A 288,358-nucleotide genomic window follows, 5' to 3' on the forward strand; every position below is an offset into this window, starting at 1 on the left:
GGGTCCCCACGTAGCTGCGCCCCTGAGCATTGCTAACTAGTCCCAAATTCAATGTGCGTTTCCCATCATACACTTTTATGTGGAAAGTAATCAAGAGTATAAAATACATTTATTTTAAAAAAGAAATATGTATGCCCTTATATGCTAAAATACTATCCACAGAGGGCATTCTATATATTGACTTATTAATATTTGGTTCACAAATTACAAGAAGCCTTCATTATCTATATAAGCTAAAAATTAACTTCTAAATGCGGATTTACTTTGTTTTTTTTTTTTTTTTTTTTTGCTTTATTACACATTTTCTTTCTTATTTTGTAATTCTGCAATCAGTTTTTTTTTAAATTGTCATTATATTGTTTCGCTTCAGCATAGTCCCGTAATTTAAAAACATGAATGCATAAAAATAAATTACATTTGTAAATTGGTAATGAAATAAAATTTACAACCCTTATTTACCGCGAAAAACCTCGCTCACTAGAAACTGTGCCGCGTTGGAAAAGCACCGCAACGACCATAGCCTTTAACTTCTGAGATAGGAGAAAGGAGACTTAACATTGCTCCAACTGCCGCGCTGTAGAAATCTGGTCGTTGTATACTCGCTGCAACCCAATATGGCTCTGTAATGGTAGGGAGACTAATGGATTGTTTGTCGGTTTCTAAAACAGATGAATGGATTTTACAGTTATAGAAGTAAAAAATGTTATTTAAAGTATATATGGGAGTATTGGAAATTATTTTTTTCTGTTCTTTACTACTATTGCTAATAATATTTTTTTCTTGAAATACTTTGGTCGTTGCGCAACGCTGCAACACTAACATTAGCCGCCACTAATTTCTCCTGCTCCCGCCCAATCGATCCCCGATTCTCTTTAGCATTTTTCCTCTCCCAAGCACTGTTAACTCTTTTTACCCTCCGTCTCCCCCGGCTAACTCTCCGCCCTACCCTTTTTCAGCTACTTCTGTCATTCTCACCCCGTTAGAGAAATCTTAACATAAAATTTCTCCCCCCGACTTCCAATAATACATCACGATCCTCAAACTCTTACAATCACATTCACTTTAACGTCTTCAGACTCTTTTGCGTTCTTCTACAATGGAATATGAAGAGATTCTGCATCAAACTTCATGCTTTACACAACCTAATTTCCTTGTTTCGCCCATCTTTTCTCCTCCTTTAGGAAACTTGGCTTTCTGATACCTATCGCTTCCACATCCCCTCCTATCACGATATGATGTCCGCCCTGACGGTCGAAGGGTAGTCTCCCACGGCCTCCATAAATCACTTCCTTACGTTCTTTATCCCCTTTCCATCCAATATCCAAACGTTTAATGTCAAATGGTTACTATTCATACTCTCACCTTGGTTAATCCTTATATTCCCCCTCACGTTCACCTACCTGATCATCTTTGCAATATCTCTTTAGTTTCCTCTCTCCACCCGGGATTTTAAGTGGCGACGTTAACTAACCACCCGTTCTGGGGATCTTTTTTTAGCCCTACTGGATCCGCCCTTTATCGCTTACTCCCCAACTTACCTTGTACTCCCCTCAATACGGGCACTCCCACTGGCCTGCCCGTCCTCATGAAGCCGCTATCGCTCCCGATCTTACTTAGCCCAATCTTCTCCCGGTAAAGACGGTATCAGCTACCGCCATCTTCAAAATCTTCTTTCCTTGTACCTACAGTTCTTATTCTCCTTCTATAATTCCGTTTGGTCCTCTGAATGGATTTCTTCCATGGAAGGACTACCTCACACTCTCCATTCTCGAACCTACTAAACAATCCGGAATCGCTTATCATTATCGCACAATTGCTATCTCCTCATGTCTCCTGGAGGTCTCTCAACATCTTAAATAAAGTATCCAATGGTTGTCCGAACATCACCGTTTATGTTTTAAACATTAATGTGTTTGCAGCGTTTCTAATGCTGTTTATAGACGGTCAAAGAAAGCTGGAACAAGACTTGTTCAAAAACACTCAAGAGTATTTGATGAAAAAGACGTCAGCACTGACGTCATCTTTGTCTTGAATTCAATAGTATTCTTCAAGAGATTTTGTTTCTGTCCCGTTCTAAACAATCCAAATCAAGAGCATTCAATAGCCAATCAGCGCCCGAGTTGATTTCACGAAAATACAAAACAATTATGATGGCATCGCGAGGCATAGCGTAAGTTCTTGAATTGTTGTATAAATATCTTTTTATTACTCTTTCCCATAATTATCTGATATTCAAAGTTTACATTATAATAATAGACAAAAGCAAATATCCGCGCTGGAAAATACTGTTACTATTTTTGTTGATAACATACACTTTTTATGTAGTTATAGTGCTTGCAAGCCCATAACTATGGTTACATTTTAAGGCAATGATACGTTTAAATATTAATATGAGAATTTAACGGAATATCGGGCGGAGATTAAGAAATAAGAATCCATAAAATAATATCTATCTATCTAATATATGTATGACCTTCCTTGCTTTAATAAGACGTTATGTACTGTTATTAATCTGGGATAATAACAAATAATTACGTACAGAGTGATAATATCTCCACAAACTGAAACACCCTGGATATGGTTGTTACCCTACTATAATAAACGCAATTATCACTAAATTCACATGTAGTATTTCAGAAGTTATTTCTTTTGCTGAGTTTCTTTTATATGTGCAGATTCATTTTCTAAATGCTTTCCTGTAAAGTACAAATGCGCATCCAAACGTATGCCACATATACGAAAGTGCTAAACAAAAATACTAAAACGAGATTGCTATGTAACAGCGGCAGGGCAGAGCGAATAAGGTGCCCACGTGAGAATACGTCCGTAGGGAGCAGGCGCGTCATCGACGGAGGTTACAGTGCATGAAACATAAGAATAAGACATAAATAAGAATTCACTCATTTGAATTCAACTGTAGCCCTTGTAATGATTCGATACTAGTAACATTAAACTTCTAAATATAAATACTGGTTTCCTACATTATTCAAGCATGTTCCGATAGTGGAAATTATTATCCAAACAATGCTCTTTCATAAGCACTCACACATTTTAACAGTAAAATTACTAATTTGTTTGACGGGTTATTCTTACCCAGTACCAAATATAGGATAGGTTTGTGAAGAGTGTGATGCAGATATGGGCGGTTAGTCCAGTTTGAAAAAATATTGCTTCGTTTTTTTTTTTTTTTTTCTTTTGAGCCTTTTCTTTAAATAGTCTTCGATGACATATCATAAAATACATCAAAAGGCATTCATTTCCTTATGATACAATTTTGGGAAATAGTTCGATTTTTCTTGAATGATTCAGTCATCATATGCCATATGAAGAATTAGATTTTTGAAAAGCTTAGTACAGGGAACGATTTTATACCTAAACAGCGCGTTACTCTTTTAACGTAAGCTAACCTAACCCCAAAATGTTAATGATAATTCGATGGTGTTACTACAAAATTAATTGACCTGTTTTCTAAATGATTTACTATATCTATTAAATTCCAAATACCTGCAGAAAGTTGCTAATAATATAGGTATTCATGCGCAGGTGTGCATTAAATCATTACGCAGTTTCGATTTCATTTGTTTTCATAGTTTCGGTCACATGTTTTGGGCTGCCACCTATCAACAAGTATATAAAACACTCAATACCTCTATGATCGTGTAAAAATTGTTTTGAAGTTCAATCCAGACTTTCGTTCAAGTGTCTTGAATAATATTAAATTGAACGTGTAAATTTGAGGTATTAAATGGCCTTGTTGAAGCTTTCTTTGATTCTCTACAAAGATTACACTGTATAACTGCCTTTTCCTTATTCCTGACATTGTTAGCTTTCTCCAGCACTCAATATGTTTTTACTGCCTTCATCAACTTCTCTCATGCTTATGACTCCGTTCCTCTCTATGAACTTATTAACAGCCTCTGGCAACAAAGCATCCCTTCTAAATTTCTACGCATCATATACAACTTTCTTGTCCAGCATACCTTGCATATTCGCCTTGGTTCCGAACTCTTTTCCAGACATACCACATCCCTAGACCTTCCCCAAGGCTCCGTCTTATCCCATTTTTTATTCAACCTATTTCTGGCTCCTATCATCCATCAAACCGGTCACACCATTGCAGGAGCGGATCCAGGTCAGACTTCTGGGGAGCGGTGGGTTGTCATACTGCTACTTTTAAGGGCTCCAAACTTTGGGATGGGTTTTTTTATATATAAAATAACAAAGTTCCCTATTCTGGGGAACGATCGCCCCCCTGGATCCGCCCCTGCGCCATTGGTGCCCTCTCTCATTGCGACGATTTGACCTTTTATATCCTCTCTTCTGCCCCTCAACCCTTCATATCCCAATTTATATCTGCCATCACTACCTTTTCCACCTGGTATTCTCACCATTACTTAGGCATAAATTAGAACAAAAAAAATTCTTGTCTTTACCCGTAAACGAACCCCCTCCGTTACCTTTACCGGCATTACACTTCCCACGCCATCCATCCGTTGGACCCCTCATTATCCTATCAACTGTTTCATCAAAAATCTTTTGTTTCTTCCGTTTAATACCTCTATCTCCACTTCCACCTGGTCCACTGATTTCCGTTTTCTCCTGTTATATAAAAAGGTTTATTTATTTATTTTAACGTTTGGTGGTTTTCTTCTATTCCCTTCTTCCAAGGTTTTTCACGCTTCCTATAATTTTAATATTCCATTTCTGTCGAAACCACTTTTTACTGAAACTCGGGGCCCCCGCCCTTAACTATTTATCTTAAATACCTCTCGGATAAATTCTGTGTCCAATGTTTCTAATTTACCCATTCCTCTCTTCTCCATAAACTCACTTGCTTCATCACCTTCATACCGCTCGTAAACGCTCCCCATACACTGCTTCTCTCCCTTTCATATACACAAATTAGCTCCAGTTATCTCCACATCTACACATATTCATCGTACCTATACTCCTACATGCTATCCATCCTATTCTGTTTTTTCAATCCCATTCTATCATTTCCCGTTCTACCCCTCTTCGTGTCTTTCCACCTACGCCTCATATACTCTGTTCACTATCCTCTTATACAGTTTCAGAAACTCAAAGGCATGGTTCCTTTCCCCCAAAAAGCGCAAAACAGCACTCAAATAACGTCAGTGGGCAACCTCCCGCTGGCAAAACCGATCCATCAATGCTTGTACGACGTTGCCTTATGTCTGTTCAAATTGTCAAGAAAGGGATGGATGGTCTCTATTTTTCCATCTTCCTTTTTTCCCTTTTTTTCGGTCATTTTATTTTAAAAAATCACAACACACTTTTCTTTTACTTTCCCGTAACTCAGATAAAGTAAACATTTTTCTGGAAACTAGAGCAATGTAACAGAATAAGCATAAACGTCTCCTTTGAACAGTGATTAAATACTATAGCAATAGAATACAAGCGTTATATAAATAGTAACTATTGACTGCAGCAAAACCTAAGGAATGTACTGTAATACACGCACTCTCCAATTTTGATAAACACTGAAGCCTATCGTGTAACACAGTTCGAATACTATTACCAATATAATAAGAAATATGTCTGATATAGTGATGTTCACGAGTCGACACGAGAAATAGGGTTTCCTTGTCTAAATTTTGTAAGTCACATCTCGTCTCTCTTCTCGAAGATTTTTTTTTTTTTGATCTAGTTTCGATTATCGAAAAAGATGTCCTCGTTTTCGTTTCATTTTGTAAAATCACATACAAAATTTTATGACCTGATTTTTTAGATTTTCAAACTATGCTATACAGGTCCTGTCTTCTTCATTAACCCTCTATTCAAACCAGAAGTAATTAAAATAATCATTTCGAGTTTAAATATTTATCGTATAGAACAAAAATAGTAGTAGACAGCGAGGAACATTTTTCTGCAATCGATTCATCTGCAACACTCTATCGAAACCGGTACTTTGTGGTGGACAAACACCGTGTGCGTGGGTTTTCTCGGGGTTCTCCGGTTTCCTCCCACTTTCTTCATTCCACCATTTCATTCATCACTCATCATCACCGTCTCCTTTAGCCTAACCGGCATAACCGTGGGACGTAAAACTAACAGATTTCATTTTTTATCGAAACCGGAAGTAGTTCAATCTATAGTACTTCTGGTTTCAATACTGATTTTCATAGAGCAAAAACTGGAAATGATATTGAGAAGCACTTCTTATGCAATCTATTCAGCGTCCCAAGAATAGATTCTATACCCTCCCTTAATCTTCTATTCAAACTGGAAATGATCCAAATTAACGATCTTTGGTTTCAACATTTCGGCACAGAACAAAAACAGTAAGGAATAGCGAGAAATATTTTATATATATGGACTCAGGAACAGGTTCTTTCTTTGATATTATTCCTCTATCACATCCAGTAGTTGTAGATGTAGCCGACTACTTCGAAGTTTTAAGTATTGTATTCGGATTGTTTGGAAGTATTACATAGTTTCAACTGTGAAACAACATTTACTTGTCTTAATTTCATCTGGAAGTTACCAGAATCCTTAAGCGTAACGAGAGGTTCACGAAGAGAATGATATAACACTCAAACCATATTTATCATTGGAGTATATGGCGTAAGACTTGTGTATCTTTTGGGGGCGCGGTGGCTCAGTGGTAGAGCGTTCACCTCCGGTGCTTGGGGTCCTTGGTTCAATCCCAGCTCGCGCCGTGTGGACTTTGTGGTGGACAAACACCGTGTGCGTGGGTTTCCTCGGGGTTCTCCCGTTTCCTCCCACTTTCTTCATTCCACCATTTCATTCATTTCTAATAATCACCGTCTCCTTTAGCTTAACCGGCATAACCGTGGAACGTAAAACTTAAAGATTTCATTTCATTTTTTTTTTTTTTTTGCTTATCTTTATAAAAATGATAAATGTTCTACGCTGTGTTCGTACAATCATTCTATCAACTTATGATTTTATGTTATAATTCATGTATCAATAAAACAAAGTTTGAGAAGTAAGACTGGGATAAACTAGAGTTGCCCGCCAGACTCGTGGAATTTATCGTCTCCTCTCGATTCTAGTCTCGAAAATGAGACGAGAATGGTCATTTTTCTAATGTCGTCTCGAATTTAAAAGATATTTCTCATCTCGGGAGCAACACTAGTCTAATACTATATATCCTAACAATAAATTACGCTTAATTAGCCGTGTAGGAAAGATGTAGAATTAAAGCAACACTAAGAAAAACTCTAGGAACTAGTGAAAAAAATATAAAATAAAAAAGTTCCAGTTTTTTGGCTGTAATATAACTTAGAAATGAACATATGCGTGAATTCATGTTATTGTGCTTTTGTTATAATTATGAAGCTTTATTTCCTGGTCTGCACAATTCCAATTGCTTGTTTCTTAAAGTCATTACGGATTCACTAGTTAATAAAAGAATCATATGTGCTAATTTAAAAAATACTTAGAGAATTTGTAGGACAAACGTAATACTTAAATGTGGATAATAATAATTATTATCAATCGCTAACCACTTCTCTATATATTAGCAGTTTTGCAACCGTTTCCTCGTACAGAAAATTCTTAGGTATTATGTTTTAATGTAGTTTTTTTTTTTTTAAAAAAAAGAAAAAAGAATAAGACCTCTAGAAGTAACACAAAAGAGAAAATGTGGCAACAACAGATCTGTCACCCTCACTAACTTTTCTTCGACCAGCCATAAATAAGACCCCATACTGAGTTTGGTGACATCCTACACCACCCGCGGTGTGTCGGCATCGGACAGCAACTGTATACCAGGATAGCGGACGTACTATACTAGCATAATTTCTCATTTTCTCTTCCTCTTCTCCCTCCGCACATAGTCTGTTTATTCTGCAATGGCTCTGGTCAGGGCTTCATTTTGGTCCTGCCCTTTATGATTTCTTTGTTCGTCAATATTTCAACTTTAAATTGCCCAGTTACTTCTTCACCTTTCTTACTGAAGTATATGTTCTTTTTGCGACTCTTCTTCACTCCCTCCGGTATCAATATCGGGCTATCTGCATCTAAATTTCTGCTCCAATCCTTACAATCATCTCTCTGTACTTCGAAATCCTCCTGGCTTCTCTCTGAAATCCGTCTCTTTCTTTATCGTTGTACTTCCCTCAAACTTACTCCCTGCTTAATTTGGGCCAATGGTCATGTCAGTATCCTTGGCAACTGCGTTGGCGAACCAGATGCACGCCAAGGAGCCTTTCATGGCATTCCCATTACACTTTCCGTCTCGCCTATGTTTCCGCTCCTTAATTCTATTCATTTTCATCGCTGGACCGCTTATAATATTTCTTATTCTACGGTGCATTGGTACTGCTACCATAATATCACTCTCCTTTCTTCATCATATTTCCACCTCTTTCTTCCATTTCCTCCTCCGAACCGACTTCGCATCCTTTCTACTCCTCAACAATTATTTCTTCTTTGCAAGCGCACCACTCCTCTCTGTAATTGTGTCCTAGATGCTGCAACAATTAATAATCTCATTTTCTCCTATCCTTTTTAATAGCAATCTCGCCTCGTTTTCCTATCTGTTTTTCATAAATTAGTTGGGACTGGACCTTTCAATGTGGATTCTGTAATTTTTTCTTTCTCTCCACCCGTCATTCATGCCTGTTATCTATACTTACCACGCTCAGCTTTATTTCGCATATTAAAAAACACTGTAAAATTATACTCTACTTAGGGCATGTGAAAATTGGAACAGAGAGGTGCCATCCACAGAGGACTTACTAGCTTATGGGGCGTTTACACTTGGTCGATTTAGTCGCACTACTAAATCGACTCGCTGCATTTGCCACTAAATCGAAGCAACTAGGCCGAATCAGATCGATGGATGTGTTCAATTATTTCAACCACAGAAAATAGAACGTCTTTCAATTCAGTTGCCAGTCGATTAGTCGCCTTTGATCAACAAGCGATTAAGTTGAAGTCCCGTTTACACGGTCGATTAAGTTGAAAGTGACGTCAATTCAACTGAATCGAACGCAAATCGACTGTGTAAACGCCCCATTAGAGGGCCTACGACACAATGTATAGCATTTTCACAAAAATTGAATAGCCATATTCAATTTATAAAATCGTTCGTCGTACACTATTATCACAGGAACATAAAAACTGTCGTAACGGTAACCAAAATATTTACTCACTAAAGAAAAGCAGAAAAATCTAGTTATTTATCATTTTAGTGGAACACTTGAGCGGTCTGCCAATGTTCGGTGGTACACTCAGTGGCGGCGAGGAGAAACGACCGCCATCCTAATATTTTTCTCGCCCCATTTTTCTACATACAACCGGTAAATAATAATAATCCACCTTATGCAGAGTCGTTTTGACACATAATTAGCGTCATTCTAAAGGCCTGACTACTACAGGAAACATGTTAATCGATTTCTTTAGTATGGCACTAATCACGTGTCTGAACGACTCTGCATAAGGCCCAATATGTACAACCGATAATAATAATATCGTGCAAAACAAGTGTGGTTGCCTCGCCTCCCCAAATTTTTCTTGTCTCTCGCTTCCCCCCTAATATTACGCGTCAAGCGCCGCTACTGGGTACACTCTACACTGAATGTTTCAACGTGGAGAATATTTACGAGGCGGACATCAGTTATCCAAGAAAAATTTTCAGCTCAGTTTAAGAGATTTACGTAAGGAGTTCATTTTCAGTAACGAATTTAAAGTGCACAGTGAGCCAGGAACAGCCCGAGGGCTGACTATTGAGCATGGCTGCTCTATTGTCAAATTACACTACTTAAAAAAAAAAAAAAAAAAAAAATGTAAAATTATTAGCATCCTCGATTCTTCATCTTTTTCTTTTTCACACCTCCAGAAGAAGAAGAAGATAGACAATAATTACAGTGTTTGTAAACAGCAATGAAGGGTGGAATGCGTACTTTTAATGTGGGTTACAAATGTGTATTGGATCGAAATATGACCTAATTTGATACAATTTATGCTTATTCTAGTATGATTTGTTGCATTTAATTTATTTTAAGAGTACTAGAATGGAATCTATTATGAAAAATAATGACGTATGTCGGTTATGTATTGCTGAAGATGGGAATTATAAGAACATTTTTGACGACGCGAATAGTAATTTAGTTAATTGGATATCGGACACCCTCGATATTGTGGTAAGTATATTATTTAATGTGCAGGTTAAGTTCAAGTAGACTACTCTAAAAAAATACTGTAAAATTATAAATACGTATGTATCCTTATTGCCATCCAAAATATCTGCATTAAGCGACATAGCAACACCCGGAATAAATTCTTATTACATGAATCCAGAATTACTTAATTTACAAAATATAGCAGAGCGAGCAAAGGGGTTAGACGCCGTGCAAGACTCGTTCCTTTCTACCTTTATGACAATTTAGACAAAAACAAGGTACTCGGTTGTTGAGTCCATATTTACCTTTATGGTTTGTATTGGTTCCCCGCAATTAGAATTAACCCCATCACCCCTTTCAGTATAAGTGAAGTTGAAGGGGGCACCAGAAATAGTTGTTCAAAAGTTATAACTCTTTAACGATTTACGTACGTATAAATACGGTGCTGGTATGGTTTTGGCGCACCATATTTTGGAAGATTTACAGGTAAAATTCAATACTTTGCATGATGAGACATGTTTACAAGGAACAAGATTCTGCAGGTGACAGAATTAAATACAAAATAATATAGCTGTATTTTGGATTTACAGGTGTAGGGTTACTAGTGTAAATTCACTGCAAGTGCTTTACGACGGATGAAAGGAGTGCGTATGAACGATGACTATTCAATGATATTTTCCACTGGTGGTATATTTCTGCAGAGTGCACGCAACCTGTATTTTGTCTTTAGAAGTGGCGCGTTAGTAGTATGAAACCATTACATTTTTTTTTTCTCTACCCTCGCTCATCCTCCAACCCCCCTTCGGTGACGCGCCTACTTCAGACACGCAAGCCCTGCTCTGACTGTTAGATGGCATTCGTACTTTTAGCTTAGGTTGCTTTGTGTTTCTTACACTATAGTTCTTATGCCACACATCCGGAAGGCGTATGTAGCCCTATATGCAGGGGTGCAAACTCGTCAGTGAAGTATTTTAGACTCTTCGGAAGGTTAAACAGAAATTTTCTAGTTTTAAAAGACACTTGCGGATGAGTGGAGACTATTGTTACAAGACGATGAGATTGCAACTATTGAAAATAGAATAGATGTTTGTTAGAACCAGTTTTTTCCCAAAGACTAACATTTTAGGAGAGCATGAATTTCCAGCGGTGTTAAAAGCAGTCCTCTCACTTTCACATGGCTCAGCTAAAGTTGAAAGAGGATTTTCAAACTCCCTACCTGTTATGGCCCCTGATAGGGCTGACATGTTAGAGAGGATTTTCATTGCTCATTTACATATTAAGCCCTTAAGTGGGTGACCCGTCTTAAGACGCTACACGATATGTATAGTTTGTATTTTAACCCGTCTAAAGACGCAAGTTTTGTTTGTGCTACTCCTGTAAATTAAGGATCCTGTCTAAAGACGCTAATGCATTTCTTTACCGTGTGAAACTTTGGTTGAACATTTTAGAATATTTTTTCGTGGCAACTTTTTCATATGATCTGGCAATTTGTATTCGGAGTTGAATGGCATCTTGTAACAGAAGTTCTGGACGTCTCTCTGATGAAGGAATAGCTGAGATTCTGCTTAGAAGTGAGGATAGTGACTGTAATGAGTCTCTGGATGATGATGATGACCTTAGCTTGGAACTCAGTATTTCCAATAAGTCTACAGAGTCCTTCCATGATGATAGTAACAATGATAGGTGGTCGGATGTTGTCTGAGATAGACCCCGATTTGTGTTCAAGGGAATGCTGGCGTGAAAGTGCAGGTATATGATTGTAGTGACCTATTGTGCATTTTTGAGATTTTTTTTTTGACAATGAATTATGTGAACTCATTGTTGAGGAAACAAATCGATATGCTCGGCAGAAGATTGGCCAAAAACAGTCCTCAGGAAAAATGAAGCCTAGATCTCGCGGTAAGGCTTGGGTGGATACAACAGTAAATGAATTGAAAGCATTTTTCGGTTTACTTATTTTGCAAGGTATAATGGGAAAACCAACAAATCAGAGTATTTTTCACGAAATAAAGCCCTTGAAACACCAGTGTTTGGTAAAATCATGTCACAGAAACGCTTTCTTTTACTGACTGAGTAACAATGAAGCACCAAGTGAAAATGACTCTAATCCTCGTCTGAGAAAAATCTTGCCTGTATTGACAGATCTTCTTGAAAAATCCAAGACGTTTTATGTGCCAGACGAATGTATTGTAGTTGATGAATCTCGGCTTTTATGGAAGGGTCGTCTATCTTGGAAGACATACATTCCAATCCAGAGAGCGCGATTTGACATAAAATCGTATGAACTTTGTGAATCAAAGTTAGATTACATATGAAACATTATTGTATACACAGGAGAAACCACTAGTAAGAAAAACATTATTGCTAGCTCTAACATTGAACATTTAGACAAACCTGCCACACATTGTTCTGCTCTTGATGGAAGAGTTGTTGAACCAAGGGTTCTTTCTGTATGTTGATAATTATTACACATCTTTGCCTTTGTTTGAATTTCTGGTAGATCATAAAAAGGATGCTGTGGGAACTATGCGCGATTCCAGAAAAGATCTTCCAAAGGAAATAATTACCAAAAAAAAAAAATCTGTGGCTGCACGGAAAGGAAAAGTTATGTTGCTCAATAGGATGGACAAAAAAAATGTAAGCATGATCAGCACTATCCATGATGATTCCATGGAGATCACTTTGAGAAGCATGTAAAACCACGAGTTTGTATTGAATATTCAAAAGGAATGGGGGTGTTGACAGGAGAGATCAGTCTTTACAACCCTATTCTATTGCACGAAAGCAAATGAAAAGGTATTACCAAGAACAGTTTCGTCAGCTTCTGGATTACACCATTTTCAATGCCTTTGTGATTTACAGCAAAATGGGTGGATCTATGTTACAACTACAACTTAGAATTGAACTTGTTAGCAGATTACTTTCAGCATATTCCAGTGCAGCTGTAGGCAGACCATCCACAGCAGTGTGTCCTACTCGACTGTCAGGGAGGCACTTTCCATCGTGCACATCAACTTCGGCTACGAAGCGACACATACACAGAAGATGTGCTCTTTGTGCGATACAAAAGGATGACAAAGGGAAACAAATAAGGAAAGAGACTGTGAACATGTGTGACATTTGTGATGTAGCTTTATGTGCAGCGCCATGTTTCAAGATTTACCATACAGAGAGAAAAATGTGATAAACCACATTTCCGAACGAGATGTACCAGCAACTTGTATACAACTTTTGTACTGTATTGTTTGCTTGTTAGACTAACCTAACCTAACTTTTAGGACAGGTTAGGCCAAATTTGTGTAAGTAATAACATTGCAGAACATTGCAATTACAACTAAATGTCATACAATTAAATCATATATATGTTATACTTTAAAGGTTTATATATATATATATATATATATATATATATATATTATAAAGAAAAATGCTGATTTTGCGGTTCGACTCATTCCACGTAATTACACATTTAAGGGGTTAAGGGAGCTCTATATGAGATGTATGATGGAAAGGCATATCTTCTGTATATCCAAATAGCTTTGAAATCTGGCTCATACTTCTTACAAGAATTAGAGAGTTCGTTGAGCAGTAGAGGAAATTGAATGAACAACAGCAGCAACAAGAAATGGAAGCAAAGGGAAAACAACGGGCAGTTGGAGAAGAATTTAAAAAAAAAAAAAAAAAAAAAAACTTGAGAAAGGAACAATTGAAGAAAAAGAATGTACTTTAAAACGTCTAAGGGATAAAGAAGAAGAGAAGAGAAAAACATCTGATAGGTAATTGAAGGAACCGAATGAACGATTGAGATAGGCCATTAAGAAGAAGGATCTTGTTGAAACCTATATAGATCAAGTAATGCTTTACAGTGCCACAAAGATGAAGAAAGAAGCTGATGAAAAGAAACAAAAAGCTGATAAAATTCAGAGAAGAGTAGAAAAATGAAAGTATCCATTAATTACTACCTTTTTCAAGAAAAAAACCAGGAAGGAGTGAACATCATAATACGGTTCTTAACTTTGTATGAGTAAAAAGAGGCAAGGGAAATTGGCCTGAACAGCTATAATTATTTTTTCATGTGAAAATGAATTTACTGGAATTCAGTTTTCTATGTTCTTGGTTTTGCTTAGACAGTTTTACAAAGACATTCTTGGTATTTCTTCATTTCTTGAGTTTAATATACTTGGCAAAATGGCATTGCAAATGTTGCCAGCAGCTGAGTTATGATACTCACCATATCCGAACTGTTGTCCTTGCTGCCTAACTATTTCATCAAGTACCTGGAAGTGTACAACTTGATATATGGAGTAGTACTCCATCCCGTGCGTGACACTTTTCCCTGATTGGTTGAAAATGTCGGAAAGTGGGTCATACCTCCATCCATTGACTGATCACGTGGTATGACCCTTAAATTTGGAAATTTTGAGAAACTGAAAAGTTTTGGAGGGATATATAGGTCTTAAATATATACCTCTGAAACTTTGCGGGTCGTAGCTCGTTCCCTTGGTAGGGTAAAAAATTATTTTAAAAATTAACTTTATTGTCCTTCTAGATGTGTGTTTTTGGTTTTATAGAGGAGTACATCATTCTTATGGATATTGAGGACCAGGTAAGCAGGGTGGATTGATTTAAACCAGTCTGATTTAAATCACGATTTCAATCAAGATGTAAATCACTTGATTTTTAAAATAAAAATCGTTGATTTAAACCAAATTCCGAAATAAATTAATTTAAAATGAAAATAAGTAAAATCCCGTTTCTGTTTTGTTATTTCGATTATGGAAGATAATAATCATAATATAATGAGACTCAAATGTACAGTATGTACAGCATAGTATGAAAACAAGTGTCATGCGGAGGAAGATTAGGGAAAATCCCGTTTTGAACGGGTAACGGAGCGATACTGCTTTCTTCTCTTCGTAACAATAGGTTTGGGTTTTTAAATCGTTAACTGTTCCAACGGGGAAATCACCATCGACATTTAAGACGAAAATTCTTTCGCGTGCGCGTCTGCTTGTTTGTTTCCAGATAATAGGATGTATTTAGAGGGGTCTTATCCCCTCTCCGATTTTTTTTTTTTTTTTTTTTAAAGATTTATAACTTTAGGCGAAATTTATGTATTTCGTGCCTCAAGCTAGTTCCAATTTTTTAAGAATATGCCCCTACCAAATATCAGTAAGTTTTGTAAAAAAAGTAACATTTTGATAAACGTTGCTATACTTTTTCCTTAATGCTTAACCTTTTAAATTATATTACCTATTTTCATTCTATTAAAAATCGAATCTTCATTATTCGATTGAAAAAGTACCAATAAACCTTTTTACTTAGTTTTTTTTTTCAAGACTGAAGGCATTGTAGAACATGTTACATATGCTTTCACGCCTTTCTGCGTCGAGACATAGTGTGTGATGACATAATAAATTTAAAAAGATATTTTTTGTTATGCCTATTATTATTATTTTTGGCAGGCTTACATTTTGCATTCAAAAGACTGAAATTTTCCACACTCGTTCAGTGCACCCCTTAGTATTTTTCAGATGTTTTCAGATCTCTGCGTGAAAACAGGGGGGTCCAGAGGGAAAAATGTAAAAAAAAAAAAAAAAGAGAGGATATTTTTAACAAAATAGCTTTTTCCGCGATTTAGATGGAGACATATGAATGGTACCGTTTGAAAGGCTGTTTTATTCTGAAGAGAATGACGTACGAACCATGATCCTAGGATAAATAGCGATGTTTCAGGAAACTGTTACCTGAGATCCTGTTTTATACGAGAATTTGGGTATTTGGGGGGTATTATTTTTCGCGGGCTTACTTTTGCACCTAGAAGATTGAAATTTTGCACATTTATTCAATGCACCCCTTAGTATTTCTCAGTGTTTCAGATCTCTACCTTAAAACAGGGGGTTGGTCCAGAGGGGTAAAAAGTAAAAAGGGATATTTTTAACATAAAATCCCTTTTTTCGTGATTTTTCCGCCCCAGATACACGATGGAGACATTTGAATGGTACGATTGAAAATATTTTTTATTCTGAAGAGAATAAAGCACAAATCACGACCCTAGAATAAATAGAGATGTCTGAGGAAATTTTTATATTACATGCGGGTTATCTGGAGCATTGTGGGGATGTTCTTAGCTCATTGTTAAATATTTTCCGCGCCCTTAGTATTCAAGATAGCTTGAAATTTTATACACACATTTAGTACACCCCTTAGTATTTCCCTGTTGATTTTCAGATATGTGCGTTAACACAAGGGAGTCCAGAGGAGTTCAAAATTTGAAAAAAAAAAAAAAAAAAAATCAGAAAAATCCCATTCTCTCTCAAAATTTCCCGCTTCAGGGACATGATAGAGAAATGTGAATGTTACTGTTTCAAAGGCTGTTCTATTCTGAAGAGAATGAGGTATGAACCATGATCCAAGGATAAATAGGGATGATGATGTAGCTGCTTGACTGAAAGTCCATATTTTTTTTTTTTTTTTTTTAAGCCATAATTTAAAAGGGTTAAGAAACATTGTTTGGGATTAACAGAGGTTAACAATTGAGAATTAATTCAAAATTCAACCCTAATACTTTCATTTAAATGGCATAATTGGCATTTAATACTAATTCCTAATGCTTTTTCTTCAGTTCGCGACTTGTAATTTACGAGGAGAAAGATTTGATTTAAATAAAAAAAAAAAATCAACAAAAATGAGTTTTTAAAAAAAATCATGATTTTTTTCCACCCTACAGATAAGTACCCTTGTAGTTCTCTCTGAGGGTGCAGTAGACTAGTTCTGCATCCGTCATGTTCTAAGATGGATGCTTATGGTCCTATAGACGGTATTTAACTCTCTTTCATACGTATTTGGAACTGATTACGTTCTCCTGTAGTTTCTTCAGTGGGTGTGAGTCGTTGTCTTTGTTGGATAAAAAATTGTCAAAAATTCAAAATTTTATTGTTTTGACATTATTTGTCCTTTAAGATAAGTGTTTATAATCATATAGACGAGTATCTTACTCTTTTATGAATAGTTATAACCTGTCTTGGAAAGTAACGCGTTACTTTTTAAGTAACGTTTCCTAGTAACGCGTTACATTTTTCCCAAAGTAACTAACGGTAACGCGTTACAAATTTTTAAGTAACGTACCTAGTTCGCGTTACATTTCGAATAAGAAATTACAATATATGTATATATATTTTTTCGGAAACAAATGTTTCTTTCTTGTAAGTGAGTTACTCAGAATGGTGAAATAGAGCATGAACTATGTCATTGACCGACAGTCAGTTACCAACATACAGAGAAACAGATTATAGTGCTACTTGCTGTTTTTGGAAGATGAGTACAACTTCATGAAAATCACATGTACTGTAAGATTTTGTCATAGGTTTTGACAGCTCCAAATCAATATATTCAGCGAGTGAACTAGAAGTGCAATTGTGGTTTATTTTACTTTGATTGGTGTTGTTTTTATAAAGATCTAGAACGAAAATATCTTACAGTTCGAATATTTGAAAGAATACTTTTCTTAAAAGCTGAGGATGATGGTGGACAGAATTTAAAAGTAAAGTGTCTGAAGCAGGGGTAAAAGTGGATCTGAAAAGGTAAGAGGACGCATGACGTCATGCCGTCCGCGTGCCAATCTTTGCCCATTGATATTTCTTTAGAAAGTGGGGGGACGCCACAGATATTATCTGGAAGTATGGGGACGGCGTCCACCCGCGTTCCTCTCACTTTTATCCCTGGTCTGAAGTCAAGCGAGAAATATTTATGAACAGCTAGGGTGCCATAATTAACGATATACAGTAAGGGGTCAATATGAATAAACTGTTTGATGAGCAGCCCTATCATATTACTAGAAAATAGTCTGTTGATGGTATGTAATATAGGAGTTCTTTCAGTTCAGTTTGCGTATCCTAGAGTCCAGTTGATTATAGAGTTTAGAGCAACTAGCTTTAAAAAGCATGTATCGATTTTAGAGTTACTGGCAAGTTTTGATTCACCCCCAGTTCATGTGTTATTTTATTAGTTATAGTGCACTGGTGCTCTATATTCTGTATTTTTATTTTTACATTACAATGTTATAATTAATTTAGCAGAATAATAATAAGCAGTCATTTTTTTTTTCTAACGCAGTATGGCATTTTAGTCAGTGTTACATTATATGAAAATGTTCGTATAGCTGTCAAGTAAGAATTTGTTCTTGCATCTACATAAAGAGATTTAGAACGTGCAATATTACGTTTATGAAGTCAGCGAAGCACATCAAATTTCCAATAAAGTAACTGTCCACATGAAAGGATATAGCAACACTACTATTATCAACCTACAGTTCTAAATATTTACGATGATTGGGGAAAATGGGAATGTGCAATAATAATAATAATACGAAAAATTGAAGTAATTAGTTTTTATTTTTATTATTATTATTATTATTATTATTATTATTATTATTATTATTATTATTATTATTATTATTATTATTATTATTATTTACATATTCAAAGTTTCGGACTTAAAAGTAACGCGTTACTTTCGAAGTAGGGCAACAGTTACTTTTTTGAGGCAAGTAACGCGTTACATTTTAAGGGAAAGTAAAGTAACTTGTAACGCGTTACATTTTCACAAGTAACTTACCCAACACTGGTTATGACCACAACCAAAGAAGAAGTAGTGTAGACATACATTTCTGATTGACTTTTGTGAATCACATGATCTAGGTCATAGTCATGTTGTGTGGTCTGGAGAAATGGTTTATGTGTTGAAAAAGTGACGGGTGATAAGTTTTCCAAAGTGTTACATCATGTGTAGTCAGTGTTAATATCGTTGAAGTACAAGTTCAGCTTTAAAATTCCAACTCTGTACGTCGCTGGTAAATATACTACCTTCGGTTTGCGAAACGACAAGAGTACTTATGTATGTACGAGTACGTAACCATATGTGGTAAAAATACCCAGATTTACATATGTAATTTTTAAAAATTCCAAGATTCTCAGTGGCCAAAGTACATAATATTTTAAAATATATTATATGATGGTAGCTATTGTTGTGTTTGTGTTTATAAATAAAAATCTAAATATTGTATCACATACCAGGTAAACATTGATCACGATAAAACTGAACATTTTCTTTTGTTGTACTGTTTAATAATATACTTTGGTTTCCTCTCGGAGCTTTGCATATCATTTGTTATTTCTAGGTGTGAGGAGTTACATTTTGTGAATAATATTTGTGTATTATTTTCCCCCCTCTAAAACAGGTAACGAAAGAAGATCCATTGCCCAAGCTGGTATGCAATTTATGTGCGAGTTGGGTCGAATCGTTTTACAATTTTCGCTTAAAATGTAAAAATGTCAATCGGATTCTTCAAGAGCGATTCGGCTATGAACCAGAAAAGAAATATGTAAGTATGTAAAATGTTTTCCCGTATTTTCATTTGTGCTGTAAACATAGTGACAAAATTTCAAGATATATTTATTATCATTATTTTCGTAATTTACTAGCTGAACCTGCGCTGTCTACACAGGGCATCATTCACATATGAGCATGAATCTCCTTCTCATTCCTCAAAACATCTTGATAAAAAAAAAAAAAAAGGCAAGAGGTATCATAAAGGGTGATTTTTTCGATTATTATTTTAAGATTTCGCACCATTTTCAAGTTTTGAGCCTACTTCCGGTTGGACTTTCTAATTCATGTATGATCAGTGTTTTCTTTCTTCTTGCATGCAGTATGTAATAAGCAAATACATTACACACATAATTAATTATAATGTCAGCGATATATGTTGTTCATTGGACAAAACACTCCAAACAATAAAGATTCATCATAGACTGAAGAATGAGTTATCCTTCGTTTTTCATTATCATCTGGCAATGAAACAGACGCCGGAGATATATAGTAACCCTTTATACAAATGTGTGCTGTTGAAATGGGTATGGTGCTTTACTTTTTTAAAATGTCAATACTTCCAGTATAGGTCTAAAAAATGTAATAAAGAAATAACAGTCATGTTTTTTAAATATTCATTTAGAACAGAACAATCTACAGAAAATTTGCAATCGATCAGTGAAAACGACAACTTTCTAGAGCCTATGGTTCCTGATAACTTAACTGTAGAAAGGATTGGTCACAAACATATAAACTTCTATAAATCTAGCATTTTAATATATAGAATAGCTGAACCTGCGCTCTCTACACAGTGCATCATTCGCATATGAGCATAAATCTCCTCATTTCTCACAACATATGTATATGTTCCTTTACAGACAGAAGTGAAAGACGTCTTGATAAAATAATAATAATAATAATAATAATAATAATAATAATAATAATAATAATAATAATAATCGGCAAGGGGTATCATAACGGGGAGATTTTGTCGATTATTTTTTCTCAATATCTCGCGCCGTTTGCAAGATTTGAGCCTACTTCCGGTTGGAGTTTCTAATTCATGTATGACCAGTGTTTTCTTTCTTCTTGCATGCAGTATGTAATAAGCAGATATACTACATATACAATTAATTATAGTGTCAGTTATATATGGTGTTCATTGGGCAAAACACACAAAAAAATAAAAATTTATCTTAGACTCGAGAAATGGTTATTCTTCCTTTTTCATTATTATTTGGCCATGAAACAAACGCCTGAAACATATGCAACAACGTGGTGTTCGAATGTATAACGCATAGGATATGATGCTTTAGTTTTTTTGTTGTTTTTTTTAAATTTCAACGCTTCCAGTGTACCCTAATAAAATGTAATAAAGAAATAATGGCCATTTTTTTTTTTGTTTTTTTTTATTAATATTCAATAGAACTGGACAATCAACGCAAAATTTCCAATCGATCAGTGAAAACGTGATCTTTCTAGAGCCTGTAGTTTCCGAGATCTCATTGTCGAAAGGATTGACCACAAACATATAAACGTCCTCAACATATAATTTAAAAGAACTCAAAAGATGGAAGCACAATTTACATGCATTGATTTTAGAGAAGGCTTATTAAAATACAAAGGCTTTGAACAATAATTTTACATCATAAACTTTATATGAAAAAGATATAGTTAACTAATTTAGACTATTTAAAGTACAAATACTTAAAATGTTTGTCTCTGTTAAACGTGAAATCACACATAACCGTAAATGAAAGATTTGAAAGCTTAAGTTATAGGTTGGAGCTCAGGCGCTTTTAATTGCTATTGTAGCATTTTAATAGATAGATTATTGAGGTACAGGAGAAATTAATGGATATTTGTCTTATGCTATATCCTCTAAGCAAGGTATCCCTGATACGATCCAAAGTCATGTGTGTTTGTAGTGAATGTATCGTTTCCTCACACATTCTCATTCCATTAATTCTTTCTAATCAAACGCCTCTTTCAACCTACCGGGCATAACGGTAGAACGGAATACTAGAAATTTTATGTAATTATTTCCAAAGAAAGACACTATTTCCGTAACATTAGTTTTCTATTTTAATTTTTTTAAATAACAGTCTATTATTATATTATGAGGAGTGATCAGAAAGTAAGGTTACAAAGCCTGCAGTCAAATGTGTATTATTATTTCATATAACCAATACAGCCAACAGATAGTACATACATACGTTTTTTTTTCTTTCTTGACATAGTCTCCGTATCGGTTGAAGCACTTGTCGCATCGGGAATGAGTTTGAAGATTCCCTCTTGATTAAAATCCTGTTTTTGCGTGTTCAGCTACGTTGTCACGAAGTGTTTCACCTCCTCGTCTGAAGCGAAGCGACGGCCTCCTAGGTGCTCCTTCAAGTGTGGGAATAAGTGAAAGTCCCTTGCAGCGAGGTCCGGGCTGTAGAGAGTGTAGTCGATGATGTCCCAGCGAAACTGCTGCAACAGCGTGGTGGTCTTCTGGGGTGTATGCGGGCGCGCAAACTTTCGATACCATATGACGACATGCTGATGAGACATTACAGTCTGTCCGTAAGCCTGTACCAGCTGCCGGTGAATTTCAGCCGCGGTTACATGTTTCGGCCACAGAAATCGAATAACTGAGCGAACTTTGCGAGACCAGTTTTCCAAACGCGTCACCATTTGTGTTTACTTGCAACTAGCGCCGTATGTGGCGGGTGGCTGAAACTGCACAGTTGCCAACTGCATGTAGTAAAAATTACCGTACACTCCTCATTCCTCAATAACAGACGAAACTCCAGGAATAACTGCCTTGTAACCTTATTTTTTTATTCTTCCTCGTATAGTAGCGAGGCTTGAAATGCTATCTACTAAGCTAGGCCTCACAATAATACAGATCCAATTTGATACATGGCTCTATATATTTTGGCATTAAATTATAGTCACTGGTAGGGCCTATAGAGAGTACACTCTTATTTCAGTCTATAAGTTATTACTCAAAGATTACAGTAACACAAAGATAAGGTATTACTCAAAGATGTTGCTTTCTATGAAAAACAATTTTCTGTGAAATTTTAATCAAATTTATTAACATTTAGACATACCTCAAGAAATTTGAAGTTTATTGAAGAGTCTGCCGCAGAACAACACAAGTTGTACATGACATTCTGTAGCGTTATTATAACTATTCACTCCTTCGTGTATAAGTTAATGGTAATAATATTAAATAACAAAAATAATAAACAATATATTATAATAAATTAAGAAACTTATATATATGTAAATTTATAAATATAATGATAAGTATCCTCATTTGTATGGCGCTTCTGCCTGTCTGCGTGTGTGCCCAAAAGAACACCACGGAAAATTAATATCTATAATCAAAAAAAAAAAAAAAAAAAAATTACAACCTACATCACATTGTTTGGAGGATAACCCAAAAGCAGCGATATCACCATGGCTCTGTCTGTAGTCTACACTCTCAATTCGCAATTTTAAATATTCAGCCTGTTTAAGAAATGCATCATACATGGCTGGCGTGTTTTAATTAATGAATGTATCATTTTTGTAGTTTAGATTTTCTACTGGCAACACTTCCTGTAAATATATATATTACGTTTTAATAGTGACATACCAGGAAACTTCCTCTTACAGCTATGCATTGTATACCAGGAAACTTACTCTTACAGCCATGCATTGTAAAATATGCAGCTGTAAGAGTGCGTTTCCTTTGAAGACAACTGAAGCATGTAGTAGAGGCCCATTATGTTCGAATTGCAGCAGTGAAGCAGGTCCTTGCTCACTTTCTGTTTCGTCATAATTTTCTCAAAGAAACTATCTGTACGGCAGTAACCAAGACAGTGGAGCGAGTTGAATATTTCTGGTCCCGTTCTAGGATCCCTGTCAGTCATTGTCAAGACTCGATAAAGAAACTTGAGCATCTTTTCTTCCAGTGAAAAGGACTTAAGAAAAATAAGAATCATCAGACCCAGAATCAGGAAACCAATGAAGCCACATTTTCATCATTGATTGAGGAACTTTTTGACATCGCATATTCAAATACCATAAATCTGATGGATAATGAAGAAGACAAGATGTTCCTACAACTTCAGCGACAGAAGCGACATCCTGCTTGTATTGGGGAAGTCTACAAGGTGCTACTTCAAAAACAGGAGGAAGTGAAGAAAGAAGAAACACAAAAGAGGAGAAGGCAACGATCCAAACTTCAAGAAGATATTTTATTCGAGAAAGCAATGTTAGCAAGCAGCAACACCGAAGAAGAAGTGGAAGATCCAACGGAAGCTTCAAGGCCCAATAAATCAGTTAAAGTTCGACTTCGAAAGCGAGGCGCAAAAGCCATAATCATCTCAGCTAACCGTAGTGCTCGATGGAAATAGATTCAGTAACAGATGTGCCATGATGATTATCTTCGAGGCTTCCAAGGCCAGTGGACAAGATCCTCGGGAGTTAGCCATTAATAGATCAATCATCCACCGTCAGCCTCAACAATACAGGCAATCGGCTGCTACTCACATTAAAGAGTCATTCAACTAAACAAAATTTTGGCAGCTCACTGGAATGGGAAGCTAATGAGTGATATTAGTGGAAGCAATAAGATAGAGAGGCTGCCTACTTTGGTATCGACCACGCAAGAAAAGGAATTGCTAGAAATTCCAAAGTTATCTTTGGAAGTGGAAAACTGCTTTGGGAGCTCACCCCGTGTACAGTAGTGTGAAAGAATGGGGATTGGAAAACTTGATTCGTGCCATGTGTTTTGATACTACTAGTGCCAACACTGGTCTCCCATCACGAGCGTGTATCATTCTTGAACAGCTACTAGGCCATTAGGGCGTGTCGATTTTTTCAATTTTCAAAATCCTAAAATGAGGGGTGCTAAAAAGTTAAGACCTGACATTGTATTTCGAAGCATATATTTACAAATTCGATATAATGTTGTTTTGCTAGGTAAATATCAGTCCAAAGTTTTGTCATTTTCGATCTTTTTTTACAAATTTAATTTGTTGTTCATAGATGGCGCCAGCGTTGTATTTCATTTATTGAGCAGAAATACATGCTTGTTAAGATTAGTTTTATCTATTTGCACATTGCTGAGTTACAGTTTTAGTATTATGTCAAAATTATATTCTACAATCATTACATTAGATACATTTTCAATTTTAAACGGGTGCTAAAATTTTTACATTTATTATTTAATAACTCCAAGGATATAAGATTAAGGGCTTCAGATTTGAGTGTGTAAACATTTTCAACTAGTTTTTATATTAACATTGTGGTTTCTTGATGTTTCTTTGCAATGACTTCTAAGACAAAAACAAAACTTGATACATTTACCCATAGGAGTAATTTGATTGGAACCGGTAGAGAATTGTGACGGCTTACGTGCCACAGCTGCCATATCTACTGCCGCCCTTATAGATGTTGGCTTGATGGCTGACAAAGACCAAAGACTTGTGGTTGATCACAATAAAGTGAAGAGAGCACAAGAATAAAATAATGAAATCCGTATACCAAGAATTTGATGAGTTCTGTCAGCAAGGTATAATCAACTACATCTTCTTTGTCGGCTGTGAAGATATTACGAACATTATGTTGGTAGCAGGAAATTCAAATCACCAGTTCCCTGGGATTATATGAGAACAACACTATTCTGCTTACAGCGAGCCAGGTAGACGCTATCTTTATCATTTCATTCCTCAGAAAGATTGTGACAATAAAAAGCAAGCTGAAATTTTTGCTGATAATCTTGAAGATTTTAGAAGGGTATTGATAAAATCTTACAAGCAATTGGAGGTGATTCTACCAACATCAACACTGGTTGGGAAGGTCGTACTATGCATCGGGTAGAAGTCAAACTCGGTCGTAAGCTAAATTGGTTAGTGTGTGCTCTTCACACCAGCGGGTTACCTTTAAGACACTTAATCACAACACTGGATGGCATAATTTTGTGTAGCAATCAGTAGAAAGGTACTATTGGAGGTATGCTGCTAGACGCAGTTACTGGAATTGAAATCGATCCTTGATAGCAAAAACTTCCAATTGGAGAGCTTCTTATTGCGCTGAGTGAAAATATTTTAAAAGATTTATGTACAGATCAAGCATACGGATATCAGATTACACAGGCCATTCTCACTGGAAAACCTCCATGATATCTGGTGCTTTTTGAAATTGGTCCAGTCAGTCATTCAAGATGGTTGACTACAGCAAATAGACTGCGTCGCTTGTGGGTTTTTAAACATGAACTTAACGTCAAACATCTCATAAATCTTAGGCAGATAGTGAAATACATTGTTAGTGTCTATTGCCCTGCTGGTTCAACATCAAAGTCAAGTATTGCTGGGAAAAAGGGCTACGCCACATCTTGTTTCAACTGCAGTGACTTAATATGCAGAAGAAAATTGTTGTGGATGCTGTACTTCAAAAGATACTTAACTTGAGAAGTGAGGCAGTACAAGGAAATATCTCTATACGTCCGAGGAAAACACCTGCTATCGACCCCAATGCCTCGTTCGTGCTAGAGATGATCGACTGGTCTAAAGGTGTTTATGAACCTTCCTTGACATGCGAACTTTCAACAGTGGTAGTAAAGAAATTTGTAGAAGTTCCGATTGGTACTTTCATCGGCCAAATCACGCTCAATCTATAGAAAGGTGTATGAAACAAGTCACAGAGGCAGCAGCAAAAGTCTATACGCATGAGAAACGTGAGGGGTACATAATAGTTCAAGAAGTAAGTCCACAGATGATGTCCGAAAATGAGTCAAAACAGGACATAATGAAACTTGTTTTGTGAATAACTTGTGGGTTAATAGTATTGCTTACTTGTTGCTGTTTCTTGAATACATTTGTAGTAAAACAAGGACAGCTTTATCACAAAATGTAATACAAATGTAGCATATATATAGTAATACTATAGTAGTAAATAAGAAGTGTTTGAACTGTATGATACAGCAGTTACCAAATAATTTATTATAATGAAAATTAGTAGTTTGTCAATGTGGTTGAGTAAGGTATTTTTAAAATCAATGAAAAATGTGTTTCTCATGATTTGTAACAGAAGCTACACACTTCAAACATGGAGAATGTTACATGTTTTTACTAAAACAATTATAAAGTATACTAGTACGTAATCAAAATAATGCTTTCTGTTCTTAATTACTGCAATGCAATAATATAAAGTCTAAATAGCGGTACAGTATTTCAATACGTACATCTATGTATGCAGAAATTTTATTGACTGTTTTCTCAAAGTATTGGTTATATACTCTTCCTTACTGTATCTCTAGCTTTATTAATACGTTTGATGATTAATAAAATGTTTCATACGGAAAAATAATATATTTTATAGCATTGCTTGGCATTTTCGAAAGTATTTCAGTATGAAATTCCGAAAACTGCTCTTGTGTTATATTCAAATCTTGATTTACCTAGCTAGAATTTATTAAATCGCAAAACTAAGTACAGATTTGAATTTCTCATACCTAAAAACATACTTTTAAGACCCCTCATCATGAAAAATTGAGGAAAGTATATTTCACCCTCAAAAATGACACGCCCTACTAGGCCATACTTTTCTACACTCCGATGTCGACATCACATCCTGGAACTTCTATTGACCTCTACCTTTGGAGCATGCTTAGGACCCATCCGCTCACCAGACACTCTCATGTTCAAACGTTTCAAGGAACAGTCACCCTACTTTGACCAGGGAAAGTATGTGGAAGTCATCTCAAACCATTTTGCAGCAGCAGAAATTCGTGATGTCCAGGATGAAGTAATTTCTTTCTGTGAACACGAACTGCAGGATCGTCAACCGCGAGATGATTATCACGAACTGCTCTTGTTCATGTTAATCTTGGAAAGTTCACCATGTTTTCCATCAACCCAGATCAAGTTCCCCAGACCAACGAATCAAGCTCGCTGGATGCTGAAGGTAATCTACAGTCTTAAAGTTTAGTTGTTCCGTTCTCAAGTTAAGTTGACATAGAGAGAGTTGCAGGGATTGGAGATCTCAACATATTTCTCGCAAAGACTTATGTTAAATTCTAGTTTCTGGTACCCCAGGTTTCTACGGAAGCTACAAATGATCTCCAACTTCTTAAGGAACTTCATGCTTATCCTGAATGTGAGATTGGTGAAGAAACATCATACAAAATGACACCACATCTATGGTACCTGTCAAAAGATTTGATTCTCCTTAATCTCTTTCATCCAAAGTTAGACTCTAACATAAAACGAGCTATGGTGCAATCTTCAGCAGAGATAGGAGGAGAAAGTATATCAATCCGAGCAGAGGTGAATTTGGCAATGGTAGAAAGTAAGACACACATCCATTTTGTGACACAAAGACTCAGAAGTATATATCTGCTCTTCTTTTGCGTCCTAGAGAACCTCAATGAAGACCCTGATATAGGGAATGATAGGGTTGACTTTAAGACCGCTAAGGCAATTGTTTACTCAATAGCAACCACAAATTATCATGCAGAGCGTGGTGTCACCCTAATAGAAGAAGCGACTCAGTTAGGACCCATTAAGACTGAAGAACAGTTGCAGTATGCGCTTCAGGATCAGTGATTGCAAACCTATATGGGGTTATTCACAATCGGAATATGTTGTGTAATAATTCAGTAGAGACTATTTGATACTTTTGCAGTTACATTGATTTACTGTGAATAACTGACTGTATGAAACATATAGAATACTCGAACAATTAGCATTAGACTTTTACATGGAAAAACTTGTACATGGTAAACATTGTTGAGCCACCTCTAAATATTAAAATTCTTACAAGATATTTTGCACATATTATTTCTATATAACAAGGAAACTTTTTAGAGGGTCAGAGAATAAATTGCTTTATTTTGAAATTTCACCATACGGATAAGGACCATCCTAATATACACTTGATCAAAAAGTTCCCGGAATCACCACCATGTGACACTCTGTCACCTGATTTTTTTTTTTTTTTTTTTTTTTCTTGCCACAACTGTCAGCGATATTTCCTTCCAATGTGAACATCCTAGTTTGCCATTTGTGAAAGTGACGCAGTGTTGAGTACATCTGTTTGGTTGCATGTTTCGATTTTTACAAAGGAGTTATCTTTCCAACAAAGATTGTGTATTAAATTGTGCGTTAAGAACGGATTTAATGGGGCAAAGACTTTAGAAATGTTGGAAAAGTGTTTCGGCAATGATGCTGTAAACAAAACAGCGGTTTACCAGTGGCGAGCACCTAATGAGCCAAGACCGAAAAAAAAGAAGTTTTCAGTCGTAAAAAGTGATGCTCACGGTTTTCATGGATTACAATGGTGTTGTAGATCATGAATTTCTGCCAGAAAGTCAGACAGTCAACAAGTAGTATTATTTGGGTGTTGTTAAACGTTTGCGTGAAGCAATTCGCCTAAAATGAAAAGATCCCTGGGCAAACAACTCGTGGATTTTGCACCATGACAACGCAGCGTCGCACATTGCTATCATTATTCGCGAGTTTCTCACCAAAAACGTAACGAATATCATTTCACAGTCACCGAACTTAGCTCCGCCTGACTTTTTCCTGTGTGATCGACTCAAGAAACCATTAGGGGGAACGTGTTTTAGCAGCCAAAAGGGGATAATACGAAAATCGAAGAAGGCTCTGATGGAAATTTCGAAAATCAAGTACCACAATGTTTTGAGAACTGGATCAAGCGCTGGCATAAGTGCATTGCAGTCGATGGAGATTACTTCAAAGAGGACATCAGTTTTCAGGAACAAAGTTGTATTTTTAATTTTGTGAGTGAATTCCGGAAACTTTTTGATTAGATTAGTATATCCACCTAACCCTCCCCCATGTTGCGGGGCACGGCATCGAAAGTGTCACTGTTCATCTTACCGACCCCGAAAACTATGGATTCAACACTGATATTGCTCATTAAAAAAAAAAAAAAAAAAAAAATGAAATGAAATCTTTAAGTTTTACGTCCCACGATTATGCCGGTTAGGCTAAAGGAGACGGTGATAATGAGAAATGAGTGAAATGGTGGAATGAAGAAAGTGGGAGGAAACGGGAGAACCCCGAGAAAACCCACGAGCACGGTGCTTGTCCACCACAAAGTCCACACGGCGCGAGCTGGGATCGTTCCAGGGACCCCAAGCACCGGAGGTGAACGCTCTGCCACTGAGCCACCGCGCCCCCTTGCTCATTTTTGATCATATATATATACAGTGGACTCTTTTTAATTCGAAGTCCAAGGGGACAAGAAAAAACTTCGAATTACCCAAAATTCGAATTATCCAACAAAATTCATTTTCACATATATGAGAACAAAGAAACCAAAGTACTGTGCATCAAAAACATATTCATATGGTGTAGACTTTAGCTTTAAAGCAGCTTATTATTTGCGTGATCGAATACCGCAAACTGCAAACGACATTGACTCTACATAATTCAAACTACGTGTACAATGGAAAATATATTTACGTACAACACTACAACATACATTGAATAGCCCAAACAATTAAACACCAGTAACAATTTGAATATTCTGTTCTCACTAAGAAGTCGTAAACCTCATTTGCTTGAATTTGATTGTTTTTGTACGGTCAATAAATCTTGAATTTCATGTATTGCGTGGAATACGATATTAATAACATTTGGCTGACTTTATCAATAAGTCATCTTAAATTTTCAACCAATTCTGAAACAAGACGAGATTGACACACGTTCTCTATCTTTACTTCTTCCCCAACTCACCTTCCTCTTTATCACTACATAGATTTTCTATTTATCTTTTGTATTACTCTTCCCTATGGCTGCATCTGGATAACTGAAAACACGCTAAAACTGTATTTCTCTGTTTACATCTCTCCAACATTAAACATTTTCAACTGTATTTACTTCGAATTATCCAAACATAGGTTCAAAAGTTCGATTTATCCACGATTTTTTAGTATTGTTTTCAATACAGTTTTCAAGGGGAATGGACTTCTGTTCGAATTATCCAATATTTCGAATTATCCAAGTTCGAATTAACGAGATTCCACTGTATATATACCCCTCTCGCTCCCCCAAGTTGCGTGGCTAAATTTGGACATAAACGGCATCAGACGTGTCACGGTTCATCTCAGCGACCCCGAAAACTATGGATTCGATACTAATATCGGCCATTTTCGATTATTTTTAAACGTCTTTCCCTCTCCCATCCACTAAGTTACACCGTCAAAATAATATGATAAAAACCATTCCAGGTCCGAACCTCATCTATGTTGAAAATTTGATCGAGATCGGTCGGGTGGTTCAAGAGATTGAGAGTCACAAGCATAGTCACTTTCAGTTTTATAATACATGTTTCAATAAAATAATAATTATTAATTTTTTGTTGGCATTGTTATGTCTTGCTTCCATGCACTTGAAACTAAATGAATAAATAAAACCTTGCATTACCTTTTCATCTCCTTGTTAAGACAACTGCAAATTGGCCAATCGTTTGGCATCATATCATATTGATCTACAAAATATATAAGGTTAGTGATCAGCTTTTATTTTTTATTTATTTATTTATTTTATTTTTATTTATTTATTTCTTTAAGGCTGCGGAAATTGCAAGAGCAGTAGTTGCTACACGGAATTCAGCACGGTGTGACGTTAATAATGGCCAAATATCAGCACCTGAGTTTCAAAATGTCACGAACACAATGTTGTCAGCAGTTAAGACAGAGCCACCAGATTATGGGGAAGAAAAGTTTAGTGATCCTCTAGCATTAAGTGTTTCAGACTTGTTGAAGAAAGTATTGGAACCTGAAGTGTTTGGAACTTTAAAGGACAATGGTTTTGGATCTGAGGAACTGACTGATCTTGTGACTTTTGTGAAAGAAGAGTGTCTAGAGAAAAACGAATATGCTCAAGATGTAGTTTGGAAACTGTTCACAGATCAGTCTTCAAAGAATACGACTCGTACAAATTACTCGTCGAGTTCCACCGATACTTCAAGGTATGTTCTTTATTATTAACTAAATATCTAACTCTCTAGATTAAGAAAAAATAAAAGCTTACCACTGGAGGAACAAATCCTATTTTGTGTCCAGCAGTCTGATGTAGATTGCTATTACCCAACGTACCTTAGGTTATTCTCCGACCTTCTTGGTCTACCAAAAGGTTTCCTCTAGCCTTCGAAGTTAAAACTGAGCGCACTCCTCGCGTATCCCAGGCAAGTAACGTGTGACTTCATTTATCTGTAAGATATTCAGCGAGGAAGGTATATATTGCAATCTCACATTTGTTGATTTTTGCGTTTCTGGTTGAAGTTTAAATCACTGTATTATCAGGAACATGGAGGTGAGTAATTTAAGATAAAATAGTTGTTTCTTAAAAATAACATTAATCTAATATTAGTGCTCGTTGACTTGTGTCATATTCTAACTTATTTCCTTTTTCACAGACGTACAGCTTCAGACGAGGATCAGGAAAGTAACTCGACTCAACCTAATCTAAGTTGTCAAATGAAAAGAAGCGGAGACAATATAGAAATTGCACGGAAGAAGAAAAGAATCGAAGAAGATAATGTAGAGAAACTTAGATTCCCAGTTGTGATAAGTTATTTTTATTGTGAGACTTGCCATAAGTTCTTCAGAACAGAGAAAGAACTGAAAATCCATCAACACGAAAATCCATCACATTCAACAGGTATAGCAAAAATGCAAATGTAAACGTGTAGAGTTAATTATTTTCTTCATGCTGGTGGTCATGTCTAAAGGTACATGAATAATTCTCAATTGTATGAGGTTGGGACTTTTGTAATTATCATACTATACTCTAAATTAGCATTTCTTAAGCTTCTTTCTAGTAAGGATCACTTGTATTACTCAGAATACTCTACAGACCAGAATGCCATTATCCCCTACCGAAGCAAATTTAAAATCTTTTAAACATATGTTGGGTACCAGAGCGCTTATATTTGTAAGTAGTATTCATTGAAATTCCGTTAATTTTATATTGATATTAAGAGAACAAAATACGTATTAGTATCTTTTACTAATTGAAGGCTATCAGAAATACGTATTTTGTAGAGTGGATAGGGTTTAAAAAAATCCATAAAAATTTAGTCCTGGTAGAGAAGACAAGAGTAGCGGCTGTGTCATCTTGAACAGGTGTAGTAAAAGTGACGTCAGATGTTTCATGTCAAATATTAACACCAGGATACCGTACCAATCATTATGATCCCCATCAACTTGAGTGCTGGAAGAACGTTTCTTCTCCCAGGACGCTCTTTATCTGGTTGTTCCATTTAGACCAATTCCCAGATGAATTCTGGAAGTTATCTGCTTCCGATATATCTCTAAGTTCCTCTGTGGCTCGCAATCCTACCCACTCGATACAGTGCAAATATCTACGTCAAGGTGATGATATTCGGGTTTTAAATTTCAAGTCTTTGTCCTCTTTTGTAGTTCGTTTATAAACTAACTAATTGAGCGTACGGAACACATTGTAATAATTAATTGATTACTCACCTAAATAGTGTTCCTTCCAGTTGTACGTCTTTCCAATATTTCAAATGAAATAGTTTTCGGGTCGTTAAGTATGTTAAAGTTCCTCTTTAAGAAGACTACGGAAAGGACTCCCAAAAGCATAAAGTAGCAGTTTTTTTTTAGTTATTGAATAAGTGTACTAACGTTAAATTTACACTCACTAATTGTTATATATCTCGCAAATAAAGTTATTTATATCCACTGGGGCAAGTACATAAACTACTAGTATCGATAGAATATATTGCACAATTAAAATTATATGGGCACATGAGAGGATTATTCAGATTAACAAAAAATTGGCTATTTACCAATGAATCCTGCCTTGGGAATCCTAAATATTTTCTACGTTTCGGAACGACAAGCTAGTTCTGTCTATAGTGGCAACGTAACAAGGATAAAAACGGATAGGATGGGATGGGGGATGGGATTTAGATTTCTGGGCTTTCGGCATCTAAGGCCATTTAGCCCTTCACGTTTTGAGGGATGACGTCCCTCGGCGAGCACGCAATCCGGGGAAACGGAAGGAAGAAAGGATTGGGGAAGGAAGGAAGCGGCCTGGGACCTATAAGTTAGGTACCACCCCGGCATTTGCCTGGTGTGAATGAGGAAAACCCAGGAAAACCTCATTCAGGGTGGCTGGCCTGAAAAAGCGTTTTACACTTTTTCGACCGAGTGCCCCCACCGGGAATCGAACCCGGGACCGCTCGCACCGGAGGCGAAAGCGTTAGCGACTACGCCACGCGGGGCCACAAAAACGGATAGGAGTTAAAGGTGTAAAACAAGGGATACATACAACTAAATAAATGTAACGTAAAGAATGGATCCTGCAATGTCACGAGCAGAGCAAAGCGCAAAAAATGAACTGAATCGAAGGAAGCGCGATGTCTATATTACATCACTATTGCCAGATTCAAAATATGCATCAGTGGTAGAGCGTTCACTTCCGGTGCTTGGGGTCCCTGGTTCGATCCCATCTGGCGCCGTGTGGACTTTGTGGTGGACAAACACCGTGCTCGTGGGTTTTCTCGGGGTTCTCCTGTTTCCTCCCACTTTCTTCATTCCACCATTTCACTCATCTCTCATCATTACCGTTTCCTTTAGCCTAACCGGCATAATCGTGGGGCGTAAAACTTAAAGATTTCATTTCAAAATATGCATCAAAGGTAGGTATTTAAATTCTATCAATGTTGCCAAAATCCAAATTGAAAGGCGGTTTATATTTATGAATAATAAATGATTCTTTAATCTCCCGTTGTTTCTTTGTTTTTGCTGAACCTATTACATTAACCTGTTTTATATTATGTGTATGTTGTTTTAAATGAAGCGTCGATCCCGACATGTCCACTTTTTGAGACTTTTTTGCAGGGTTGGCTGGTTGGCTGGTTTAAACCAAAAAACGAAAAGTGTTCGTAAAAGTGTAAGTGTTTGTAAAATCTTGATGAACACACATTTGTGGGTTTCACGTTTCACTCCCGTATATTATTCGTGTTATATTCAGACCTAAATTCCCCATTCATTACTCAAAAAGATTATACTACAAAAGCAACTTTTTTTTTTTTTAAGTTTATAAATGTTTGTTTTTGGATTTTTTTGTAGTTGTTATTATTGTTATGTAATTGCAATCAAAGAAAGATTCTAAATATTGTTTCGTTTCAATGTTTACTATTGATAAAATACTTCGAAATGCTGTACTTTGTGTGTGTGGGTGGGGGGGGGTCATACAGACCCGACGAGAGGCATTTAGTGAAATGAGAGTATTTTTGGTATCTATTTATGTATAAATGAGTGTGAGCCAAAGTGGACTCAAATAATTCGTATCTTTGTTCTCTTTTCTTACTGATATGCAAATTAAGTCGTTGTATTTCTTCAATTTGGACCAATAAAAGTCATTGTTAACTAACTTGAACTAAATTAGTTCTTCTGTACTCCGTAGTACTTTGAAATTGTCCATATGTAATTCTGTATAATAGTTTCACTTGTGCAACTGTTTATCTTTTTGCTCTTCTGAAATTACTCTTGACAATTATATCAAGAAGCATATAAAGATCAGTTCAACGTATTTTTATCAGGAGTCCTTCGTGAGTGAGTCGGCAGACGTATCGCATTTGTGGCCAATTAGTCCTGGTTCCGGGTTCAAATGGAGGACAATTTCTCTCGGATGTAACTCAAGAAGCTTTTTTTATTCCGCTTTAAGCTTATGTGACCCCTTCCAGCATAACCTGGTTGTTGCATAATGACATCAAGATGAAACAAACTTATTTCTGTCCATATATGATATGAATATATAGAGCAAATTATTTAAACCAAACAAACCTGGTTTAAACAAAACAAAACAAAAAAAAACCTGGTTTAAACAAAAGAAAAACTTTTTTTTTTTTTGTTTTTTCAATAAAAACCATGGTTTTTGCCAACCCTGCTTTTTTGATTGTCTGACATTTCTGGATCCATTCTTTACGTTACATTTATTTAATGGTATGTATCCCTTGTTTTCACCTTTTATCTCCTACCTGTTTTTACCCTTGTTATCTTGCCACTGAAGACGAAACTAGCTTGTCGTTCCGAAACAAAGAAAATATTTATGCTTCCTAAGGAAGGATTATAAGTAGCTTTTTTTTTTTTTTTAAATTATATTGCACAATATTCGTTATTTTACCACTGTTGACAAACAAGAAAAATGTGAAGACCAAAAAAAAAAAAAAAAAAAAAAAATCGTGATCCTGACGAAAAATGCAAGAGCAACGCATTGGAAATACTGCAAGAAACACAATTGGAAGCAACATTATTTAGTGAGTAGTTAGTTAATCGAGTAATATCATTTATAAGAATATGCTTAAAATATGCAGTAAGTAATAATAAATTCAAGAGTAAGTTTTTTGACTAGACTGTATTGTATATATTGACATAATATATTAATGTTTAATAGTGGGATGAATATGACATTCAATATAATATTACTGTCCTCTGCTTGTAGTTACTGAGTGTGTCGCCGATTCACGAACAGCAGTTCCACACGGGGCGCCATACTCTGCTGATGAGACTACTGAGGGGCAGAACACCGGTGTATTTTCTGGAAATAGTGGGACTAAAGAAAAAGAACAGGAAGATGGAACTTCATCGACAGCTATATATTCAGGTAGTAATTTTATTTGATTGTATTATTATTATTATTATTATTATTATTATTATTATTATTATTATTATTATTATTATTATTATTATTATTATAAGAAGAAGAAGAAGACACTTTTCTCATCCCAAAATGTTGGAGCAATGTTTGTAGATATATCCAGGCCGGTAGCCAGTCCAAAAATGTAGGGAGGGGGGGGGTTGTAGAAGTTAGGGGGCTCCCGATCCAATCATATTATAGTTCATTTCCAAGTCTACCGTGAAAATTTTAGGGGGGTCCAGCCCCCGTGGATACGAGCCTGGATATATCCATGGTCTAACATTACTTATGTTAGATGTTTGCCGGTCGTATCTAAATCATGAAGGGTATTAATGTTTTCCTGCATGCATATTGTTGTAGTTTGCCTGCAGTAGCAGAAATCAAGTAACCAAATCTTGCCCACTTGATACTGATAAGATCCGAAGTTTGACTTACATAGCATTGTTTTATTCAGACATATTAGGAGGGAAAAATCCCCCTCTCAAGTTGTAGAATCTTCCCACCCTACGTGGCATGTAGTACAGTATGTCACAAAATATAGCACCACTTTGAAAAAAAAAACTGTTATATTGTTAATGCTAGCACTATTTTACACACCTCGTTGGTCACACACTTTTCAACTGATCTTTTAATAGTTCCCTAATGTTTATGTTGTGCTACTGTAGTATATATGAACATTAAATAATAACACTTAGTTTTATACATTAAGGGACCTTACAATCCAGAAATTAAATTTAACGCACATTTTTTATTATCACACTATTTGTGCAAAGTTTATCGCTAAATGGTAGGTAGGTTATTGAAATTAAACGAAAAAAGAAAATTGTTTACACCACAATCTTTATGAAATTTCAATATTTTCTTATACCGCCACGGGCAGCTCTTAATGCTGCAAACCGATGGGAATTGATGTTCACAAGTGTCAGACAATGTAATATCCAGTTCGAGGTGTCAGATTCAAACCAATTCCTCAGTGGGCTGTCTCCTAGACTGATATATCTTCCCATGTACTTTTTGTGACATAATATGCCATAGATTCTAAGTGGGATTCATATCCGAATAATTTGGTGGCCACCATAATCTTTGGAAGCTCATACTTAAAAGCCAGTCCGCTACACTCAGTGCCCTGTGAGACCATATTGTCATCGCACAAAATAAATAAACTCAAATTGTGATCTGAGAAATAGTCAGCAGATAGGCCAGCGTTTCCCAACCGGTGTGCCGCGAATGGGTCGCTGGTGTGCCGCGAGGAAATTGGAACAAAATTATTAATTCTATAGCAATCAAATTGCAAGACATACAGAAAAAGGTATATTTGTATTTCAAATTACTACTATGAATCTAAAATTTAAAGTTTCATACTGTGTTACTTTTCTGTAGAACATTTTTCTGTACATTTCTAATTTTGAAAAAAAAGTATTTGTTATCATTGTTATGACCATTATTGCTTCTTTATTGTTGCAGACTATTTCGTAACTTGAAATTTTAAAATATTATTCAATCCTTCCGGCAAAGTAAACATGCATACGAATTACCTATATTTGTGTTTTAAAAGTAAAAGAGATTCGTTTGTTCGTTCGTTATTTAGTGATCCTCCTCCTTAATGAAAGGTTGGATACAGTTTTCGAAAAAAAAAAGTGTATTTTTAACAACTTGAGCCCTATATCTGATTGTAATTGTTTTCTATTTTTAAATTAAAGTGAAAAATAAGCATAATGATTTACCACGGGGAAAAAACAGCGGTCTAGCTTTCTTCACTGTGAGAAGGATGTCAGTAATCAGAAAAAAATACTACAGTATTTTATATTTTCAAATAATAATAATAATAATAATAATAATAATAATAATAATAATAATAATAATAATAATAATAATAATAATAATATGTGTGCCGCGAGAATTCAAGTTACCCTGAAGTGTGCCGCAAGTTGAAAAAGGTTGGGAAACGCTGAGATAGGCGATGCAGATTTTAATTCATCTCACTCCTTTGAGGTAAAGCATCCCATAATATCACACTTTTTCAAATTTCCTTCCTTTAGAAACGCACCTTGGCTTGAGACTTTCTCCTTTACTCGTCCACAATTTCACTCCACTGTCTTTTCCAACAATCATAAACTTCTCCTCATCCAAGAAAATTACGTGTCACCACTGTTCATCGATCCGTGCACCGTATCTACTGACGAGCTCTCTCTTTTACTAATTACAAGTTTGACATTTAAAAGTGGTTTCTTTCGTAGAGTTTTATCATGTAACCTTTTTTCATTCAATCGTCTGACAACAGTCGTCCGGTTTATGTTGGAACCAGCATTAGAATAAATAGCCGCTGCAATTTTCCTGAAGCTGGAAGCTCTGTCTGATATAGTCAAGTGAAAAACTTCTCGATCCAATCTTGCAGTTGCTTTCATTTTCTGCCACTCTGTTCTCATTGAGAAGATACACCATGGTATTCTTGCTTCTGTATTATTCCACCAAAGATAGTGTGATGTATACCTAGAATTTTGGTGATTTGTCTATTTGAATAACCCTCGCTTCTCAGTGTCATAATTTGGTCCTTGTTTACGAGGCTTGCGTCACGCATTTTTCTCGTATTTCGAATTTCAAGAGGATAATGAGATTCTTCAACGCCTTATAAGGTACGTGAAGCACTTCCGTCTACAAGGGAAATAAAAGAAACACTCTATAATACAATTTTTCACTAAAAAATGCACTGTACAATGCTCCCGAAAACAAACAAAACGAACATGTTAAATCTCAAGTACACTCGTATTGAGTACAGAGACATCAAACGGACAACGGTTTTGAACAGTCAGCCAGCTGGGCGTCTTTCATATATGGAGTTTGACATGTTTGCATATATAATTTTAAATAAAACTGACAAAAGCAAATCAACTATCAGATGAAATATTTAATGTAATTAGAAATGTAAATTGATTGAGGTGATAATTTATTCGTAAAATGTAATGATAAGCGTACTTATTTCCATTCCATACAACATTATTACATCATCATCAAAAGTTATTAGTTTTAAAAGAGAAGGAGTATAAAAGTACAGGACTTGTGATGAGAGAAGAGAGAGGGGGAAGGGACTGCACTCATTGCTGAAGTAAACAAGCCAGCTTGATTAATTGTAACATAAACCGTTTATTTTGGAGTAGCTAATTGCAGTTTAAGAATATAACGTTTAAGAATTACCAAAATCGAAGTTGATTCCTCTGATCCTTTCCCATATTCTTTCCTGCGTTGCAGACCGTAGGGATGTTAATTATGCCTCTCACATTAATCATAATAGGTTATATGCAGTGTGAAGCTCAGGAATATTTAGAAAATGAAATGAAATCTTCGAGTTTTACGTCCCCGATTATGCCGGTTAGGCTAAAGGAGACAGTGAAGATGAGAAATGAATGAAATGGTGGAATGAAGAAAGTGGGAGGAAACGGGAGAACCCCGAGAAAACCCACGCACACGGTGTTTGTCCACCACAAAGTTCACTTGGCGGGGGCTGGGATCGAACCCGGAACCCCAAGCACCAGAGGTTAACGCTCTACCACTGAGCCACCGCGTCAGGAATATTTAGTAAACATAACAGCACACTGTGCAAGGCTATGTGGTAATATATATAAAAACACAATCACGTAACAGTTTCAACACAATAACTGTGTCTTCATCAGACTTCCACTCCTTATGGTTACTTGGGAGTTGGTCACTTCTTATATACTTCCCGGAGATCAACTTTTAATTAGGCTCTGTACCTTCATTAAAAAGTAACACTTGCATTATTCACTTTCGCTTGTACAGTTGCGCACTTGTCCAATTAAAAATATACGTTTTTGCTGGATACATTTGTAACCACTACTACAATTTATGACCTAGTCCAACGGAAGGCTTGACTATTGCCAATACGTAACGACCGCCTCCCTTGAACTCACCTTCTTGATCCCTGATTCGACGTCCTGGCAACCTCGAAAGGAACCAAGAAGGAAATTCTTTGCGCAACGGAAAAAGAAAACGAAGAACCAGAAACTTACCTCCGGCGCATGCAGATTAGAGAAAAGAGTACTAGCTCCAGTTAGTTCACCCTTTTTAATAAAGCTTTACCTTAAATATATGTGTATATTTATATTTTACCTTGATTTATCTGAAGTACTTTGAAGAGAAAAAAAAAATCAATTCTAAATATAGTTTATTAACAATACTTCCATTCTTACTACTCCATCGCTGTCGTTAAACCCAAATATTACAATCAGAGTAAGGTGCCTTGACATATAAGATAACATATGGACATTAGAAAAAAAAATCAAAAGAATACAACTAGGCTTCTGTCTGTCAGTTTCACATCAAATTCGTTTTACAATACAAACCATTATCAGAGTTCCATCATTCAATTTTCATAACAGGACTGTCAGTAAACCAATAGTTCGGAGTAGATGGTACGGTAAGTGTTTTAAAAAAATTACTTGACACTTAGTCACGCCGCTTAAGAGAAACACTTGTATTTTAGTCAGAAACCAGTTGAATAAACATTAAGAACTTCACATCACTCATAATATGTATGGCGCAATAACAAGAACAGAGTAATTCTCGCCTGAGCGAGCGCCAGCTGAAAGAAGTGTTATCGTAGCTCAGTTCAGGTGCCGAAGTCAACAACCAACGAAGGAACGGAGAAATATTTACTACACATCCCCCCTCGGCAGCTCCAACCATGGGCGCACTTTACTACTAACTTTAATGTCATAATGATAACGAAGTCAAATATTATACACCTGAAATCTCAGTCACCACTTCAGCATGATCGAACTTCTGTTCACACACTTTACATAGCTCGCTACGCCGTAACAGCTTAGATGATAACGTGTACAGCCGAACATTCAACCGGGCCGACACAGCAACTAGAGACTTGAATCTTAATAATGATGTTCCCTTCCGGGCGGACAAGTTAGACGGACAGTGTAAACAGTAGATAGTAGATGGACAATCTACATTTGGTAGACGATGGACAAGATGATATACAGTACACCTAGTAGACGACGATTGGATGAGAAATATATGTATTGACTGGGTAGACGTTGGATGGATGGACGAGAAAATACCTATATATATATATACAGACAGCTAACTGACAGAGAGCGATTGGACTTAACGTAGCTTAAAATGTCTATAAACTCAATGAGAGGAACGACGTTAAGCCTATTTACTCTTAACGTAGAATAACACCAAAGGCGAATAAAACTTCTGGAAAACGTGTAGACTCTATTTAAGCACAACATCTGTAACGTGGCAACCTTACCAATATAGCCATATGAACATATTGCAAACAGCGATGAGCACTGGTAAATACCATCAATCTATGATATACGAAACTTTACTTAAACTGGAGCTTTTAACAGTATGTAATAAACAAATAAACTGATAATTCGGTTCAACACAAGACTTAATAGACATCACAGCAGAGAGAGAGAGAGAGATTAACACAATGTGTGACTTACATAATAAGAGGACTAGCTAGAACTGTTCGAGGCCGCGCACAGGCCAGGCCCCGTGGGAGAAGGTCCCTCCCATAGGAACTCTTTACTCGGACATCGTGTCGTGTGTGAAATACGGTTGTAAGCTATACATTTTAGTACCCACAAATATTATTTTGTACATACGGAGAACGACAGTACTTTTATTTCCGTTTATCTCAACTCTGATAGACCACTATAGCTCTCAAGAAGGAATAATAGTTTCATTTAGCACAATCTTGTTCCATAAAATTTTAACTGAACTAAATATATCAATTAACTTCCCACGAGTTCGGGTTTCAAGATTCGATATTTCCAATAAAGAAATTTAAATTCACTTCACTTTGATGTTTCCAATGCAGAACAGTCACCGTAGACTTAAAGTTAACCACATTACCTGGAATGCTGCTACAAGAGAGAGAAAATTTCCATTATCGCTGCAGCTGCATAAATCCGAAGTACAAAGGAACCACCATGTGCTCAGCTGGCCTACCCTCTTGACATTAGAATCATTCGTTTCTCACCAACAATACTGGACGAATAACATGACTTTCAGTAGCCTGATTCCTTCGAGAATCATTTTAAATATAATATAATAACGGGATGAGTCGTAACACTTCAAAAAATTGAATTTCTTTCACCAAGGAAAGAAGACACAAGTAACAATTCCAATCGGGTGTAGGTGAAGTACACAGTATATATAAAAGCAGTCATTTCACCGCGTCGCTTCTCTCTCATTCTCTCTGACGGAAATTTCGGTGAAGTCTTTACCAACGCTTGGTTGAATGAAATAAAGATAATTTACACAAAATACAAGACATTAATAAATAAAATATAGAAAAGAAAGAATACGACAACATTAATTCGAACTCTAAATCAACGTTAAAGACTGGCCTCATTCCGTACTCCCCTTATGCCTGTAAATTCTCCTACTCTGTGCAACTCAAAGAGAAGAAGAAAAAGAAGAAAAACATTAGCAAAACAGACTCAAGAGCAGTTTACCACGAAAAGCCACCGTCCAAACGCAACAAAATCTGCATAACAACGCAACGGTTGCGAAAGAATAATAAACATACAAAACTTTGAATTGCTCTATTAAAATATAATAATAATATAAGTAAGATAATCCAAAATTTATATTGAGCCTATTAACTTGTCTGTAACAAACAAAGTATGTTACACATTCTTGTCCTCTAATTATCCTTGTTATGTTCCCTTGTTAATTTTTCTCTTTCTTTATTCTTCCTTTTCTTTTCTTCTCCCATTTTTTATTTATCGCGAAACCTGCATTCCAATTCATCACCTTGTCTCCAACCTTCATAATTCCCCTGGCTTCTTTCCATTTTCTTACCGACCTCCTGTTCTCTGCTTGTATGACCTCTGCTCCTTCCCACGCTATCCTGTGGTTTGCCTCTTTCTGACGCTTATATATTGCGTTGTTGTCCCTGTTCAGTCTTACGTCATCTCTGTGCTGTTTTATTCTTTCTTCCATCTTTTTTTTTTTTTTTTTAGTTTCTTCTCTAAATTTTCCTACACTCTGCGCATCCCACTCTATATATTACTCCCCTTAGATCTCAGTGTGTTGTGACAATATGGAAACAAGGCCTCATAGAATAGTTATAGAATATTTACTGTATTTGTTTTCTGTTTGTAGGTGTTACAGTTTCTTCAACCAAGGAGAAACTCAATGGAAACAACAGCGAACATTCTCACTGTAAGAAGTGTGGAGGTCGGGTGGTACGTCCACGTGAAAATCAAGTTAATTTTAGTCAAGTATCATCGGAATCTATGACATCTCAGGGACAACGAAAAGAAAACACATCAAGTTCTGTGGCAGTTCTTCAAAATAATACAACTACAGTTTCTTCTCTGGCGGAAAATCGTCCGATAACATCGATATTGCCACTACAAGAAAGAGATGAAGACTGTATTGTTATAGAAGAAACGATTAGAAATTCAAGCAGTAAGTCACCAGGTCCACTGGCTAATAGTAATACCCCGAATGTAGTAGAAAAAGCTCCATGTGGTCAGAATAATGAGCATAAACTTTCGTCAAAGGAAGCTATACAATGTTCTCATAAACGCATTGCTGAACTAGTGTTAGATGCGTCAGGTACATATAAAATTGCATGGCCAGAAACACGGACTGAAAACTTAAACCGAAAAGACGTTCCTCCGCAAAGCAACCGTCAAACTGCACTGGTTGAACCTGTTCGATGCTCAAACGATGCGGTTTCAAATAAAGTTCATCAGTTTGCGACAGTAACATCTATTTCGAATAAAAGTTTAACTTCATCGACCGTAAAGAGTGTTGCTGCAAAAATGCCGATGGTCATTTCACGTATTGCAAACTCTACTGAGACACATAGTAAAGTACAAAACAGTCTTCCAAAACTAATACTTGCACCTATGCTACCAAATGGTAATTTGATAGCAAATACTGCAAGTTCATTCGTACGCAGCATAACTAATTCAAGTGAACAGGGAACATCTTTAACACATGCCAATGCGTCTGAAGCAGGTCAACACATCAGTTCAGCTCAATCTTTTGTAAACAATCAAGTAGTATTTTTGCCACCTTTATCAAACACTGCTGGAACAAACAGTTTGCAGACTGTGTATTTGCCCGTGTCACAAAACAATTCTCCAGGTAATATTTTGGCAGTTCTCGCTCCAACAACATTACGAAAAGATAATAAAAAAGTCGTTGAACCAAAAAACATTCTTCATGGTATGAATTTGCAAACAGTTCAACCGATTCAGAGGTTGGTTAATAGTAATTCTACTAAGGTAGTAATTCCTTTGCAACCTGGTGTTGTTAGTAGTCAGGCAAGTGGTTTGCAAATCATTAATTCATTTTCAGTCAAAGAGACTAGTTCGCTACAGACATCAAGTGAGTCTTCAACCAAATCAAATGACCCCAAAATAATGTTGATAAATGCTCATGAACCTCAAAATAATCCAAATAGAAATATTCCCGAACGAAAAGGTGTAGTTGTGTCCTCAGGAAACACAAGCATTTCATCTGCGTCTAATCGAAGTGAATTACGTATGCCATCCCAGAAGAATTGTGCTGTCCTTGTCATGGCGCCTGTGAAACCAAATGTAACTGTGGGAACTTTTACGCCAATTAACCCATCTCTTATTAGTGTGCCAAATAGTACTTCGGGTATGGTGCCGAAAAAAAGTGGGCAAGAGGGAAAAATCCCGAAAAATCTAGTGTATAAGAAAAATCTATTTTTAAATATGGAGAAACGTACATGAGGACGAGAATTTAATTCTAGCGAGAAAGAACGAAAATTTAATGCTTGGCTATTTAGAGTACAGCTCCGTGGCTATATATAAAATGGACGTACAACATAGAGTGGTATTTGAATAAAGTATACTCCCACCAGTAATTGACCCTATAGTACTGTACATTCGAACAATATAGAATGTGCTTTATTATTAGTGAATTAAGTTCACAATGCGTTACTGTGTGTTTTAAAATTGTGGTGCATATGAATTTTAGATGTTTGCATACATCTGTGGTTTTGATTCACTAAAGTTCTTGGGACAGTTTGTCACGGATAGGAACCCGTCTGTTTTTCCCAGTTGTATTTCGGGAGCTTTTTATCAGTTCCATATAAGCAATAATCTTTCAATACAACTGATCAAAATGTATGAACTTTTTCATAATTTTCTTAACAGAGAGAGAAAGGAATGTAGAAAGTGTTATTTAAATGGTTAAAAAAAAGGAGGGTAATGCAGTAAAAACTCATGCACTGAATACGTCAATATCAACATTTTCCATATTTAGTTTTCATCCAGGGAAGTGGCTTAGTAGTATCAAAGAATGAATCGGCACAGTACAAGCACAGTCACTGAATGCATTTTTGCTCTTAATTATTTACTGCAAACGTGGATATGCTGTATACTTTTAAAATACTAAACAAAATGAAATTGGTTGATTTTTTTTTTCGTATCTTTGTATAAATATGGAAGTTCATATCTGTCTTATTTTCAGAAATGTAAAATATAAACTTGTAAACACATATTTGCTAATAAACTAGTATTTGCTAAAGTTACGAGAAACGTCCAAAAAATAAGTGTACTAGATTTTTATAGGTTTCAAAAAATGTATTTAAAACAAAACTTAAACATGGTTACATCAGTACACACGTCAACTGTTTTTCCACGTCGTCGCCATCCCTCTCGATGTACTTAGTGAGACGAGGGATCAATTATTTTATGCCTTGGTCAAAGTCTGCCGCCACCTCTTTGGCCCATTTCTTCACCTCTACCTTCACTTTCTCGTCAATTGAACTTTTTTTACCAACCATGTGCATCTTCAGGGAGGTGAACAGATGATAGTTTGAAAGTGGGCAACCCAAGTTTCATCCCCTGTCACAGTAGAGTGTAGAAAATCACCTTCAAGTTCATACTGTTTGGACGTTGCAATTCGATTCAATATGTGCTGCTCTGTCAACTGTTTTGGAACCCACTTTGCACACAGATTATGAAATCCGAGTATTTCTGTGATTGTTTCATGCAGCAGAGATCTGGAAATTTGTGGGAACATCATCGAAAGCTCATCCAAAGTCAATCTGCGGTCGCCACTAACAGCTTCCTCAAATTTTTCAACTAGCGAATCAGTCAAAATTGACAGTCTTCCATTCCTTTGCTCATCTTGCACATCAGTTCGACCGTTTTTAAATTCACGATACCATTTAAACACACTCGTACGATTCATAACTCCTTCGCCATAAACTGATTTGATCTCGTTAAAAACTTCAGACGAAGATTTTCCCTTCACAACGAGATCACGGATAACGCTGCGAATCTCGCACTTGGTGGCAGATTTTATCGACATCTTTCACTGAAGACGTTACTGTGGCTACAGGTGTGGTCGTACTGACGCATGATTGGCTCGCTGGAAAAGGTAGGAGCTAAGCTATATGACAGTGTACCCAACATAGCAATAACAAATTTCCTCTGCCCGTGAGGGCTCTTGTACACTTGTTTTGTGGACGTGCCTCGTATTTCGAAAGTGCTGTAAACTTTGATTTTTGCTACAATGCTCAAGATTTCAAACCTTCGTTTCGGTCTCGGCGTTCAAGTTGATCTTAATTTAGTGTTTAGTATACTAAGAATTTATCTCTCTGCACTTTTGCCTGTTTCATGAAATATTTTGGAAATGTGATGTGTGATTAATTTTGTCCCTCTCATACCGCAGTTCAAAGAGGTGGTTTGGTTATGTCAGGTAATCTTTTGCATTAATTGTTACCTTGAACATAGTTTTACATTATTCACTAAGTACAAATAACTTAGGTAAATGGAAGATACATGAAAAATGTTTGCAAAAACTTCAAGAAGTGTTTCCTAAACAAATTTTTCAGCAAATATTATAATAAATATTGATGAAAACGGTGCCGTTTCGGATACACAGTGAAACCTGCTATTCTTGGTTACTATTATTTTCATTAGAAACTTGTCAACTTTAGACATCTTACAGAAAAATGTACAATAAGTGTATTTTTGAAAGAACGAAAGAAATGAAAAATAGTAGCAGTAGTCTGTTTCTAATGACCTTACTGAATAAATTTGTACAATTTTCTCACAGATGCAGAAGGGTTGTCTTTCCCCTTCTTGGACTTCGAAATATCGTGCCATTTTTATTTATGTTGTGTGGTATATTGACCGTTTCTAGACTTACGTGTTCATGGAAAGCACAGCTTATGTATAAAAATAAACGTTTGTTTGTCCTGTGTATAAATCCATACCGTTGACTTGATATACTTCATGTTATATATATAAAATGTGCGTTTGTTTGTTTATCCTGTATATAAAATAAATCCATATTGTTGACTTGTCATATTTCGTTTTATATATAAAAATAAATATTCGTTTGTTTGTTTATCCATTATATAAATGTATGTCGACTTAGCATACTGCAAGTAATTTTATTGAAGAGACCGTAGACTATATAGAGCTTTTTGGTTCATATCCTAAGGGAACAGGAGGGCTTCAAAGGGGAAGAGGTTGTGTAAATAGAAAAAAATATAGATTATCTCACGAATTTCTACGATTAAATGGAACTCGGGTATGTAAAGTCATATCTAAAAACAAGTTGACATACACATATGACTTACGACCTAAAAAAAAGAAAAAAAAAATACTAGGGGCATGCGAAGGTAAGTTTCACTTCAATATAATCGAAAACGATCGATATTAGTGTCGAATCAATAGTGTTCGGGGTAGCTAAGCTGATTAGTGAGAGCTCCCAATGATGGCATTTAAGTCCAAGTTTTGTCAGATACGTGCATGTCAGCTGAGCCGGTAATTGACGGCGTTGCCCGTGGATATTTATTTTACTCGATTCTCTGCTTTTAATAAGGACAACGCTAAAGGCTTTGCTTGTTGCATCTTTTCTAGTCGATTCCTTATTTTCTGACATAGTCATTGTACCAGAAGCCAAAAATTTACATTTTGGTATAAAATGGGGGTACTAGACCAAACTTTCAACAATTAATCAGTGAGCTATCGTGAATACAAGAATTGGTGATAGACATCTGAGTAAGGTAGCTATTCAAGATGGCGACCATTCAAAATGGCACCCAACAGGAAATCTTCAAAGGCTTATATCTCGGCTCCCCTTTATCCAATTCCAGTATTTTTTAAATCAAATCCAAAGAAAGGACTTTAATTTTGATTATTATCGCTTTTGATATATATTTGATAGTTTTTAAGAAGTGTTTAAATTATCCAATTTTCTAACTTAATTATTTTGTTACAATTGCATTTTACAGAAGTATGTTTACTCAGGTTGAAAAATATCCCCGAAGGAACAAGAAAGTCTATAATCTGAGCTTTAATGTAGGAAAAGCATCATAGAAGACACTATCTAACAGAAATATGAATCATTGATTACAATAGTTATAATCTTCGAAGTTTGATAATTCATACCCAGGTCGCAGACTTCCAACGGTCTTACTATTTTCGATTTCTGTTTCTTCACTAATTTTGCACCAATTTAATGTCCTAGTAACAAAACTAGTCATATGCATAGATGGGAGCTGAAAAATTTACTTCAAGAATTGCGAGAAAAAATACATTTTAAAAAAATTGAATAGAGAAGCCCATAATTAATTCGATTTTTTTTTCTTTTAGCAGTAATAACTCTGTATTTAAAAAGCTGTCCTGTAGTTAGTTTTCAATACTTGAATCACTGTCATAACAATAACTGTTATATTGATGATAACTATATTCCACTAACTGTGGGGAGGTTCACATGCAACCTGTTGAACATCACTCTATTTTGCAGGCAGGTAGAGCTGTCGACTGCATTTCTTTCTAGAGCAATTAAAATACAGAATATCAAGTACAACTTTTGGTGCTGGTGCTCCGACTGTACATTTTATGCGTAGTGTTCCTTTACTATCCTTTGTCCACCCATATTCTTGAAGTTCTGGTATATTTGGCATATTTTCAAGAATACTTCTCGAAATTCCTGCTTGATAGTTAGCGCTTGCTGTATGTTGCTGCAGAATATCCTCGCATGATGGTAATTGGCAACTATTAACTTGACTCCCTTTCTCTCGAAAAATTTTATAACATAGCTCGTTGACACATTTTAACTTTGTTCTCATCAGATAAATTTCTGAATTGCCTTGAACAGTTTTTTTATTTTTATTTATTTATTTATTTATTTATTTTTTATTTTAGAAAGAGACCATTCTCAACCTAAACTTCTGAACGCTTAGTCATAATCATTATTTTTGCAACCATTTTCAATCCCTTGGTCTTGCCTTGACCTGAGAAAGCGCTTACAAGATCATAACCTGACAAGCAATGGAACCCTATCACAGCTTATGCTACGTCCAGAGCCTAAAGCTGAGACTATTTTGCCAATATCAACTATTCTCACTCGATTCTTTAGACCTCTTACATGAATAAGTTTGCCTTAATATCCGAGTACAGTCCAACTGAGAGAACTAAAACATCCGTATCGTTTAAATAACAGAAAACTGTTGAGAAAACATTAGCAGCGTGCTTTGCATGTAGTAAGATTCGTGTATTTGTCTCTTCGTGAGTGGAAATTAAATTTTCTACGATTTCAGAATCACGAACTGATATTTTCATGCAAGTACTATCAACAGTAGCAAAAATTTCTTTCTCGCCAATTGTTTCCCTCCATCATCTTTCCAGTTTTCGACCAAAAATCGTATTAACTTATTTTTACTTTCTGTGCTCCTCAGAAGTTTTCTCCAAAAGATTATCTTGTGACCGCTCTTGATGTGACTGAAGCTGATTCCATCTTGTAATCCTTTTCTCTTCCTTTCTGAGGATTTAATAGCATTTTTGTGATAGACGTCGAAAACAACGTCAATTCTTTGACTGCTGCTTCCTATGTTTTAAGATTTTGTAGTAGGAATACCTCATAATTCTTCGAATGTCTTGTGTTCCCTATTTAGTAAATGTAATAAACCAATTGCGTCTATTATACAACCTGATTGGCATCTACTTGTTTTACATGACCGCGAAAAGCTTTCTAAGTGATGGGCAATTGCAGCTTTATTAGTTTTCTTTAGTAAACGTCTGCATTCGCAAGAGACCAAGGAAGTTGTCCATGTGGGTATCTGAATACATCTCGCATATCCAGGTCATGCTTTTCAGCAGTAAAGGTCATTTTACTGTAAAGATTACGGTCACACTGAAATATAAATTCTCTGTTTGTAGAGTTGTTTCGTAGAACTTTCTTCGAGCAACTTGTTTTTCAATCTTTTAATATATATAGGCTCATGAAAACCTTTACCTTTATTCAAGCAAGTCTGAAATTCACTGTATGCTGTTTTTCCGTTCTCTTTTGCTTTCAGCATATCATCTACAATATCTTCAGGTATGGATAATCCTGTTGACAAATGTATGATACTTGTTAGACATAGCTCAAATGGATTTGTCCACGCACTGGCAAGCAGTTCAGTTAAGGAGGAAACATCCTCCTCATCTTTCTTCATACGAGCCATTTGAAGGTCAGAATGATTTAGTTTTCCTTCCTAAGAGATAAAATTTCACGAAGATATCGTAAAGCCGATATCCTGTGCTCTGCATTCATATAATATCGTAGCATTGCATCTCTCTTAAGGCTAAAGCCTCGGGTGCCACCTGACGTTTGTGTATCCTTTTTAACGGTATCCTCAACAGCTAGGTCAATAGGAACCCTACCAAAAGAATTCGGATCCTTAAGTTGTATAGCAAAACCACTTTTAAGAAAGTGGGCGTAGACAGCTGGACTTCTCTCTTATAGTTTTTGTCGTAATCAATCAACAGGTATCTAGCATAATTGACCTTGTCCAACTCAAAACACCAAGGAATCATCATTTCAATGCAGTAAAGATAGAGGAACCAATCACCTTCTCGGTTAGCTCTGAGAAATCTCAACCATAGCCACATAATTCATCCAAAAACACTACAATTCTCTATTTTCATAAGAAGAATAGATACGTATTTGTTGAAATATTCAAATATTTTCTAGACAATTGAAGAGTCACATACAGTCTGGTAGATTTCATGGCAAGGATTATTACGCAATTCGTTCAAAGTGTTATTTATATCCCTCAGGTCGAAATCTAAGTCACTTTTGCTGATTTATTGTTGAAATCCAAACCAAATGACACATATACATGCTTTGTACATCAGTTTATTGAAACGAATTCCACGATTGTAATATTTTTCCTTCAGCACTTTGCCTATGGAGCCCTTAGCTATAACAACTGACTCAATAGCCAAATGTCTCAAACCACTGCTACCAAATAGTCTTCGAATTATTGATAAGAAGTTGCATATGGTATGAAAGTTCCCTAACATTAATATGATACTCCAATCTTCATCTTGATTGGTTCATAGCATTTCCGCAGCCCTACAAAAAATAGCTTGATCTACACGACTACAATGTGATCCAAATGAAGATGGGAATATATACTCATGCTAGTTTTCAAAATTTCACATGTACAGTTGGTAAATATTTCAGATTGTCAGATGTAATACTGATATTGTTTCTGAGAAATTTTAATCCAGTCCGAAGAACTTGCTAGCTGATTTTGTGTTTCGATCACTTTCGTTAATGTCCACATAAAGTTTGTCAATTTGCCTTTAAAGCAATTTGCAGAACATTGACTAGAAAAACTAAAAGATGTAGTTGAGGGATCAACTTTTTTTTCTGCTTCAATATCCCTTTGGGGATCCTATGGTACAATTTGTACCATACGCATTTTTCATGGTACATTGCGTTATTTCTCTTCTAATTGAGCTTTTTCGTCCGTTTTTTTCCAAGTCCAAAGGCCTTGTAGAAGACATTACGTATGGTTTCATACCTTCCTGCGTCCAGACATAGGAGGTGATGACGTCATAAGTCAAAAATTTATGTTCTCATTTACTAAGCCTATATTCAATATTTTTTGGCGGGCTTATTTTTCCACGTAGAAGATTGAAATTTCGCACAAACATTCAGTCCACCGAGTAGTATTTACCAGATTTTTTGTTCCGATGTCAGTGCTAAAACAGGAGGGGGGGGGGGGCAAAGGGTTGAAAAAAGGGATATTTTCCCCCCAAAATCCCGTTTATCGTCATTTCCCCGCCTTACATACATGATGGGGACACGTGAGTCATACCGTCTGAAAGGCAGTTCCATCCTGAAGAGAATGACGGTCGAATCATTGTCCTAGGGTAATTAGAGACTTCTCAGGGATTTTTTTGAAAAATATACTTCTATATAGGGAAAAATGGGACATGGTGGGTATATTTTTTTTGGCGGGCTTACTTTTGCACCTAGAAGATTGAAATTGTGATTCAGCCTACCTAGTAGTATTTATCAGATTTTTTTTCAGATCTCTGCATTAAAACAGGGGGGGTCCAGAGGGGGAAAAACTGAAAAAGTGATTTTTAGACCCAAAATATCCCGTTTTCAGGATTTTCCCGCCTCACATACATGATGGACACACGTGAGTCATACCGTCTGAAAGGCAGTTCCATTCTGAAGAGAATGACGGTCAAATTATTATTCTAGGGTAATTAGGGACGTCTCGGTGAATTTTTTTCAAAATATACTTCTGTATAGGGTAACATGGGGAAATTTCTGAATTTTTTTTCTGGCGGGCTTATTTTTGCACCTAGAAGATTGAAATTGTGCACAAACATTCAGTCCACCGAGTAGTATTTAACAGATTTTTTTTTCAGATTTCTGCGTTTAAACAGGGGTGTCCAGAGGGGCTAAAAGTTGAAAAAAGGGAAATTTAGACCGAAAAATCCTTTTTTTCTGGAATTTCCCGCCTTAGATACATGATGGAGACATGTGAATGGTACCGCCTGAAAGGCAGTTCTGTTCAGAAGAGAATAAGGGCGACACATGACCCTAGGGTAATTAGGGATGTCTCAGGAATTTTTTTTCCCTGAGATCATAGTGTTTTGTGGTAATTTGGGGCATTGTGGGAAATTTTGATAAAATTTGTCCCTCCCTTACTATTCAAGATAGAAACTTGAAATTTGGCACACACATTCAGTATACCAAGTACTATTTATCAGATTTTTTTTAGATGGCTACGTTCACACAGGGGGGGGGTCCATGGGGGGCCAAAGTTCGAGAAAAAAATTTTCCTCCGAAACTTTCACTTTGACATTTTTTCCCACTTCTGGTATATGGTATGGGCATGCAAGTGGTACCATTTGAAAGCCAGCTCTATTCTGAAGAGAATGAGGTATGAACCATGATCCTAGGATAAATGGTGACGATACAGTAGCTGCTTGAGTGAAAGTCTAAAAAATAGCCCAAAAAGCCAGGATCCGGATTTGTGTTTTACTCACTCGCTGTTTTATCAGGTGTACAGATGACAATCATAGACTGAATAATTGTTCTATTAACTCGATGCGATGTTAATCGACCATTGAGCGTTTCCTCTCTTCTATTATATCACAAACACACACACACACACACACACACAGATATATATATATATATATATTAGAAAAAAATCAAGACATTTAGAGTTTGATTAATTTGAAAGAGCGGAAAGGGGGATAGGTATGAATCCGGGACTGGTAAATCATTTTCTGGTCGTTTTCATTTGTTACTGCAAATGCAGCCTCCATCAATCATATCCTTAGTTAAATAGTTGTGACATGGAAACAAACGAGCTGGAAAGGGGGAAAAAAGAAGTACACAATTAACAGTATTCATAACGACTAAAGCGAACACGATACAACACAAACATTTTAATAAACATAATAGAATATAGTGTTGTGATTATCGGTCCATTCTCTAGGTCAGTGGAACTCACACCCCAGTTTCCCTGCTCTCGCATTGACTCGTAAGATTGGATTTCCGCATATATGGGATGGACACAAATGTGGAAACACCTGAAAAATTGCACAGCACCTTTATTAATAGCGAGTAGGGCCAATTTTGGCACGCACAACAGCCTACGTCGACGGGGAATAGCGAAATGCAGGTCGCGTGTGGTTGTCAAAGGGATGTCGTACCATTCTTCCACGAAAGTAGCTGCAAGTTGTAGAGACGACGGTGGTGGGTAGCGGGCTCGCACCTTGGTCTCCAAAACTGACCACAAGGTCTAAATGATATTGAGGTCTGGCGATTGTGGAGGCCATGGCAGATGTGACACTTCATATTTTTCCCAATATTTTTCGATATAATTTTCGAGCAGAACAGGATTATCTTCGTGAACAGAATTCAATGATCTTTGAATATGATTTAAGATTCATCCGTATGATATGAAGAAAATCACTAGATTTTAATCACAAGGGGAACATCTATTTGAATCATAAACCTTACTTCCTACTGATTCTTTCCGTCTTAACCCTTTCACGTACACAAGTGAACCACATAGTATACTTTTGATATTTAATATTTATTGTAGATTTTGGGCTAAATATAAATACTAATTACTAATTTTTACAATATTTTACTATTAAATATGGAAAAATCGGCGGGGACATATTTGTCCCAATGTACGTCAAAGGTACCAAAGTGTACATTTTCCTGAGAACTTGTATATATAATTTCAACTATAAATTTCGCATTTACTACAAGAAACGAAATAAAATAACTCAGCTGTTTACTTACGGCAGTGGTATGCCTGAAAACAATTACGACCCACTAGAAAACATAGATGAACATTGCACACTGAACACTCATTGTTAGTGCGGTTTTCATTTTTTTTTTCAAAAGAACAAATTATACAGTGCTTTGATCAAGCAGTACCCTAGTTCTTATGGTGGAACTACACTTTCACATCTTCTTGTATTTACAGTTTTAGATAATCCCTTTTTTCCTACTGGAACTGGTCAATGAGTCCAAACGGAGTAAATATCACCTCTTTTTATGTACTGGTCAACTGGAAAGGTCTTGGGCATATTTCTCATGCTCTTACGTAGTGTCCTACATCCTTTTACCTTCTTTTCTTGTAACATATTGTGAAGCAGGTGAATTAAAAAAATTATCAACATACACTTTGCAACAAAAACTCCAGGTTGATTTTGTTACTTGCTAGCTCATCTCTATCATGATGAGGGTAACAATTTTTTGACTTCTTCTCGTATAAACTAATTAATATAGAAAATCATTTTTTAGATACAAAAGTTCTATAAGAGCAAAATGTAAATCGTGTTTCTTCATGTAAATGAAATTCAGATTTACAGACGATAATGCCTTGTAGGTCAAAGAAGATGGATGATTAATGGGAGTAACTAATGGAATTAATATGTGTGAGGAACCCCGAAAACAGAGCATGGACACATTGATTTCCATTACTAATTCACATGATGTGGTCTATACTAGACCAAGGACCCCTTGCACAAGAAGTGAGCGCTTTACCATTTAGTGACCGTGCCCCCAAGCCAATACATAACTTGATATTATGGATATGTGTTATTCAATGGTTTTTGGCGGGCGGTATATGTGTAATAATAATTTAAAAAAAAAACGTTTATGTAAAGTATTCCTATATTTAAATCTGGATGACTGTGATATTTTACGTCTCTAACATAATGACTATCTAAATTTCTTTATTAGTAAATAATCTAAGTTTATATGTGTAGAATTTCGTACTGAGTTGTAATATCCGGCAGCTTGAATTCTTTTAATGAATATACGCAGGGGCGGCTCTAGGATATTTTATACCCTAGGCGAAAAACATGTCGGCGCCCTCATAATCTTCTTTTCCCCAAATCCAAACCAAAGTGAAGTCTTTGTCACCCCTGACATTTTTACTACAACATCACATTGTTATCATTTATTTAAGCATTTAATAAAATAAAACTTACTCATAAAGCCTCTCTCTATGGTATTAATAAGTTATCTATAAGCCAATTATTTTTAAAAACAGTTTTGTTGCTGTCGGATTTGGAATGAAATTTTACTAGTTTTATTGTAATGAAAACCATGTTCATGTCCATTCTAAATTTAAAACAAAAGATGGTTAAGACAAAGCAATTAATTTTTAGTTATTTTGAATTTGTGTGATTATTCTATGAACTGAGTAGCTTTTTTAAAAATGTCTACGTCATTTCTTATCTGATTATATAAATTTGGTGCTCTGTGAAAGAAGGACCTTTAAATAATCGAAGTCTAGGGCGGGAAAGGTGGAAGAGGTGGATATTTGGTGCTACACGGTTAGGAATGTGAAAGTATAATTGTTGAAGTAGGGCTTCAGACCTTAAGTTTCCATTGACTACCTTATGTAGAAACTTTAGGTCAGTGACATTTCTGTGAGCAACTGGAGTCTGTATATTCAGATAATGTAGATCTTCTTAATCATAGAATGAACAGTAGAAACAAAGAAACTTACTATGGCCAAATAGATGTTTTCCCGCTTCATAGGTGAGCAATAATCGATCTTGGGTTATCTCACTTTTCATTAATTTCCTTTTCCTAAATGTGAGGGCGCTGGCGTACGTACGTTTTGGCTAATGTTGATAAACTGTACGTAAAAAGAAAGAAAAAAAGGAAAAAGAAAAATGCCCACCATTACTCCCCTAAAAGTTTCCGCCCTAGACAACTGCCTAGGTTGTCTATGGACGAGTCGGCCCTGAATATACGTATGTTGTATATATATCCTGTTCTCAACGAAATGTTGAGATATTTGCCGGGGTGATGTTTTCTTGTAAATATCAACTTAGTGGTAGATTAAAAAAAAAAAAAAACCAGGCTAGAGTAAGAAGTGTAATAAAGCACTAGTTTTATATCAATAATTATTTTAGAGTTAATCCGCCTTATGCAGAGTTGTTCTGACGCATGATAAGCGTCATACTAAAGGCCTGACTACTGCAGGAAACTTATGTTAGTCGAACTCTTTAGTATGGCACTAATCACGTGACAAAACGATTCTGCATAAGGCCCAATGTGTTTAAGCATGTGTTTCTGTCATTAATCGATTAAAAGTATAACTTTTATTTTTGTGAAATTACGGGTTGTAAAATTCTCTATGCCTTGTAAAAGAGGAATAAAAACGTGTGTTCTAGATTTCTCTCGTCATTTGTTCTATGGATTTCTATATACGAGGAATGGTTAAAAAGTAGTAGGAACATTGATATAATTCTCACCTGGCTTTGTTGGCAGAGTAAATAGCAGTTACATTGTTCAATAAAATCAGCCACTATGTGTACAACCTTCTGCTACATTTGTGGAACGCGTTGTCTAGTTTTGTTGATACGACCGCCCTATGGCACCGATAATGACTTCTCTTGTGTCGTAATGCTCCCAGTAGCAGGGTGCGGGTCCTGGTGGTCCGGACCCTCCCCGAAATTTAGCCTAATTTTAGGGGCAATTATAGAAATTTTAATATAAAATACCTTCATATTCAGTTTGAACCCTCTCCGAAATAAATTCCTGCGTACGCCACTACCCAGTAGAACTGATTCTTTCATCTTGCCGAGGAGATTGCACGAACTCAAATCCAGGAAATAAAAGTAGATATTCAACTACCTCCTATCGCCAGTTACGCAGATCTCGCTCAGCCTTAGCTTTTGTAACGTGATACTATGATGGAAGATAATGGGCATCGCTGTTAGGAAGTGCCGTTGCTTTCTCCTGAGTGCAGGAAAGTGGCTGTGTTGTAAGAAATTGTAGTAGCTGCCGGTTCCATTGACCAGCTGTCCGTGATGTAGGATTAATCATGAATGTCGTATGCTATAATGAATATTACATTGCGCAGACTTATTGTCCTCGAGAACAAATAGATTGAGAATGTCTCCACTTATTGGATTACAGCTTCATGTATAGTTCATACGAAGAAACTCGTGTTTGGTTTCTAGTGATGATTCGCTCAACGAAATCGTCACTTTTCCTTTCATAGCGCTGCAGCAAATGCTGTGCAATTCCGCAGCATTGACATTTTTGGAAAAATGAAATGAAATATTTTAGTTTTACGTCCCATGCCTATATTGGCTAGGCAAAAGAAGCCTGTGATCATGAGAAATTAATGCAATGGTGGAATGATTAAAATAGGAGGAAACGGGAAAATCCCGAGAAAACCCACGCACACGGTGTCTGTCCACCACAAAGTCCACTTGGCGCGAGCTGGAATCGAACCAGGGACCCCACGAGCCAGGGGTGAACGCTCTATCCCTGAGCCATCGCGCGCCCATTGATTGACATTTTTGGACCTCAGGAATATGATGGCTAGAGACGAAACTTTTTAGCAACAATTTTGATATTTTGTAGCATTAATTTTCACAATTTTAGCATTTTTTTAATGACTAGTTTCTTTTAAAATTATGGAACTTGTAAACAGAATATTTTTGGTAGTAAGGTGTATATCTAATACAAAAATGAGTATATACCTTGATTAGGTGCACATTCTAACTAATGTATTCACTCAAATATAAAAATTAATGCAGAAATCACTTCCTCTAACGTCATCCTTAGCTAAAGGATAGCCAATTCTTTTAAGTTTGTTCTCCTGTCAGTAATAATCATATACTTGGAAAAGAATCTCTCAGTATCAACACTCGAGACTGGTAACCATATTGAACGTAACGAGCTGACAGCAAAAGACCTGTGGTTAACTTTAAAATTGTTTAACAATGATATAATGTCAACTTCCTTATCCTCACTGTTGAGAACTTCAATAACTCTACTTTTAAATTCACGGTAAACAGCCAACAGATCATGAACATTTTCACCACAAGACACAGTCAAGGATTTAAACAACGGTTCAGTTTTGTTGATGTCTGCGTCTTTATGAAGTGAAACAGTTTCTGGATCAAATAACTAGCAGAGCTTTTTCGTAAATGCAACGTTTTTAAAGTTAAATAATATTGGAAATGCACTTTTAGTTGTCATTAGCAATAATTAACAAGGATTTCACTTTTTCGTTTTAATTCGCATTTATCGCAAGTAATGGTGAATTTCGCAAAAATTCGCTATAATGTAAACGTGATTTCTGGGTCTGAAACGATAAATTTGAAATTTCCTGAAACATACACGCATTTTTTAAAAAACGTTTCGCACATATCGCATTAACGAAAAAGTTTCGTCTCTAATTATTGGGTATCAACCGCGCTAATTCCAATTTGCAGAACCGAAGTAGTTGGTGTAGTATGTGCAGCATGGTGTATAGCTGTGAGCGTCCCCGATCACAAAGACACAGATAGCGTCACATCAACAATCATAACTTCATGTGCATCATCATGGCGGTAAGACGACAGTGCTATCAAGAATGATATAAAATAGAGGATCTGCGCACATGTATCTTCATCATATGAACTCAATGAAGCCAAAAAACAATCGAGCATCGTCTGAGCCGACACGATTGATTGACTACTCTCGTTTCCGCTATGATTGTTAGCTCGAAACATTGCGATCTTAGTGGCGCGGAATGGGCAGAGTAGGTGTGGTGAAGCTGTGATGTATGGCTTCACGATTTTGTTGTATGAGCAGATCCTCTACTTTATAACATCCTTGAGTGCTATCGAGGCTAGCTAGTCAGCATTAGACTGAAAGCGAGCCTACTGAGAGAAATGAAAGACACGGACAGCCAGGAGCCAGTCATCTCTTTCATTTTTCGCGCAATTTTATTCAGAACTGAAGGACAGCGCGCAGCTTTCAAGAGGAGACGACCACGTGCATATCGACAGGAAATTTGTTTTCGGTGCAGAACTTCCAATCTACTAGAGTCTGCAATCAACTGAAAGTTAAGTAGACGTACCTTTTGGAATATTGGATGATAAGCTAGACGAACAGGATTTTCTGTTATTAATTTCATTTTGAGCACTTTCACCCTTCATGTTTTCTTGTTTGCATTTCGTCAGTAACAGAAGACAATACCTTTGCCAGATTTGTTTCTTTTAGCTTCATTCCTTCGTCTATATGATCTTACCCCGTAATAAACAATGATCTTACCATGTTAATCGTCTTGTACAGTTATTATTCTTGTGTGCCTTTGCCTATGCTGCCACCTTTCGCCTCTTGTGTACATGTTTACCATGTTCATATGTTCACTAAGACCGCGTGAAACTGCTGTATTACTGTCGGGACTGATAATTAACTTGTTTTATTATTCAGGATTTGTGTTTCTCCAATTCTGTTGATTGAAAAAACGTAATATTTCTCTCAACCAATCGAACCGGCACGCACATAGCATACACCTACTACTACGACTAACAAGGAGAAGGCAGACTTTGGTAAGTGAACTTCGGGGCCATTTTTTGCGAGTTGGTAGTGCACATTTAAAGAATTAATATTGCAAACTGGGAGAGCGCAATGGCCAAAAATAACGGGAAAAAACTTCTGAAAGTTTTCTACTCGCTGCATATATTGTACGACGCACACATTTACCAAGTGTCGGCGTGGCAAAGTGAGAAAAATCTTTGCCTCGTGAGTAAAGGGTTCCGGGTTCAATTCCTGTTCTGGTAATACATATTTTTTTTTTGCTTCAACCAATAAAGTAGCCATTTGTAACTATAAGTAAAATATTAATTCACTATATGTTTATAATGAATAAAACAATAGAAATTTTCAAATCACATGTAAAATCTTTCAGTGTTCCATGTTAAGTACGGTAGGAATAAAATTTAATCTATTCCTTAAATTTTATTGTTACCGCAGTCGTTGTGTAAAATATGTTCTTGACGCTTCGTGTCTACATGTGTAGACAGTGTGCAAATTACAAGGGGAATGAGGAGGAAATCTCCTTTGGTTATAGCAACATCCAGTATTAGCAATGGGGATTTCCCCCTCAACTCCTTTATAATTCGCAAACTGTCAATAGATGTAGACACGAAGCGTCAAAAACATTTATTACACAACGACTGTCGTAACCAGTGGCGTATTTAAGGGGGCGCTTCCGGACTTAAGCCCCCCGAAATCTTATTTACTATATTAAAGTAAATGAAATATCTTGGATTTTTTTCACATTTCCAGGACTAAAGTTGGCAAAGCCCACCCGAAATAAAATCGTAAATAAACCACTGGTCGTAGCCATAATATAACTCGTGATATCAGTATATTTACGAAATAGATTATATTTTGTTTACCAGTTAACATGGAACATTGAAAGATTTTACAAGTAATTTGAAAATTCCTATTGTTTTATTCATTATAAACATACGGTGAATTAATATTTTACTGATAGTTACAAATGCCTACTTTATTGGTTGAAGCAAAGAAAAATATGTATGACTCGAAGAGGAATCGAACCCGGGACACTTTACAGATAAGTTATAGGTTTTACTCACTCTGCCACACCGTCACTTGGTAAACTCGCGCGTTGTACGATATATGCGGCGAGTAGAAAACTTATTTTCTCCGTTATTTTTGGCCATTGCACTCTCCCAGTTTGTAATATTAACTCTTTAAATGTGCACTACCACCTCGCAAAAAATGACCCCGAAGTTCACTTACCAAACTCTGCGTTCTCCTTGTAAGTCATGCACAGTCCATCAGTGATTCCATTACTACGGAAGAAAAGAAAGGAATTCAAGAAAAGGAAATAAATGTGTTGTGAGTTTGGGATCGCCCTGAATGACATCTTTTCTTTCCCGAAACACTTCTGTGGAGCTCCAATCATCACCGAAAACCATCTGACAGAATCTCGGGGTAAATGACTTATGAGAAACTCCGAAAAAGTGAGGATGATTTGGATGTCGTAATTTGACTTACAGGAGCAGTTCGAGTTAAAAACAAGTTTGGTGCAATAGAAAGAGTAAAAAAAAAAAAAAAAAAAAAAAAATGAAGGGACAAATCTTTAAAAATCTTGATAGGCCGTCTCTTTCAGCTTGTATAGGCGTTTGTTTTTGACGAATCGCAAATGCTGACGTCACTCATGGGCTAGCGAGAAACTCAATGTGAGTCAGCAACCACTCCCTTGTCCGCAGCTGATAAACCGTTAATGGCACAGTGGATTTAATAGATCGTTTTGGGTTCGTTAGCAGTCTTGCTTTGCGTTGAATTCTTGAGGGACGTTTTTGTTAGTTGCTTTTCCTTCAACCAGAGGCGGGTCTGGAAGATAAAAGCGGAGTGTGCCAGCCAGGCCCCAGACTATCATAGGTATATCATGAATTTACTATAAACTTTCAAAAATATTTAAATAACTGCTTAAATTATTTTAATCACTAAAACACTGGGGGGCCTAGGCGTCCTCATCTCAGGGCTAGGTCCGCCACTGCCTTCAGCAGTAGTATAAAAATAGAGAGAGAGAGAGGGAGAAAGCAGTGATTACGTAGTGTTGTACGAAGTAGAAAACACATGTTAGTACAATGTGTGCCGTGTGCTGTGAAGTGAGGTAGAAATGCCTTAACACGTGCTTTGTTTTCGGTTGTAATTCTTGTGCGATTAAAGCTGAGAGACATAAAGTATCTTTTTGTACGTTTTCTAGTCGTGAGAACCACCAGATCAATATAAATTATGGTTCAAGAAAATAAATAGGAAAAATTTTGCCAAATAAAAATACTCGTGTTTGTTCCAAACATTTTGAAAAATACGACTTCGAGCAGTCATACTTACTGAAAGAAAATACTATATGGTTCCCTAAAGCTATATCAAGAATCGAAGACTGAAGCAAGAAGCAAAATAGTCAATAACCCGGTAAGTCCATCAATTATCATCCCTTAATTTTTTCCTCTTCCTATAACCAGTTAAAACATCTCAAACATTACATCTCATACTGTCATACGAGGGCGGAATGAAAAGTTCTCGGCCTGACCCAGATATGGCACTCCAATCAGCAAAATCTTATTGTTCTTGCCTGGAGGCGCTTTTCTCTTGTTCGTATAACAATTGTCAACTTGTTCTCTCAAGTAGTTTGTGTGTAGGCATTGTTGCAGTTAGACGTCTTGTGTGTTAGTTGTGAAAATGGATATACATAAATATCGTGCGGTAATCAAATTTTTCGTTTTGGATGGATTAACCCAGGGATGCAAATGAGGAACAAAATTTTACTCGCCCAAGATAAAAACTACTAGCCTAACCCACATCCCACAATAGAAATCATTTACTTACCTTCGGTATGATATTAAATATTCGCCCGCACCGATGAACCACTCGCCCCGGGCGAATGGGCGAGCGGTTATTTGTATCCCTGGATTAACAGCTATTGAAATTCATCCGAAGTTGACAGAAGTTTACGGGGACTCTGCTCCTTCCATACGAAGACGATCGTATCGGTTGAAAAGGTCATGGCCAGTGTGTTTTGGGATGCGAAAGGGATCCTGTTAATTGATTATGTGGTAAAAGGTAGAAGAATTACAGTCGAATATTACTCCAACCTTCTTTACCAGCTGGATGCCAAAATTCGCGAGAAGAGGCCTGGCTTGAAGAAGAAGAAAATCATCTTTTACCAGGACAACGCACCTGTGCACAAGGGTGCGTTGCCGATGGGGAAACTACGGGATTTGGGGTACGGTTTGTTCGGTCATCCTCCATATTCTCCTGATTTGGCACCATAGGACTTCTGTCTGTTCCCAAGCTTGAAGAAATTTCTTTCTGGGAAGCGCTTCAGATCGAATGAAGAAGTTGAGAGTGTCGTGGATGACTATTTTCACAACCTTCCAGACTTTCACTTCCGGACACTGGTGGATCCAAGGGCGAGGACACTCCCCAAAGGTCTGGTTTTTACTTCCAGCATTTATCGTTGGAAAATACAAATATCGTCTTTTCCCGACCGATTCAATCTGTGTGACAAGTCTATCAGAGTCTAATCAAAATGTGTGGTATTTAATTGTACTTAATGCAGACATATTTGAAGTGTGAATACTACTGTCCCTAGTTCCTTGAGGCGGTTACTATAAGCCCCAAAGGAGCGAGAATATGATTCATTCGTTGGACAAACAGCTGTAGGAAGGAGCGTAAGACGGCTTACTCTTTGAAATAAAAAGGTATATTTTAAAATTGAGTCCTAGAAAATGGATATTGAAATGGAATTCGGGTCCAGAAACTTCAAGTACAATTACCTTGAATAAAGAGAAATATAGAATCTTCAGCGCTAATTACCGAAAAGCTCTTTGAATCTGAGACTTTTCGGTTGGTTGATTGATTGATATGTATTTACGTCGTTTCTCAAATGCGATGCTTTACAGAACGAGAACTAGATTTTAAAGTTGGATCTGAACCACTGCAGTGCATTCGATGTTCACTCACCGGGAATCAAACCACAGAACCTCATGCATCAAAAATCAAAGATACGTTCGCTAGCTACTAGATCAACAAAGAGTGCCGTGACTTTTGGGATTCAAACACGGAAACATTAGGAAGGGACCAGGGATTCATTATGACTTTTAATGGCATTTCATCTTTTATGGGAAATAACACCAGCGGTTATATAAAAGACGAAGTCCTAACTGATCGCACAGCCCAACCTGCTCAAGCTAAAAACTTGGAATTCGGGCAGTAGATAAGATTTTATGACGTAGTGTATCACTAAGGAAGGATTTCTTGGAAATTCGAAGAAAGGAAGGGGGTGGCCATCTCTCCGAATTCCTTAAGGATGGAGACTTGAAATTTGGTATTTGGATTTCTCATTTTAAATGATTTGACACGCGTTTCAACGTTTATTGATACTTTAGTAAAATGGGGAAAAATAGGCGGAAAGAAAAGGGGGTTTGCAATTATTGTAGTAAGATATTAATATTTAAGAATTTTTGAAGGTCAGAAACTTGAAATTTGGTGTATGGACTTCTCACTCAAAATAATTCAATACGTATTTCAGCGTTTTTGATATTTTACCTAGAAGGAAAGAGATGAAAATTATTATTATTATTATTATTATTATTATTATTATTATTATTATTATTATTATTATTATTATTATTATTATTATTATTATTATAAGATGCCCATATCTCTGGATCCCTTACGCTTAGAGACATCAAAGTTGGTAGTTTAATTTTTCATTTAAAATAATTAAACACGTATTTGTGTTTTTTTGCCACTTAACATAGAAGGAAAGGAAAAGAGGTGGGGGTGGTTCACTAAAATGCCTTTCGAGGTTGAATTTCGTAACAGAGTTTTAGCTCAATCCAATTCTATGTGAAAGAGACAGAAGGAAGAACGGGAAATATTGTGCACAGTAGCACGTAGGAGCATTGGCTGTACTGTGCGAGGCCGTTTGCAGAGCAAATTGGGTGTCTGTGGGCGAAACCCTAACTAGGCGAATGCTAGTATAATTTTATTGTTGTTGTAAGCATAGTTATAATTATACTATGTTTCTAACAACTGCATGTAAGAAATTATCTAATAAAGCCAATTTCCAACCCCCTATTCCTAGTCTGGTGTAATGTTTTTTTTTCTTTCTTTACATACTCAATTATACCACTGAATAAAATGTGTATTCGGACAAAATACCCTATACAGAACATCAACCGAAAGAACATTTTCAACACTAAAAGGTTGAAGACATGGCTAGGTCCCGGATGGATGCAAATCGACTTAGCGACCTGGTACTACAATATACTCACCGAGACAAACGTAGATTACGATCGTGTCATCGACAAATTTGCCAGGAACAAGATAGGGCGTAGATTTGAGTTTATGCTGTAACTTTCACAGAGATGGACTGCAAGATGACTAAGGCCGTTGTGTGGTTTCCGCCCGTCGTGGTGTTTGCTCGTAATCATTTTCAACTCGTGAGTATTCCCCAAAAGTTATGAGCCTGAGTCTAAAGTTGAACTTTTGGATGTATCTGGATCGCAAACAAAATCAAGAAAGATGAACGAACTCGAAAAAGTTTTTGAAATTGCTTTTTTCAAACCTTTAACTGAAACAAAAGGGCACAACTACAATCGTAAAGTATGTACCAGTACATAGACTACATTATATTTTTAATAAGCGGTTATATATTATACATATGATCAGTGTTTCTTCCAGACCTGTTTTTGGGGGTGGCACTGCCCCCGGAGCTCTGAGAGGGTCCCCCGAAGAAGACCAAACTAATAGGTCTATAATATAATAATAAAAAGAATCGTACCAGCAGTGCCCCCCTCCGAATACCAAGTGTGCCCCCCTGGAATATTGTTTCTGAAAGAAACACTGCATATGATATTTGTTTGTTTAACATCCTACGTTTGTACCAGAATGGGTAAAGGAGACGTGGACCTACTGATTATAGTGGAACCCGAACCACTTTTTTCGTTGAACTGTACCTCCACCGGGAATCAAACCCGGGATCACGCGCACCAAAAGCAAGCGTGTTAGCCATTAGACCAAACGGGGTTCATATTATATCTGAGATGAAAGGAAAACAAGTTATACGTAGTTTATTCTCCATTGGTAATTTCGTTTAATACTGAGAATTTTTCAAAATTAAATTTTAATTTGCATTTTTTAAATATCTGATATTGTCAAATAATATCGCCAGTCGGTATGTTTTAGGAAATATAGTTTGTGTGCAGTAATGAACAGAAACATCACTTTGGTATTACATATCTGATCTTTCGTTCATTTTGTTGCAGGCTTTGCTAATCTTTCAGTTTTGTTTACTAGTTATACATTATAATGGCTTATATTGTGATTCTATATAATTTTAATTCATGTAAAATTGATACACATTTCGTGCTAGGTCCGACAAAATTTCTGTTGAGTTTGTGTAAAAGAAAGTTTAATATTGATAGTTTTGTTATTACATTATTTGCAGAATTTTATTGAATAAATTGTGCATTTGCCTTCCTAGTAATTTATTTAGTTAAGGAGTTCTGCAATATATTATATTTATGTAGGATTTATATTCACAATTCATTATTTTATATTTTACTGTTGTAGTTTAACTTCAAACCGTCGCTCTGGGTTCCTGTTAGTAGTACAGTATAAGGTTTAAATGCAGTGATGATTAGTATTATGTATTAGAAAGTGTATTCATTTCATTCTCCTGTATTTGATATGTGCCCTTGAATGCGCAGCCAGTTCTTTTAAGGCAAAAACCATAACATTCTTATTTCGGAGCAAAGCCACGAAATTCATGTTCGGGCAATCACTACCACGGGGAATAATCACGGAGCCACTAAACATCCTTTGAGTTCAATTTTAATATTATATTTTTTTGTTCTCAATTTTCAATTTGCTGAATTATATCTGATACAAACACAAATGAAAGCAATATGTAAAGATTACTCCCCTATATTTTGGCCTTTTTGGAACACTGTGTGCCATCCTATTAAGCATCACTTTATAATTAATTATTGTATTATTTTTTAAGCTACCAAGAAATGTACATAGAAATATCATAATGTCTTTTGTTATTTATTGACATTTTGTGTTATTCTTTATGTATGTATACTTTTGATATATTTTTTTGCGTAGACCAAGTCTTTTTTTTTCAACTGTTGTTCCGTAAATGTTATTCAAAGTAAATAATTAGAGCAAATTGTACATTCTTTCGTTAAAATGAATGCCACCGTCAATACAGTATTTTCTTTTGTGCAAGTATCGTGCAAGACAGCGCATCTCAAATATTGCGATGACTAGTGAATCATGACACCGCCATGTCTCCGAAACGAAAGTGCGTATTTATTTTAAATCTACGTCCATTTTAAAAGAAAGAAAAAAAAAACTTACAAATTTGGGTCCCAAACTGGAATCTGGGAATCAGGTTTACACCTCCCTCCAGTCCCGCATTCATATGCGTCCCATTCTTTCAAAGTAAAATTCTGGTCACCTTGAGACTACGATCATCTTCCAGGAAGCGAACCGTCTCCGCCCTCCCCATTCGACCCTTCTGGATCCGCTAGTGCTTCCGGGAAGGAATACTGATGTTGGAGAAACGCTGGACCTAGTGTATTGAAGTTAAGGGAGATTATGTCGTAAAATAAAATCATTTTTGAACTGAAATTCGCAGTCTTTCAGTGTCAGGCTGAGAACTTTTCACCCCGCTCTCGTAACACATTGATCCCAGGTTTAGTGTAATGTGGTTCCCAACCCATAACAATGTCATTCACAGGTAATTATGTTTTTAGGTGGATTTTTTTTCTAAAATTTTGATTCATTAATTAATCAAACTTTCTTTTTTATTTAATGTTTAAGTTGATGTACCGTAGTCACTAGTTAGAAATCAATCGCATTATTTTGAGATTGTTTGGACTTGCTAAGCACTGCTAACAAATTCCTTGCCTTCTGGAGCTACTTCGTTTCCCAGAAATAGAGGCACTGGTTGGGGAGCACGAAAAATAAGAACAGAATTGACTGCTTATCAACCTGGCTATTGTTGGGGACAGTGTTTGATTAAACAACCTACCTTACGTGATCTACGCCTTTGGGGTTTGCACAGAAATAAAACTGGGACCTCGGAGGCAACATGGACAACTCTTCCTGAAGCAGCTCGTGCATGAAGGGAATTACTAAGTTGTTCTTGCAAAAAGTGTAACACTACTCGTTGCAAGTGCAAAAGTTCACTGATGCGGTGTACAATGCTTTGCAAGTATACTGACTGTAAAAATGAAAGTGAACAATTCGAGCTTCCTACTTTTGTTGACAGTAGTGATGATGATTTTGACGATGTCGTTTTGTTGGGTAATGCAACCATTGTAACATTAAGAAAATCCTTTGTCCATTCTCCATTCAGGTAGACCTTGTTAATAAGTGAAGTTATTATAGTACTTGTATTGCATTGTCTCCTAATTTGATATGTTGACTATACTAGGGATGGCCACATTTTCCGGAAAAACGGAAAATATTTTTTCCGGAAACCGGAAAATTGAAAACGGAAGACGGAAAATTTTCCGGAAAAGCGGAAGACGGATAATTTTCCGGAAAAACGGAAGGCGAAAAATTTTCTGGAAAATTAGAATGTTCACTTGAGATAGTGACATTGGTCGTCTTACATTAAGAAAAATAACGAAAAATGCTACACGAAAACAAGTAAGTGAGGTAATGCTCTTCACCATCTAGTGCTATAGAAATGCAACTCAAGCTTAACAGTGGATAGGAGAGGAAAGGTCGAGCAAATCAGCGACAAAATATTCCTTCCTGCTACATCTATTTGTACACTTGCTTAATCACGTACTTTTTCTGTTTGCGTGAGGGCTTGCGGATCATTCGTTTGCACCAGGAAATTCCGATCATGCGTGTGTTTCGGGGAATCCCCGATTATGCGTGTGCCTGAGGGCAGACAACTGGCAGTAAAGAAAGCTGGCAGTGTGTTATTAGTGCAACTGATATGTTTATGTTCCAACCATTTCTTCATTGCTTATCATGATCACTGTGATCTGTCAAGTTCACCGATCCTTGGGGGACGGGGGCAGCCCCCTCAAAGTTCATGTGGACCCCGCATTGTATTTATAAATATACAATATTTTGCATAATTTGAATTCAATTTGTCTTAAAACCCTCATATATGCCTTCTGCATCTGAATGGATCCCCAAAGTTACAAAGAAATCGGCGCCCTGATTCTATATAATCCACACGCAGTAGTCTTGTATTATTTCATGGGCGGGAGTACACTACGGATTCCAACTGAGCTCAGGCGTTAGAACATCGGATTAACATTCAGAAGGCCGATGTTCGATTCGAGCGCCCTACCGTCCCCACTGTTTTTTTTTTTTTTTTGATAGTTTATTACTCAGTTACACCCGACCTGTGCCATATATTTTTTAAACCCATAAGATAAATTCAATTCTACTGATGTAATTTAATTTTACACTGTACCCTAGTGTTACCATCTTGCAACTATAAGCGTAACGAATTCCAAATAACGGTACTATTGACTATACATACTATAGTATGTAGCACTACTTGAAACTAGCGTCAGCTATTCATATAATGATCTATTCCACATAATTCTCTTCATAACCTTTTCCACCAATTTCTCTTAAACTGAAGGACGATTCCACCTACTCATCGATACGTCAATTCAGTTCTCAATGCTGACTTATTATCTATGTTTTTGTATACATCTGAAAGTTTTACTTATTATTCTACATTCATGATTTGTTACTAAATTGTCAACTCCTAATGCAATCAAAGTTTTATTATTATTATTATTTCAGAAACATAGATGATAATCTAGGTGCTTCTACCTCTATATCTCAAATTATCGCTTTACCTGGTGCAAGCTCAATGAATCTAAAGTAACAGAAAGATTCCAGGAAAAATGTTTTACAAAGAAGGGAACATAGTAGAATGTAAGAAACAGAAAAGAATTCTGTCTTATCTCAGAGACCCTAAATCTTGTTCTCCCGCAAGAGCAGAGGTGCTTCATAGTAAAATAAGTAATATGGTACCAAAGGATCTTCTTCCTTTGCCTTTCGTTGAAGCAGTTCGGTTTCTTGAATTTATGAATGAAATAGAACCAAGTTACCAGTCACGATCCAGGCACTCTGTGACTCGCCGTATTGAGGCCTTATTTTCTAAGGAGAAGTGTGGCTGCGGAATCGATTGCTTTGACAACAGATAGCTGGACTTCGCATGCTACGGAAAGTTATATTACAATCACAGCCCACTATATGCTTCCATCTAAGTTTAATAAGTTCAGTCCTTCAAATAATTGAAATAGAACTGAGGCACACAAGGGTAAACCTAACTCAGCACTTAGCACATGTTGCAGAGTAGTGGAACATTTCAGATAAAATACATGCAATTGTCTATTTTATTTATTTATTTGTTTATTTAAGAAGAGCACAGCAGGTAATTCTACCCATTTACAGTGTTCATATCAGAGTTACATAGAATAGCTGTAATATATTTGCGAAATCTATTCTGACTCATACCGTGTATATCCATAACTTTTTTACATTTACTCAGTTTGTTGTACACTGCACCTATCCTCCACGTTGGTGACTGTTTTGTTGCATTTGTTCGAGATTTCTTACAATAAAAGAAATTTCCATTGCCCACACGTATGTTTCCATTGGGTACCCTGAGATGAAAGGCAGAGAACAAATCATTACTATTGAATTAGTTATTTAATATTTTGTACTGTACAAGAATAACATGTCATTTAACACTCTTCTGTGATTGAGAAACATTGTGTTAAAATGTTCATTAAGAGAAGTACTATTTTCATATCTAAGGAAGATGCCTGTTTTCTTGTACACCAGAAACCGCAGAAATTTATTTTGAATTCTTTCTATTCTAATAGATTCTTTCTTCGTGTGGGGGTTCCATATAATAGACGCATATTCTAATTTTGATCTAACAAATGAAAAATATAATTTCAGTAAAATATTCGACTTATTAAATTCCCTTCCCATTCTCAAAATGAATCCAGGATTTCTGTTTGCGTCATTTACAATTTGATTTATATGATGCTCAAACGATAGTTTGTTATCGAATATTACACCCAAATCTTTGACAGTTTGTTCCCCCTTTGACAATGCTAGTAATATCACAAGTGCGGTACGGGAACTTCCATATGCAAGTATATGTTGTTTTGTTCAGACTCTACAACTCTCTATAAATAAGGGTTTTGCAATAGAAAAAATCGAGAAAATGTTATGTGTTGCTAGTCGGACTGTTTCCCACTTTAAACATAGTACGTTGGCAACGTCAGAACTGGAAAAACAGTAAAGGTTATTAGGATTGGCAGTACATTCCCTTATGCAGCAAGTTAAAACTCAGTGGAACAGCATACATGGAATGCTTGAGAGACTGATAAAACAAAGAAGAGCTCTTAACAATGTATTATCAGATAGAAATGTAACAAAGGCCTCAGATTGCAAGAAGTTTAACCCAAGACTTTAACCCTTCGTAACACTTGTGCTCTTCGGGCCCGGCCTCCGTTTCACGTAGGTATCTAAAAAAAAAAAAAAATGATAAATAGCCAAAGGTACACTCAATCCTTATGCAAAGTTTCAATCTGATATCTTGAAAACTAAAACCGTGAAAAAGTTTTGAAATTTGCCTTAAGAAAAAAAGTCACGCCCCTTCGCCCCACTTGGCGCCGCCAAGTTGACCATCCGGTTCCAAAACGCATCTGCGGTATTCTTTGGTCCATCCTTGACTTGAAAAGTAAAAAAAATCCCGGCTTAAATACCTGTTATAGACCCTAAATAAGCGGCCAAAGACGACAGTACGCCATAGTATATAAATATACTAGAAAAGGTTGAACTTCCTACAGACTAGGGATGACCAGATCTTCAGGGAAAACGGAATATAATTCCTCCGGAAACTGGAAAATTAGAGAGGAAACACGGAAAATTTTCCGGGAAAATGGGAGACGGAAAATTTTCCGAAAATACGGAAACCGAAATTTTCCGGAAAAACGGAAGACGGAAAATTTTCCGGAAAAACGGAAACGGAAAATTTTCAGGAAAAACGGAAACGGAAAATTTTCCGGGAAATCGGAAGACGGAAAATTTAGCGGAAAAACGGAAAATTTTCCGGAAAAATGGAAAATGTGATTTCCGGAAACCGGAAAACTTTTTCGGAAATGGCAATCCCTAGACCATACCAAACCAAAACGCTATCCACTACGGAATAAGGCCTAATGGCTGAAGATTATCTTCTCCGAGCAGAAAACAAGCAGTGAATTGATGACTGTTTGGTGGCAGTTTGTTTACAAGCAAAATTGTGAAGTGGTGGAAGTGTGAGAAAAAATAAAATTATTAAAATGAAACAAAAACCAATTCTCTCGTGTGAGTTGCGATTAATGTCATTCTGCAATTTTAATACGACTTAGTACCGAAAGTTTGAAAACAAAATGGCACTTCTGAAGAAACTATTAACCCTTTCGGAAGAAAATATTGAAGCTGCCTGTCGTTTGTGTATACGAATGGACGGGCAGAAACGGAGCGTCTTTGAGGAACAGGAATGTAATCTGGCTCAAAAAATAGCCGAGTGTTTGGGAATAGTGGTATGTACTAATATGTTTATGTAACAAGATTCGATTTGTCCTTCAAAATGAGTAATTATTCAATAGCTATTGTTCGAAGATGTTACGTTTACAATCATTGTCAAGCGTTACCTAATCTAGTCTCTTTGCTGACGTATATTGTTAGAAAATGCGCATTTTAAAACCAACATACTCATTTCTGTGGCAGTAAATCTTTACTTGGGCAATTTCATTCATTTTTTCGATTCAGCGATTTGATCTTTGGGTTCTGGATTTGAGAACACCTATTGGCTCATATGTATAGGTTAGTAGCTAGGTTGGTCCATGTTCCGTTAAGGGGGTCCAAAACTACACTGGACCCCCTTAAGCTAACCTAACCTAATAGAACCTATATAACGTTATTTTATGTAATCAAACAAAAATCAATAGAAAGAAGTGGTGTCAAAGAGACTGGACCGTCTTAACGGAACATTGACCGTTAGGTTTGTTCCTCTCTGTACCAAAGTTTAATATTTGATTCACATAGCATTGCCAAGCGAGCGTCAGCGAGTAGAGACGTGTTAGAGCCCGGCAGGGCACGCTGTTTTTTGTGTTCGTTACGAACAGGTTCATTCAACTATCATTGAATGAAATGGCCAAATTAAAGACTTGCCATCAATTTTTTCATCTTTGCAATTCAATTAGGCTATAGCTTTATTTATAGTGGTTTTGCCGGAGAAATTCCAATTGCGAGGGGCTACATTTTTTCTTAAATTTTTTTTTTTTTTTTTTTTTTTTTTTTTTTTTTTTTTTTTTTATAACTATAGCCTAATTTAGGTTCGGTTCGGTTCTACTTACGTTCATGGTTTGTATAAATCAGCAATGTTCTTCAAAAAGATGTGCACTATATTCTCGTGTTTCACTGTTGATCTGAAAACGAATTCAGCCACATACCCTTCCATGTGTTGTTTCCTTCTTCCGAATACATGTATAGTGCACTTTGCATAACGCCACTTACCGTACTCTTTATTGTTTGCGTGTGCACTGACACTGTATCATTGGGTTAAGTTTAGATTTACCCCTCCGCTTTTTATAAAAATCAGGAAAATTTACAGGAGAAATGAGAATTTGAAGTTTTTATTTGATGTTTAGGAATGTAAGTTCGGCAGGAGAGTTAGGTTTAATACGAGAAAAGACGTGGAAGTTAGTACTATTTGCCGGATGCGGAAGCATTCGCGGAAGGTTTCAGCAGCATGGTACTTGTAAAATATGGCGAACATGTGTAACGGATGCGCAGAAATAATGAAGAAAACCTTTTAAATTTTTGTGAAGCCCATGGAGTACTGAAGTTAAGTGAAATGTAACAATTTGTAATACTTTAAGCACTGTTTTTTTATGTTGCAAAGTCCAAGGGCACCTTCAGACTGGAGGGGCAACTCTAAACTTAAGCCGTATCATTTTTCAATAACTTCTTATTTCTTCTGTACAACCGCTACTCTGTTCGGTACAATCGTACTCTGTGGAATGATTCACTTGCAGGTGTCTGGTTCAAGCATTCATACGCATTCCAGCAGTCCAATATAACTGTTGTTTCTGGTAAAATGGCTTTAGTTTAGAGGTGCCACTCTAGTTTCAAATTACAAAAAAAGCAGTTAAAGTATTAAAATTTCGTAGGCTAAGTTAGGATCGTTTAGATTATGTTTGGTTAGTTTAGGTTAGGTGACCCGGTAGGGCTTTAGCTAAATTAGAACAGTGGCTGGAACCGGTTCTCATTGAAGCTTCAATTATCACTTAAGTTCAGTAATCCGTGGTTCGGCATTTATTCCGAAGTTGGGTGTCCGCTTTCGCCACGTTTTTTCGATGTTATCTCCTTTCCACACTTTCTGCAATTTGTTATTAGGCTCATTAATCCGTGCTCTTCACAAACTTTTAAAACATTTTGCTCGTTATCAACGTATTGCTTCACAAAGTAAAAACTGTTAGTTCATTGCCCTTGTACAATCGCCATGTTGATAACATAAATGCTCGTTTCTTTCCCACAATGCAACTGTTCGGTTACCTTGCGCCAAGTAGTTCCCTCCGCTCGCCGTATAGTCCCATGTTTATAACCGCTTATATTTAACAAATAAACAGATTTTTCGTGACTCTTATACATTATCAAGCACACAAACGATCAAATTATCCATATCTTTCCTGTAAATTTTAAAAATTTTGCTGGAAACGGACACCCAACTTTGGAATTTAACCCCGTGGTTCTCATAAAAAGTTATCAGATTCTCTTCATCATTCTTATATAATTCTGTAAAGCTCAATGCGGAAATATCATATTTAACGTATTGATTTATCATCCTATACGACTACAATGCTGCTGAATCATCGAAACCTTCCGCGTCTTGCGAATAGTACCCACTTCTACATATCTTTTCTCGTATTAAACATAACTTTACTGCCAAACTTACACAAGTAAACATCACGTAAGAACTCCAAATAATCATTTCGTACCTCATTTCTCCTGTACATTTTCAAAATTTTCTTAAAAAGTGAGGAGCGTCTCTAAATTTAACCCGGTAACATTATATAATGTTAAATTGTTCATATTATTATTATTATTATTAATATAATTATTATTATTTTTACACCTACGTACACCTTCGTTTTAACCTATCAGAACATAATTTTACTGTTGTGTGTTCCATGAGGTCAGTAGACTGAGAGAGAAAAAGAAAAACTTGTCCATTAAAAATAACTTCTCCAAAAATACAGCAAGCGACGGTACCCTTTATTCCATTAATAACTATTGTCAACAAGAGTGTTGACAGATTGGTAACAGTAATGCTTCCCATTCATATTCTGCATTGCAAGACCCTTTTACGGTTCAGTCCAAAAGCATTCACATGGCCTTTGTTTTCGTCTCGTCTCCAAAACCTCTCTTTTTGCCGTGGAGAGCTTGCAGAAAATTTGGATCAAAAAGAACGATGCAAAAATGTCTTTTTCTTTGTTGCTTGGTGGTCAACAATCATTTTCCAGATACACTATCGGTCGCTTATGTCTTTTCGCTGCAGAAAGTGGCAGGCGAGAGAGACTTGATGTTTCGAATGTTTCGGGAGCTGACATATGCGTAAGGTCGTGTATTTTCATAGGTAGAGGAGAGAAAAGATAGAATAATATGCTGTAACTTTCTGGAGCAACATGTTGAAATTAGATTCAAAACAGACTATACGAACTAAAGTAGATATGTATTTCATAGGATATTTTCATATTCCAAAAGTAAATACAAATTCATACATAGATGCATTAGAAGTGCTTATTATAATCATTAATAGCACTTGTTTCAAAAAGCTTTTGTTTCAAAAGCAATTTATTTTCTGTAAATTGCTCGCTTTTCAATGGAAAAGATCGTGATCAAAATAGACAGATATGTAACAAACCACCTCATATACGCCTGAAGTTACCATAAGATGTGCATTTTTTTTTACGGCTTGTTCAAAATTTTCTTAATTTTTTTTATTTGAATACGACTTTAAATCCATTTTTTGTGGTATTTTTTGCAGTCGTAACGAGTTGCCTTTATCAGTTATGCTTTTTGAAAGTTTGTTGTTTGTTTCTGAATACTTCTTTTTGCAAATGTTCAATGCCTCTTGCTTCTATTTATCTTACAGGTTTTTGCATCTATTTCGGGACCTAGTTTGTATATTTGTTTTATCTGTTTTTCCACATCCTTATTCTGCTCTCTAAACTTTTAAAGCAAAGAACTTTTTGATACTTTTTATATTACCCTTAAGGAATAAGACAATTTATTATTTATATTGAAAATGAAGGCATTAGATTTTTTTTTTTTTTTTTTTTGTTCACATTGGTTCGTCTGCTGTTGATCCTCCTATATAAGAATTTTATTTTCTTTTTCTTCTAGTTCTGCAATTAATTTTATGGTACACATTCTCCAAATTAAAATCTAATCGTAAACAATTTCAGCACTGAATTCTTCTCATGATTAGTAAGGTTTCAATTTATTTTTTTTTTTTAACCAAACGCTACGTCGTTCGTCGTTCTAAATTCTACATATTTTCTTTTACCAAATTTTCCTCCTTGGAGGAATGATGACTATTATATACAAATTTAATGTAAGTAGGAAAAAAAAAAACCTCACCGGTCTATAACAAAGAATTTATCAAATATTCTACTGCAATTCTCGTATACAGGGTGTTACGTAAATGTGCACAATGTTTTGGGAGCAGATTCCTTACGTCCAAATAAGAAAAAAGTTAACATGAACCTGTGCTTAAAAGTGGATAGTTTCGGAGTTATAGGATGCCGAAAGCGTAAAACAAGTGAATTTTAAAAGTTTATAGCTCCACTACTATGGGACCTATCGTAGTCGGGTCAAGATATAACTAAGGAATTATTACGTGAACTATCCAAATATCCATCTTTGACCTCCGGCACTTGCACAATCATTCTTAGAGAGGCTGTTTGGGAGTACTTGATCACTCTCTGCCTACCTCTCTAAAAATTAGTGTGCAAGTACTGGAACATTCTTCTTTGAGAGTACAGTTCATTTTTAGGTGTACCCGGGAGGATGTTAGGAGTCAATAGGTACAGTTCAATTTTAGGTGATACACAGGAAAATGTTAAGAGTGAAATAATCGGACAAGATGTTAAAAGTTAGTGGAGCAATTATATAAACAAATGAATAACGTTACGAAGTTGTTATTGATATGTATGAAAAAGAGTTGTTGAGATAGTAATGCCAAGAGTGGCTGACGTTATAAAAATAGTGATTTGAATACAGGAAGGTTCCTGTTAGTATTTGTCAGTATATTGGTATATGATTAAAGTCAAAATAAAATTTGGAGCGTAAAGAAGTAAATAAGCTTTTTGAGGAACTTAGTAATTTGAAGTTAGTTGTGGCAATATTTAAGCACATTGAGTATCTAAGATAAGCCTAACAATTCTTAAACATGTCTTGACCCGACTACGATAGGTTCCATAGTAGTGGAGCTGTGAACTTTTAAATTTCACTTATTTCACATTTTCGGCATTCTATAACTCTGTAGCTATCCACCTTTGAGTACAGGTTCATATGAAATTTTCTTCTTAATTTGACGTGAGGAATCTTCCCAAAATGTTGTGATACATTTATGTAACCCTCTATATAATCAGAAGTCTTTCCATTACCAATATCTATAGATAGATTTGTAGTAAATAAGAATCAATAAATCATTCGTCTATGTACAAGAAACACTATATCGCTCCACAGCACTTTAGTCCTCGTAATCTGAGCCTGGCTTCTAGTAGCCTGTTCGATAAATTCTTTGTTATAGACCAGGGAGTTTTTTTTTTTTTTCCTACTTACATTAAATTCCGTTTACTTATTTGTCAGTGAAGAACTTACTTCTCAGACATTAATCCCAGTTCAGTTCCTAAAATAAAATCCAATAAATCACATGCGAAGCACCAAAGAGACGGATTTTGAGCCCTGTCTTATTTAATAAATTACTCATTTTAGATAAAGAAAGAGGACCGTCTGCCCCAAAGCATCTGCAACGTGTGTGCCTTCCAAATACAGTCATTTTACTTTTTTCGCAAGAGATGCCAAAATGCTGAGGGAGTTTTGCGAAGATATGCAGAAAAACGTTATGGGGTGAGTACTTAGAAGTGATTGGATTGAAAAACTAGTTACATTACATTTCAAGTAAATTTAATTATTAATCTGGTAGAACTTCGACCGGTAGAGTAGGAGTAGGAAATAAGACAAAGGGATTTTTTCTTTCTTTCTTGCGATAAAACATCTGGTTTCTGTATTCTGAAGAGAAAGATAAAAAATTTTTAGGAATTAAAGAAAATCGGTTATTCCATAAGATAAAGAATAATAGCAAATTGTGGATGCTTTAGTTGTGTATTCATTGTGTGTTGTGTATCCGAAACTACCATTTCTAACAGATAGTAATTTTGTAGTGTATAGAGCTACTAGAGTAAAGTTCAGCGACAAACAATTTCAGAGAACAAATTTGAAAAGGTTAACAGTGACAATAATAACTAAACTACAAATGTAAGGGTTAGATTTTGTTTCAGGGAATTATGATTTACAACTCTTCAGTTCAAGATATTGGGTTGGCCCATAAGATTTTGCGTTTTTTCGTAGGTTTAGGTTTCCACAAAACTAAAAACGAAATGAACAACAAATCAATCAATAATGTATTTCCCGTTGTTCTTTACAATGTCTTCCCAACCTTCAACAAGTTGTTCAATGCCTCGACGGTAGAGATCACGTGGTTTCGACTCGAAGAAAGCGTCCAGCCCAGCCTTCTATTCCACATCAGTGTTGAACTAATCCATTCTTTGCGGGGCTTCATGTTGGCGTACAGGCGCCATTTTGCGTCCTCGGTAACAATTCGGTAGAGGCATCGCTGCTTCTGCCCACGTGTTGATCGATGACGGGCAAGCAAACCTGCTTTGATTGTGGCGAGTTGATATTTGTTGTTGTCGGTCAAAGCATGCGGAACTCATGCGCCTAACTTTTGAACCTTTCCCATCAAGTGAAGATGACGCTCTATAGTATTGTGGGAGCACTCCATTATCTCTGCTAATTCCTTTTGTTTGGCGTGGATCTTCGTGAATGAGCTGATTGAGTCGTTCTTCATCGATCTGAACGGGGCGCCCGGTGCGATGCACGTCCTTGAGGTCGAAATTGCCGTCTTTGAATCTCTTAAATCAATATTGGGCCCTCCTAAGAGGTGTCGCTTCTTCGCCACAAACTTCACAAATCTCTCGAACAACTTCTATGGCTTTGGCATCTTGACTAAACCCAAACAGCAGCAGGTGTCGAAAATGCTCTTTTCTGTCGACTTGACATTCCATTTTAATGACCTGCAAAGAACAGAAAGTATATCAGCATAAAAAAATCTGAACACACTATTTTATAGAGCAGTGAATGCTCTATCGAATAACATAACACACATTGCAACATTTTATTTTTCGATAAAGCTCTTCTCGGGCAATCAGCCAAGTGAAAACTGGTGAATAGGCCAACGTTTCGGGAGCTATCATCGTTCTCATCATCCCTGCCCTGATGATGAGAACGATGACAGCTCTCGAAACGTTGGCCTATTCACCAGTTTTCACCTGGCTGATTGCCCGAGAAGAACTTTATCATATACGCCGCCAGGAAAGCTTCAAATCTTATTTTATTTTTCGTTTAAAAAAAAGAAAAAAAAAATTATGGGCCAACCCTATATAAGCTCATCTTGTAACTTGTAAAGTAACATTTTGTATGGAGCGTACTCTCAACAGGTATATATTTGCATATAGAAGTCTTGGATGTTTGAGGAAGAGGAAGTTGTTTTTATATTTCCATAATTACTTTTTGTCATTAACACAGTATATAAATAATGGAAGAGGAACTTCTGTAACACTTACTATCTTGTTAAGCTTACAACATACCCTTAAAAGCAGCTCAGTTCTATGATTTTGCGAACGGAAATTAGATTCTTCGAAACAGAATGTTTGAAACTTGTAGGAAACAATGTTTCAAACTGACAGTATGTGTAACCGTACTTTTATACCAAAACAAACGTGTAGCTTTCGTACTTTTATGTGTTTCTTCGTTTAATTTTATATAGTAGATAAGTTTGTGTACTGTGAACGGTATTAAATTGATGGTGTCGCCATCTAATGATTGAAGTCTCATTGGAAGTTGAATGATTAAATTTAAGTGAGAGATATATGCATTTGAATTGAAAATAATATGCATATTCATTTGTCAACTTGACAGGTAAAACATTACTTCGAGGGCTGGACCACAATTTTTTAGAGTTCTTAAGTTCTACACAAATGAAACAAACTACCGGGAAGTTTTTTGTTTGTTTGTTGTAAAACATGGAAGTAATTCAGTTCATCTGCTCAAGTGTTATTGTATTAAATTGTAAGTTCGTTTCATGGAAGGAGATATGATCCTTGATATGTTATACCTTATAAATTAACTCCTTGTTCCACAGGTTGCGTACGTCCAATTTATTATTTTCACAAAATACACAAAATAAATTTATGTCTCTGATCATCATTTATACATAATGTTTCAGCAGATGTTAAAAGTTGAGTATTTGTTTTCACGTTATAATTGTTCTAAATGAATAATGTTAAAAAGTTCATACCCTTTATGTTCCTTGTTTTAGCTTTTTGAAATTTATTCCTTAGTCTTTCACAAGCTTCTTCTTTTTTTTTTCATTATAAGTTTTCTTGTTTTTTTGATTGTAGTAGATAATTCTCGCATGCACGTGTAAAGTCGGTTAAGTCAGGAAATTGGTAAATTGAGTTTTTGACAAGGTCTTATGTATATAACTGTACCTCTGAATGCATTTACAGACCAACAGCCAAAGTAAATATTTTGCGTGTGTACAGACAGTTAAATCAGAATTGCATGGCTTCTCTGATTTTGCACTATTTCTAGTTCGTGTGCGTAGTGGGTTAGGTCAAGATTGGATGACTTGTCCAATTTTACACTTGATTTTGTGGTACACTGTGTGTCCAAATATGGTCAAGTCGGATTAATATACGGTATCAAACATTGATATTAATCTTTGTAATGAAATTTAAAAATTTTACTTTAATAGTATGGATATGAGATTACTATAATTTGGAGGTGGTGCGAGAGACATATTCGTGTTACGAGCTGTCTTGTTTTCTGGATATTTACAAACCAGCTTAAATACGGACCTGCAGATCGAAGGATGCCAGAAACTAGAAAAACAGAAAGGTCATATTCCAGTGCACGGTCGGGCTACTTCGTGGCTAAGCGGTTAGCATACACGCCTTTAAGTGGGAGACGCGGGTTCGATTCCCGGCGGGAGCTCATGTGGTTCGGATTCCACGTTAATCAATAGGTCCACGTCTCATATAGCCTCGCTGCTATAAGGAATGCTACAGACTACAGTATAAGCGTAACAGAACAGTACGATCAGCACTGGAAATATGGCGGAAAAGAACATGAATTAAATTCAGAACATGAAGACAAAAATATTTAAGATTACTTATATGCAATGCCGATGTAAACCAACGGTCAAGAGCTTGAACCCAGAAAGTGAATCGTATCAACGAAAGACTTACGAGTGCCATCAGGACACAAGTCCGAGTCAACAATGCAGGTGCATTGGGAGCAGACGTGTACATATTGAGATTTCTCGGTGGAAAATCGAAATCTGGTCTTGTTCAACAAGTGCAGAAGACGATTGTGAGTCAGTTGAAGCTATCGAGTAATACCGCAAAGGTGTCGGAGCGACAGTAAATAACAAAGTCGTCATCGTAAAGCATACCCTATGTAGAAGTCTGAATCTGAGACATAACACTGTTGACGGCGACAGCAAACAGAGTAACTCTAAGAATATTATCTTGTGAACACTATTTTCTTGCAGAAAGTGTTCTGATGGACGAGAACCCACACGCACTCTAAAATCGCTCATTCAGGAAATGCATTACGAATTAAGTTGTGTGGCCACGGAGACTCCAATTATGTAATCGATGTAAGTTCCATAACGCTAAGTAGTGTCATACGCCTTCCCTAAATCGAAGAATACAACAACAAGGTGATCCTGTTTGAGAAAGGTGTCCTCCAGGGCCCTCCAGATAAACGAGATTGTCAACAGGGTTGGCAAAAACCATGGTTTTTATTTAAAAAAACCAAAAAAAAACGGTTTTTTTGGTTTAAACCAGGTTTTTTTGGTTTAAACCAGGTTTTTTTGGTTTAAACCAGGTTTTTATGGTTTAAATGATTTGCTCTATATATTAATATCATATATGGACAGAAATAAGTTTGTTTCGCCTTGATGTTATTATGCAACAACCGGGTTATGCTGGAAGGGGTCACATAAGCTTAAAGCGGAATGAAAACCGCTTCTCGAGTTACATCCGAGAGAAATTGTCCTCCATTTGAACTCGGAACCAGGACTAATTGGCCACAAATGCGATACGTCTGCCGACTCACTCACGAAGGAATCCTGATAAAAAAAATACGTTGTACTGATCTTTATATGCTTCTTAATATAACTGTCAAGAGTCCTTTCAGAAGGACAAAAAGATAAACAGTTGCACAAGTGAAACCATTACACAGAATTAATTACATATGAACAATTTCAAAGTACGACGGAGTACAGAAGAACTAATCTAGTTCAAGTTAGTTAACAACGACTTTTATTCGTCCAAATTAAAGAAATACACCGACTTAATCTGCATATCAATAAGAAAAGGGAATAAAGATACGAATTATTTGAGTCCACTTTGGCTCAGACTCATTTATACATAAATAGATACCAAAGATACTTATTTCACTAAATGCCTCTCATGGGGTCTGTATGACCCCCCCCACACACACAAAAAGTACGGCATTTTCGATGTATTTTATCAATAGTAAACATTGAAACGAAACAATATTTAGAATTTTTCTTCGATTGCAATTACATAACAATAATAACAACTACAAAAAAATCACAAAATAAACATTTATAAACTTGTAAAAAAAAGTTGCTTTTGTAGTATAATCTTTTTGAGTAATGAATGGGGAATTTAGGTCTGAATATAATACGAATAATATACGGGAGTGAAACGTGATAACCCACAAATGTGTGTTCATCAAGATTTTACAAACACTTACACTTTTACGAACATTTTTTTGTTTTTTGGTTTAAACCAGTTGGTTTTTTTGAAAAAACCAGCTGGTTTAAACCTTGGTTTAAACCATGGTTTAAACCACCTTGGTTTAAACCAGCCAACCCTGATTGTCAATGACCAAAAAGAGCAATATCCACGGCGGTTTAAGACTGACGTTTGAAGTTGATAGCAAGTGAAGTGATTGAAGTGAAGTTGATAACACAGAAATGCCCCCAGTCAGTATACCAATTAAATACGAAGTTTCACAAGCGGCGGTGGTGGTTGTGACCGAGGTCACAGAACTGAGCGAAATAATTCACGAATAATAACATATTATCAGAGGTATAAAGGTAAATCTACTGATGTTTATATAATACGTACCGTATAGCTTGAATGAGTAAAACAGAAGATAGCTTGTTTTTCAGCATGAACGAATGAACTAAAAACCAAAGGTTTTGCAGACGTTAATGATTAATTATTCACTGACGAACATGCACTTGACATTCAACTCTGCAACAAGTAAGCAAACAAGTTTTGAAACCACTTTTTCAAGAACATAATGAAATCTATTGATAACCCTTGCCGTCAGAATTTGTACGTTATAAGCTTTTAATTCATCAAGTTACAAGCAGTAAGAAAGCGAAAGTCCGTTCGTAAGAACACGCTCACTCAGCTCAGTAAGTTATGTAGGTGCGGCCATTAAATATCCGAACCTGCGTTTTTGTTTGTTTGTTTGTTTGTTTGTTTTCAATTCACATTTTGCGTAGCGAATTGCGATACGAATTAAAATTTGTATCGAATTTTCTGTACTATAATGAGTAATTATAGATTCATAAAAGAAGTTCAATAAATACGAAAGTACTTAATATATCTATACATTTAATTTCTGGAAGAGGCTATAGGGGAACTGTAGAGTTTACTGCTTTTCTTTGCATTCCTCGCTCATTGTTAAACAAGTTTTGTATTTTATTATACTTTTTGTCAAGTTTAGCGAAGTGAGAGTTTTACGACAGCGGCAAGTACAACAATTAGGCTCAGGAAACAACGCATTGGCTGATCTTTCTTCAGACATACACAAGGAGAGAGCGAGAGACAGCTCCCTTAGATAAGAATGTTTTTATGAGTTAGGTTCGTGGCGTCTCACGAGGAGAAATACTGTATGTTGGTTTTTACAAGGGACGTAAATGGACATGGGCAGTACTTCAAATGAAAAGCAAAAAGAAAAGAGAGAGAAAGACGAGTGTATTTTTGAAGAATGCGGTTATTATTTCAGTGATCTACTATACGCACTTCTGCATTTTACTAACCATATCCAAGTTCCATTCATGCTGCACCATATATCGGCTAGTTCCAATGTAGTTTGAACTTGTTATCTCTGTTGCCAGTGCGCCTTTTCTTCAAGGGACAATTTTTTTTATTACAGACTCAGAATCAAAGACAGGATGACCCGAAACCTGAGAAGTTCTGGAAGATGACTCCAGTAGCAAGAAACCGACAAAGGGAAGGAAAGACAAGAGTGGAAAACTGTTTTGTAATCCAAAGTCGAGGCATTTTTTCTTGCAGCAAACGACCCTTCAAAGAAAAGTTACTTGAAATAATAGTAATATTTTTTCAGCTTGTTCGTTATTTTAGCTTCCGTGGTAATAATGAAAGATACAAAGGTGCATCGCAGTTCGCGATACATTTTTCAATTTGTATCGCATTTCCATGTTTTTGCATCGCAAACTGCGATGCGATACCACTTTAAAATTTTTTTTTTTAAATTTGGTTTTATTGCATATCTATAATTCTTTATTTTTACTAGGCTGGAACTATCGAGATTGACTCAGATCCTGAATCCTCGGTTGATGCATCAGATCCTCTCAGTATCTCTCTTCCAACCTCCAGAAAAGAAGAATGTGTTGGACGTTTATTGAAATCTCTTTCCAACGAAGGCTGTGATTTACAAAATAACAAGTTGTCTAACAACGAAACGGAAGTTGTGGAAGATTTGCTGCTGAAAGTGATGGATCCAAGTTTGTTAGAAATACTGACCAGAGAAGATCTAAGATGTGATAAGCTGAAGCCACTTGTAAATGTTGTTAAAGAAACTAGTGTGAAAAACAATGTTGATGCACGGATGATTGCGGTGAGAATATTGTTGGACATAGATGGAGGGAATTCATCAGAATCCAGCACTATCTGCATTCAAAATACGTTTAGCCTTAATAAACATAGCAGTTCGTTCAGGTAGGTGTTTTTTAATTTTTCAAAATAACTGTCTTGTTCAAACGTATTGGCTCACGGATTTTAATGTTCTCGGACGACTTTACTCACTGAGTAGTATATTTATTTTTTATTTTATTTATTTTTTTTTAAAGAGGCGAAGAACTTTATGTTGAAATAAAACACAGAAAAATGTTTTTAATATCCATGAAATTGGCTTTATTTGACAGTCATTTTATGGCATTAATGTTTGAATATGATTTCGGGCATGTGGCGGCTGGTGAGTACATGGTGTAATCTGGAAGACCAGTTTTCACACATTCTTCGCAGTAAATTAGGCTGTATTTCGACAATAACGCGTCGAATGTCGGCTTCCAAGTGCTCAATTGTTTCTGGTTTCTCGGCGTAGATATGCGACTTTATATATCTCCAGTGAAAGTGATGTAATGACGTCAAATCGTACGAACGAGGTGGCCAGTTAACAGGTCGAGGTTAACAAAATTTTCAAACGAAATTATGGCTCAATAGCAATGTTTCCTTCAGCCCATTCACAAAATGTACGGCGTGAACGATGATCGTGCGGCTTCATTTCCTGTACCAGTTAAATCTTGAAAGCACGTAAGCCAAGATCTTTACGGAAAATTTTCCATAAAGTGGCTGAACACAAGTTTAATAGTTGAGCACGATCACGAATTGACACATTTGGATCATCATCAACACTACGCTGCATACCATCAATCGCTTGTTGTGTCTGCACTGTACAACGTCTTATGGGACCCGTATTATCGTTTAGAGTAAACGTATTGCGAAAACGATCCATGATTTGTCGATTTAATCGCTCTGATGGACGATTATGAGCACCGTAAAATGCACGTAATGCCCGATGAGTTCGTCGAATTAAACCATAGTTTTCAAAATAAATTTTCGCATTTTGCAAACGTTACTCTAGCGTGAGTCTATTCATGATGGACTGCCAAACTAACCTCAAAACAACCGAGAACTGTAATATCAGCTGTCACAGAAAACAGTGTTGCCAGTTTAAAGTTTTCCGCTCCTAAAAAAAAAAAGTTGCAATTGAGTTATAAAAATAATCGTTAAAAATCTTCCAAGTACAGCACTTTTTTTTTTTTTGTGAAGAAATGGGGCTAAGACTAAAATCATTTGACGCTCTTTTTAATTTTTTTAATGGATAAAATACTAAATCCTGCTCAAGCCATACCTCGAATATGGAATTTTACGGAGTAAAGAATCTCATCATCATGCTGTAAGTTTGGCAGAGTGAATTCTACACACTGAAGAAGAGGCTGGCGAAGCATTGAAACCTTTTGTGTTACAATAAACACAAGGATGTTGGATAAGATATCGTTGTCTTTTCAAAGCTACAAACTTGCTTTTAGAGACAAATTTGCAGTTAGGTGTATATGAAGAAACGTGAACAAGTAAAGAATTCTGTATAGACATGATAAGAGTATGAATACGTGCATTAAGAAACACAATTCGGTCAGATAAAAAGAAGGCATAAGTATATCATGACTTGGAAAGTATTTGCATGATATATACAGGGTGTCCCAGGAAGAAGGGGCAATATTTTGGGAAATGGTAGTATGGGTGATTCTAAGCAAAAAGAGGTTTATATGAACATAGGTTCGAATCTCAGCGGTTTGAGAGCTACAGGTTGTGAACCATTTTTGACTTTAAATTGCATATTGCTCACCCTGTAGTTATTCTACAGATATAAGACGTAGCGGATTTGAAAGATGATGATATTGCCTTTCCGACGATATGCAATGTGTGGTAGTGGTGTATTGGAAGAGAAGTTATTGAGGGATATTTGGGAATCAGTGTTGCCATCTAATTTCTTTAAATAACCTTAACTTTCCCAAATTTCCTCCAATAGCTTCCCTTCCAAAGATACCACTGCCACGTATTGCATACCATTCGAAAAGCCATTCCGTCACCTTTCAAATTCACTATGTCTTACCTCTGTAGAATAACTACAGCATGAGCAATATACAACACAAATTCAAAAATGGTTCACAACCTGTAGCTCTCAAACCGTTGAGATTAGGACCTATGTTCATATGAACTTTTTTGCTTAGAATCACCCATACTACCATTTCCCAAAATATTGCTCCTTACTCCTGGGACATCCTAAATATCCTCTTCATTCCCAGAAAGGAAATCAAGCATACTTTTTGACAAAATATACATTATTGCCTTACTTTGACATCTTTAAAACAGATTTAAGCCAGTTTGGTTCCTAGTCTTTGCTGATGCGTGTGAGGCAATGATTCATCCAACCATTGGGTGAATATGACTATAATTGGATTTCTATGGCTACACTCAGTAGACGATTGAAAAAAAAACAAAAAAAACAATATTTTGTGTCCCAAGTACGCTTTAATTGCACTCAACTGTTTCAGCATTTTCTGTGGCCTCCAGCAGTAGCTGTGGGAAACTCATAAAATTTACCTTACTTCTCAGAGTGTTATTTCGTACTTTTTTCATGTGCCCAGTTGAAAAGTAATAAATCCATCTCTTCTTAATGTAAATATGGAATTTGAACAACTCTTTCTTTGAACGATCTACTGCATATACTTCACATTGCAATTAATTTCTTTACTGCGTACCAGAAGAAAATTAAGGTGAGATAGGTAGCAGTGTCGTGTATTTGTAGATTGACAGTATTTCGTAAGTTGAATGAATACACTAAAAACAAATCTTTTTGTATATTTAGAAATGCTGTGGTATGCAAATATATCTTGAAACATAATGATAAGCTAATTTTTGACTTATAGGGATTAGCTAATAAAAGCAAGGATAGGCAACTATGGATTATAAGAATAGTAAATATGTAAATTAAAAAATATTTAAGTTCTTTGAGTCAAATTATGAAATACCTAGTTATATCATAAATACTGTCACAAAGTTTGGAGTGGCGCTGTAGGCATCCGGAGTGCTGCCATCTGTGTATAAAGCAGAAGATGCATGTAGTGTGTGTTTGACTGTTCATGACATACGTTGATATTGTACTGAGTTCTGATGGAGTGGGGCGATTACGAAAATCGTGTAGCAGTAATTGCACTACACAAGGTCGGGAAGACAGCAAGTGAGTTTTTCAACCCCCTGAAACCCCTACAAATTAGCAAGAGATTCGTGTATCGCGCCATACAGCGATACACCGAGACTGGAACGGCAACTGATCGCGCAAGAAGTGGAAGACCACGAACGGTACGAACTCCGCAGGTCCAGAAAGCAGTCGCAGCAAGAATTCGAAGAAATCCTGTTCGAATACAAAGTGTGATGGCTGCTGAGATGAATATCAGCAGAAATTCCATGTCTCGTGCGCTCAGGAGTGACATCTACGGGCGTATAAGAAGCAGACTGGTCACTTTCTGACCCAAACATTGATGTCGCAGAGGGTCCTTAAATCAAAGAAACTGTTGCGGCGTTACGCCAACAATCTGCACAGAAAAATTCTGTTCACTGATGAAAAGGTGTTCACAATTGAGCAGGCCTAGAACGCCCAAAATGACCGTGTGTATGCCACATCATCTACTGCAGCTGCTGAGGCAGCTCCAAGGGTTCAGAGGGCATATCATTCTGCCTTAATGATGGTTTGGTGGGGAGTGAGCTACTCAGGTACAACCTAGCTGCATTTTTGCGAAAAAGGTGTTAAAACATCTGCCAAGGTGTACCAAGACACAGTGTTAACACCTATAGTGAAACCACTGTTTGCTACCATGTTCCCTGGAGAAAGGTGGGCCTTCCAACAGAATTCCGTTCCAGGCCACAAAGCGACAACAATCCAGGAGTGGCTGGCACGGAACGTCCCCGACTTCATTTCTACCGCTGATTGGCCTTCTAGCAGCCCGGACCTTAACCCGTTGGGCTACGAACTTTGGGCAATCCTTCAGGCAAAGGTATGCCATAAACGGATCCATCTGTCGACATCTGAAACAATCCTTGACCCGAGCAGTGAACAATTTTCCCATGGACGTGGTGCGTAATGTCATTAACCAGTGGCCGGACAGACTTTGTGCCTGCATCAAGGCCAAGGGGGGAATCATTGGACTCACAACATATGTGAATGACATGTCGATGTCCAGCCCCTATTTCAAACAGTCACTTCATTCACTTATGTTTTTGTACAGGTAAATGGCAGCGTTGCATTTTCATTTAACATTGGTCGCATAAAAAGGTACTGTTTGAACTCTGTACATAAAGAGTGTACAGTTTGAACAATAGCTTGTCCGATTTTAAAAAAATCCTTTACTTTAGATTGAAAACCACATATTTGGAGACTGTTTCCCCTCTTACATTTTGTTGTAACTTTGATAATAATAGGGTTACCCCGTCAGGGGACTTTTGAGATACCCTATATACAGGGTGGGCCATTTTAATTAATCCACGGAAATATCTGAAAAATGATAAAACATAGAAGAAATGTTTGAAGTACACGTTATATATATTGGTAAGGGGGAAAACCATTTCCGCCAAAAGTACCCCTCCCTACCCCCCGAAAATGGGGGTAACGGGGGGTAACTTTGAAATGTCAAATGGGAACATGGGTCGAGTAATACCTCGTTCGAAAGGTCTTGGAAAACTAAGTAACGCTGTACCAAAATTTGTTTCATATGGAGCACCAGTTTCAAATTGGCCGCCATGATATAGTTCGGAAACTCCAGTAGCCGTAGTATGAAAACCATGGGAGGTAAATGAATGGAACAAAATTGAAATACGTAAATATCATAGGGCATATCGAATGATGTGACCCTTGCGATCCCAGCGGCTTCCCTGAAGGGATCTTGTGAGCTAACTTCAAAATTTCAATGTCCGACCGGACAACGGTTCGGGCGTACGCTTGACCTACCCAATGCTGTTTGGAAGGCAGACTTCAGGGATAGAGAATTAGTGCACTCAGTTAATGCGGATGGCCACAGTCAAGGGCGCCCCAAGGGGGGCTCTCGCCCCCCTAGAGGAAATTGTGCTTCGGAATATCGAAAACTCAATAGAATTTTTAGAATAGCTACAGCAAAATTTGAAACTATATTTGAAATGTCGCTTTTTCTTGCCTCCCTTGGAAACCACAACATGGGCGCCCTTGGCCACAGTTACATTTTGATTAACTATTAGCACTCATGTCATATTGTTAGCTTGAGGGACGAAACAGTGTGTACGTATATCCCCGAAATACTTTCCGAATAACCAGCACGCATTGCATAAAAGTTTCTGTGGCGACGGAGATTAGCAAATTCACAAGTTTGTAAGTTCCAGCAACTGCATTATTCGACAACTTTTTTCGTATAACGTTCCTTCTGTTTTCGCATCAAATTATACTCAGCCACACAGATATGCGTTACCATTCAAATAAAATTTCACCTTTTTTTAGTCACTACAGCGTCATCCTTACAAACAAATGTTCCAACCACACAATACCTATTTGTAAGGTAGCCTTAATTTGCGAATTAAAGTAGAGTTCTCATTTGAACTTTCACTGTTACTTTCCACCCCACTCACATACAGAGCACAGGAAAAGATTATTTTGCAGGACTTGGATATCTCTCTATACATTATGGCAATTTTACTCTAACATTTTTATCTCTGTTGTATCATTCTCGAGCCTTGGAACGCCTCCGTGGTTTTCCTATTTAATTTTCGTTATTTTCATTTATCTCTACCCGTATTCATACTATGGGCACTAGACGTTTTCTTAGACACATTCACCATGTCTTGGCGATCATTTTGAAAACGGTGTCTCATGTCGAAAATATTCTTACAGAAGCTGTTTGATATTCATTTGTCTATGTAACATGATGTTACTCGCTTCAAGTTGCTATTTGAAATTTTCAAGTTGGCCCCGGATACCTTTCAGTGGAGTCACCCCGACAACACCTCTCGATGTGCCTTACGTCAGTTACCTACTCCAGTTTTTCTTCTGTTGATTTATCTCCAATCGCTTTCATACTACGGATACTAAACCTTTTCTCTGACACTGATACTATGTTTCGGCGGCCTTTTGAGAACACTGCCATTTCACCTCAATCGTTTTCTCCTGCAAGGTGTTTGATTTTGCAAGATTTATCGAACGAGATACCACTCGACTCATGTTACTACTTGATGTAACAGACCGATTACCGGTTTGTTTACATTGGATCCGTATTGTTATGTGTACCGGTTAAAGTCGAAGTTGGTTCCCGCATAATATTACTGTGCCCAGTTTTGTTACGTGTAAGTTTACACTAATTTAATGTTAATTCGTTTTATATTGTTAGTATAAGGAATGGCACAAAAGTATAAATGTACTCAATCTTGATATGAGATACGCACGTAAACACATCCGAAAAGTTAGAATAAATTTTAAATATTTTCCTTTAAATCTAGTTCTCACCGATTCACTCCAAACCATGTAACCGTTTCTTTACAATTTATACAGTACTTTGGAACAATTAATATAAATAAAATCAAGTAAGACTACATGTTAGCTTAAAGGTTTACCAAATGTTTAATATCGTTGTGTTATCAGATCCCTTTATTTGTTAATTATCTCGACGTTCATTTGTTACGCTATATTACTGCTGATATGGCGATCCCTTTAGCTATTGCCACAAGAGGGCGTTCGAATCGCTCTACGTGAAGCTGACAATTCAAACATGGCGACTTGACAGTGATAATAATTCTTCCGTCGCCATGACGAAAGCTAAACAATTGCTTGGAGGAAGTAACCTCCTCTTTATAATTTATCGCGTAGGATTTTCGGTAAGTTAGATATTAAAAATAGATATAGAGATTCATGATTTTTACGGTTAGTTTCTTGTATTCATAGGTATTTATGGTAAAATTGTGTTAATTATAGTAAAAGATATAACTGTAGAAACCGCGTTTATCGAGGCCTGGCTACGAGTGTATGATGACGCAGTGAATTGATAGATTTCAGTGTGGAAGAACGATGGCTTGTTAGCTCCTCCAAAAAGTTAGAAATTCTGTAACTAAAAGTGTAATTCGGCCTGTAACCTAGTCAAAATCGTGATTTAGACTAACCTGAGATGTTATTTGGAAGAAATAGATACGGAGGAGTCTAACAAAAGTCAAAATTTAGTGAAACCTTTTTCGGCTACAAGCCATCGAATGTCGTCTCCGCCATTACTAGACATATGCAGTAATGGAGTGGGAGATGTAATTTGTCGAAGTTGATTGCGGCGGCATACCGGAAAGATATTCTACGTTCGTGGAGTGTGTAGCCGGTGTACCGAAGGAGTCATCTCTCGATTTTCAAATAAGCAAGTAGATGAAACCTACTTTGCAAAGTTGGAGTTTGATCACCCAGCTCAACCTGAGGACTATTCTGTGAAACCTGCGGATAACCGGGTAACATCTTTTCTTATTTTTCTATAAACAGTATAGCAGTTCAACAAATGGCATCTTTAAGAATCAGGATGGGTAACTAAGTTAAAGGGCGTTACGCGTCTCTAAACTTGTCAATCGTCATCATCCACTCATACTACAAGCATGTATAATTGAATTACTAAATCTTATGTGTGTCTCTACGTAAATTTGAAAATGTGTATGTTGATATTAGGGTAATACTTTACTTTGTACGCACCTTTCGATGGCAATGTACCTTGAAAATTTTGAATATTTAGTTTAAATAGGTTATGTTAAACACGTTACTGAATTATGTCTCGTGATGATGCCTTATTTTGTGAAATTTTTGCTGTAGGTTAGGTTAGGTGTAATTTGTAAATGTGTGATCCATAGTATTTATGTCGATTAGGTTAGGAAATTTAATTTTGTCCGTATTTCGGTTAGGTTAGAGGAATTAATTTTGTGCGTGATGTCAAATCGAATATGTGCCTTTTGTTTTTGTTGTATGATATATTTTGTTTTGCCGGGGTGAATTTTACTTTGGACGCACTCATGATCACTTGACGGTTTATGTTAAAATGTTAAATGCTCAGTGACGAATGTCATTTGTAAGTGTTAATGATGATGAAATTTCTTTGAGAGATATACTGTTTTGGTTGGGAAACCTTTACTATGAACGCACATACGAATATTCCGTGTCTGAGAATTTAAGTATTTCGTAATTCATTTCATTTGATTCAATATTGCTTCATGATGTATGTCAATCGTAAACATTATGATGAAAATTTCTTTGAGAGTGCTCTAATATATTAAAGTGTCTTTTAGTCGTATTTGTAATACATGCATGTAGGTTAGATAGATAAAATTTCCATTTCTTATGTATAGAACCGTTAACAATTATGATTTGAGCGTGCTTTCCTATATTTTTTTGTCGTGTGTCCCTTTAATATTAATTTGTAATGTATTTTGCATCCGTGCTTGCCATATTTTGTCGTGTGCATATTAAATACGTGTAATGTCGGTAAAATTGTATTTCGAACGTGTCTATTATTCTTATTTTGTCGTGTGCCCTTTTATAGTATCTCTTAATACATTAGTGGTTTAAAGTCTTCTTTCGTATGTATGATCTCATTGCGTTGCACCATATATTTAGTTTTGTAGGTTAGGAAAATTTGAATATAACATGTCCTCCGATGTTAATATCGTATCTTGATGAGTGCGAGTAATAGATCTGTGCCGATGCGGGAGAACTTCGCTCTGGACATACCTCCGGAGTTCGACATTACTATTTATAAAATACTATTTCGTGCTATGTTTGTTTATTTTCCGTTAGGTAGATATTTACTTTGAACGTGCCATAGTTACAGTGCGTAATTAACTGTTCGTGCCTATATATATATTTGCCTCATCGAAACCGATAACATTAAAATATGTCTCAACTTGCTTTGCTCTTATGCGTATCCATCCCTCTAAGTTTAATTAGTTGTAAACAAAGATAAAAGGTTAAAATGATAATAATTCTTTAAGAGGCGTTTCAGTAATTGGACCCTGTCGAGTATATGTAGAATTTTTTTTTTTTTTTTTTTTTTTTTTTTTTTGTTCTCGCTAGACATTTGTAAATATATCACTTTCATTAATAGTTGTGCTTTCATATTAAATGTGTTATGCGAACAATGCATAGGTTAAAGTAAAGTAATGCATGATGCTACTCTTTTTTTTTATTATTAAAAATGGAGTTGTAGTAGCGATGATATTGCCTATGGCTGCATAATTTACATGTTGTTTGATGAACGACAGGAATATGATAAGTGATGAACGCCTAATTAGAAGGGATGGATCGTTAATTCTTTGAGTAATAATAGGTTCTATATGTACTAACGAAATATGTTTGGGAATCATGTTGAAGAATCTGGATATGTTAAAGCAATATAACAATGTCATTTCATAAAGATGTTAATGAAGTATCATAGAGATACCACGATCGAGGCAAATGTTTAATGAGGCAAATGTTTAATGACGATTTTTTTTTTTTTTTTTTTTTTGAATCTGTTATGATGTAAATTGTTAACAAATTGGCACGAATAAATAGTCATAAAAATTTAGCTCTATAATTTCAAATATAATCTATACAATTAGAATTTATGAAAATGTTAATTTTTTTTTTCTTAAAAGCACTAATTAAGCTGAACAAGAACAATGTTGACTCTTATTCTTGGTTGGCCACAAAACAAGAATCTGGAAACTTCTGATGATAAATAATAGCTTTATCGTTGTGTCTTCCTTTTCTTTTGCTAAAGCTAATGCAACCTGATTTTTTTTTTTTTCAATACCCTGAAAACGATTTGTTATAATTGGCGATACCATCCAGGATCTTTGATTTAATTTCGAAATGTTCTCATTCCTGGAAACACATGTTTGTTATAAGTGACGACTCCAGTTTCAAAATTTTCCATTTATTTTGATATTTTCTCATTCCTGAAAAGAGATTTGTTATATTGAAATCTTGAAGTTAGCCCCCAAGACCCCTTCAGGGAGGCCACTGGGATCACAGGGACCACACCATTCGATATGCCCTATGATATTTACGTATTTCAATTTTGTTCCATTCATTTACCTCCCATGGTTTTCATACTACGGCTACTGGAGTTTCCGAACTATATCATGGCGGCCATTTTGAAACTGGTGCTCCATATGAAACAAATTTTGGTACAGCGTTACTTAGTTTTCCAAGACCTTTCGAACGAGATATTACTCGACCCATGTTCCCATTTGACATTTCAAAGTTACTCCCCGTTACCCCCATTTCCGGGGGGTGGAGAGGGGTACTTTTGGCGGAAATGGTTTTCCCCCTTAGCAGATATTTCCGTGGATTAATTAAAATGGCCCACCCTGTATATATATATATATATATATATATATATATATTACTGAATGTTCTGCTTTAGAATCTCAGAGGTGTTCCTTGACGTATTTAAGTGCCTTTTGGTCCTGACTTCATAACTTTCGAGAAAACTGTACTTTATCGTGCAGATTCCAGACTTTTATTGGGTTGGTCTAGTAACTCTTAAATTGCGAGACATTCTTTACCACAGTGATAGGGAGATTTCACTGTTGTACGAAAGAACCATGCTGAATAAAATTATATATTTGATGCAGTTGTCAATTTGAAATATATAGGTGATCCAAGCCACTTTTTTCTGTAGTCTCGGTTTTAGCCTTGTCGGAACATACATTCTTTTAAACCTAATTCTACCAACTTAATAAAGTGGAGATGGGATATCTATTCATCGTGTTTCCACTTTATTATGATACATTCAGGTCAAAAGTGTAACGAACCATTACATATTCACCAGTACATGTTGTATATTCTTTTATGTTTATATTTTATTTAATACTTCTGTTCATTTAACTTAAATAATTAGGAGGGTCATTCAGAAAGTAATGCCACCAAGTCCACTGGTCAATAGTACTGCAGGCTATAGAATGTCACTTGTTTCACCTTCTTATCGCTTCTCGTAGAGTAATAGAGCAATCCATGGGATCCAGTGGTGACGTCCGGTTGAAACAGCAGGCTGTTATTCAATTTCTGACTGCGGAAGGTTGTGCGCCCAGGAACATTCATCGCTGGCGACGAGTCGTGGATACACTATTACAACCCGGTAACGAAGCATCAGTCGATGCAGTATCGCCACACGTCCTCTCCTCCGCCAAAAAATATTCAAAGATGTTCCATCTGCTGGCAAAGTATTTTTGACATTTTGCCTCATCCTGCCTATAGTCCGGATCTTGCGCCTTACGACTTTTGACTCTTCCTCAAACTTAAGGATCATCTTAAGGGCCAACGCTACAGTTGTGACGTGGAGGTCGAAGCAGCAATTTGGCAATGGTGCTGCCAGAAGCCACCACAGTTCTTCGCCAACGGCATGAAAAACCTTGTTTCATGTTGGCGCAAATGTGTTGCTCGTAATGGGGACTTGCAAGCTTTCCACTGATACCTGTATCGCTGCTGTTTGTCGAACACAAATAAAGGTATCAACCTGGAGGCAGTACTTTCTGAGTCACCTTCGTACTAGTCTTCAATTTTATATATTTTTGCTTTCTTATTGATTCAGTTTTATTTCATTAATATTCGTGTTCATGTGTTTAATGGTGAATGATGACTACGTTAAATACCCATCTTAAGATTTATACGTGTTTGCTTTTGTTTTCTTTCGGTATTGAGTTTAATGTTCAAATTTTATTCATCTATCGAAAGATCGTAGAGATTAATATATTAGGATTCCGAATGTAAATTATTGTATGTATTCGTGTTAAAATTATATATATATATATATATACACCTTGTTTTATATAAATAGCATATAGTTAAACATGGCCGCTATGTAGACCCCTCTCGTGGCTACGTGATTAGCGTATGCGTGTGTGGCGCGGGAGGCACAGGGTCTATTCCCGGTTGGAGCTCATTGTAGTTCGGATTTCACGTTAAACTGTAGGTGCATGTCTCATATACCCTTGTTGCTGAAAGAAAGAAAATTAATATCCCACGGTGTTCCTAATTTTGCCCTAGTGTTCTTGTCATTGTGTTTTCATGCTTCCTGTCTTGTTTTCTTTCATGAAAGACTTGTTACTGAATTTTAGATATTGTTGGGCGAAAAGACCTTTGTAGAATAACGTACCCACTCCCAATCTCGTACTCCTCAGACTGGGCCAGTGAGTTAGTTAATCAGGTTCACCACGAGAATATGCACGGACGTTGGATTCTTCAATAGGGAGTCTCTGAATGTAAATCTGGAACCATGAAACTATATTAAATAGGATTTTTGCCCAGTATGGTTTACGCGCAGCACCGAAACCTCTCAAAACTTTTGAAACGAATAGCATCCAATTTAACGGCTAGTACACCGACCTCAAGGGAAAATCAGAAGTCTGTGAGATAAAGTGCAGTTGCGAGAAATCTTATATAGGCTTGACAAAGAGAAACTTCAAGGTACAGGTCAAGCAACATCTCAGGGATGCTACAGCAAAACACCTGGTTTCAGATCTTTCGAAACATTTCAAAGAAACAAAATATAATATTGATTCAATTTATTTATTTATTTATTTTTGAGCTAACAATGAAAAAGAGAGATTTTTGTGTAAAAATTTATTTATTGTTCTTTTAAAAAAATCCAACAGCTAACACAGTTAAGGATTTATTAAGCGAGAAATAGGAGACATTTAAAAGTACAATGGCACACAAGCAAACATATTAACATGAGCTGGCAAACTTTTCTGCCTGAAGAAAAGAACGTGAAACTTCAACCCTCCCTTTTACAGTTTGCTGCACTATCATCTGATGTATGGCTGACAGCTGTATATAAGACAGTTTTCGACCCATTCTACCTCGGCAAGTTATTTCCTCCATATTTTTATTATATGACCTCATGTTTTTTCTTTGATGAACAAGGCTCTAAGGAAGAGCCGAAAGCTATGAAGTGCAAGGTGTTTTCAGGAAGCAAAATTTTAACCCTAAAATGCATTTTGATGCGAATTGGCATCATAGTGAGTTAATAACAATAACAATAATAATGATATTCTTAAAATGTGTTAATATTAGCGAATAGCGCACGCCAATGCCATGTGGCACCAATGGAGTTAATCTTTCTATCCCATACAGTTTTTGTCTAGTGGCATAAGTCGGACAGAGGATGTCAAAAAGCATATAGAAAGCACAAAACGTGTACATTTGTTATGAAGTGCAAGGTGTTTTCAGGAAGCAAAATTTTAACCCTAAAATGCATTTTGATGCGAATTGGCATCATAGTGAGTTAATAACAATAACAATAATAATGATATTCTTAAAATGTGTTAATATTAGCGAATAGCGCACGCCAATGCCATGTGGCACCAATGGAGTTAATCTTTCTATCCCACACAGTTTTTGTCTAGTGGCATAAGTCGGACAGAGGATGTCAAAAAGCATATAGAAAGCACAAAACGTGTACATTTGTTACTTGTAAATTTTTTCACTGTTTGTTTGTTCTGTTAACATTAAAAAAAAAATCATTGTTTCATAATCTTTCATACCACATGGTTTCTGCTGTTTTCACTAGTGAAATACAACCGTGACATCTATTCTATAACTTGATACCCCAGAAGTAAAAACATAAAAGATCATATTGGATATTATTTACGTTTATCTACGTAATGCATAAAGAAAGAAAAATTATTTTAACACGACCAAAATTAATTCGTGCAATAAAGGGTTAAGTAAAATGATTGTCAAAATTTTTGAGTGTGTTACATATTGTCCTAAATTTACATTTGAGTTGTTAATGCTAGTTATACAGTTCATTCTGTTCATAAAACTCTATTTGTAAGGTATATTGGAGATCTCATGTAATATAAACAATTTTATGGCGTTGTTATCAGGCTATTAAAATGCTTAAAGTCCCTATATTTAATGTCCAGGTGGAAAAGTCACTTAAATTCATTAGCTCCCTGACAGTTTATTTGATAAACTTACATTGCAAGACCACAAAATAATTGTATTATTTCTTATTACATTTCGAAGACTTGTTGCTATAGGTGAGTTGTTCCATGAACAGAATTAGTATTTTTGAAACATTGGTAACTGAATAGCAATTTTTTATTATCTGTATCTGTACGAAACATTTTCATTGACTTCGTTGAATTTGTCTTTATAGAGAAAGTGTTGCAAAAAAATAACTCTTGTTTTCTGGTTTGTATATGTGTACTGTCTTGTTAATTTTTGTTTCATTTTTCTTTACTTGCCTACAGAGACTTGAATTCTCGATCTGCAGATTCAGTTTCGCTACAAAATGGCCAAGGTGAGTCTGACAGCAGAAGTTCTGACGCATTCTCTGATGTTAATTTGGCAACGGAGGAGGTGTGGGAGCAAGATGAGAAAGTACTTCAAGTTACATCGAAAACTGCATTTCTGTGTAAATATTGTTCGAAGCATTTCAGAGATGAATGGCTGCTGGATAGCCACTATAAAAACGACAGTTGTCCACGTATGCCTAACGAAATCTTATCCAGTAAAGAAAATACTAGGAAAACGTCATCTTTTAGTAGCAGTTCGGAAGTAATAAGTCGACGCCAAGGAACGTCTAATTCGCTCCTTTCTAAACAAGGTAGATGGTCTCTTAGGGAACGGAAGTCAGGGTCACAAGAAAAGGGTAAATGTATTAAATATTTTATATGTTATAGACATAAATATACAATGAAAATAAAATCTATATTACACTTTTCATTGTTTGGCAAATAACAAAAGTAAAGTTGCAGGTTAACGTAGTAAGTTTTTAATTTGTGACTTTATATTATCGAAGTGAAATTAGCCCTTAAGTAAAGGTACGAAATTTTTAAACCTTACGTGAGTGTGCAGGCTATTAGCTGAAAGGGGTTGGGGTTGGTGAAAGCTGCCCCCAGAATTTTCCCACTTGTAATGGGAACTACCCCTAAGATACGGTGTGCGCCCTTCCTTAAGTTTGTTGCTAGTTACTGTACTCCTTTCTTCCTGGTAGAACACATTAGAAATTCCTCACCATTCATCATTACAAAACTACTCGTCCGTACATATTTATGCATTGCTTGTTTCGTAGTCTGTGAGAGAGTAAATGTGAATGAGTGTACTAGTATAAGAAGTTCAAATCACTTTTAAAAAAATCTCTCACGAAAATATCCTCGAGAAAAAGAGTAATTTCATCTGTCTTGTTTTGATTTTGTACTCTGCCGTGTAAGAGATTATACCGGGTATATCAAAAGTCCAGGACCATTGTCCAACTTTGTTATGAGTAAAGATTCGAAAGAATAAAAAGAGAAGATTCGTGGAAATAAGTGGTTTTTAATCTAAATTGGTAGATTTTTTTTTTAAATCGCATCAACCTATTGGGCTGTACACTGGTATGGCGCCCTGTGTTAAATGGAAAAGCAACATTGCCAGCTGTTTCCCTGGGTCCTCACTATGCCAACAATACGTTTCTGCTGGGAAATGGATTCGATATGTTCCGGTTCCCTCACATGCAGTATGCATGTTTTCCCTGTTATTTTTGTTTGCTCCTACTGGGTTCCTTCACACACAGTGAGCACGTTTTCGCTGTTATTTTTGTGTGCCCCTTCTGGGTTCCTTTACACACAGTGTGCACGTTTTCCCTGTTAGTTTTGTTTGCTCCTACTGGGTTCCCTCACATACAGTATGCACGTTTCCCTGTTATTTTTTTGTGTCCCTACTGGGTTCCTTTACGCACAGTATGCACGTTTTCCCTGTTATTTTTGTGTGCTCCTGCGTTCCGCTCGAACAGCTTGCTCCTTCATTTTAGATTTCCAACAACTTTCCTTTCTTCATTTTTTATTTACTCATAACGGAGTTGGCCTTTGACCCAGGACTTTCGTCAAATTCAGTATTTTTATTTTTAGGAGAAAAAGTTTATTAAGGTATCAGAGATTGATTAATTTATTTTTTTTAGATTAATTATTGAGTACGTTCGATAGAAGATAAAGAATCTCAAAATATTTCAGAAGTAGAAACATGTTTAAACAAAGGGTTAGTGTTTACTGCCAGAAAAAGAAGAAATTTGTGAAATATTGCAGATGTTTATACGATTTGCCTTCAGGGACCATGGAGGTGTCTGGAAAATTTTGAATATAATTAATTTTTGTCAGGTAGCTAGTAACGTAAAATTTATGCCACTTTAAATAGGTTGATACTATCTGGAAATAATAAGTTCAGAATTTGGTTTTAAAAAACAGGGTGTTGATTAGCCCGACACGTTAAGTACTCCAAAGGGATAGACATCCTTGTTTTCCATAACGGAGAAATTGTGAACTGTTTATATCCATTTGAAATCTGAAATTAGATAATTTTTGACCTTATTTGTTTTCACACCTGTAAGTAATTGCTAAGTAAGTGTTTTAATGAGTCGTGAGATTTCTGTTTTCAAATAATATGAGCTTTAACGCTAAGTTTGGTTCATGTGTATGTCTTGTTACATACAAACTGATCCAAATTACAATGCAGATCTCCAGTTAACTAATAACGTATTTCATGCAATAAATTAAATTGATAACTTCGTTAACTGGAGATCGACAATGAAATAAAGAAATAATGTGTATCATCCTCAGCTTTGTTAACTGTGGAAAAACTATCAAATAAAACCAAATGAAGATCACATACTTCTTTAAGTAAGAACAGATAATTAAGGTTACTACTCGTATATGTGCTTCAGTGTCTTTGGTACTGAAGTTAAGTGTATTTTTCCATGTTACATGTTATTTAATTTTTGTGCAAGTGTAAAAGTGTATGCTGTTTATTTGTTTGCAGTATTTGTATCACGCAAATATGTTTTCTTAACCCTTAAAATGATAAGCCTTTTTTGTAACACGAAATGATGAGGTGAGTCCATTGGACTCAGTTTGTTTTTCATGTACCATTTTGGAATTTAGGCCTATTTTTACGTAATAAACTTTCCACATGCATGAAGGACTGTATGTTTATTACCTTGAGTTCTTGGATTATAATAAACAAAAATATACACGAGAGACAAAATATGTGCATCTATAATAGTGAGTCCGTTGGACTCATGTTATTAATTTGTGCTACATTTTTGCAAAAATATTATTAAAAAAAAATAACAATCCAATTAATACAGTTAATCCGTAGTACCATTCAATTTATGCTAGTAGGAGCATATATTGACGATGACATCTATAGGGTTTATGGGAAACTAATGAAATTCATCTATTTACCGAGATGTGTCCAATGGACTCACCTTATCATTTTAAGGGTTAAAGATAAAGTATATTTTGCATTTTTTTCATGTAGATATAGTAATTGTGTTTGCTTTTTAACTAACAATGCATATTTTTCGACAATTCGAACTTCTTTTCATGTCACCTTGGGCTTCGAAAAAAAAAAAAAAAAAGACTCTGATATATATATATATATATATATATATATATATATATATATATATATATATATATATATATATATATATATATATATATATATATATATATATATATATATATGACAAAAAGTATGGACCAACTTGGGTGCACAAGTGAATCCTTTCGGAGTTATAGAGTGCGGACAACGAAAAAATGAACTTCAAATGTCCATAGCTTCAAAAGTATGGGATCTACCGTAGTCGGGCCAAGACTTCACTTAGGAACTAGTATGTGCCCTAGAATCCTAAGTTACTCACGCAACAATTTTTATGAAGGGACTTTGGCTACGGGCATATATATATATATATATATATAGAGAGAGAGAGAGAGAGAGAGAGAGAGAGAGAGAGAACCGAGAGTCGATGTGAAACTAATGAGAGAAAATCGTAACAAACTAGAAGAAAAGATCGATAAATTTTCACTACACTTACTTAGCCAGGAAAACGATGTGACCAACTAACACAGGCATCTCAGTCTTTCCGTGAGTTAAGGCACTCGAATAGAAACGGTATTAATGACAAGGATGGAAGGAAGGAAACTAGACAACCTCGAATTGAACAGAGAGGATAGACCTACTCAAGTAGAAACTTCTAATATTTATTCTACAACAGAATTCGATGAAGAAGAAAGCAAAGAAGTTGGTGGCAACACTGGAAGGAGTCGGAGTAGAACAATAACTAATGGTACTGATTGTTGTAGTCGAAATAAGTGTAATTCTTGCCGCGATACATGTATAAAAATCAGTGTTGTAGATGTAAAACATGTAAAAATGGTTGTAGCATAAGGCTGACTTCTAATTCGGATTCTCTACACAAGAATGAATCTGAAGTAACTGTAGATGTTATAACTCAAGACTTTGCTAGAAGAAACTATTTTTCGTCCCACCCTATATGCGCGGGTTCGTCTTTATGTGAGCTGAGGCATTTCCCAAGATTCGATAGAAAAATAATACAGGAAGTGCCTGTTTCGATACTAACATTGAATATGTATTGTTTGAGCGAGCGAGATCGAATGTATATCATATCATATCGAGTGACTTGCCAAAGCCTGGTATCTTAGCGTAGCAGCTCAAATTTGAACTTTTCAGTAATTCGTCTTATTAAAATATAATACATATCTCTATAACTAGAAAGGGCACAAAAGCGTCGACTCGATCCGTTGAAATATGATAATAGTAGGGACGTTAGCATAAAAATTGTGCACGTCTGGAAAATATAGGTGAAACTTTCAGGAATACTTGTTTACACCTGGCAGAAGAAATCTAGAGGTAGGGCCCAAAGATTTTGGCAGCCATATTGGAAAATGGCGGCCATCTTGGAAACTAGAACCATTTTTCAGAATATCTATTTCAAGTAGCCACTGCTTCAACACTATTCATCCGAATTTCATGGTTAATACATTATTCTCTTCAGAATAAAACAGGCTTTTAAATGCAATATGGTGCATGTCCGTATGACGTGCAAGAAAAGGGAGATTTGGAGGAAATCGGGATTTTTTCTTTAAAAAATATCCTTTTTTAAAGTTTGAGCGGCCCCAGGTGAGACTAGCAACCCTAATGTACCTTGAAATAATACATAGGGGCCATGGTAATCTCTTTGCCAAATAAGATTAGAATATCCTATTTAATAACACGAGAGAAATTATTGCCCAATCCTGTTTGAAAGTAAAAAAAATTACACTAATAGGGAAAATTGCGATCTAAAATTTCTGGATAAAATTAGTATTCCAACCAATTTCATGAGTAGTGTGCCATTGTCTTTAAAATGTTACAGTGTCTCAACTTCAATACTGTTCATGTCCCTATGATGTGTGGGAAAAGGGAAATTTTGGGGAAATCGGGAAATATATATGAAAATCCTTCTCTAAAGTTCTGGGTTCTTTAGAGCGGTCTCGGGTGAGAGTATGTGACTTTAATGTACCCTGTATAATACATTGTGATATTGGTAATGTTTCTGCAAATTCCATTTCGATATCATACATAGTAACTTGTGAAAAATAATTTCCCATTCTTGTTTTCAAGGACAAAATATCACTTTTTAGCCGTACTTTATGAGTTAACTCTGACGTTCCTTTGTCGAGGGGCAAAGAAAACCACTCCGTTGTGTTCACGGAATACATTCACACAACATGCAACATCAGAACCACCCATTTCCACTTAATTTGTCAGAAGTTGAACATCTACGATAAGGAATTTATATCAAAGTGTGCACATCATCTACACACTTGTGTGCACAGCACAAGAGATACCATACTACAAGGGCAAGGTGTGCACATCAGGTGACATTAGTGTCCTGTTTATCTTGAGAAAACAAGCTTATACTCAATATATTAATGAGCATGAAGAACATGGTACTGGTGAGTCTCTTCCCTTTAAGGAATGGTGTAAAGACACCAATTGGGAAAAATCCAAATTTCGCATATTGGAGTACAGGGATGGAACTAGAGGATTCGCTTTTGGAATTTTTTACATCAATCTGAAACTTGAACTTTGAGTCTATATAAACTCTCTGACAAGATTGGTGATTCCTTAGTTCTTTTCATTTAACAATCAAAACTATGCCAGATGGTCTCCAGTGTATTTGCGGACATGAAAAATCTTCCAGAGATGCACCCAAGAATTCATGAGGAGTTTCTAGCTGGGAAGTTTACTGCCAACATTAGTGGAATTATTTTCTGCAATTGCATTGAACCAGGCACATGAACAGTGCAATGCTTACGTTAAGGACGATGAGGGTGCAGTGGGATTAACAGAAAACCCAGATGCTTTGAGGCGATGGATGGTAGCTGGTCCTGAAGTAAGAAGATTGATACAAAAATTTGAAGGAGAGTTTAAAAAGCCTAACACAGCCTCAAAGGAAAATCACGAATGCTCATCAAAAACTAGTCTTTATTTTTCAAACACGTAAAGACTTTGAGAAACACTATTGAAGATTTAGTTGACAGCAGCCAAGACTTGCGAAATGTGCATAATAAAATCATTGTTTCTAAAAGCGGAATTTCGGATTTAAGAGAAATAAGAGATCTGGAATGCATCAGTTTAAAGAATTTGCCAACAACAGACTTGAACAACAAAGTAGTATCAATTGAGAAACCGATCAAACGCAAGCAAGTGAAGTTGTTCAAAACAGAACTCCAACCAAGAGCAAATCCCAATTAATGATGAGAAGTGCAAGAAATTATGCCTATCTCTTTTCAAAATTATATATATCGGGTGTCAGCAGCGAGTTTCTGATCTTGACACTTTTTTTTTTAGCCACCTTCTTTGTCAGCCTGTGGGCGCCTTCTAAAATCTAAGAAATCTGATCTTCAGTGTTTCAGAAATGTGTGTGACTATCCCAGTGACAAACCTTCAGCATCATGTTCCATACTGGATGGCCAAGCCTTAGTTCACTTGATACCTCCTGGAGATGCCAAGACTTTTGATGAGCATGCAGAGAGATTTGCCAACATAGTTTTTTCACGAATGGGACAGTGTAAACAAAATTGACATTGTCTGGAATGACACTTTGAAAGATGAGACCAGGATGTTTAGAGCTACTGGTACAAGACGAAAAATTTGTAGAATACGCCAATGCCTAGAAACTGGAAGAACTTTTTGATCAATGGTGAAAACAAGAAAGAACTCTTCGATCTATTTGCAACTAAACTCGTATCTCGAGTCGGGAAAGAAGTGATGACTACGAAAGGAGAAGCGATATTATGCAAAACACCATTATGTAATGAAGATCTTTAGTCATGCAGTCAAGAGGAAGCGGATACAAGAATTTTGCTTCATGCCAAGGAAGCGTGTAAAGCTGGACACAAATCTATCATCATTCGGACAGTGGATATTGATGTTGTAGTGCTTTCTTTGGCAACATTTAATCAACTACAAGCAGACTACTTATGGACTGCATTTGGCACTGGAAAGAATTCAGAGTACATCCCAATTCATCTATTATTTACCAAGCCTGGAGTCGAAGAAGCTACTTTCCTTCCATTTTTTTCATGCGTTGTTGGGTTGCGACACAACTTCCTCGTTTTCTGGTTATGAAGAAAACGCTTGGGAAACACACAGAAATCTCCCGGAGGTCACACAGAAATTCCAGATTTTGTCCCAACCACCTGCAGAAATTGAGACGTTTAGGGAAGAAGTTGAAAAATTTGTTGTTTTGATATATGATAAGTCATCATGTTATAGCACAGTTAATGAGCAGCGCCGTAACTTAGATTTTTCTTTGGAAGGAGGGGGGGGGGGAAGCAAACATTAATATGCGTATTTGGGCCCCTGGAAAAAGTTGTTTTTCTAATTCTCGGGCCCCCTCTTTCCATCTTTCTCTTACTCTTTATGGGCCCTCCAGCACGGCAAGGTATGCGGGGTCATTAGTACGCCTCTGGGCCCGTTCCATACATGACAAATTAATTATAGGGACAATATTGACAAATTTCAAAGTCATACAAGTAAGTATTATTTCTAAGGCCCCTAATAGTAGACATTTTTTACTGAAATGGGCCCACGACTCATTTTTTGTCTTACCATTTGTGTGCTGTTTTGTTTATGTAATATAATGTAATGTAATGAACCTGTTTGATGCTTCATTTATAATTTCATGTTCGTATTGTATATGGAGTAAGAAAATTTTGTCTTAAAATGGCCCCCTCGAACGGTGGGAGCTTCCCTGGATAGCAGATGCCCCTTCCCCCCCACACACACACACAAGTTACAGCCCTGTTAATGAGTATAGGAAAGAGCTCTTTACACAGAAACGACGTTCCATGGAAAGAATACCATCAACAAAAGCAGCTTTATTTCAACATGTTTTGAGTGCTTATCAACCTGGCTATTGTCGGGGACAGTGTTTGGTTAAAGAACCTATCTTACCTGATCTATGTCCTTGGAGTTTGCACAGAAATACAACTGGGAGTGGGGAGCCAACATGGACAACTCTTCCTGAAGCAGCTCGTGCTCGCAGGGAATTATTAAGTTGTTCTTGCAAAAAGTGTAACACTACTCGTTGCAAATGCAAAAGTTCACGGATGCGGTATACAATGCTTTGCAAGTATACTGATTGTGAAAATGAAAGTAAACAATTCGAGCTTCCTACTTTTGTTGATAGTAGTGATGATAATTTTGACGATGTTGAGACTAACACTTAGTATGGTTTGTTACATGATATTAGTTCCAACTTTATTTTAGAAGTTTTTTAATCTCTAATACTTCTCTCCATTCTTTTTTCTAACGTGTCAGATAGGAGCAAAGGTGTTTATTGTGTCAAAGTAAAAAAGAAAACATGAAGTGCATTAATGCAAAATTAAATGAAACACGAACAAATGAAATGTTATAATTTCCCTTTATGTCTCCAGTTTCACACTAAAGGCTGTCAAAGACCACCCTAATGTACAATTATATAATTAAGAGGATTGGAAAATTATTTTTCACTACGTTATTGTATAGTATATTGGAATGGTATTTGGCAGAAACATTACCAATACCAAATATATTATTCAGGGTACATTAGGGTCCCATACTCTCACCCGGGACCGTTCTAAAGAGCCCAAACCTTAAGAGAAGTATTTTCAGATATATTTCCCGATTTTCCTCAAATTTCCCTTTTCCCACCCGTCACAGAGGCATGGACAGTATTGCAGTTGAGTAATTGTATTATTTTAAAGAAAATGATGTACTAGCCATGAAATTGGTTGAAATGTTAATTTATCCAGAAATTTTAGATCGCAAGTTTACCTATTAGTGTAAATATTTTACTTTCAAACAGGATTAGAAAATATTTTTTTTTTCATGTCATTATATAGGATATTCTAATGTTATTTGGCAAAGATATTACCATGACCCTTATGTACTATTTTAGGGTACATTAGGGTCGCGTAGTCTCCCTGGGGCCGCTCTAGCAGGGCTCAAACTTCCAAAAAAGATATTTTTAAAAGAAAAATTCCCGATTTCCTCCAAATTTCCCTTTTCTTGTACGTCATACGGACATGTACCATATTGCATTTAAAAGCCTGTTTTATTCTGAAGAGAACAACGTATTAACCATGAAATTCGGATGAAAAGTGTTGAAGCAGTAGCTTCTTGAAATAGATATTCTGAAAAATGGTCCTATTTTCCAAGATGGCGGCCATTTTCCAATATGACTGCCAAAATCTTTAGACCCTACCTCTAGATTTCTTCTGCCAGGTGTAAACAAGTATTCTTGAAAGTTTCACTTTTTTTTTTTCTCTCCAGAAGTGCACATTTCTTATAGAATTGCTCACTTCACCTCCGCAATATAAGAGTAAATTTCCCTCTCTGTTGGGTTTCACGTGGTCCATAATAACAAGCAGCTCTCCTTCAAACCAAGGATTGAAAGATTTGATTCTTGACTGTTTGCGGGCCGAGGAGGCTAAATACTGGGATCTGAAGGCTGGTATCTGTTAGTATTGTGTAAGATTGACTTACCAAGAGTGGCTGTCGTACTTCCAATTCCGATCCTCGAAGTAATCTTAGATTACAAATAAAAAGGTGCCAAATGGAAGATACACCGATTTGGATAGAAATAAACGATCAAAAAATTGTTAATGTGCTTCATACTGAAACAGTAATGGTGGAATCTGACTTTTTTTTAAAGGATAGGCATTTTCATAATTTTCGGCTTAGGAATTGGAACAGGAATAGAGCAACGAGACTGCCTAAGCAATACTAGCAATCGAATGGGAATAACTAAAACTCCCAGGCCTTAGTGGGAAGCGATGCGCATGGCATCAGGTTTAGTGTTGAACATTTTTTGGAAGAAGAGGTTTCATCAACGTTAAACCATTGTCCACTTCGCTTACGATTGTCACGAAAGATAAATCCCGTCATACGTGACTTTACAATCGAGTAGGACCTTATTTGTGGAGTTACTTGTTTCACTTGTCCTGTCTTCTGCAGATGGTCGTAAATGACTGGAATAGGAGCCTTGATACGTGCTTTAAAGTGTTGTTATTGAGTGGTGACATGCGTTCTCCGTTTCTCCCATCTTAGAAACTTCTGTCTCCGGGTCGAAATGTTTGAAACCAGCAATACAGTGTCCATACATCTACGTCTGATGTTCACACTACAATACGATAATTTTTGCCGGATTACTTGTTAGTTTGAACTTATACGACATCGCCCTCGTCCAGCGAAATGCACCGACCACTGTATCACGTCCTATCACACTTGCAACAATCTTTCTGGCGTTACGACTACCTGTTGAGGTAACTTTCAACTAGAATTTTTCACGGTTCCATTACGCCACCATACTTCGAGTCAGGAATGGTTTAATGTGGACATTGCGCATTTCGGCCATTTCTATCAGATTATGCAAGTGTGTGTGTGTGTGTGTGTGTTTGGTATGTATGTAATCTGAATCTGTTAACTATCAGCTTGTATAAAGATGTAATTGCTTTAGGTAAGATGATTAGAGGGAGTATTTTATAGATGTTAGCTCATATATCTATTCCGGGGAAAATTGGAAGTAACATTACCTAGTGGATCAAGGTTCATATAACAATTTTTTCTCATCTATATGTCAGAAATCCATTTATAAAACTGCCATGTGTATACAATATTTATCATGTAATGAAATTTCTTTAACGATATAAACATTTAACTCTGCTTTTAATTTTTTTTCAGATGTTCAATCTTCATTTAATAATAAATGTAGTAAGAGTCAACAGACTGATTCTTCACGTTCATCGAACGTTGGAGCTGCCAGGAGAGATCTAATGAGGGTAAACACGTCAGTCTACTCTTCATCCCAGGACACTCAGTTACCAGCTGAACCAAATGAATGGAATATAGATGGTGCAAACCGTATAAATGATCCATATTTTTGGAAATCAAGCAATTGTTCCACGAATTTACCCCAAATATCGGAAAGTGAAAGTGTGTCGGAGATGATCGGTGCACTTACATCAACAGAAGGTCTTCCGCAAGCAAGACTTGTTCATATAATGAATCCGATATCTATTCAAGAAGGTGATTCAAATGTAATCGTTCCTTCTGTTATGTCTCAGTCAGGTGATTCAGTTTCTTTCTTAGTTGCTGTTCCATCAAGTGAAGCAAATCGCATGTCTATGGATTCGTCTTTAGGCTTATCCAATACGGAAGTGCCAAATCGTGTTCCTAATCTTGTTCTTCATTCACAAACAGATGTAAATAGTGAATCAACAGAACATGCACAAAGTGGAACATCAGACCATATAAAAATACATAGTGTAACTTCTCTGAGGACACATAGTGAAGAAGCAGATGTCACGAGAACTAATTTTTGTGATTTGCCTGGCACAGATGTTAGTATAGCTATTGAAAACGTTCGCAGTGTATCAGAAGCTAGTATAGCTATTGAAAACGTTCACAGTGTATCAGAAGCTAATATGAACGAAATACGTGCAGCAAGAGACACTAGTAATATCTGGCCATCTTCACGCATGGAACGCATTTCGTATATTGATGGAACAATTGAATCACCAGTTTCGAATCGTTCCGAAGTGGTTCTAAGGAACTCCCGTTGTAATGAAGCAAATGTTTCAAGATCGTCTTCACAAAGAAGAAAAAAAGGAAAAGCCTCAAAGATAATGGACGAAGTAGAAGATTCAAATAAACCTACCAAGAAAAAGGTTAATAATACCCAAAAGGAAACTCAAGGGAAAAAACGGAAAATTAATAATGTATTAAAAAATGATACTGTAAAAACATCTGTTGTGGAAAAAAGGCAGAATTTAGGTAAGTAACTACTATTGTCAACAATTTAAGTACTTTTAAAAAAAGTTTTTACATAATATCACGCAGTAGTTGTAGTTTAATCAGTTTCAGTGTTCGTTGACAACATCGATGACGTCTATCTGAACGTTGTTAAATTGGCGACTTATGTGAAATTTTCTGATTTTCCGGAAACCTTCTGAAAGAAAAGTAAACAGCCTCACTTCTCAGTAATTCCAATTTTTGAGTGGTTTGGTTTGCTCTGTCTGCACGCGTGCGTGTGTGTCTGTGTTATGTATATGTATGTGAGAGAGAAACAAATAATCTCAAAATTGATCAGAATAAAGAAATCGAGATCAGAAGTTAGAAATTGAGATCGTTGATATAGAAATCAAACAATTCCGACTTGAACTTTGATCGCTATAGAATAAAAACGGTAATAGATAGCGAAATGCCGTTTTCTGGAATCAATTAAGGGGTCTAGTGAGAGAGGGAGCTATGCCACAAATTTTGAAAATTTTAGTTGTTGCCATTTCTAGTCTTCTACTGACATATGCCATCTATCATGTGAACGACAATCGTGTGACATAGCTCCCACGTTTGCCGCAGCAAATATTCTGAATTCATGAATACACCCTCAACAGTATTTTGAGTAAGAGAAGGAGCTATACCACTTACTGATGGTGTCTGTATGGCAGTAGAGAAGGTACCAACAGTTGAACAGTAAAATAGTACCGAGTGGTGTTGCAATATCCGGTGCTAGCTGTAATATGACGAAAACTACTGGTGTGGAATTTGATACAACACTTCCAGGCATACTGTTGTTGAAATACACCTATTTTGACTCAGAACTCTTCAAGAAGATGTCATTTCGTCACTCCAAAACCAGAAGAGATCTCGTGATTGATTATCCTCATGTGACTACACTTTTTGAAGAAGTATCACCACTCTATTCACATGGACAACCCATATCAGCTCTGAAGTTAAAAGATCTCATGGCAATAATGCCTTATACTCATCCAGTTTTTAATGGTATTTACCAAAAACTAACATCCACAGAAATAATGGACAGCGAACATACTCCAGAAGTCTTTCTGTAGTTCATATGTAAACCTGTGAACTTGATTTACACTCTGGCAAAATTATTTAAGTCATATTATAACTCTTTGATATACTGTATTGATTTTCCCACATGGGTATACTACAAACCTTATACCATGCATTTCATAATAAATGCTATTTACATTATAATTCATATTTTTCCTTCTGCATAATGTATTTAACAATAAGTTAAGAAGTAAAAAGTTGACCCTTTATTATACAAGTTATGACGCAACACAATGCTTTAGAACTCCCTTTTCTTTTGTCGAAGTGATGTAGCTCCCTCTCTCACTAGGCCCTTAATTAAGCGTGCCAAGAATATATTCCGTTTCCACTGTAATCTTTTACTGAAGCTGAAAGTGGTAGAAACCTATTATTGGTTTCTGTTTCAATTTTAATTGAGAAAATGTCACGCCATTCAAACCAAACTTCTTCACATGGTATACAGGTGAAACTGCCACTTGTTACCTACGGTAAGGGCAATAAGTTAAGTAAGTGATAAGTCGATAAACAGTGCATCATATCTTTTCCAAAAAGTAAAGTTTCATTTCAGTTGTGAGAAGTGAGAAGGTTTACTTTCTCGCAGGAGTTCCATAGATGAGGTCTTATACGAAAGAATCATGTTGGGTTTTCACATATGAACGTTTGACATATTACAGAATTCAGGCATTTCACTATCTATACTTAGATCTAAACCACCACATTATAACGGAGCGAAGTAGCTCAAGTCGTAGAGCGTTGGCTTCGCATTCAGGACGCGGTGGGTTCGATTCCCGCTGCCAACCATCCTGACGGGTTTTCCAGGGTTTTCCTCAGTCCTACCAGGCAAATGTCGGGATGGTACTTACTAAACAGGTCCTGGCCGGTACCTTCCCATATCCTTTCCATTGTTATTGTCGTTAGATATCTAGTATAAAATGACCTCTGAGCTGTATCTGGTGCTTGTTAAAGAAAGAAATAAAGAAAACCTTTTTCAAATCACCCCAAAATTTTCAGCTAAAACCAATAGTCGAGAGAAGGGGAGTTCTTAAAATAAGGTTTAGTAATTTACCAAGAATTTCCAAAGAAATAATAAACACTTCTGACCAGAATATGTACACTTGTTTATTAAAAACCAAATTACAGTGTAACGGTTTCGACAGCTTAACGTTGTCTTCATCAGACACTAACTGAAAGAGGTATCTTAGAGCATAGATATTTATACTAAAAGTGAAAGTACTCAAATTCCTTGTGTGCATGGAAACCGTTACACTGTAATCTAGTTTTTAATAAACAAGTGTATATATATTCTGGTCAGAAGTGTGTATTATTTCTTTAGTGATTTCCAAAGTCGTGATGGATAGAGAAGAATTTCCAAGTTAGGGATTAAAACTCAGATACGAGAGTTTGAAATAGGATTAAAGAGCCTCTCGTATTTGCTTTCTATTATCTTTGTTTAAAAGAATATTATATTAGAGAAAGAAGCTGAGGACCAATTTGAGTGTATTGAGGGTATGATGTCATTCAAATGACAATAGAAGAAGACTGTAATTTACATTATTACAGTTGTACAGCCCTTATGTAATTTTCTTTCCTGTACTATTTACGATACTTATCATCATTAAGACAGAAATAAACAAATAAATAATAAAGACTGTAAATTTAGCAGGCATGTAAGTTATAAGTTCTTAAGGCTTGTACTATACAATTATTAAAGTACTCACTAAAAACAAAAAGGAAATCGTTCGGTGTCACTTGTACAATTGCTTTTAAACCTTTGATACTTAAACTTAGAGCCTGCATAAACCTTGTCACACTAGAACAATATGCAAAGAGGAATAAAATTGTTCCTTGAGAAGAAAATGGCCACCACATTTTGGTTTTATCTGTAGAACTGTGTTAATCAACTTCTGAGGGCTAGAAATTTTTCTGTCCAAAGCACGCAAGATGTATGATTGCATCAGAAGTTTCATGGTTACTAGAAGATGTCTTATCACCAAACTCAACGACATCAAATATTTTACTACTTTCAGGATTCATTGATCTCATGTATGTAGTAAGGAGGTCGTCTTTTAAAGGTTAAAATAATATTTTCTGACAAAAATCAGTAGTTGCTGGTGAGAAGAAAATGTATTTGGCGTAAAAAAGTGGGTTATAATACATATCTGTTATGGAACTTTCATTCTATTCGAGTAAAAATCGATCGTGTGTGGGGAGCTTAAATAGGTAGTAGTTAAAGGAGTTTCTTTGTGTTTAAATTAACCTTTCCTTTCTATTTATCCTCGTCTTTTTGCGCTTAAACTTATAATATTGGTGAGTGAATCAGTTTTCTTTTTATACAATAAAGAACAATAAAGAACACGAATTTTAAATAATTGCCTTTAATTCGGTTAGCCGCCTCATTTGGAACAGAAGTTGTAAAGAAATCTTTACAATGTTGATAATTTGTCGTTAGAATAATACAGATATGTTTACAATGCAATTTGATATATTAGTGAGAGTCATTGTACATACACAAACTATTTTTGTATTAGTTTAACGTCCCACGATTATGCACCAAGGCTATGGAAGACTGTGATGATGAGATGAATAATAGTGGTGGAATGACGAAAGTGGGGAAACGGGAGAACCCCGACAAAAGCCATGTACACGATCTTTACCCACCACAAACCATTTTCTTATTACATGCTTGAATACACTTGTCAGACTAAAATACGAGTAAAACGTATACACACATACACTACCGACCAAAAGTATTGCATCACCACCGATATCAGTAGAAAACGAAATGAATGCACATAATTATGAACACAAATAGAACAATTTTATATTTGCGAAACAAAACAACAAAGGGTAACACAAAACCAAAACAGAAGAGTCAGAATGTGAAACGAAATCATTCAAATTTGGGATTCATCAAAATATCCACCAATAGCTCTCAATACAGCAGCACACAACCTAGGCATCCTCGCGAGTAATTTCCGTAATGTTTGGGCTTTAAGTCCATTCCAACACGTTTGTAAATGTACCCACAACTGTGTTTTATTAACTGGCCGACGTTTTCGAACGTTTCTGTCTAACTCATTCCACAATAACTCGATCAGATTTAAGTCCGGACTTTCCGGTGGCCATCGCATGTTTATCAGTTATTTTCGTCTTTCTTTCTTTTTTAAGTACGACTTACACAAATGAAATGTGTGTTTGGGATCATCATCTTGTTGAAAAATCCCTGACCCACAAGCCTTTTGCAACTGGGTGGAGCATGTCTCTCCATGATGCGATGATAATCTTTTTTCATTGTTCTCTCTATTTTCACTAAATTACCAACATTTTCACCAGCGATACAACCCGTACCATGACAGACCCACCACCATGTTTGACACTTGGATTAATGCATTGTTCGAGCATGCGTTCTGCAGGAAGTTGACGAACAAACTTTCTTCGTTTACTTCCAAAAATTTCGAATTTACTTTCGTCACTAAAGAGCACCTTATACCACTGTTGTACTGATCAATTCTTGTGTTCTTGAGCCCATTGCAATAGTTTACGTTTGTTTTGTTTACTTAAAAGTTTTTTGTTGTTGTTGGTGCAATGCATCCCCTTGATGAACCATGTTTTCGAAGTCTGAGTTTCAGTGTTTTAACAGATACGACTGTTTCTCGGGTAGCATTAAGGTTTTCTCGAATTTCTGGGGCAGTTAGTGTTCGTTGACGTTTGCTTGTGATCACAATAAACTGATCTTTATTCTTTGACGTTATTCGCGGTCTTTCAGATCATCGACGATTAACATTTGACAGAGTTTCGTTGAAACGTTGAATAGTGTGAACAACTGTAGATTGATGTATGTTCACTCTTCTAGCGATCTGTCACATAGAAAACTTTAACGTGTACAATTCCACAATAACAACACCTTGTTCTTTTCTAAGTTCACGAACTTGAGCCATACTGTTCATATGTGTCGGACAAACAATCACTTATTTAGTATATTTTAGCTGACAACTCTTGATGACTACTGGTCCCTGAAAGGCGAACAGACAAGAAAACTCGGCACAATTGCAGCTGGTTTCGTACTTAATTGACATTTCATTTTGCATGTAAACAAGTATTCATATTAATATTTATACCAGCTAAAAGCATACTATCCTCCTACTTGTCAAGAACTTTTCTTTTTGCTGTGAGAGTGAGGTCTCGCAACATTTTGAACTAACTTTTGATCGCGAGAAGTTATTTTACTGGTGACAAATTTAGAAACGTTTCAGAATGACTTAACGATAATTTATGCATAACATTCCAACATATTTTCATGAAAATCGGTACACCTTGTACGTATTTACAGCATTTCCATGGGTGATGCAATACTTTTGGCCGGTAGTGTACGTAGGTTCATAAAAATCATAGCTATATTTTTACCCTTTATATGTCACATCAATAGTAAGAAATAGGGTGAATCCTAGCTCTATTACAATCACAGTACTTGTTGTATCTTTTATTATTTGTATTTTTCCTTAGAATGTGTGCCTATTCCTTTTTAGTTCATTAATTATTTACTTTTTCTAGAGTCGTCTTCTCTTAATGCTCAGTGCCAGAAAAGGAATTAAAAGGAATAGGCAGGCATTCTAAGGGAAAACCCATATAATGAAAAATGAAATAAGTATAAGTGTAATAGTGTGATTAATGAAACGTGCTTAAAACAATAAAGAAAAATTGTACATAGAATTAACCATCATAAAAATTACCAAAATTTTTAGAGTGAATTAGTAGGAAGTGTCTTTATATTAAAAAAAAAAAAAAAAAGTTCTCGGGATACAGTTTTAATTCCTAACAAAGTAGTCGGATTTTAGGACATAGTGGCCCCTCGTGGCGTAGTCGCTAACGCTTTCGCCTTTGGTGCGAGCGGTCCTGGGTTCGATTCCCGGTAGGGGCACTCGGTCAAAAAAGTGAAAAAGCTTTTTCAGGCCAGCCATCCTGAATGAGGTTTTCCTGGGTTTTCCTCATTCACACCAGGCAAATGCCGGGATGGTATCTAACTTATAGCTCCCAGGCCGCTTCTTTCCTGCCCAATCCTTTGTTCCTTCCCTTTCCCCGGGTAGTGTGCTCGCCGAGGGACGTTATCGTTATCCGAGAGATGTGACGGGCTAAATGGCCATAGATGCCGAAAGCCCAGAAATCTAAAACCTAAATCATATTTTGACATAAGCTAATGTTTGTCAAAATATTTGGGGCCAATATTTCTTTTAAAGAATAGATAATATAACATTTAACAAGATGTAGCAATATCCTGCTCACACTCAAGATTGTTCGTGCACATGACTACAGCGCTAGTCAAAATATAGAGCGTATGGAATTGGATAGTGGTACAAAGTAAGTTCTTAATTTTAACAATTCATACCCAGTAACATTTTATACAATGCTTACCTTGTTTGTTTATTTATTTAATGTTTCTGAAGAAGTTATAAATATCTTTGTCGACTTGTTTTAATCATTGGGCCGAGATGACCCATTTGTAGAACGTTCACCTCTGGTGCTTGGCGTACCTGGCTAGATTCCAACTCGCGGCAAGTGGGCTCTGTGGTGTACGAATACCGCGTGCATGGATTTCTTTGTACTTTCTTCATTCCACCATTTCATTCATTCTCTTCATCACTGTCTGCTTAGCTTACTCGACATAACCATGGGACGTAAAATTGAAAAATTCTATTTTCATTTTCTCGTATTAGTAACATAAGAAGGTAGATTTGAAATGTAATTGTCAGAAACATTTCAATTGTATATTTGCAGTATCTATTAATTCTATTTTTCCCTACAGGGAGTGCAGACAGTGATGACAATGAAGAACCATTACTAATCAACTTATCAGGTAAGGTTGTGAATTTTATATATGAAAGCATAAACATATTCATTTCTTTCTATTGTATCAGTAAGACTTAAAATGCGTAGATCTACACATTTTTTCTCACTTCCGTGATAGAACTGGGTTCTTTGTTAGGCACGAAGACTTAGTTTTGTGAAATTTTAACAGCATGAACCAAGAATTGGGCCAGGACCAGTTAGTAACATCCTGATGAATTCCTCAAATCTGTGTCTGCCAGTGAAGTTTGTTGATTGGATTACGAGTATCAGAGTCCTATGTCGTTACTCTCTTGGTCTGTGGTGCTTACATAAAGGCCGCGTTCACAACATCCTCTCGCGTCACATTGCTTACCGTAAGACAAACTGTACGGAAGACACTTGACAGGGTATAGCGGGAAAACTGTTTTTACATTGGATGAGATATACATTTATCTCAGAATAGTAACATGTGGGCCGTTATACAAGGCTAGCATAACTGATTCATTCATTTTGAAAAAGCTATATTTTCAAAAGTATTACATATACACACATGAAAGATATATGAAAAAAAAAAAATCTCACCAAGTTTAAATGTTTAATATGTGCCCCTTCGGTGACACAACACACGTCCAGGGGGCCGCGGTGACTCGGTGGTAGAGCGTTCACCTCTGGTGTACGAAATGGGTTCGATCCCAGCTCGCGCCAAGTGAACTTTGTGGTGGACAAACACTGTGTGCGCGAGGTTTCTCGGGGCTTCTCCCACTTTCTCCATTCCACCATTTCATTCATTTCTCATCATCACCGTTTCCTTTAGCGTAGCCGTCTTAAGAGTGGAATCTAAAACTTAAAAGACACAAGTTCAGATGATACTCGAGCTCATTTCATACATTTTGTAGTATAGTCCTGTCAAAAGTCTGCACAGCAGCACTGATGCGTTCTTTTTAGCTCGACTAAGGATTGCGATAGTGGGGGTACGTAAACAAGGTCCTTAACGTACCCACACAGGAAGAAGTCGCAGGGCGTTAAATCAGGAGATCTGGGAGGCCAGTGGGATAAAACTAGGTCATTCTCACCAATACGCCCAATCCAGCGTTGGGGAAGTTCATTGTTTAGGTAGTCACGAACTGGGATGTGCCAATGAGAGGATGCCCCGTCTTGTTGGTATGTTGGCCTTGTTTACTTACCAACACTACCGCAATCTTTAGTCGAGCTGAAAGAACGTATCAGTGCTGCAGTGCACGCAATTGACAGGACTATGCTACAAAATGTATGGAATGAGCTCAAATTTCGTTGGGACGTGTGTCGTGTCACCAAAGGGGCACATATTAAACATTCGTAGAGGGTGCATAAACTTGGTGAGTTTGTGGTTCTTTTTATATATATCTTTCATGTGTGTACGTGTAATAATTTAGAAAAATATAGCCTTTTCAATACGAATTAATCATTTATGCTAACCCTTTATACTGTACCGAGGAAGGCACGGAGAGACATGTACTGAATTTTACCGCCAGTGGCGAGAAAAGTTCCTACAGAGAATCTTAATTGTCGCGGAGTAAAGTTACGAAGGGAGGTTGGAGACGTGCAGAGTAAGGAAATAAAATGAAAGTCAATATTGCCTACTTCTAGCAATGTGTCATGACCCGAATCTATCAGAAACACATCCCCTATTTGTACGGATCCAACAAGAACCAGGTGAGGATTCACAAAGACAAAGCGTCCAGCCATACTGCCAAATAATGCCTACAGTTTTTTTTTTTTTTTTTCATAGCATAAAGTAGGAAACGGGAATCCGTGATGCCCCCTTGCATAACATACCTGTAAAATCACCCTTATGCCATCCCAGTGAATTTTTGCGAATTTTGATTGTTAAAATAATGTCACAGCGACCTCACGGGCCTATGGAAAGCCGACAGGGAAAAATAGAATGGAATGGACTGGGCCTATGATCCAATATAGTTCCTTGCAGTGGAAATTGCGACGTTGGAAGGTAGTTCATAATGCTGGTGACTAAAGAAATTATGGTAATATTTTATAATAATATGGTTGGCTCTCAGGTTGAAATTTAAGTAAGAGGAGATCCATGAGAATTCACTTTAGCGTGGCTCATGTGAAGGACATAGTTTTTCTAATTTCATCAGCGTTGCCAACCCGATCAGAAGATATTATCGTATGTAGCACTTAAAATTATTGTTTTTGCCGTAAAATTATCGTATATTTTGTTTCAAGTCTAAATATCAAGCTAAGAGGAAACTAACGCGAATGCGAACAGCTAAAACTATATTCTTGAATCTCCTTACAAAACAAGAATGAAGTTCTATTCTTTACGAGTCTATCGAAAAGAATTCTGTGGTTTTCCTTCAACACTTTATATGTTTACCTGTGAAAACTTACCTACATCAAGTAGCTAGTAATTCTCCCTTATTGATCGAATAGATAACGCAGGTTTCATGTGTATGTTAAATCCCAGTGATCCGATTAACCAATTACATAGTAATAATAAACATGAGTAAACAGGTGAATTGGTTCGCATTTGTATTGTTTTGAGTAATTTTGTCACATTTGTTGCAAAATTCATACCTTTTTCACGCAATGAATGAAATTTCTTTCGAATTTCAAATCCCCCCAGAACTATCTCTGCATTTTACCTGAAGCTATTAAATTATCGTATAGTTTCCTATTATCGTACATCGTACGGTGGTCAAAATTATCGTATGATTCGATAATTATCGTACATGTTGGCAACGCTGAATTTCATATTAAATTTCTGTCTTTCTTCTTTTTTTAATTTCTATTTTTTGTAACTTTTATATTCCTCAATGTTACTTTTCCAGTCTTTGATGGTGAATACCAGCGTGGTTACCAGTATGGAAGGCTGTCATCTTTCGATAAATAAAATAAACACAATCCAAGTTTGAAAATGAACACATTTTAATCCTTGTATTTCCGTCCGTATTACCGTATGAAATATTAGCTGAAGTTATTCATTCCGAAAACATGCACGAGAAACAAGTAGCTCCTTATAGCGCTTTATTAACATCATAATTCTTTTTCGAAAAATCAATGCGAAAACGAAAGAGTTATTATTAAAGCAATTCCCAAAGTTTCTGAACAGTTACGCATATAAAAATGTACAAACTCAAAAAACATTATAGATAAATATGTTCTATAAAGGAGGAAATCATTGTAGTAGGGTATCCGTTTCTATAGTGAAGCATTCTTCGTGAGAAGTTAAAAAAAATAAATAAATTCGTATATGAATATTCTAGATGAAAGTTATCGAAACATCTACTCTATAAACGTCGTAAGTAACAATAGCAAGGAACAACCAGTATTACCGGTTTTATTGTTATTCTGCGTATTCATACGCATAGACCGGCATTTTCCATTTTTATTATCTCCATTAATCTTTGTTCTTACCCTACTGTCTTGAAAATGGAGCCAACATGGCAGCGAAAGTTTGACAGAATAATGATTAATCTATACTTCTAACTTTGCAAGAGGAGGGAAGTAAGTATTATCGGTCTTGGTTATAGTCCTATTCTTTAACCATCTTGATCTCTTGTCTGTTTGCGTAAGTAATTTTCAACGAACTTAAAAAAGTTCGTTACTGAATTTTCTATATCTGCGTGTATGTATGCCTGTTATTTACGAATTTTTCAATTTTGAGTCCTCCATTCGATAGAACATCAAAAACTATCTAAAGTGATGGAATTTTTCGCGTCACTCTTACGGGTCCTGAGATATTGACCAAGAAAAGTTCCGATTTCAGGAGATTTAAGGAGCCATATCTCGTGAACCGTAAGTCATAGAGAGATGATATTTTACGAATTTTTCAATTTTGAGCCCTCCATTCTATAGAACATCAAAAACTATCTGAAGGAGTGATGGAATTTTTCGCGTCACTCTTACCGGTCCCGAGATATTGACCAAAAAAGTTCCGATTTCAGGAGATTTAAGAAGCCATATCTCGGGAACTGTAAGTCATAGAGAGATGATACTGGTGTTGATCAGTACCTAAGTAAGATGATAAGGAACGTATTGATACCAAATAGTAACCGGTGATCATTGGCCAACTGGCCGCCGTTCCCCAGATATTGGCCAAAAAAGTTCTGATTTCGGGATTAAGGAGCCATATCTTGGGAACCATAAGTATAGAGATGATATTTTGCGAATTTTTCAATTTTGAATTCTCCATTTGAAACACATGCCTTCGTCAAACAACATACCGTAGAACGTTTTAACAGAATCTTAAACAAAACATGTTGAAGAAATTTGGTACTCAAGGAAATTATAGATGGATAGATATATTACAAGAATTGTTTAATGAGTATAATAATACAGTACATAGAACAATTGGTATAAAGCCTGTAGAAGTTAATAAAAAAAAAAAATCTTTTTAAGTTCGTTGTGGCAATGCTCTTAGACATTCTCAACTGGCTGTTTTTGAAATACTAACTTTGAAGCCACTTAAAGAACCCTTTTATTTATGTAATCGTATGTTTTGATGACTCTTGGTCATCATCGTCGCCACGTGACTGTTAAGGAATTTTTACATTGGTTCGTGGATTCACGTAATAGTAAAGTAAACCACATGACAGATTCATTAACTTCAGCGTCACATAATGCGTGACCTCCCTTTTATATCTTTGGTAAAAGAATTCGTAGATCAAGAACCAACCTATTTAATCTTCTACTCATTATCTAAATGCTTACCTGGACTCAAATTATTGATCATGAATTTAGAAACAGAATAATCCCTCATATTATGTTACTTCAATAATTCGAGTCTAGTTAAGTATTTAGAAAAATGAAAATGAAATCTGAGTTTTACGTCCCACGTTTATGCCGGTTAGGCGAAAGGAGACGGTGATGATGAGAAATGAATGAAATGGTGGAATGAGGAAAGTGGGAGGAATCGGGAGAACCCCAAGAAAATCCACGAACACGGTGTTTGTCCACCACAAAGTCCACACGGCGCAAGCTGGGATCGAACCAGGGACCCCAAGCACCGGAGGTGAACGCTCTACCACTGAGCCACCCCGCCCCCTTTAAGTATTTAGAGTATGAGTACAGGATTAAAATAGGTTGTTTCTTTATCCACGAATTATTTTTATCAAAAACGTAAACAGGAGGCCACGCATTGTTTGACATTTAAGTTTATTAACTCTTCAAGTACTTTATGGGAGTAATAAATTCACAGGTGTCTCTTTTACAGATAAATTGGATTATTAAGGGCAATCGGTGAAAGGTTTATAGAAAAAGGGAAAGAGGTATATGTTGTATTTATTGATCTAGAAAAGGTTTTTGACCGCGTGAATTGGGAATTGTTCGGAGTTCTAAAGAAGATTGGGTTGGAATAAAAAGATCGAAGACTCATACAAAACTTATATATGAATCAACAAGTAAGTGTTATGATAGGGGAGAAACTAACAGAGGAGAGTCCAATTGGAAGGGAGTTCGACAAGGATGCTGTCTCTCGCCAACATTATTTAATGTCTATTTAGGAGAGAGAGTGGAAAATAGCCTACATGATGAAGACGGCATTTCGGTAGGAGGTAGGATGATAAGATGTATAAGATTTGCAGATGATACGCAGCTTGATGTAAAATCTGAAAAGAAAATCAATAGGATGTTAGAAACTTGAGGAAGGATTTTGAAGAATATGGGATGAAAATAAATGTTAGAAATGCAAAAGCCATGATGACTGGAAGGAAGAGGTCTGTGTCAAATATAAAAGTGGGAGAGAAAAAAATAGAACAAGCGAATAGGTTTCGATACCTGAGTAGTATTCTTAATAATGACAAATTGCGAACGTGAAATAAATGCAAGAAATAAAAGCAAGGATAGAAATGGCGAAAGAAGCCTTTAGGAAGAAGAAAAGTCTGTTTTGTGGGACCTTGAATAAAGAGTTGAGAAAAAGACTCATAAAATGTTTCGCATGGAGTGTTGTACTGTATGGGGCGGAAACATGGACATTACGCAAAATTGATGAAAAAAAAAAAAAGCTTTCGAAATGTGGATGTGGAGTAGAATTGAAAGAATTAGTTGGATCGAGTGGAAAACGAATGAGAGGATGTTAGAAATGGTGGAAGAGAAAAGAACACTTTTAGATATCATTGAGAAGAGGAAAAGAAACTGGTTAGGACATTGGCTAAGAAGAAATTGTATCATGAGGGACGTGCTAGAGAGTATGGTGTCTGCAAAAAGAGAGAGGGGGTGAAGGAGGCTACAAATAATGGACGATATAAAAGCAGAAGATCATACGTAAAGACTAAGAGATTAGCGGAGGATCGTGAAAGCTTCTCAGCAGCGGAAAATGACCTGCCAATAATGAGAGAATACCTATGATGATGATCTTTTGCTGTTAACGAAATATAGTAATTTTTTTTTCGCTAAATGATGAAATTTTGCCATTATGTGCGTCTACGAACCAATGTATAAATTCCTTAATACTCACATACCGATGATGTCGAAGAGTCATCGAAATGTATACAGTTAAATTAATAAAGTGGGTGCTTAAATGGACTTCAATGTTGGTATTTCATTATTATATAATGATCCTGTCAGTTAATTTAATATTCATTTATCTTGTAGATGAATCTGAAACCGAAGATTTAATCGAGATTAATGATTCCTCTTCGAGTGAAACAGAATCTGCTCACACAACTACTGAAGATACAGACGTCCCTCTCGACTTGGATGTGACGGAAGATTAATTTCCTTATGTGTTGTGTTTACAAGGATTACTCCACATATTCCCAACATGTACGAAAGTATGAGCGTATGTATGTTGTTTTATTTTATAATTATGTTAGATTTGTTTATACAATTGTACTATTGCGTGTTATTTATTTAATATTATGTGTTGCACAAATGTAGCCTGTATTAAACGGAAAAGGCTATTTCATGCCAGTAATTGAAGATTTTATACTGTATGTGCTCAGGCAGATTATAGTTTTGGTTAATATGGGATTTAAAACTTGTAAATAAGAATTCTTCTTTAAAAAACTTATACTTTATATTGTCTTACAAGAATTCTTCTTTAACAAAACTTTATATTGACTTTCCCCTGCAAAGTATATATACTATAAAGCAAGTATTTTGCTTACAATATATAGTACAGATCATAATGTAATATAGCACAGCCAATCAGAAACTAGCAAAGGCAGACGCGCCTGTCAAAGTAGTAAAAAATCCTCAATTTGTTTGAAAAGAACGAATTAGAAAAGGAAGTGTTCAGTTACCGCTATTCTCATTTATCGAAAAAAAAAAAAAATCATTGTATCGTTGCATAATCAGACTCTGTCGTATCAATATTTTGGCCAAGACTTACAGAAATACGTTATAGTAAATTAAAGAAGCGTTTATACCGTGTTTACTCCCGTAATAGTCGCCCTCGCATAATAGTCGCATCTTAAGTTTGAAGTAAAAATATTTGCCAAAAATATTCCGCGCATAAAAGTCGACCTACGGCATATTTGTCTTTGTGAACGAGACTATCTTCGAAATTTCTTATCTTGCGAGAATCCGAGCAAAAGAACTTTTTGTTTACTGACACGTAATATTGTGATCCATCTGTCAACAGAGACCAGGCAACCTATTTCCACCCTCCATTCTGCACCAATGCCAAGAAGACTTTGTTTGTTGATTTCTACGAATCGGCAAGTTACGAGTTTACTTTTACGAGATTTAATATTTTATCGTATGTAGGCTATATTTGATTTTTTATGTTGATACAATGCTGTATGTATCAAAATTCGAAATCGTTTTGACCATGGCGATAATTGAATAGAAGCTTTCCTCGCATAATATTCGCAGTTGGATTTTCTCATTAAAAATTCGTACAAAAAGTGCGACTATTACGCGAGTAAACACGGTAAGCTAGTAGTTACTTAAAAGGGACTCAAATTGTCAGATTTCACAAATGAATTACAGTTCTACTTCGTGATCTCTAACTACTTAATTACAGTATATAATATTATCATTATTTGCCGTTTGCTGATAATATATGATGCCATTATTAACCGCAATATTATAAATATATATGTTTAAAACATATTTTACACGATATATAGAAATATGGAGAAAAAAATATATTATTATTTTCTGACTGTGCTATTCGTGGAAATGGAAAAATCGACGGGAAGTAAAAGATTGTTCCTTAAATAATATGAATACTTATAATCATTATAATGTTCAGTGTACTAGCTACATATTTTCTTCGATGCTGCAGCATAGAATCCAGCTTCAACCTCTGTTACAAGTCCCAAGTATATTTGGGTGATCTAAGTTCATGTCTACACTGACGTACGAAATCACGTAATTTAGGAATGAAATTTACGTTGATTGTTATATTTAAATAAAACTAATAATAATTAAAAACATAATTGTAATATATTGTAGGAAAGACCAACAGACACCAAAGAATCTTTGCTGATCTGGTCAAGAAAAATTTTTGTTCAAGTTATATTAATAATCGTATGATTGCAGTTGGTTTTATTTTTCTTAGCCTTTAAAATCAGGTTTTAACTATGGCAATAATAATGCATTTTTTGCAATTACCGATCTCCTTTGTAGGTACAGTGTATTGTTTTGGAATGAAATTAATTATGTATGTGGATATTGTTGTTGTTTGTTGCGGTTTAGCATCCCTTTTCAGCATAAAGACTATATACGACGTGTACATATAGTTTAAGGTTGAATCTGACAAGGTACATTCGCGAAGTATCCCCTCGGGATACGTGTAAAATTGATTCAAATGCAAAGTCCTCCGCGGCCCAATATGTATTGTATTAATTTTAGCGGCCCATACCGGTAATTTGCATATTTATGGATCTTAATACATCTGGAATTCAATCATACATTACACCGTGCTCGTGGGTTTTCTCGGGATTCTCCCGTTTCCTCCCACTTTCTTAATTCAACCATTTCATTCATTTCTCATAATCACCGTCTCCTTTAGCCTAACCGGCATAAACGTGGGACGTAAAACTAAAGATTTCATTTCATTTTTTCAATCATACATTACCATAACGCTCGGACATAAAAGTGCTTTTAGTTTCTTTATATGTAACTGGACATGAATGTGGGCATATGCAAAACAAATTGGATCAAGTACTGCTTCTCTGACACATGTTACCCACCCGGCCGTCTTCTTGGATCCGCCATATTGGATTTAACTTTCGATTTTATAAATGGGAATAGGTGCAAGTGACACATCAAATTCAGTTTTCTCGGAAATTCGTTGTTGTAGTGAGTTTTACCGTAGCTTGTAGTGTTTGCAAGTTATTTCATGTTAAATATCAAGCACTTCACGAGTATTGAACCAAATAGAAAGTTGTGCAGGTCCTCGTGTGTATTGTAATCTTTTACATGATTTGTCGTTGACGAAATATTCTCTGAACGTACAGACTCACAGATGTAAATACGGAAATGTAGATCTTCACCCAAATCTGGTCGTATCTGGCTTTACATTAGGCATTTTGACTGTAATACAATACTTCCTTATTATAATATAACATGAAAGTAATAACCATCACTCACAGAAATGTAATAACATTTCACACCAATGTTATGAAGAATTTGTTTATACCTACAGTATTTTTCTAGTTAGAAATTGTTTTGATTTGCCAACATCTAAAACGTAAGCGTAACTGATATTACTCTGCAATGTCTATTCGCGAAGTGCCTGGAGGGCAATACCTTCCAAACGGTACAAGCTGCAAGCCAGGACAGATACAAATGATCACAGTACATCATTAGGTAAAACAAAACATAGTTTTAACTACAAGACGCTATTTTTTTAATGTACTCATTATCATTATCTACACATTTTCGCCAGCGATGACGACAGCCTGTATACCTTTCTCATAAAGTTACCTCAAATTGATTTAGTCTACTGTTTCACAGCTATGATGAGGATATCTAGGGGCACGAATTTTTCGCAATGCACAATAAAACGAAACACGTCAGAATTAAGTAATTTTCAGTTTCTTGACGTTTATGATATTCTATGTGTATTTTCATTGGTTTCCGTCGCGCGATAGAACGCAAAATTGGCAGTTCTGCGCGAAATTTCTAACAATACGTGAAATAATGCGAAATTTAAAAATACGTTTTCATTGATTTGAAACTGTCAGTTTTCGGCTGACGGAACTGCAAAACATGGTATAAACGGTGCATTTTGAGTGATTCGAACACGACTATAAGAAACATGTTGCACGTTAGCTATCACCATCGAATTCTGATGTGAGTTCCGAAGTGATGACTGTTTGAAATCTATTGTAAATGCACTTACATATGTACGGCTTCCAACAAACAACGCCAATTTTGACAGTTTTTTTGACAAGTATGGACTGGTAATAAGTGATGAACATACAACAATGGAGGAGGAAAATGTGGAAACATTTAACATGCTTACGTTTAATGCTTAAATGTAACTTGTGCCTGTGTGTTTTCAGAAGACAGCAAAAAATTTTTTACTCATAGTAAATTTAGTTACTGATTTTCCTTCAGTTTGATTGATTTAATATATATATATTTATATATATATATAATTTTCTATAAGTGAAATTTACAGTCAAGTGAAATATCCAGTGTATTTTGTTTTTAGGTAATTAATGATTTATTTCTGTACTGATGTATAAATGAAAGGAACAATTGTAAAAATGTCAGGGAATATCTTTCCCACAAGAGTTACAAAATGCGAAACTTTATTTGGAAAATGCGACAAAACGCGAAATATAAAAAACAAAATGCGAAAGTTTCAAATTCTTAGTGCGAAAAACTCGTGCCCCTACTTGTAATATATAGGTATGTGTGAAATCAAGATTGGTTACAAAGTTTTGACGACATACACACATACACAATGAACATGAACTCAAAATAGCGATGACTTACTATAATATACTTTAATTACTTTTTCTCAGGGTTTTGTAGCTTTAGTCTTCTGTCGAGCTTTTGTTTGCTACTAGCTTTGCCCCTACAGTTATTTGTACCATAACTTTTTATTTGTTCAGCAATAAATTTGGGATAATGAAAACTCAGCTGTTTAACTTAGCTACTTTAATAAGTTCAATAGCTCAATGAAAATAAAATAAAATTTACAAATACAAAGACAGTTATCATGATAGTGAATATTTGTTTGTTATTTTAGAATGAATAAGTAAGAATACAATTAAGAAACGTTGCACATCTGATTTATTTGAAAAGAAAAATGTCCAATTTATCAGTAATCAATACTGTTTCCCTGACGTTCGAAGCATTGTAAGATCCTAGTTCGGGAACTCTCCACTAGGTTGTGACAGTCCTCTTGTGTGATGACGGACCATCTTCCTTGAGGCGTTGAATCAAAGTTTCTCTGTTGCAAGGCCTTGGTTTCTGAAACACGCTGTCCTGCAGTCGAGACCATAAGTGCTCAATAACATTAAGGTCCGGACCATTATGTGGCCAATCATTCCACACTCCGGGGAACTCCATGGCGATTATATCCATCGTTGCCTTTGCAGTGTGACATTTGGCTCCATCCTGCATCAAAATCGCGTACTGCTGAACAGAAAACATGATGGGATTAGCAAAACACACTCGGTAAACTGGAAGTATTTTATCTCGGTTGTATTGGGAGTCAATCATCTTTCCTTTTTCAACAAGGATAATTTCCGTTTTCCCATAGCTTGAAATTCCTCCTGCCACCATAACCTTTAGGCCGAACTTGGGCCTCCGTATAGGAGAGATCATTTCAGGAGACGATGTTCGAACCCGATGATTTTGCCGGTTTGGCACAGGGAAGAGCTCCACCAGAATCATCGGTAAATAGCAGGTGAGCACTTTTCATCCGTCCCTCACGAGAGTCATCAGCAAAGCCTTCATCTTGCAGTCTCTTACATAAGTTGTAGCGGTCGGATATGTTTTTCTGCGAAAGCAGTGGTTTTCTAGGCTGCACATAACATTTTCTTCCCCAGTCCGTAGTCTGAAGATATTTAGAGACTGCCATGTGACTAATCTTCTTTCCCTGGGATTGATATCTTTCTGAAAATTTCAGTCCTTTTAGCTACAGTTCTTGTTCCAACACATGGTTTGTCTTTAATCCATTCCCGTGTTTGCCTCTTTGTTCTTCGTGTAACTTTAGTTAGCTGTTCTGTTCTTTGTGCATCCATAACATCCCCTTCATTCTTTCGCACCCACTTCCTTACAGTGTTTTGGCTAATTCTCATTTTCTTAGTTATGTTTTGGATGCTTTCACCACCAGCACTAACCACTTGAATTTTATGGCGAAGCATTTCTCTATCTGTTGACATTGTACTGTATTGCACGTTGTACACTTGCACTTAAAGATATCAGTTTGACTTTAAAAAGCATTTCATTTATTTTAAAAAGAGTACATTTCAAATATACACGTATGTGGTTTCAAGATCCGTGCAAATTTACCCAATAAATTCACATTAAAAGGGGATCAAACTGATTTCTTTTTTGTGTAAACTTAATTTCTGACCCGTTTGAGTAATTTTCCGGCACAGGTGTGGCGCCAAACAAACGCTCACAATTTTACACTGGTTGAAGCAGTATTGCTGGAAGTTTTACAGTTTGCTCACTAAATAATGCTAAAGGCAACAATGCGATCATTTGTCCGATAATGAACAGTATTGCTTAGAAAATAGACCTCGTCATGCGCAGTATATGTAAACAAGACAAGTTCGTAATAACATACGCAGATAAACACAAAAAACGAAAGTGACGTAGATATGAAAAATTATTCGGTCAAAACTAACCTATGAACGAGTGGTAATTAAGAGATGAAACTTTATAGAGGTCAGTTCGATGATCTTTGAGAACTGTTTAACGCGAAAAATCAAGTAACTTGAAAAACAGGGTGGGTCAGAAATTAAGTTTACACCCTGTATATAATTGGGCTTTTACCTAACCCAAGGATGTAAGTTGGCCCTTTTCTTTAATACAAAATAATTACGTCGATTTTACAAAACAAAAGGAACGAAAATGTAACTGTACTCAAATTGTGATTTTTGGGCCGCGGTGGCTCAGTGGTAGAGCGTTCACCTCTGGTGCTTGGGGTCCCGGGTTCGATCCCCGCCCCCGCCAAGTTAACTTTGTGGTGGACAAACACCGTGTGCGTGGGTTTTCTCGGGGTTCTCCCGTTTCCTCCCACTGTTTTCATTCCACCATTTCCCTCATTACTCATCATCACCGTCTCCTTTAGCCTAACCGGCATAACCGCGGGACGTAAAACTCAAAGATTTCAATTCATTTTTTTTTTCAAATTATGATTAACTTTCAATTGAGGGTGTGTCATTTGGTCCATAGTTTTCTTTTTCTTTCTTTCTTTTCTTTTCTTTTTTTATCGCGCACTGCACTCAAAAATTTAGGTAATAAAATATCACTTTCCCTTCTTGCTGACAACTGTTCATTTAACATCTTCCTTTACTCCCAACAAGGTAGCTCAACTGTCTCTCTATGTGAAAAGTCTCCGTGTTGCCTTTATCGTCCAGTTCACTGGAAAGCCCTCCAAAACTCTACTCTATCTATCCACTGAGTATGATCACCACAACCGATGTCACATTTTTAGAAAAAAACTTATTAAAATATTTGACTTGGTATCGGGTCTCCTGTTGTAAGCTGGCATTGCCTACTAACTGTCCTTTATTACTGCCCGAAAAATAGACTAGCCGTGCGGCCTTCTTCCTTTCGACCGCTTATCGCCCCACTAAAACTGTATTCCAAAGTTCAGGGCTCTAAGATTTTGACTAACGAGTTGTTACACCCCCTAAATTAAAGTCTGTAATCCTCGGCTCTATAATCTTAACTCAACTGGCTGTTCTCCTGCTGTCCTCTTCTTTTATTATTTCGCACCGATTATGTATTCATTTTTGTTTCTTCTTTCCTATTCGTCCTTTGCAATCACTGGCAATTTTTTTATGTTCTGACATACCCCTTGTCTAACTTGACCAATAATGTTCTTTTTATTTTGTTTCACTATGTTTTATTTGCTTTCTTATTGGTTTGTCTCATTTTCTTGACCACCCTCTCCTTTTTTATTGGTTTCTCTCCTGTTTCTTTCCAAAGACCTCCCCTTTTCTTTTTCTTCAAAGTCACCCTATTTGGCTAGAGACCACCTGCTGATGTTACGCGAACTACAAATTTAGAATGGATATCCTCAAGTGATAATATGAATGGCTTAAGAAATTATTCTCCAAATACAGATTCGAATATTTACTGATCTTGATTTATCAAATATACTCGTAGGAATTTTAATTTAATTTTCTCAGATGTTACTTGCTTACTACGAGTGTGGTTCAATAATTATTGTCCCTGACCTATAAGCAGTTCGGGTGGTAGATGATTTATTAGCACACAATTACAATAGCAATCAAGTCAGGGCGCAAAAGCGCAGATGTCCATCTCAAGCAATAAGGCTATCGAATGGCCACTCGTCAAAGGGGAAGGAGTTCGGGTCCCTAAGGAATACGGATAACTAGAGTGAGGCGTCTCGTTAGAATTAGAACAAGTGGAGTTAGTACGCAAAAGAATAAATGATTAGCAGTAGTCTAAATTAACGTCTAAACAATATGTCCAATTAGATCTCAAAGCACAGTTAATATTCGTGTGTGGGCTTCAGCGAGTTTGAATACCACTGCTATCAGCCAGTTTAGGTTACTTAACAATTATCATATCAAAATACATTATATCGCTACCATTAAACAAAGATGTTACCGCACGAATTAAAAGAGATCTTCAAAATCAAATATAAATAACAATTAACCAAAGAAAGGAGCGATTAGGATTCGCTCTGCCAACATTCACAAGAGTTATATCAAAACACTAAAAGGTTTCAAAATAATTTCGAAACTACTTGGGAGGTGATCCCCTTTTCACTTAAGCGACTTGATAGAAAAAAAATGCAAGTGATAGGTACATAAAAATATTAAAGAAACTATTGTAACCCACCTGAGGTCCGTGGTCCTACCTCCAGGTACTCCAAGTTGAGATGAGAAGACTCGGGGTTACCTCGACGTTGCTGTAGACATTTCGTACACATCAGATAGCACATTCACTTAAACACCCAAGAACACTATTGTTATAATTTCTCACTTGTATTTCGAGCGGCTGAAACACAAGAACAGGATAGACGAACGATGGCCAGGAATCGTACAGGATGATGTCGTCGCTGGGCTTCGTACAGGATTAGAAGTCTTCGGAATATTGGAACTTCGCACAGGCTGGTCTTCTCCTGCATCTCATATGTTGGATAGAGGTGAGACGAATGGTAGAACTCAGCACCAGACAGAATTGCATACAATGGGATTTCACTCCACAGGTCATCTGCTTTCTCCAGTAGACTACAACATTCGCACGTCGATGAATGAGGCATTAATAGATGTCTCAAGAAAATGATGAGATATTCGAATAAGGAAGGATTGAGAATTTGAAATGTCGTAAACGACGTACGTTCGAGTTAGAAAGAGTTTTATTAGTTGGCTCGAATAAGTCCGAGGACTGATACAACACAAGTGACTTCTTATATGGGGTCTCGAGAGTTGTGTAAATCAGTATTAGCACAAACACACTAGAACTGTGGAAGAGGAAGCTTTTAGGAGCTAAACAGTGAGAGTAACAATGAACAGTCTGGTTAGCAGCAACTAAGTTCTGAATTGGTTGCATACTCGTAATTAGAAAAATAGTACTGTTCAACTGAAGTTAACACTAATGAGTGAATTGACGATAACACACGCACTGTTCGTACAAGATTAAGAGATGGAAGTTCTTAATGAAGCGACCGTGTTAGTAGAGTATTTGCTTCATATGCCGTAAGATGGAATTAAGAATCAGTAGCGACCCTACAAAGTATTTCTAGTCGGTATTGGACGTGACGAGAGATAACTGTCTCTTTCTGCAAGGGAGTTCGATGAACTTCCCGGTAGTAGTTCGATGCTGCGACGGGCAGTAAGTCCTCGTTGGCAACTTAGTAATTTTCTCCCGTAAGTTTCCCCCTTAGATGGCGGACAGTATGTCCACGTCTTGAAGTTTCAAAGAGGTCCCGCCGAACAGGAGACACAGTCTCCACGTCGTTTAGACGCAGCAGAATTTTCCCCCACAAGAGAGAGGTTGCACTCAAGTTTTGTTTAGTTGTTATAAGTTGCACTCGGCACTACTGCAGTAACGGGTGAATACAAGGGTAAGCCTGGGTGTTACCTGATTGGATTTCAATTATCTGAAAAACGAATTTGAGGTTCTGAGTTTGCGCAAGGCAAGCGAAGAGGCGTTTTCTAAAAGCTTCTTTTACATAAGATAATTTTTTTTATACATAACCCTGATAACTTTAAGAGTTTGACATTCGAGCTCATGTTTACAAAGAGTTACGTCTGGTTACAGAAAGTAAAATTTAGTATTACGTTTTTAATTACTCCATGGCTTGCCAGACACATTATGATTACAATAAAATTTAGAGAGTTTAAAGGTTCAAACTTTACAAGTGTAGTGTAAAAATAATAAATTAAGAACTATGACAATTTGTATTACGAAAAATGTCAAAAACAGAGTAAGTAATAAAATTTATAATAGAACACTTGTGGTCGTGCAATATTTATAGTATGAAAAATAATTACTAACACCAAATGAAAATTTTGTACAATAAATTTCTGCAATGTATCCAAACATTTTATTTTTCATTGCAAAGTCAAAAGTGTAGAAAATGGGCAAACCGGCTATGTAATAATATCGTTCACCCAATTCCTTTTCGTATTGGATTTATTACAACATCATAGGCCAAAATTTTCATGTAATCAAGAATTTTACTCTTAACTTCCGTATTCGGCATTTGTTAATTTTTGTTAGTGCGAAAATGTAATGTTCTATGAGTACTAGTTTTTCGTGTTGCATTAACATGAGAATCAGCTGATACCTTGCAATTGGTATGTACACTTGAAACATACGTCATCTGAACTTCATTGCAATTAGTGGTAGCAAAAAACCTATACTTTCTGCGTAGGTATGATACCTTACCTATTTTACGCAATGTTTTACGAATTTTCAACTTAATTTTCATTTTTGGACGGTGAAAAAACCTTTTCTTACCTTTCTTGGTTGCCACATAGAAATCGCTGTTTCTAAACTTCTCATTAGCATCTTTAGATGAATGCAAAATAATGGCCGGTGCATGGTCAATCTGAACATCCTGATTTAATTCACCACCTTTTTTCTTACCTTTACTAGATTTAAATTTTATCGATTTACGATTTACATGATATATACCAGGCGTATGTGAAATGATTTCATTCTTACTGAAGCACACTGTTACAGGCGTACATACTGTATATTCTAACCACACTAAAAGTGTCTTACCATTGAAAAAATAACACAACTTATCAATCTGAACTGGTGGCATAATGAATTTTACTCGAGGGTGACTTTTAACATGCCGTGTACACACCACAAAAATACAGGACTTATTGACGAACATTTCTTATTAACAAGTAGCATTGAGCCGGAGGGGGGAAACAACTGATCCACCCACTTCCTTTTACATAAGGGACAAGTGCAGACCTTAATTTCGTCTAACAATACCACAACGGCATCACTTTTTATTTCCCTAATGTTGGTTGCATTAACCAAACTCGTACTACTAATGGAGGTAACCCCCATAAAGTCAACCTGCACGGTGTTTATATCTACACTGGCTGTTTTATTACTTACTTCATTTCCCTGAGAAAAGACATCATTATTCTGTAAAGCAGATACATTCTCCAGTTTGGTTATGATACTTTGTAATTGGGTACTGTTATTATCTAACAATTGAAATAAATCATTCCACAAAGTGTCTTTACTTTTATCCATATGAACAGAGTACAACTCCTGAATTTCAGATAACCTACCTTTTTGACAGGATTTGGATAAGCATCTGTGTCATCGACAATATTTTCCACTTTCCTTTTACAACTTTTGCTTCTAACCTCAAAAGGACAACTATTTAGGTGGATCAAGACTGCGGTGCGTCTTTCTTCCGGGTTGGTCTGTTGTGTTGGTTGGGTCGTTGTTTTGCTGATAGTTGCGATGGTGAAGACTGAGTTGATGGCTGCTGTGAAGGAAGCAGTGGTGGCCTCTATGTCTTCGGGTTGTTTCTATTGTTTGGCGTGGGTCTATCATGTCGCAGAGCAAAGATCTGTAGTGGTCCCAGTCTGTGGAGCGCAGGGTTGGAAGAGTTCGAGCTGTGAAGTGGTGGTTTACTGCTACCCTTTGTAGAACAGGGAGATGGTCCGAGTTAAATCCTTGGATTACCTGAGGTTCATCTAGGATTACCAGGTTCGCCGTCAGTATATGTCCAGTACATCGGGCATTCCTCCATTCCGGGGGTAGTGGGTGAGTTCCGTGGGAGTAAAATCTATGGTGTTGAGGGCTTGATGTAGGATCCTTCCATTTGCGTTTGAGATATTGTAGTTCCACGCCGGATGCATGCTATTGAGGTCTCCCCGAGCAGAATCCGGTGTCCTAGTTGACGCAGAGCTTGCAGATCAATTGGGTCGAGGTGATTGTAGTGTGGCATGTAGACTGCTATAATTAATATCGGTCCGTTTGCTGAGTGGAGGGTAATCCCTGTAGCTTCCAAGGATTGTAGGGGTGGGAGCGGGTCATACGGAATGTTATCTTTGATAAGGATTGCGGTACCTCCAAGGGGTCTGTCTGGACAGTCTGTACTGATGGTGGAGTAATTACGGATTTTAAGGGTAAGATTTCGTTTGAGGTGGGTTTCTGACAAGAGGGCTACGTCCACTTCTTCTCTGCGGAGGAAGTCTCCCAGGTTGATTTTCTTCTTGTGGATTCCTTCTGCGTTCCAGTGCAGCACTTTGACATGTCTGTTTATTCCCCTTTTAGTTTATGCCATCTCCGAAGATGGACGCTACAACTTCGAACATGGTAGTGATTTTGCTCAGGGGGTCTGACGTGACTTTCACCTTCCAGAGTCCTACTCGCAATTTTTCCAGCATTGCTCGGAGATTGAGGCCTGAGAAGAGTTCTCGAATCTCTTTTAAGGTGTATGCTAGCGATGGTTCTGTGCATTCGTCCTCGGTGTCTTCTTCTCGAGGTTGGTAGTTGTCCTTCTGGGTTTCTTCGTTTTGCTTTGTTTCTTGGGTGGAGGGTCTCTTGTTTTTCTTGTTGGTGTCGTTCTTGTCTTCTGGCGTTACGGCTCCTGCGTAGGACGTTGTGTTGTTTCTTCTGCTGCTGGGTTCGGGCTTTGAGGGAGGGTCCGGCTTAGGTGGAGGTTGGGTTGGCTGTTTCCTTTTGGCTTTAGCGGCCTTGAGTGTTTGACAGCCCATGTAATTGGCAGTATGTTCTCCTCCGCAGTTGCAGCATTTGGCCGGGCTGTCCCTCGTTTTCTTCGGACATTCCGTGGAGAGATGGGAGTCTTGACACTTGATGCAGCGAGGAGTCGCACTGCACGTTTGCGTGGTGTGCCCTACTCTTTGGCACCGGTAGCATTGTAGGATAGTCTGTCCCTTGTATGGTTCGACTGCCACTCTAGCTCAGGAGATACTTTAGTTCGTATATCTTATTTGTTGGGTCCTTGGGTAGTGTCAACAGGAATAATGGAAAAAAGGTCTCTTACCGGAGGGGTCGCTGCGTCCCTTCATCTGGACAACCTTGGTCGGTGTGAGCCCTTGGTCCTTCAGGTCTTGCAGTATGTCATCCGATGGAGTGTCAAGTGGCATCTTGCGGATGACTACTTTGATTGGTCACGTTTACTTGGGAAGTTCGGTGGCGAAGGACTGCCCTGTCTGAATGCAGAAGGCTTCCATCATCTCGAAGTCTCGCCAAGTGGTACAGTGGATCTTGATGTACGCACTTGGTTGTAGTATTTTGAAAGGATCCTTACAGTTTGCAGTAAGCGTCTTGATGAATGTGTGTCGTTTTTCGACTTCATACATGTAGAGTGGGGGGATATTTCTGCTGCTGACGGCGTCTTCAGGATTTTCTTCTTCATTTTGGGTGTGTGTTTGACTGTCTCCGGTGTTGAATGGGTCATTTGCGGGGTCCAGCGCTGAGAAGGAGTTCCTGAACTCAACTAGTGAGATATGCTGCTTTCTGATCTTCTCTTTGCCTTTTTCTTGGGGTGCTGAAAATCTCCTGCACTATCGGTGGGGTCGTACTCTTCGTCACTGGACCCTGCCATCTCAATGGATTGATCTTGGGTCAGTGGGACTTCAGCGGTGCTGGTTGCACTGGCTTCTATTTCGTTCGTGTGATGAATGGATGTGGTTGGAGCCGTGACGGCGTGGAGTTCCTCAAGGCTCATCGGCACTAATTTGGTTTGGCGGGTTGATCTTCGGCGCTGAACTGAACGTAAGTTGCTAAAGCTCATTGCCTTTAGTTGTTTTTCCAGGCTCACTTCCGGTCCTGCGGGAGGTTTTCTGACGGGGAAGCCCTGATTGGTGTGGGGTTCCGTGATTCTTGGGGGGAAGCTTGAGGGGTTTACTTCATCTCTTGACTGTTGCACTGTGTTGCTCTATGAAGGTCCGCCACAGCGGTTATACTCACTGACTGTTCTCACTCCCTGCGCCTGGTGGCTCTGGGAAGGGCCGTAGCCGGCCAGCTAGCACTGTTCGTTTTTGTTTGTTTAGGGTTTTTCACTATGAGGGTTAATTGCGCGTATGGTGACTCACTTTGGGCGCACTGTTCTGTTGATTCACTATTGCGGTTTATCGTGGCACTTGTAAGGGCCGGATATTTCCACTATATTTGGGAGGAATATTGTCTCTGGGGTGGGGGACCCTTCTGTATGAGATCCTGGCTCTTGTAAGGGCCAATAATTTTCGCGACACTTGTATATGAGTGTGTGTTAACGTTTGATATTTTTTCTTCAGTTAAACTTTTGCTTCACTGGGGGTTAATGTCTTTATTCAGGGCTTTTGGTCCTGATTTATTGGGGCACTTTGCCCGTGCTATGGAGACGGAATAATAATGGCACTTATTGTCTGTCTCACTTATATAGTAGTCGAAGGTTATCTTGACAGTTGTGGTGTGTGAGTACCGAGTTCACTGCTGTGTACTCTTGCCTCTTATTTGTAGTTTCTTGATGTTAACTGGTGCGTTCTTGGATTGTTTCGGACGCTACTGCCGCTGTCCTACAGAATTTGAGATTCTTGATGATGTTATAGCACGGCCAACAAGAGATGGTCTCTGACCTTTGTTACCACATGCGGTGGAACATTGCAGCCAATACTTTGATACCAGTGTTACCAACCACGATCACTCTCTCTTATACCATTAATAAAATTGCCACTACAGTTGCACCGAAAAAAAACCTTGACACGCGAGTAGTGGCAATGTCACTGCGAGCTGTCAGAGACGTTCTCTTACTGGACGCACTATAGTCAATGTTAACGTTGGCTTTTGTTCATTGTGCACTTGGCATTTTGTACGTGTGCCGTGGTGGCTGTAGGTTCCCAACCCCCTGTAGAATTTCATGTGGAGAGTTTCGGAGTCGTAACCAGAAGTTTCTTGATTATTTTTCCATTACTTCAGTCAGGTATGGTATTTCCAGATCCTCTTGGAGTTGTTTGATTTTGGTGTCTTTTGCGTGTCCTGAAATGATTCTTCCTGCTTGGTTTTGTACTCTCTGTAATATGCTGAGGTGTGATTTAGCAGCATGTTGCCACGCTGGATGCGCGTATAACATTTGTGCTCGTACTATCATGTTGTATGTTTGGATTCTGGTAGCATGAGTGAATAGTCTGGAACTTAGTACCCCGTGGAAGCTTTGTAGGGTGATTTTTGCTTTTGCCGCTTTCCTTTGGATGTGTTCCTTGAAGGTGAATTTGCGATTCAGGTACACTCCCAGATATCTGACTCCTGGTTGTGGACGGAGTGGATGGCCTTGTAGTTGAAGATAGTAATTCTTGGCTTTATATCTGCGGGTGAAGAGCACTAAGACAGTCTTCTGCGCGTTAGTTGCAATTCTCCATCTGGTCATCCAGTCTTCTATGGCATCGAGATGTCTCTGCAGGGAGGCTTGGACATATTTTATGTTGCGGTCATGTGCAAATACAGCGGTATCATCCGCGAATGTAGCTAGTGTGGTGTTTGGTGTTCTTGGCAGGTCTGCGGTGTACAACGCATAAAGCGTCGGCGACAAGCACGATCCTTGGGGTACTCCTGCTGTTATGGGGTGTTTTCTGGAGATGGCTTTGTTTGCTTTCACTCTGAATGTTCGCTGCTGTAGGTATGACTGGATAACTTGGGTGATTGCTCTGGGGAATCCCTGTCGGTGCATTTTGAAGATGAGGCCTTCGTGCCACACTCGGTCGAAGGCCTTGGCTACATCTAGGAATACTCCTAGGGTGTGTCCTTTGTCGTTGAAGTTATAGGCGATCTTTTCTACCAGGCGTGTAACCTGCGATACCGCGCAGAAGTTCTGGCGAAATGCAAATTGATGATCTGGTATGATTTTGTTGGTTGTCAGGTGGGTAGTGATTATTCTTTGGAGGATGCGTTCAACGATCTTTGAGAGGTGGCTTAACAGGCTGATTGGTCTGTAGTGTTGCGGAAACTGCGTGTCTTTCCCTGGTTTGGGTATCATTACTATTTTGGCTTCTTTCCAGCTTGTGGGGAAGTGGCCTGTACGGATTATTGCGTTGTAGATTTGGCAGAGTTTGACTTGCAGCTTGCGAGGACTGTTCTTGAGGGCCATTGGCGGGATGGCGTCAGGTCCTGATGCTTTGCGGGCGTGTAAGTGCTTCATAATCCGCTGTACTTCTCTTGGAGTAGTCAGAAGATCTGGCTGGAGTTGCTCAGGAAGGGGGATGTTCTGGATGACTCGTTCCACTTCTTCGATTTGGTTGTCATCGTACGGTTCGGGATTGACGCTGAATTGGTCTTCGAGCATCTCTGCGAAGATTTCTGCCTTCTCTTCATCGGTGAAGATAAGTCCTCGTGGGCCATGGAGTGGTTGGTTGTGGCTTGTTTCGCGACTCTTGAGCCGTTTCACTAGTGCCCAGAAGTCATGGGTAGGTGCCTTGATGTTTGCCAGGGTGTCGTCCCAGTTGCGTAGACGAATGCGTTGCAGACGCTTCCTAACTTTGTGAGATAGTTATACAACGTTTTCATAGTAGGGTGACGTGTGCGTTGCCATATTTTTCGTACCCATCTCTTGAGTTGTACAAGGAGATGTGTACGTCGGTCCTTGCTGTAGGGAGAGTCACACTGTTTCTTAATTTTTGTGGTTGCAATGTGGTATGCATTATTGATTTGGACGGTTAGGTTGGACACTTCTGAGTCTAACTCGTCTGGAGTTAGTAGTTGTGGGCGGAGATTTATAATTGCAGACAGTATTCTTTTGTATTCATCCCAGTTTGTGGCCATTACTGTAGGTGGCGGTTGTACAACTGTAGTGTGGTGGTGCTGTAGCTCAATGTATACTGGGTTGTGGTCCGAGTTCAAGGCGTTTAGAGACTGGTTGATTGCAGAATCGAACATCGTTGTACAGTAGCATATCTAGCACGTCTGGGGGGGGGGGGCACCATTTGTTGGAAAGTGTGTGGGGTCTACTGGCGCAGTTGGGGTAAGCTTGATACGGCGTAGTGCGGCTGCTAGGATGTCCCCATTGCGGTTCCCTCGGCGAGCGTTCCAGAGGACGTGCTTAGCGTTTAGGTCTCCTGCGATTATTGTGCGATGGTGTAGGTTCCGAAGTAGTAGCAGGTCGTCTGGTTGCAATTGTACTCTTGGTTGTCTGTAAGCTGAGATTATGTTGATTGCGTTGTTTGGTGCCAGAAGTGTGATACCCATAGCTTCTATTGACTGAAGTGCTGGTAGGTCTAGTATTGTATATGGCAGGTTGCGTTTAACGATTATGGCTAGTCCACCACCTTGTGTTGGTCTGTCTTTCCGTATGACATCATAGTTCCTGAGCTTAAGCCTTTTTCTTGGCTTCAGTTTTGTTTCCTGAATTAGGGCAGTGTCCACGTCCTTCTCCTTTAGCAAGTATGCAAAGTCTTGTTGTTGTGTTTTTATTCCGTTTGCGTTCCAGCATAGGAGGTGAATTTGGCGGTGGATAGTTGTTTTATTCTGTGCCATCATCAAATATGTCTGCTACTACTTCAATTCATATTTGAATTTTTGTGAACGCATCCGTGGCTGCTGTTAGCTTTTGTAACCCCTTTTTTGCTTTTTGGATGATCCTCGTTATGTTTAGTCCCTTGAAGAGCTGAATTATTTCTTTGATGCTGGCGAATACGTCACTCTGGCTTGTTTCTTCTGTACGTTGGGTCTTCTTCTGTGTGATAAGTTGCTGGTCATACGTGCTGGAGTTCTTTGGTGCTGTTTCTGTTTCTGTAGTTGTGGCATTGGTGAGTGCAGGAAAATCTTCTGTGGATGGGGTTTCTTCTTGTTTGTTTTTTGCTCTTCTTGCCTTTTCTTTCTGGAAGATCACACAGCCTCGGAAGTTTGCCGGGTGATCCCCTTTACAGTTGCAGTAGTATGCTGGTGCTTGTCTTGTCTTTTTTGGGCATTCCTTTGTAAGATGGTTTTCCGGGCATTTCAAGCATCGTGGAAGCGCGTGACATGTTGTCTGACTGTGTCCGAGTCTCTGGCATCTATGGCACTGAAGGAATTCTTGCGCTCTGTAAGGTTCCACTGTGATTTTGTAGCTTAGGAGGTACTTCAGGTCATAGATTTCCTTTGTTTTTGAGTGTGTTTTGTCCAAGAATACCAGAAAGAGGGGTATTGGAATTCTTTCTTCTGAGTTTTTGCTTTTTCCCTTCATCTGCTTCACTTCTTGTATGGAGAATTCTTGGTCCTTGAGGTCTTCGAGTATGTCTTCTACTGGGGTGTCCACTGGAAGCTTCCTTAGAACTACCTTCAAGGGTAAGTCCTTCTTTGCTATTTCTGTTGCATATTGAAGGTTTGACTGTTTGCAATATGCAATGATCTTATCATAATCTTCTAGCTTCGTACAAGTGAACCGGATGAAGTCTTTTGTTCGTTGTGTGGTTGTTCCGCCTGAAAGGGTGCTGATTAATGATTTTGTAAAGGAAAACTGCTTCTCTATTCCATATACGTAGACACATCTCGGCTTGTAGGCTCTTGGTGTGCTTCCTGGTGGATCTCTGGGGGGACCCTCAACTAGATCTTGCAGTGCGGTGTACTTGTTCCGGGATTCGACTGTGGATGCACTTTCATTTAACTGTCTTGGGCGAACAGTTTTATTTGCTTGTATAAATGGATTGGATCTCTCCTGGTCCGCGTCTTCTTGTATTTCTTCTTCAGACATGTCCGTGTCTTGTGTGTGTCCTGCAGTCCGCTGTGCGTTCTGGTGTTGGATGGCTTCCTCTAGTTGTCTGCTTTGGTAATCCATGTCTTCTGATTCCGTTGTTCTTGAGCTGTTGTCTGAGAGTGAGGAGTAGTTTGATCCTTCACTGAGTGGCTCTCTTCCTGTATCTGGTGGACTTCATGGTGGAGTGGTTTTTCCCATTGAGGTCATGTGGTGGCGTGCACTTCTCTCATGTGCTGGTATCTGTTTCGGCCGTTGCGTTCTGCCGCTGACTGCTGGGGTTTTGCTGCTCGTCTGCTTCCTCATGTTGCTGTGCTAGTGTCCCTGACAAGGGCCGCAGCTGTCGGTTGTGGGTGGTGAGAGTGATTTGTGGGGGGTTCGCAGACTCTTCGTTAACACCGCTGGGTATCAAGGTCTGCAGTGCTGAGCTTGGGGGTTCCTATCTTTTACAGTCCCGTCGGGATAAGTTAATTCCACGCGCTGCCTGGCTGTCGGCAAAGTCTGTACATACAAGAGCTCCTACTCTATGCTCGGAAACTCTGGAGGGCCAGGGCAACGAATAGTTTTAACTTCTCCTTCCGGTGCGTTACTCGTCAATACTGTCGGGGGGGGGGATTTGATTTGTCCGTGGCTCTGAAAAGAGCCGAATAAGTCAGTTGAAGGGTAAGGGGAAAAAAGAAGGAATGTCACAAAACTGCATTTACGAGAAAACGGCGTTTTAATATTGAAAACCACGTAAAAAGAATAGGGTTAGTTACATCTTTTGCCCCTTTTTACATGGACATTTTTACATCTACGCATGCGTGGCATATATAGTCAAATAGTACCAAGAGTCACCAACAGATAGGACAAAGCACCCGAAAAACCTCATACATGGACATTCCTTGTTTTTTCCCCTTACCCTTCAGTTGTTCTAAGTCAATTTGGCTTACGTTGTGTCTTAAGTCAGTAAGGCAGGTGGCTCTAAAAAGGGCCGGTTGGTGTCGCTGGTGTTTTTACAGGAGCATAACTTTTTCTCTGTGTGTGTCCTTATAGGACCATGTCTTCTTAGCACTCACTAGCACTATCTGGATGCACTTTCCACTAGTTGACCCTTCTGGTAGAACTTTTGCTTCTCTTCTTCCTTCTTTACTGGACAACTTGTCTTATTAAAGACTAATTGTTTTGCTTCTCGGACAATACTCTTCTTTTAGCGAATCAACTTATCTTAAAAGACTAGTTGTTTTCGCTGTCTCTTCCCGGCGACGACGACGACTTACTTCTTCTCCTCGGCGACGACGAAAGATGAGATATAGTAGTTGGCTGTGAAAACTCGATTCACTATTGGCTGGGGAGGTTCCGCGACTCCGACCAATCAGATTGCTGCTTTCCGAGGTGTTCGTCTCGGGAACGCGCAACTTCTCTGAACAAAACTGCTGGTGCCCTTCAATATGGCGCCTTATGTGCGTGCGTGCTATTGTGCTAGCTACATTTAACTACAACATGCAGTATGCACACTCAACCACAAGCACTGCACTTTTCACGCACTAACAGCACTATATTGATCACAACTGTTCTCAAGCACTTTCACTGTAGTTTATATGAGAATTCCAAAAGGTTTTTTAATAAAGAAATACTTTGTTTCCACTGGAAAAACACTAACAGATGAAGAGCACAAACATACGCGTCCGTCGCAGTTTGTATCACATCTGAGTACGCAGCGTGTCCTACGAGCTACGAGCTACGAATTAATTACTTTACTCTGCGGTAGGCAGAGATGGGCTTCTAGCAAGATGCTATTTTGCCCAGAGCAATGAAGGATTGAATTGCATGGATTTCCCAACAAGTCACTGTGAAGGTGATGGTGTTTTTTGGTGTGTATAAGTGTGTGATGCCGAGATTGTGTGTTGCCGAAAAATAGTGTTATGCTTGGTCTGTGGCTCTGTTGTGGCTCAAGTTTGAATATTTGTCATTATTTGTGTGTGGTATAAGCTGTTGTTATCGGTATCTTATAATTTTTGTGTGATGCTTAATGTTTGGTGGTAGGGTTAGTTTTAGGGTGGGGAACGTGCTTAGGTAGGGATTTTAGATGGATTGTTAGCTTTTTTTTTTTTGTTATTATTATTATTGCATTGCAAGGAGGGAATGCAAAGTGGTTAAAGGGGGGTCTGTGGGTGTTCGTGAGTGAAGTTTTCGTTGAAAAACCTTTTGTCTAGGATTCTGTCTCTGTATCTTCTGTTTAGGTTTATGATCACTTCTTTGATGGGTTGTAGCTTGAATCGATCGTAGTATGGTCTGATGTCGTCTTGGAAGTTTTTCGTTATTTTCCGTAGCCAAAAGCGTTCAGCCCGAGAGATGTCTGCGATGTTGTATCTATTGAATAGTGGATGACCATAAAGGAGTATAGGGCGAATTGCCATTTTGTACAAATATATTTTATTTTTGATACTCAATGAGGGGTTCATACATAGACCGCTAAGCGCTATGATGGTGCGGATGGCACGTCTTCTGCAATTTTGAATGTGAGCATTGAGATTGAGTCTCTTATCGAGTAACACTCCTAAGTATTTCGCTGTAGTGGTCACAGCAATCTTTTGATTTTGAATGGTGATATGGTTGCGGGTGTCCTTTATGGAATGTCGGCGTCTGCGTGGTGGGATAAATAGAATGAGTTGCGTCTTTTTAGGATTAAGCTGTAGTTTCCATTTTTGACACCAAAGCGCAAATTCGGCAATTTGTTTATGTAGACGATTAAGTATATTGTGCGTAAGCAGGGTGGAAGTCCAGTAGGCTGTGTCATCAGCAAATAAACCAAGTTGTGTTTTAAATTTGTGGTTGACTGGAGTGTCGTTGACATATAGTAAGTATATTAAAGGTGCTATGGTTGAGCCTTGTGGTACGCCTCGTTGGATGTCAATATCCTTGGAGTATTGATTGTTTATCTTGATCTTAGTAGTTCTTCCTGTGAGGAAATTATGGATCCATCGTATGATTGTTGTGGGCATATTGTAGTTGGTGAGTTTGCATAGAAGACCGTCATGCCAGACTGAATCAAACGCACCTGTGAGATCCAGGAATGCAGCACCTGTGTTGTGTCCTTTTGCAAAAGCTTTTTGAATGTCGTGGCAAATTCTTACTAATTGGTCGATGGTGCTATGCTGTGGTCGAAATCCGGCTTGCTGTGGAATAAGTAGATTGATGTCAAGGAGATATTGGTGCAGTCTGATAACCAAAATTTTCTCCATGATTTTGGAGAAAATGTTTGTTAGTGCTATAGGTCGGAGATTACTAGATAGGTTTGCTGGTTTTCCTGGTTTATGAAGAAGAATGGTGTGAGATGTTTTCCATGCTGTAGGAACATACCCAATATAAAGACTAGCTGTATATAGTTCTGCGAGTTTCGTATGAAGTATAGGTGGAGCAGCTTTCAGATGCTGAGTGGTTATCTTGTCCGGGCCTGGCGCGGAGTTCTTCCTTCTTTTTATGGCATCATCGACTTCTAATGGATGGATAGGTTCCAGGAGTGCTGTAATGGATGGTGGATGTTGGTCAGCTAAATCTGCGTCTGTGAGGTCCTCGAAGTTGGCTATTATTGTCTTAATTGTAAGTGCAGTTTCTTCAATTTGGTGCTGTTCTGGTGTATTTGCTGGTGGATCTTGAAACTTGATTGTGAATACCTCAGCTAAATGGTGAAGTTTTTCTCGGTCTGTGGGTAGATGGATATTGTCAATAGTATCAGGCAATTGCAATTTAGTTATGGGTTTATGAAGTTTTCTAATTTCTTGCCAAAATTTGGAGTTGTCATCCTTTTGTAGTGCGTTGAGTTTCAAGCAGAATGTATGAAATTTTTCTTCCCTGTGGGCTTTTATCATGGTCTTGATGATGTAATTGATATTGTTAAGTTCCATTTTAGTGACTGGTGAACGATATTTATTGTACATTTTTTGGAGATAGCGTTTGTGACGAATGTTATTGACTATTTCTAATGGCAGGCGATCCATTCCTGGGATGATCTTAGTAGTAGGTATGAATGATTTGTCTGCATCTTGGATGATATTTGTTATTTCGGTTGCAGCATCTTCAATGGATTGTGGAGTGAGGGCGATGTTGATCTTCTGTAGGTTTTCTTCTAGTCTTGCTTTATAGCCGTCCCAGTTTGCATTTTTGAAGTCCTTAACTGTGTGACATACGGCTGGAAATTTTGGATTTTGTAAGGTGAGGTGCGTAGCCAAGTGATCCGATGGAAGGTCTTGTTCAGTATGGATATCTGGTTTAAACTTCAGCAGTCCGGTGGTGCAAAGAATTTTGTCAGGCTTGGTATCTATTTCCTCAGGCCGTTGTGCGAGACGTGTTGGTCCAGGAATTTTCAACTGGATTAGCGAGCTATCTATTAGATATTGTAATAGTTTCTTGCCATTGTTATTGGTAATGGGATCGCCTAGTAACTCATGTTGTGAGTTCATATCGAGGGCAAGGAGAAGGTTTGGAAAGGTTGCAAGGTGATCTAATAATGGGAAAGAGTTTGCGATGTCAGTACTAGGATTGTTATAAAATGTAGCTATGTGGATGTAGGATTGGAGTTCAACTTTGATGAGTAATGGTGTGGTTGATTTATCGTGGAGATTTGTAGGAATGGAGATAGTCGAATATTTTATGCCTTTTCGAAGTAGGATTGCCGTGCCTCCTGATGCTGTTATCCGGTCATGCCTGATAATATGATAGCCTTGTGATGTGGTTCTGAAAGATTTTGTAAAATGAGTCTCGTTGATGATGGCGATGTCTATGGAGTTGTCTTCGAGGTATGTGAGGAGTTCTGTCATTTTGCTGCGTAGTCCTTGTATATTAATATATAGAATTTTAGTTGTAGTGAATGTAGATGCAACCTTTCCCATATGATGTCCTGTCTTACACATCTTGTTTTCTTGAGTATTGTTTGGGTATGTTTATATAGGCATATCCTTGTGTGGAGTTTAGGTTATTAATTTTCTCATTGAAGATGGCAGCAGTGGCTTTTTTAATGGAGCTATGCAAAGACTGTGTCTCGGATGGTTTTGTTGCAAGAGTTAACACTGCGGTGACCCATTGAATGATGTTGTGTGTTATTTCTTCAATTGCTGCTTTAATAGCTTCGTTGATTGGAGGAGCTGGAAGAGAAGTTGTTTGATGGGTAGCTGAAGTTTCTTCGTGGAATGATGGCTGTTCATTAGATGAGGGAGTTTCTTCAGAAGTCTTCTGTGTAGCAGCCTTCGGTTTGTTGATAGGATATATCTTGAGTGGTATTGTGGAGTCTTCATTGTTGGCTGTAGTAGGTCGTTTAGGACAATTACTGCCTCCAGTTTTGTGGCCGTTTATTTTGCAGGTGGCACAGAATGGTGTATTACCAGTAATGCGGCATTTATGGTTGGAGGTGCGGTGTACTCCACATTTATAGCAGTGTTGCACGGCAGTACAGGTTGCAGCAAGATGGCCATACTGGAAACATTTAGAGCAAGGGAGCGGTCTACCTTGACTCTTGGAAGCTTCCACCCTATGGTAGTAGTTGTCGATGACTATTCCATTTGTGATTAAGTCACTTATTTGTTCTGGGCTATAAAAGAAAAGTCTTAGGAGTGGGAGTGGTCCTCTATCAGATTTAATTCTAATGATGTTATAAAAGTCGATGGATTGTTGTTTAAGTTCGTCCCTTATTTCGTCCAGAGAATAATTGAGGTCAACACCAGTGATGACGCATATGAACGTAGCTTTTGGTGGTTGAGAATTTCGTTTGCGTCCTGCATTGGAGTGCCATGTCTTGTCGTAAGAGAACTCAGAAGGTTTTTTAAGTTCCAGAAATCGTCGTTTCTCATCCATGGTGTTGAACTTAATGCGGATACCATTAATATGTTTTACATAATATATGGTGTGTTTAATGTTTGGCTGTCTCTCGGTGATTCTTTTATTCAGTGTCTTCTTCTCCTGTAGTTCTGAACAGAGGTTACTGATGGTTACGCAGAGATCGTCTGACCCTTGGTTGGTGGATGCATTAGTTGGTTGAACTGTGGATGGCCCTGTTTGACTCTTTTTGGTTACAGCAGGCACCTCTTCAATGTCCTCTTGATGGGGATCGATGGAATTGCTATCATCATCTTCGGCTTCTTGTGAATTGGTGCTTCTTGTCTCAAAAGTAGCGTATTTGCTGAAGTCGTCCTGATGTAGGGGTCTTGGTGGAGGAGAGTCAGGATCAGAAGAGCTGGTGCAACTGCTGGTGTGACTGTAGTGGTCTTGATAGTTTTCTCTTCTTGCTTGAGTGATGGTGTCCGGAAAATCGGATTCCTTGAATGGGCTATCTCTGGATAAAAATGGCGAGGATGATGGGTGCATGGCTGAAATTTGTGGAGTTCCGTCTGATGGACCCCAGATGTAGTCACGGTTACGTAGAGAATCACTTCGTAGTTGGCGAGTGGAAGTAGCCTGTTCTGTTTCTGCTTCTTTCTTTTGAGATGGAGTTTGTACTGGTTTCCGGGGAGCGGTGTAGTCCTTAGGTTTCCTTCCTGGAGTCTTCATGATGATGTTTTCTGGCTGATATATTAAGGAACATGTAATCGTTATTTACGTCGTGGTTCGGAACAACTTTTTTTGTCTCATATATCCCCTTTTCTTAATTGTGATTCCCAGTTACACCATGACGTATACGATCACTTGCCCATGCCTACAGTTCCACCGACGATAACTGGGAATATGGTAGATGAAAATGTAAGCAACGTAAATAAAATATTGGTTAAGTTACACATATGATATTACAACAAATGACAAAATAACCTTTTGGTAAAACGAGTGTAATATTACTATATAAGCACAAATATTACAAGTATGTATGTTTCAAATGCATCTACTGTTAACAACTCAGTATCAGTAACACAACGGTGTGGTGGCTTAAATAGCGGATAATGTGGTGGCTTAATATAATAGATGACTTACGCGTTTCTTCGGCTAGCCTGTTGAAGTTGCTCCCTTGTTGTCCCGTGTTCGAGGAGGTGCACTGGTTCTGGGGTGAAGTCCCAAGGTTAAATTTCCGTTGCTGCTTCTTTAATGAGAGTTCCTAATAGGTGCCACAATTATGAGTCCTGTCCCGTAGGGTCATTATCAAAGTACTGTTAAACAAGTGCACTTATAGAAAAATCACTATGAAAAACGTAAACTGTCACTTTGCATATAGAAAACTAGGCAGCCTGAATGCTGCTTTTAGGAAAGTGTAATTTGGGCGAGCGAACGTCAACACGTTCCTCTTGAACTGGTCCACGGCGACTGCCCCCTTTGTTCAGTCAGCTATTGTGTATAAGTTCTAGGTGCTCGAGCGCCCCGATGATGACGTATACTACCAAGTTCACACTCCTTGGCTGAAGAAGTGCGGCCATTTTAAATAATCAAATCAGCGTCGAGCAATGATAAGGAGTAAAGTGTTTTTGCAACTTTCCCGATTTTCCGGAGTTAGAGAACGTTCACAAAGGAAATCACTGTCCCTGCCAAAGATGTCCATATATGGTTACGAAATCTAACGGAAGTCTACTAACACAGATGAAAAGGCATTCCAAAGCGGTGACAAAGAGTTTCTAGAACATTTGGGTTTATACGAGGGTTGGTTAATAAAGTTCAGAATAAATTTATTTTCTCAATGTTTCTTTTAAATCGCAAAAAATGAGCTGTAGGACGGTGACAACCTATTGGGGCCCGAGCAGTGTCCGAGCAAATTGCTTCAATTTGCGAAGAGAACCCTGGCCATTGAAGGGTTAATAGTTCATACTGGAATGTCACTTGAGAGTCACTGTATTTTGGAACGTCCTGTATATAAATCGACTATCACTGAAAGTTCACCATAAAGACTCAGTATATCGGGACTATACTGTATTTAATTCACTCCACTAGTGTACTGAAGTGCTCCTAGAAAATCACTGTACTGGGGAACACACTGTATATGAATCGAAGATGGTTGGGGGTTCACTATGAAAATTCGACGTATTGGGACTGCACTATATATCGCACTTCACTAAATAACTGTGTGGTTTTCACCCTGTATGACAATGAGCCACCTTTGTTAAAGCCACCTTTGATTCATATGAAGCCACCTTTAAGTCCGAATTAAGCCACCTTTTGTTTAAACAAAGCCACCTTTATGCCACCATTGGTAAATTGTTCATTGTTAATTTATTTATATTTCCAGTTTATAGTTCCTTTTGTTTGTTCATTTATTTATTTTCCAAATATTGGTTTCTCACCATAATTAACTATATCTTAATTCACTTTTCAATCATCTCTTGCAAAACACATGATATACTTAAACATGTCAATCCAAATAAATGTACAAATGAACATTAATATAGAAAATACTTAACTACTAAACAATAATAAAATGTGTATACCAATTTCGGAAGTGTAGCCTCACAACGTAACGAACGGTAATATCGGAATTCCTTATATATATTTTGTGTAGTGTAATGTGTGTATATATGCACCTTTTACAACAAACTTAATTAATACTCAAATTTTCTAAAATAACATCAAAATGACTATATCAACTAACATATTCATACATACAAAATATTAATAATCCAAAAGAAATTTCAAAACAAAAATCCGTAAAATAATTATGACATAAATCACATACTAGTTATTCAAAGTACTATATTCTCAATTTACTAAAAATCAAAAGTACTAAAAGAATGCAAAATTAAAGGTACTATCAAGTCTCAATAATCGTATTGCTCAAACAACAAACAAAAGATTCATTGATTTGTTTCAAATAAATTTAGAATCGCATGTCAACTCACTTTTCTTTCTTTCTTATTATCAACATTGCTCACAACAAACGTAAACTTTTATTTTACTTATTTATCAATTGCAGCAAGTATGCGGGCATCGATACTAGTGCACGGATCTTTTATAACATTGGCGAACATACGACTTTTGGCTGATACAATCATTTCCTAATCTAATTTTCAACAAGCATCTTATTGGCAAAGGCATACTACAACTCCATTTTACGGGCATTAAACGCAAACACATATCGCACAATAAGAGGGATTCGTAATCCACCTCTAAACGCATTAAACACTTAGAATAGACATTCCCTACTCGTCTAGGAACAAGCTAGGTATTCGGGAGATAATGAGGAGTATCTACCTCCAAACGTGAGTCGCCCTTTAATGGCCTTTGACATCACGTCAACATACGTGTACATAATAAAAATAAATCCATACAAGGATGCCGCTCTATATAGCCTTTGGCATCTCAAAATAGCCCTAAATTATTTGTAATGCTCAATTGCCATTCAGTTGAACTCAAACGTATACAGCTCGAAATACTTTGCACACAATCATTTTGTTCGCTCGATGATCATTATCAATATCGACGTGACTAACAGATTTAAACGTGATTGCCTCAACATACCATAAGCAATGGAATCTATTGATTACTATTAAATTGTACAATGAACCAATTTCTTTCCATTATTTATTTATTCAAATTTTCAACTCTCAAAATTCTCAAATTCAATCTAAGTTTTCATTACAATCGTGTGAGTTTATTGACAAGTGCTGATTCGAAACTATATTTTCTCTCCTTGCAAGCTTTCGAACATAAAAATAATCGGTTAACAACAAAGTAATTCGTTAATTCTGATCATTCTATTCCAATGAACTATGTAGCGAAAGCTTTAACTAACACTTTCCTCATATTGACATAGATAAAAACTCTAATAAAGTGAATTAAACTAAAATTTTCCACCTGTATGAATTATTTAAGACAAAACGAAACTAAATTAGGTATTCTCTCCTTTGTGTGAGTCGTCGAGCAATAGATAAACTTGTAAAAAAAAAAAAAAACTATGAAAGCAAACATTTTTTTTTAATATGCTTTCCACATTAAGACTACTTCTTTATTTCTAAATATCTGTTTTCCAGAATAATAATCGGAATTATACGAATATACTATGTAAATATGATACGATATATAAACAAAGTTCAAATTCTGATTACATTTTTTTTTCACTAAGTATGCAAAATCTATTCATAAACTAATAAAGTTCAAAACTAAACAAAATCTGCCTATATACTAACATTTTTCTACGTATTGTATCATAATATGCAAAATAGTTAAAATATCAATTTATATATTTGCATTACATAACATAACTAATAAACTTTAAAACATTTTAATATATATACATAGGTTAAACGGCGGTTAAGCCTTACGTAGTGCCATCCTGAGTGTCATTGGTTGACAGCACAGGTTGTAAGTCATTAATTAAACAAAAATATAGGTTAATGAATTGGTCCCGAAGACCAAAAGGCACCGACTTACAATTTTCTCCCATAACTGGAGTGTGCGGGGTCGTTGAACTCCCCGACGATTTGAAGAAATGGCTCCTGCACCAAATCCTAGTTCCACCCAGCTGAACGCTTCGCGCATTACAGCTATGTCATAATCGGGTAAATTTTTTCCAACCCCAATTGGACTGTGAGTATCTAGACCTAAAGAAGGTGCTTTAAGAAGATAAACATATGAAAAGGACAATAAGGATACCCGGGGGGGGGGAAGTTCGATACTACAGCCCTGCACCTCAATATCATCAACCATTCAATAAATATTAATTATTTTTAACCCGCTCCTACCTACAAAATTAGTAGGTTTACAAAATATTCTGTTAGATAGCGCTGGCCAATACGAAGAAATATGCGGCCTTACTGGCAAATTGCACTTATCAACTCCGGTTACATAGTCACATCCGAGATTAAAGTCACAATCGAGAATAAATTATTACATTTTGACCATATCACTTAAATCAGAATGCCATATTCGTTATTCAATTAATTTTACTTTAATAATTATTATTTACGTTTCCTCAATTTCTAAAATACGCTTATTTCAAAATTTAAAACAATATTTATCAAATTTTGTCGTTAATGAACTCAAAGTTAGTGATAAATTCAATTATCAAATTTCCATAATGTTTATATCTTGTTCATTAAACATTAATACAGTGTAGCATCTGCTGTTACGTAATAAAGTTGGTGTATTCTCATAACATAAATTTAATTCTAAAAAACATTACCTAAAATCCCAACTTAATATCTTAAGGTTATTTATTTATTTTAACTTGGTTATAACAATTTATCAACAACAATTTTGTGATAGACGTTTAATGGCAACTAACTGGGTTATGGGGCACTTGCAAAACTGAGCTAAAATAATTCATACTGCGGTTGTCTTTAAAAAGACAATTTACACAGCATAAGAGGGACAAATTCACCTCAAAGCATGGGCGTTTCTGGGAATATTTCTTACGCATTCACAACATCAAACATAAAGGGATATACATATCAACCTTGTGGACCATTGTCATTTAGTAGCATAAACACACAAAAATATAGGCTTCTTGCCTCCTCCAGCACCCTTGGCTGGGAACCTAACAACGATAACGAGGGAAAAATCAACCTCGAAAAACACAGATGCGGCCTTTCATTGCCCTTTGCATCGTGTATACTTCGCAATATACATAATTCATGGTCCTCAGTACAAGCGTTTGCCTCTCCATAGGCCTTATACGCTATGATCGCCTTGTATGCGAATATTATCGCTAGTATCCTGAAACGCAACATCGGTGTCGCTCTTCAAATAGCCTTTGACACCGGCATTAACCCGCAACGTGGAAGCTACTTATTAGCCCCTTTTAATCCATTCTTGCCCAATCATAGTTCTTAAATTACAACTGGCCTCTTGTCTTGAATATCTTAGTTACTTACTGCCACTATACGTCTTTTTTTTTTTTCAAAACATTTCAAACTGAACAAAACTAATTTCGAAAACATTTCACTAAGCTGAAACAAGTTTCTGATTCAAACTTACACAAATAACGAGAATACTTCAACATTGGATTCTTTACGATGCAAAATATTATTCATTTTTTTTTCATTTCCGAGAATAAATTTATTTTCAAAATTAAAACAATATTTATCAAATTTCGTTCAAAATTACCGACATTAATGAATTTCAAGGTTGATAATAATTTTGATTATTCAATTTCCATAATGTTTTACGGCCAATCCATATATATATATTATATATTATCCATTTTTATAACCCAAGTTTATATGTCCCAATTTTATGATTTAAATTCGTTATAGGTAATCACTACCTAATTAAAACAAACACTTTACACATCGATACCAAATTATATCGGTGATCATTGGTAGTCCAGTTCTCACGAAACATTATTACAAATATACGTAATATTTCGTGAGAAGAGTACTACAGGAAGAAAAGAAGAGAAAGATTATTTACCAAAATCCAAATAAACACAATTTATGATCTCTTTTTCGTCAATTAAAAATGAATATCTAATAAAATGTGAAATTTTAAGCGTCAAATTAAATATCTTGTTCGTAAATAAATAGATTTAGAATGTCACAAGTCGAAATGGAATTTAGAAGTGTGTGTGTCTAAAGGCCAAATTCACACACTAGCTGAGGCCCAACCGGACGCTACCCCGATTTCGTCACTGTAATTTTGAAAGAGGATAGTAGTGACGCCTCTAAGGGTTGAATCATATTTTTCAACCTTTTACCTCTTCTTGACTTGTACAACAATTTTTTGATTGAATTCAACTAAGTTCAAACTTCACTAACGTCGTAACGAATACCCACTGACTTTGCATAACGAATATCATATGTGAATAGTTTCATAAACAAATTTATTAAATTCAACATTATTTTCAATTATTTACACAATCATACTGAGTATTATTTAATTTTCAATGTTCCAACACCTAACCAGTCTTATATTACAAAACTCATTATGCTTCTACACATGCTTCGTGACAAAGTCAGATGAAAAGATTCATTAACCGAAGAACACACTTTTTTTTTCAAAATCCAAATTTCATAATTAATTGTAACATTCATCAGTATTTCTCTAATTGAATTTTCAAATATCTCTAGTTGCCTAACATTTCTCTAAATGCCTAATGGTATGGGGACAACTAAATGTTCATATAATCATACAAGGTAAATGAATAAAAACTCAAAGAAAATGGAATGGTAAAACTTTATTAATGGCATTTGGTTCCCAAAACTGGAGGCACCTGAAAAGAAATAAGACATACAAAACATAGACATCCTAACAAAATTCAATACAGAAATTCTGTATCCAAAACGGGATAATCAAAGTTTCCAAAAGTGGAAGGGTATTATTAAAATTTTCAAAGTCCGGAATCGCGATCTAAATTGATTACCTATTTAAAATTTCCCGATACTGTCCTTCCTCTGCTTTCCCATACATCTTTCATCTCCACAAACTGTAAAGAAACAATAAAACATGATATTTAAATGAACGTACCTGATTATGATTGAATACTGGTGGTTCCTCTGGCTGGGCGCGTCGGTGACAGTGTGCACACACTTGAGACTGAAAAACAAATTCCTAACTTTCGAAATTCGATGGGGAATAATTGAAGTAAAAGAATAATAATCTTTATTTTCATTCTCTATAAAAACTTAAAAGTCATATTCGGTATTTAATTTTGCGTTTCTTCCGGGATTTAATCCAAGTTCGGGCAAAGTTCGCGCCTAGGTCGCGCTAGAATTTTAATCTTCCACCGAGGTCTATTACACTTGTACGCCTGCAATTTCATACGCTTACGAGTACTCTTCCAGTTACTTCTTATGACTTGAGGGAATTTTCTCCTCTTTGCAATGCATCTACTGAACTTCCACATAGTAACGCGTTTTCGTTTACGGCGCTTAAATTTAGGATCATGCACAACTTTCCTTTTAAGTTTACACTGACTACCACTGTATTTACCATGTAGCTTGCTGCACGAGACTCGTACGTATTTGCGCTTGCGCTTTTTAGCATTCTTCGGAGTCGACATACACCTTTTTCGCGTCTTGGCTTTCTCACAAGTTTCCTGATATACCAGCTTTACTTTACGCTTAGGTCTCTTTCTCTTGCGGTCGCTTGGTACTAACTTTCGTTTTCGAAGACACTTTTGTTTTACTCTTGCCCTGCTTTTCGCTGCATATCTAATGCGGGATTGTGCGCGCTGTGAATACATTTTACATTGAAGTTGACGAGCATGAACATAATCACGAACGATCAGCTGTTTTCGAGTAGATCTACATTTGAACCTTCGCTTTCTACAATTTCGCAATGATGACGCACTGGTTTGATAGAAGGTGACAATACTGTGCTCAAGTGTATTCCCTTTCAGTTTACCGTTGGTACGCCTTGAAACCGGATGCTTATAAAGCACAGTGTTAACAAAATCCAATTGGTTATCATGGACTATCTCATTGTTCTTCTTGACCTCGGTATTACATTTTAACTTTTTCACTGATGGCCATTTCCCTTGGTTTGCATGCACTTGAACAGGAATGTTATCTTTAGGCTCAATTACCGTAAACGTTTCTGACGAATTATTCACAAATAAAGCGCTTACCACGTAAAACAAAATCCGCTGGATAGACCTACACTTCAAACTATAAATCTGGAGCTGTTTCTTACTACCGTATTCGAAGTTAGTAAAGTCGGCATGGGTCTGCAGTATAAAAATGCAATTCACGTTGGCCGTGTATGGTACCAAAGACAAATTTGAATCTGTTAAGTCGCGCAAGACCACTTGCCCGCGACGTAAAAACGACAACACTGTAACTACATCTTCACACAAAAACAACAATTCAACTCTCAAGTCTTCCGTGACTTCTTGGAGAGGATGGGTACGCGTATTCCCAACGCTACCATTCGTTGTGTGTGAGCCATCGGCATCCCTAGCCGGTAAATCAATAACGCTAAGTATACTAGAATCACAATTGTCTACGGGTACACATAACAAGCTTTTGCTTACTGCTACCTCCACACTACATATTTCCTTTTCCTGACTATAACTAACTCTCTGACTTATGAGGCATCTATCTTCCGCAATGGGAGCCTGCGCGAATTCAAGAGTATTTACGATTTCACTTTCGCCTTGCACTTCTTTGCATTCAAATTGTACCGTCTGCATGCATTCATGAAACTCAACGAGACTTTCCTTACATTTTGCTACACTATTTTTAAACTCAACAGTTCCTGCTTCAACTTGATTGGTCACATCAATTAGTCCAGAGTGTACCTTGATAATTGAATTATTGGTGGTTGTAATACCGGTACTCAATTAGTCGAATTTGCAATCAAACTTATTTCCTAACTCTAACTTATTGTTCGTGCACTCGTTTGCCAATTCCTTTATTCGCTCGTTAGTACTATCAATTTTATGCTCTAATTTCTCTGACTGTTTCTCTAATAATGCTTGAATTTGTTCTAATGTAATACTACTCTCCATGTTTACTTAACTTACAAGTAACTAAATCACAATATAAAACATGCAGCAACAAACACTTGAAGTAAATATGTAAACAAACACCTTTCTAAAACTATTTCATCACGTCAGTTACACAAAATTTTTATTTTGCTTCAAAATTTCAATTTGTAAAAGTGTTTCGATAGACAATTAACATAAACAAACGAATTATTACTCATTCATCATGATAAATAATAAAAAAAGAAGGTGCATACATACGGGTGTACATATACGTGTTTTTGTGTTCGGCTAGTATCAGCTGTTCTGTGCTTTCGTATTGTGAAAAGTTAGCGGAAGAAAAGTTCGCGAATGGACAAAACGTTTTAATCTCGCTCGAAACAAGTTATGCTGCTAATATTTCTGTGGTAATTGAATTTACTTTCTGTTTTCAAACACTACCTTTTATTTTCTTTCCTCTTGCTCTTTTCTTTTCACGAGTTAAAACAATCTACGCGTGATTTTGTGCTGAGTTAGCTATCTGTAACTACGTGGTTCAAATTCTTACTATTTCCGTATTTTAATAAATGAACGCTGAAATAATTAAATGCAGTTCTATCCGAAGATTAAAGTAGGTCCTGTCACGGTCGCCATTTCGGGTGTAATCGTTATTTACGTCGTGGTTCGGAACAACTTTTTTTTTCTCATATATCCCCTTTTCTTAATTGTGATTCCCAGTTACACCATGACGTATACGATCACTTGCCCATGCCTACAGTTCCACCGACGATAACTGGGAATATGGTAGATGAAAATGTAAGCAACGTAAATAAAATATTGGTTAAGTTACACATATGATATTACAACAAATGACAAAATAACCTTTTGGTAAAACGAGTGTAATATTACTATATAAGCACAAATATTACAAGTATGTATGTTTCAAATGCATCTACTGTTAACAACTCAGTATCAGTAACACAACGGTGTGGTGGCTTAAATAGCGGATAATGTGGTGGCTTAATATAATAGATGACTTACGCGTTTCTTCGGCTAGCCTGTTGAAGTTGCTCCCTTGTTGTCCCGTGTTCGAGGAGGTGCACTGGTTCTGGGGTGAAGTCCCAAGGTTAAATTTCCGTTGCTGCTTCTTTAATGAGAGTTCCTAATAGGTGCCACAATTATGAGTCCTGTCCCGTAGGGTCATTATCAAAGTACTGTTAAACAAGTGCACTTATAGAAAAATCACTATGAAAAACGTAAACTGTCACTTTGCATATAGAAAACTAGGCAGCCTGAATGCTGCTTTTAGGAAAGTGTAATTTGGGCGAGCGAACGTCAACACGTTCCTCTTGAACTGGTCCACGGCGACTGCCCCCTTTGTTCAGTCAGCTATTGTGTATAAGTTCTAGGTGCTCGAGCGCCCCGATGATGACGTATACTACCAAGTTCACACTCCTTGGCTGAAGAAGTGCGGCCATTTTAAATAATCAAATCAGCGTCGAGCAATGATAAGGAGTAAAGTGTTTTTGCAACTTTCCCGATTTTCCGGAGTTAGAGAACGTTCACAAAGGAAATCACTGTCCCTGCCACAGATGTCCATATATGGTTACGAAATCTAACGGAAGTCTACTAACACAGATGAAAAGGCATTCCAAAGCGGTGACAAAGAGTTTCTAGAACATTTGGGTTTATACGAGGGTTGGTTAATAAAGTTCAGAATAAATTTATTTTCTCAATGTTTCTTTTAAATCGCAAAAAATGAGCTGTAGGACGGTGACAAACACCACAGATTAGTGGGTGCGGGAATGCTAGGGTGGGTTATATTGTGGGACTAAAAAGGGCCGAAAGAGAAAAGTAGGACTCTGGGACTAAAAAGGGCCGAATGGGAATATGTGGAACGTGTAGTGTGTGGTTGTGTATTGAGGGTATTTGGTGTAATAGCAAACCTTTAGTTAACACCGCTGGGTAGCCAGGTCGCTGTGTTGTATCGTATGAAAAGTATAAATGTAATGAATTGTTGTCCCTATCACAACAGTCCCGTTGGGATTGATTAAGGCCAATCGTTCCCCGGCTGTCGGCAAGGCCTGTACAATCTAAAGTCCTTACTCTATGCTCAGGAGCTCTAGAGGGCCAGGGAAACGTATGATCTTAACCACTCCGGCCGGTGAGTCACTCGTCAATACAGTCGGGGAGGGAGGAAATTAACTTAGCTCTGGCCCTAATAAGAGCCGAATTCACTTAGGAATTCTAGTCAGTCGATGTCTGGTCTTAAGAAAGACCGGCAAAGCCGATTGTCCAAGTCAAATAATGATAATTTCAAAACCGGAGAAACGAATTGACAATTAGCCCATACGCAAACTAATTTCCAGCAACTATTGTAACTAGTGTGCTATAATAAATAAACGCGTGGACGGTAGCTTGCTACGGTTAATTCGCAGGAAACGTGCAAACGATCGAACTCCTGGTTGTTGAATGTTTTTGAGCGTGTCCTGTCTGTGCGCTGCTTTTAAGGAGCTGCAGAAGAGATTGAAGGAGCCAATCACGAGCGAGGTAGTAGTTCGGCTTCCGCCAATTAGAGCAAGGTGATTTCTTCCTTGTCCGCGCTTTCCAGTGACTACTTTTCGTCGAACAAGTTGGCGGCTCAGTGCGTGGTGTCCATCTTGTGCTAACTACAGCTATACTATTCCCAAGGTCTATCCACAGAAGGTTATCTGATAACGTTCAGCCAATAGGAGAGCAGGCGGGAAAACGTCACCGAGTATGCTACGTGGGTTTCCGTCTTCTGTTATCACTGCATGCAATAGGATCGAACTTGAAACATTTTCGCTGTTTACTCTTGACATAATACGCCTTGATTAATAGAATAATTAGGAATCTAACGCAATAAGTGTATTTATCAAGCACTTAATTATGCAGCCTCCATAAAGCAAGTATAATTATTATTATTTTAAAAAAGGAAAGTACATTCGTCATTGCATTCCTGCGTGCATTTAAGAAAGAAAAAAAAAGCATAAGCTGGAGCAAACAACTCTGGGGGCCTAGATTAAAAATCTTGCTGGGATTTTTGCTTTAACCAGGGTGACACTGACAAAATATTATTAAACATGTGTTTAGTAACATTTACCTATTTATTGCTTCCCTTTCAGAAGTGTTCTATCTAGAACAATTCCAGATGAGTCGATCGATGACGATGTAAGAAGCACTAACCACAAAATGTAGCTTGTATTAGAGTCAGTTTATTTTGCAACAGTTACATGGAAATTTTCTTTCTTGAAATATAAACTGTTTCACAAAACCACCAACACTACACACCAAATGAACGTAAAATATCGTGCAGTCAGTTTACCGCAAAAGTGTTTTGATCACAAAATGTTTATTGAATTTTAATTCGCAACAGTTACGTCTGGATCATTCCCGAAAAGTATAATATAACTTTTCAGAAATAAATAAATAAATAAATAAATAAATTAAAAAAAAAAAAACGCCACACACTGAATATATACAACATAAAATATTGTGCAGTCTGCTCGCCACGATTTTCCAATTTATGTGACGAGCTTCTTGATTTTTTTAAACATTTTTTCTGTCACAGTCACTGCCAAACTTCCTCTTCAATGACGGGCCTACGTTTTCTTTTCTATATAATTGATTAAGAAATCTTACGCGAATGAAAGTGCGTTACCCACAAAAGCTTCTAATCAACACACGTGGAAATTCTCGCAGCTCGTTGAAAATAAGTTTGATATTGAAATGCAGTTTGCTTTCTCAATTTAAACGTATTTCCATGATATTGCTGAAAGAGTTTGTCCTTTTTTCTTTCTTTTTTTTCTTTTTCTTTTACATTTTCCATCCAAGCAGAAGAAGGTTCAACTAAACCGCCAAAAGACAAACTTCTCACCCACGATGGTATACTGTAGGAATGAAAGCTATTATCTTGAGTTTTGTATGTGTAATCTCCCAGCTCTGGGAATTCTTTCGAGTGTTTTTTTGGCTAGATATCCCGCAAGATATTCTAACCCATCCTCTTCCAACATTGTTGTTACAGTTGGAAACGTATTGTTTGAAGATAGAGAGGAGCTGCTTTGGATACTTTCTTCATCCTCTTTGCCTTGCATCGGAGGATTACAAATTATTTCCCGTCGTTTAATCTTCGCTTGCCTGAGAACACTGACAAACAGGTATTTGCTTTGGTCTCCACTCCTTTGTGTGTTGTATGCTTCTGGACAGATCCAGGATTTTTTTTTCTTTCCTCAATAAAATCATTCGTATTCTGTAAAGGGCATTAAATGGTGACGGGCGATCATAAAGCCCTTCTCTTGTTCTTATTTGAGAGAAAAAGTTCTTCAAGCAATCTTGGTTTAATCTGTATGAGGAGATATGATATGCCGTACTTCTCTTTCATATCTTCATAGAGATTGCAGAGAGATTTTGATGACACTAGAACTCCTTTCTGAAATATTTGGAGAGATGCTTTTCCTGTACATCTCATTCTTGTAACCATATCAATCACATTTTGTAGTAATTCATTTTGAATTTCCAAATTTTTTCCATATGGGTGACCTGCAGGCATTTGACAGACTGGGTTGGCTTATTAATTCAATAAACGCTGCGACATTTCGTGCTAACTCAGGATTGTTTCCAGCTTAGCGCAGTTGCAACTATGTGAGATAAAAGTTGAGTCACTAGCAAAACATTCTGTCGTTGATTTCTTTCACAGTTCAAATGTAATGGTGTAAGTTTGTGACAAGAACTTATTTCACTAGTAGCATTGTTGATTACATGTTCTGTAGGTTCTTTCGTGATCACGGTGCCGTCTTCAAGAACGAAGCCATTATCCAAGAACCAGTTGCGAATTAACTTCAGAAAATGAGGAGCGTCTGCAAAGAAGTATATTTTTCGCATGTTACCGGATGGAAACTGTGTGTGTTATCTGGAGTGATTCCAAGTTCTTTCTACAGCCCCATATTTCCCCCTGCGCAGTCCGACACACAGACAACTGCGTTATATTTTATCTTGTGTAAAGCAGTAGCAACTTCGTTGAGTATTTTTGAGGTCATTTTTTCGTCAAAGCTTATGTTCACTGGTTGTTTCCAATTACTGAAGAGTCCTCTTGCCATTATACTTGCATGTAATTGTGTGGACCAATAACTTCATCATCTTTACTGTCATATTCGTAAATAGATGAAACTTTGACTTCATCGAAGCTGAGAACTACAATTCTATCTAGGTCACTTTTGGTTTGACCACTAATATTCATTATACAAAGTATGGCTATTAATTTTCAGGACTGTTCTAATAACACCACAACAGATGTGAAAAACATACCCTTTTAATATGTTTTGAAGTAATCCCCACCTGCCGTAATACACTTCTGTGCTCGGCTGTATAAGTTGTGGAAACAACTTCTAAAGTCCTCTTTCGGAAGGCTCTTCAATGTCGACGTCACGTGCTTCTTGATGTCTTCAACATACACAAACCGTGTTCCTTTCATCACAGTTTTGAGTTGTGGGAACAAAAAAGTCTGCGGGGACCAAGTCAGGATAATATGGCGGATGATACAGCTCCACGACCTCATGCTTGGCCAAAAACCGCTTCACTGGCAACGCAATGTGGATGCGGACGTTGTCGTGCAGCAGAAACCAACTCCCATTCTGTCGAAAACGGGGACGTACTCTGCGAATTCTTTGTCGGATTCAGGCAAGAACTCCGTAATACTGTCCTGTAACATTCGTGCCAGGTGGAACGAATTCATGATGAATAAGTCTTTCACTATCGAAGAAAGCGATTAACATGACTTTGACCTTTGATTTTTGAAATCGAAACTTTTTCTGTTTAGGGGAGATGGGAGACCGCCATTTATTTATTTATATCAGACTCCAGGCCCCAGCGAGTCGTGGACTCACTTTAAGGGATGATACAGTTACATTGCTTATACATATTCAAATACAAAATTAAATTGCTGATACATAATAGATATACATAAACAAGAATAAAAGTAAGGTAATATCTGTTGAGTTTATTCTTCCATTTACTTGCTACTTTTTTTAAATGCTGCTCCTTATATAATTACACTTCATATTCTTAGTTTCTGCCATAATAGCTCTCTTATCCGTTTTTTTTGAATAAAGATTTTGATTTCAACTGTTTGTATTCAGTTGGAATTTCATTGAAGGATTTTATGAGATAATTCTTAACCCCTCCTGTTCCGTATGTTTTTGAAGAATAAGATTCCGCATGTATTTGTTCCTTATGTCTTGTCTCATAATTATGAAAATGACTATTTTTATTTACTATTATATTATGATGTACATTATTATTCATAACATTAAACATATAATACATAGCTGATTCTTTAGGTAAATAATCTATTAGTAATACTTTAGACATGCTGTAGGTATTTACATTTGGGTTTAAGCGTGGCAGATTGTAGAGGGTGCGTAATGCCCTATTCTGCAAAATTTGTAGTGGACGCAGTGCACTTTTGTTCGAACGTCCGTATAATATGTTCGTATAAGTTAGATGAGAGTGTACATAAGCATAGTAAATATTTTTTTAAGGTTCGGCGATAATATATTTCTAAATCTATTAAGCACACCTATTATTGGTAAGATTTTTTTACACAAAAATGCTATGTGTGGTCCCCATTCAAGATGCCGATTAATTATTATTCTTAGGTATTTAGTTTCACTGACTCTTCTTATTTGTTGACCTTGAAAACAAATATTTATATTATGGTCTACATGGATATCTGTTTTCTTACGGAAACTTATATATACGTTTTTTTTCTACATTTAGTGAAAGTTTATTGCAATTCAACCAAACCTGCAGTAGAATTAGATCCTACACTCTAATACTAAAATATCTGAGAGTAAATGCCTTAGCTATCTCCTCATTTGACCATCGCGCTTTCGTTTTTTTCTTTCTGAGAATGTCTATTTGATTTTTTTTTTTTTTTAATACTCTTCTAAAATTTCATTTATTCTCTGGTCAAGTTGTTTTTCGTTCTGTAAAATTTTAGATTCCACTTCCTAATTCTTAGTTCCCAAAATCTTCACTTGCATCTCCTCATCTTTTAATATTTCTTTCAGCAATTTGGCCTCTTCAAGTAATTGGTTGTAATCATTTTCCAACTTACTATATTTATTGTCGTTCAACGATTCGATATTATTTGAAGAACAGCTACTTTCGCTTGGTACGAATGAAACAAGAAATTCCTCTAGAATTTCTTTATTTTGCTTCTTCTGAAACCGTTCCCTTCTCTTGCTTGAGAATTCTAATCCCACATTACTCTGGCTGGGCAATAAATTTAATGATGGAACCGCGTTCTTCTTTAAACGTTTTGGTAGGCTGTTCGTCAATTTAGCCATCAGTGCGTCCTCAAAATCATCAGGTGTAAAGTGTTTACTACAAACTCGCTTGTTAATGTTATCAAAGAAGTCTTTTCGGTGACATTTTTGAACCCATATTTTTCTCATGTTCTTATCACTAGAAAAACATTAAAAATATATCTTTTCGCTGGTTTTTTGTGCCTGTACCGCATTGCTTTTACAAATTGTGACACTACAGATTGTTCCGGTCATTATTTATGACATATACTACATGCATAAATACAAATAAATTGAGTCTCTCACCTAAAATAATATCACTCACTCCGCCACTCAAATAAAACAGTCACTCACTCACCACTCACGTAAATCTATTGCAATTCGGCCTACTTTCTAAACACAAAGTTCAGTCACAGGATGTTTCTTCCTCTTAAAATAAATTTTGTTTCATTGATAAGTAAATAAAAAAAAAAAAAAAAATAAAATAAACTACGAAACGACACTTCAGATGTTTTTCACTAAAGAAAAGTTTGTCCGTAATGTTCATCTGCTAGAAAAAGGCGGGAAAGTTTGGCATACTTGATGACGCGAGAGTACTTGCCTGCCATGGGAAAGTTTGGCATACTTGATGACGCGAGAGTACTTGCCTGCCATCTGGTGGACAAAAGTTACCAGATAACCTTCTGTGGGTAGACCTTGTGGCAACGTGCACACAACACAGCCACTTTTTTTCTCTCTCTCTCTCACTATTCACAGTTCACAGAAGAGCAAAAGTTCACTGATTCACTGTCCAAAACTTTATAGGAATGTGTATAATGTTTATAAAAGGAAAAAGAGTTTATTTCAACAAAATAACACACGTTTTCGAGGAGCGTAAAACACTCGCGTCTCTCGTGTTTACAGCGTACATCCGGGTATTATGGAAAAATAAATAAATAAGAGGTTAAAGTCTTGTTTATGCGATATCTTAGATAAACAGCAATCATACTGCTTCAATCACACAATGGTTAATATCGTATACACTCGCGCATAGGCGCCGACACGAAGAAAACATTGTGGGGCTCAACTACTGTAAACAGGAACAAGGGATCTGCTATATGTAGGGTTAGTTGGGCGAAAACCAACTTATTTTAATCAGTGGTGGATTTAAACACCTTGCAGCCTGAGCTTCTCCCCCCCCCCCCCGTAACCCTTCTGGTTAACAGCTTTCATTCATTTTCTCTCTGTTTACGTTCCTTGTTTCTGTGCTCCAACAATGAACTACTGACAGCTCGTCACAATGCAGTTGCAGCCCTCCCTGCTGGTGTAGTGCACTTGCATTTGGTGCACAGTCTCGAGTTCGATTCCCGGTGGGAGAGCATTGAACGACAGTAGGTCGGATTTCACCTTAAATTGCAGGTCCAGGTGTCATACAGCCGTGCTGCTGTAAAGATACGCTGAATGATAGTCAACTCAACTCAGCAATACAGTTGCAACAATTCAGAAATGGCTAAGAGTTGATTACATATAACCAATAAATTGTTTAGCCTTTTATCGCATAATAGATTTAGTTAATTTCTCAGCGGACATCAATAGGACATGACTATTTGCCCGTAAATGAGAGGTGTCCGTAAAAGGGAGTGTTCTCTCCCATAACAACACACATGTTTTTTCCAGAAAGGGACAAAAAAAAGTATTCACGTTATAGAGGTGTCCGTTTAGAGATGTTTCACTGTCCGCTGTGCAAGTAGTGGATTGTAACGTCAAAATAATCGAACGATGGAGTATGTATCCCTATTGTTAATCACTGACATAGAAGATTCATTCTGCACTTTTTTCGTTCTTGCTACAAAACGATCCATTTTTCAAATGTGCAATTAACACTATTTACCAGCAAATAGGGAATAAATAAATAAATAAAACTAAAACACTTCACTAAAACTTACATTCCTCTTCTTCTAGAAAACTGAAACTATAACAAGTAACCACACAACGTCTTCTTCTCCCTGGTTGTAATGCAGATCAATGGAAAGGTGTCTGAATCCCTAGCTAGCGACTGTCAGCAAAGCCTGTATACTACGAACTTCGATCTGCCTGGGGGCCTGCCGGCGTGGAATCAGGCACAATGATATGCATCCTGTACATGCTTGTAAGTTGGTGTTTACTTGCTCCTGAAATTGCAATGAGAGAGCGACAGAAATATTTTCGAAGACTGTCCTGCGCTTTCGTTATCTCTTGTCTCTTGTGCAGAACTATCTCAGAATACTGTTCCGCACTTGATTGGCTGATACTCTTCGAACACTCGTATTCACTTGATTAGCTGAGCGTCCGACGCGACTCAAACACAAGAAGTTGACGGCTAATCACGACTCGTATCGCTGCTTTTAAACCTCTCTACAACAGAACATTGAAAGGATTGGGGGAGAGCTATGCCTACTCCTGTAGCGGAAGAATTCTAAAATTCATTTAGTAAAAGGAAAATAGCTACGTCCCTCCAGAAGTCCGTCCTGGATCCGCCCCTGTTGCATACTAAGCCAAAGTATGAAGATGAGTCGTATCCTTTGCAAACGTGTTGTTTACATTCTCCCGTTTTTTCTCACAAAATTAAAATTGTCAGTTAGCCTAGTTTCTCGCTGAACCTCTCAATTGTGAAAAAACAAACAAATAATTGTTGATGCCACCTAAAACGTACCGTACCTATCCAAAGCCTACAAAATATATCACATTTAAGTCCTTTTTCAAAATTCCTTGCGATATTTTTCTTCTCGCCAAGCATCCGAATGTCATCTTGAATTCTGACATTCTCGTTTCACTACAATTCTTCTACGTTTTAGCTCAGACTACCTATCAATAATGTTTCCTAAGTTAACCTTATCACCAATATCTTTTTCACACTTTAATATTAAGTTGTCCATTCTTCCATTAATCATTGTCGATCTGAGATATCCCTTAACAAACTTTAATTGGCTAAATGCTCTTTAGTTCGTACACACTCCATATCCTGCAGTTACTACAGTTGGCAAAGTTTGAAAACTTGGCTTAGAGGTTTTTTGCATTCTACCACCGTGTCAATCTCTTATTCCATTCTTGAAACACCTTTATCGTTACATATATCAAACAAACCCTCCAGCTCACTCTGAAGAGCACAAACATCTGGTTTCAATTTGGCGGGAAAGATGTTAGCTGTCTTTTCCACTGCTTGCACTGTCAAAACTTCCTTTCTCAAAGGAAACTTGAAAATTGAGTGTAAAGGCAAGATTGTAGCTGTTATTGCTGTGACATTTTCTCGAAGGCCACAGCACAGAGTATTTAGGACATCTTGAACTCATTTCTGAAGAACTGCTTTAAATTCATGTAAGATTTAGTTTGAGCATGTTCGTGTAATCTCTTGGGTAGGATTCTTTGTCTATGGTGTAATTGGAAATCATGTTCTGCCTCAACATCATATCTTTTAGCAAATACGATGGCGCTTTCAATTAAGTCCTTCATTCCAGTGGAATCATTACTGATCGCATCTAGAGTGTTAATTGTACTCTCTATCGCTCCAATGCAGTCAATCCAACGTTTCAGTTGATATATTTAACTTCTACGTAATATTTTTCATGATGAACAAGCTAAGAATGAAATCAAATGTTTTGATTTTCTTGTAGAGACAGTACACTTGTAATCTGGTTCCTGAATTCAAATTCATCTTGATTAGAAATTTCTTCCAAAACGTTAAAAATAAGCTCAAGCGATGTGCTAATAGTTTTTACAGATTCAGCTTTTCCTGTCCATCGAGTTTGCCAACTTCTTAAGAAATTGGTAACTTTGGAGGGGGGGCTCTCCCTTTACCTTCCCTTAACGACGCCCCTGCATGTCGTTGGAAGTTTCTGATACACTCAACCTTTCACTGCGCCCAAAAAAGAAGCTTAATGGCTTCAAGTCGGGGGACCGAGCTGCCCATGGCACTGGTCCACCTCGCCCTATCCACCTGTTTGCATCCAAAACTGCTCTGGATATGCTGTGTGTGCGAAGTGTGCGGGGCACCACATTGATTGACGCGATTCCAAACCCAGGTCTTTTATGAGAAACGGTTAAGTGTCTTGCGGAGAGGATGCATATCGCTGCCCGTCTAATGTTTCCTGACGAAAATACGGACCTACAATACGATTACCAATAATATAAAGCCAGTGAGGGAGATTTTGCACGGACCAGTAGTGCATGTTCCGGAGATTCAAATTACCATGATTGTTGAACGAAGCTTCATCCGTAAACAAAGTATTACTTAGAAATGCTGGATTATCTTGCAACCGCTGAAGTGCAAAAAGGCAGAACACAATGTCATTTCCGTGCAGTTTTTGGTGCAGTGAGATATGAAACGTATGCGTATGCAAAATTATCCGCACATTACTGCGGCTTATTCGAGAACCGCGTTCAATCTGTCGTACACTCATTTCCGGATTGTGCGCTACAGCTACCAGAACAGCAATTTCGTTAGCGTTATTAGGTGCTGTGTTGGTACGCTGACGCGTTCTAGGAGCCCAGCTTCGGTTTCTATGAGATTTGTGCAGATGTTGGCAATAGTACGTGGTGGATATGTATGTTGAGTGGTATACTGTGGGATTTGGTTGGAAGTGTAGCCCCGAGCGACGTCTCTTCTACTGGCGTCGGGTGATCACTAGTTCGACTCACGGATAGAGTACAACAATGTTCCAGAGAGATGAAACGTAGATATAAACTTGATTGAAGTTGGAATTTATTGGTCGGAGAAGTTGTACAGTTCAGAAAATAAAGATTTACAAGAAAGTACACAGGCTGATTGAACATAGACTCTCACTGAGAGGTATACATGAATGATATAGCGTTTGACAGACTAAGTCCAACTAGACACAACCGCAGGTGACAGACCGGACCTCTTCTAATGAAGTAAGAATACGAAGTTGACGGGCTGAGAATCGGGGTGAAGAGAAGTGACGAAGGTGGTTCCTTCTGGAGGTTTTATATTCTCCTATTTGGACATCATTGACGTAAGCCTCATGCGAGAGTCTGGTGTTCGTACATCACATGATTATGATACATGTCATTACTATCTTTCTACAATAATTTTTAACAAACAAATTTAAGAACATTGCACCTCTTATCTCTGAGTACTTCACAATGTCTTCACATGCATCGGTCAACACTCTTAGTCACACATACATGTAGTGTCGTTGCTTCTCAATAATCCGTTTGTTGCTCTATGATGCGACATTTCCTTATCAGTTAATGAGTTTATTACATTCTTCGATGCCTGTGTCATAAAAGTTATTGACATTAGTAGATGTAATTACAGAACACTAATCAGTGGAGAGAGAAAAGAAAAAAAGAAAAAATGAAAGAAAAATAATACGCGAAAAGGTAGGGAAGGTGCCAAGATACGACAGAAGAAATTAATGCCTGCTTGATTACATCTAGTATTTGCGACCGAACAGTTAGGTTAATGTGGTCAGTCAGCTTTCTGAGCATAGGTACTAATGATAAGGCAAACTCCTTGTCACCATTCACATAATCACAGTCCGTTTTTTTGGCTTCTTGCAGGTAACGATTACTTTATATTCAAACGAGCCCGATTTTCATTTCTTCCCGCGTGATCCACTTTCATTATCCGGCGCATTCAGGCATCTTATTTTGTTCTGTGCGTCATCACATGCGTCACTACTTTCTTCAAGTCAAATTTAAATTTGTTCTTGCCTCCCTCTCTGCCATTGTGTCAGATAAGAACAGAAGTTCGTTGAAGAAAGCATACTTTCTTTTCTTTCCTCCACTTCCACTTGGCTGTGATTTCTGAGTATTTAATTCACGTTTAAACGCATCCCGGAGAGACTTCCATCTTTTCTATAGCTGTTTCACTATAAACAGAAAAGTAAACAAGTTAAATGCATATACACTTGATTTAAACGTACATTTTAAGCACAATGTCTTCAGTATAATGTATTTAACAACGTTTGTACATTTCTTATGTCACTGATTGTTTTCGGTATTCTACGTGATCTAAGCTTAAACGTGGAATACGATACACTTGTTTATCTTCTTTCATACCCGAGATTAGATTCTTACAGTTCCCTTACCTGGCAACACGGCTTTCCTTTTTTCCTTCCTTTAGACATCTTTTACTGATTCCCAAACAGCAGGCGGTCTGTTGTTCCGAAACGCACCAAATACGCTCGAGCCGACGTATTGTGCGCGTTTTTATTGCTTTTACATTTGCAGCGCATTGTGATTAGCCATTTACATTTAAATACATGCTTGGCGTATTCCAAGCGTACGCATGAGTCATAAAAACGCGTTGCGAACGCATTGAATAGCCGTAGGCTAAGGAAATAAGAAAATGAACTTTTTTTCTCAAAAATGTATTTCCAGTGGGGGGGGGGGCGGTTCAGAATGATTCTAAATGGCATCATTGGGACATTGTGATGCATAGAGAATAGAAAATGATTAAAGAATGTCATTATAATTATTATTCTTTATTAATCTGTTACATAAACAAACCTGACAATATTGATAATTGCTCTGACATATTTTGCTGATTTTTACATAATTACATGGAAATCATTCTACGAAGCGATTCTTCTCCTTGTTCAGGCAAAATGAAAATCATTTTACGTGGAACGCTTTGAAGCAATTCTTCTTCTTCTTCAGGCAAAGTGAAACGTTACATTTTTCACACTTTATTCTACTGTAACGTTTGATACACAATTTTCATCTTGCTTTATCTGCTACAATTTCTGACCCATGACCAACCCCATCATACCGTACGTCAGCCACAGAACGGGGCGCTTTTGCTACTCTCTTCAGCTTTGATCGACCAGCGTTTGGCGACTCAGATGGACGTCCTCTTCTTTTCGGCTCAGTGATTCCCCTTTTCAGAATATATCACATACAAAATCAAATAAGGGTTGGTGTTTTTCTTTCTTTTGATTACAGTGCCTTCAATGAAGAAACCATGCATTCATACATGCCATATTTATGAAATAAAAAATGATTCTTAGGTAGAATTGCCGACCCTAGATATTGGTGCGATAAGGTTGATATTGACATTAAATTAAAGGAGCACCTAAGGGAGTCTCGAGAGGATAAGAAAGTCATTTCTGACTTACCTACTAAAACTAAACGTGTATACTATGAATTTGTACCGCGGTTCATCGTTAACTGAAAGAAATATTTTTGAGACATATTATATTAGAACACTGGTAAAGGCAATTTAGACAGAGAATGGGATAATATCATTATTGATTTCACCAGCAAAAGTAAATAAAATACTAATATAAATATAATAACTTTTTTTTTTTACCGTGAATTTACATTACTTCATCTTAGTACAAATTTTGTGTATTTGCAGAAATCACTAAATCCACCATTCACTATAACTGGTGGTCTATATTAACGTATTGATATACTAACAAGGGAAGTATCAATGAGCTCATATCGAAACCTACCGTAAAATGTCACTCAGAGGAAGGAAGTCCCACAGAAAGACCACACACAAAAAAAGCAGCTGCGTTTTTGAAGTGGAATTAACCAAAATGGCAGATTAAAATGTCGCTTATCCATGTCGATAATTGCACAATACGTTCAGTACCACCCCTTGTAAACGGCCTGTTAATAATAAAAAGTCAATAACAACAGTGTGGGTACATACTATACGTAAGGGAAGTCGTATGGTAAGGTGAACCTTGACGACAGCCATCTTAAAATCCACTATCTTGAATGCAGGTCAAATTTTGTAAATAGGAATAGGGCAATACATGATTTTGGGCTAGAATTTAACAGAAAAACAATGGTAGCAATAGTTTTAAGATACGTAAATTTGGTAAAGCATATTTATTATGTACGTTTCCATGTGCACAACTCCCGAGTGAAGCAGCTGTCCAAAAATAAGTTGTCGCTATTGAAATGTAACTCCTACTTGATAGTTCCACAATGCATTTCGATGAGGGACGAAAGAAAAGCAGAAATGAGGCTCATCGATGGAATGAGAGAAACACAAATTCCGTTGACGCCAGGCACAACGCATAAGAACTTCGTTCTCACACTGCCCTTCACATTCGCGTGTAGTGGTCTGGAGGCAATATTGTACTGGCACTATGAACGCAGGAGGCCGCTCTTGTGTGTACCCAATTGCATACCATGATTATAAAATCATGTCCCTGAACTGCGGAGAGGAAAACTGGAAATGAATGCAAGACTGCAGTTTAAGTATATTGTCCCTGTGGTAAACTTCAAAATTAATATCGTCTCTCGAGATCAAAATTTCTGTCAATCAACGGTAAAGAGCCTTCCACTGTCGAAAAAAAAAACTTGTCCAATGGCTAAATTTTCCCTGTGGCACCGGGAGGTATCTGGAGAAGAGTAATAGTACTATTTGGAGGAAGTCTTCAAGACAAACGGTATCACTGTAAGCTGTCCAAGAGTGTAGAAGCAGAGCAGACTGTTCTGCACAGAAAGGGAAAAACGCTTCTTTAAACCAACATTTCAACTCTGATTTCCCCATTTTCCCAGATTTAGTTGCAGTGACATTGAGATTGTCAGCCTGAAATATTTGTTCGGAAACTCTGGGACCAAGGGTTCCACTTGACTCTTGAAGCACAACAAATAATTTTGGAAGAAGGGAACCATTCATAGTAATAGTGGGCATTATTGTGTATGAATGCATCAATGCATTAGTCGATTGAGAAACCGATTGTGTGAGTTTTTCTCCCATAAAAGACAAGGTCCGTTTCGATCGCATTTCGTAGACAAAACCACTTTGATCCGTGTTGTAAATCGAAGCAGGAGTATAGCTCACAAATTGTTCCCTGGCTGCTCCACGAACTGTTGTGCGGCTCTGTCTATTTCTTCTTCATCATATGGGTAAGCGCGAGATATGAATTTTGTGATTTTCCTGCTTTTAATTCGGAAATGTTTCTTGAAGCTGTTTGGCCACGCTCAGGATGCGCTGAATTTACACCTGCCAATTACAAGTTCCTTGCCAATATCCAAAGCCCACATTCCGCATCATTGACACTGCGCTTGTTTTGTCGAGCATCTACAAAACGAGAATATAATTTCTCATACATCATTTTTTTAAATATATATATATATTCGATAGGGTTTGCAGACAGAGTTTCCAGCTGTTTTCTCCACGCATATAGTTGCCGCACTGACGTCACTGCACGAAATTTCTGACGAACCCCGGTAACGAACGTCGCTTTTTACCACCGTTATTCAACCAAAATGTTACAGCTCTCTTCTTGTACTTATAGCTAATGTTGTCCTTTTATTTTCTCTCTGGACTTGGGACATAGCTTGAACTACTGGATTTGCAGGGTGATTTGGTAATGTCACTAGACCCGGATTCGAACATCGAACACGGAACCGTACCGCTAAACACTGGGCACAGGAGCTTCACACAGGAAGGAATCACTTGTATACTGTCTTCGTTTTCTATGTCCAGAACTATCTCCGACGAAACACTAGTACCTATACGATGCTTGTCGAGTAATTCAGTGATATGCTGTGTCACCATTTACTCCATAGGATAGCAATCCAAATAGAGCAAACAGCGCGTGAAATAACCATTAATTGAATTTTTCTTCCGAGCGTTAACGAAGAAACAACTTATCACAAATGATACCTTCTTCCACCGCTAACTACACATAGAAGAAAATTCAAGTAATGACCTTAAATTAAGACAAGAAACAGCATCATCGAACATTCAATTAAACACTAAAATTGCATCCGTATCAATACATTGCACCATGCACACATGGCAAAGAACATGAGGCGGAATCTTAAAGACGCAACTATAGCGAATAATACGCAAAAATTGAGTCTAATATTTAATAAACTAACATACTTACATATTCCTTCAGATGGGCATATACATTTATAAACTAATAAAAATGTATTGTTAAGCTAAATTACCTCAGATGAACGTTGATATTAATTTTATAGATTTCAAATCAATTTAGTGGTGCAGCATTGATCACAACCTGTTAGCTTCGTGGTTCCGGGGCTCCAATTGAGATTGCTTCCCGCGGATTCTCTCATGCTCTCGCAGTTTGCGTGGGCTCCACCTACCAGATGACGTAATCACAGGTAAAGCTGTGATTGGCTGCCATTGGTTGCCAAGGCCATAGTCATATCGTCTGCAGGACGTCGCTACCCGTGCGAGTATGCATAGCGCTGTTGTGAATGTAGTAGTCTTTTTAAAATAAAAGGAAAATAAATTGTCTGAACTGGATACGCCAAAAATAATGCACAAATAAGTTTATCACAGCTGCCCCATTTGCTTTTCTTCACAGGTTATTGTTGCTGACACTGAAATCCATTGCTCATGAAAATGACGCAATGCAAACTGGAGAATATTTACTGGGTTCATAACGGAACAGATTTTCACGGAAGGCTTTACCTACAATTACTTATTCATAGCACAGTGTAGCGCGAAATGTCTGAAACAAACCATATGCTTGAAATGTTTGTACTATTGCTATGGGTACTGTATGAATTCGACATGAAGCAGGCTGCCATCTATTGACATATCTAGGAACTAGTTGATTTGAGCTTTGTTAGACGCATGCCTCTATTCCCAGTCAGTTGATAATTAAGAGGTACGAAGTACTGGTTAACGAGAACAATTTAGATCAAACTCACTGAGTAACCTTCTAGATGTATTGTCTCTGCTTACTAAAATTTGAGACAGATCAGAGGAAAATTGCACATACAGCATTTAATATAAGGATTTTGTTCTCAGTGATTTTTGCTAAATTTTCGTATTATTTGGTCTGTCTCCGCTCTTATTCAACCGGTTTGAACCAAATTTTCAGAGTAGTCTTTCAAAAGTATCTAGTTGTGACCACCATAATTTCAAACAAATCACCAGAAAACATATACATGGTGTTTAAACTATTTTGTACTTTTCCAAAGGAATTTTCGTTTTGTCCGGCTTGTATCTCAACAAATTTGGAGCAAATTTGCCGACTAATCTCCTACAAGTGTGAGGTTTTGCTCTACAACATTTGGGACAAAGTGGGAAAATATAGAGGGTGTTTCCTATATTTTTGTATTTTACAAATTGTTGGACAGCTGCTTCATTCGGGAGTTGTGCACATGGAAACACACAATAAATATGCCTGTAAGTTTTTATCAAATTCACGTATCTTAAAACTATTGCTACCATTGTTTTTCTGCTTAAATTCTAGCCCAAAATCATGTATCATATTGCCCTATTCCCATTTACAAAACTTGACCTGCATTCAAGATGGCAGATTTCAAGATGGCTGCCGTCAAGGTTCACCTTACCATACGACTTCCCCTTACGTATAGTATGTACCCACATTGTTGTTATTGACGTCAGGCAGTTTACAAGGGGTGGTACTGAACGTATTGTGCAATTATCGACAGGGATACCCGACATTTCATCTGCCATTTTGGTTAATTCCACTTCAAAAACACAGCTGCTTTTTTTGTGTGGTCTTTCTGTGGGACTTCCTTCCTCTGAGTGAAATTTTACGGTAGGTTTCGATATGAGCTCATTGATACTTCCCTTGTAAGTATATATTTATTTGTTGATATGCTAAGTATTTCATTATATCGATAGGTGTTGCTGCAACAGAGCACGTGACGAGTTTATTGCGAAGTAAAATTTAGGACTGTTTTTGCTCCTGAAAATGGATACCCGATAAATACAAACTTTGAAGCGGTTTTGGTCTACATAATAAGATCAGTAAAACTTTTTATTGGGCAAAATTATTGCATGTTATATATGTCTATTTTTTTCGTTTGTCTTTTGAATTGTTCATGTCCGGTACATTTTTTCGCAGAATTATATATTCCGGGCTGCAGTTATTCCGTTAGACTTACGCAAGTAGCATTCTTTCCCGACATTTCTAAGTGCTTCTTTAGCGTGTCATTCCACTTTCCTCTCTAATCCTAAGTAAAGCCTTAAAATTGTCTTCATCCTTAGACGTCTCTTCTTGCAAATGGCAGAATCTGTGTGGCCCTGTTACGACCAACCTTTGTCTTCCACATAAAATGATAGTATTTATAATTGGACTCAAACCTCTTTTCGATTTCTGCTTTTATGTCAATATGTAACTTGATTTAGTCTTGAGCAGCATCAGTTTCGTGAAATAAATTTGAAGCTTTCTCTGAACATACCTTATAATAGAATATATTTTCGTGCCTAGTGAATTCATTTGTGGCATCCTTCCAGTTCGGAAATTTAGTTTTAATTTAACCAACTTGTTTAGTGGCTGAAAACCAATCGTTTAAAAGAACGCAAATGTGCTGTAGGCAATTATATATATATATATATATATATATATATATATATATATATATATATATATATATATATATATATATATATTAGAGTAAACAAGCTACTGCTAACTTCAAAGCCACCTGGTCTAGAATTTCAAATTTCTTACTATTGTTGTACTACGGTATTGTTTATATATATATTGACGTTTCATTAACATTGCATGTCCCAAGCATAATATCAACAATGTACTGTCGCGCCCACGAACGGTCTCAAGGGGAACTAGACATTCGTGGTCGTCTGGTAGGATTTTCAGTGTTAGGAAATTGTAAGAACACCGCTTCTATCATTTGCATTCAAAGAACAACGAATAGTTTGTTCACGCTCCCAAGTAAGCTCTGGTAGAATCCAAAAATATTGATTTAACGTACACGAGCGCTTAACTAATTTATGGGCGTACTAACAGGGTGTGAAGACAACGACAGAGAACGATAGCCAAGAGCAACAAGTATTTATATACCGCCAGATCATAAATATAGGACAACAAGAATAATTCACATCAGGGCCACCATTTATATTGGCCAGGGTTCGAATCTCACTGTAGCTACCAAATTATGTGTGGGAGTCGGTAACGGTATCAATTCCTTCCGCTTGCCACCAAATTTATGTCTTGGTGGTGGAGGTTGTTATCCACACAATAATGATACTTAAGAGCAAGAGGTAGCCTTGAAAAAGGCTGTTTATATTGGGACTTTAAATCAGTTTGTATCAAAGACGAGCTATGCAGCTCGGGTGGTAGATGATTTATTAGCATACAATTTCAATAGCAATCGAAACAGGGCGCAAAGGCGCGGATGTCCATCTCAAGCAAATAGGCTATCGAATGACCACTCGTCAAGGGGGCAGCGGTAGAGTCCCGTAGCAATACAGATAACTAAAGTGAGGCGCTTTCGTTAGAATGAGGACGAGTTTAGTTAGCACGCAAGAGAATGAATGATTACGAGTATGTTAATATTAGTGTGTAGGCTTCAGCAAGTTGGAATACCACTGCTATCAGCCAGTTTAGAATACTTAACAAGTTTCACATCAGAACACATTATATCGTTACCATTAAACACGAGATTACCGCTCGAATTAAAATAGATCTTGGAAATCAAATATAATTAACAATTCACCAAAAAAGAGGAGCGATTAGAATTCGCTCTGTCAACATTCACACAAACGATATTAAAGCAACTAAAAGATTTCAAAGTAATTTTGAAACTACTTGGGAGGTGATCCCGTTTACAGTTAAGCGACTTGATGGAAAAAGAAATGCAAATGATAGGTACATGAAAATATTAAATAAATAGTGGTAACCCACTTGAGGTCCGTGGTCCTACCTCCAGGCACTCTAAGTCGAGATGGGAAGACTCTGGGGTTACCTCGACGTTGCTGTAGCCATTTTGTACACACCAGGTAGCACAATCACTTAGAAGCATTCAAGAACACTATTGCCATAATTTACTCACTTGTGCTTAGAGCGGCTGAAATACAAGAGCAGGATAGACGGACGATGGTCAGGACTTCGTGTAAGACGATGTCGTCACTGAGCTTCGTACAGGACTAGAAGTCTTCGGAAAATTGGAACTTCGCACAGGCTGGTCTTCTCCTGGATGGGTGATGGAATAGAGGTGGGACGAATGGTAGAACGCAGTTCCCAGAATAGAATTACATCCAACGGGATTTCATTCCACAGGTCATCTGCTTTCTCCAGTAGACTACATCATTGGCACGTCGATGTTGAGGCGTTAATAGAGATCTTAAGAAAGATGATAAAATGTTCGCCAAAAGAAAGTATTGAGAATTTTAAATGACGTAAACAACGCAAGTTCGAGTTAGAAAGAGTTTTATTGGTAGGCTCGAGTAAGTTCGTGGACTTGATACAACACAAGTGATTTCCTACATGAGGTGTTCTAGAGATACGTAAATCAGCATTAGCGTAGGTTAACTAATATTGCATTAGGAAGCGTTCAGGAGCACAAACAGTTAGAGTTAATGAGAGATCTTGAAGAGATCCGTGCAGAGTCAGTTCTCAGATTAGATAGACAGAATCTGATTAGTAGTAACTAAGTTTTTGGATAACTGCATACTCACAATGAGACAAATGGTACTGTCCAGTTGTAGTGAACAAATATGAATGGATTGGCGATAACACACACTGCTCGTCTAAAATGGTGAATCTTAATGAAATGACCGTGGTGGAAGAGTACCGTTCATACGCCGTATGATGAAATTAACAGTCATTGCCGACACAACAAAATATCACAGGTCGGTGAAGGATGTAACAAAGTTTCTCCCGACCGAAGAACGGACTTGAAGTCGGTGTGTCAACGTTCCGGCGTAAGTCTAAGTTAGACTGCGGACAGCATGTCCACGTCTTGAAGTTCGCTGGAGTTCTCCCCCGAAGGGGGCAACGAACACGAAGCTCCCGCCTCTTCGACAGTTAGATTGTAATTCCCCAATTCCTAATTCCCAATTCCCCCGAAGGGAGCAACGAGCACGGAGCTCGTGCTTTTTCGAAAACTAATTTGCAATTCCCCGGAGGGGCAGCAGACGAGAGGTCTGCCCCTCGATGTTCGACATTGTATTCCCTTTTCGAAAAGAGGTGCACTCACTTTTTGTTTGCCCATCTCATTTTCACACGGCACTAGGGTAGGGACATGTGAATACAGGAGTAAACCAGGGTGTTACCTGATTGGATTTTTAATTATCTATAAGACGAATTCGAGTTTCTGCGGCTGCGCAAGCAGGCGGAGGGCGTATCCTAAAAGCTTCCTTTACATGGGAAAATTTGTTTATACAAAACCCTGATAACCTTAGGAGGTTGACATTTGACCTCATGTGTACAAAGAGGCACGTCTGGTTACAGAAAGTACAATTTACTAAGACAGGTTCAATTATACCATGACACGACAGACACATTATATTTCCAATAAAATTTAGAGAGTTTAAAAGTTCAAACTTTACAAGTGCGCTGTAAAAATAATAACTTAAGGACTATGACAGTTTGTATTACGAAAATGTCCAAAAACAGAGTGAGTAATCAAATTTATAATAAAACACTTGTGGTTGTGTTGCGAGGAACTGGGACTTTGTGTCAGAGTTATCGAATATATTGCTGGCTAGTAAAATAACCTTTTTAACCTTTGAGTAAACTAAATTAAATTCAGATTATTCCTGTCGTTTCTATTTATTTAAGGTTGTGAGAACCAAAAGTGAGAATCTGTTTCTTTTCTCCTAAAAAGAAAAATATTATCTTCTCAGACGAGGAAGGTTATAGTTTAACTGCCTCTTGAAGCAGACAGTCAGCTGGCTGAAAGAGGATGGAGTAGACACAATATTTCATCCAAAAAAATAAAGACAGCTGGAAGGAATTGAATCAGCGCGAAGAGAATGCCTAACATCTTTCTGTTCTTTTGCTTTTCCCTGTTTTAAGATTTTAAGAAAAATAAGATTGTATACGTAGTTAGCAAAGGTAATTGTCGTTAATTGTTTAATTAATTGTGGAGTGTGGCAACAATTTTGGCGTCAATTGACATGGCGCTTACGGCACACTACAGTCGACGCCCCTTAAGGAAAAAAAAATAGCTTGCTCCGACAAATTAAACATCTTTTTACTTAGGGCTAATGGCAAAAATTAAATTTCGAAAGTTGGCAACACTTTCATATTGAATAAGTTTACTTTGGGTTGGCAACACTGACTTAACCTATGGTAGGTTGCAGTACTGTTGTATGTTCGAGCAATACTACATACTAAAGCTAATTAAAATTCTAGTAGAACATACCCTAACACGATATAAGAAAACTCATATAAGTATATAGTGACAATCCCATAATAAGAACACAAAACTAAGAATGACACTATTAACTTTAATTTGCTGCCGGCCAGCAGGCTGTACGCTTCTCCATGCCGCGGGAAATTTAAATTATTTTTAATAGTTTGTAGTATATGAAAGAAAAGCTTCTAAAATAGCTTCTATTGCGTACAGAGACATAAAGTAAAAAGCATTTGGTTGCCGAAGGTCCCTGCTATAATTTTGGGGGTCATTTGAGATACTTGGTACAAACCGAGGACCGCCACAGGGCGCCAAAGATCAAAAAATCTAGAAAAAATGCTAAATTTGGGGTGAAAACACCCCCAACCCCCTTGTTTTCAATTTTGTTTGTATGGAATTTTATTGAAAATGTACGTACATGCTTCCGAATGCGAAATCTTTTTGGTTGAGGTCTTAGAATGAAATAGTACTGTTTCTATAAATTATTTTCTGACACCTTGCAAATTCGAAAAAATGTGTAAAATTTGTCATTGCAGCGTATCAGAAAATATTTTTTTCTGACGTTACGAAATGCGACTAAGTTATGAAATCACTTTTATATTCTTAAGGAAAGTCCCTAGTATAATTTTTGGGTCCTTCGACATGCTTGGTACAAACTGAGGCTTGCGCCACGGGGCGCCAAAGATCAAAAATCTAGAAAAAATGCTAAATTTGGGGGCGAAAACACCCCAACCGCTTTCTTTTCAATTTTGTTTGTAAAGAATTTTATTGAAAATGTACGTTAATCCTTCCGAATGCGAAATCTTTTTGGTTTAGGTCTTACAATCAAATAGTATTTTCACTATAAATATTTCTTCTGAAACATTGCACATATCTCCAGTAACAATCCAATGGCTTTTTTTTATTATAGACATTGACAAAGAAGTAAAATTATGCAATATAAATGAAAGTTAGTACTTGTACATACCAACAGCCTGGTCACAGCTTGTGTACAATGCACTCAGTTCCCTTGGTCAGGGTCACGTGTGGGTCACTGTCGCGTGTGGTACACCCCGAAGCATGGATCAACGCACAGGTGAACCTTACACTCCGAGCACACATAATTTGATCTCTTCCTTTTTTTACTATTGGAACAGACCACACAGTCCTTGCATTCGTGAACTTTCTTAGGCCAATGCTTACAATGGGCAGCTTCCAACCTTCGTATTTTTAGAGGTCGAGGTCGACTTATTATGCGCGACGGTCCTGGAACTGGTGGTGTCCCCAGAGCCACCTCTCAATAATCAATGACTTAAGCAATTAAGTTTTCTATGAATCAAATAACAACAATTGACTTGGATGATTTAAGAATTCTTACGCCTCCGTTTTTTTACTACTGTTATACCTTCTTATTAATATTACTAGGAAGAAGAAAGTAACTTCACCAGTTGGAAGAAAACAGATCGTTACTTCGAATGGTTACGGAGGGAAACAAGTATTTCGTTCCGCTTGTTTTTCGTTTTCCTCTTTTTTTCTTCTTTACAGCCGTGGGATGACGGCGAACGCAAAAGGAGAGGCTTTCTGTCCAAAAGATTGAAAACTCCCTATCGCGGTCACTTTTTTTTAATTTTATTTCTAGGTGTGAACCTTCTTTGATCTTGTTTTTATTTATTTACAACTACAACGGGGGGGGGGGGGAGAACAAACTAACAAGATGTTTCTCTGAGTGGTGTTATCTTAGCTTGCAAAGATAGAAACAATAAGTTCTGAAATGAAGTTATACCTAACTCTATTAAATTTGTAAAAAGAATGTATAGTTAAGTTCACGTCTACAAAAGCAAAAAGATAGATTTGTTGTATCTCTATCATACAACTACCTTGTGATTTTCAAATGAATAAAATAAACCTTTTGGATTACGTGTGCAAACTATTCAAAAACACACAACTTAACTTAATTTACTTTGAAACACACTTTACTTAATTTTAACAAAATTTACAGGATTAAATAACCACAATATAACAATTTAAAAGGTAGATTAAATTTTTCGCTGTCACAAGTTGTTACCAAAATTATGTGTGACGCGGGGTATCGCATGTCACCGAGATGCCACCATTTTCTGTCCCGCCCACGAACGATCTCAAAGGAAACTAGACCTTCGTGGTCGACTGGTAGGATTTTCAGTGTTAGGAAATTGTAAGAACACCACTTCTGTCATTTGCATTCAAAGAACAACGAATAGTTTGTTCACGCTCCCAAGTAAGCTCTGGTAGAATCCAAAAATATTGATTTAACGTACACGAGAGCTTAACTAATTTATGGGCGTACTAACAGGGTGTGAAGACACCGACAGAGAACGATAGCTAAGAGATACCGCCAGATCATAAATATAGCACAACAAGAATAATTCACATCAGGGCCACCATTTATATTGGCCAGGGTTCGAATCTCACTGTAGCTACCAAATTATGTGTGGGAGTCGGTGATGGTATCAATCCCTTCCGCATGCCACCCAATTTATGTCTTGGTGGTGGGGGTTGTTATCCACACAATAATGATACTTAAGAGCAAGAGGTAGCCTTGGAAAAGGCTGTTTATATTGGGACTTTAAATCAGTCCGTATCAAAGACGAGCTATGCAACTCGGGTGGTAGATGATTTATTAGCATACAATTTCAATAGCAATCGAATCAGGGCGCAAAGGCGCGTATGTCCATCTCAAGCAAATAGGCTATCGAATGACCACTCGTCAAGGGGACAGCTTTAGGGTCCCGTAGCAATACAGATAACTAAAGTGAGGCGCTTTCGTTAGAATGAGGACGAGTTTAGTTAGCACGCAAGAGAATGAATGATTACGAGTACGTTAATATTACTGTGTAGGCTTCAGCGAGTTGGAATACCACTGCTATCAGCCAGTTTGGACATTCGCTCTGTCAACATTCACACAAACGATATTAAAGCAACTAAAAGGTTTCAAAGTAATTTTGAAACTACTTGGTAGGTGATCCCATTTACAGTTATGCGACTTAATGGAAAAAGAAATGCAAATGATAGGTACATGAAAATATTAAATAAACAGTGGTAACCCACCTGAGGTCCGTGGTCCTACCTCCAGGCACTCCAAGTCGAGATGGGAAGACTCTGGGGTTACCTCGACGTTGCTGTAGCCATTTCGTACACATCAGGTAGCACAATCACTTAAAAGCACTCAAGAACACTATTGCCATAATTTATTCACTTGTGCTTAGAGCGGCTGAAATACAAGAGCAGGATAGACGGACGATGGTCAGGACTTCGTGTAAGACGATGTCGTCACTGAGCTTCGTACAGGACTAGAAGTCTTCGGAAAATTGGAACTTCGCACAGGCTGGTCTTCTCCTGGATGGGTGATGGAATAGAGGTGGGACGAATGGTAGAACGCAGTTCCCAGAATAGAATTACATCCAACGGGATTTCATTCCACAGGTCATCTGCTTTCTCCAGTAGACTACATCATTGGCACGTCGATGTTGATGCGTTAATAGAGATCTTAAGAAAGATGATGAAATGTTCGCCAAAAACAAGTATTGAGAATTTTAAATGACGTAAACGACGCAAGTTCAAGTTAGAAAGAGTTTTATTGGTAGGCTCGAGTAAGTTCGTGGACTTGATACAACACAAGTGATTTCCTACATGAGGTGTTCTAGAGATACGTAAATCAGCATTAGCGTAGGTTAACTAATATTGCATTAGGAAGCGTTCAGGAGCACAAACAGTTAGAGTTAATGAGAGATCTTGAAGAGATCCGTGCAGAGTCAGTTCTCAGATTAGATAGACAGAATCTGATTAGTAGTAACTAAGTTTTTGGATTAACTGCATACTCACAATGAGACAAATGGTACTGTCCAGTTGTAGTGAGCAATTATGAATGGATTGGCGATAACACACACTGCTCGTCTAAAATGGTGAATCTTAATGAAATGACCGTGGTGGAAGAGTACCGTTCATACGCCCTATGATGGAATTAACAGTTACTGCCGACACAACAAAATATCACAGGTCGGTGAAGGATGTAACAAAGTTTCTCCCGACCGAAGAACGGACTTGAAGTCGGTGTGTCAACGTTCCGGCGTAAGTCGAAGTTAGACTGCGGACGGCATGTTCACGTCTTGAAGTTCGCTGGAGTTCTCCCCCGAAGGGGGCAACGAACACGAAGCTCCCGCCACTTCGACAGTTAGATTGTAATTCCCCAATTCCTAATTCCCAATTCCCCCGAAGGGGACAACGAGCACGGAGCTCGTGCCTCTTCGAGAACTAAGTTGGAATTCCCCCGGAGGGTCAGCAGACGAAAGGTTATATTTCCAATAAAATTAGAGAGTTTAAAAGTTCAAACTTTACAAGTACGCTGTAAAAATAATAACTTAAGTACGATGACAGTTTGTATTACGAAAATGTCCAAATACAGTGTGAGTAATCAAATTTATAATAGAACACTTGTGGTTGTGTTGCGAGGAAATGGGACTTAGTGTCAGAGTTATCGAATATATTGCTGGCTAGTAAACTAAATTAAATTCAGATTATTCCTGTCGTTTCTATTTATTTAAGGTTGTGAGAACCAAAAGTGAGAATCTGTTTCTTTTCTCGTAAAAAGAAAAATATTATCTTCTCAGACGAGGAAGGTTATAGTTTAACTGCCTCTTGAAGCAGACAGACAGCTGGCTGAAAGAGGATGGAGTAGACACAATATTTCATCCTAAGGAAAAAATAAAGACAGCTGGAAGGAACTGAATCAGCGCGAAGAGAATGCCTAACATCTTTCTGTTCTTTTGCTTTTCCCTGTTTTAAGATTTTAAGAAAATAAGATTGTATACGTAATTAGCAAAGATAATTGTCGTTAATTGTTTAATTAATTGTGGAGTGTGGCAACAATTTTGGCGCCAGTTACATGGCGCTTACGGCACGCACACTACACTACATCCCCAAGACATAAGTCGTCTCATCAATAGATACCCAAAAATTCTTCCTACACATTTATTCCCTAATTTTTTGAAAGACGTTTGTGTAGCAGACTTTAACGTAACTTTTCCGCAGTGTTGATTCATTTGACACTTGTTCTTTTGTATACTTAGACAAGAAGTTTCTCAAAGAGGATTTCCCAATTTCCAGAAAGGAATATCAGCGTTCATAAATGCCTTATGCAGATCCAGTGAAAAGCGATTGAAGATCAGATCTTACATACAAAGAGTTGAGAGACGATGTTAGCTCACATAATTTTTATCTTTCTAGACACAGCAGATTTATGTTTAGCTCTTAGCGAATGCTGCGAAACGTGACACTTTAACCCAATTCACAGAACTTACAAAGTAATATTGACCCACATATATTAATGAAAAGAGGAAACAGCCGATTTTTACACAGCAGGTCCTCTCTATAGATGGGAATTCTATAACACACAAAGAGTGAAGAAGTGACTTACTGGACTGAGACTCAAATCCGGGACCTTCGGCACACCGTGGCTACAGGAAGTGATTAAGGTTGGTTTAAAGGGACATGTTTTGTCGATAGATGGCACCAGAGTATTCGTATCTCTCCCATGTATTTTTTTATCTTTTACGAAAATTCAAGATTTCTCTTACAAATTTCAACCTACAGACTTCAAATTTTTAAAAAAGGAACTTCATAATTTATCGAAGGCAATAATCCGTGCCGATTCTTTATTTAGAATTTACTTCATTGTTGAAATGAATATCCAAACCTTTAACAATGGAACTGCAGAAAATTCTAAATAAAAAATCGGCACGGATTGTTTGTTCCCTTTAATAGGTTATGAAGTTCCTTGAAATTTACAAAAGAAATTGTACATTTTCGTGAAAGGTAAAAAAATACATGGGAGAGATACGAAGACTATAGTGACATCTATCGGCAAAACTTGTCCCTTTACACTAACCTTAACGCATCGGCACGGTATGCCAGAGGTCCCGGATTCGAATCTCTGTCCAGTCAGTCACTTTTTTACTCTTTGAGTGTTATATAATATTGACTCATGAATTGAAAACACATCCGAATCAAAGTTCTCTCTTCGTTGTGATAATACTAGTCAGTTTGGACTTTGTGTGCAACGAAGAACCTTTTCTAAGCAATTACGCTTTTAAGAAACTAGCATTTTCTCTGTTATAAAAACTTGAATTTTAGAATACCATTTAATTTAAACAATATTTGATAAATTTGATTAACAAGAATACTATAAAATGTAGTTATCATTCTTAAGATGGATTCGTAAAATATGCGAAATTTACTATTATGATCAAGGTGGAGCTTCCTTGTAGTATTCTTAACATTTGTGGCGGAAGGCCCTAGTTACGTTCCTGATGAAAGTACCTGTGGTTAAACTCTAATTCCACGTCGTGTATAATTTAGGTCTGAAAAGGGATGTTAAACTCTATAAGTAACCAACTCTAGAAGTACATTATCTACATGTGTATATAGCATATTCATTTCTTTCTTTGAAGTGATGTAATTTTTCTTTTTATAATTCAAGCACTGCTGCGGTAAGTAGTAGTAATCTTAGTGTGTATATATACACTCTAGTACGGAGGACTGGATGTTTTTTTTTTCTATATAAATAATTTAATTTGTCAGTAGCACTGGCTCTGTTGCAGCTGCGTACGCGGAAAGTAAAATATGATGGAATTAAAAGTTTTAGTGCCATTTTTGTTTATGAGTGTGTGTACCACTTTACATTGAAATACAATAAATACAATTATCTTACTTATGAGAAATAATAGTTACATACTTGGGTTCTGAATAAATAATTTCATATATATATCACAGAATCATAGCACTGTAATCGATTATTTTAGTTCTGGTTGTGTTTGATTGTTAATGTGTGTGTTTTACAATTATAAATGTCTAATATCATTGAAGTTGTTTAATATTATTAAAGAAACTATGCTAGAACGTTTTCATAATCTAATGGTAATGCAAAAGAAATGTCTTTCTGTGATGCATCAATGCAATATCTGGTTATTTAAGATGTAAGAAACAGACCTTGACTTCTATCAATTTATTTGTCATACACTACAACAGTACATTGCTAGTAGGTAAAAGTAGTACTAAACAAAAGTAAATAGTATTTTCATAACACACTTGCCTTTTTGTAATCTTCATAGTTCTTTGAAAATCAGTTACAAGCCATCTGATACAGGCTTAGATCGTAGAGAAATAACATGAAGAGATATGATGTCATGTCAAACTTAGGTAAAGCATTCGATATATGTTACTTTGGGGAAAAAAAGTAAACAAACAACATCAATATGAGGTAGGAAATAAAGATTGCGGCGTAAGTTGTGGATCTCAAGGTCATAATACAGTTGAGATGGCGCTCGAAATCCTAAATCCTATCATGCCCAGACTTTTTAATAGACCACAAAATTCTCACAATATTATTTTCAGGTTTAACGAGAAGAAAATATATTCAAAGATGAGACACGTAGCAATCGATAGATTATATCATCATCATCGTAGGTATTCTGCCATTATTGGCAGGTCACTTGCTGCAACTGAGAATCTTCCATTCTCCACGGTTTTCCACTAACCTCTTCGTCTTCATGTACGATTTTTCTGTTTTGATGTCGTCCATCAATTGTAGTCTCCTTCGCCCTCTTTTCCCTGTCACCATACTCACTAGCACGTCCCTCATGATAACATTCCTTCTTAGCCAATGTCCCAACCAGTTTATCTTCCTCTTCTTAATAATATATACAATTGTTCTTTTCTCCCCAACTTTTTCTAACACCCTCTCATTCGTTCCCCGCGTAACTCAACTAGTTATCTTTCCACACCCACATTTCGTAAGTTTCTAACCATTTTTGCGTAATGTCCACGTTTCTGCCCCATATAACACAATACAATACTCCACACGAAGCATTTTATGAGTCTTTTTCTCAACTCTTTATTCAGGGTCCCACAAAATAGACTTTTCTTCCTCCTAAAGGTTTCTTTCGCCGTTCCTATTCTTGTTTTTGTTTCACGTTCGCACTTCATATCATCACTAATAATACTACCCAGATATCGAAAACTAGTCAGCTGCTCTATTTTCTCCTCTCCTACTTCTATATTTGATACCGACCACTTCAGAAATCTGACATTGTTTCCATTTATTTATTTGCAATTTTCATTGTTATTAAATAGTTCGTTTGTGTGTACTCTGTTCTTACAACAGGAGATACAATTGGAAACCAAATTACGCTATTGGACAACTAAGGACAACTCAGAAAATGTATCTACCTAGTTATTTATCTTTAAGATGTTGACTAGCGTATGCCTCAGCATGCAGTGGGCATTCCTCGTTCCACTTCTTGTCAGCTTTAGACGCACCAATGGATCCAGCAACACTTTTCAAGGAAAGCAATAACGTTGAATGTATTGATCTATGATGTGCTGAGAAAGTAACTCCTCTTCTCATTTTTTCATTCTGTTATTGCCTTCCGTTTCTTTATCATCATCATCTCCTCTCTGGAGCATTATGGTATGAAATCAAAGTGCTGAAAGTTACACTTTATGTACAACAGCTTCCGTCACCTGAGTTACTACTTTTCTCATGAACCTTCTCATTAGTTTCAGATGGATTTCTTGATTTTGGAACCGTTTCCTGTTAGAATTCGACTCATTTGAACTTTTTTTTTTTCACTTGGACTATTTCTGTAACTCGTGTGGTATTCCGAACAGTTCTTAACTCTTCTTGTAAACTGGGCTTCACATGCAGCCAAGTGCCAGCAAGAAGAAAATCTAGATGAAGTTCAGAATATTACAATTACAACATGTATATTAGGAAACAAACCATGTTCTCGAAAAACGAGTATGCAATGAAGGGCATAGTAGGATTAATTGAGGACGACTAACAGAAAATGATATCAAACTATGTTTTGTCGAGCGACGTAAAATATAAGTGAAATAGTAACATAATAATTCCAACTTAGAAATAATGAACTCATTAATATTTGTTGTATAATGGTACAGCTTATATGCTAGTAGTACATAGTATTTTTTTTTAAGAAATCTGGTGTTCTTTTTGTTTCTTCCTCAAAAAACTACTTTGTAGTATTTTCTTTATTAAGTGATGAAAATGTTAAAGAAAACTACCTAATTAATTGTGCTGTTTTTCCAGTCTTGATGAATAACTAATAACTGTGTGCTAAAAATAAAAATAAAGTACGTAGATTTATTTACCACTGCAACTCACGATAAGTCAACACATTAACACACTGTAGATGTACGAAAGTAGTTGTTAGTGGTATCTGCGATAAGCGCCTATGACAAATCTTTTTTTTTTTTTTTTTTTAAAAAAAAAAAACAAGGCACGTTTCGTCAAAATGAAGTACAATCTCAGCGTTGCAAGAAAGAAAATTATATCGATGATAGTTACCAAATAGTACAAGATTAGTCAAGTGTTAATTTCTCAAAGAACTAGTTCTCAAAGTTAATTTTATCGTATTTCGACTTTATACTTGATCGTTTTAGAATGTATCAATCTTCCTTTGAATGGAAGTTAGGTGGTATCTTTGAATAATTTAAAAAAAAAAAAAAGTTTATATTTTCGTACAGATTCATTGTATTCATTTGTGTGACACCAATGTAAACCATGTAAATATTAAGTTAAGCGTCTGGGTAAATAAAAAAGAATTTTTGAAAAAATAACTTTTTGTTGTATTTCTCACAATTTTGTTTTCCCCTTGATTCTAAAATGTTGTTGAGCAGCTCAAAAATGAATCTTTCTCACAAACAAAAGTGACAGCTTGATAAATTTTGAACCGTCAAATGGAAACTTGATTAATTTTTGTTAATTTCTTTTAGTTTTTATATTATACGAATTATCCAAAGGCTTGACTGATAAGAAAATTTCCAACGAATTCAAATAGTGAAACTTGACAAACACAAAAACTTAATAAATAAAAACTATCTTTTTTTTTTATAGTTTTTATTTATTAAGTTTTTGTGTTTGTCAAGTTTCACTATTGGTAGATGTGGTAAATTTATATTTTTAAAAAAAGTAGAATACTTGAACACAAACTTAATAGAACAAACAATAGTAAACAAGTAAACATTTCATGGTGTAACTTTATGTTTAAAAATTTGCTTTTTTACATGAATCAATTTGATTAGACCCAGGATAATCGTATAGAATCAATTTGTGTGTTAGTGTTTGTTTGTTTGAAGGTACTATTAACAAAATAATTCCTGTGAGAAGGAAATAATGCTCACAGGAAATTAAAATAAATTTTACTTTTTTTTATTAATTTCAAAAATTTAAAAATTAACTGAAATTTAACAGTATTTTCTCCATACTTAAATACATGTTAATATATAGATTGATCGGCATTTTATATATATAATTATATAATTACAATAATGGCGGCTCTTAGGCAAGTATTATCACACAATAAATAAATTTTGTCACAGTAAGCTAAGAGAAGAAACTGTATACAAAAATTTGTATATTAAGTAAACTTTCTACCCCAAGCTTGTAGCTATAAAATCTGCATTTTTTACTAATGTGACTTCCCCTTATGTGCCACCATTGAAATCATCATTTTGATTTCGTAAATTCCACTATTTCATTTATTAATGATCAATTAGTGAAGAACATAGTAATTCAACCCAAGTGTTTGTAATCATTTCCCTATAAAATGATGTCTATTGACAAACAATGAAAATCTTCCACAATGCGAGAACAGTAGAAATTGGCACTTCTGATTCCAATACGTTTTGGAACCAGATACCTTTAAAATCCAAATTGATCATTAGCGACTTCAGAATATCATGTATTATTTATATTGTTATCGAGCAAAGTAGAAACGCTAAATAGGAGAATGGATGGAAAATAAAAACTCACATATTGTTGGACATAATTTTGAAATTTATTACAATACATACATACATATAATAGATAATAATTAGATAATAACATTAAGAATGAAGTGATGCATTGTATTTTTGATGGATAATAAACTTATCAAAACAAACTTGAAGCATATGATGAAATGCGGGTGCCTGAAAAGTAAATTAAATATTACATTAGGTAAAATTCTATGACTATTTGAACACAAATCATATCAAATATAGTTCTAGGGTGTTTGGTTTTATAGATAATAAACTTTATATGAAGTTAAACTTTTATACAATCAAAATATCTTGAACGAAATAGATTTAATTACAAACTTTTTCTCGAATACTGAACAGAAAGCTGCGTAAAAGAACAAATTAAATTGGGAAATTTATATGTAGGAGAGTTAGTGATACGCGAGATGCTATTTTCATATCAATAGAAAAAGGCAAGGATGTGTGTGTGCTGTATATTAACTAATATCTCTGTAGGTGAGTGAATTGGAAATGCTAACGAAGGTTGGGTTGTAATGGAAGGATCATAAACGTCAAAAGTTTGTATGTGAATCAACAAGTACGAGTTAGAATAGAAAAGAACAGAGCAAAGTGCAAATAGAAAAGGCATTCGACAGGAATGTACGAGAATATTTTCAGCTACATTACTCAACATCTATTTAGAAGAAAGTAAAGAAGGATCTACGTAATGAAGACGATATTTCAGTAGATTTGATTGATTGATTGTATTTCCGTCGATTGTCAGCACGGGTCTCTAAATAGGATAAGACCTTGAGGTAAAAATGGGATTAGAACCATTCTACTGTATTTGATGCTCTTCCACCGGGAATAGAACCCGGAACCCTGCGAGTTAGCCACAGGACCAGCAATGACTTGACTTGCCGTTTTGAATTTAACGTCTCTTTCAGCAGCGAGGCTATATAAGACGTGGACCTACTGATTAACGTGGAATCCGAACCACATGAACTCCGCCGGGAATCGAACCCAGGTCTCCCACGCCAAAGGCGTGTACGCTAATCGCTTAGCCACGAGGGCTAATATTTTGATAGGAGATAAAAGGAGTAGGTATATACGGTTTAGAGATGATTAGACTCTTGTTGAGCAGTATGAATCGAATATTGATATAATGTTACGAAACTTGAACTGTGAACAACATTGGATGAAAACAAATTTTAAGAATTCAAAAGTAATGATAATTGATAAGAAAGTGTCTATATCAATAATAGTAGTAGTTCGATGAAAGGCAAAGCAGGTGACTAGTTACCTGTACCTAGCAATATTATTAATAAAGGTATAAAAGTGTAAACAAGATATGAAAGCGATGATAGGAATGGCGAAAGAAACCTTTAAGGGAGTTTAAAGGAGTGCTATTTACCGATAGATGGCAGCACGTTTTCTCTATTTTAATAGTTTTCCTTTATGGAGCCATAATATTCAAAATGATTCAATTAAATACAAGAGATAAACAATCATACTTTTCTCTAAAATAAATTGAATCGTTAATCAGGGAATAATCCGTGCATTTTTTCCTTTCTTTGTTGAGGAAGTTTCATTGTTGAAAACATAATTTCTGAGGAGTAAAATTAAATGGTTTCAACAACAAATAAAACAGAAAAATTAAAAACTATATGGATTATTTTCTGATTAATGATTCTATTTGTTTTGAGGGTAAAGTTTAAGCAATCTCTTGCATTTGATTGAATCATTTTGAACATTGTTGCTCCCTACAAAGATAATAGGGAAAATGTGCTGCCATCTATTGCGGATAATCGAGCTTATATACTAAGCTCAAGAAAAAGAAGAGGATGAGTATCTTTCGTGTCTGTGAATAAAGAGATACGAATAAGACTCACTGTTTCGTGTGGATGTTAATACTTTATGGGGGTTAGACACTGGGCAAAAGCAACGAAAAACTAGATGTCTTCAATATGTAAGTGCGTGGAAGAAATAAAATTAATTGAACGGAAGACGAGTGATGAAGTGCTAGGAATAGGAGGGGAGAAAATAATATTGGAATGTAACTAATTTCTAAAAATGATTAGATCATTGTTCTTTAAAAAAATATTCTAAGGAACGTGATAATAGCCTTACTATCTTTGGTGTTTCATTATACGAATATTACTGAATAGCTGTATTCTGATTTTGCTGAATTAATAACAAATAATTTCATTTTTTTTTTATATGTATGCATTTACAAAATTGAACAGTAAAAGAATAGTCAAGTATTATGTCTTAAATACAGTTTCAAATACACTTACATTATAATGTTTTTTATAGATGAAGGCGTCGGTTTTGTCCTCTGTATTTTACTGGTGTCCTCTGCAAATCTGAAAAAGGAATGAGTTTTAATTTTAGAGAAATTTTCTAATTTTTTCTGTATAATTTGGAAATTCCTCAAGATGTATGAGTGTGAAAATAAAATCCGTTACTTATAAACGCTCTGTGAAATGAATAACGTGTTTGAATAATTCTTTACAGAAGGTTTAGTTTAAATATAACTAATACAGATTAAAAATAAACGTTCCAAATATCAACTTCGGTACTTGAGCTTGTGTTTTGAAATACCTTATATTAATTAATTTGCTAATAAATTATCGAATAGAGCATAAAGTTTGACAGTAGCACTTTCGTGAAATTATCGTTAAGAAGCAACTATTCCTCAAATTCAAAAGATAAATAATCAACCGCCAATATAGATGATATATTTTCAAATGCTAATTGTTACCTTCTTCAATTCTTCTTTCTTGCAAGCATGAAGAGCATTGGTATATTCGCAGCAAGAAAGCTCTCCTGCAAAAGAAAAGAAAATGAAATATTAGTAAAGTCACGCTGGTTAAACGATAGAATATTCATCTCTTGAGAATAGAATTTTGTTCTAACTCCTTTGAAATTTGTGGTAAATAGTGGTAAATGATGCACACATCGTTTACACAAGTTCGTTTCTACTTCTTTTCACTTTGCAATTACACCAATTACTCTGTTATTCATTTTTATTTATCATAGCGAAAAATAACAATAACGACGTTATATCCTTGATTTCATTTAGGTTAATTTAAGTAGTATGGCTTAACACGAGTAGTAAAGAATCTGTGCCTCGATTCTAGGGCATGTTAGTTTGTAGTAGACTACATCGTGTCCATGGGTTTCTCGAAATATTCTCGTGTTTGTTCCATATTTTCATTCCACTGATTCTGTCATAGTGATTCACTTGCTTTGTTATTAGTTTTGTCCCCTTAGCCTAAAAAACATAATTCAGAGACAACAAACGAAACATTTCATTTTCTGACCATTTTAGAAATATGCAGTTTTATATTTCATTCGTCGAAAAACTACATTTCGTTCGTGTGAAATATGATTAACTATATGTAAATAATTGTTGGGAGAATAAAATGAAATATTAGTGTCGGGGCAGAAAGTGTGTTAAAAGTTAGTACGCAACTGGGTTGCGTACTGGTGTTAGAACGATTGAAGATGGATATGTGATATTGAATTGTGTTAGCTACCAGGGTACGAATTACCGGGGAATGAGGGGGATTTTTCCTCCTCAGTCACATTTTGACCCCACTGAAAAAAACTCACTGAAGGATACGTATCGGGGAGTCTTGCTTCTTCCTCTTCTCCAAACCATGTTAGTAATTTTTAAAAAGTTTCAATATAATGAATTTTGCCCAATTATGTGATTTTAGTGTTAGTTGTATTCCGAAATGAAATATGTCAAGTATATACTTTTAACTTCCAATTTTATATTGAGATCTACCACAGCATACACATTCTTTTCCCTGTTTTCATTATCGCCAGTTTAACTTTTATTTTGGTAGTCACTTTTGCCTCACACCTTTCAATTTGTCGTCGGAGGGGAATTTGTATGACGACGTTATATTAACTACTATATATGTATAGTGGAGTCATATATGGATTTGCAAACGTCTTACTATATTGTTCATATCAATTGTAAGATACTTTCTGTCCTATACTCAGACATATTCAGAAAAGTTAGGTGCGGGTATCTCAAACAATATATATTCATTTTGTTATTGTATTAGTTGATTGATTTATTTTTTTTCGTATTACCTATTGTTTTAAGATAATCATATTTGTGTGCTATTAATGGGAAAGGGTCGTCGTCTTATTTTGAATTATTTACTTTCAGACTTCTTGTATTCTTTCGGGCTTCATTTTATCTGCCTCACTCACCAATCAATAATAAAATTCGCACACTCTTAGATGCTGTTATGAAGTTCGTAGCTTGAAATAATATGGAGAGAGTATATAATGAAGATAAGATGTAAAGGGTTTATAGATGTATCGAGATGTAGAAGAAAGTTGTATATCGAAAGAGGGTAAAATGAAGTTTAGATAAGTGTAGAAGATATTGGTATTTGATATTACGTTTGTAAGTACTTCATGGTTTACTGAGTTTGAGAAAAACTTAAGTCAATGCTCAGTTCTACAAATATTAGTTGGTATGAAAGAAGAAAGACTACTTGGCATATTGATTCATAATATAACTAGAAAATGGGTTCCTGGAAGCTTTGTATATTCAATGATTTTATGACACATTTTCTGTCATAATTGTGTGTAATATTTTAATCTAACAGTCCCCTGAATTTTGTATTAGAACCGAATTAATTATAATAAAAATGATAATTGTATTAATAAAAAAATATATCAAGTGAAGGCGAACTGTCTAGCACAACATATTCACATTATGAATCAATATATTGTTTGGTTAATACTTAAATGTTGAAAATGGAATCTGAATACTGGTAGAAATGAAAGGTAAAGTATGCAACTATGACGATAATATGTGCGACGAATGATGTAATATTGGGAAAACTTACCTTTCTGGACCTTTGCGAAGCAGTCGTCAGTAATCTTCAACATGGTTGGAAGAAGGTCCTTGTTTCCAACTTGAGCTTCCTGCATCTTCTTGTATTTTTCTTTGACGGGGCAGCCTTCTTCATCCAACTAGACGGAAAAAGTAAGAAAAACAACTTTTAATAAACATTCTATATGATAAATTTAAAAAGAATGTATAGTGAACAATCAATGTATACAATAATACTTGATTACAAAATACATAAAGATTTAAGCGAATATTAGACTTCTATAAAATATATTTAGTATTTACAAACTATTGAAAACATACTAAGTTAAAAATCATTCTACAATATTAAGTGAAATGCCTTTTCAAATAATATTTTAAATTAGTTCAAATAATTTATGGAAAGTTGTTTGTATTATCTTGATTTTAATTATGTTATTGTATGAAAACAAGAGAAAAAGTCTCAGTAACTTCACTAATAATAACTTACAGGAGATAATATATTTCTCGATTACCGTAAAAGTATTACATCTTAATAAAATTACTTACAAAGTAAACAAACCAAATAATCAAACTATTGGAATCGTACCATATTTGGAAAGCATGCAATAGTGGGTTGTATGTAATTATTTTGAAGAATTTTCAGTAATCTTTCAAAAATTAAACACCAATATTATACAATAAATGAGAAATTATATATTCGTGCCTTTTTCACTTTAAAATTTACAATTATTGATCTGAAGCTAACATCGAAGAGTATGAGTTAAGTATGTATTTATCACAGAATAACCATATAGTCACAAGCATATACAATCTTACTCATAATAATACTTACAGCTTTTGCCTTTTCAAGAACACATTGTGGGACACACTGAAAAATAAATCAAAATATCATTACTATAAATACAAAGAAAGTAAATCAAAATTTTATGAAGACTTTATTTTTAATTGCCTAAAGATCTAATCGTAATAGCCCTGGTAAATATGATTGAAAACCACTTTGATTATACTTTGGTACAAGAATATATTAAGTAACACGCTTAATTGGTTACAAGAAAACGTTAGTGCTATGTAAAAACGTTTTATTCGAGGCCTGTTTATAATGGGTTGAAATTGAATTTGTCCATTTCAAAAAATTAGGATGATAAGTTTAAAAAGGAAAAGAAATATATATTTTTGTAAACTAAGCTCAGAATATCATTTTACACATATAAAAGTTGAAAGCAAAACAATACAAAAACACACCCTTAATTATACAGGTAAATGAAAAATGGAATCTGTGAGTTTTACGTCCTGTAGGCTCAAGCAGACGGTTAAAGTGAATGATTATGAAATGAATTGGTATATCGAAAATGTAAGAGGAAACGGAAGAGCCTCGTGAAAACTCACTGATACGGTGTTGTGCACCACAAACTTATATGGCCTGAGTTTGAATCAGGGACGCTTCGCATCACAGATTAGTGCGCTATCGTTCTTCGTCCTTCAAGTTCAGCCAATATTGTCATACCATAACCCAATACTCGAGTTGATTTATATAGTGTTTCCATCTATACATTCATGCGTGTTGTGCACTGCTTTTATTTGATTATTTTTTTTAAAAAATTGAATAGGCAAACGTACTGTCAATTCCTAAATATATGTAATAATAAAAACCGGGGCATTTCTGTACTTTTAAAACTATTAATTCAATTTAGAACTATTTGTTAAATAGTATATAGAAAAGATTGATTCACAAAATGTAACACATCACAATAGTTGTAGTTAAAAGAAATATACTTTCTTCTACAATCAGTTAGGCTATTATAGAGGAGACAGGGGTAATGGGGGATAACCCAAGTTTCTCAGAAAGTAGATGCATATTCGTTTGTGACACTACTACTCTCTGACCATTAATACATTAAACACTGAAGCTAACTATCTATTCTGTTAGTCAGTGTAGGGAAGTTATAGAATATATATTTTTTTTATTATTGCCCGACAAATTTATTATTTCCTAATTAAGTTATCCTTTGTTCTTTCATATTTTCAGTTGTAGCTTTTAATACCGTACTTCATTTACCTTCTATTAAGTATTATGTCGTTATTCTCGTTTCTCTATTTATACACAAAATATTCAATTTACTGGAAGTTTCAGCTTGGGAATCACAATGATCATACATATAAAAGGATTCTTTTCTGTGCGTTTTCAAATAAATATACTCTTAATAATTAGAAAGAGATAAATGTCTATATTTGTTTCAATATCCTTTATCTAAGTACAATTAATGATGATTCTAAAAGTAAAAAAGCAGTACATTTGCTTTATTCATCATATTATATATTAATATGAGATTATTAATGATCCCAATTACCCCAAAGTTGCGAAAAATGGAGATCAATGCAGTTGTCACGTATTTTTCGTTGTAGTTACCTTTTAGTAAATCTGAATCATATGCATATACACGACTAAAGAAGATTCTTGGAACAGCATGGAATGATCGGCATTATAGTTAACATTTTTTCCCCGTTTGATATTAGATTTTCCGTAGGTGATGCCCATTACCCACGTCTCTCCTAAATATCAAATAAAATAATAGAATGGGCATTGTGTCTCAGTAGCAGATAGTTAATCAGGTATATTGGTGAAAATTATCTCTAGTTTGAGTGAAGAGCATGAAAATTTGTGTTAGTCAATAGTCGATAGGAGTGATCGCGAAATGTTAAGGTCGTTTACAAGAAAAATATAAGAAATATTTTGCATGTGCTTTTTGTCATAATTTATTAATATTCATCTCACGGAAGTTGGGTTTTATTTATTTACTTATTTTTACATTTAAAATCTTACTTAATTTCTTATGTGTGCAGGGTCGTTTTCTATCCATAATATAACTATATAATTCGAGTTAAAAGAATATAAATGTATATACTTACTTGTGCATTGGAAGCTCTGCAAGCAGCTACAAGTTCTTTGGCTTGGCGAGAGAGGTCATATTCACATCCAGTTTCGGTCTGTAAATGAAGAAATAACAATGATGACGTTTAACAAAATTAAACTTTTTCTTTACATCACACGTAAAATGTTGCCTATGTCATTAGTCTGGAAATAGTAATTACGGAAACTCATTGTACAGTCATTTATGTTATATGTGGCGTTGGATAAAGAAATTTACATATTAACTTTTATTGACATTCATAAAAGATAATACACGATCGTCAGCATAAGTTCATAATTTTTTTCTGTCAAAAATTTTGGGACATGTAAGCTGAGTTGAGTATAGTGTGCATATTAGAGTTTCTCACAGATTTAGATGTTTTTGTATTATAAATGGAATACTTTTTCAGATAATTATCTAGAAGCACAGACAATAGGCTCATGAATCAGAATCGTTGGATTGCCCAACTGCCAACGTTGTAATTGGCCTTTGCCGATTGTTTGCCAACCGACTTAATTGGTAACATAGTCCTTTTGTAAAAAATAAATAAATAAATAAAAATAAAAAAAGTAAAATTAATGGGAATATGATGTTGATATTGTTGAATAAATAATGTCAGATTATTGGTTGGCCAACACCCTTGAAACAACGTTTTTTTTTTTTTTTTTTTTTTTTAAGCATTATTTCTGACATTACCAAAGTCTCTACCATGTAGATCATTAGCCGACATAGGGCCCACCAAGTGTGCTACTAGAGTTGCCTTTATTGCGAAGTTGCTCATAAAAGTACCTATTTAAGTTACCTATTTTGCTATTGACTGTTCCCGTAAACTAAAAGTCATTAACGAAGTCCAATAACAGAGAGATTTTTTTTTCCTATATGCCACTTGCGGTCCTCTTTAAAATATATCTCTCTGTTCCATGCATCAGCGTTGTCAGGGATTAAAAAAAAAAAAAAAAAAAAAAAAAGTCACATATCCTTTGAAGAGTTTCAGTGTGATTTTGTGAGTTGGTTATTTTGGTAGTTATTGGTGCACCCCCGTCAGAATATACTGAATCCGGCCCTGTATACAGCATTGTGGTACATTTGAATTAGCCACTTAGAGTCAGTGCCGGATTCACGTATAAGCTAAATGAGCTATAGCTTAGAGCCCCACTCTCTTGGGGGCTCCAAAGTAAATGAATTCAGTTTCGTTTCACAGTGTGAAACCACGGTAGACTTCCAAGTTATGGGAATTCAACACTTAAACTTAAGGAAGTACATTTATAACTATTGGTTGCAATATATTAATAAGATCAAAGACAGACACTGTTCTTCGGAGTATTCAGTTTTCATCTACCTCTATCGGTTTGATATGATTGTTTATCTCCGATGACGAAACAATATTTCATCTCAGACAAAGATGTATGTGCTAAATTGCGTCAAAACTATAGTATAATTGAAACTTTTGAAGATTGGGTAGGATTGGAAACTCAGAATTTGCTCACAAATAATTGCTGCGGAAATAGTTTTTATCTTTAACATCAAGATGTCATTACTGATTAAGTAATTTTTAATAGTTCTTACGCGGCCGACAAAAGAATTATGTTCTTTTTGTTCTAAAGATTGCATTTTGTAATAGATTAATAAATGCAACTAAAGGATATAATATAAAGTACATACAGAAGAGATTTTATTCGAATGTACACTAAGCATTTATTTTTTTACGTATTAAATAAAATAATTTATTATAAAATCGTGGGATACTCGGGAAAGAATTATTTCAGTCCAAAACGTCAAACTTCGAAAGAACAAACAAGAATTTTATGAAAATAAAAAAAAAAAAGATAAAAAGATTGCGATCTTGGCGAATAATTAGTTTTTGAATCAGGGGCCACAAATTTTTTGAACGGCCCCTAATCGAGTTTTCGTATTTTCTACGGAATAAGCACATCATACTGAGTTAAGTGATAGTTTGGGCTCGGCTACACTATATGTAGTTCTCCAGGCCTACAAGAACATTTTTGATTGAAATATATTGGACCTTTTGGTCCAAAAAAGCATGAAATTGACGCTTCATAATTTTATAGCGCACTTTTCTTGGCAATTTTAAATAAAATTGTGTCACTTAAAAGAATTTTTAATATGTACTTTACTGCTGAAAACATTTGTTAACTGAAAACATTTGTTTCTAAATTCACCTTAAGCTTTTATGTCTGTATAATGTTACACAGCAACTAATGTTTTAGCCCAATTTATCTCAGAAATGAGTCTTAATTTGCAAATCAAGATGTAGACCTGTATACTTACGGGACCAGCAAGAGCTGCTACCAAGAGAGTTGCCAATACAACAAAGACTTTCATGTTGAAGAGGATTGTCGTAAGTGACTATTTGGATGAATTGATTTCTGTGTAACCACCAGAGGTAGACTGTGAAGATACCATTGCAACAGGGATTTATATATGTGAGCCGTGAAGATCAGAGCGCTCCCCAAAAGACATAGGACGGGGGAGGAGGGGGAAAACGAGGAAACCGAATCTCCCCATGTTCTTTCTACAAGGTCGTCGTCATCCATCGGTTGTCGCGGAAAACGTAGGTCAAGGCCAGCGAACTAGTTTTCAAAAACAGTTTTACTTTTATTTCGCTTTCCTTTTTCTTCTCTTTCTTTTTTGCAGTTCATTATAATAATGATGTAACAGAAAAGGTGGCATATAAAAACAAACTGCACTAGTTAGCAATGAAAAGCTTTTACTTAGAAATTAATCAGGAACTTTTTAAGTTTTTCTTTTTTCATTTTATTATTTCGTTGCATAAGCAAAATCATCCTTCAAAAATGAACGTGATAATTATGTACGATTACAGCTGGAAAACAATTGAACAGATTTTCTCATCCGCTTTTTGTTCTTTTTCTTTTTTAAGCTCATCCCATTTAGTCAGTAACAGAATGGACTAATTTGATTTGGTACGTTTGAACTAAACTTGATTTTAATTAAATGTGATGTTTCCGCTCGTTTGGTTTGGTGGAAAATCCTCCAGTCATCTTACGTAATTGCTGTAGCCTTTAATAATTGCACTAGGAAGTATGTAGTTTAAATACATAAACGGGAAATACACATCTATTCATTTTCCAGTATTTTGTTTTATATCTCACTCGGAAACGTTTTGGTTTATTTCACGTCTAAAAGATGTTGTACTGATTGATAGCCGATGTTAGAAGATAAGTTACGGTCATAAAAATGAATTTATTTTTAGGCATTACAGCAGAGTGACAGTATGCATTTTGCTTATGGAACAATATATAGCCGTTTTAGAACCAGAGTTCCTTTAAGAAAATTTCTTCTTGGAGGGAAAGAGAGGGGAAAATTAAAGTTAGAAGTGTTGCAATGTAACACTATATAGCAGGGTGGATTGATTTAAATCAGTCTGATTTAAATCACTTGATTTATATCAAGATTTAAATCACTTTATTTTTTTAAATAAAAATCGTTGATTCAAATCAAATTCCGAAATTAATTTATAGTGAAAATAAGTATAATCCCGTTTCTGTTCTGTTATTTTGATTATGGAATATAATAATTATAATACAATGAGACTCAAATGTATGTAAGCACAGTATGAAAACGAAAAAATGAAATGAAATCTTTGAGTTTTATGTTCCACGGTTATGCCGGCTAGGCTAAATAAAGGAGACGGTGATGATGAGAAATGAATGAAATGGTGGAATGAAGAAAGTGGGAGGAAACGGGAGAACCCCGAGGAAACCCACGCACACGGTGTTTGTCCACCATAAAGTTCAGTTGGCAGGGGCGGGATCGAACCCGGGGCCTCAAGCACCAGAGATGAACGCTCTACCACTGAGTATGAAAACGAGTGTCATACAGATGATGATTATGGGAAAATCCCATTTTGAACGGGTGACGGGGGGAATCCTGCTTTCTTTTCTTCGTAACATACGGATTTAATTCGTTAACTATTGCAACGGGGAAATCATCATCGACATTTAAGACGAAAATTCTTTTGTGTGTGCGTCTGTTTCTTTGTTCCCAGATAATGGGGGCATATTTTGAGGAATCAGATCCCCTATCCATTTTTTTAAAAAAAAGATTTTATAACTAGGCGAAATTTATGTATTTTATAAGTATTTCGTACCAGAAGCTAGTTTCGATTTTTTTTTTTTTAATATGCCCCTGCCAAATATCAGTAACTTGTGAAAAAAAAGTGTCGTGTTGATTAACGTTGCTGTACTTTTTTCCTTAATGTTTAAGGAATATCATTTGGAATCAAAATAGGTTAACGATTGGGGATTAATTCAAAATTCAATCCCAATACTTTCACTTAAATGGTATAATTGACATTTAATAGTAATTCCTAATAGTTTTTCTTCAGTTCGCGACTTGTATTATGCGAAGAAAAAGATCTGATTTAAATAAAAAAAATCTATTTATATTTTTAAAAAATCAACAAAAATTATTATTTAAATAAAAATCACGATTTTTTTTCCACCCTGCTATTTAGTAAGGAACGTGTCCTACACAAGAATTACATGTAATCGACATTTAATTTGCCTAGCTCCGGAAGAGCGATTGGCCTGAAGAACTCCCCCTCTAAAGTAGGCCTGGAAGAAACAGTTATTAGGACATTTTTATCTACAAAGGCATTTCGCGCTTTTCTTGTATCATTTTTCCCTAGAAAGGATATATACACGTAGTACTTTTCTTTTTAGATCAAAAGATCCATTATATTTCAATAAAAAAAAAATCTTGCAGGCTTTATATCTGGAGGACTACACATAGTGTAGCCAAACTCAAACTATCATTGAACTCAGTATGATGAATTTATTCCGTGAAAACTCGATTTAGGGGCCATTCAAAAATTATGTGGCCCCTGATCCAAAAACTAATTATTGGCCAAGATCACAATCTTTTGATCTTTTTTTTTTTTTTTTTTTTTTGCATCATTCCTAAAATTCTTGTTTTTCGTTCCTTATGGGGCTGATTTTTCATAATCGTTACTTAATGATATTATGTATTTTAAATATATATATATTCTTAGTACGAATAACATTTTATTCATTTATTAATAGTAATCCAGTTTCAGTCAGAAGGTCATTTCAGTAGAATACTGGAAACACTCACAGTGGAACATTGAAAGATTAAAAACGAAAAAAAAAAAAAAAAAGATTGTCAAGGTTTGTTTACTAAGGCAGAAACCAAATAATCACCTTCTGCGACTTAGGAAAGCTTTGGTAAAACCTGTTACAATGGTCAGCTGTGGGATTGAAAACGAGCAATATTTCAATTTGTAAATAAAAACACCCACCTTAGATCTATGCGTATTTCAATGTTACCAGATATGTGTATAATATATTTTTGTTATTAATTTGTGCTTCGAGAAGCTAGTACATTGTCTAACATAACTTTCAACTCAAGACTTAAATGCAAATTCACCTATACCCTTTGAATAATTCCAAAGAATGAAAAATTATCATGTTTCTTTAGTAGAGCAGTGTTTTGCTAACCAGGGATGAGGAGACAGATGTATACAGAAGGGATATTGTTATTGCAAAGTGTACAATCATCAACAAATAAAAATATAGTACCAGATTTAACTTATAAACTGTGTATACGGACAATATGCTATGTTCTTTTCTAGAAAACTGCGCCATGGTCTAAATAAGATGATCAGACAATTGTTCAATGTATCCTCATCTGAAATATAATTCAGGAATACACTTACAAGGGCATATATGATAAGAAGACGAAAAATAACCACATGTCGAAGCGTCGGTGGACCACTGGTGGGCAACTAGCGACATCTCGCCATGGCAGCCCCGCAGCGACGATCCATTGTGGCCCCATTTCCGTTTTGAAAATTATACTACCAGCGGCAGAGACGCGACGAAACTCTAATGAACCACAAAATTACTCCCCCAAAATATGTTAAATCGCCTATATGTGTGATTTGTTTACATTAAGGTGAATCTTTTAAAAAAACACTTAAAAAGACTACGCCGATGTGGGCGCGAACCACCAACTTTATGGGTGCTAGCCGCGTGTTGTTCTGACTTCGCCACGGAAGTGATGAAGAAAGCGTCGCTTGTAGAGGGATAAATCGTTGAGGTCTTTTTAATTTGGTCAATCAGAATGCTTCTTTGTGTATATTCGACAACAACCGTTTGGGACCAGATAAAATACTTTCGTCATGTAATTTTATAACTAAATGACGCGCATCTATTTACTTTAATTCATACTTGTACCATATTCACTTTCTAATGATCAGCGAAAGTTGCCATCTAAATTCATACAATTATACAGCACTCATTTCAAGATTTTTCACTTCATGATGTAGAGACAGGTGTTACTCTTGACCTCCGGAGCTGACTTTAGGAGCAATTCGTCAGGAAAAAATAATATATATAATAATAATGGCATGCACATGACTGGCGATAGTTCGTGTTACTCCCTTCGCGATTCTCCGCGACGAATCGAAGAAGGGCGGACCAAAATGAAGTCCTCGCTGCTACGCAGTGGTAACTTCAACACCCCGACTCTAGATATATGTTTCGACTCAAAGAAACTCTGCTGCCAGTAGCACACTAGCGGCAATCCTTCGACGGGTCGCTATATCGACGATCGACATTTACCGGCAAGTGGGCCACTAGGTGTTGGCGACGTTTACGGCATAGGGAAGGCGAATGTAAGTTTCTGTCTGATTCATCATGCAATAATTATTGAATCAATTAAAATGAAGCTTGGTATCATTATCAGCCTAGTCCTCACAAGGATCATGTGGTATTAAAAGGATTAAATTTTATATCCTAAGGGGGAACGGGATCATAATTTATACGAAAAATCGAATCACGCATGACTACTGAACCAATTAAAATGAAACTTGGCATGATTATCAATATTAGGCATCCCAAGAGTCTTACGATATTAAATTGATTAAAATGAATATCCTAATGGGGAGCTAGAGATCATAACTTATTCGAAAAATCGAGCGGTGTAAAAATAATGGAAAATGATTAATATTAGTGTCCAATCCATAAATTTCAGGCTCACTGGGATGAATAGTGACACTCTAGATGTCATTTCAGTCCAAATTTATCCCCTATCGGCATGGATAGATTAGTGGTTGGGGTCACAACTCACACGTAAAATTAATCGGAAATGACCGATATTAATGTGCAATTCATAGTTCTTGCGGTCACTGAGATGAATAGTGATGCTCCTGATATCTTTTAAGACTAAATTCGTCCCCATCGTTACACCTTCATCGTAATGCGTATCCTAAGGGGAGGAAGTGATTCAAATATCTTCCATTAACCTGTTCTTCCAGTTCGAAGAAGAGGCAGTTCATCCAATTATTTATAAAGATCAAAAGTAAATGGAGAATACATCTTGTACTTGTATTGATTAAAATATACTAATGATATTTAAAAAATATATATGGCTACTTAAAGCCTATATAAGATACCAAATTTTGTAACAATTGTCTAAATATTGTAGGTTAAACCAATTCTCACGAATGTATTTTAACTTATTTGTAAGCATAGAGAAAACATACATCTCATAATTGTGTTTATGTATGAGGATACAAATTATATACGTAAAACAAATATGGGTATGCAAGATACAAATGAAAGCTCTAAACGAATTGGATATATATAAAGATTTGATATTTCATTAACTTTAATTTAAAATTCTTGAAATGTTTGGAGCATTCAGAGCACAAGGAAATTAAGTCCATTGCCCAAGTTAATAGAAAAAGAGACATTATGTCTTTAGCCGAAGGTCAGTACAATGTAATCTAAATTATGGTCAACTCTTAAGCAGAGCACAGTATTTCAATGGTAGAGCGCCTACCTCTGGTGTCTGAGGTCCCTGATTCGATCTCTGACCGAGTAAATTTGTTAATTACACTTTGTCTACAAATGTTGGAAGTATTATACACAAAGATATACAGGGTGAACTTTTAAGTCAGTTGACGAAAATGCATTTGAAATAAATTACTTTTCAATTACGAAATTATTGCAAGTTGCATTACGAACATTAAATTAACTTACCTAAATGAAGTGTTCAAAGTGTTCTCCATCATTTTATGGACAAAATTCTATATTTTAAGCACAGAAGAAATATTACACTACTTTAGTCAACTGAGAGCTTAATAGCTGCTAATGTCAAGTGACTTATGGCCTACCCTGTATTGTAATTTTTAAAACTATTTGATAAATCTTTAACGTACCACCAAGGAAAAAGTGAGGGGTAACGGAGGGGACATCATCCTTCCACTTCCAAATATATCTATTGCGTCCCTCCACTTGCTAAAAAAAATTACAATAGTCAAAGATAGGCATGGGGGGCGGCGTGACGTCATGCGTCCCCCTACCTTTTCAGATCCACTTTTACCCCTGCGTACCACTGTAACGTAACCTTGATATTTGTTGTTCTTGGAAGTATCACTTCCACAGGTGATCATCGTATATCTTTGTTTGACGTGAGTATACAAAACTGTATAAATAAGTTTACCAATTAATTATGAATATGCTCAAACACCGTGTGCGTGGGTTTCCTGGGGGTTCTCCCGTTTCCTCCCACTTTCTTCATTCCACCATTTCATTCATTTCTCATCACCACCTTCTCCCTTGGCCTAACCGGCATAGGCGTGGGACGTAAAACTCAAAAATTTCATTTCATTTTAATGTATATGCTATCTTTTACATATAGGTTTGGATTCGAGACATTTAGAACATTGATTCGAACTAATACGACATAGTTGTAGGAACAGGGATTTTATTAATGATAAAAAAAAATGGATCAAAAGATTGCGATCTTGGCCAAGAATTTTAGGAATGACCCCAAAAAATGGACAAGAGATTGTGGTCGTGGCCAATAATTAGTTTCTGGATCAGGAACCACAACATTTTTAAACAATCTCTAAATGGAGTTTTCGTATTTTCTATGGAATAAGCACATCATACTGAGTTAAGTGATAGTATGGTTTTGGGTACACTATATGTAGTTCTCCAGATATAAGGCCTACAAGAAAATTATTGATGGAAATATATTGAATCTTTTGATCCAAAAACTGAAACTACTGTATTGTGAAAAGATACTTGAATATAACCAGTGGCAGATAAAAAGGACTTGAAGAATTTTATTGATTTCTTATTTACTTAGAGCATTGTTTCTTAGCGTATGGTTTGCGAGATCTTTGACATTCACAATAAGAGCTGAAGAGAGATTCACAGCATGTACTGATTTTAAAGCCTGGTTTAACTTTTTTCTTTCTTTCTTTTTCCTTTTACTTTTTTAAAAGGAAATACCTAATAGTCTGTGGTGTTAGACCATCGACTCAAAATAACCACCAAACATGCACAGAAACTTCATAGCCAATGTATACAAAAACTCAGCGGCGCAAATCTGTCTTCAACATTGGGGGGACGGGACAAGTAAGACTTTTTCTTTAAACGATGCTCAAAATATTTGTGAAGTTGAAAAACAATCCTCCCAGGATTTGCGCCAGTGCAAAATCTGGATCTTCTAATGCAATTAGAGTAGTTTGCTGTTTATTGGGAGAGTTTATGAATAGGTTATACTTCATTTCACCTTTAAGAGTCATTTCAAGTCAAATTCACGTAGTCGTTTTACAAGTTTTCAAAATGGATGTAAAATGGAAGTTTAAAAAAATGACACACCGTGTTAACCAAGATTTTTGATAACTCTCATCATTTTTTCTTGAAATTATACTTTTGTTTAGTGAAGCGCAATCCGCTTGATGGCTTATAGTTTCTAATATGATGTAGCACAAATCCACTGTTGCTGGTATGTGGTTCCTGCACTATACAATTGTTGGTCGAGATGTTGAACGTAGGACAATACTGCGATGTATTCCCCACACTTCCTATCCAACTGTCTTCTTTATCCTGAATTAAAAATTTAGAGATCAGTTGGTTGATTTGGAGTTTTAACGTTCCGTTCTGCACTGAGGCTATATCAAACGTTTACCTACAGTTTAACATCACATGAGCTCCCACCGGGAATCGAACCCAGATCCCCTCGCTGGAGGCGCGTACCTTAACCATATAGCAGGGAGAGAGTGCTTGAAATGGAATTTATGCTAACATAAAATAGTGAAAGCATGTTAATAATATAAATAGAATAAACCGTGTTTCAGTTCTCATATTGAAACACACGTTGTCATTGTCACTACTTACTACTCTATAAAATATCTATGTCCATTCTTTAGCTACAACTCCGTTTTCCAATATATGTCGGACACTTTGTGACTTAAATAATCCCCTCTATCTTTAATCCGATTAACTGCAAAATGAAACTGAAACAGTGGTAAGAGAGTTTGGTTACTCCATTTTCTTTAGCTGATAAACATGACATAACATATAGCATTTCTCTCTGGAAGCTGTTATACAAAAGTTATTGGTATTTTACAAAAGATGAACAAAACATGACCAAAACTTTTACTACCCTACTTCATACGTAGTACTTTTTAAATTGTATAGCGTTGTGTTTTACAAATTGCAATATTGCGTTTTATTTTACAGTTATTTTGGAAACTCTCCGGTGTGTTGTAGTCGAGCAACCTGAAGCGTTAGGCTGACGATAGTCAGCCGAAAGCCATCGGAGGGTGGGCTATTTTAACTATCCTTAAAGGGGGCACAGTGACTCAGTGCTAGAGCACTTACCTTTGGTGTGTGGGGTCCCTGGTTCGATCCCTGGCACGGTAAGTTTATAGTGGACAACACCGTGTTCGCAGGTTTTCTCGGGGTACTCCCGTTTCCTCCTACTTTCTCATTCCACCAATTCTTCCGTCATTGATTCAGTTGCTTTAATCACTGTTTCCTTTAGTCTAAAGAACATAATCGTGGGATGTTAAACTGAAAGATTGTATTTTATTTACTTTCAACTATCCGCGAACTTTCTGTGGTCGTATTTATCTCGTGTTGAATTAAGTAGGGTAGTGAGTAAGTGTACCGGTTCAGCCAATGCTTTTAAAAAGAAGTAACTAGTGTGCGTCTTTGGCGAACGGGGTCCCGGGTTCGATTCCCAGCGAGAGCTCCTTGAAATTGCAAAGCATTACGGTGGTTTGGATTTCACCTTAAGTATGGAGGTCTTCGTTTCATGTAGCCTCTATGCTGAAAAAGGTTGCTAAACTCGAACCAACCAAATAATTATTTTGAAAATTAAACCTGATTCGAGTTTCACGCTGAATAATCAAGAGATAGGCTTCCATAAACCGGGAACATGTCTATTAATATATTGGTTCAAGTTAGATTAATAATACTTATTTATTTATTTATTTATTTATTTAGTTATTGTCAACACAACATGCTATAGCCCAATTACAGTGTTGTAAAATACGCAACTACATGTTCATAACTCTTGACAATATAACTTGAGTTCACAACTCATGATAACTCATGATAATGGCAGTTCTAAATGTCTTAGGCGACGTATCACAAATATCAAATTCATTTTATTTGAACACATTCTATTATACAAAGCTATTTGTCCTCCAGATTGGTGATTTCATCATTATATTAGTTCTTGATTTTTTGCAGTAATAAAGACCAGCGTTTCTACGTACTTTTAATGTGGGAACATGAAAATTCAATAAAGAAGCTAAATCAGGACAATCCAAAATATTTTGCGTTACTTTTTCAATGAATAATAAATCAATCATATGTCGCCTTTGTTCTAGTGTAGGAAGATGAAAGTTAGCAAGTATGGTTTTACAGCTGTCATAAGCAGGATATATGTGAGTTTCTTTATATGTTAGAAATTTTTTTAAAAAAATGTCTGTATTCTTTCTAATTGCTTACGATGTTTTATGTGAGTCGGATTTCAAATAGTAGAGATATACTCTAACTTTGAGCGAACATATGCATTGAACAACTTCTGTAATGTTGAACAGTTCTTAAATTCTTTTCCTGTTCTAATTATGAATCCTAATACTTTATTTTCTAAATAGCAATATGTGCATATATATAACAAAAAAACAAATTATTTGAAATATTTTTCAGTTGTCATTGTTAGTAGCAGTTCTTATTGTTTTTATTTTGAAATAATTTACCTATACTTTCATTAATTTATTGTGGTTGTGTTACGTTGTCAATAATAACTTCTTTAAAATAAAGTAATACGAACTGACATCATTAAAACAATTTTATAGCTACTATAAATCCAAGTTACGAGCATACGAGACGAGATGGGATTGTCAGTGTGTGCAGAACCAGTAGCAGAAGAAAAGTGAACGTTAAGTCTTTTCGGTCAATGCCTAGTTAGAGTGAAGTACTGGTAACCGAGATGTGGTTGCATTAACGATTAAAATGTTCGTTTTATTATGATCAAATTCTAATAGATAAAAAAGCCTAATTTTGCGTAATGTTTTTCCTCCACCCATTCAAAGGTCGTATAACATTAACAATTTTAGTTTACAATCACTATTCGTTATTGAGAAATACGTAAAACGAAAAAGAGTTTTGTCATTCGCCATATTGGTGTCCTAGTGAGGTTTTAAACTTGATCGACTTTATTGGATATATCACACGATTGAAGTACAAGGTGTAGGAGTCTGGTAGCTTTTAAAACAAGAGGCACAAAAAGAGAAGAAACAAAAAGTAGTTTTATGAGTTTGCTTTGAGGTCTTGTTCAGTTGTTTGTCCTTCTCTTTCGTATGCTTGCCATGACAGGTAAAATATCATACAACTCGTTTTACAATGTTTTTCTTCCTTATCTACGAAGCAACTTGCTGAATACATTTTCTTTTCTTGAAAAATCAAAGACAACAAGAAATTAAATATAACAATAAATTAGTGCAAGGTTAAGTTAGCTGGTGTATCATGAAAATGTCTGTGTAATCCGAATGATTAAGATGAGTAGCTACTTGGCGCACGTAGTATGGGTTCCATTCTTGTTGAAAGTAGGAAATGCATAATTGTTATCATAATTAGTATTTATTTTTACATCGTTGGCACGTCTCTTGATGTTTCCATAATTGAAAACTTTCCATGTACTTCAACGTCTCCTCAATCGTTAATTTCGTCGTAAGGATTACCTAGTTTAATATCAAGTGCAATTTTCTTCTTCTTCCCATTTTACCTTTTGCCTGTTTCTCAAAAAGACAGTTTGTTCTCAAATTATATCTTAACCGGTTCATTTTGCTCTCTACTTAATTTTTGTATTCCGTTTTCCTAATTTTTCCTTACACTTTTTAAAGTTTTTTTTTATTTTTAAACTTATCTAATAGCTGCTTTTTCTCATGTCCAGATTTTGAATGCTTCCAAACGTTTTTCACTACTTTTTCATCATACCGACATTTTACTGCAGAGTGCAACACTCCAGACGAAAATATATGATGAATAAGATTCAGATATGTATGCTATGTTATATTTTATCCTAGTCTCTTTACATGTCTTATTAAATATAAACACGTTTCTGGGTCTTGTGAGCACAAAAGCATGTTTTTTATTATTCATATAAATGCATATTTGAACTATATTTTAGATTTAGGTCACATTTGGGCTCGTTATAACATAAAAACATATTTTAGGAGAATTTCACTTACTGGTCGGAAACACATTTGCCAGTATTGTCAGCACTTTATTTGGAACTTTTTTTTAAAAAAAGAAATACAGTATTTGGCCTTGAGAAAACAACATTTTGTCAAATTCAGAAATTATTACGTTCAAGAGCATAAAAGTTTAAAATAAACGAGTAAATACAATGATCTCTTACTATAGTAAACGAGTAGGCCTTAAATACAATGATCGCTTAATAAAGTTTTGAATCAATCATCATTTACAGTTAGACCTCTTGTGTATACTGTTGCTTTATTCTACCCCCAACATGAGGAACTTTCAATTTAAAAAGTTTAAAACTAAGTAAGTGCTGGACAATTTATTATTTTCAAAGTTTTGTACTAATATTTGATCATGTAAGACGCGTCTATTTTTCAATGTCATGTTTTAACATAATAATTATTATTATTTATTCTAAAATTGAAATTACCTTAATTAATTGTGATGCCCCTTAGCAAGATACAACAAGAATTTTACGAATGATCCAAAAAATGGGCCAAAAGATTGCAATCTTGGCCAAGAATTTTAGGAATGATCTAAAAAAATGCATCAAAAGATTGAGATCTTGGCCAATAATTAGTTTTTGGATCAAGGACCACAAAATTTTGGAACGGCCCCTAAATCGAGTTTTCGTATTTTCTACGAAATAAGCACATTGTACTGAGTTAAGTGATAGCTTCTTGGGTTCGGCTACACTATATGTAGTACTCCATATATAAGGCATATAGGAAAATGTTTTATTGAAACATATTGGATCTTTTGATGTATTTTTGGATCAAGGGCCACGAACTTTTTGAACGGACTCTAAATCGAGGTTTCGTATTTTCCACGGAATAAGCACATTATATGAAGTTAAGTGATAGTTTGGGTTTGGCTATATACTATATGTAGTTCTCCAGATATAAGGCCTAGAAGAAAATTTTTGATTGAAATATATTGGATCTTTTGATCCAAATGTTGATTGCATTAATATGAGTCTTGAGTCTATCGAAGTTTGAAATTCACCTGGCTTTAAAAGTCCCATAAAAATTCCAAATCTCATCTGACTTGCTATAGGAAGATATTTTGCTATTCACTCATCTCTGATGAAAGTGAAAGCCAAAAAGAATAAAAGAAAAGGAAGAAAAAATAAGCAACATCGGTGGCCTTATTGACAAAATAAGGACTACTGACTACTGTAATTTTGCATTATAGTTGTCTCTATCGAGATCTTTATTTATAATTTATTGTTGCAATCCTCAAATTTATATGAAGCATTACAAGCTTCGCTCCGATCACTAACGCGCCGAGTAATAAACATGAATTTTCATAGATTGAAGAATTAGGGTAATACTCAGTCCAAGGGCTGATACTCACCAATTATATCCCACCAAGAAAGAAAGAAGTTTATAGCTATCTTTACTTGTTTGGCCTTTCTGTGTTCTCCCACAATTTTAGCAAGGGCAAAGAAAATAATTACAAGCATCACTGTTGTAATTTTCTTCATGGAGAAATTGCAGAAGCAATGTCAATATTTATTTACATATGATCCAGTGGTGCCCCCCCCCCCTTATGTCCATGACGCAACCCCCAATTGTCTATCCGTAGGTGTTCTTCCATGAAAAAATCTTCTTTTCGATTAATTTTACCCCCCCATCAAATATATTTATACAGATTTGTAACCCCCCCAAATATTTCAATGACGCAGTTTGCGTCATAGCCCCCCCTTGTGGGCACCCTTGTATGATCAGACAACGTAGATAATGTAATAAAACAAGGATTGATTCGCGTCTGTCTTCAAAGGCAACTGTGAGAGTGCTTATCATGTAAATTATTGCGTATCATTACACAGACCAAATACATAATACATTCATAATTGATACTTATTCGGTCAATAAGTTTCATGTAGTTTTCTTGTGTGACGTTTCTTCTCTACGATCTTAATAATAAAGAGAAAAAGTTCACTTGATAAAAGAAGAAGCCTCAAGGTATCATGTAAGACAGTTTTCCTGTTAAGCACAGTGTTGCCAGATTGGGCTACACGCAGTGGATTGGGCGATTTTTGAAGTGCCCTACCTACCAAAATTTTAAATTGGGCGAGACGCTACTTTTGAGCTAGTTTTAATTATCTGCAGGCTATATAACTCTTTAGAATACGCTACTTTTTTAATTTTTATATATGAAATTACGAATTATTAGTTTTATATAATATAATAAAAATTTTGTTTATTGAGTATTTTATTCACACTGGTCACTGAACAATAAATTTACTAAAACCAGTGGCGGATCTAGAAGGTAAAACTGGGAGGGACAGCCAGAACCCAGACTATGATACGTATAAGAACTTATTCTCAATTTAATACACTTAAATTAAAAGAGAAATAAAAAGAAGCTTTCATGAGTTTACTATAAATTTTCAAAAATAAATAAATAAATAAATAAATAAATAATAGCTTAAATTATTTTTGTCACTCAAAAAACTGGGGGGTCTAGGCCCCCGGCCCTGGCCTAGATCCGCCACTGACTAAAACTAACATGTTTGATAGTAGTTCAATTCGAATTAGACTTTTGAATTAGACTGAATCTGAATTAGACTTTTGTTAAGTTTACACTATTGCAATGTCACTGAACATGTTGCTGTTTCAATGAATGCTTAGGCCTAATAGTTATGCGAAACTGTGTAGGCCTAAACATGAACATCGCAAATTTGTGTTCCTGTATTGTTCACTTTAATATAATGCGTAAGTGGAGTTACAATACATCTTCAAAAATTCTGGCTCCCAGATAAAGAATTTAGCAACTGAATTAGAGAAGTGAGGAGAAACAGTGAATAAACATAAACAAACAAAACTGACTTAAGCAAACATGTCTCTGTGAAAATCAGAAAAGTCGCGCATTTTATACTATCACCGCCAGCCAGTTCATTGCACATTACACTACTACTGCAGCTGATGTAATATGGCGTTTGTGCTATCACACGCCGCCAACATTTTGAAACTGCCGTCGCCGCCTGACTATTGCCAATCCAACATCTGACATTTTTAAGTGTGGGCTACAAATAATTAAGATTCGCTACTTATGGCGCACAAAACCTCGCTACTCTTTATTCTTCTGATCTGGCAACACTGCCTAAGCATTGTCTTATTTCATAGCATAACTACTACATTATGAAGTAGTTCGGGTCGTACTGGATGTTTTATTTGTAGACGAGTGAACGTCGACACAAATATATATTTGTTGTATTAGCGGTTCAGAAAATTAATTCTTTTGCCTTTCTACTTACTTCCTGTTAAAAATGCTTGCATCTAGTCTATTGGTATATCTCACTGAAGCAAGCTTTTATTATTCTATTTAACCGGCATTTGTGTGCCTATCATATGGCACACATTTCTATGAGGCTTGCCAATAATCCTCCGACGGGCATTTAAAATAAGTGGAGAGTAAATAAATGAATCAGTCGAGAATGAGGGCATGACTTTAGTTTCCCCTTCTAGTGAGGAAGAACGTTTCGAGAAAGTGAATAAATATTTCAGGAGTGGCAACGAACATTCTATTTGGCATGCAGTTAGTATATAAATGTTCGAACCTAAAACATCCGAGACACAAAATTTTCCGGCCCTCTATCACCGAGTCAAATTAACTATTCTGGACTTCAGCTTTTATCGCAATAGAACTAAAACGGTAAGAGATGTAGAGTTTTTTTTTCAATCGATTCAGCTTCCCAGGAATATGTTCCATCTCGTCCATTAACCTATTCAAGCCAGAAGTAGAGGGCCGCGGTCGCTCAGTGGTAGAGCGTTCACCTTTGGTGCATGCGTTCCTTGGTTCGATCCCAGCTCGCGTCAAGTGTACTTTGTGGTGGACAAACACCGTATGCGTGGCTTTTCTCGGAGTTCTCTCGTCTCCTCCCACTTTCTTCATTCTACCATTTCATTCAATTTCTCATCATCACCGTCTCCTTTAGCCTAGCCAGCATAATTGTGGGACGTAAAACTTAAAGATTTCATTTAATTTCAAGCCAGAAGTAGTTCAAATTATCAATTTCAGCATTTATCGCTATAGAGCAAAACGGTTGTAGATTCCGAAAAACAATCTTTCGCAATCGATACAGCGTCCCCAGAATAGGTTCATTGTCCCTTGTTAGCCCTCTGTTCAAACTGGAAGTGGTTGAAATTAATGTTTTTGGTTTGAACCTTTATCATCTAGAACAAAAACAGCCGAAGGGTAGCGATTAATGGCGTTTTCATATAGATTCAGCGTCTGAGGAATAGGTTCTATCTTTGGTCGTATTACTCTATTGCAGCTAGTAGTTTTAGATGTACTACTTCAAGTTTGAGTATTGAATTTGCATAGTTTGAAAGTTAACCGTAGTTTGAGATTGTGAAACGAAGCTCACTTGTCGTAAATTTAAGGAGACAGTTTATTGCTTAGGATTGTCTATTGTTGGAAATAAAGTGAGAGTTGAGTAGTGAGAGATCCAGACTAATGACAATGGATGAAAGTTGAGTTCATCTTTATAACCCAGAAACAAAGAAAACGAGCAAACAATGCAAACACCCCTCCACCCCATTCCTAAAAAGGCATGAGCGCAGAAATTTGCCGCCAAGGCAATGCTTTCCGTTTTCTGTGACTGTGAAGGAGCCATCATGACAGATTACCTACCGCAGAGGCAAGTATTACTAGTACTTATCATTCCCATCTCCTCACTAAGTTACGAAATGAACTGAAGAAGAAACGAAGTGGATTGGTCACAAATGGGGTGCTGCTTTTGGGAGACAACGCGTCAGCTCATTTCCCTGATGCATCCATGATGAAAGCAGTGGAATTAAGATATGACAAATTGCCTCACCGTCCATACTCAGCGAATCAAGCACCAAGTGACTTCTTTCTCTTCCCAGAAATGAAGCGTCCACTCAGAGGAAGCCATTTTGACAAGAAGAATGACGTCTTTTCTGAGATTGAACTGAGGTTTCAAAGCAAAACAGCAGACTTTTACAAAAGGGGTTTATGGAAAGTGAAGTACTGGTGGCAAACGTTTGTTGTTAGCCACGATGACTACGTAGAGAAGGATTAATACCATCATGATGTCAGAGTTCTCAAGAATGGATTTTTTCGAGGTGATTGCACGAACTTTTTGATACTCCCTCGTAGTGTGTAATATCTCGATACAATTTCATCTTTCTTTGACCATTGTACTTCAATCAAACTAGGATGTTTATTTTATATTTATCCATTTTCATTTTTAAATTTTCAAGTTATCCGCACGTCGTAATGTTTGTACGTTCTAGCCTATGATGAAATGAAAGTTATTACCTCCTTTGATAATTCTTCCCAGAGTAGTCCGCGAGCTAGAATTAGTTTTCCACACAACTGAAATCGACCATTACTTGTACAGGGTGGCGAGAAAGTACCTTTATACCTGCATTATGCTCTTTGCAATTCCAACTTCTGTAGGGTCAACGCTTTTTGGTCGACTTGCAGGGTCAACGCATCACTGACCCACTATCTTCTGCACATGTTTCCTTTCGTATTGATAAACAACCCGAACGATTGGCATCCAAAGCACTTGCCAGGCGAAAAGCTTTCTTCTCCTACGTGATCAAAGTCTAATGACTTTGTGACTCCTTACCGAACAATTCACGAAACCTATCCATCATTTGCGGCATATTTTCGTTGCTGTACTTCCGTTCATGAACCCACACACTTGCCACTAAGTTCTTCCTAAGTGTATCTGTCATTGTTGTTCACCGAAGACGGAAAGATGAAACAATGAACTGATCAACGCAGGACTTTATTCTTCTCCCTACGCGGGCAGTTAAGCGGCAATCAATTGGCAATTCACGTTAGGAGCACTATTGTCATAATTATCAGGATGGGAGGTTCAAATGTTAAATATCTTAACATCTTACATTGTTATACGCATTTAGTTCGGATGTAAATGAACTTTCTAGCCACCTTGTAGACTTTGTAGAACTTAACTGAGAAAACTCATATGTAAGGCCTGGCCTATGCTTGGGCTCAGTCCTGTTGTATTTACTATCTCTAGAGGTTTAGGATTGAAAGTGTTAATATGGTTGCGTAATTAACATACTCTTTGATATTCGTTTATGCAAAGGGGCGTGAAGAGCTAGCAAAGGGGGAGGGAGGGAAAGCTACCTACAAAATAAACTACGTTGGTAATAACAAATATTACGAATGATGTAATAAACAGGCGTTAAATTAAATACCATGCAAACACAAAATAGCAATTGATCAGGAACTATGGTTTTATTAAGAACAAAGCTGATAAAAGAAATAGTAATAATACTGCACTTCAATGGTAAGCAGAAGTTTTCCCTGGAAATAAATTTAAACTGATGAAACATAATAATAATAATAATAATAATAATAATAATAATAATAATAATAATAATAATAATAATAATAATAATTATTATTATTATTATTATTATTATTATTATTATTATTATTATTAGTAGTAGTAGTAGTAGTAGTAGTAGTAGTAGTAGTAGTAGCAGTAGTAGTAGTAGTAGTAGTAGTAGTAGTAGTAGCAGTAGTAGTAGTAGTAGTAGTAGTAGTAGTAGTAGTAGTAGTAGTAATGTGCTGCCAAAAAGTCTTGAGCCGCGGCAAAAATGCGAACTAAAGCTCACACCCTCACACACCCACGCGCTAAGCCAATAAGGGTTCAGCTGTTGCTAAGCGAGAGAAAGCGAGTGGAATTTCTTCAGCGGATAGCAACGCTTGCAACAGAAGAAAGTCAATGTGGCATATCTTTAGTAGTAGTAGTAGTAGTAATAATAATAGTACTACTACTACTATTACTACAACAACAACAACTACTACTACTACTACTATTACTACTACTATTACTACTACAACTACTATTACTACCTCTACTTCTACACTGAGAAAAATCCATTATCCGGACAGCGGTATATTGTACAAATACAAGGATTCGTTATGTTTACTAAGGAAATCTGTACGGAGCGTACTTTATCCATATGCTACACAGGTACTGCCTTTTACCCGCTTAGATATTACATCATGTCGCTGCAGGATGTCTGACTTCTAACAATCTTCTGTATTTTACATACATATACGTATGTTAAATACTTCAGCTATATGTTATATACGTCCATCTGTGTGTGAGATCCAGGCCGCCTATAGACACCTCTTTCTTTCGCCATGGCTGACGTCATTGAACTACCGTCTTTTGCTTGCGAAACGAGGTTGTTTACAAACGGAAAAGAAGAGAGGAAGGAAAAAATGCTTGGGTAAGTACACTAGTTAACTATTACTTTAGTTAAATATTCCATTAATTATATATTCTTTTAGTGTAACTTGCTTTAATATAGTACTAAGTAAGTAATGTAGTTTATGAATACAATTCTTACTATTGTAAAACTCGTTAATGATTGAGGACAATGGAATGGGTGAATCTGAATTTTGAGAAATCTTTGAATATTAATGTTTTGAAACATTTTACATTTCAAGGTAGCAAAATGAATGTTATGTGTTTATTCATTCCGTTTTATATGTGACGATTTATTACTTGGTGCAGATATACTACAGGGCTGCTTAACATAATTGCTAATAAACCGTTTTCAGCGCGAAAATTCCCTTGTGTAGTGAAGATTTAGGATTTAGATTTCTGGGCTTTCGGCATCAATGGCCTTGTTAGCCCGTCGCATATGAGGGATGACTTCCCTCGGTGATCACACTATCCGGGGAAAGGAAGGGAAGAATGGATTGGGGAAAAATGGGGCCGCGGTGGCTCAGTGGTAGAGCGTTCACCTCTGGTGTTTGGGGTCCCGGGTTCGATCCCAGCTCCCGCCAAGTGAACTTTGTGGTGGACAAACACCGTGTGCGTGGGTTTTCTCGGGGTTCTCCCGTTTCCTCCCACTTTCTTCATTCCACCATTTCATACATTACTCATCATCACCGTCTCCTTTAGCCTAACCGGCATAACCGTGGGACGTAAAACTCAAAGGTTTCATTTTCATTTTTGGATTTGGGAAGGAAGAAAACGGCCTGGGACCTATATGTTAGGTACCACTCCGGCATTTGCCTGCTGTGAATGAGGAAAAGCCAAGGAAACCTCATTCAGGATGGCTGGACTTAAAATCTTTTGATACTTTTTCGACCGAGTTCCCCCACCGGGATCGAACCCGGGACCGTTCGCACCGAAGGCGAGAGCGTTAGCGAATACGCTACGCGGGGCCACTAGTGTAGTTGAGAAAACTCATTTTTACTAGGATATTTGCAAGATTTTTTTTTCTTTTAGTTTAACGCCCCATGATTGTACATCAATGTAAGAGAGAAGGTGACGATGAGATACATGATAATGGTGGAATCAAGAAAATGTAAGGAAAGTGGAAAGTCTTAAGAATAACCACACCTACAGTGTTCACCAAAAGCCTATTTGTCGGGAGCAGGAATCGAACCAGGGACCTACCACGTCAGAGGTAAGCGCTCTCAGAGCTTTCTTTTGTTTAAAGAACTTGTTTACAATGATATATATATATATTACGAAGATATTGACATATTTTACAGCCTTACTGAAATTTAAAAAAAAAAGTAGTCAGGGAGAGCTTACTTGTCAGGTTTTTATTTTTTAATTTAATTTATTTTTATTTATTTATTTTTGCTTTGTTATGTTCCCTAGTTAATTAATGTTTGGGTTACTGAAAATTAAAACCTTTTTAGTATTATTGTTATGTCATCACTTTGGAACCAAAACGTTAGATTTTTTTCTTGTGTTTTCATATAGGAAGTTGGTGAGTTTGTGCCTTAGCACTGGTTTGGTTTCTAGGACGTAATTGAAGGTCATGTTGAGTTGAGTCTTGGTGGGTTTGAGTTCGTGAAGTGTCAGGCACTGCTTGTGCCCCTGTCTTCTGTTTGTGATGTTTCCTGGCTTTGGGCTGTGACGTATTTATGTTGAGGAGTACCAACGCAGGCCGCGTGATATACAGGTAGCTACAACACAACTTCAACAGTTACGAGTGCCAGGTCTTTGAATTTCAGCTTTCGTTACGGCGTGACTAATGCAGTATAGTGCTAGGTTGAAATTCTATGGGTGGTAAAAACGGTATGGTAAGAAATACAACGTAATTGTTATTAGTTTAATTAGTGTTTCTTCATAGTATTGTTTCACTATTTCTAGAAGGAATTAAGTATTAACGAAGTAATGAATAAGCAAAAGCACACATTGATTGACGTTTACTATTTCTCATACTCCATTGAGAATGTTTTGATCCTCAGTTGCGCAAACATCCAGTGTGCGTTTATTTTCTTTCTTTTTTGGGAGGTTTACACTGCCTCACGATGAGCTCCCTCGTGGCTAAGTGGTTAGTGAACACTCCTTTGGCGTGGGACACCCGGGTTCGATTCCCGGCCGGGGGCCGCGGTGGCTCAGTGGTAGAGCGTTCACCTCTGGTGCTTGGGGTCCCGGATTCGATCCTAGCCCCGCCAAGTGAACCTTGTGGTGGACAAACACCGTGTGCGTGGGTTTTCTCGGGGTTCTCCCATTTCCTCCCACTTACTTCATTCCACTATTTAATTCATTGCTCATCATCAGCGTCTCCCTTAGCCTAACCGGCATAACTGTGGGACGTAAAACTCAAAGGTTTCATTTCATTTTTTCTTAATCTCTTGCACCGACCGACCGATCTCGATCAAATTTCCAACGTAGATGCGGTTCTGGCCTGGGAGTGTTTTTAGCTATTTACTTTGACAGTAGAACTTAGGGGAGGGGGAGGAGGGGGACAGAAAAAATAAATGACTTAATTTACTTTGAAGTGTAAAAGTGCGAGCGTTTTCTTCTCTCTCTCTCTCTCTCTCGCTCTGTCTCTCTCTCTCTCTCTCTTCACTTCTCCAGTCTCCTCTCACTTTTAGGGCCGCGGTGGCTCAGTGGTAGAGCGTTCACCTCTGGTGCTTGGGGTCACGGATTCGATCCTAGCCCCGCCAAGTGAACCTTGTGGTGGACAAACACCGTGTGCGTGGGTTTTCTCGGGGTTCTCCCATTTCCTCCCACTTACTTCATTCCACCATTTCATTCATTTCTCATAATCACCGTCTCCTTTAGCCTAACCGGCATAACCGTGGGACGTAAAACTCAAAGATTTCATTTCATTTTTTCCTCTCACTTTGATTTCATGATTTCGCACTCTGATGAAAAGTATTAAATACCGCCAGGAAAAGTACTAATATATAACCTCTCTTTTAGGCGCCCCTCCAACCACGCGCCCGGGACACGTGCTTTGCTTGCTCGCCCATAGCTGCGGCTCTGTGAGCTACATAAGTAACATACAATGCTTACGTAATACTTTGGGTCATAAGTACTATTAAGAAAGGAAAAATTGCATTTTTTTAACTTTGGGAAAGGAGCTACTATGGGATTAAAGATAAGGTAGGAAAGGCAACACATTCCAGTCTGTGCTTTCACCCAGCAGACATATTGTTTGGAACCAAAAAAATGTGACTTTTGGAATCTTGTACTTAGGTTCACAGCGTAAGCGACGAAATAACTTGAATCATCCATTGTAGCTCTCCCCGCAGCCAGTTTCTAAAATGTTGGCAATAAGTTTGCGAAACGAGAGGTGACGACTCCAATTTTGGGTGAAAAGTCGCTATAAGAAATAATCGAAAAATTGATTGTCTATAAGCATTGTAAAAGTTGTAGATGTAAACTAAACAATATGTTCTACTCACTGGCGCAAATCCCGGGGGGGGGGGGGGATGACGGATACATGTCCCCTCCAATCTTGGAACTGAGGGGGACTTCTCCCAAATAATCCGATTTGAAATGTGTTTTTTGGGAGAAATTTGATGATTTTTGTTCGATTGCTACAAAGGAACGTGAGATGTCCCCCAGAATAAGCCTCAAATCTGCAGCCTCCTAACGCTAAAGACAACTCTGATCCTCCACAACATTGTTTTTCAACTTCATAAGTATTTTGGACATCGCCAAAAAAAGTATGGTAACGGTCTTACCCCCCCCCCCCCCAATGTTGAAGACAGATTTGCGCCGCTGGTTCTATTCACATCTTTGTAAACAGGGCGCAACCAATCCTTTAATTCAGGGATCATTTCAGGTTGTTTCGGGTACTTTTGTTCATGTTGTGCTCAAAATAGTTCCGAAATAATTAACACTACAGTACTTACGTTAAGCAATTTTTTGTAAAAGAAAAAGTGCAGAATAATTAAAAGACCCCAGAGGACAAATATAACAAACACCTTCTTCGCCTTTTTTCACGCATCTATAGCTAATCTTGTTGCTATCGGTAATGATGTATTACGTGTGTCTCTCAACGGAAACTCTGCGAACTAAAGGACATCAAGTTTGTAGTTATTCTTCGTTAGAGGGCAAGGGTAACATAACAATGCAGGATTGTGGAGTAGTGAGTACGCTGTATTTCCAAACTCTTCATCACTTGCGCTGATTAAAACAAACAAACAGAAAAAAATAACGTAAAAACTTTTTTGAACTAATAATGCTTCTCTACAGATGAACATTTTGTTTGCAGCAAAAAGTCGCTAAATGTGTAAGTAGGTAAATCGTCATTTAAAAATCACCCAAAAAAGTCTCCAATCGGATTTTTTTTTTTTTTTGTCGTTATCGTAGGGCGACCATACGTCCCGTTTTGACCGTGACAGTCCCGTTTTAGGGGCGTGTCGCGGCCGTCCCGTCAGTAGATGGAAAAAAGTAGTATTCGTCCCGTTTTATGTAAATGAAAGAAGTAAATAACAAACCCAGTACCTTTACTCCTTTTAAAAGTATTAATAATAACAAAACGGCAAAAATTGAACTGAAAATCCCTATATTAAACATACTCTATAGTTCGCAGTACTGCTCGAAAGGCAGCAGAGGTTTTAGCAGTTGGTTGTGTGTTAAACAAACTTCAACGTGTCTTTCCTTTTTCATAAGTACCCGCTCTGTAACGAAGAGAGAGAGGGGGAACTCTGATATCAAGGCACTGATAAGAATAAAGGTAGATCTAAAAGTCTAGTGTTGCAAGAACCTGTCCCGTTTTTAACTGAAAATTTTATGGTCACCCTACGCTATCGTTGAGGTCGAATTCCCCTTATTTAGCGACTTTACCCAAAATTGGCAACATTGACCCCCACCGAACAACACCCCGTCATCTTGAGCCTAGCCAGCATAATAGTGGGACGTAAAACTTAAAGATTTCATTTCGAACAACACTCCCAGAAACCTACTGTTATACTATTCTCAAACCACCCTTTCGTACAGTTCTCCCTATTCGAAAAAAAAAAATTGTAAATAGCAGTGTTCATACATAAATATGGAACTCAATTTCCCTGAATTTTGCAGGTTTTCCAGGTATTAATTTTGCAATTTCCAGGTCTAGTGGAAGAAACTAATAGTACGAGAACACATAAATTTTAAGAATACTATATTTATATATTTGAGAATGGCCACCCTTCTCCCCAATGAACGATTGCAATTAAATATTGAGTCACAAGAAAATAAATAATTAAAATAAATAAAATTTAAGTTGAAAAATATTAAGTTGAGAAGCCTACTAAGGGAATTATATAATACTTTTGTTCCATACTTGAATACATTCAAAACACAAAAAAATATTGGCTTGGGGAAGAAAAAAGGGCCCGCGAGATTTTAACTGATTCTTGTAGTACTCGACGACAGAAATAGATTACTGAAAGAATTTTCAAAATCGGCACAGGTAAACATGAAGAAAATCGCATTTTCAGGTACCGGTTCAAAATGAGAAGAAAAAAGGACCGCGAGATTTTAACTGATTCTTGTAGTACTCGACGAGAGAAATCGATTAGTGAAGGAATGTTCAAAATCGGCACAGGCAAGCATGAAAAAAAATCCCACTTTCATGTACCGGTTCAAAATGGGGAAGAAAAAAGGGCCCGCGAGATTTTAACTGATTCTTGTAGTACTCGACGACAGAAATAGATTACTGAAAGAATTTTCAAAATCGGCACAGGCAAACATGAAGAAAATCGCATTTTCAGGTACCGGTTCAAAATGGGAAGAAAAAAGGGCCCGCGAGATTTTAACTGATTCTTGTAGTACTCGTCGAGAGAAATCGACTAGTGAAGGAATTTTCAAAATCGGCGCAGGCAAGCATGAAGAAAATTGCATTTTCATGTACCGGTTCAAAATGGGGAAGAATGAAGGGCCCGCGAGATTTTAACTGGTTCTTGTAGTACTCAACGGGAGAAATCGATTAGTGAAGGAATTTTCAAAATCGGCGCAGGCAAACATGGAGTAAATGGCATTTTCATGTACCGGTTCAAAATGGGGAAGGAACAAGGTCCCGCGAGTTTGAACCGCTACGATGTATGTTCACGAATGTGCCCGTCTTCTCAAATTTAGTTAATTACTGTGACACTGAAACATGTGACACAGAGTCACATTGTGGATGACTCTGCAATCGGCAACCACTGCACATATACTCCTCCCGCCCCACAGTTTGATTATTTCGATCCATTCCTCACGTGCTAACGGCATGGTTCAACATCTGCAAGAAAGAGGTAAATGTAACGTTCAATTGGCAATAGCTTTCCACCAAATTAAGCTGCATGAAATCTGATTGCATATTTGACATACTGAGAAAATTCTAGCCCGTGGCCATATGTATCACATATCCCACCAGTTCATAAAAATTTTGAACACAAAATTACGGTCGTCCGTGTGACGTACTCCCAAAAGGCCTAATGTGTATCACCCACCTCACATTCAATTTAACCACATCCGTGTAGAATTTAGAAAGGAACTTCTTATGATGTATACAGGATGTCTCAAAAGTTCCCTAACATAGGGTAACTCTGTTATCAGAGTTACAACAAAATGTAAGAGGAAAAAAAATCTCGAAATATGACGTTTTCAATCTAAAGTGAACACTTTAAAAAAATCGGACGAGATGTTTGTGCTGTATACTCTTTATGCACCCAATTTTAAATGAAAATGCAACGTTGCCATTTACCTGAACCCACAACATAAGTGAATGAAGTTACTGTTTGAAACGGAGGCTGGCCATCAACATGTTAGCGTAAAAGACAGTAACATCACTCACTTATGTTGTGGGTCCAGGTAAATGGCAACGTTGCATTTTCATTTTACATTGGGCGCATAAAGAGTGTACAGCGCAAACGGGTCATCCGATTTTAAAAATTCCTTCACTTTAGATTGGACACATCATATTTGGAGATGCTTTCCCCTCCGACATTTTGTTATAACTCGGATAATAACAGAGTTACCCTATGTCAGGGGACTTTTGAGACACCCTGTATATCTTATTTAATATATGTTTGATGTCACTATATCTGTAGTATAATTTAGTTTGTTTAAATTTACAATTTAATAAGTAGATTCGGATTTACATGCGTAGGATTTTGTATGCATCTAACTAATGAATTCTTTTATATTCATACTTAACTTAGTGACTTGGCTTTGGACTGCAACTGATTATTGTAACCCATTATTGCTTGAGAAGAAACAAGATATCCGAATCTTCATTTGGAGAAATCAAAGGTCTATTGGAAAGCTGGGAATTACAACCATTAATTTCTACATTTCAAGGTGCGTAAATTATATATTCTGTGTTTATTATTACTATTATTGGGTTTAGAATCAATCAAGCATTTCATGATATTTTAGAGGGATCAAGATGGGTGCCGGATAGATAAGTATTTGAGCGTCAGGCTCTTATTTCTTTTCAATTTAATATTTAATCAATGATTATTTTTCTCCCTCATTATTCCACCAAATCGTATTCCAAGATCATAAATTTTCATTACTCATTTGTGACCGTCAGCCTACATAACATATTCGTAGGACGTAAAACAAAGATTTCGTTATTATTGTTTCTATCTCTTTTCTCCATAGCTGTGAAAAATAATGCCTTCAACATCATAAATTTGTATGCCACTTGCCTGCTTTCGCCTTCAGTCGTCTTACTCTTCGGACATCACGAAGCAAAGCAGGTACTTTGCAGTTTTCATAGTTTTGAAAGGATGTGACATAACATAATGATATTGGTGTTGCGATGTTCAGTACCGTAGATAATTAAACAATGCTAGTAAACAAATCGAGTAGCAATTGTAACTTTTTAGCTTACATGCCTTTCAGACCGCCCATTTTTTTTTTTTTTTTTTTTTACAACATATTGTTATTTCTACTCTATATGAAATATATTCTGAGGTTGTGTTTTGGGGGACGTGGTAGCTCAGTTGTGGAGCGTTCACCTCTCCTGCGTGAAGTTCCTGGATCGATCCCAGCACGTGCTAAATGGGCTTTGTGTTGGAGAAACACTGTGTGTGATTTTTCTCGGGGTTTTCCCGTTTTCTCACACATTTTCATTCTACTATTCCATTCATTCTCATCATCATCGTCTCCTTGAGCATATCCGGCATAATCGTGGAACGTAAAACTCAAAAATTTCATTTCATTTCATTTCATATAAACTTTGTTGCAAAGTAACCTGATAGCTGAAGATACTTTGCAACACATACAAAAAAGTATTTTCAGCATACGAACATAATGTTTCTGTGCAGTGTTTTCTCTCTTCTATTGATACATTTCACTTCCTACACAAAACTGCATGCAGTCTACAAATATTGAGGTTGGACTTACGGTACCGGTGTCAGTACTTAGTACGAATTATTGATATTTGTAAAGAAAATTATGTATTTTCTGGTACCGTCATAGGAACCACGTTCTGATAGTTTAGTATGTCCCACAAAAATGGCAACTCAAGAACAGCAAAAATCTTCGAGATCTGATTTGCCTTGGTTGCTCTTTATATCCAAGAATATCATCCCAACCGTAATCAGTGGAAGATTTACGGGATTTGAGGCTTTCAGGCTGAAGCTCACCCAAATTACAGGATTTCTTTTTTACAAAATTCTGATGTTAGTCATTCCTATGCGTCTACGCTTCAAGCCCTTCAAAAAGTCTAGTCGTTTCTAAATAAAGGAAGTCTTTCTGTGTGAAGTCACTCTCAAACTATTTTTCTGAATCCGCCGCTTTTCGTAATTTATTTTCCAACAAGAAATCCATCCCGACATTTACCTGAATAGGAAATTTTCCTAAAGTTAGATGGCAGGAGGTACCCGTAGTAATAATTTCCTATCTGAGGGGTTACGTTTGATCGGTGCAAAGTAGCCCCGATTAGAGGCTGAAACAACCTTCTCCCAGTTTTATTTTTCTATGACTTTAAAACGTTTCACACTTCAATTTCAACTATTGTCTCAAAGTCCCATTATACACAGAGTATTCTACGAAACTGACTTGACTTTGACGAAAATTCTTGTAGGTGATATCTTTCAAATTTTGTCAGCCTTTACAGTGACTGCTTTCCATACCTCTACAACAACAAACCCTTCAGGTAATTAGAACTGATGTTAACCGCCAACCAAATAGTCAATGTTCTATCTTACGGTGACAGTTGAAACTTTCTCTTTACAGTCCATCATTTTACCGACAGAGGACTGTGAAACTTTTGCCGTATTTTGTGCAAAGTTAATCCTGAAGTGCAAAATAATCCCGTCTTATGGTACTTACAGAATATTAGTCAGTAATTTTCACATTAATTTTAAAGGTGACAACAGTTGGAGCCTAGGGCTGTGTGATATTTAAATCGAACGGTTGATATTTTCAAATATCAAAACATCGATATCGAAATGTTTGATCGATATATCCATATTCTTTTCTCTCTTTCGTATTTCTATATTTTCGATTTTTGATATTGTTTATATTTCGATATTGCTGTATTTTTCAATATTTCGAACAAGTTTCGATAGTTTGTCGATATCGATTATCTATATTTAAATTCAGATATCGCAAAGCCCTATCGAACCCTTCGGAAATGAAGTTTTTGGCTATGGACCTGATTAGGGATGCACACGAGACAAGACGAGACATAATTTTTGTTACGAAATTCGAGACGAGACAGAGCTCTTCCAATAGAAACGGATCCAGTTTTCGAGACGATACATAACTTTCGCGGCACCTTTTCGAGAGGAGACAATCTCAAATCTTTTCTCTTGCGCATCCCTAGACTTGATCACGAGTTCTCAAAAAAAAAAATTGTTAATGAGAAATAACATCTAAATACAATATCGGTAGCTAAAACATTTTTGTTTTCATTCTTCAGTAATGCATTGTTATTAATCTCAGTATTTTATAGTGTATTCTTAAGCTTAAGGTGATGTATAATTAAATTTTGAATTCAGTTAACTTATTTTGTTTCTTAGATTGTTTTCAAAATGTATGTACAAACGTTTATTTTCATTTTTGAGTGTTTAAAGTGACGTATAGTTATTAAACATAGTATTTAATATTGTACTCTTAACGTGAAAGTGATATACAGTTAACTTTAGAATTCAGTTAACATTTTTCTTTCTGAAATTGCTTTAAAAAGTATGTAAAAACGTTTTTTTTCTTTTCTTTCTTGAGTGCTAAAAGTGATGAAAAGTTATTAAGCTTACTACTTTATATTGTATTCTTAACCCTAAACTGATACACAGTGCGTTTTTGAATAAATTATGTCAAGTTATTTGAGTGACGAACACTGATAGAAAATCCTGACTATTACTGGAACATTTTGATTTTAAGGTGAGGACTACTGGTGCAAGGATTTTAAAATATTGTTTTTCCTTCTACTCCTTTTTGAATTCTGACTACATGGTCATTATAGGAAGGATCAGTGAGTCTTTCCAACTACGGTATAGCTCCGACAGATTCACAATGCTCAGAGAAAAGACAAAATAGTATGTTTTCAACCTTAAAGTGAGAACCACTGGCGTTTTTACCCTGCTATGCAAAAGTAAGTGAGTACTCCAATGGGGTTCCAATGCGGTCCCTAATTTCTGCATTTTAGATATATGGAAATACATGTCTCTAAAATGTAAAGAACTGATTTTTTTTAAACTGAAAACTGCAATTCGGTAAGCCTTATGGATACCGAGATATGGGAAAATAAAGAGAGATATATAGGTATGTGGGTCTTGCATACTTGACGCTACAATTCGGAAAATGAATTAAAATATGACTAACGGCCATCAAGATGATGTCAAATAAAGGGGGACCAACACAGTTAAGGGGTTTTCGTGTTAGATTTCGCTAAAATTTCCGAAATCGTTCATGGACAGTTAATAAACACCAGTAGCAATTTCATCTTAAAGTAATTAGATATATTCATGGGGTGTTAGAACATCATGGAGTCTACCAATATTAAATTTTAAAAACTTTTGAAAATATAATGTGACATTTGTAAACAGTATTTGAAATATGTGTTTACCCAAAACTTCCAGCTAGTACATTTAACATCTGGAGAAACACTGTGAAATAAAAGTGTATGAGATCTTGAAATTTCGGAAACAATTATTGGTCGCAACAAAATTAAATAAGATGGTACTTCTATGGGTTAAATGAGTACCTCAGTACAATTTCGATCGAAAGATTAGTTCAGTCCTAGGTTTTCTTCAGGCAATTCCAATGGTTCATCGAGCTGTACAAAAGAATGAAAATTCGCTGTCAATATCTAAGATAGTAACCAAGATAAAAGGAATTATATATTTTATGGCGTAAAAATAGAGATCTTTATATATTTGTACTTTTGGGTCTTTCCTATAAGAAAAAAAATCAGAAAACTACTGTATATACCTTAATAGACAATTCAATGGGCGGGGACACAGTAGCTTAGTGGTAGGGTGTTTAACTAATCTTTTTTTGCAGAAACTATTGGAGTATTCACTTAACCCGTAGAGATACGATCATACTTAACTCCCTATTTAATTTTAAATTAAATAAAAGGAAATATTTCAGTGTAGCGACCCACGATTATGCATTTCAGTCTCAGGGAGATTTTGATTAAAGCAAGTGAATGTCGTTGGCAGAATTGATGGAATGCAAAGGTGGGAGGAAAGAGAGAACCCCGAGAAAACCCACGAATACGATGTGCACTACAAACTGACTTGGCCGCGGATAGAACCAAGAACCCAATACACCAGAGGTAAGCACTCTACCACTAAGCCACTGTGCCCCCGCCAATTTAATTGTCTATTAAGGTATATACGGTTGTTTTCTAAAATTTCTTCTTCTTACAGCAAAGACTCAAATGTACAAATCCATGTGGGTCTCTATTTTTACGACGTCATAAAATACACAATTCCTTATATCTCGTTTGCTATATTAGATATTGACAAAAAATGTTCACTTTATTTCAGAGCCCGATGAACGCTTGGAATTGTCCAAAGAAAATTTAGAGCTGAATTAATCTTTCGATCGAAATTGTACTGACGAGTTTGCGGTACTCACTTAACCCATAAACGTACCATCTTATTTAACTTTTGTTAGGATCAATAATTGTTTTCTGAAATTTCAAGATCTAATACGCTTTTATTGTATGGTGCCTCTCTAGCTGCTAGATGTACTAGCTGGAAGTTTTAGGTAAATATATATTTCTAATACTCTTTATAAATGTCAAAATATATTTTCCAAAGCTTTTAAAATGTAATCTTGGTAGATCCCATGATGTTCTTAAACTCCATGGAAATACCTAATTACTTTAAGATGAAATTGCTACTGATGCTTATTATCTTTCCATGGCCGGTTTCGGAAATTTTACCACCTAACACGAAAACCCCATAACTGTATGGATCCTCCCTTTATTTGACAATATCTTGATAGTCATATTTTAATTAATTTTCTAAATTGTACTGTCTAATATGCAAGCTCCACGTACCTATGGTGTCACTTTTTATTTCATCATATTTCGGTAACAGTCGGTACGCCTAACAGTTACCGAAATATGATGAAATAAAAAGTGACACCATAGGTACGTGGAGCTTGCATATTAGACAGTACAATTTAGAAAATTAATTAAAATATGATATCAAGATATTGTCAAATAAAGGGGGAGGATCCATACAGTTATGTGTTGTATGATCGTGTTAGGTGGTAAGGCTCTCGTAATTACGTTTCCGAAACTGCCCATCTAGTACGCAAACCCCACATTTCTATGGTGTCGTTCTTTATTTTCCCATATCTCGATATCCATAAGGCTTACCGAGTTGAGGTTTTCGGTAAACAGATATCAGTTCCTTACATTTTAGAGACATACATTTCCATATATCTAAAAAATACAGACATTAGGTACCCCATGGTACCCCGAACACCATTGGGGTACCCACTTACTTTTGAATGGTAATACATTTTGAGTTGTTGTTCAGCATCAATAAACACCTCATATTTTTTCTACGTGCAACCCAAAAGTCCATACCTGACCGAACAGATTTTTTCCATTTAATCTCAAAAAGGTTAAGATATTTTGTATTGTTAAGTACAACCAAATTAAACACACTGAATATAACATTTTAAATATTTTCTGATTTTTGTTGCAGGTATTTCGTGCTTCAAACCAGGATTCTGCCTGAAAGACAGTCAAAAGAAGCAGTGTAGGTTGTGGCTAAAAGTACGTCCTTTCTGAAGACAGACCCAGTTGTACTTACATTATTTTGTACGAATATATAACCCTAATAAAGATACTGTACTACAAATTATTTCTTTCTTCCATAAATTATAATAAAATATTATCTCTGTTTAAAGAAAATGATTGTTAATGTTAAGTCATTTTAATTCTTTTTCTCTGTAATAAGAACATTATCCCTCGCAATATTTTTTATCTTTGTGCTATTGCGATTGGATGAAGTAAAATTCTATACGAAGCACTATTATTTCAGACATGCATTAATAACTAATGTATTGTTCTGTATGTAAGACAATGTGTATACTGAACATGTCTAGCGAAGGTGTTGTTTTAATACAGAATCTATAACTCAGCTTTTCAGTAGTCAACTTTATTGGGAATCCGAAGAAAGAAGTTTTTTAAAAAAAAAGTTGGACTTGTGTGTGTTCGTGTTGTGTGTGTGTTCGAATTCTGGACTAATTCAAATTATCCAGAGAAATCATTATATATTTCTTTGTTGCTATTTCAGATGTATCCTTTATCCAAGTCGTATGAAACGGAGACTTCATACATCGCTATACTTTCTATGAACTATGTTCCGTATTTACTTAATCACTTTGTAACTTTCTCTAGTGTTGACAAGACCGCAGGTGTCAATCGAATAGTTTAGTGTTTCACTCATGTCACCTTGTGACTAAGGTACGTCCTGTCGGTATATATATGGTACTGGGTTCAATTAGCGATAAAATACATTTTTAGCGTTAAACAAATGCAAAAATCTACACGAAATGAGATACCGTGATCTCTGACTTACGGATAACACCAAGCAACTAATGGTACTGAGTGTGATTGAGTTTACTAATTACTATTTGGCTAAAATCAGTGTTCCTTTATCTATAGTTCTTTTCGTGCTTTGAATTGCAAAGTTTGAAATAACCGTTTTAAATTGTGTATATATATCTTCCGAGTAATTCTGAGAATCATTGCTCTTTCTTTAAGCAATGTATGAGACTGTTAAATTGCTCGTTGCTTAAAATGTTGCACTAAGAAGGATGCATCCAGGAAAGTCCAGATTTGCAGAACGTCTATAGCAGGGAAGAATAAATATGTTTAGTCGATGGCTGCACAACGCCTCCGCTGTCACCACGTTGTCACACAGCGAATACAGCGAACGTTTAAGAGTATTCTGCACTTACTATTAGGTATCGGCCTGGGAACTTTGGCGCATCTACCCAGTCTCCTTCTTGGTGTTGCATTTTTAATAGCGAGTACTGAGTAGGAATCATCTTGTAAGCGAATACGTTTTCGGCTGACACTACACTTTTAATTATTGCGACATTAAAAAAAAAAAAAAAAAAAAAAAAGACATAACTTACCTGTTAATTAAAATGTACAGAGAAGTTATTTCTGGAAAATTCTATTCAGGCCTCTTGTGGTAACAACTGCACTTTAGAAGAAGATACTATTAAGGAAAGGAATGAGGTAAACTAATCTTTATATCGTACAAGCAATGGATGATAACAGCTTAATAAATGATTGTACGTAAATCTTGTTTGAGTTTGAATATAGGATTGTATAAGGCTGTGCATTTTGCATTATTATTGAAGTGCTGCAACTAACTAACTGCAAACCATATGATAAATTCTTACAGTAATATTGATTTACTCTGTATGGAAACGAAAATAGTTTAATATATGGTTAACCTCCTTTGTGCCCATAATTTTAAAATTAACGCTTGTGTCACTTTTCAACACTTGGCTTTGCAGTAGCTTTCCAACGAATTAGCAGGAAGCCCAAACTTATAGGACACCCTGCAGGTAAATACATTTCTTTGGACAGTTTCACTGCTCCAAACTAAGATTTGAAAAGTGTAGTATTGTTAATTTTATTATTATTGGCACAAAGGAGATCAACCATATTTTAAGCTATTTTTGTTTTCATAAAGAGTAAAACAATATTTGACAACATTACAGTAAGAATGTATCATGCACTTTGCAGTATGTTGCAGCACTTTAATAATGGTGCACTATACGTACACTCTAGATCCTGCATATGTCCGATCCATACATTACAAGAAGGCAATACGTATTCGATACAGGTAAAATCTGTATATTTCATATGGACAACCTATTAGCTATATACATCCGATCTATACATTACATATGGCCAACCTGTACGCGACATACGTATAATCTATATGCTGCATGCAGACAGTCTGTAAGCTACATATATGCACTCTGTATGGTGCATACGGATATTCTGTATGCTGTATCTGGACAAGCTGTGTGCCACATAAGGAAAATCTGTATAATACATACGTACAATACGTATACTGTATCTAGTCGTACGTATGGGGCACAAGTACAATATAGATGCTGTCTCGGGGTTGAACGCAAGAAACATACGTACAGAACGTATATTGCATACTTCTTGAAATCATGCTCCGTCCTGATAGTCAGTGTATGTCGTCATTATTAACCCACATGCTACATACGACCCTGACGTCACAAAGCTAGATATCACCTCCGTATATACTTGTTACTGCAGATGACGTCACACGAATGACGTCATTGCACTTATGCAGACAGTACGTATAATACATACTTTTTCAGCTATACGTTTGCTGCAGGATGTTATATACGGTTGTACGTTAAGTCCAGAAACTACAGGAATTACGAATGTAACCTACGTTTTTAAGTATGCCACCTACATTTTTTTTTCTCAGTGTACTAATACTACTACTACTACTACCTACTACTACTACTACTACTACTACTACTACTACTACTACTACTACTACTACTACTACTACTACTACGGTATTGAAGATTTGATAATTCAATGCTGCCTCTGAAATTCAAAAGAGATTAGTCGAACGAGCGGCATGAAGGGGGAAAGTGTGAAGTATGGAAAGCTGACGAAGGGGGACGCCAGGGAAATAAGATTGGAAACCACTAGCTTATGTGTTCTTTTACCAGTGGCGGCTAATGTTAGTGTTGCAGCGTTGCGCAACGACCAAAGTATTTCAAGAAAAATATATTATTAGCAATAGTAGTAAAGAACAGAAAAAATATTTTCTAATACTCCCATAACATATACTTTAAATAACATTTTTTTTTTTTTTACTTCTCTAACTGTCCGTTTCGTTAATCCGTTTTAAAAAGCAAAAAATAATCCGTCACAGAGTCTCTAATTTATACTGTGTTGCAGCGAGCATGCAACGACCAGATTCCTTCAGCGCGGGAATTGGAGCAAATGTTAAGTCTCCTTTCCCCTATCTCAGAAGTTAAAGGGACTGGTCGTTGCAGTGCTTCTGCAACACAGCACGGTTTCCAGTGAACGAAAAGGTTTTTCACGTTAAATATGATTTCTGAATTTTATTTCACTAGCAGTTAACAAATAGAATTTGTTGTTATGCATTCATATTTTTATATTACGGTACTTATACTGAAGCAAATCAATATAATGACAATTTAAAAAAGTGATAGCAGAATTACAAAATAAAAAAAGAAAATATATAGTAGAGCAGAAATCAAATGAAAGTAGATCCTCATTTACAAGTTAATTCTTAGCTTATATAGATAATGAAAATTTCTTCTACAGTAATTTGTGAACCAAATATTAATAAGTCAATATGCAGAATCCCCCCCTCTTTGGATAGTATTTTAGTATTACCTATTTCTTTTATAAAATAAGTATATTTTATACTCTTGATAGAACTGTATGGTGGGGAACGCCACATTGAATTTGGGACTAGTTAGCAATGCTCAGAGGCGTAGACACGAGGGGAGTCCACCGGGTCCGGACCTCCCCAAAATTTCGAAACTCGACTAGAATTTGTAGACTTTCTTAACGAACTATACTTGTTTAACAGAGGAATGATTGATGTAAGCTAAATATTTTATTTTACGCCTCATCATGTACTTTATCTTTTCTTATAGAAATAATCGTTCTATAATTTTTTCTAAAAATATAGGTGACAGTAATTAAGAATTACTTATCTTTTCGGGTACAGTAAAAGACAGGTTCGTTATTACGTAGACGTATTGGACCTACCTCAAATACTTTTGACCCCGCCCAGCTAACATGTTGTTCCTATATCTGGCGGGTTTCAAGGTTGCTTTCCAGAACGTTGATAAACATTGTTTCGCCTCATGTTGAAGTATATTGTGTTCATCGTGCATTGCGTAACAACCAAGACGGATGATTTGGAATGTAGTTCTTTTTTTTCTTTTACGCACAAGTGTGTTTGTGTGTGTGTGTGTGTGTGTGTGTGTGTGTGTGTGTGTGTGTGTGTGTGTGTGTTGATATATGAATAGGGTTGCCAACTGTAAAATAAATTTTTAAAAAAAACCGACACTTCCTCAAAATTCTCTGTGATATAGGTCTCAGCGTGAAGTATCTCTGTTCGGACCTATTCATGGAAAGGAAATGTACTATCGTGAACGAAAGTGCATTAACACATATAGTGTTGTAAATAGAAAAAAAACGGTTCGTATTTTTTCAGAAATGTACGTTTTTTTTAGAAAAAAAACATTGCCTCTCGTTTTTGTTCTAAATTTCGTTTTTTTTCAAATAGTCATTTGTAATGCATCTTACGTCTATTTAAGTATGAAATATTTTTATGTAGGTGTAATCACCGTAAAATGCAACATAAATTAAACGCTAGATACTGATACGCTACAAATATTTTACAATTTACATGAATACAATACCTATTAATAATTCGGGTTTCAGCAGTTTCATCAATATCAACTAAGAAATAAAAGTAGAAATGAAATTTTGTTTTTTCGTAAAAGCAGGCCTTTAATAAGTACGAAAATAATGTCACGAACAGTATAAAATTCCAATAACTTGTCTAAAGGTAAAAACTGATACTAATTTGCCTAATAGTAATTTTCTAAATGTCTTATATAAATAATTTGTCGACTAGATATATATGATATGCAGAGCCGGCTCTACCATATATGCAGTAGCGTATTTACGATTTTGTTTCGGGAGGGGCTTTGCCTGAAAATGTGAAAATTCTGCAAGATATTTCATATACTTTACTATAGTAAGTACGATTTCGGGGGGCTTAAGTCCGGAAGCCCTCCTAAATACGCCACTGTATATATGAAACACGTGCATTTGCGTGGAACGGCAAGCTTGGATGGTCCGGCAAAATCTGTCATAAGTATATTATTAAAATTAAATATTTCTTGTTGGAAACAGACTTCATGATGATGGTAGTTACAATTACTAAGCTGACCTTCTATTTGAATACTACATTCATAAATTATGTTTAGGTTGCATTAGTTTAAGGCCACATGGACAATGCTAAAGCAAATGGTCGAATAAATCCGAGCACAAATTGCTTGATTGTTGTCAAATGCAAGAATTCAATTCTCGAATAGTAGTGAATATCTGTTCCATTTAGTAAGTTATCACAGTTTTGATATGAAAGTAGTGTTGTTTTTGTCAGAAGCAAGTTCCTTATCATTGAAGATAGAAATGAGTTTTTTAAAAAATGTTAGAATATGTAGAAGAAAAATCAACAAATAAAGATAAAAGAGCTAGTTGCACTGGAATTGCAAACTGATACATTGAGATTGAAGCTCGATAGTGAATTCTATAAAAAGGATTACCATCTTTCCTCTGCAGGTGTGTTTGCTTTATCTTTCACTATCATAATAGATTAACATTTAAAGAAAAAAACAGACACAACGGAATTGCATTTTTAGTAAGTATTTAAGCCTTTCTGAGTGCGACTGCACTTACCCTCACTTTTGTTGTTCATGCTAAAGTAGCATACTTAAAATTATGACTTCTAAGATTTATTCTTTCTGGAGAAAGGGGGAGGCGGCAAATTATGCCATTGCACGAGGCGACAAATTGACTAGGACCTGAATACAGGATGACTCAATTTGAAGTAATGCAGGGTGTTTCAAAATTAATATTAGGTTTTTGAAACTTTGTAGTATCTAATACAATTAACTTACAATTCTAAATATTATATCAGATGAAAGAGCAACTCAAACAGTTTTGTACGCACGCATGTGCATACGTTGTTTCTTCTGGCTGCCGTTAGAAAGAGCAAGTAGCAAAGATGGAGACTAGAGAGCAGAAAGCTTTTTGTGTTTTAATAAAGAATGAACCTGTACAGTGCAACCGTCTGTGTGAAGAAAATTAAGGAGACGCTTGCAACTATGTCTTTATTGTTTACAGTTGCTACAGGTCTGAAACCTAGACTACGGTTTACGTGCCAATTTCGCAAGTGAAATATTGCTGCATAACAATGAAGATTTTCTGGATCGTGTCGTCTACAGTGATAAATCGACTTTTCACCTAAGAGCTAATGTGAACACTCATAATGTTTGCATCTGGCCGTCAGCAAATCATCAGGAAATGGTACAATTGAAACGAAACTCCCCTAAATTGAATGTGTTTTGTGCCATATGGCGGAAAGTTTATGGGCCTTTCTCGCCTATCGACCAGATGTGTGCCGTGTGATGAATGAATCTCACATTGAACACTTGTAGCAAAGACTGTTTGAGGTGCTCTTTTACTTGATGCATTGCTTATAATTGTACCTAAAATGTAATAAGTACTACGAAGACTTAAAATCCCAAAATTTATTTTGAAACACCCTACATTTCTCACCAACAGTGTTGGAACTAAGATGTAAAAAGGAGAGAAAATTTTCCTTATAAAGTTATTGTTTACAACGATATTATTATTAGTCGAGACTATAACTACAACAACAACACGAGTTAGTAGTCAAAAAAATGTAATCAAATGTGTACTCGGTAGTCTAGGTGGCCAAAGTGGCACACACAGGTGTGTAATTTGCTTAATCCGCTCCAGTGTGGACACTAATTAAGATATCGGGATATTATTCTTGCAAAATGTGGTTGGACTATAGTTTATCATATTAATTTCTTTTTCTTCTGGTGTCGAATTTCACCCCAGTAAAGAATTCGAGAATTTTCTAATTTCGAATTTCCTTTACTTTTTTCCCCCTGTAGCTTCCTTCGTTGTAGAAAGACATCCTTAAGACTTGCCAGGTAGATACCTCGGATGGATACCTAACTGTTGACATCAATTGGATGGGCCTGCGCGTAGTGTTGCCAATTAGGGAATTTAAAATTCTCCTATATTTAGGCAAAAAATTAGAAATTTTTGTTTATAAATCCATAGCTATACGTCCGAATGCAAGTCAACTTACGCCAATCGAACATTTGTACTTATTTAACAAACTAAAGTATAGATCGTTACAATGGGGTAATTAGGGGACGCACGTAAAATTCGAATTTAGGTTCTAGCCCTTGATTTTTCTAGTTTTTCCTTGCTTTTCTCTTTACCGTAATATATTTTTGGTAATTAGAAGCTTTGTTCCTTAAATATCGCCCTAATACTTGTAGGATATATTAGTGGTGTACCAATGTTTAATTTAAGATAGTTTGCGTCTGTCTGGTTGCAGTGTTGCCAGCTACAGAATATTTTAATTCCAGATTTTAGGGGGAAATTTTGGAAAAAATATATGTTTTGTCTCTATTATTTCCCTTTTGTTGGCTATATCGGAACAAACGTACCAGTATCTGGAAGTCTCGTCTTTGCTCTACACAACGCACTATAGAAAAGTTTCAATAGGATAATTAGGGGAAGTACAGTTGAGGTTTACAGTGGACCTTGTTCTCTAATTGGAAAGATAACTGTGGTTTTTTTAAAGGTAGAATGAGATATTTTTTATTGACATGCTTACTTTATTAGATATCGTCACAATACTTGTAGGATATATTAGAGGAATACCAAAGCTTATTTTAAGATAGTTTGTGTGTGTCTGATAGTAGTTGCTAGCTACAAAAAAATTTAATTCCAGATTTTAGGGGCAAATTTTGGGAAAAAATTCCTTTTTTTATTTCTATTATTTCCTTCTTGTTGGCTACATTCAAACAAATGTACCAGTGTCTAACAGCCTCATCCTTAGCCTACACAGCGCACCATAAAAAGTTTTACTAGAATAATTAGGGGAAGTACAGTTGAGGTTTATAATAAACCATGTTCTGCAAATGGTAAGGAAATGGTGAATTTCTGAGGTAGAATGAGATTTTTTTTTTAATTTCATGCTTGCTTTGTAATATATCGCCGTGATACTTGTAGGATATATTCTTCGACTACTATGGTTTATTTTCAGATAGCTTTCGTCTGTCTGATGGCAGCGTTTCCAGCCAAAACAATCCCCGCTATTAGGTGAAAAATTCGGAAAATTTCCCTTTTCCCCTCTATTATTACCCTCTTACTGGCTACATTGAAACAAACGTACCACTACCTGAAAGCTTCCTCTTTGCCCTACAGAACGCACCATAAAAGTTTCAATAGGATAATTAGAGAAGCTGTACCCCGGCATATTTGTTTTTTTTTCCTCTGAGGCGTAAAAAGTGTCAAAATTTCATGTGTATGACAGAATTTTTTTCTTTCCCTCTTTGAATGGAAGCCAGCGACTTCAGGATTTCACTGTACCTTGTCAACACACCAAAGATTTGTTTAGGTGACTTGAACCCATATAGCAGCAGTGGTGCTAGATACAAAAAAAAAAAAAAAAAAAAAAAAAATTGAAATTCGGTTAGGGAATTTTTTGTAAATTTTCACCCCTACATTTACCTCTATAATTTCCCACCCGTTGGTAACACTGCAATGCAACTTACACCAAAAAATAGATAGTTTTTGCGCAATAAGTTACTAACTGGAAATGTAGGAAAACGCCAAAAATGACCTGGGACCGAAAGGAATAATCACACAATTTTGCTCGTATAGGTTCAAAGAAACAAACGATTTGTAAGTTACGAGGGCTTCGACTCAAGTTCTGTTGATTATTTCAATAATCTGCAACATAAATCAATAAATAATAGTTGCCAGAAAAAAAACAGACTTTTTAAAAAAAAACATGAAAAAGAACGATGTTTTTTATTGAAAAAAACTTCACAGAAAAAAAACCGTTTTTTTACAACACTAAACACATATATTCTGTATGTCCTTAGAACATTCACTAATAAGCTTAATAGATACATTGTGCTATAAATGAGAAACTGAAATTGATCAATCGGCATTTGGAATTGACAATTTTGAATTTGGAAAATGAAATGCACTCTTTAAACATATAGTCTCTACTTCAACTATAGGAAATTGCTTTAAGAAGTGCTTTTCCACTCTTAATAAATGTATAAAATTCCTTGAAAGTAAATTTCAAATTTTCCCTGATACAGTCCCTGTCATCTCTCTAAAATTTTCTAAACAGGTGAACAAAATATATTAATCGTTGATGCATGGTGAAAGGTAACAGTTTTGAGTTTACAGAATGACAGCTACCTTTCAATATCTATACTTCGAACTAGATACAAATTTGGAAGGGAAAAAAACGGTTATAAAGGGGCTGGTGAGAAGTTTGTATCCGTCACCGGCTTTAATCAAAATAACATCAATTTTTCCGGCCAGGCCAATGAAAAGCCTGCCAGTTTACAGCCCTATGTATGAATATATGACATTCGCAATTCATATACTAGTATCTCTTTTGTATCAGCTGTTTTGGTTATTAGTTATTAGATTTAATTTTATTGTGTGTACTTTAATTCTGTACATAATCTACAAATTCTGAATGAATTGCATATCATGACTTCTGTAAATAACTTACAAAAAAAAATTGCCCAGCTTTCAACTGAGGAAAAACTTACAATTAAGGCTTAGACAAAACAAGCAGAGTGCAATTCAGAAGAGTGTTCGAAAAAACAAAAAAACGGTTTAAGTTTACAGGACACCTTATGGCAGTAATGTTGTATGCACTAGGTACATTTCCACAATTTATTTGAAATTTTCCTAGATAAATTGTGAATAAAGCGTGTTCAATGTATATACATTTTTTTAAATAACATTAATCTCTGCTACGAACTCTCTTCAGTCTACACTGAAGAGGAATTCGGATCACTGTCAGGGACTAAGTTTGCTAGAATGAATTGTTCACAAAAATCTAGAAAAAATATTTAGTGAATCTACAAAGCTTCTGCAATTAATATTAACTGTACTTATGGCGTCAGTAAAAGAAAAAAAAGTTCTTTTTCACATCAAAAAGAAATGACACTTTCAAGAAATTGAATGTCCCAAGAAAGGTTATCACCATTGGTTATGCTTTCCATCGAAAAAGACCTGACAATAAGAATACTAGAGTTTAACCAGCATGTATTAGGCAGATTTGTTCCAATCAAAGAGAGAAGAAAGAACTTACTAATTAAATAAGGTGATTAATCGGATTAAATGTTCTGTATTTTTTATTTTTTAAAAAGATTTTTATTTAATTTAACATGTCACATAGCATTTGCATCTAAATTTATGCTGATTAGTCAATGAGTCCACTTTATATCTTCTGTCTCCGATCGTTCGTACTGCAACACCCGAAACCACAAACCACCGGCCGCCACTTCTTTTACAACAGAGAAGTTATATCATGATGAGTAAATATGTAGCTTATCTGTGGTTTGAGCCTTGTTCATTGTTACCGAGAATCAAACCTTGGTCTTCCTCATGAAAGGTGACAATTGCAACTAATTATTCACTCTTCAATTTCTATCTTACGTGAAAATTCAAAAGGTTCATATCTTGAATGTTAACACATAGTGCTGTACTAAGAATAAAATTATGCTCCTTTAGCAGGTGAAGAGTCTTTTTTTAAAGTAATTAGTGAAGCAGATAGATGTTTACCTGTTATGTAACGTATGACTCACTTGTGACAAATGTTATCAAGCAAAGTATATCCGTACTAAATTAATTGTTTCCATCATTAACTTATTTACTACCTGATCAAATCACCGTGAGAAAGCTATTTTTAGAAGTACATCACATTATTCTCCTGTAGATGTTATGTTGTTACTATCAATTTATTGTTACAAGTTCCATGCTACTACTATTTCTACTACTGTACTACTACTACTACTACTACTACTACTACTACTACTACTACTACTACTAATAATAATAATAATAATAATAATAATAATAATAATAATAATAATAATAATAATAATAATAATTTAAGCCGTTTATTAGCAACAACAGCTTGACAGTCACAAGTGCGCCAAGAATAATAGAGTACAATAAAATGGATTACTTCATAATTATAAAATAAACAGTTTATACATAAAATAATAATAACAATAATAAATTGCTAAATACATTCGGCATAAATACATATATAAATAAAAAACAAACATGTAGTATCTGTAATCATAAAAAAAGGCTATTACATGAATAAACATAAGAAATAAAAAATGTATAAAGGTAACCAAGAAAGTTCTATCGCTTTTTCATCCACCATCTTCGAACATCTAAGACGTATCTGCAAGATCAAAAATAGTCTCCATCAGCATCGACGATCTTCTGTCAACGTTCTGGAAGGCCACGGATTCCATCTCGGTAGAACTTGGTGGGCCGTGAAGCGAAGGTATCAATGCATTTTCCTCCTCGACTAGGGATTTGAACTGGCGTCCTCTAAGATGATTGTCCAAGGAATGGGACAAGTGATAATCGGACGGTGCATGGCGGATGCAATAGTGTTTTCCATCCAAGGCACAGAATGGAGTCCCGGGTTATCCTAGCTACGTGGGGTTTAGCATTGTCCTGTAACAGAAGGACCCCTTTGCGATTCAGAAGTACTGACTCCAGAGTTTTCAGTTTTTCTTGAACACGGCTCAACTGCTGACAGTACACAGTGGAATTGATGCTCTCACCAGCTGGTATCAGTTCCCGATGCACAATGCCGCGAACAGTCCACCAAACACACAGGAGGACCTTCTTCTGGTGCAGTGCTGGTTTCGGCTGTTTTGGAACCGATTCATGGGATGCTAACCAATGATGATGACGCTGTAGAGCTTCTTACAGGACTCACTTCTTATCACGTATCAACACCCCGTCCAGAAATGGCTCCTTCCTCAGACGAGACAGCAAAGAAGCACAGGTATCTGCTCGCGTTGCCTTCTGGCCCATCTGCCTTCTGCCTTCAGTCAAATCATGTGAGACTCATCGTTCAAACTTGTATGCTTCCCAAGTTGGTGGAGGTACTGCCGAATGGTTTAATCACTCACACTGAATTGTAGTCCCAGTTACTCACATGCCTGGCCACTGTTCATCTCAATTGCTGCCTAAAGATCTACGTGTTCATTTTGTACGTGTGTTGGTCTTCCGAGTGTTTCGTAGCCGTCCTTAAACTTGTTAAACCACCGCTGCACTGTCTACGTAGTCACGACACTCTCACCAAAGGCCTGGTATATCTTCCGTCCCGCTGCAGCGGCGTTTGACCCCAGTTTGAACTGGTACAGTATACACGCCATTATGACGCTCTGTGGAGGTCCCATGTTCACTCTGTCCTTACATAAGTTCACGGTGTTACTGAACTGCCACAATCGGGTAGTACGTTGGATATACCCACACCAACAACTGACCGTCGCCTTATCTCCGTTCGCATTCAACTCACGGTGTGAGAACCAATGGAACACAGACCTCCAGATAAAGCTACAGAACTTTCTTGGTTACCTTTTTATATATAAAAAGACAGACACTAATACAGATACATAGCAAAGGCACTAATACACGTATTATAGGCACCTATCCGAAAGACTGACAACTTTTAAAAAGTTTAAAGAATTGATGATGAATAGTTGAAAATTTGGGTTGAAATAGATCTAAAGTAGAGTGGAATTTATTAGCTGTCTCAATAGTTGTAAACGGAATATTTAGAAAATAGCCTAGTGCAAACGAAAAGTAAATTTCCTGGTTTCTACAGTAAGAAACTTTTAACTAAATAAAACCATCTAAATAAAAACATTCCTTAATACATTATGTAAAAATTTTAAATCGAAAGGCTGCGTCTATCACCAAGGGTTAACAAGGTTAAATCCTTGCGTATATCACTTAAGCTCATATCAAATTGCTCATTCCAAATCAATTTTCCTCAGATGCTAAATCCATTCCAAACAGCTGCTTATCGTTATCTACTGCCGTAGTTGTTAGATGTGACACTTTGTGGCACCTGCTTGTAATACGAGGAGGTATCAAAAAGTTCGTCCAATCACATAGAAATTGACGAACTAAGAACCCCTCGGACATGGTTCTATAGTTAAGTCCGGAGCCATGCAAATTCCGAAGTCATTAAGATAACTCTTTATTTCTTTTTTATTTCTTTCTTTTCTTTCTTTCTTTCTTTCTTTCTTTCTTTCTTTCTCTTCTTTTTTTTTAATCACTGAAGGTGTAATGATTGGCAATATTGAGGCATGTGGAGCGTCATTAATAAGTTCCTCTATCTTAAGGAGAAATGAGCAAAGCAGATCCACGAAGAGATTAAAGAAGTCTATCGGGATGAAAGCTCATCCTATGAGATGGTATCCAAGTGGAAACGGCAAACCACCGCGGACGACTCTAAATCTGGAAGGCGTCTTTAACAGATGATGCCACCTTAATGAGTTGAGAAAATCATAACGGAAGACAGAAGGATAACCATTGAAAGTTTATGTGTGCAATAGGTAGGAGATATGTATGGACCTGCCTGGAATATCATTCATAACCAACTGCATCCTTCAGAAAGTGTCAGTATGGTAAGCAGTCGTTCTTTCAGAAAGTGTTCCGGGGAACCCTGCAGGTACTATTCTATTTATTATTATATGATGGACAATGATAGACATATTATTTTGGTCTCCTCCGGGGAGCACTCTCAGAGCTCCAGGGGGTAGTGCCCCCACAAAAAACATGGCTGGAAGAAACACTGATGGTAAGTGCAACGACTGCTCACACCTTTCCAGAAGAGAAATTGGGAGCACGCTGTAAGAGCTGTGACGTGGTTGAAGAGGACTTTTTCGGCAGACTAGTGACAGGGGTTGAAAGTTACCTACTCCTTCGCAGTAGTAATAATTTGCATATGTTTCATTATAATATAATTCCTTTGCGTGATTGTTACTGTTTAGAAAGACGAAATCACTTTAAAGTTGATTAATCGCGGAATTTCCCCATCAGACACGTATTCAAGTTTTTTTTTCCTTTGACCTTGAGTGGCGAGCAAGGTTACGTATTGTTTTCACGTAACTGGACTCCTATTTTGTTTAGTTTCTTCCTTTAAAAAAAAAAAAAAAAACTACTTTGATAACCAATTAAATTAATGAAAAAAAATGAGCAAGAACTTTCTTTAAAATAGTACTACTATTTTACTTGAATACTACTCGTAATTGGGTTTTAGATTTTGAAGTTATTTATTTCGAAGATGTATTTGAGGTTAGATCTATTTTTGAAGTGTCTGATGTTAGGAAGTTACAAAGATAATATAATTTTAACATTGTTTATTATTATTATTATTATTATTATTATTATTATTATTATTATTATTATTATTATTATTATAATAATAATAATAATAATAATAATAATAATAATAATAATAATAATAATAATAATAATAATAGTAGCGTAATAGTATTAATAATAGTTACACGAGTTAGATCAGCGTTTCTTAACCTTTTTTCCTTTGGGGCACACTAAAGTACCTTTCAAACTTTCGCCACATACATGTGATTTTTTTCCTAGATGTAAAAAAGCAAACACATAAAAATGCATACAATATTTTTAAACTAAAGAACGACTATGAGATACAAATCTCACAAGCAAATTACGTAAGACTCTTGCATAGAAACATATTAACATAAAAGAAACTTACGACTCTTAAGCAGGAATATGAGAAAAATGGTGGGCAAAAAAACCGGTTGTTTGGTTTTCGGGTTTTAGTAAAACCGAAACTGTTTTTCGAAAATTTTCGAAAAACCGGTTCGGTTTTTCACCGGATCCGGTTTCTGTTTTCTTCAAAACGGGTTTCGTTTTTTTTAAATTTGTTCTATTTCTGAACAGAATAGTGTTTTGTTGTTCTCCGGAAACCGAATCCGTTTCCACAGAAATAGTTTTATGTGTTTTCCAAAGGTTTTCACCGAAACCAGTTTCGGTGAAAACCGAACCGGTTTTGAAGAAAACCGAAACCGGTTTTTGGAGAAAACCGAAATCGGTTTCGGTAAAAAAACTGAAATATCGGTTTTTGGGTTTTCTAGAAACCGGTTTCCGTTTTTTAATAAAAACCGGTTTTGCCCATCCCTAAGAAATAGTACCATCAAAAATATAAGAAGACATCAAACTTAAAACCAGTTGAGAATGCTCCAAGAGCATTCTCAGAACGAACTTAAAAAGAATGGAGAGATGGAGCGGGAAGGATAACTTTCATTGTTCTTAGATGTAAAAGTAAATCTTTTTATCCGAACCTTGTTCTCTTTCTCGCAAAAATTAGCAAAATATCATCTCTCTATGACTTACAGTTCTCGAGATATGGCTGCTTAAATATCTAGAAATTCGAACTTTTTGGGGCAATATCTGGGGAACATTGGCCAGTTGGCCAGTAGACAGTTAATCAATGGCCACTGGTTACTATTTTGTACCAAATTGTTCACCATCCTCTTAGGTATTGATCAACACCAATATGACCTCTGTGTGCGTTACGGTTCCCGAGATTTGGCTCCTTAAATCTGCCGAAATCGGAACTATCTTTTGGCCAATATAACGGAAACGGTAAGTCATAGAGAAATGATATTGGTGTTAATCAATACCTAAAAGTATGGTAAACATTTTCGTACCGATATTAATTGATGGCCACTGGCCAACTGGCCATTGGCCAAACCAGTGGCCAGGCGGACAGTGGCCACCAGTTACTATTTGGGACCAAAATATTTACCATCCTTTTAGATATTGATCAACACCAATATGATCTCTCTATGACTTACGGTTCCCGAGATATGGCTCCTTAAATCTCTGGAAGTCGGCCATTTTTTGGCCAATATCTTGGGAACGGTAAGAGTGACGTGAAAAAATTAATCACTTTCTGTGATAGTTTTTGATGCTCTATCTAATGCAGGGTTCAAAATTGAAGAAAAAAAAACGAAAATAACAGACAGAAAGACACACAAACACACACACAGAGAGAGAGAGAGAGAGAGAGAGAGAGAGAGAGAATTCAGTAACGAACTTCAAGTTCGTTAACTAGTGAGATAGACCTATTTGTCCCCAATACTTTTTGCAAAGCATATCTATGGGTAGACGAACTCTTGACAGACACACTCTCATGTCCAGTGTTTCTTTCCAAAGAAAAATGAACAACGTTAAAAGCAAACTTTCCAGCTTTAAACTTGGAAGACAAGTGTAAAATCAAATCAAATCGATTGGCAATATATATTCTTTTTTTTAAAAATTTTCTTCTGAAGATTATTTCTTTGCGGAAGATCTTAGAAGACATCAAAAATCTCGCGACACACTTGACATGTATTCGCGATACAGCAATATGTCGCAATACATCGGTTGAGAAACGCTGAATTAGATCAAAACAATGCACAATTTTTGTATATTGTATTATAATAACTTCTTTTGCCCTGTTTTCAGTGTAATTTATCAGTATGTGCGAAATTTATACTTGCTCTTGTTTAAAATTGACAACTTAATTCCTAATATTTGTGCTTAAATGATTTAGTACTCTTTCAACCATTACCATGTGAGCGAGGAGGGGTTCTCATCCCCTCCCCCGGTACTCACAGTTTGCAATAATTCCTGCGTCGCATGTCGTCATACTCTCGCATTACTCTATAGTTTTTTTTAATATAAATGTGTTTGCATATTACAATAACGTTAATAATAATAATAATAATAATAATAATAATAATAATAATAATAATAATAATAATAATAATAATAATAATATGTCTGTGCCATAATGTTGTTTCGTAAATTAATTTATTACAAAATTTATATTTACATTATTCACATTGTCTAATAAGTACCTTTCAACATAACGAAAAACATTTGAGTTTGCATTTAATGTTATTCCAGTTATTATATGGATGCGTTGCCACAACTTATACATAATTGTAAGTGTAGTGAATATTACGAGTATAAATGTCAAATATCAATAACAACAATAATATGTTACTTCATCTTTAATATACACATTTCTCATCATAAATCATAAATCTCGGGTTTCGTTGCTCATACATATATAACATATTTATGATAATAGGTCTAAGTGTTGCATTTTTTTTTACTTGTTTTCACAGAGGAGATACAAAAATCTTGCGGCTGGCGTAAAAATTATTATTATTATTATTATTATTATTATTATTATTATTATTATTATTATTATTATTATTATTATTATTATTATTAATAATAATAATAATAATAATAATAATAATAATAATAATAATAATAATAATAGTAATAGTAATGTCGGTAGCTACAATTTCATTAATTGTGTTAATATTTCTGTGAAGTAAGAAAGTGTTACATGCGTGAATAGAAGACAGAATTGTCTCTTTGGGTGCACTAAAATTGCGCAAACTTTCACTCCCTTATCTGTTGACACAGATAAAGCCTTAATGAGCAGGCAACAAAATTAGAAATTGCGCAAAAAAAAATGTTCTGCAACGTTGCCATCATTTCCATAAGCATTTTGACTAATAAAAACAGTAAGCAAAACGCAAGTCGTTTTAGGGGATAAAACACAAAAACACAAAGTAATGGGTGTCAATAACATTTTCAGTTATCGCTATTACATGTATGAAGATAAAGAAGAAAACCAAAGTAATAAAGTGCACAAGAGCAGGACAGGAAGAGGCAAACATATGGCTAGAAGAAGAGAAAAACTAAGACGTTAAGTCGTTCCCCTATTTAGAAAGTCTAATATCCTCGGACGGAAGAAGTGAAAAAGACGTTAAGTTCAAGAATAGCGCAGGCTAAACAAACACTCAATAGGAAAAGAGGTCTGCTAACATCAAGAAATGTTTCTTTGGACGTTCGAAAACGATTTATTAAGACACTAAAGCCTGTGACAAACATCTTGGCATTTCAGCTAAACGAATAAAACGCAAGCTCTGACGCGATGTTGCCGAATGCTAAGGGGTGTGTGTGGTTATGGCTAAGCAGAAAGAACTACAGCGCGATCAAGTGGCAGAGGATAGATGTGGATGTGTACAAAATAAACGTGGCAATACCGCTGGCCTCTCATTTGCTAGCAGCATTTAAAGGGAACTTGGAGCGCTGCCTTCAAATGCCAAGATGTTTGTCACGCCGCTGCACTTTCTGCTCCTCGTTAATAAGTCATAGATTACAGAAATTATCAACGATGTAATCTTTAGAAAAAATGCGTAATGTCGTTGCACCGGTCTCTTTTGGTGGTAGTTTGGGGGAACGTTGATTTGTAGTCCTCTATGAAGAATCAGGAGCAAGTGCTTACTATACTGTTCACCTCCCTATCTGTTTATCTGTTTTATGATTTACAATGAATATAGAATATAGATATTTATGAATATAGATGAATGAATATATTTATGAATATAGATATGGTGTTAATTGAGTGTGGGGTCTCTGGTTCAATCTCCGGCCAAGTGAGTTTGTGGTGGACAACATCCTGTCTATGGGTTTTCTCGGGTACTCCCGTTTCCTCCCACATTCTCATTCCACCAATTTTCCACCATCATTCACTTGCCTTAATCATCGTCTTCCTTAGCCTACAGGGCATAATCATGGGACGTTAAACTAAACGATTTCATTTTTTCATGTTTAAAAATAAACAAAAATATCTGGGACCGAGTTTCCAACCCTTGATCTTCAAGTTTCACAAGTTTTCTAGGAAGACTCATTGCCACCCCACGCTCAACTACCATTGGCACAAGTACTTCTTGCAGCTAGTGTCTATATAAAGAACGGAGGAAAAATGCAATTCCCTCTGTACAGATTTGTGAGAATTGTGATGGATCTAGGCTCACTTTTTTTGGATTTAGTCAGGGATTTTTTTTAACAGAAGTGTACATCTGCTGGCTCTTCGTAGTGTAATCCACCTGATAAATTGTGAAAGTTAATAGATTCTTAGTATGCAACCTCAATATGCACTTGTAGCATCCGTACGATTTGGTTTAATACTCAAGTAAATAATCTTTAAACTAAAAAAAAATGCTATGAACAAACGTTAATGCAAATAAGCAAATCTTGTCTACAACAAGTCAATGACTGAAATGTTTACAACATTCTGCACATATATAAGGTTGAAGCAAATATTTTTTTTTCTTTTTATTTTCTTTCTTCTATATAATTAACTTTGTGGACAGTTCTTTATCGAGTGTATAAGAAACATTTTATTGTTAAATAAAATTTGGTTCAATAAATCATAGTATTCATATTTATATGTTATTTTTCTAAGAAATAATAGTAATAATAAGGGTTAAAGTAGTTATCAAACTTATGATTTCAGATAACGTTCACGCGCAGGAAGTGTCCTGTATGGGTTTTTACACCAACTCATCCAATCAATAGCTTACTTTTTTCATTCCCTGCTCCTTTTTTATTTCTCAAATATCGACCATCCACAGTTAGATGTTGTTGGCCCCTTTTCTATTTTTGTGTGGTATGGTACAATTTATATGTGCATTCAGAAATTAATTTCGTGCGCTAGTAGCGTCCATAACTTAAACAAAAGGAGGCCTATTTTCAGATAGTACAAACTTACCCCTATCTAAAACACTTTTGGTAAAAATTTAATTCTTTCCGTTGTGTTCTTTAGTAAAGACACTTTTTTTCTTTTTTTACCAATAGATTGTTACTAAATTGAAATTTAATGAATTTAGATGTGTGTGCTTCCTAACTGTGTAAAACCTACAAAGGAGGTACTTGAAGCAGAAACCTCAGAAGATTTTCATGTTCTTGTCCCTCCTCGAAATGAAATCCTGGCTACGTGCCTGGTGTGGCATGATTGGCAACATTCTCGTTGGCCCCTTTATATCTTTCATGAACGCATGAATACATTGCGGTATCTTCACCTGTTACAATATGATTTGTCAGACCAGTTAGACGATGTTCCTTTGTTCACACAAGAAACCTAATCTTGCAGCATGAAGGAGCACCGGCTCATGCAAATCGGCTGATCTTTGAACATTTGAATGCCATATATCTTAATCGATATATTAATCATGGTAGTCTCGTTAGTTGGCCACCTCATTCACCTGACCTCACCCCTCTTGATTTTTCTTTATGGGGTTGGATGAAAAGGAAGGTTTGCCAGGAAAGAGTGAATGCAAGTTCGTATTATAAATACTGCTGAGTTATTTCTCAAACACCATCGAGAGTTTCGTAGTGGAACACAAAATGTCCTTCGATGCGACTAGAAGTGCACCTAATTTGTTGGCGGCATTTTTTTAAATTCCGTTGTGGCGTGCTATGTGGCTTTTCACCTTCTTAGAATCGTTTAGCTGCTGACCAACACGTGTTAATATTGTACCCTTTCACCATTAATTAGTTGCCTATTACTTTGATCATGTAGTAATTACCACTACCACAAATTAATACAATAACAATCAATTAGTATCAACATGTCCCTTAGTATTTACTTATATTTTTATGTTTTACATGTTACTTTTTTTTTATTACGTTTCTCTACGACGTACATTTTAATGACTGTTCATATCTCAGTTGTTGTCAATTATTTTCATATATTTTTTTTCTTAATTAATGCCACTTCGCAAAGTATTGCTACTTTCTCCCGGGCTATTATTAATCTATCTGTCTATTTAGTTATATATATCTCTATCTATCTAGATCCTAATCCTAATTCTTCCTAACTATGTATAAAACTACATGAACTCATAAAATAACGGGCACTTCCGGTTGACATGCAAAGTTGAAATTTGGCATGGTTGTAGCTTTTCGAGACTAACCCACAGCAAATTGCCAGAAGTGAATATTTTTAATTTTTAGGGGATCTAAAGGGTGAGATGAAGAAATTTTGCATGTTATTTAAATAGGACTTCTTTCTTGTAGTACCTATAATTTCATGTTTTAGGTACTTGGAAATTGAATAAAAGCTTGAAATCCGATATCCTCGTACGTTTTCTGTACGATAATTTAACAAAGTCACTAGAAATAAAAAAATCCAATTTTAGAGTGGTTTTATGGGGAACTGAAAAATCTTTCCATATTATTTATATGGGACGTCTTCTACACCACAAATTGTTTAGTCACTTCCGGCAAGATTAGAATTATGAAATTTGGCATGATTGTAGCCTTCCGGAACTAACCTACAGAAAAAATGCTAAAAGTGAATATTTTTAGTTTTTAGGGGGTCTAAAGGGAAAATTAAAAATCTCTATGTTATTTAAATCAGCATTTTCTTTGAATACAAAATATTGTATTTTATTTAGTTGAAATAGGAAAAGAACAGGGGGATAAATAAGGGCTCCACAGACGCCGCATTGCGGGGGACCCTAGCCATCAGGGGGCCTCAACTCGTGAAGTGGGACGTAGAGAAGGGGCCCCACTCTACGTTGTCTGAGGGGTGGCCGTGGCCCCCAAGCCTTTAGTTACACCACTGGAAAAGCTTGAAATTTGGTAGAACCGTGAGTGGTGCGAGGCCGTAGGCCCAACAAACGAGGGGGTCTGGGAGCTGAACCCACAGCTGGCCAAAGGCTAGTATATATATATATATATATATATATATATATATATTGTTAGGGCAGCTGGGCCATTGGGGCATAGATGACCAAGCTTGTAACCATACAGTTCAGCTCAGTCAATTTTTAAGAAGAAATTTTTAACTTTTTAAATGAACCTCGCATAAAAGTGCTCTCAAGAATTTTTCTCTCAGCCAACAAACGAATGTGCATATATGTATGTGCGTCTCAACTGCCACGGAGATCATAGAATTCCCCTCTCCTTCCCATATAAGGAGCTAAAATCCAGCACAATGGACAAACGTCGTCTCAAAACATTCCTGTCTATGGGCTGTCATAGCTATTTTTAGCTCTTGACATCACCAAACTGCGTAGCAAACCGATTCTTTTGCCTAGTAACACGATGAGACGGAAAGAAAAGGTGCTTTAGTCTGACTTACACACACGGGGAAGCAACCACGTTGAATTTAGTGCGCGCGACTGAAATGAAAACACAAGTTGAAATAAGATTTAATTCATGTTAGTACGAAATGTAACTTTAGAACCAATGCCGTGATAATGAAGATGATCACCAATTTTAAAGCATTTGTTTACAAGTAAAAGCAAAAGTTGTTTCGGCGACATGGAGCTGGAGAACGGCTTACAATTCAATTCGCCGCAAGGAAGATGAGAGGAGAGCAACCCGCAACCTACAGGACATCACCCCTGAAGATCCAATACGGTCCACCTTCTAGTGTCAAAGCAAGTGAACAGTGCTAGTGAAAGTAATAATCAACCATGTGACGAAATATAACGAATAATTCGTGTCAACCGCGACTTCCGCGGCTTTCGTATTAAATGGGCCTAAATTATTGGTTATTAAAAGTGAAGTGCCACTGTTTATGTAATATTTGTTCGTAAAGTTTTAGTGTTGTGAATTAAAAGCAAAAATCCAAAAGTTGAGTATCCTTTCAAAATAATAATTATGATTTAAATTTACATGTGTTAATTTTAAGGAACAACCTAATTTATTTTTCTTTACAGCACGAGTGAATAGCGCCTATGCAACTTAGTAATTAATACATTAATAAATTGCATCAGCGCTAAAGAATATAATTGGAGTTAACTTTGTGCCGGTTTCCCGTAATGTTCTGACCGAACTCTGAACCTGTTGTCCAGCGGCTATATGGTCAGTTTTAATGGTCGATCCAACCCGATAGTAAATGCTAAAGAAGACATTCGAGCGGTGGAGAATCGAACCCCAGACCATAGTAAAAGCGTAAGCCCACTTTGGGACCGTAGGACACGAACCACATACAGTAATAAAAGGGTTTATCCCGATAGGGAGTGAAACGTACCTGGATCGAACCCAGTACTGATATATATGGAAAACAGACAGGGATAGACGAGAATCGAACCCAAGACTGTAATATATGGTTTTCTCTCACGGGAATGTACCAGGACTCGAACCCTAATACTGTAATAAGCTGCCCTAACTTTGTGGGTAAAAATGAGCGTAAAAATGTTTATAAACAAGCTGAGTTCTCCAACCAATCAATCTTTGACGTTCTTTCCAATCCTTTATCCAAATAAGGAGATCCGCGTCTCTGCCGGACAGATGAGAGATATCTATATTTGGAAACTCACAGTTCGATTAGTTCCCCCTAATGCAGAGTGGAAAAGAGGATGAATTGGACATCAAAAACCCATAGACTCTACTCTGACAGATCCTAAGATACCAGCTGTTAGAGCATAAGTGTGAGAAAACCAACATCAGAGAGAATCGAACCTGAGATATCTATTACACATGAGCCGTCCAGGAATAATGTGATTCCTGATAATAACACGTAGTTACATGGTATGTGCACCTGTAATCTTTTTATCCGCAATACTTTAATCCTTAACATGTCTCGCTTATACCTTATTTATAAAGTGCCGCGGTGGCTTAGTGGTTTTCTCTGATGCATAGGGTTCTCGGTTCGATCCTAGTTCGCGCCACGTGAACTTTGTGATGGACAAACAACGTGTGCGTGGGTTTTTTCTGGGTTTTCCCGTTTCCTCCCACTTTATTCCACCATTTCATTGATTTCTTATCGTCACCCTCTCATTTAGCCTAGCCTGCATAATCGTGGGACGTAAAAGTTAAAGATTTCACTTCATTTCATTCCCTTATTTATTATTCAGGGATTTAGTAATTTCAATTGTATGTGGCGACCCAAACTTTAATAATAATTTATTAGGTAACAAAGGTAAAATACATTAGTAATACAAATTCTTGTTATACAACGCAATCTACATGTTTAGAATTTTATAACAATATTATACCAAGCATGAGTCTCATGTTATCATTTTATATTCATTGACTAGCCTATGACTAAATGGGGGCTCTGCCCCCAGACCCCCGCGTAGGCTCGACCTACGGCCTCTAGAGATGTGAGGTGGAAAATTTTCCGCTATATTTTTCCTGAAAATTTTCCGTTCCAGAAAAATATCAGTAATCATGTAGCAATTCCTCAGCAATCATAAAATTGGTTGAATTCATGTACAGAAATGTAAAAAGTGAAAGGTCGTTTAAAGAATCTGAAAATTTTCATGGCTCACATAATTTTCAGTACTATGTAGGAACAAGTTAAACAATTTCTCATGAATCGAAATATTTTCTGTTTTATATGGAAAAATTGAAGAACTTTTTATGAGTCGGAAAATTTTCATAATTTTGAAGCAAAAAATAAAACAACTTTTTGTGAATCGGAAAGTTTTATTGCTCTGTAGAAACAAGTGAAAGGAATTTTCATAGATCGGAAAATTTTCATCACGATGTAGAAACAAGTGGAAGACGCTTTTCATAAGCCGGACAATTTTGGATATTATGTATAGTGATGTTAGGTGGAAAATTTTCCACTATATTTAACTGCACATTCAGCTACAAAATTGAATTTCTGTAGAGGAAAGTTAGTCAGCAACAAATTATAATTTCCACTTAGCTTTCGGGAACCGGAAAATTTTCTAATATTTCAAGTTGGGAAGTAAACATTTACACAGTGTTTCTCTTTCTCTCTTCATCTGCGAGCTCCTTCGTTGCTAAGCGGTTAGTGTATGCGCCTTTGGCATGGAAGTCCTGGCTTCGATTCCCAGCGGAAGCTCATGTAGTTCGGATTTCACGTTAATTAATTGGTCCCGTCTTATATAGTCTTGCTGCTGAAAGGGACGTAAAACTCAAAATCAACTCAATTCAACCCCCCCCTCTTTCTCTCTCTCTCTCTCTCTCTCTCTCTCTCTGTGTGTGTGTGTGTGTGTGTGTGTAGGGAAAGTGCAGAGAACATAAGTTCGTAGAGTACAAATATCCCATTCTATTATTTAAAATTTCAATTTATGAAAAGTCATGAATGTTTTCCGATTCATAAAGACATACTCCACTTATTCCTACATCGTTGTTTAGCCGTAAAATTTATTGGTAATAAATATTGTCTTAAAAAGTTTCACGAAGTGAAAATCTAACGATTCTTCATTTCAAGAATGTTTCAAAAACTTCAATGCGTTCTTCCCTCAGAATCCACCTTTGATATTACAATATTAGATTTCGCCAGTTTAATACGCATAAGACGGTTTTCTCATAGCTTTACTAGTTTTATAGATTTACATTCTGCAATATTTATAAATAAGTAGATATAATACAGAGAGAGAGAAACACTATGTAAATTTTTACTTCTCAACTTGAAATATTAGAAAATTTTCTGATTCCCGAAATCTAATTGGAAAATTATAATTTGTTGCTGTCTAATTTTCCTCTAGAAGAATTGTATATCTCAATGTGCAGATAAATATAGTGGAAAATTTTCCACCTAACATCACTATACATAATATCCTAAACTGTCCGGATTATGAGAAGTGTTTTCACTTGTTTCTACATCATGATGAAAATTTTCCGATTCATGAAAATTCCTTATATTTGTTTCTACAGAGCAATAAAACTTTCCGATTCACAAAAAGTTGTTTTACTTTTTGTTTCAAAATGATGAAAATTTTCCGACTCATAAAAAGTTCTTCAATTTTTCCATACAATATACAAAATATTTCAATTTATGAAACATTGTTTCACTTGTTCCTACATAGTACTGAAAATTGTGTGAGCCATGAAAATTTTCAGATTCTTTAAACGATCTTTCACTTTTTAACATTTTTAATCAATTTTATGAACACTGAGGAACTATTACTTGATCACTGATATTTGTTAAGAACGAAAAATTTTCCGGAAAAATATACAAGAAAATTTTTCACCTCATATCACGGCTAAACAACGATGTAGGAATGTGGAGTATCTTTTTATGAATCGGAAAATTTTCCGTTTCAAAATTTTCCGGAAAATTTTCATCATTGACGGCCTCGCATCTCTTATTCATCAGCCTTTGCATCAACAGTGAATTTTGGGCATTTGCTCTTCATATTTCCTGAAATTGCCCAGCTAGGAGCTTCGCCCCCACGCCCCCGCCTTTGCTCGGCCTACGGCCTCGTACCTCTTAAACCCACAATTCTACCGAATTTCAAGTTTCTTTTCCTATTTCAACTATCTAAAAGATAAGATTTTGTATTCCAAGAGAACGCCCATTTAAAGAGACTAACATGGGGATTTCTTCATCCCCCTTTAGACCCCTTAAAAATTAAAAATATTCATTTTTGGCAATTTTACTGTAGATTAGTTCCGGAAGGCTACAATCATGCCAAATTGCATCATTCTAATCTTGCCGGAAGAGCCTAAACATTTTTGGGTGTAGAAGACTTCCCTTATAAATAACATGGGAAAGATTTTTCAATTCTCATAAAACCTCTCTAAAGTTGGAAATTATTAGTTTTACTGATTTACTTGCATAACGATAACGAAAACGTACAAGCATATCGAATTTCAAGTTTGTATTCCAATTCCAAGTACCTAAAATATGAGATTATAGGTCCAAAAATAGACCCATTTAAATAACATGGGGGAAATTCTTCATCCCCCTTTTAAACACCCTAAAAATTAAAAATATTCACTTTTGGCAATTTTTCTGTCGGTTAGTCCCGAAAAGCTACAATCATGTTAAATTTAATCACTGTAGCCCCACAGGAACTGCCCAATAGTCTTGGGGTGTAAATGGTGTCCCATATAAATAACATCTGAAAGATTTTTCAGTTCCCCATAAAACGACTCTAAATTTGGATTTTTTCTTATTTTTACTGATTTACTTAGGTAATGCTAACGAAAACATACAAGCATACCGAATTTCGAGTTTTTATTATAATTCCAAGTACCTAAAATATGAGATTATATCCCCCCCAAAAAAAACACCCATTTAAATAACATGGGGAAATTCTTCATCCCCTCTTTAGACCCAATAAAAATTAAAAATATTCACTTTTGGAAATTTTTCTGTCGGTTAGTCCCGGAAAGCTACAATCATGCCAAACTTCAACTTTCCATGTCAACCAGAAGTTCCATTTTAATTTATGTCAGTTCATGCAGTATTATATATAGTTAAGATATTAAATATCAGTCAATAAAACTCAGTGCCTAACGTGCGAAGTCCTGAGTATTGCAATTTGGTATATAAATGCAATGAACAGAAAGTAGTACAAGGTTCGTATGTCTAGCAAGGTACATTCGCGAAGTGTCCCTTGAAATTCCATTTTAATTTATGTCAGTTCATGCAGTATTATATATAGTTAAGATATTAAATATCAGTCAATAAAACTCAGTGCCTAACGTGCGAAGTCCTGAGTATTGCAATTTGGTATATAAATGCAATGAACAGAAAGTAGTACAAGGTTCGTATGTCTAGCAAGGTACATTCGCGAAGTGTCCCTTGAAATTCGTGTAAAATTGATTTAAATGCAAAGTTCTCTGCACCCCAATGTGTATTGTACTAATTTTAGCGGCCTATAGGGTAATTTGCATATTTATGGGGACTTCATATACCCGGAATTCAATCATACATTACTAAACGCTCGGACACAAATTGGTTTTAGTTTCTTTAGATGTAAATTTACATGAATGTGGGTATATGCAAAACAAATTGGATCAAATACTGGTTCTCTAACAAATGTTACTCACCCCAGTCGCCATCTTGGATCCACATGCTGGAAATTTTGAAAAGGCAAAAATAATTGTAGTGTCTTCTGCCATTCAGTCGATTCAACGTGGACTAGAAACATGATCAATATAGGGCTGTGAGTGTGGGAACAGTGTTAAGAGTTATTGCTGTGGATGAGAGAGTATTATTTTGTTAAATCAAGCTTGAAAGGTGCATACAATCCTATCAATATAGCACCTTAAGGATCCTCGAAACTAGGGATGGCCACAAAGTTCCGGTTCTCGGAGATCCGGTTTTCAGAACGGGTTCTGGAACCGGTTCCTGACCTGGCTCCGAAAACCCGGTTCCAGAACCGGATCTTAGGAACCAGTTCCAGAACTGGATCCGGAAAACCGGTTCCGGAACCGGATCTTCTAGAACCGGATCCGTTCAGACTCGAAAACCGGTTCCACCAGGAACCGGTTCTGGCCATCCCTACTCGAAACAGCTACGGTATATGAGACAGCTGCTCATGAGGCGGAAACTACACATGCTTAAATTCCAACAGTAATTAGTGTTAATAGGGAATAGCGTTTTGAACCTGTAACCTAATTTTTAGTAGTTCCACCGGAAAGTGTTGGCGTAGTACCGTACAAAACACGACTTCCGTCCAATGCAGAGTTGGTAAAAACTAACTTCATATTTGAATTTCTGGGGACAAACTAGCCTAAATTGATATGCCACATGATTTCCTTCCCGTTTCTTTATTTCCAATAACTCCAACATGGCGACTTTTAAGATGGCCGACATAATGCGCAATATACCTATTCCTAAGAGCTTCACACTCGATACTCACACTTCAAATTTGATCTCAATTCCTCCACTCGTTTCAAAATTACATGATGTTTATATGCACTTTCTGCGTCCTGTACAAGAACTTTGGACCCCTTTACTCCGGCCCTGTTTAAGGTCTGCCGCTAAAAACTCGGTTTTCTCGGTTTTCTGGGTGCTGCATCCAATTATAGCAAGCATTTTCAGAAATCGAATTGTCAAAAAAAGAGTGGTCCCTTGTAAGAGTCAACTGGCCGAAATCGAGCAGTGAGGCGGGTCTGGTCGAGGAGGCTGCCTTGTGAGAGCCTGAGAAACTATGATTATGTCGCCAGAAACAATCATCTAGCGAAAACATGAATTGATTCTATAGAGAATGGCTGTTAAAGTGTCTAAATTGAAATGTTACTTCTCGCGCCTAAATCTAAATCTAATTTTCCATATCAATGACATGAGAAATAAATCTATCTCCAAACTCCGAAGATGCACAACCACATCACGCCGATTTTAACTAAATTTTACATGTCGGAGTCGTACCTGTCACAGGGAGAGAGATGTCGAGAGTCCTATTCCTGAAGATTCTTTCCCATGGGACAGAAGCACCTGGCTTTATAACCTCGGTTTCCGATCCCATTTCCGGGTTTTAATCGCAGGGTTAGTCCTTTGGCTAAGATGCTTTCGTCTCTTAAAGAACCTATGGTTAAAGATGGATGGAAATGCTCAAGTTATCATGACAGATTTTGTCTCGTGGAAAGACCTCAATGCAATCTTATACAACAGATAGAACCACTAAAGCATTAAAAACAAAGTGCTCCTTATCACTCTGTTCTGGCCAAAGAGTAGTGAAGTTTAGTCAAAATATAATACAGACATCACAGATTTAAATGAAATCATTCAAAGTTCGTATCCCAGCCCAGGTTCATCGTTATTAATTAACTGATTACTGGATTCCTTCCAGATTCTGTCATAAGGCTCCCATTGATACCAGCACTGTAATTGCCTTATTACTCTTACAGTATCGATTTTGAACTCACAACCCTGACGCTGAATGTGGTTTCCACAACCGAGTCACCTTACCCCAGGAATCACTCAGCAAAATGAAGTATGTATATCATGATTAATTACGTTTTGGTTTATATATATACGTCTTTTTCTTCAAGTGTTGAAAGTTCATTCTCGTAAGCCACTACAGCTTCTTCAGGGCTGCAAAACCTCTTCCCACGCATGCGATCTTTGATCCTGGGGAACAGAAAAGATCACATGGGGCCAGGTCAGGGCTATACGACAGATGAGTCATAAGTTTGACCTCCGTAGATTCTAAAAACTGAATTGTGATGTTGGCCTGTGTGCGGACGCGTTGTCATGATGAAGCTGGATCCCACGCAAACCAGTTCTTGGACGCCGTTCCCGAAGCTTCTGGAACACTTTTGTTAGGGAAACAGTGGTGTACCACTGAGCAGTAACAGTCCTTTGTTCTTCACGTGGAACAGTTGCAACATGGCCAGATTTGGAGAAGAAAGTTGCGACCATCTTCTTCCCCACACTTCGCGGTCGCTTCACTTTCGTGGGTGGATTTTCGTCTGGAAAGATTCAAACTGTAGACTGGCGTTTATTTTCAGGGTCAAATTGATAGATCCAAGTCTCATCGCCAGTAACAATGTCAGAGACGCGTCAAGAATTGCCTCCATCAAATCTTGCAAGCATTTCTTCCCATCGTTTCACACGCATGCGCTTCTGCTGTTCAGTCAAAGTGTGAGGCACCCAACGAGATGAAATCTTCCTGAGCCGAAGATGATCATGAAGAATTTTTGTTACTGCTGGCGATCCAATGTTCACTGTAGATTCAATGTTTTTGAAAGTTGTTCGAGGATTTTCTCGAATCATTTGTTCCACAGCGGCAATGTTTTCATCTGACACAGCTGTTGCCGGACATCCAGCTCTCTCTTCATCTTTAAGCGAGGTCCGGCCTCTTCTGAATTCACCAAACTACCGAAAAATTATAGCACGAGAAGGAGCAAGGTCCCCAAATGCCCCCTGCAAACGGTCAAGGCTTTGTGTCTCGTTCAAACCACTTTTGAAATCGTAAAGGATCATTGTCCGAAAATGTTCCCTTTCGAGCTCCATTCTAGACAGTCGAATACTGCTCACATCAACAAACAAATGAAGGCGATACGGCCACGACGATAAGCGAGGCGAGTTGAAACTTGCTTCGCTTCTTCGCTCTGGATACCACTACCGAACGCAATTGTTGGAATTCAAATACTGTGCCACAACAATGCGTATCTCAAAACTTTCGTAGTGACCCTCGTATATATATATATATATGTACTCTTCAAGCATTAATTCATTTGGATTGAAATGCTCGATTTGTCGGATACGTATTCAACTAGGCACCAGGTTTTCCACAACACCCTTTTTATTTATTTATTTTTTTTTTTTAAGGTAGGATAAGTCAAGACACAAAGTGGTTTCTTTAAAGCAACATTCGAAAAATTTTATACTTGGAAATTTGACTTACTTCTTTGAAAATAACATCATAAAAATGTATGGAAAATCCGAGAGACAAAACAAAACAAAATACAAAACTGGTTTTTGACGTATGTAACTACTTTCCTCGTTGAAGTGAGGGTATTAACCCTTTGAATTTATAATTAAAGATACTTTGATCCATCAAGGACATTCGTTGCTAGGTGGCATTGCATTTATTATTTACATTTTTATTTTTATTTTGCAGCACTGTTTTATATATCTTGTTATGTAATTTATGAAAAAAAATACTCTCTCAAAGCAAAATGGCGCCTTTCAAATGAAGGAAAACGTCACGATGATCTGCAAATCATTTCTTATTCTTATGATTATTATTGTTTCATGTCAAGGAAGAAAAATAATTAGGTCTACATCCTCAGAGGAAACTATTATCGAAATCAAGGTCAGGGTAGATAATACGTCATACAGAGAGTAAAAGTGATTTTGTTTCACCTTCTGAAAAGGCGATACATCCGTTGATTACCTGGACATCGAGCTGTTCTGGATATACGAACGATTTTAATTTTTAAGAACAATTATATAACCATCTTTCTCTTCTTTTTCTTCTTCTTCTTCTTCTTCTGTAGCCTTGCCTGGATGACGTAAATTGTATGTCCGTTCAAGAGTTATTACTATCTGATCATCATCTTAATTCACACAAAGGCTTTTAAAAATCTTCTGTTGAAGAAAATGCAACTAAAAAGAAAACGTGTTTTAATGAGGACATCTGTATTATCATACTTAACGTACAGCTCACAGATGACGAGAAGAACCCTAGCAGAAGTAGTGTGACGTAGGTATGGGTTCGCCCACTTTTAGCACGGGGGTTTCAAATGACACCACGGAATAGCACACATATAGTGGCAGACAACATCAAGTATAGACCACACCTCAAAAACCGAAAATGGACTAGTCCGTGTCGTCGACCTTTCCCCGCTAACCCTGTTTTAGGGTTCTTCTCGTCATCTGTGAGCTGTATATTGGGTCATCATCATCATCATCATAAGTATATTATTGGCAAGTCGCCTACTGCAACTGAGAAGCTTCCATGCTTCACGGTCTTCCACTAACATTTTCGTCTTCACGTACGATTTTTCTGTTTTAATATCGTCCATTAGTTGTAGTCCCCTTCGCACTCTCCCTCTCTTTCCTGCCACCATACCCTCTAGTACAGTGGTGTCCAATTATAATGTGCCTGAGGGCCATAACCGTCTTTACTAGTAAAGTGGAGGGCCGCAGCTATTATTATTATTATTATTATTATTATTATTATTATTATTATTATTATTATTATTATTATTATTATTATTATTATTATTATTATTACGCTAGGAAAAAATCTAAAAAACGTATTTGAAATATTATATACCTATTCAATTCAATGTGAGAAATGAAGGTGACTAGCAGCGTTTACAAGGCCCTGGATATCTACATTCATTCCTGTCGTTGTGAGCCGCATGAGATGTAAAAGAGAAGAATGTGCAAAGCAGCCTCTGAAGCAATTCTTCACAATTTTCATGGTGGAAAATGCACTTTCATACAAATAAGTGCTTTCAAACACTGACACTCTTTCCAGACCAAACTCCAAGATTTAGGGAAAGGTGTTGCCGTGAATTCTCGCGCCTTTTTGTTGTACAGAATCGCTAAATGGATACGGTACCTTATTTCGAAAGAAGAGTGGAAACATTTAAAAAATGAATAAATATAAATGAAAATAGTATCAGTAATAAGAATTGTAAATCGTGCAAGCTTTGTGGGCCGCGCAAAATAGTTCGGAGGGCCGCCATTTGGACAGCACTGCTCTAGCACGTCCCTCATGATACATTTGCTTCTTAGTCAATGTCCCAAGCAGTTTCTCTTTCTCTTTTTAATAATATCTAAAATTGTTATTTTCTTCCCCACGATTTCTAACATCCTCTCATTCGTTTTCCGTTCGACCAAACTAATATCCATTCTCCTCCACACCCACATTTCGAAAGCTTCCAGTCGTTTTCCATCCTTTTTGTGTACTGTCCATGTTTCTGACTCATACAGCCCAATACTCGACACGAAGCATTTTTTAAGTCTTTTTCTCAACTTTTCATTCAAAGTCCCACAAAATAGTCTTTTCTTCCTCCTAAAGGCTTCTTTCGCCATTCATATCCTTGCTTTTATTTCACGTTCACATTTCATATCACCACTAATAATACTATCCAGGTATCGAAAACTAGTCACCTGTTCTATTTTCTTCCCACCTACTTCTATATTTAACACCGACCCCTTCCTTTCAATCGCCATGGCTTTTGTCTTTCTATAATCTATTTTCATCCCATATTTTTCACAGCTCTTCCTCATGTTCTGTAACATCTTATCGATTTTCTCTTCAGATTCTGAGTAGAGGATTACAAATTCTTCAAATCATAAGAATCGTTCTGTGCATCATTAATACGAAAGATTACTCTTGCTATCTCACTACCTTATTGGATGCGAAGATATTGTTTATAGATGTAAACGTCTGAGTATTTAACTGAAGGCAGGTTCTAGCTCTTTAGATGTGGTTATCGTAAGCCACTAAGCTAGTAGAGCAAGGTAGGGTGCAGTGCTTTATCCAGTATTCTCGATTTCGGAGGGGAAATAAAGCTCTAGGGAGATGGGGAACATATTCATCACTTACGCAGGTTATTCGTTTACTATAGCTAGAACTGAAGAAGGACTACAGGAGATGATTAACAAAATAGTTGACACGCGGGAAGCTATGTGGAATAGAAATCTCCATCGAAAAATCGAAAGTCATGAGAATATTCTGTGGGAATGCGCTCGTACAGGTCAGAGTAGTACAAAGAAAATTTGAATGTTATAATAATAGGTAATAACGTTATAACCTCATACATTTTATCATGTCATGCTTCGTAACTATAAATAACTTGTCAAAACTCTTACTATGCTATTCCTTAGTGCTTCCTATGTTCTAACTTGCTATGTTCTATTAATATAAAGCCTTTTGCATATTTTACATGTATTTAGAAAATTATAAAATGATATCAATTCTACATCGAATGGTTTTAAAAAGGAAATTGTTTATGTTATCAGAATTTATCATGTTTTCAAATAATGAAAGTAAATATAAATTAATAATTATAGGTATTAATGAACATGTTTTAGGATACGAGACATCCGTAAGTTCCCCACAGCTACACCTTCAAATACGTTTCATATTACTGAGGAGAAAAGTGATTATAATAGCAGGAATAATGTTTCTTTTAAGTGCAAGGTCTTAAGCACTCAAGCAAACTTATTTATTTTCAGTTTCAGATACGTACAATCAGAAAGTCATTTCGCTTCAAAACATTTGGAAGGTGATTCCTGACACCAACATAAGACAAAAAGTATAGACCAACCTAGGTGCACAAATGCTTCCTTTCGGAGCTATAGGCTGCCGAAAACATAACAAAATGAACTTTAAAGGTCCATAGCTTCAAAACTATGGGAAATACCGTAATCGGATCAAGACTTCACTTAGGAACTAGTATGTACCCTATCCAAACATCCAAGTTTTAGAATCCTGCGGTACTTCCGCAACAATTTTTATAGAGGTAGTTGGTGAGTACTTCAAATTATATGCCAGTAGCCAAACTCCCTCTATAAAAATTGTTACGTAAGTACCTTATGATTCTGAAATACGTATTTTTGGATAGCTCACATATTAGTTTCTAAGTGAAATCTTAGCCCGACTGCGGTATGTCCCATGGTTTTTGGAGCTATAGACCTTTAAAGTTCATTTTTCGTGTTTTCGGCAGCCTATAACTCTGAAAGGAAGCATTTGTGTACCCAGCTTGGTCTATACTTTTTGTCTTATCTTGATATCAAGAATCGTCTTCCAAACGTTGTTGGTGTTGTTTTGGAACGCCCTGTATATTGAAAGTACCGTCTTTTAATAATTTGATATGACTGATAAAATGAGCTGGCCTAATCAGGATGCACGGACTTGGGATTTGAACGCAAGATCTCACGATTGCAAAGAGCATCGCAAATTATTTATTTCACATTCTTTTGACCTTGTGTTTTCTTCATTCTAATTAAGAATGAAGGAAATATTATGTTGATAGAACTGTGAGTAAGCCTGCATGCCAATACATAGGTTAATAACAGAAAGTTTGACAAATGAGCCAAACTTTGAACAAAAATGGAACATTTCTTTCAAAAGCACTAACAACTATAATATATAACTAACTTATACAATATATATTCGAAAAACGTTGTTCTAATAGCATCAATTGGTCAATGTAACTTCTCGTCCGTGTAACTTGTACTACCTTGTAATTCTTTATTTAGCACTTTCAAGTTTTAAGGATTTATAACTCAGGTAGTGATTCTGCCTTGAGATTTGTTTTTAAAGAACAGCTCAGTCACTTGACTGGATACAAGACATTTTATATTGCGAGCTATAGCTTTTTCAGCTGGATTAATATTAAATATTCAATACTATTTACAATTTCATTCAGTAAATCACAATTTTATTTGACACCCTGCCACCTACTTATCAGAGATAGCTCAAATAGCCAGCTCATGTGGTTCGGATTTCACGTTAATCAGTAGGTCCCGTCTCATATAGCCTCGCTGCTAAAAGGAGCACTAAATCCAAAATCAACTCAACTCAAATAACCAGCAGCGAAGTACCACCCTTCACCTTTCTTCTTCTAGTAGCTGTGGCTTCTTCTTTTATTTAATATGATCATCAGATTAAGAAGAGAGCTAAGCATTGTAGGAAACTACACTATTTCGGACAGTTGAGGAAATAGACATTTGGGGAAATAAACATATTTTGTCAGGCCCATAGGCAGCACGATTTCTTAGAGGGGGCAGAATTAATACTGTATAATATTGGGTCGATGCATAAGTTCGTGTGGTTTTCTTTTGGGTTGGCAACAAAGTGGCGTGAAGCGATTGTTTGTCGTTATTCCGCTGTTTTACCGTAGTTTAGAGTTTGTGTGTTGTGAAACACAGGTTTTCTTGATTGTGAACGTATTATTGTATATATTTCAGACAAACTAATATAGAATGTCAAGTTGAGAAAAGTGACCATTTCCGTCACATTTTACTCTTCGAATTTTCTTCATTGTTGAAATGGATATCCAAACCTTTAATAATATAACTGTTTCAACAATAAAGAAAATTCTAAATAAAAAAAATGGCACGGGTTTGTTGCCTTCGATAGGTTACAAAGTTCCTTCTCTAAAAATTTGAAGTCTCTAGGTTGAAATTTGTAAGAGAAATTGTACATTTTCGTGAAAGGTAAAAAATACTTGAGAGATATACGAAGACTGTAGTGACATCTATTGGCAAAACTTGTCCCTTTAAACCAACCTTAAGTTTCAAAAAAGCTGTATTCTGTAGTGTAGGTAGTTCTATAATATTGTTTCTTAGTAACTTTTAAAATTGTAGACCTACATCATTTTGTTGAAAATAGCCTAGGCTGCATATCAATATACTGTACTGAAACATAAAGAAATAGAAGTAGCCTAAGTTTTTTTTTAGTGAACAGCCTAGAACTTGGTCTAATTTTTTCATAAGCCTGTTTTGTAACCTGAAACTATCTAATATAGCCTATTAACCTACCAGGCCTATTATAGTCAACTAACAAAGATCTTAGAATAACATCAATGACTATTTCCACTTTCTTTAGTTATTTTTTGTAACTCAGCCAAATATTTGTATATCTTTATGTAATAAACACAAAATAACTAAGACTTCTTTGCCTCCCAATTGGGCTCCTTCATACCTCAATATCACTTACAGAAAGCTGGGGAGAACACGTGTCTCGTAATCATCTTTTTGGAGGGAATTATGAGACAGCACAAATTTGACATTTACTCATCAACTTATGAGATGACAAGAAACTTCTTGGCAGCAAATTGTTACTCTACCTAGGTATTGGCACCATAAACTGCAGCCTAGGTTAAATGCTTTCAAAACCAATGTAAGCTGAGTAACGTGAAAGAGTTGTGAAATCTGACTCATAAGTACTCTCACTGACCCTACATATTATTACTCTGTAAGTTGATCACCTGTCTATATTTTTCCATAAAACATGCAGTACATTACTTACTAATATATAATTTGATTATTTATCTGTCTTGGAACTTGGGCGAATTGAAGAAATGTTGTTCCTATGCTGTTAAGTTAAATTCACCTTCATACGTTGAGCACCTACGTAATCTTTATACCTTAGAAATCCTTTACGAGAACTAGTAGGCTCCATCTCATATGGCCTTCTGCACGAAGGGCCAAAAAGTGAAACAACCAAGAAAAACAGAGTGGGGCTTATGCAGAGTCATTCTGACCCTTGATTAGTGCCATACTGAAGAGTTCGACTAACATATTTCCTGCAGTAGTAAGGGCTTTAGTATCACACTAATCATACGTCAAAACGACTAGGCCCAGTGAAACGAAGCGAGTAAAGATTAGTATTCCCCACGAGACGTGTCGTCACGTAATTATTTGTAGAAATCTCATCTCATCTCGATTCTCGGAGAATTGTTTCTTGTCTAGAAAGTCTTCTCGCCTGTTTTGTAAATTCATTTCCTGATTTTTTTTTAAAATCTTAATTTCATCTAGAAGTTATCAGAATCCTTCTACGTCCCGAGCGGTTCTCAAAAGATTTGATATAACAACATTTATACCATATTTATAATAGATATATTATTATTTTAGGTTTGGACCTGGAAGTGTTTCTTCCACGTTTCTCGATTTTCAGCTTTCTCTTTTAATTCCCAATATTTTCTTCTATTTTTCAAATTATCTATCAGTTGTGTTCTTCCTATTCCTCGCTTTCCTTCCATATTTTCTTCTATAGCAGTATAAAGAAGACAATTCCTACGCAAGATGTGTCCAATCCAACTGGTTTTCCTACGAAGGATACTGGCTAAAAACGTCCTCTTCTCTCCTATCCCTTTTAAAATATCTTCATTTTTTACTCTTTCTGTCCATTTTATCTTCTCCATCTTCCTCCAACACCACATTTCGAAGCTCTCTATATATTTCTTCTCTAACTTCCTTAATGTCCAAGTCTCTGAACCATACAGTCCAATGCTCTATATATAGCACTTAACTAACTTCGTCTTAAGTCCAATATTGAGCCTGCTAGTTAAGAGTGATTTTTTCTTGAATGCTTCTTTGGCTATGGCAATTCTTGACCTGATCTCTATGATGCAGTAAGCATCTCTCGTCAAAATACTTCTTACATACTACTTGAAGTTATCGATCTCTTCAAGTTCTTTGTTCTAGTCTGATTCGTACGGGCGCTGGTTGCAATGGACACTATAATATTGTAAGTACGCTCACAAGAACTCTGTTGGTAACCTTAGTGAAAACCACATAAGAGAGTCTTAACGTGTAAACGAGAATGTAAACCTGTTAAAAAAATCATAATGCTATTTTCATTTTATAGGCACCTTGGTGGGGTTCAATTTATATTCACTTTGTTATGCATAATTATAATAAATTAGTTTTCTTTATATCATGCCTATAAAACTAAATTACTAGCTCTATACTACCTCCCTCCTTCAATCAATCAATCTTAATCAATGTCAATCTCACTCAATCTCAATCAATTATATATTTTTTTTAAAATTATTTCTTACACGGGATATTCTCATGACTTTCAATTTCTCAATGTTGCGTATCCTTAAACGTTGATAAATGTATTTCATTGTATTCGAACAATCACTTTATCAATTTATAGTTTTTATACCATGAATCTTGTAACAGCAAAACAATGTTTTGAGATCTTACTGTTAGACCTGGGTGAACTAGTGTTACCCACTAGACTCGAGAAATTCCTTGTGTCGTCTCGGAAACGAATTTTAAAATGTACTTCTCCTCTAGGCTCCTTTTCGAGACGAGACGAGAAATTTGACTAACACCATAATAGACGTTACTAACACTAGTTAAGATGGATGTAGATGTAAAGGCTTCACAGGCTACGAAGAGATATGGTTGGCGACCTAACTTATTAATGAGATGTTTAATCATCACACCGTTTCCCATCGTCATCTGTTAGTTTTTCTAGACCTTAAGAGGCCTCATCCTGGCGAAATTAAAATACCGCTAACTTTACAGTAATTATGTGATATCTTCAAATAGAGAAAAGGTAATCTAAATGTGGAACAAGAGCGCCCTAGAAAATATCATTTTACATGAGATACCGTTATCACGACTTACTTATCTGCTTTCGATTTCGAGCCATTTTGAAAATCGGCATTTATTTTTCGCGTTTCTAAACGGCTGAAAACGGAAAGCCACTAGATGACTTGTGATAACGGTATCTCACGTAAAATAATATTGTCTAGGGTGCTCTTGTACCACATTTCAATTATCTCTTATCTATTTGAAGATATCACATAATTACTGTAAAATTAGCGGTATTTTAATTTCGCCGGGAAGAAGACTCTTAATTCACCATCACTTTACTTAAGTAGCTCCCCAGCTGACTCACGATGATGGGTCAACAGTAGAAGATCCAGCGTCCTTCCAGGAATCGAAAGTGGGACCACTCACACGGTCCGACCATTCGACTAGAAGAGCAGTTGTTCCATCGTTCCTTCAACCCTTCAATTTTCTGTCAAGAATGAATTAATTTGACAACGGAAGAAAACAGAAATATGTGAATTTTGAAAAGGTCAAAATGAGTTTACTGTAAAAGGTTAACAGTGTAGAGTAACTGTACCATTATTTTAAAAGTATTTGGTTTACCAAAACTCCTTTATCTATTTACCCTGTCAGTAAGTCTGTCCGGGAGACATAAAATCTCAAGAACTATTAGGAATTAGTTCAGGAATGCAAATAAGCAACACAATTTTAATCGCCCAAGAATTTTACTAGCCCTCATCCCACAATAGAAATCATTTACTTACCTTCGGTATGATATTAAATACTCGCCCGCATGGATGAACCACTCGCCCCCGGACGAGTGGGCAAGTGGTTATTTGCATCCCTGATTTAGTTATTATCACCAAATTTGGCCAGTATGTAAAGGGATCGAGTCCGTTTTCGGAGCCATTATTCAAACCGCAAATGGTAGGAATTAATAATTTCTGTTTTTAACATTGATCGCTACAGACCATAAACAGTAATAGACGGAGAGAGGATTTTCTGCTATCCTCCCAAAAATACATTACAACTCTGCTCCTCAACCTTCCTCAACTCTCAACTGAAATCTGAAGTGAAGAAATCTAATACAAATTCCGATTTCAATATTGATCTACATAGAACAAAAACGATAACAGATATGGAGAAGCGGGTTTTATTAAAATCGATTTAGCGTTCTAAGAATAATCATCCGCAAATAGCAGAAATCAAATAGAATGACATTTTTCAGTTTAACGTCCCACGTTATGCCATTTAGGCTAAGGAAGACGATGATTAAGGCAAGTCAATGATGATGTAAGAATTGGTAGAGTGAGAAAGTGGGAGGAAACGAGAGTATCACAGACACAATATCGTCCACTACAAACTTTCGAATCGAACCAGGGACCTCACTCACCAGAGATAAGCTTTGTAACACCGAGCCACCGTGTAGTAGAAATCTATCACTTCTGGTGTTTACATCATGGGCGGCGATTAGGGGGGGGGCAAAGGGGGGCAGTTGCCCCCCCACTTTTTTGAAGAAACCCATTAATGTATATATCGTAGTTTCATTTGGGAATATAAATTTTATATATATATTACTGTTTCATAAGAAAAATGGTGCTATGTAACATTTGCCGTTGCGTAAGTACGTATTGGTTGTCTACCCGTGAAGTTAAGAAAGCTACAGGAATTGCCTTTTAAGTGCGACGGAAAACAACCTAAAATTAACCTATTGGAGCACAACAATTCGAGCATACTTTTAATCCAGAGGTATAGAAGCCAAACCTGCTAAATCCATTTTCAGTTTTGTCAGGAAACGAAAAAGTGATGTCCTTATGTTTCAGAACTGTTTAACAATTTTCTTGTTTAGAGGTCCCTACTTAATACAAATGAGTGAAATCAACCATTAAACAAATAAAGTTGTTCAACAATTCTGAAAACATGAGGGCGTCACTTTTTCTTCGTTCCCAGACAAAATTCAAAAATGGATTTAGCAGGTTTTGCTTCTATATCCCCTTCTTACAAGGGCTCGATATGTTAGTCAGCCGCTTTGAAACTAATTGAGAGAACATTTCGCAAAAAAAGAAGTATTTCACAAGTTATTCTTTAATTACGCAAAAACTGACAATTCCCAAAATGTCTTATCTTCTTTCTAAAGTAAGGAATATTGATTAAAAAGAGCGTAATAAGAAACAACTTCTACCTTTTCCATTGTTTTGTAATGTAATATACGAGTGAAGTGGTGTGTATTAAGGGTTTGACTGTATATACAATTAAATTTAGTGAATTCAACATAATTCTAGGTTTTAGGATTATTTTGTATAGCTAAAGTGTAGAGTGATTCTAAGTATTGTTGTCTTTTGATGTGTTCCAAGAAAGTGAAAACTGCACCTAGTGGCAACGAACATATTTCGGGAAGCTGCAAAAGCAAATATTGCTTTAAATGTCGTAGCACATGCTTGTAGTATTTACTGTCTTTCATTTTCTAAGAGTAATAATATGCATTTAATAGCATGTGTGGAACTAAAAATTAAGTTGTTCAATTATCACCAGTTTCAGTATAGCATCTACCAAACAAGACTCCTTATTCATTATTATGATTAATATTGTTATTTCTATTTATTTGGTTTTCAAATTTGTTATTAAATAATCTGATTACACAATTTTCCAGAAAGAATTTTAAGATGTTCATGAGCAAGGAACCAAATCTCTTCTTACATTTTCGTTATTTCAGAGTACAAAGGTCTAGTACCTACTTGCGTTGGTTTTGTCAATTTACTTAATAAAATATGAAATACGATATACAGTATTTTAACTTTAAAATATAGTATCCTATTAGTTATACAACCTTTCGTGAAACAAAGTGTTAGAAACAACCAGGAAAACTAAGATTGATATACAAATATTCAGATCATGTCTTGCCCCCCCACTTTTAACGTCCAAACGCCGCCACTGGTTTACATAGTAGTTCACCGTAGAATAAAAACCGTAATAGATAGCTAGAAGCGGTTTTTGTAGTCGATTAAACGTTCCATGAATATAGCTATTCCGTGTCGACTCTATTAAAACCACCCAACTCGCGCCGTGTGGACTTTGTGGCGGACAAACACCGTGCTCGTGGGTTTTCTCGGGTTCTCCCGTTTCCTCCCACTTTCTTCATTTCACCATTTCACTCATCTCTCATTATCACCGTCTCCTTTAGCCTAACCGGCATAACCGTGGGACGTAAAACTTAAAGATTTCATTTCATTTCATTTTATATTAAAACCAGAAGTAGCAAAAAATCAACCACTTCCGGTTTTAATAGTGATCCTTATAGAATAGAAATAGACACAGAGAAGTGGTTTCTGTGATAAATTTAGCATCCCAAAAATATATTCCATCTCTATTCCAGTCTCTCTACTAAAACCAGAAGTGGTGTATTACAAGTTCATTATTGTATAATGAACTTGTATTTTTTCAGTTATTAATTGATAAAGTATCACGTCATATAAACCAAACTTCTTCGTGGTACACTATACAAACATTTCTCAACCGCTGTGTCGCGAGATTTTTAATATCTTCTAAGATCTTTCGCAAAGAAATTATTGTTTGAACAAAATAATAATTTATAGCCAAGCGACTTGATTTCACACTTGTCTTCCAAGCTGGCAACTCTGCTTTTTACGCTGTTCATTTTTCTTTGGAAAGAAACACTGGACACAGGAAAGTAATTTCAATAACGCGATTCTTAGTATTTTCTTATACATTGAATGTATTTTTATTTTTATTTTATTTTTTATTTTATTTATTTTTATTTTATTTATTTATTTATTTATTTTTTGCATATAGGAAAAAAATCACATGCCAGAGTGTCGCGAAAGTTTGAAACGTACTTTTGGTGTGCCTCAAAGGAAAAAAAAAAAAAGATTGAGAAACGCTGCACTATACGTTATTCTCCTTCTTTGATTTGTAAGGAATTATATACATGTTTTCTCTTAAAAGTCTTGGAATTTTAATTATATAATATTGCTGATTTATTCTTAAGTCTAGCTGAATATTCCGTGTTTTTTTGAATTTCAAAATTAATTTGTATTGCATATAAATTTAATATTACTTTAATTAAATGTCATTAAATAAGAAAATTATGTAGGTCTATAAAAATATATAATTATCAAGAAGAAACAATGAAATTGATTTGAAGAGGAAAGCAGTAAACCCAAATGATTAAAATGCCAGTTCGTTTAAAAGAGATCAAGAATAATTCCTTATACTGTTTAATCTAGCAGAAGTGCCCGGCTTCCGCACGGGAAGGTTAATGTTTACGCACAATATCTGATAATAAAGAATTGAGTAGAATAAATAAAAATGAGCAACGTTTTTGTCGTTTCCCTTGTCAATTCCAGGGCTTGCTGACGTACACATTCTTCACTAAACTTGGGCTTAAAAGTCATCGGGACTTGCAAGGCACAACTTGCTGGTTACCACTGTAATTAATAATATGCAAATAGAATTAGTATATACCAGGCCTGGTCTTAGTTATATGACTTGCATTTTAAGTATGCTTAATAAGTTTTCGTTAGGGTGGAAACACTTCTCGCCGGGGTTGCAGAAGCGATTTTTATTTATTTATTTATTTATTTATTTTTTGTAGAGGAAACTCTTGGCGGAAGGTTCCCTAGCTAGTCTTCGTAAACTGCTATAAATACGAACGAAAATTGGGTAACAGGGCTTCACTTTGTGGAGACAGCCATTGAATGATGTGGTTTTTGTAAGTTGGAGGTTCTGAATGAAGACCTGCTAGGCTGAAATACTTTTGATTCTCTAGCCTTGAAAAGATGCAGCTGTATAGGCTGGTTCCTAGTAAGAACCAAAGTACGGGTTCAGTTTGTTAGGAATACCACTGAATAATGTGTTCTTTGGGTTTTTGATTCTAAGTGGGAACCAAGGTTACAAAAGCGTACGCGCCTTTGGCATGGGAGACCCGGGTTCGATTCCCGGTGGGAGCTCATGTGGTTTGGATTCCAGGTTAATCAGCAGGTCCACGTCTCATATAGCGTCGTTGCTGAAAGGGACGATAAACTAAAATCAACTTAACTCAATCAAAGTTACAAAATTTTAAGATTGTAGGTTATTCCTTAAGAATTAGTTAGTTCTTAGTTAATTTAGTTGCGTTGAGTTTCATAATATTTGATTTGTTCGAATTGTAGGTCTGGAAAATTCGAGAAGTGTTTAGATGGAATTTAGTTAGGGAGTAATTAATATTTAAAATTTCTCGATTCCTAAAAAGGGGATTAGGGAAGAAATAGTGGAAATTGGACATAAGTGATGTTCCATAGAGCGCATAGAGAGTGCTCGTTTGTACTATAAGAGTAAGAATTCTATAGTCGAGATTCTACATTATTGAGGCCTAGCCTTGAAACATAGACGAAGCTGATAGAGAATTTCCTTAGTTTACAATTCTACCCGGTATTCAATGTACGGATCCAAATTGTACCTTTTCCTAACCTACACTTAGCCTGAATAAATTAGCTAGTTTCCTTAAGTGGAACGGAATCTAGGTCCGATGAGTTTCAAGACAGGGTTTTAGGAGAAACACTCTATAAGTGACTAGCAGTGCTGATAGAAACTAATTAAGGAGTGTACTAACAGCTTGTAAGTAGACCCATCCCAAAGAGTTATCTTAGAAATTTCATAAACCAAAACAGTCTTTACTTAGTAAGTAAACTGATAAAATTAAAGGTGTTCTATGATTTCTATATCTAAGAAATCGTATCCGAGAGATTAAGATAAATAAGAGATAAATTCCCCTAGACATTTTAGTATAAATTATAATAAGCGAGTCTAATTGCGCAACCTGCTTCTCGGTGAGTTAAAGGAAAAGAGAAGAAAGTCCACAAGAGAAAAGGTAAGACGATAGATCCATTTATAAATTCATAGTGAGGACTATTGGGATAGTACGGTGGAAGGTCAAGGAGGGAGAAGAAGAGGAATTAAGATATTTCATGACAATAGTACATACTTGGATACTGGGTATAGTTCCAATTAAATCTTTTTCTTCATTTCGTTATGGATTTAAATGTGATTTTCTATAATAGATAGTTATTGAGGGTTATCGCACATAGTGGATTTATTCCTTAGATAAGGACGGGAAGCGTATTGTACGTTAAAAGGACGGTAGTTGCCGCATATAGTGTGTATACTGTGTTGTCGCAAAGTGTGGACTTTAGTTGCCGCATAAGCAAGGCCGTCGTCGTTTTTCGCTGTGGCAGACTGTTACCAATCAACTTAGCGACCTCGAAAACTATGGAATCGACACCAACATTAGTCATTCTGGACATTTTAGTTTTTACCCCCAATGTCGAATTAGCGTGAACATGGACTTACATGGCATCCAGAGAGTCACTGTTCATGTCTGCTACCTCAAAAGCTATGGGTTTAACACAGGGGCGGATCCAGGACCGACTTCTGGGGGGGGGGCGATGGGTTGTCATACTGCTACTTTTAAGGGCTCCAAACTTCGGGATGGGTTTTATTTATATATAAAAAATAAGAAAGTTTCCTCTTCTGGGGGGGAAGGGCGATCGCCCCGATCGCCCCCCCTGGATCCGCCCCTGGTTTAACACCAATATCGTTCGTTCTCGGTTATTTTAACATGGTAGCTCCTTCCCATCCTCTAAAGGTGCGTACGCACTTGTAACATTTTGCCCGAAGAAAACAACGAACATGTTCGTTGTGATGCTCTGTGCGATGTCACGATGTTACGGCAATCCATCAGCCCGCACTGTAACACACACAAACATACGATGTTTCCATTAGTCGAGTCAGTAGGAGACAATGTCTGCCTCAGTGCAGTTGGCTGCTGCTAGCTACATTTTTATCGACCTATCTACAGTGGTTCTAATTTACTATCGGTTCTAATTTTTTTTTTTTTTTATTGTTAGTTCATAACACTCGATCAACTCAAAATTGCTGCTTCTCGCGAGCACTCCGTGACTCGACACTGAAAAGACCGTAGAGTGATTATTATACTCTACGGAATAATCACTCTACGAAAAAGACTGTCTGTGTGGGTTGATGTGCGCGCACAATTTACGGAGGGCGTCCACACTAGCACATGTTACAGCACGTAACATTCCTTTGATGTGTCGAGTATAAACCGACTCCACTCGGAAAACATTCAGAGCGTAACATCGTAACAAAATTTGTTACGTTGTTCTGTACGGAGAGCCACTAATTGACCGACACATGTTACGCGCACATGTGATGTTCGTTGTTCTGTGCGGGCAAAATGTTACAAGTGCGTACGCACCTCTTACCTCACAGTATTTCTTTTTCAGATTGTAAGTCATACGTGTATGTCAATTAGGGGTGCATCCACGGGGGTCCACTAGCTCCGGACCCGCAAAGAAACTTCTCTTTTATATTTTCTTAATAAAACTAATCTTGTTCAGTAGAGAAATACTGAAGATTTGACCTTACTCATCATCTGTACAATTTCTTTTCTCATAAAAACAATCTACTTTTATTATTTTTCCTGGGAACATAGGTATTAGTACTTAAAAATGACTTATCTTTTTTTTTTTTTTTGGACTGTAGAATAGCATTTTCGATATTATAATTATAACTTAGTGTCTTGTATTATTGAACCCCCCAAAAATCCTTGAGCCTCTTCCAACAAAAAAATTCTGGAAGCACGCCTGATGTAAAATTAAAGACTTCGAGGGAAAATAATGATAACCATCAAAATCGTGAAAAATGAGTTAAACAGTCTATGCTGCTTGACGCCGGTGGATCTATTATCCCTAAAAGAATTATCGCATTTGGTCAACAGATAACAAAGGTATTCCAATTCCTTACAGATTTCTCAATAGTGTTGAATACGTACCCAAACATTCAAAGCCTTGTATCTCAAAATCATGTCAGTATGGGATATTATTTTGCCCCGAGTCTTCAATTAGTCTACACATCGAATTTCATCTCCCTAACATGATGAGCCACTCTATTTTTGGTATACATTTTAAATCATCTTTTTCCCTTTGAACCCTCTCCTCCCCCAGAGGATACGCATCTAAATATTCTAAATAGGATACAGTCTCTTCCAGACTTCAGTTTTTTCGATACACTCAGAAGTATGCCAAGCCAATGAGGTGGATTTGTATACGAGACAAACATACAAATATTTTTAACCATAAGAAAATGGGCAAACAACAGATGGAGCAGATATTCCACATCATTAATACTGTGCATTGATCAAATTTATATGTGAAGAAACAACACTAAGAATCCATATACTTTCTTTCGGCTTTTTGTTTTCTATGAACCTGAGAAAACATTGAATTTGGTAAAGTGCATAAAACAGGAAGTCTTAACGTAATCTTGTCGAAAGAGTGGATTACCTTTGCTGACTCCAATGACCTCCATCGGATTCAATACAATTCCTTGAAGGTAAGGCAATATTTCACGGGCACACGCATACACTCACACTTCAACAACAAATTACGCAAGGATTGCAACAATTCTTTATGGATATTATGACATTTTTGTAATGTTATTTAACCAAGTTTACTTCATTTTGTTTTCGTCACCAGTTGTTCAAAACAGCATTTGCATGATCCAATACTGCAAAGTAGCAGCATTTACTCGCACATAAATTAAGTCATACGTGTCATAGAAAACATTTAAATGCAGCACCTACAACCACATACACGAATAACAACATTAATTCCGTTCTCATCTAAAGAAATTCGTGATACTGCATTTGTTTCATTTGATCCCTTTTACACCATTTCATTTGCTTGCAATCAGTGAGGACGCCAGCTTTAATTTCTTGAAGGGGGAGGAGGTAGTGCAGGAGTAGTGGGGGCAAGGTTTTTATTGTGTACCGAAAACAGTTTCGTATTGCTTTACCTACATTACAATACAATATTTTTGGCGGAAACCAGTACCTACGAGGGGAGCCATATGGGATCTGGGCCCCAAAATTTAGCCGTACTCCCCAAGTGAAAGATCAATACAAATTGCTTGATATGATTTGCCTGTATATAAGGTTTATTAGTTTAGAAATATCGTTCCTCAATCGGTGATATTTTTCATCATTTCGAGGATCAAATGTGGAAAAGGTTGAAGTAATGGAGGGTCACAAAAGGACCAAATCGTAAATAGAAAGAAGTTTAATCTAATCTCAACCATGGGCGCACACAGAGGGGGCAATTGCCCCCTTGGATTTTCGAAAAAGGTTAACTTTTATAGGCTCTTCTGATGACAAAAGTTTGAGTTTAATTGCTTTCGGAAGCCGAAGATGCTTTTCTCTAAAAAAAAAAAAATAAAATAAAATAAAATAAAATAAATAAAAATAAAAACTGTTAATGGTGTAGTGTTCAGAATGGATGACTTTTTTTTTTTTTTTTTTTTTTTTTTTACTAAGAGGCAAAAAGGTCAGAATAGCGTTGTCCGAATTCCGGAATCAAGCAAGTTGAAAGTAACAGAAAGAAAGCTAGGTCCTATATTATCTTCCATCTTTTTCTGCACAACACATGATATATCTCAGGGCTGTCCAAATGTTGTTTACGATTGTTGTAACTAATAATATTTTAATTTATATTCATTCATTCTTTTAATGTTTCCACTCTTCTTTCGGAATAAGGCATCCATTTAGCGGTTCCATACAACAAAAAGGAGCGGGCATCCACGGCAACACTGGAGTCGGTAATGTAATCGTTGCTGAAAGGGACGATTACTTCAATGAACGAATATATATATTTGATCTAGCTTCTTAAATCAGACCCTTTCTTCCTCGAACTTTGCCTAGAAGCCATAGCGCGCAAGAAATACACCACTTCTTGTGATAAACACAATTTAGCGTACTTTCCAAGTTACAATCGTCTGACAGATTTTGAAAAGGAAGCATTTAATTTTTCTGAGTTCTGTAGAGACATCGAGAGTATCACGAATGGGTTTAATGCGAGATTCTCAGATTTTGACAAATTAAAAAACGACATTGCATTATTTACTAATCCATCGACAATAGACATCGAAGAACAACCTCCAAACTTACAGTTCGAACTTTGTGACCTTCAGGCTGACCCATTCTTTCAGACAAGAACAAAGAAAGAAGTAGATTTTTCAGACTACTTTCTAACAAACATTGTGTCGGAAAATAGTGTCAATATTTGGTAGTACTTATCTGTGTGAAAGTGCATTTTCCACCATGAAAATTGTAAAGAATCGCTCCAGAAGCTGCCTTGGAGATTCTTCTCTTTTACATCTTCTGCGGGTTACATCTTTTACAACAAGAGGTATGGATATAGATACCTCAGCCCTTGTAAACGCTGCTAGTCCCTCATTAGTCACATTGAATATGTATGTAATATTTCAAATATATTTTTTATACTTTTCTTTTGTAGTATAATAATAATAATAATAATAATAATAATAATAATAATAATAATAATAATAATAATAATAATAATAATAATAATAATAATAATAGCTGCGGCCCTTCACCTTACTAGTAAAGACGGTTATGGCCCTCAGGCTCATTATAATTGGACACCACTGATATATCTCTTCGAGGTGATAAATCAAATTCGGGTGTGTTCCTTGATCTGTTAGACTTTCTTGTCAAGCCTGGAGACACTCCGCCTTGTGCAGAGTAGTTTTGACGTATGATTAGCGTCACACTAAAGACTGACTACTGCAGGAAACATATGTTAGTCGAACTCTTTAGTATGGCACTAATCACTTGTCAGAACGACTCTGCTTAAGGCCCACTGTGTTCAAAGAACACATTAAAGGACGACCGGCAATACGAAATATACTTCACAGTGAATTCAAAATGAATTGATTTCAGTTTGTGAAAAGGAATTGCTTTAGTTAAGAAAGCACATAAAGAAAATCATTCTGAGTAATTGCTGATGAAAGTGTGGACATTTCTGGTATAGAACAGTTGTCAGTAGGAATTAGATATTTAGACTCAACTCTAAATCAACCCCAAAAAGAATAATTTCTTGGTTTTGTGGCTCTACAGGAACTTAGTGCAAAGGTAATTGTAACTGAAGTTTTATTCTTTTTGTCAAAATGTGACCTTGATATGTCGAAATTATGTGGACAGAGTTATGACGGATGCGACACAATGGTAGAAGCGGAAGGTGGTGTGAACAGAATAATACGAAAACAATATCCTAAGGCGTTATTTCTTCACTGTACTAGCCATAAATTAAATTTGGTTATTAATGTCAATAATGAAGTTAAACACATTCGAAATTCAGTTGCAACTATGCAAAATATAATTTTTTTTTTTTTTTTTTTTTTTTTCGTGAAAGGTCTGTCAGGTCTGTCTTGTTTATAATGTGCCTCTCTTCTGTAAAACATGGTGGTCTGCTAAGAACAAAAACATCACAATATTTTTGGAAAAGTCTCAGAAATAGTGAATTGCCTAAAACAGCTGTCTCCTGGTGGAAACAGAAGCTCGCAACAAAGAACTCATTACGTACTTACATTTTTCAGCGTCATCTGGTACATTAATATCAATGCACATCATGGCCAAATACAGTGCTATTTTAGAGCCAACTACAAATGCTCTACAGGGAGAAGCAATAGATCGTTCAAGGTACAAGAATACATTGAAGTTATTTTGGACATGTTTGAAAATCATCCAGATGTCACCAACTGCTTTCACCAACTTTCACATCTGGTACGTGAGTTCCTCGGTTCGATCCCAACTCGCGCCAAGTGTACTTTGTTTTAGACAAACACCGTGTGCGTGGGTTTTATCGGGATTCTCCCGGTTTCTCCCACTTTCTTCATTCCACCATTTTAATTCATTACTCATCATCAACGTCCCCTTTAGCCTCTCCGGCATAAACGTGGGACGTAAAACAAAGATTTCATTTCATTTGCTTTCACCAACTATACACAGCTACACTCGCTGTTGGGAGTGTAACAGAAATATTCCTTCCCCTCCCAGCGACTACTGGCACAGTAGAACGTTCACTTACGAGGAAGGTCCATAAACCGTGAGAGTTGAATTTTGATGAAAATTTGTGACAAGATTCAGTTCAAGTTGCTAAGTAACGTAGTAATAGTCACTCGATGCGCAAATGTTTCGTTGAGCTGCTACACCGACACCATCTTGAAATCCTGTAGGCAATGTCCAAGAATACCCTTTTAGCACAAAAATGAAAAAGCTTTTGATAGATTTGACTTCAGTATTGTAAACCAAGGTAGATCATCTATATGCGAGAGTACTTCCAGTGCATGATCGCCATCTTGAAAGGCGCCATATTGAATCGCCGTCAAATATGATAAATGGCAAGGGGGCCATGTGGGGTATCAAATAGCATTGGAATTTACTCCTGAATCCATCTCCGTAACCAAAGTTTACATATCTGTTTTCACTTCAGAGTTAAGAGATCTCTTACCCACACGAACATATAAAAACTGTGCGAGTTAAATTTGTGTCATGAAACACGGTCGTGCGAGCACTTGCACGATTTTAACTAATATAGTAGTTAATGCAGAACAATAGTCACTATACCAATCAGATCTTGAGACTAGTAAGAGAAATCGTTAATTAAATTGAAATTTCTGTAGTGAAAAATGGAATATCAGCATGCTACAAGTTATACCTATTTCAAAGTGCGATGGAATAGACTGCTGGTCGATGAAACACATGCCTAATAGTACTGACAAGCAGAGAATACCAAAGGGATTGTTCGGATATATATTAGAAAATGATATAAACTGGTACATATTAGTTGAACGACCAAAATGGTTCGGGTTCTACTATAATCAATAGGTCCACGTCTCCTTTAGCGTAGCAGGCGTGTGGGATGTTGAATTGTATCAAACCAAAGATCTATTTTAGGCAATTTTACGTGGTCCATTATAGCGTGTTAAGTTTTCTTCTCCAATCTAGAAATTACGCAAAGACCATCATTGTTGCAGAATATTGCATTCTTTTCCAATACTCATACTTGACAACCTATAATTTACCGTGTATATTACGAAGTTAAAATACTTTAATGTATTTATTGACAGTTTCTCCAAATACAATCGATTTATTGCTGCCGCATTGAACAATGAAGGAGATTTAAATTATCAGTTCACAGTCAATTCTTAGAAGATGCATCTGGAAACTTACAATTCACTTTTCTTTTGTCTGTTCTCCTATTAGTGATAAGAGAATGCATGCACACCTGCTAAGATTATGTGGCAGTAAAGATTATTACAAGATTCAATTCCAAGTTGCAATCCATAAAACAAGCCTCTTTCTTGCTTTTCCCTTCCATATTAAATAATTAAATATCTGCATCTTTCCACCTTTAAGGATAAAACACTTGCTTATAATAAGGGCAAGACTAGTTTTCATATCAAAACTGTGATAAATAGCTGATTGTAGCAGGTGTTCACTTGTTCGGTGTACAAGTTATATGGCAGAACTTTCATAAAGAAAATGCATTATGTTGTGTATCATCAATTTTGTGCGCCAGTCCTAAAGGACATGCTTGCATATGCATAGCAGAAATGTGAGTACGTAACAGGAGCAATAGTTGGTTCATTTACAAATGTTCTGAAAACTAGTAGAAAATAGTGTCTGTGGTCATGAAGATTGTGACGAAAGTGCATTTGTTAAGTGTTTGCACTGCTCCATGATGCTGTGCGCTAATCACTACGTTTTGGATCTCCATCAAATCACAACTGAAGAGCAAAAGGTTAGTAGGTTAATATTTGCTTATGTGCAATAGTTTATATTATTTTTCTAATATTTTTTCTATTGTTATTTCTATTAATTTTCTAATAACTTCAAGACAGATTCTTGTAAAATCATATGTACCGCTGCACCTAACTTATATTACAGCATTTAAATGCTATGCATAATCGCAACACACACAGATTCATATATATAGCGCACTTTGAAATAGGTATAATTTGTTACAGTGCTGCTATTCCATTTTTCACTACAGACATTTCAATTTAATTAACGATATCTCTCACTAGTCTCAAGATCTGATTGGTATAGTGGCTATTGTAGATCAAGTGACTACTACTGCATTAGTTAAAATCATGCAAGTGTTCGCACGACCGCATTTCATAACACAAATTTTACTTGCTCAGTTTTTATATGTTCCTGTGAGCGAGAGAGCTCTTAACTCTGAAGTGAAA

General features: G+C 36.4%; 3 protein-coding genes and 2 non-coding genes across 8 annotated transcripts; 3 read left to right on the forward strand and 2 right to left on the reverse strand.

Annotated features, from left to right (window-relative positions):
- Nucleotides 1–9,828: 9,828 nt before the first annotated feature.
- LOC145686691 (uncharacterized) lies at nt 9,829–47,514 on the forward strand. Its single transcript, XM_081760236.1, has 6 exons — nt 9,829–10,133; nt 19,351–19,494; nt 31,060–31,460; nt 31,908–32,152; nt 35,966–36,127; nt 43,313–47,514. Exons 1-6 carry the CDS (start codon nt 10,005–10,007, stop codon nt 44,920–44,922), a joined length of 2,691 nt encoding a protein of 896 aa, XP_081616362.1. The 5' UTR covers nt 9,829–10,004; the 3' UTR covers nt 44,923–47,514.
- TRNAR-CCG (transfer RNA arginine (anticodon CCG)) lies at nt 33,668–33,741 on the reverse strand. The gene has a single exon. It is a non-coding gene; the product is annotated as a tRNA-Arg (tRNA).
- A 25,048-nt stretch (nt 47,515–72,562) lies between the features above and the next one.
- LOC145686692 (uncharacterized) lies at nt 72,563–191,868 on the forward strand. 4 transcript variants are annotated; one of them, XR_014131639.1, is made up of 8 exons: nt 72,565–72,921; nt 78,386–78,520; nt 85,322–85,746; nt 99,868–100,268; nt 110,669–111,760; nt 118,623–118,673; nt 125,240–125,426; nt 182,009–191,868. XR_014131639.1 is itself a non-coding variant. In XM_081760238.1 (7 exons), the coding sequence occupies exons 1-7, from the start codon at nt 72,769–72,771 to the stop codon at nt 125,359–125,361; spliced, it is 2,334 nt and encodes a 777-aa protein (XP_081616364.1). In that variant the 5' UTR covers nt 72,563–72,768; the 3' UTR covers nt 125,362–127,638. The 4 variants fall into 4 exon arrangements, 3 of the variants coding, with proteins under 3 accessions (XP_081616364.1, XP_081616365.1, XP_081616363.1); XM_081760238.1 differs by lacking the exon at nt 182,009–191,868 and having other exon boundaries at nt 72,563–72,921; nt 99,868–100,223; nt 125,240–127,638; XM_081760239.1 differs by lacking the exon at nt 182,009–191,868 and having other exon boundaries at nt 72,564–72,921; nt 99,868–99,917; nt 125,240–127,638.
- TRNAQ-UUG (transfer RNA glutamine (anticodon UUG)) lies at nt 117,667–117,740 on the forward strand. Its single transcript has one exon. It is a non-coding gene; the product is annotated as a tRNA-Gln (tRNA).
- Nucleotides 191,869–193,415: 1,547 nt separating the features above from the next.
- LOC145684917 (uncharacterized) lies at nt 193,416–203,616 on the reverse strand. The gene is made up of 7 exons (XM_081757268.1): nt 203,463–203,616; nt 201,172–201,249; nt 199,097–199,132; nt 198,278–198,404; nt 196,162–196,226; nt 195,695–195,763; nt 193,416–193,589 (listed from the first exon to the last, which is right to left on the reverse strand). The coding sequence occupies exons 1-6, from the start codon at nt 203,514–203,516 to the stop codon at nt 195,743–195,745; spliced, it is 381 nt and encodes a 126-aa protein (XP_081613394.1). The 5' UTR covers nt 203,517–203,616; the 3' UTR covers nt 193,416–193,589; nt 195,695–195,742.
- Between the last annotated feature and the right edge of the window lie 84,742 nt (nt 203,617–288,358).

The sequence above is a fragment of the Thermobia domestica genome, chromosome 5 (assembly GCF_964235325.1).
Source record: "Thermobia domestica chromosome 5, izTheDome1.hap1.1, whole genome shotgun sequence".
Classification (NCBI taxonomy): domain Eukaryota; kingdom Metazoa; phylum Arthropoda; class Insecta; order Zygentoma; family Lepismatidae; genus Thermobia; species Thermobia domestica.

Bases quoted from the DNA above. Each gene is read 5' to 3' on its own strand.
- LOC145686691 (XM_081760236.1), top strand. From the start codon at position 10,005: ATGGAATCTATTATGAAAAATAATGACGTATGTCGGTTATGTATTGCT. The intron at 19,495-31,059 runs GTAAGTATGTAA...TATTTCTTTAAG, and splicing joins ATGAACCAGAAAAGAAATAT to GCTGCGGAAATTGCAAGAGC. The intron at 36,128-43,312 runs GTAGTAATTTTA...TTCTGTTTGTAG, and splicing joins ATCGACAGCTATATATTCAG to GTGTTACAGTTTCTTCAACC.
- LOC145686692 (XM_081760237.1), top strand. From the start codon at position 72,769: ATGGCACTTCTGAAGAAACTATTAACCCTTTCGGAAGAAAATATTGAA. The intron at 100,269-110,668 runs GTAAATGTATTA...ATTTTTTTTCAG, and splicing joins GTCAGGGTCACAAGAAAAGG to ATGTTCAATCTTCATTTAAT. The intron at 111,761-118,622 runs GTAAGTAACTAC...TTTTCCCTACAG, and splicing joins GGAAAAAAGGCAGAATTTAG to GGAGTGCAGACAGTGATGAC.
- LOC145684917 (XM_081757268.1), bottom strand. From the start codon at position 203,516: ATGAAAGTCTTTGTTGTATTGGCAACTCTCTTGGTAGCAGCTCTTGCT. The intron at 199,133-201,171 runs GTAAGTATATAC...TTTATTTTTCAG, and splicing joins GCAGAGCTTCCAATGCACAA to TGTGTCCCACAATGTGTTCT. The intron at 196,227-198,277 runs GTAAGTTTTCCC...TTTCTTTTGCAG, and splicing joins CTTCGCAAAGGTCCAGAAAG to GAGAGCTTTCTTGCTGCGAA.